We start from the raw sequence: 288,358 nt of genomic DNA, 5'->3' as shown, positions 1-288,358 counted from the left end.
CAATGAATTCTACAGATTCACCACCCTCTGGCTGAAGAAATTCCTCCTCATCTCCGTTCTAAAAGGACGCCCCTCTATTCTGAGTCTGTGTCCTCTGGTCCTAGACTCCCCCACCACAGGAAATATCCTCTCCACATTCACCCTATCAAGGCCTTTCACCATTCGATAGGTTTCAGTGAGATCCCCTTGTTTCTCTGAATTCCAGCAGGTGCGGATGATGGCCAAGAGCCTTCGAAAGCTCCTCACGTGATAATCCTTTCATTCCTGGACTGATTCTCATGAGCCTCCTCTGCACACTGGGGTCAAAGGAGGTCTGTTCCTGAGGATAACTTCGGGAGTGAAAGTACCTTCTCCACAGTAATCACTTTCTGAACCTGGTAAAGCCGGGAGCAGGTGGCTTTGTAGGTCACTGGGGATTGTAAAGCAGCTGACGGGTTGGCAATTATGCCCAGTATTCTGGTTATATCAGTGGGTTAATTGGCCACTGTGTGTCGGTGAGTGGCAAAATCTGGGGATAGATGTGAAAAGGTGGAACCAATAACGAAAGGGTTAATGTACGATCAGTGCTTATTGGCTGCCATGCTGGGCTTCTCTTTGTGCTCTCCCCAACGGGTGAACCCACAAATTATAACAAACAAAGGTACTAACGTTTGCAAATATCTAGTGTGACAGAGGGTCTCCCTGCTTTCTTCAGCCAGCACCATTACATCCAACCTAAAACCAGCTCCAAGAGAGACTGAATGGTGACAGAAATCAGGTAAGAACGTGGAACGGAGGATTTCTTCCCAACCCATTGGGCAGATGGGTCTAAGGAGAACTTTGGCCACATTGGCGATGCTTTTACAGCTCAGGGTGTGCCAGAGCTCAGAGTTCAATTTCCACACCCATTTTTAAGGAGTCTCCGTACATTCTCCCTGTGGAATGCATGTGCTTTCCCTGGTGTCTCTCGTTTCTCCTTCCACAGTCCAAAGGCGTACCGGGTAGGTTAAATAGTGATTGTAAATCGTCCTGTGATTAGGTTAGGGTTAATCAGCATTGTGGTTGCTGGGGCAGTGCCGCTTAGTCTGCCCTGTATCACCAAATAAATACATAAATAAGTATTGAGTACAGCAGCTGGGATCTTACATTGAAGTTGTACAAGACATTGATGAAGCCTAATTTGGAGTATTGTGAGCAGTTCTGGTCACCTACCTACAGGAAAAATATCAATAAGATTGAAAGAGTGCAGAGAAAATTTACAAGGATGTTGCCAGGACTGTTATAGGGAGAGGTTGAACAGGTTAGGACTTTATTCCCTGGAGCGCCAAGCGTGGCCTAGTGGATAAGGCATCGGTCTAGTGATCTGAAGGTCACTGATTTGAGCCTCAGCTGAGGCAGCATGTTGTCTCCTTGAGCAAGGCACTTAACAACACATTGGTCTGCAATATCACCGGTGCCAAGCTGCATGGGTCCTAGTGCCCTTCCCTTGGACAACATCAGTGGCGTGGAGAGGGGAAGGCTTGCAGAGCCGATCTCCCATACAACCCTGCCCAGGCCTGCACCCTGGAAAACCTTCCAAGGCGCAAATCCATGGTCTCAAGAGACTAACGAATGCCTATACCTATACTATATTCCCTGGAGCGGAGGAGAATGAGGTGAGATTTCATAGAGATGTACAAAATTATGAGGGGTGTAGATAGGATAAATCCAAGCACTGAGGTTGGGTGAGACTAGAACCAGAGGCCACAGGTTAAGGGTGAAAGGTGAAATAGTTAAGAGGAACCTGAGGGGGAACTTCTTCACTCAGTGTGGAAGGAGCCACCGGCGGAAGTGTAGGTGCAGATTGGATTGCAGTGTTTAAGAGAAGATTAGATAAGTACCTGGATGGGAGTGGTATGGTCCTGGTGTAGTCAGATGGGACTGGGCAGTTTAAATGGTTTAGCATGGACTAATTGAGCCGAAAGGCCTGTTTCTGTGATGTAGCTCTCTCTCTGATTCTATGGTGGGATTAGTAAGTCAAGCTTCTGAATACTGATCAAAGGTGAACCTCTGTGCTACCAGCCCTCCTTTACATCACCCCCAGGGCGCACACCATCCTACTTAATAATGTATCATTGATCTCTCCTCCATTTTGGGTCCAACATCTGGAATATCTGATCTACTTATTTATTTCAACACACTCCTTATGACTACCTTACAAAGGCCAATAAACAGCGGACACATGCAAAATAAAATATTTAAAACTCTGTTTTGCCTCTCGTTCTTCTGTTTCTTAAGTTCCTGCATCCCTGATTTCAATGTTTCTTCACCTCGAGCCCTTCTCTGTGTTTCTGATCGTCCTGTTCTCAGATCTTGTTGGTCAGGGTTGACCATTGGTGCTGAGTCCTAGCTGTCTAGAGACACAAGCCAGGGCACTATGACATGGAGAGCAAGCTGGGGCCTGTTCAGCAAGCTCCCCCTCTCCACGCAGCTGATGAAGCCAAAGGAAAGGAAGGAACCGATACAATTTGGCATCAGCAGCGTCACAGGAGTTGTCAGTCAGCCTAGAACTCTGGAATTTTGCCTCTGGGTTTGTTCCCAAAGACTTCCCCATGAGTGGGTACAGCCGCAAGGCAATGGAAATTTGAGATCAGAGTTTTCCTTCTCCGAGATGAGCTGCCAATTACGGCTGACAAGCTTCATCTGCCCGAAGCGACTGGTTTTAAGGTGCCAATAACCTGCCTTTGCCCCTTCTCCCGTTGGTAGAAACGGTTTTACTGGGCTCCATAGCTAAGCCACACGTGAAGGCCAGGAGCTGGACTTGGTTGTCAAAGGCTATTTGAGGCGCACACCATTGGGAGCATTTAATAGGCAGTGGGAGCTTAACTCCACTACCTCCCTTGGCTATAACAACATTAGTGAACCTACAACAGTATGAGGAAGAAGTATTTAATGCCAGAGGGTGCATAATGGACTTGCATTCCATTCAGCTCAGTAGTTTGAAGAGTTAGCTAACTGAGGGACTTAGGATGATTAAAGGATATAATAAGGTCAATGCAGGGAAACCACTTTGCCTAATGAGGGGCTTGGAACTAGAAGATTTTTATTTAGAGGTGTTTTCAGATTAGAGTTTTATAAAATTATTTATTATATTTTATTTTATTATTGTATTTATACATATATATTGGACCTAATTTTGAATCATAGACACACGAGATTCTGCAGATGCTGGAAGTCCAGAACGATTACACACAAAATGCAGCATCTATGGAGGGGAATAAGCAGTCGATGTTTCGGGCCGAGACCCTTCTTCAGGACTGGAGCAGCAGGGGAGGAGGGAGCAGAAGCAGAATAAGAAAGAAGTGGTGGGGGAGGAGTACAAGCTGGCAGTGATAGGTGAGACCAGGTGAGGTGGGGGCAGGTGGGGGGAATGAAGTGAGAAGATGGTGGGTGATTGGTGGAAAAGGTAAAGGGCTGAAGAAGAAGGAATCTGATAGGAGAAGAGAGTGGATCCTGGGAGAAAGGGAAGGGGAGGGCAACAGAGGGAGGTGAAGGGCCAGTGAGGAAAAGAGAAGGGTTAAGAGAGGAACCAGAAGGAGGAATGGAAAATGAGAGAAAGGGGAGGGGGGAAGAAATTACTGTACATTAGAGAAATTGATGTTCATGCTGTCAGAGTGGAGGCTACTCACACAGAATATGTGTTGCTCTGCTAGCCTGAGTTTGACCTCATCCTGGCAGTAGGGGAGGTCACGGACCAACATACGTAGTTGGAATGGGAACTGGAAGATGGCCACTGGGAGATCCCACCATCTGCAGCAGACGGAGCCAAGGTACTCAACGAAGCCATCAACCAAACTGCATTGGGTCTTGCCAATGTAGCAGAGACCGCACTGGGTAGGGGAGATCTGACGGACTTGAAAGTGAAGTCTTTTCTCACCTGGAAGGGCTGCTTTGGGCCTTGAGCTGTGGCGAGGAAGGAGGTGTAGCAGCAACCATAGGTTTTTTTAAGCAAAGGCACGTGAGTGGGCCACCATCTTATTGAATGGTGAAACCAAACCAGTGTTCTACATCTCTCTGCTTTACCCAGGGTGTGCAACGGCACAAATGCAAGTGTTTGAGTGAGAGTGAGGGGATTGCCTTGTTTACCGAGCAGGAAGGGAACAAAGCTGTCTGAGGAAATCCAGAACATTGTGTGCCTGGACTGCAGGCTAGATCTGCCTTCCCTGCATCTTCAGTACTTGGCTGAATCCCTCACACGCTTTCTTCAGTCTAGACGGTCTAATAATTGAGAGCCCCTTGGCCCTCAGTACTCAAATTCTTTGGCAGAAGAAGTCCGCCCCTTCATTTTCCTACACAAAACAGACAAGTGGGCACTGCGTTCTGTTTATGCTGTATTTTCCTAGCTAGTATGAGGGGGTATGTTGTCTAGCAATTAATGCCTCTGCACCATAGCACCAGAGGCCCTGATTTGATCTGACCTTTGGTGATGTTGACGGCGTGATTTTGCTGCGACCACATCAGTTTGCTCCTGGTGCTCCAATTCTCTCCCAGAGGTATGCTGGTAAACTATGCTAACGTAGCACAGGTAAGGCACAAAAGAATGGAGGGAGGAGTTGCTGGGCATGTCAGAGAGAGTAAATTGTAAGGGTACAGGAAAAAGGGAAGAGGTCACAGAGTATTGCTCCCTTGGAAGCCAGCATGGATGTGATAGACTGAACGGCGATTTCTTGTGTCGTAATAGGTAGGTAATATTTCTTTGGTTCAGTGAGGCATCCATACTAGGCCTGAGGCCTATAACTATGTTAAACTATAAATGGCTATCATCAAATGTCATCCTTAATTAAAGGCCCTCTTTATACTAGCATTGTAAGCTAATCTATTCTTGTCTAGTTACTTTTGCTTCGCTGTTGACTATCTGAGAACAGGGCATGTATAGCCATTAACGTTCAACCCAAAAACTCCTCTCTTTACAGTGTGCTATTTTGATAAACATGCTCCTCATGCCACTTACCGTAATAAAACAAAAATTGGATATCCTTTCCACAACTACGGTCAATAATGTGAATTTCCTCAAACACAACTGCATTCTCGATCGTCAGCCATATTGGAACATAGACAAACTCAGAGGGAGACTGAGAGGATGGCTATTGGGAGGATGTTTCTAGAACTAGAGGTGTAGTTTCACAATAAGGGGCATTTAAGTGGAAGCTGAGGCTGTTCCATACTCCAAGGGAAGTGAATCTTTGAAATTTGCAAGCACAGGGACTTGTGGAGACAGAGTCATTGAATGTATTCAACATGGAGACTTATAGATACTTATAGATAGAGCAGGAAAATAGTGTGAGTCCAAGATTAGATTATTTGTGATCCTATTGACTGATGATGTAGCCTCTTGTCCTGTCATTTCTAGTGTCCTTTAAAGTTTTAATTATAAATTACACACAGATATATGAATAAGGAACAGAACTAGGAACTCCTGTCAGTAGGCCATTCTGCCATTTGATAAGATCATGGCTGGTCCAGTTGTAACCTTAACTCTGTATTTCCGATTACCCACTGTAACCTTTCTTTCCCTCTACCTTAAATATAACCAAAAGATTTGTTTCTATCACCCCTTTAGGAAGAGAGTCACAAAGATTCAGGGAGGATAGATTTCACTTATTTTATATGTAGAACCCCTCATGTGACCCCCCCCACCCCCCCATTATAGCTTCTTCCCATGAACCCTGACAAGGCCACTTAAGATCCTATTCATTTTCTCTGTTAGATTAAATGTAAAATTCAATCATTTAATGATTGCTACACTGATGGAACTTTAATGTTGAGGTCGTAAAGTAACCCCATAATTTTCCTCAAGTAATTCTCCTGACAGGATTTATTAATGGTTCATAAATATCAACAGGCTGCTCTCCTTGTCATGCACCAACTCTATCTTGGGATTCCTGTTCCTTCATCACCCCTCTCTCTTGTAAGAGTGCCGTGGAACCACATAACCTTACAGCTCTGAAGCTCTCAGGCTTGCCAGGGTTTCCAACATTGGCACAGGCAGGTGGAATAAAAGCGGCAGTTGTTACCACTCCAAGACTGGTGTGTTAGCAAAGCAAAGGGTGAGAGGGAAGCACAGCTACTGCTTCCAGCCAAAGGTGAAAATGAAGGCTTGGAGTGCTCCCGACACTCGCGGGAATGCACCGAGCTGTGAGTCACTGAAAATCAATCCAGCCCTATCAAAACTGTGGACAAAGAAACACACACTAAATGCTGGAGGAACTGATGAGGCAGCATCTATGGAGAGGAATAAACGGCCAACGTTTCTGGTCAAGGATGCGGAATCGCTTGTGTTCCTGGACAGAGGAGAACCCTCTGGTTGACCGAATCTGTTGCCACGTAGCACTGATGCCAACTGCACAAATACACACCCTCTCCACTAACAAATCCAAAACCTTGTTGTATCCTAAGAGCTGCAAGAAGCCAGATGAAAAGAAAACTTCTATTGTACTTTATACATTTATATTAAAGCTAATTTCAGATCTGTGGTGAACTACATATACCTGTCTGGACACGCCCCCCCCCCCCCCCCCCCCCGCTGACTGCTCCTGTGGCTCCTCCCACAGACCCCTGGATAAAGGCGATTGGAGACACAGCCCCGGCCTCAGTCTCCAGGATGTTGTGTGGTGGTCATTTGCTGCTTGTTCTTTCTTCCAGCCAATAAAAGCCTATATCTCGCCTCACGTCTCTGAGAGTTATTAATGGTGCATCAAGATCATAACCACACAAGATTCTGCAGAGGCTGGAGACCCAGAGCAACACACACACAGAATATTGGAGGAACTCAGCAGATCAGGCTGAGAGGAATAAGCAGTTGATGTTTTGGTTCCAGAGCCTTCATCGGGACTAGAAACAAAGGGGGAAGAAGCCAGAATAAGAAGGTGGGGGAGCGAACCTGGCTGGCAGTAGGTAAGACCAGGCAATTGGAAAGGTGGGTCGGCAGGAGAGGAGTTGGGGAGAAAAACGCAGGTGATTACTTTCATCCTCCCAGGCAAGCAAAATGAATTTACTTCTGGTTTGATTAATGGCATGTGATATTTACCAGTTATACACACAGTGGCCTCTGTATTAGTTACACCTGTACATCTGCTTGTTAATATGAATATCTAATCAGCCAATCATGTGGCTGCAACTTTGCCCTTGGAATGATTGTTGGTGCCAGACTGGGTAGCTTGAGTATCTCAGAAACTGCTGATCTCCTGGGATTTTCACGCACAACAGTCTCCAGAGTTTACAGAGGGTGGGGTGAAAAAAAACAAAATAAAAATCCAGTGAGCGGCAGTTCTGAGGGTGAAAATGCCTTGTTAATGAGAGAGGGGAGAAGGGAATGGCCAGACTGGTTCAAGCTGACGGGAAGATGACAGTGACTCCAGTAACCACACGTTATAACAGTGGGGTGCAGAAAAGCATCTCTGAATGCACTCCATGTTGAACCTTGAAGTGGATGGGCTACAGTAGCAGAAGATCACGAACGTACACTCAGAGGACGCTGATTTTAAGTACAGAAGGTGTCCACTGAGTGTAATGCCCAGCTAGAATTAATTCCCATTCCCCTTTGGAGGAATTCAGCAAGCACCAATTGAGGCCTACCAATTTTGACATGATTTTAAAATATAACCATTGTGACCTTCTCTGCACTAGCTGTGCTTTGTTGAAAAAGTATTCTGTTACTTAAGTTCCAGACAGAGTAGAGAAATAATCCGCTGTGATCAAATCAGAGGCACGTGTTGTCTCTGTTTAAATGGTTGTCAGCATCGGAGGGAATACTCTCTATCGTTTCTCGGGTGGCTCATCTTGGTGTGAAGTAAATAAAAATTAATCCATTTCCTGTCCTTCACAACGAATTTGCCAGCTTGGTCTTGATGTTATTTGGTTTTAAGGATCACTAACAGCAAAAAAGCAGTGACACCACCTAGGACACCCCCTCCTCTCACTGTTACCATCAGGTAGGAGGTACAGGAGCCTGAAGGCACACACAGATTGATTCAGGAACAGCTTCTTCCCCTCTGCCATCCGATTTCTGAATGGACATCGAACCTGTGAACACTACCGCGCTACTTTTTCAAACTACTTACTTAATTTATCTATTTAAATATATATAGTTACTGTAATTCTCAGATTTTTACTTCTGTCTATTACCATGTATTACCACCGCTGAGTTAATAAGTTTTTTGACATGTGTCAGAGATATTAAACCTAATTCTGATTTTGGTGGAGTATCACCATGTTGAAGTGGCCATTGTATCCACCCACCCTTGTGACATTTGGTGACTGCATGGGGCAAAGTTTCTGAGTCAAATGACGCAGTTTAATATTCTTCCTTTCACTTTCATTTCTGTGATATAGGAGATGGTTTCGTATTTGCTAATATTGTTGTTAATTTAGTGGTGGCTATCAATGTCGGCTTTGCATTTTGGCACAGGATTTAAAATTTAATTTTTGGGTCACGATGCTAATGACTGCATGAACTCACTTTTAAGAACTCATGTTTGCAGTATTATTTATTTACTTATTATTATTGTTTGTTTCCTGTTGTATTTTCACATTTGGCAGTCTTTCTTTGTGTGCAGTTTTTCGTTGTTTCTGCTGTGTTTCTTTGTTCTACTGTGAATGCCTGCAAGAAAATGAATCAGAATACTAACATATATGGTGACATATATGTACTTCGATAACAAAAAAAACTTTGGAGTTGCCGCACCACACAAACTGATCAATGATGACATGGAGAACGTAGAATAATGTCACACAAAGCACCTCTGATTCTTCTCTCCATGTAAGTCAAAACTAGTAAAGGAAACTTCGCTCCCCACCCACCTTTCCCACCCCATTTAGGTGGACTTTGTTAAACTCAAGCTGACCGAGTTATACCAGCTGCTTGGATCAGGCCCTGATAGAGTCCAGTGTACACTGGGATATTGCCAGCCCGGACCGGCTAGAGAAACCTTACTGAAACTGAGATCTGGCATTGCGTGCAGACACCTTAAGCTGGTGTTCTGGGGCAGGGAATTAGATGGACACTGTGGGGGTGGGTACGGGGAAGGAAAGGGCCAGTGACATTTATCCCAGGACACTTTCAAGTTCAAGATTGCTTGTTGTTGTTCTATGGTACTCAAGTGTAAAGGTGGACATGGCCAGGATGTTTCCAATAGTGAGGGAGTCAAGGACCAGAGGGCACAGCCTCACAAAACAGGGACATCCCTTGGAACGGAGATGAGGAGAAAGTTCTTTAACCAGTGGGTGGTGTATCTGTGGAATTCATTGCCACCGATGTCTGTGGAGGACAAGTCATTGGGTATATTTAAGGTGAAGGTTGACAGTGTCTTAATCGGTCAGGGCATCAAAGGTTACGGGAAGAAGGTAGGAGAGGGTTAATTAATCAGCAATGGTGAAATAACAGAGCAGATTCGATGGGCTGAATGGCCTAATTCTGTTCCTATGTGATCTTTGATCTAATGGAGAACAAAACGATTATTGTTCCGGATCCAATGCAGCATTAAAAAGGAGCACAATATGTGTAAAAAAACACGATAAATATTAAAGCAATCTTATAAAACACTTGCACAACTCACACAAACAGTACAGCCCATGTAATGGAAGCAAGCAGAGAGGAAATACATTCAGAACTGAGTAATAGTCTCTCAGATGAGATGGCATTCCAGCATAACTAGAAGAGAAGAACTTAATCAGGAACTGGCAAAGGCCACAATCATTTCTGACTTGAATATCACCCTGAATCATGTTTCTGGAAGCTCCAGGCTTACTCAGCTGGATCTAAAAATGAAACAGGGCAGGGCGTGGGTTCTGGGGTGGATGCAGAATGAAAGCAGAAAGAAACATTGGGGTCTGTATTAAATCATTCCTACAGTCCTGATTGAAAAGCTCCAAAACCTGGGTCTCTGTACCTCCCTCTGCAACTGGATCATCGACTTCTGAACCGGAAGACCACAATCTGTGTGGATTGGTGATAACATCTCCTCCTCGCTGATGATCAACGCTGGCGCACCTCAGGGGTGTGTGCTTAGCCCACTGCTCTACTCTCTATATACACAGGACTGTGTGGCTAGGCATAGCTGAAATACTATCTGTCAATTTGCTGACGATACAACCATTGTTGGTAGAATTTCAGATCATGACCAGAGGGCGTACAGGAACCAGTTATATCAGCTAGTTGAGTGGTGTCACAGCAACAGCCTAGCACTCAACATCAGTAAAACAAAGAATGGATTGTGGGCTTCAGAAAGGGTAAGACTAGGGAACACACACCAGTCCTCACAGGGGGATCAGTAGTGGAGAGAGAGTGCAATCTCTGAGATCTATCCTGAACCCAACATGTCGATGCAGCTACAAAGAAGGCAAGACAGTGGCTAAATTTCATTAGGAGTTTGAGGAGATCTGGTTTGTCACCAAAGACACTCAAATTTTTACAGAATGGAGAGCATTCAAAATGGCTGCATCACTATCTGGTAAGTGGGTGGGGTGGTGGGGGTGCTGTGAAGGATTGAAGTAAGCTGGAGACAGTTGTGAACTCAGTCAGCTCCATCATGGGTACGAGCCTCCCTTGCATCCAGGACATCTTCAAGGTGCGATGCCTAAAAAAGGCATCATCCATCACCATTAAGGACCCCGATCACTCAGGACATGTCCTCTACTCACTGCTACCATCAGGTAGGAGGTTCAGAAGCCTGAAGGCACACACTCAGCGATTCACGAACAGCTTCTTCCCCATTGCCTTCTGATTTCTGAATGGACACTGAACCCGTGACTATCTCACTACTATTTGTTGTTTTTACTTTTGCATACCTTATCTTACTTTCTTTTTCAGTCTTTTTATTAAGTTTCAAATGAATAAACATAGCAATAAAGATAATGCACAGAGATTGCATGACTTATTTAACAATTGTATATATACACACAGTGATTCACAGTTTTTCCTCTATTATCATGTAGTGCATTGTACTGCTGCCACAAAGTTAACAAATTTCACTACATATGCCGGAGATATTAAACCTGATTTTGAAGTAAATGCTTTAAGTGAAAGAGAATTACAGCACATCCAGAGAGGACAGAGACCGGAATGTGGAGAAACACAGAAAGTACTGGAGGAACTCAGTAGGTCAGGCAGCATCTGTGGGGGAAATTGGACTCAGTGTTTCGGGGTGGGACTCTTCATCAGGACTCATAACTCGAGAGAAGCTAGATATAAAAAAGTACATGAGGTAGTAAAATTACTGACATTTTCTCAAGTAATAGAACAAGAACAGTAAATGAAAAGACCACATCTCACATAGGGAAGATTATTTTCTGACATAAAGCAGATGTTTTGACACAGGTTTTCCATGCCTAGGGACAGCCTTCTGGGCGTACAAAACAACCAACCTGATTTCTTTTGTGTTATCCATAATCTGTTCAGGGAGAGTGACGGTGACTATATATCATTTCGGGTTTGAGGAGTTCTGGTATGTCATCAAAGACTCTAGCAAGTGTGTCCAAACGTACTGTGGAGAGCATGCTAACTGGTCACATTACCGTCTGGCATGGAGGGGCTACTGCACAGGATTGGAAAAAGTTGTAGAGTTGCCAGCTTCATCATGGGCACTAGTCTCCCCAGCACTGAGGACATCTTCAAAAGGCAATGCCAGGCAGTATCCATCATTAAGGAACCTTATCACTAAGATGTGACATCTTCTCATTGCTACCTTCAAGGAGGAGACACAGGAGCCCAAAGATACACACTCAAATTTTTAGGAACAGCTTCTTACCCTCTGCCATCAGATTTCTGAATGGACAATGAACCCATGAACATTAACTCACTACTTTTTTGGCAACACAAGTGAATCTGCAGATGCTGGAAATAAATAAAAAACACAAAATGCTGGCAGAACTCAGCAGGCCAGACAGCATCTATGGGAGGAGGTAATAACGACATATCGGGCCGAAACCCTTCATCAGGAGTGAAGTAACATCGGATGGTCGAGGGGGGATAAGAAGTGGGGGGAGGGATGAAGTAGAGAGCTAGGAAGTGATAGGCTGGGGGAAGTTGGATGTTTCCAAATCGGGAGGCTTGGAAACGAATCCTGAATCCGACTCACTGACCTCCGTTGATACCCCTGCCCCCCACCCTTACCCCTATCCCTATCTATTATTTTAGTCTGGTTCTCTTTCTCTCTCTTTTCCCCCCCTCACTATAATCTCTCCCCCCCAGCCCTACCTTTCTTTCTCTTTTATTCTCCACCTTCCCCCTAGCCCATTTCCCTCCAGCCTATCACTTCCCAGCTCTCTACTTCATCCCTCCCCCCACTTCTTATCCCCCCTCGACCATCCCATGTTACTTCACTCCTGATGAAGGGTTTCAGCCTGAAACGTCGTTATTACCTCCTCCCATAGATGCTGTCTGGCCTGCTGAGTTCTGCCAGCATTTTGTGTTTTTCACTACTTTTTTGCTCTCTTTTTGCACTGTTTATTTAATTATATAGTTTTTAAATTGTATTTTACACTATACTGCTGCCACAAAACAACACATATCATGACGTATGTCAGTAATGATAAACCTGACTCTGATTCAGATCGGGTCCTGCAGGCAGGGGGGAGGATTGTGGAAATCTCTCAGCTGTTCGGGTGGCACGGTGAGGGGTGCCTGACCGCCTGCCCAAAGTTTCTAGCTGTGCCCACCACCTGGCATCCTGCAATTCTGTCCAACAGCACAACGGGTGAGCTTCCACAGTGCTGTCTGTAGTTAGTTTCCTGAAGTTGCTCTGAAGACTGATGGCTGTCCCACAGGCAGCCAGAAGGCAGTACTGCTCACCATGGCTCAGACGTTCACACTCCTCTATTTGTGGGCTGTGGGTTTGCGAAGAGGATGTGAAGGAAGTTGCAAGTTCCTGTGTTATGGTTCATCCCCAGCAGCCGCGTGACGGAGGGCTCTCTGATCTACGGGCTGTTCCCAGTGATATACACGGAGATGGGCATCACGTGCTGCTGGCAGATCATCGACCTGGGGGTAGCCACCCTTTGGCGTGTCAGCCCAACGAGATGTCCGTGGAGGAATGCTGCCGACTGGCACATCCCAGGCTACGGGAGTGAGTGCTGGGCAACGCTCCGAAGCTCAGAGCAGCCACTACAAGGTCTTGGTGGCGAAGGGCCACAGTGTAGGGTTCTTCCTGCACTGGAAAGGGCAGGGCCAGATTGGGCGAGGAAGCCCTTCTGTTACAGTAGTGTACCACCTGGGGGCTATGAGTGACAGCAGTCCCAGTGATGTGATTGAACACTACTGAAAGCATTGACTGTGAATGCAAAAATGGAAAGGCATTGAACAGTTTATCCTTGTAAATGATTTTTATTATGAATAAAGTTTATTTTTAGATATGGAAAGTGTCTCTCAGAAGGTTATGGTTTCACGTCTTACTCTAGGAACTCAATTCAAGATTCAGGATTGTTTAATGTCAATTCCAGTACACAAGTGTAAAAGGGAATGAAATAATTGTTATTCCAGATTCAATGCAGCACAAAAAACACCATAAGATAACGAGCACAATAATAAAGAACACAATAAATATAAATACATGTGATGGCTTATATAAAGAGATTGACTATATGTTCATAAAGTGACGCTAGACTGTACATAGGGTGACTGACAGGAAATAATAAAGTAGTGGTGGAGTTAGTGGGTGGAGGTGTTATCAGCCTGACTGTTTGGGGAAAGTAATTGTTTTTGAGTCTGGTGGTCCTGGTGTGGATGCTATGTGGGCCCATCCCTGATGGGAGTGGGACAGACAGTCCATGAGCAGGGAAGGTTGGATCCTTCATGAGGTTCCTGGTCCTTTTCTGGCACCCTTCTGCACATGTGACCTTGATGCCTGGTAGGCTGGTGCTGGTGATGGTTTGGGCAGTTTGCCCACCAGTTGTGGAGCCTTCCTGTCCACCACAGGGCGGTTTCCGTACTGCGCAGGAATGCAGCATGTTAGGATGCTCTCTACTGCTCAGCTCTAGAAGGTTATGAGTCTGGATGTGCAAAATCCAACTCTCTTCAGCCTCCTCAGAAAGCAGAGGTGTTGGTGAGTGTTTAGGGTGTGTTCTGGGACCATGAAAAGTTCGTGTGAGGTATCCACTCCCAGATGTTTGAAACTGCCTGCGGTTTCCATTGCTGTGCCGCCGATGTGACGATGGGACGGCCTACAGATGGGAGGTGGAAGATGCTGTCTCATCATCGTTGGTGATGAGCCCCACCACTGAAAATGTCAATGTGATTACTCGGGTGTTTGGCCGTGCAGTCGTGTGTGAGCAGAGTGCACAGCCGGGTGGGATGGGGGGGGACGCACTCATGTTGAGGATGATGGGGAGGGAGGGAGGTTGTGCATCCTGACTGTCTGAGGTCCATCGGTTAGGGAGTCCAGCACCCAGTTGCACAGTGGTGTATTTAGACCGAGGAGTAGGAGTTTGTTCACCGTGGTCTGTGGGGACAACAGTGTTGAATGCTGATCTGAAATCCAGAAACAGCACTCTGACCCTGTTTTCTAGGTGTGTCAGGGATGGGAGCATGACAGATGCTATGGCGAAGGTGTAGACCAGTTCTGTCAGTAAGCATATTGGTGAGGAATGGACTTTTTGATGTGTGCCATTACCTGTCGTTCAAAGGATGATTGGCATCAGTGCCACTGGGCAGTAGTCACTTAATTCAAAACGTGTAGACTTCTTTGGTTCAGGGATGATAGTGGTTTGTTTGAGGCCTGTGATGAGTGAAGTGTTGAAGATGTCAGTGAGCGGGGGTGCAGACTCCCTGAGTGCTGTCTGGCTCAGCTGCCTTACGGGGTTGACTCCCTGCAGAACCCCTACCCCTCTCTGCTGCTGTTACAGACACTGGCTTTTGTGGCTGGTGTTGTGTTCCATGCTTCGAAGTGGGCATGAAAGTTGTTTACAGCGTCAGGGAGGGAGGCGTCACTGGTACAGTTGACATTAGTCAGTAATGCTCTTGATGCCCAGTCACGTACGCCAGGGTTCCTTATTCGACAGGTGCTCCTGAAATTTTTTCGTGCATAGGTGGCCTTTGCCCTCTTGCTGCCCAAGATGTGGTTTCTCCTGGCAGCTCGAAACGTTGTCATATCTCAGACTGGAAGGCAGCATCCATCCCAGGCTTTTAGTAGGGAACACCTCTATATTCAACCAGGGCTTCAGGTTGGGTCATGGGATGATTGTTCTTGAGGTACCAACGCCATCTGCCCATTTACTGATCTAGCCTGCGTCAGATGAGGCATACTCCTCAAGGTCTGTGTCTTCTCCGTTTGTGGTGTCCTCTTTGAACATCTGCCAGTTAGTCCATTCAAGACAGCCCTGAAACATGGAGATTGCCTCATTAGGTCATACAGTGATGGTCTCTCCATTTTCAGCAACAGTCAATAAACTGGGATTAACATAGTGATGTGGTCAGGGAGGCCATGCTGAGGACATGGGATGACTTTGTAAGTACAATGTCTGTTTTTATCAATGAACCAACGTTGCCTGGGATATTGCCTTTTAAATGGACCATTACTCTAAGTCCCTGCAGCCTCTATCAGATGAGTATAAACAATCCCCTGACACTACTTTGAAAGAGAAGCCAAGGAGTTTACCTGGAGTCCTGACCAGTGTACACAGAGGCAGTTTCATTTCCTGTGTCATATTCCTCATGTACGTGTTTTTATAGTTCTGTAGGACCACTGAAAGATGTATCTAAAGTGCTGAGATCTCGAATAAACTCTTCAAGAGCTTCCAGCCAGCTATAGGTATCAACTTTAACCAACATTTCAATGACATACTCTGCTATCTTCATCAGGGATGATGTCAAGGCATGTCTAGTCCGGTGGTAATATATACCCCTGTTGTCCATCCCTCCTGATCGGTTAGCTCATCACCCTTATGCCCCAAATGCTTCTTCAGATAGATCAATGACGTCTTCGTAGTGTGGGTTCCAGGCATCCCAACAGTTCCATGACCATCTGACAGCATACGTCCAACAATTCCATGTAGGATGGAGATGGAGAGGAATGGTTGCCTCCCTTTCGTGAACATTTTAGTACAACAGAAGCTGGACGGTAGCCTCAGACATGGTGTCTATCAGAAACCCACTCACGTGCACTAATACCTCAACAATAACACTCCTCCCCACACAGAGTGGCTCTTTTACTTCGATTAACTGTGCAAACATAATTTCAGCCCCAGGGAATCGCCACAAGGAAATCAGAATTGTGCACAACATTCCGACAGAATGGCTACAAGGTGAAGGAAATCAAACGGGAAATCAATGAAAGGGCCAACGGAAAACCAGGAAACCTAACAACAAGGAGGGACCAATCACTACAACCCGTATTCCCTATATTTCCATGGTTTCTGAAAGGGTCACCAGGATCCTGAAGAAATATCAGAATCGGAATCAGGTTTATTATCACCGGCATGTGTTGTGAAATTTGTTAGGAGCCGTTCAATGCAATACACAATATAGAAAATAAATAAATAAATAACTGGATTACAGTAAATGTATATTGAAAAATTAAAAGTCATGCAAAAAACAGAAATTATATGTATTAAAAATTGAGGTACTGTTCAAGGGTTCAAAGTCCATTTAGGAATCGTATGGCAGAGGGGAAGAAGCTGTTCCTGAATCACTGAGTGTGTGCCTTCAGGCTTCTGTATCTCCTACCTGATGGTAACAGTGAGAAAAGGGCATGGCCTGGGTGCTGGAGGTCCTTAATAATAGACGCTGCCTTTCTGAGACACTGCTCCTTGAAGATGTCCTGGGTACTTCGTAGGCTAGTGCCCAAGATGGAGTCAACTAAATTTACAATCCTCTGCAGCTTCTTTCGGTTCTGTGCATTAGCCCTCACCCCCATACCAGACAGTGATGCAGCCTGTCGGAATGCTCTCCACAGTACATGTATAGAAGTTTTTCAGTGATTTTGTTGACACTGATTGGACATTGAAGCTTAGGACACTACCTCACTTTTTTAATATACAGTATTTCTGTTTTTACACATTTTAAAAAATCTATTCAATATATGTAATTGATTTACTTGTTTATTTATTATTATGTTATTATTATGTTTTATTTTATTTATTATTATTACTATTATTTTTCTCTCTGCTAGATTATGTACAGTATTGCATTGAACTGCTGCTGCTAAGTTAACAAATTTCACGTCACATGCCGGTGATAATAAACCAGATTCTGATTCTGATTCTGACATATCAAATCTCTTCAAACTCCTAATAAAGTATAGCCGCTGCCTTGCTTTCTTTATAACTGCATCGATATGTTGAGACCAGGATAGATCCTCAGAGATCTTGACACCCAGGAACTTAATGCACTCCTGATTCCTCTGTGAGGATTGGTATATGTTCCTTCATCTTGCCCTTCCTGAAGTACACAATCAGCTCTTTTGTCTTACTGATGTTGAGTTCCAGGTTGTCGCTGTGATTCCACTCCACTAGTTGGCATATCTCGCTCCTGTACGCCCTCTCATCACCACCTGAGATTCTACTAACAGTGGTTGTATCATCAGTAAATTTATAGATGGCGTTTGAGCTGTGCCTAGCCACACAGTCATGGGTATATAGAGAGTAGAGCAGTGGGCTAAGCACACACCCCTGAGGTACGCCAGTGTTGATCGTCAGTGAGGAGGAGATATTAACACCAATCCGTACAGATTGTGGTCTTCTGGTTAGGAAGTCAAGGATCCAATTGCAGAGGGAGGTACAGAGACCCAGGTTCTGCAGGTTTTTGGTATCAGATTAATACCAAAAGTTTCTTCAGATACATAAAGTGTGAAAGAGAGGCAAGAGTGGATATAAACAATGCTGGAGAGGTAGTAATAGAGGACAAAGAAATGGCAGACAAATGGAATAAGTTTTTGGCATCAGTTGTCACTGTGAAGGACACTAGCAGAAGTTCCAGGTGTCCATGAAGTGTGTGAAATTACCATTACTAGAAAGAAGATTATTGGGAAACTGAAAGGTCTGCAGATAGATAAGTCACCAGGACCAGATGGTGTACACCCCAGGGTTCTGAAAGAGGTGGCTGAAGTGATTGTGGAGGCATTAGTAATGATCTTTCAAGAATCACTAGATTCTAGAATGGTTCTAGAAGACTGGAAAATTGCAAATGTCACCCCACTCTTTAAGAAGAGGGAGAGGCAGAAGAAAGGAAATGATAGGCCAGTTAGCCTGACTTCAGTGGTTGGGAAGATGTTGGAGTCGATTGCTAAGTATGTGGTTCAGGGTACTTGGAGGAACATGATAAAATATTGTTTATTATGGGAAAATCTTGCCTGACAAATGTGTTGAAATTCTTTGAAGAAATAATAAGCAGGATAGACAAAGGAGAGTCGGTGGATGTTGTGTACTTGGATTTTCAGAAGGCCTTTGACAAGATGCCATACATGAAGTTGCTTAACAAGTTAAAAGCCCATGGTATTACAGGAAAGATATTAACATGGATAGAGTATTGGGTGATTGGCTGGAGGCAAAGAGTGGGAATAAAGGGATGTTTTTCTGATTGTCTGCCACTAGTGGTGTTCTACAGGGGTCTGTGTTGGGACCAGCTGTTTTTACGTTATATAGTACGTTAATGATTTGGATGATGGAATTGATGGCTATGTTGCAAAGTTCATGGATGATACAAAGATAGGAGAGGGTAGGTAGTTTTGAGGAAGTAGAGAGGCTACAGAAGGACAGATAGATTAGGAAAATGGGCAAAGAAATGGCAAATGGAATACGGTGTCGAGAAGTGTGTGGTCATGCACTTTGGTAGAAGAAATGAAAGGGTTGACTATTTTCTAACTGGAGAGAAAATGCAAAGCGCTGATGTGCAAAGATATTTGGGAGTGCTTGTTCAGAATTCCCTGAATGTTAATTTCAGGCTGTGTCTGTGGTGAGGAAGGCAAATGTGATGTTAGCATTCATTTCAAGAGGACTAGAATATAAAAGCAAGGATATAATGTTGAGACTTTATAAAGCACTGGTGAGACCTTACTTGGAGCAATGTGAGCAGTTTTGGGCCTCTTATTGTAGAAAGGCTGTGTTGAAACTGGAGAGGGTTCAAAGGAGGCTCACGAAAATGATTCCAGGATTGAACGACTTGTCAGATGAAGAGCACTTGATGTCTCTGGGCCTGTATTCACTAGAATTCAGAAGAATGAGGGGTGACTCATTGAAGTCTTTCAAATGGTTAGAAAGGCCTTGATAGAGTAGATGTGGAGAGGATGTTTCCTGTGGAGGGAGAGTTCAGATCAGAGGACACAGCCTCATAATAGAGGGGCGTCCTTTTAGAACAGAGTTAAGGAGGAAATTTTTTTTAGCCAGAGAATGGTGAACCTGTGGAATTCTTTACCCCAGGTAACAGTGGAGGCCAAGTCGTTATGTATATTTAAGGCATAAGTTGATAGATTCTTGATTAGTCAGGGCATACAGTATTGGTACCGTATAGGAAGAAGGCAGGAGATTGTGGCCAAGAGGATAAATGGATCAGCTATGATTGAATGGTAGAGCAGACTCAATGGGCCAAATGGCCTAATTCTGCTCCTATGTCCTATGGTCTTAATACCACCTACAAACCAGTGATCATTAATGGAGAATGTGTGGAGCAGGTTAAGACCTACAAGTATCTGGGAGTACAGTTAGGCGAGAAGCTAGACTGGACTGCCAACACAGATGCCTTGTGCAGGAAGGCATAGAGTCGACTGTACTTCCTTAGAAGGTTGGCGTCATTCAATGTCTGTAGTGAGATGCTGAAGATGTTCTATAGGTCAGTTGTGGAGAGCGCCCTCTTCTTTGTGGTGGCGTGTTGGGGAGGAAGCATTAAGAAGAGGGACGCCTCACATCTTAATAAGCTGGTAAGGAAGGCGGGCTCTGTCGTGGGCAAAGTACTGGAGAGTTTAACATCGGTAGCTGAGCGAAGGGCGCTGAGTAGGCTACGGTCAATTATGGAAAACTCTGAACATCCTCTACATAGCACCATCCAGAGACAGAGAAGCAGTTTCAGCGACAGGTTACTATCGATGCAATGCTCCTCAGACAGGATGAAGAGGTCAATACTCCCCAATGCCATTAGGCTTTACAATTCAACCGCCAGGACTTAAGAACTTTTTAAAAGCTATTATTAATGCTTTTTGAGATAGTGATTTAGATGCATATCATATTTTTTACTGAGTTAAGTATTGTATGTAATTAGTTTACAATTAATACAAGTAATTAATACAAGTGTATGGGACATTGGAAAAAAAGTTGAATTTCCCCATGGGGATGAATAAAGTATCTATCTATCTATCTATCTAAACCCATAAGGAAGCTCAAATCACAGCTTATGCGGGGCAAAGGTGACCTGTGTCTCAGGATGGCTGGCATTTACAAGACTCTGTGTGAATGCAGAGCAGCATACATTAGCCAGAAGGACACTCGCGTCGAGGAGCACAGCAAGTGTATCAGTTTGGGCTACCTGGAGAAACTGCGGTAGCAGAACATTGCATTTGCAGTGGCCATAGGATTAAATTCGATGTCACAAAACTACGGATCTGCGGCAATGGCTTTTGGGACCACCTGGTGGAGGAAAGTAGAGAAAGCGTATTTTAACAAAAAGAAGGTCTTGCTCTAAGTAAGAACTGGATTTCGAGTATAAACAAGTTGGGCAGCAGAAACCTGACTGGCTGAGGACTAACCAATCAGACGGGACAGGCGATGGGCGTATAAATACCACCAGGCTAGACGTGCCGAGGCATCATCCCTGATGAAGATGGCAGAGTTTGACATTGAATCGTCAGTAATAATCGATATCTGTATCCGGCTGGAAGCCCGAGAAGAGCTTATTCACCGGGAAAGTACTAGATCCTTTTGAGATCACTTTGCTGGACTGGTGAGGCTGAAGACTGGGCTAATAATAATCCAGGCAAAGGGCAGCACAAGGATTTAAATTCAGTTTAAAATATGAAAATAAATTGCTGGCTTCTCTGTTGAATGCCAGAAAAAGCCAACTATTTAATGGGAGCATAATGAAGAGAAACAAGAGCAGTCTGCCCCCTCCCTCAACATGGCTGACCAGATCTTGGCATCAACTCCAATTTCCATAAGGTTCACATCCAGCATCTCAGATAAGAACGTAATGGCCTTCACTGATGATCTTTCTGAAAGAAAACCTGGCATCCTTATTCTGGCCCGGGCCATGTTCAATTCCTTTCCGATATCAAGGGTGTTGACACTTAGTTACCTCTGAAGTGTCTTGATAGCTCTCAGTGGCAGCAAACAGAAACAAGAACTGCAACATAGATGATTCCCGAGACAAGGTATTCTTGCAGAAGAATCTGACACAATTGAAATAATGAGAGAAGACTTTGAGCCCATTCTCTTGCAAGCTGTGAGCCAGGTGCTGATGAAGGGCTAATTCTCAGTGATTGGTTCGACCTGCAGTGGGCTGGGGACCAGCAGCCAACCTCTTCAGATTCAGAATCAGAATCAGGTTTATTATCACCGGCATGTGACATGAAATCTGTTAATTTAGCAGCAGCAGTTCAATGCAATACATAATCTAGCAGAGAAAGTAGTAATGATAATAATAATTATTATAATACATAAAATAAAAATAATAATAATCAATAAACAAGTAAATCAATTGCACATATTGAACAGATTTTTTAAAATGTGCAAAAACAGAAATACTGCATATTAAAAAAAAAGTGAGATAGTGTCCAAAGATTCAATGTCCATTTAGGAATAGGACGGCAGAGGAGAAGAAGCTGTTCCTGAATCGCTGAGTGTGTGCCTTCAGGCTTCTGTACCTCCTCCCTGATGGTAACGGTGAGAAAAGGGCCTGCCCTGGGTGCTGGAGATCCTTAATAATGGACACTGCCTTTCTGAGACACCGCTCCCTGAAGATGTCCTGGATACTTTGTAGCCAAGTGCCCCAGATGGACACTGACTAAATTTACAACCCTCTGCAGCTTCTTTCGGTCCTGTGTAGTAGCCCTTCCACACCAGACAGTGATGCAGCCTGTCAGAATGCTCTCCACGATACAACTACAGAAGTTTTTGAGTGTATTTGTTGACATGCCAAATCTCTTCAAACTCCTAATGAAGTATAGCCGCTGTCTTGCCTTCTTTGTGGGTCATCAACCTGCACCGACGGATCACCACAGCTCCAGGGTTGTTGTGCCATGGGAGAGGGGAGGCACGCTCTCCAGCCGACAGGTTTCTTCCTTTGGCTTTTCCATACCAGGCTGGTTCTGAAGGAGAACGGTGCTGAATCTGTGGAATTCATTGCCACAGATGGCTGTGGAGGCCAGGTCATTGGGTATATTTCAAGTGGATTTAGAAAGATTCTTGATTACTTAGGGTGTCAAAGGTCACAGGGAGAAAGAATGAAAATGGTGTTGAGCGGGAAAATAAATCAGCCGTGATGGAATGGTGGAGCAGACTCTATGGGCCAAATGGCCCAGTTCTGCTCCTATGTCTTCTGGTCTAAGAAATGTGCTATGTTCAAAGTCCATCTTCCCTCAGTGAGCACCATAGAAGGTGTGATATATATTGAGGACACTTGTTTGATTTAATTAGCCTCCTTTTACATAATTCTCTAATTGGGAGTGCCCATTTGATATGAGGGTGGTACCTCACCCACCTGGACAAAAAAGAATGCTGTTCATAGACTTCAGTTCAGCATTTAACACAACATTGGAAAGCTGAAACTGCAGGGCCTGGACATCTCCCTCTGCAACTGGATCCTAGACTTCCTGACTGGGACATGTCAGTCAGTCCGGATCGAAGGCAGCATCTCCAACACCATCACACTGAGCACGGGGGCCCCCCAGGGTTGTGTGCTCAGTCCACTGCTGTTCACTCTGCTGACCCACAACTGTGCTGCAACACACAGCTCGAACCATATCATCAAGTTCGCTGATGTCACCACTGTGGTGGGTCTTATCAGCAAGAACGATGAGTCAGCTTACAGGGAGGAAGTGAAGTAGCTAACGGACTGGTGCAGTGCCAACAACCTGTCTCTGAATGTGAACAAAACAAAAGAGATGGTTGTTGACTTCAGGAGGGCACAGAGCGACCATTCTCCACTGAACATTGACGGCTCCTCGGTAGAGATCGTTAAAGAGCATCAAATTTCTTGGAGTTCACCTGGTGGAGAATCTCACCTGGTCCCTCAACACCAGCTCCATAGCAAAGAAAGCCCAGCAGCGTCTCTACTTTCTGCAAAGACTGAGGGAAGTCCATCTCTCACCCCCCATCCTCACCGCATTCTACAGAGGATGTATTGAGAGCGTCCTGAGCAGCTGCATCACTGCCTGGTTCGGAAATTGCACCATCACGGATCACAAGACCCTGCAGCGGATAGTGAGGTCAGCTGAGAAGACCATCGGGGTCTCTCTTCCCGCTATCACAGACATTTACACCACACACTGTACCCGCAAAGCTAACCGTATTGTGAAGGACCCCACACACCCCTCACATGAACTCTTCTCCCTCCTGCCATCTGGCAAAAGGTACAGAAGCATTCGGGCTCTCACGACCAGACTGTGTAACAGTTTCTTCCCCCAAGCCATCAGACTCCTCAACACTCAGAGTCTAGACTGACATCTACATCATTTATTATTATATTGTAATTTGTCCTGTACTGTGCCTATTGTCTTGTTTATTACTGTACTGCCCTGCACTGTTTTGTGCACTTTATGTAGTCCTGTGCAGGTCTGTAGTCTAGTGCAGTCTTTATGTTGTTTTACGTAGTCTAGTGTAGCCTTGTGCTGACTCACATAGTCTAATGTCGTTTTGTGTTGTTTCATGCAGCAGGGTCCTGGATGAATGTTGTTTTGTTTTTACTGTGTACTGTACCAGCAGTCTACGGTCGAAATTACAATAAACTTGACTTGACTTGACTTGGGGTGCATAATAAATCCTGAGATCGCCAGGACAATCAATGCATCCCTGGTTTAACTCAGCCAAGCCAACTGTGTTTCTTCGTTTGTAATTCAGTTCGATTTGGTTTAATTCTGAAATCACTTTCAAACTTTTGTCTGGGAATTTCTCCTATGAACCTCATGTTTGCAGTAGGCACCAATTTCACTATGCCTTGTTCTGTATCGTGTCAGCTCTGTAGCAGAAATAATCTGTGAATGAAGTTACAGCACATGTTACAGCAATGAATAAATATGGCAATTTAACATTCAAAGTAAGCTTACTATCAAAATGCATAGTGGCCACTTTATTAAGTATAGAAGGTACGAGATAGGGAGGCCACTGATTTTCTACCTTGATTTTCTTGCAGGCATTCACAATAGATCAAAGAAATACAATAGAATCAATGAAAAACTACACAAAGGCTGACAAATAACCAATGTGGGAAAGAAACAACTGTGCAAATACAGAAGTAATAAGTAAATAAATAATACTGTGAGCATGCTGGCTGGTGGCATCAGTGCTGGACTTCGGGGCGAGAGGTCCTGAGTTCGAATCCGGCCGGCTCCCTTGCATGCTCTCCATCTGTGCCTGGGTTGAGTGTTGAGCTAACAACTTGACCTCGGAAAAAAAACCTGTAGAGGGATGGGCTCCGCCAGGTTTCAGATGCCCAAGACACGCCATACGATGAGCAATCACCAAGAAGATCGGTGCAAAAATCTCATCATGACGGTATGACCTGAGTTAAGGGCGCGCGCGCGCGCGCGCGCGCGCGCGCACACACACACACACACACACACACACACACACACACACACACACACACACACACACACACACACACACACACACACACACACACACACACACACACACACACACACACACACACACACACACCATGAGTATAGAGTCCATAGGTTGCGGAATCAGTTTAGAACTGAAGTGAGCGAAGTTTCCAGGATCCTGATGGTTGAAGGTTAACTGTTGGTGGTGTGGGACCTGAGGCTTCTGTACCTCCTTCCTGATGGCAGCAACGAGAGAGAACATGGCCTGGATGGGGGTGAAGAGGGCGTGGTTCTTGCTGACAGATGCTGCTTTCTTGTGGCAAGTTTCTCTGGGATTTCTGGGAACTCAAGATTAATATTCAGGCGGCAACAAGGGGAATCTTAGATTATAAAAATCCCCATTCATTACTTTAGTTCTATTGTTAGAAAAGTATTGGCATTGAGATGGAAAGGACTGAGAGTTGTCAAACTGTGTGATGAAGACTCTTAACCAACCACTTCCATAGCCCTCTGTTGCTTGCTGATTTATCTGCCATCATGGTGTTATTCAATGCAGTTGGATGATTCTCACTATTGGTCAAATAGAATTGTGGACAGTCCCAAGCCCAGCTACGAAAGGAGGAGGGTAGGGAATGGGGCAAGCAACTCCATCCCATAAAAACTCAGATCTACAGAAACGTTAACAGAAACTCCAAAGACCTCATCCCTGGCAGAAGAAGGATTTTCGAAGATGAGGTACACCTGGGGACAAGTTGAAAGACTAACCCAAGACAGAGGATCTGGTGAGAGTCTACAGCGGCCTATGCCCCGGTAGGTGTGATGGATGGTGGATTTGTAATGAAATAGAATGAGTCTGTTTAAATCATTGAGTCCAGCTTCTTATAGAGGGTTTCATTTAATTCCATCCCCAAAATTTCCCTATGACCGCTCAAATTGTTCTCTATCCAGTTCAAGTTTCCCTTGGAACACCCAGATTGATGCTGATTTGTCCACCCTTACAGGCAGTAAGTTCCAGATCATAACCATACTCTGGGTAAAAAAAAAACAATTTATCCTTTTACCTTTTCACAGAAGTTTTGCATTTTCCTTGAGTTATTTGCCAATGGAAACAATTTCCTCTTTAAGTCAGTCATAGCTCCCACTAACAAATCTCCTTCCAATCTTCTTTCATCCATGAAGAACAAGCTCCATTTTTTCCAGGCAGAAATCCCTCAACTCTAGAATATAATTCTATTAATTATCTTAAAGACCAGAACTGGAAGCATTATACAGTGCCTCTTGTGTCCTCAATTAATATTCTCAGCTTTTGTACACCATGCCTTTATTTATGAATCTCAGGAGCCTGTTTGCTTTACTAACCACTTAAAATCCACCTCTACTTCTGTTTTATCAGACATGCAATGTGTGGATCTACAAGTATACATGTCTTTTTCAAAGATGTGTACACGTGTACATCCTTCGTTGCTGCATGTCCTTTAGGACTACACCATTAAATATAAGACATAGGAGCAGAATGAGGCCATTCAGCCCATCAATCCTGCTCTGCCATTCCATCATGGCTGAATTATTATTCCTCTCAATCCCATTCTCTTGTCTTTTCCCTGTAACCTTTGACACCTTGACTGACCAAGACCCGCTTTAAATATACCCATTGATGTGGTCTCCACAGTCACCTGTGGCAATGAATTCCACAGATTCATCACCCTCTGCCTAAAGAAATCCCTCTTCACTCTAGTTTATTTCTGTCAGGGGATTCCTCCCATTCTTCCTGCAGAGCAAGGTAAATCTCTGGAGTTCTCTACTCTGCGGAGGTACACTGCTGTAAACAGATCTGTTGAATAGTAAATCTATTGAATAGCAGGCCAGGCACGAAGGGTCAAGTGGCCTACACCTGCTCAGAAACAGGAGGAAATCCAGACAAACACGCGCACAATGCTAAAGGAACTCAACAGACCAGGCAGCATCTATAGAGAGGAATAAAGTGCTGACATTTTGGGCTGTGACCCTTCATCAGGACTGAATTAAATTCTAATGTTCCGTCTAGATTGTATTTCCCTGTGAAAACTAGTCATGTCCTCTTGCTGTCTGTTACTATCTACATTTCCAAGCCTGGATTCATTGTCAAATTTGGAAACCATAGCTTGCAAACCCATGTATAATTTGCTGAAATACTTCAAAAGAAGCAATGATCCCAGCACTGCCCCCGGGCAACAATACCAGCTACCTTCCTCCAACCTGATTGTCTCCCAATTGTCTCCCACAACAAAAGGATTGATAAGGAAGGGAAAAAAATCCAAGACCAAACTAACTAGAAATATAAAGACAAATAGAGAGAATTTCTATAAAAAAGTTAATGAGCTGAGAGTTGGTTCCAAAGAAGATGAACCTAGGGAATTAATAATGGAAAAAGTCAGACGAATTAAGCAGGTATTTTGCATTGGCATTCACTGTAGAGAATAAAAGTAACATTGTAGAAATAGCTGGGAATTAAGAGAGAGGGAAGAACTTGGGATAATTACAGTCACCAGGTCAGTAGTACTGAGCAACTTGTTCGAGCCACAACATTGGTCTTGATAATCCTCATCCCAGGGTCTTAAGGGTGGCCAGTGAGATAAATGATATGTTAGTTTTAATTTTCCATAATTACCTAGATTGAGGGGTAGGCTGGAAAGAGCAAGCATAACTTTCTTCAGAAATGGGAGATGGAAAGCAGGGGGCTTTCTCTTGATGAGCTAAACATCTCACATGGGGTAAATGTTACAAGCCGGTATTAAAGAGGGCACTTGTAGCAGGGCATTTAGAAAATATCAAGGTGATCAGGCCTGTGAAAGGAAAATGGATTTCCTTGCTTTCGTTAATCCTGGAACTCTAGGTCAGTCAGACAGCGGGCATGAGGTATGAATAGACAGCGAGATCAAGCACACTGTGTGGCATGTGTGGTGAGTGGGATCAGTAGACAGGTCTCTGCCTTGCTAGCACAATAGCCATTCTAAAAACTAACATAGTACAAAAGTACAAACGTTTGTAGAACAAGGGAGGATTTTTGTCGGAAAGGCAAATTCCATGCTTTCTTTGTGTTTTGTGTTTGTTCTAGTCATGCTCTCAACTCCTCCCTCCTTATTGTTTGATTTAGTTTTCCATCCCATTTCTAACTTGTCACAAAACTTCTTTTATTCCTGGTCAGTCGCTTGGGATCAAGGGCCTCTTGCCTGCATGCCAGTTTGAAGGTTCTGACCTCATCTTCATTTTGGGCTGTCATGCTCAGAGAATTCCGAGACTTTTCTTCAAGATAGTTTGAGGGCTTTCTTGATTCTTTGTCTGTCTGCTCTCTAATCTATTCCTGTGACAATGACCTCTTTAAATAGCAAAGAGCAAATGACATAGATACTGGTAGGAATGTTGCACCCCACGCCCAAAAACCTGCCTCGCCTTATATTGACAGGCAAAGGAATGGTCTGTTCAAAGCAGATGAAAGAACGTGCTATAAAATAGCAGGAATAGGCCTCTACGCCCTTCAAGCCTTCCCTCCCATTTACTATTTTCATGATTGGCCTGCCCAGGATTTCAACACCTTTGTGCCCTTTTCTCACTGTTACCACCAGGAAGGAGGTACAGAAGCTTGAAGGCACACACTCAGCGATTCAGGAACAGCTTCTTCCCCACTGCCTTCTGATTCCTGAATGAGCACTACCTCATTACCTTTTTATTTTCTGGGGTTTTTTTGCACTACTTATTTTAACTTAGCTATTTTATAAAAATAAATACATACACACACACAATGTAATTCAGTTTCTTTCTCTATATTTATTTATCATGTATTTCATTGTACTGGGGCCACTAAGTTAACAAATTTCATGACAAATGTCAATGATATTAATTCTGATTCTGAAGAGTTCAAAGGAAGCAAAAAGTACGTCTCCCTTTGGAATCTTTCTTGTGGGTGCTTGCCAAAGTCCTGGAGAGATTGATTTTCAAACTTGGATTCTTTGGGCTCTTCTAGGGGGCCATCAGTTCAGCATGGGTGAAGCGAGCGTTTTACACGTCCTTTTCAGGATATCTCATGGCAAATGCGATTGGAAATGCAACAGCTAATTTGCACTTAGCAAATTCCCATAAACAGCATTTTGATAATGAACAGAAAATCTGGTTCAAGGGATAAATATTTAAAAGTTCCAAGTTCAAAGTAAATATATTTAAACCCTGAGATTCATTTCATTGCAGGCATACACAGTAAATGGCCGGCTGGTGGTGTGGTGGCATCAACGCCGGGCTTCAGAGCGAAGGCTCCCGAGTTCGAATCCAGCCGGCTCCCTTGCACGCTTTCCATCCGTGCTGGGTTGAGCATTGAGCTAGCAACTCGGCCTCGTTAAAAACAAGAAAGCCTGCTAAAAAAAACTTAGTCACGACGGTGTCCCGATGACTCCACTCGGAGTTAAGGGCTTTCTTCTTCTTCTATACACAGTAAATATGAGGAAAACGATAGAATCAGTCGAAGATCACACCCAACAGGACAGACAACAACCAATGTGCAAAAGACAACAAGCTATGCAACTACAAAAAGAAAGAGAATAAAGAAGTAATAGTAATAATAAATACATAATAATCATAGAAATCAAAATCATGAGAAGAAGAATTTTTGAAAGTGAAATCATAGATTGTGGGAACATTTCAGTGATGGGGTGAGTGAAGTTATCCCCTCTGGTTTAAAAGCCTGATGATTCCTGTGGCTTCTATACCTTCTGGGAGCAGTAAGAAGAGAGCGTGGGCTGGATGGTGGGGTCCTTGATGATGGAAACTACTTCCCTGTGACAACACTCCGTGTAGATGTGCTCAGTGGTGGAGAGGGCTTTGCCTATGAGGGTCTAGGCTTTATCCATAACTTTTCGAATGCATTTCCATTCAGGGGCATTGGTGTTTCCATACCAGGCTGTGAGGCACTCTCCACCACGCATCTATAGAGGTTTGTCAGAGTTTTAGTTGACATGCCAAATCTTCACAAACTTCTAAGAAAGTAGAGGCACCGCTGTGCTTCCCTTGTGAAGGCGTTTACGTGCTAGGCCCAGGACAGATCCTCTGAAGTGATGACACCAAGGGATTTAAATTTGCTGACCCTCTCCACCTCTGTTTCTTCCTCCTGAAGTCAAAAATCAGCTGGATTTGCTGATTTTGAATGAGAGGCTGTTATTGTGGCACCACTTCAGGCAGATTTTCAATCCCCCCACCCCCTGATATGCTGATTCATTAGCACCTTTGATTCAGCCAGTGACAGTGGTGTCAATCAGCAAAATGCCATTGGAGCTGTACTTAGCTTCACAGTCATTAGAATGAAGCCAGTAGAACAGGGGGCTAAGCACACAGCCTGTGGTGCATAGAACATAGAAAGCCTACAGCACAATACAGGCCCTTCGGCCCACAAAGCTGTGCCGAACATGTCCCTACCTTAGAACTACCTAGGCTTTATCCATAGCCCTCAATTTTTCTAAGCTCCATGTAGCCATCCAAGAGTCTCTCTATCGTTTCTGCCTCTGCCACTGTCGCCGGCAGCCCATTCCACGCACTCACCACTCTCTGCGTAAAAAACTTACCCCTGACATCTCCTCTGTACCTACTTCCAAGCCACCTTAAAACTGTGCCCCCTCGTGCCAGCCATCTCAGCTCTGGGAAAAAGCCTCTGACTATCCACACGATCAATGCCTCTCATTATCTTATACACCTCTATCAGGTCACCTCTCATCCTCCGTCACTCCATAGAGAAAAGGCTGAGTTCACTCAACCTATTCTCATAAGGCATGCTCCCCAATCCAGGCAACGTCCTTTTAATCTCCTCTGAACCCTTTCTATGGTTTCCACATCCTTCCTGTAGTGAGGTGACCAGAAATGAGCACAGTACTCCAAGTGGGGTCTGACCAGGGTCCTATATAGCTGCAACATTACCTCTCGGCTCTTAAACTCACTCCCACCGTATGCCTTCTTAACCACAGAGTCAACCTGCATGGCAGCTTTGAGTGTCCTATGGACTCGGACCCCAAGATCCCTCTGAACCTACACACTGTCAAGAGTCTTACCATTAATACTATATTTTGCCATCATATTTGACCTACCAAAATGAACCACCTCACACTTATCTGGGTTGAACTCCATCTGCCACTTCTCAGCCCAGTTTTGCATCCTATCAATGTCCCGTTGTAACCTCTGACAGCCCTCCACACTATCCACAACACCCCCAACCTTTGTGTACGTGTGCTGGTGGAGATTGTGGAGGAGACGTTGCTGCCAATCCAAACTGACTGGGGTCTGCAAGTGGGGAAATTGAGGATCCAGTTGCACAAGGAGGCAGTGAAGCCATTGTCTTGAAGCTAATTGATTACTTCTGAGGGGATGATAGTATTGGAGTATAAAAGTTGCATTATTATTATGCATGTATCCAAAATGAAATCTTAAGAATGTAGAAGACAATGGTGTGTTAATAAGAGGAAGCTAAGAGATGTAGATTATGTAGTCTGAGTTTGCTATTTGCAATGCATGTATCCAAAATGAAATCTTAAGAATGTAGAAGACAATGGTGTGTTAATGAGAGGTAGCTAAGAGATGTAGATTAGAACATGATTAAGTCAATGGGTAGAAACAATAGTGGCTGATGTACTTGTGATACACAACTATAGGCCAATTGGATATGCTAATGCAACTAAACCAGGAGATTGCTATAAAAAATGCTATGTCCAAGGATCGGTGGGCAATCAGCGACTAGCTCAATGACTGTCTCAGCTTTGATTTGCAAATTAAAGTTTAATACTTCTTGAAGAATCTTCTGCGTCTCCTGGTCGTTTGTGGGGCATGAGAAACCACGACAATAGTTTGTTTGTTTGTTTATTTATTGAGATACAGTGTGGAAAGGGCCCTCTGTCACTTTGAACTGTGGCGCCAGCAATCCCACAATTTAATCCTAGCCTAATCCGGGGACAATTTACAATGACCAATTAACCTACCAACCAATATGTTTTTGGACTGTGGGAGGAAACTGGAGCACACAGAGGAAACCCACGCGATCATGGGGAGAACATAAAAATTCCATACAAAAGGCTGAGCTGTAGTCAATGAAGAGCATCCTGATGAATGCATCTTCACTGTACAGATGTTCCAGGGCTGAGTGAAGAGCCAATGAAATGGCATCTGCTGTTGACCTCTTGTGATGGTTGGGAAATTGGAGTGGATCCACGTTGATTCTCAGCCAGGAGTTAGTATGTTTCATCACCAGCCTCTCAAAGCACCTCATCAGAGTGGATGTAAGTGCTACTGGACGGTAGTCATTGAGGCAGGGTTACCACATTCTTCTTAGGCACTGATATAATTAAGTCTACTTGAAGCAGGTGGGTGCCCCAGACTGCCAAAGCGAGAGGTTAAGGATACTGGTGAACACTTCAGCTAGCTGATCAGCACAGGTCTCTCATACTCGGCCAGCTACCCCGTCTGGGCCGGGCACTTTCCACGGGCTTACGTCATGAAGGATGCTCTCACATTGGCCTCAGAGACCGAAGCCATTGGGAGCTGGGGGAGTTTGTGAAGGTGCCTCCGTGTTCTGTCAGTCAAAGTGAACATAAAAGGCATTGTTGTCACCTATGTCGCTTCATTTCACAGGAGGTAAAAGCATTCAAGCCCTGCCACAGCGGGCGAGCACCCCTCCGCGATTCAAGCCTGGTCCAGAAGAGCCACTTTGCTTTCTGAAAGTTATACCTGAACCTCTTGTATCTTACTTTACTTCAGGCCGCCAGACCTGAGTGTCACTGATCTGGCCCTCAGCGGATCGCACTGTTCATCCAGGGCTCCTGGCTGGGATAAATGTGGGGACACACTTGTCTATGACTGTTTTTGTAAAGTCCGTGACATCCAGATCCTCAGATGAGTCCTTGACCACGGCTCATCCGCTGACTCGGAGCAATCCCGTATCTGACCCTCTACCTCCTGAGACCACCTGGCTGTTGTGCTTATCTCTGGAGCCTTGCTCTTTAGCCTCTGCCTGTACGCAGCAGGAGGACAACCAGGTGACCAGATTCCCCGACATGTGGTCTAAGCATGAATGGTAGGCACTCCTAATCGCAGTATAGCGGAGGTTGAGCGTGTTGAGGTGCCTGATTTATACAGTTTATACATGGACGATAATTGAAGTCCCTGACAATGATCTCAACAACGTCGAGGTGGATATTTCACGTCTGCTTCTCAAGGCACTCCATACCTCAAGTGCCCGCTTAACGTTAGTCTTTGGTATTGCCAGGATCATGGAGGACAACTCCCATTGTAGTATTAGGCACCCCGTAGCGTCACAATTAGTGTGACGCTATCGCAGCTCAGGGCATTCCAGAGATCTGAGTTTGACTCTGGCACTGTCCTGTAAGAAGCCTCTGTACATCCTCCCCGTGGAACGTGTCCAAAGACATAACTGGTTATTGTGAAGTTGTCCTGTGATTAGGTTAGGGTTAATCAGAGCTGCTGGAGTGGCATAGCTCGAAGGGCCAGAGGGGCGACCCTGCCCTGTATCACCAAATAAATAAATAGCTCTCATGGCTGTAGGGTGAAACAGCGTTCTTCTGAGGCCGAGGTGCAAAACACATTACCAGCAGCACACAGCACAATTAGCAGAAATGGTTATGATTTCAGAAAAACATACAGTTACAAAGAAATGAACCAAGCAAATGAACAGATAAATAAATAAAGCCCAAGTCCCTGAGTGATAGATTTACAGCAAGTTGTCCTGGTCCAGCTGGCTTTACTCCATTTTACCAATTAAAACCTCCATTGTTCACCGACTAGAGCGATGAGGGAGATTGGATCCTTGAGGCCCATATGGAGGGTGAGTGTCGACTGCCTGCTTTCTGATCACTGGTAGGATCGCTCTGGTGCTGGAGAGGGGAGACTGGACATTAGCAAGGTATTCTGCATTTTGGATATGGATATGGAAGGATATGAATTTGGATTTGGACTATGGATTATGGATTTACAGTTTTTTATATTCTATGTTTTTGCCTTTTCTTTCTCATTTTTTTTCAGCAGGAAAGGGGATTTGGGGGTCGATGTTCTTGTTGCGTTTTTGTTACTTTTTCATGCGGGGAGAGGGGTATTTGGGGGTTGATGTTCTAGTTGTGTTTCATGTGGGAGGGGTTGATGATCATGTTGCCATTTGTTTTTGTGCGGGGAGGAGGGTGGTGGGTTTGCTGTTTCTCTCTTAACTGACTTCCATGGTTTTTCTTGGTTTCATGGCTATCGGAGAAGAAGAATGTCAGAGTTGGACACTGTATATGTATGTAACCCCTGGGTCGCCTCAGGCATCGCTCAAACTCGTTCTAGTCTAGGGGGAGCAGCCTTCGGCCCCGCCAAACTGGGTAATCAGCTGGTGTGGATGCTGTGTGATGTCCCCCCCTCGCCCAAAAAACAGACAGTACACCTTATGCGATTAAATGAGTACAATTTATAAAGATTACTATAACTAAGCGATTACTAACGATACAGTATATATGAAGAAGAAAAAAAAAGAAAAGGCGCCAAACTTATCAAAGTCCAAACCACTTCGTGCACAACCGTTGGAGCTCAATTACTGAAGTCTTCTGGCCACCATTCGATCCCCTCCAAACTCCTCGACCCGCCTCCTGGGACCCCCACGGTGGTCGACCAGATGCTCCACACTCCTCTGTCTCCGTCTCCTCTCCTCACCGAAAACCTTGGGCCGGGGACCCCCGCTCGGGGTCCGTTCCGTCGCCCAGCTTCCAGCATCCCGTCCTCTCTCTCTCACTCCATCGCACCGACTCTCCAAAATCCCCGCCAACAATCAGTTTACAGTCCCAAACAAGCTTCCAGCACTTATCATAACAAAGACGCCAGCATTCCTACTTTTCACAAAGGCGCCAGCATTCCTACTTTTAACAAAACAAAGACGCCATTTTGATTACATACACAGTAACAAAGGAAAAGAAAAAACCCCCTTTACATGTACATTGATAATAAATGAATCATTGAACCTTTGAACCTTTTGTTCTTCCACAGAGCAAACACTGGAGAGCAGTACTGAGTGAACACTTCCCAGTGGCAGTAGAGAGAAGGGAGCAGAGCCTGGGTGCTGGGGTTCTTGATGATGAAGACTGCTTTCTTGGTGCACTTCCCACTAAGTCTTGCTTTAATTTTTTCTGTTATATGTCCTCTCTTTGGCTTTTATGTTGGCTTTCACTTCTCTTGTCAGCCAAGGTTGCATCATCTTGCCTCTAGAATACTTCTTCCTCCTTGGGATGTATATATCCTGCATCTTCCAAATTGCTTCCAGAAATTACATGACAAGATATGAAACAGATCTTTAAAACCATGAAGGTGCTTTACAGAGTGATATGAAAAACTCGGTGCATTTATAACAAGAGGATGCAAATACAAGATTGTAACTAAACGATCATATGAAGATTTCAGGCACATTCTGTGCAGAGAATGATAGGATGTGTAACCCAAAACACAAGATGCTGGTAATCCAGAATAACACACAGAAAATGCTGGAGGAACTCGTCAGGTAAGGTAGCATCTATGGAGGGGAATAAGTGGTCAATATCTTGGGCCACCAGCCTTTATCAGATGTCCTTCTCTTCTCCTCGCCTGTCCCTCTGGTGCCTCTCCTCCTTTCCTTTCTCCCATGGTCCATCTTCCTCTCCTATCAGATTCTTCCTTCTTCAGCCCTTTACCTTTTCCACCTATCACCACCCAGCTTCTCACTTCATCACCTCCCCCATTCAGCCATTTCAAAGGTCAAAAGTTCTAAGTAAAGTTCTGATCAAAGTACTTTACATATACGTCACCATATACTGCCCTGAGAGTTGCTTTTGTGCATGCACAAAAATACAACAATCAGAAACTACACACAAATACAAACAAAACCAAATAATAATGATAATAAACAAATAATACAAGAATCAGTTCACTGTTGGTATGAGTGCAGTTATCCACTCTGGTTAACTTCACTCAACTCTCACCTTCCCCCTCACCTGCCAGCTTGTACTCCTCCCCACCCCCACCTTTCTCCCCTTCCCTGCCAGTCCTGATGAAGTGTATTGGCCTGACATGCCGACTGCTTATTCCCCTCCATAGGTGGAATATATATACAGCATATGTGGACCATGGGACAAAAGGAAGGAGGAGGGGTACCAGAGGGGGGTGATGGATGGACGGGTGAGGAGAAAAGAAGGATGTCCAATGAAAAGCCTTGGTCCAATACCTTGGCAATTTATTCCCCTCCATAGATGCTACCTTACCTGATGAGTTCCTCCAGTATTGTGTGTGTGTGTGTGTGTGTGTGTGTGTGTGTGTGTGTGTGTGTGTGTGTGTGTGTGTGTGTGTGTGTGTGTGTGTGTGTGTGTGTGTGTGTGTGTGTGTACATAAATACATGTATATAGGTATATACAATGTACATGCGAATGTATGTGTGGATCCCGGTTAACTGGGACAGATTGGGACCAGTACATTTTGGCCCAATTAGTGGCTGTCCCAGTTAGCTGAAGTTTCATGGAAATAGTTGAAATAGAATAAAAAAGACAGACTAGCATTTAACTCAGTAACATATTATCTATCTAAATGAAATACAGAACAAGTTAGAATGCCACCTCTGCCACTATAGAAATATAAAACTGTCTTAGTTCCCAGTAGCTGTTGACGGAGGAATTCATCCAGTGTACACTGCCATGTATGGAGTGTCCAGGGAGGGGCAGCCCCTCTGGTGAAGGGGCTTGTCGTGTCCATTCTGAGACAGCTCACTCACCTTTGGTCCCCATTTGTTCTTTTGATTGACAGTAAATGAACGAAGTTAGCACAGGTACCTAGTGCAGATAATGGACTGCCTTCATACAATACTTTTGACAATTGCATCCTCCAAATTTTCATTTTTATTATAACATTCAAGATGATTGTTTATACCTTCAAATTCTTTGTAATTTCTTACTTTTTGAAGTAGTGCAATTGCTTTATTTCCACTCCCAGCTGTTTCTAAAATCTCCAAGCCTGAACGTTTGAAACTGTAGTGAACAAAACAATCTAAATTGTCTCACTGCTTATTTCTCTCCAACTATCAGTGACAAAAATCACTGCTTTTTGAACACAATCACATCTAGCTGATGCAATCTCACTGATGTTATCTGATGCAAACAATGCATTTCACTGTAAGTTTCAATGTATGTTGTGACAAAAAAGCATATCTGTTTTTAATCAATTATTCTCCACTGCAAACCATTTGCATTATGAACAGTTCATGCTAACTTGGGGAGAACCTGTATTACTTTTCAATTGCCCACTTAATAATAAATTCCAGAATTTTTCTCTCCTTCCTTTCTTAAATGTTGGAGTGACTTCTGCTGCCTTCCAGTCTGCATAAACAGTTGTGGAATATACCGGTATATGGAATTTTGGAAGATGACAATTAGTGCAACTGGAGCCATCTCCTCCAAAAGCCTAGAGTGCAGGTCATTAGGTCCTAGGGTCTTCTTGCTTTTCAGTCAGTAATTGCTTTGATATATATATTTTTACCAGTAATAATTTTGTTAATCTCCTACCTAACCCTAGATCTGTAGACCTTCAGATTTTCCAGGAAGTTTTTTTGTGTTTTGTTCTATGAGAACAAACAAAACATACACTCAATTGCCTCATTATTAGGTGCAGGAGTTACCTAATGAAGAGGCTACTGAGTATGTGTTCATGCTTTTCTGCTGCTGGAGCCCGTACACTTCAAGGTTCAATGTGCTGTGTGTTCAGAGATGCTCTTCTGCACTCCACCATCATAACATGTAGTTATCTGATTTACTGTCACCTTCCTGTCAGCTTGAAATGGTCTGGCCGTTCTCCCCTGTTATCTCATTATCAAAGTGCTTTTGCCCACAGAACTGCTGCTAACTGGATGTTTTCTGTTTTTCTTACCATTCCCTGTAAGCTCAAGAGACTGTAGTGTGTGAAAATCCCAGGAGATCAGCAGTTTCTGAGATACTTAAATCACCCCTCTCTGGCACCAACAATCATTCCACAGTCAAAGTCACTTAGATCACATTTCTTCCCTATTCTGATGTTTGGTCTGAACAACAATTGAACCTCCTGACCACGTCTGCACGCCTTTATGCACTGAGTTGCTACCGCATGATTGGCTGATTAGATATTTGAATTAATGAGCAGGTATACATGTGTACCTAATAAAGTGGCCACAGTGTGCAAATCCCATAATTCCACTGCCTTCTCAGTTTCACTAACTTCTCTGCATTAATTCTTCAGTATAATTCTTCCAGTATCAGATCTGCAAGGGACTCACATAAACTTTTACGAATCTTTTCCTTTAAAAAATGTAAAAGCTTTTATAGTTTTGTCTTTAATTTTTATCACCACTCTAGCCACATGTTCCACTTTCCCTATCCTTAATATTTCTTTTACAGCAGACTGAAATGGTCCCCAATCATCAGGTTTACTGCTGTTTGTTTTTACAACAATATATGCTTTTCCTTTCAATTTAACATTATTGCAAATCTCATACGATGATAATAGCTAGACCACTTTTCCTTTAGCTTGTTTTAGCTGAAGAAAGTGTATTTATTGCTTATAAGCTATCTATTAATAATTTAAAAACTTACCATTGCTGGTTCACTGCCATGTCTTTCCATGGAGGAACAGCATTTTGAACATGTAGCAAGAAATGTGACGTCATCCCTTTTCCTTTCCAGTCCTGAAGAAGGGTCTCGGCCCAAAACATCGACTGTTTATTCATTTCCACAGAAGCTACCTGGCCTGCTGAGTTCCTCCAGCATTTTGTGTATGCTGCTTTGGATTTCTGGCATCTGCAGAATTTCTCATGTTTACATTTTGCCTCTTGCTTGTTTCTTCAGATTTAAGATCCTATTTTCAGACTGAACGATAGTCAGATTAAATCTTCATATAGACTTATCTCATGATCACTGTTCTCCAAATGCCTCTTCACTATCAGATTATTTAAGATTAAAGATTAACATTTTTTGTCACATGCACATTGAAACATACAATGAAATGTGCAGAAGTTCAAAGTTCAGGGTAAATATATTATCAAAGTACATATCTCACCAAATGCCACCGTGAAATTCATTTTCTTGCAGACATTCATTGTACAGCAAAGAAATGCAATAGAATCAGTGAGAAACTAAACACAAAGACTAATAAGCAACCGATGTGCAAAAGAAGACAAGCCATGCAAATACAAAATAGAAACAAATAATAATAAATAAATAATACTGAGAACATGAGTTGTAGAGAACTTCAAAATGAGTCCATAAGTTGTGCTCAGTGCTCAGTTCAGTGTTGTAGTGAGTGACGATGTCCACACTGGTTCAGGAGTCTGATGGCTGAAGGCGATAACTGTTCCTGAATATGGTGGTGTGGGTCCTAAGGCTTCTATACCTCTTTCCCCTTGGTAACAGCAAGAAGAGGGCATGTCATTGATAATGGGGGCTGCTTTCTTGTGACAGAGCTCCTTGTAGATGTGCTCAATGGTGGGAGGGCTTTGCTCGTGATGGACAGGGTGAAACCACCGCTTTCTGCAGGCTTTTCTGTTACTGGGCACTTGTGTTTCCATACCAGGCTGTGATGCAACAAGTCAGGATAATCTCCACTCTGCATCTGTAGAAGTTTGTCAAAGTTTTAGCAAGCATGCCAAAATCGGTGCAAACTCTAGAAAGTTGAGCCACTGCTCTGCGTTCTTTGAAAAAACATTTACATTCTAGTCCCAGATCTTCCAATGCAAGAATGGCCAGTAATTTAATACTGACCCTCTCCATCTCTGATCCCCTAAAAAGCACCGGCTCATGGACCCCCAATTTCTACCTCCAGTAGTCAATAGTTAGCTCCTCGGTTTTGCCGAGTTTGAGTGATAGGTTGCTATTGTGGTTCCACTCAACCAGATTTCTGTGAGGATTTATTACCCTTGTGGGATGGTGTTGTTCCTGACAGGGAGATCACTCAGCTTGGCCGGTGAGACGTGACTGTGAAACAATCTCAGTTTCTGGGGCCTCCTCCGTGGTGGTTGAAGGAGTTGACTCTGGGACAGCAGGAAGTGGTTCTGACAGCTCTTCATATCTTTCTTCTCTAACAATTGACTCAGCTCTCCTCAACTGATCGATGTATCATCTCCAGATGACATCAGACACAATCTCCGCTGTGCAGGAGAGTGGTCCAGTTCTGTCCTTAATCTTTCTGAGTACCCACTTTTGATCATCTCTCACCGGGACTGCTTGTCCACGATTGAAATATTGAACCTCCTTGTTTGAGGAGCCTTCAATTTGTCTCAGCTGTTTGTCCTGCCTGCTCCTTTTGAGAGTGGGCTTGAGGAGATCAAAGCGTGGGTGCAAGTGGCCACCAAAGGTAAGTTGTTGCTGGTGAGTTGTTGCTTATGGAGGGGGATGCACTGTGATATGCAAGGAGGAATTTGGCAAGCTTTGAATTCAGTGATAGAGTAGTGTGTTTTCCTGACAGTGCTCACATTGCTCGATCTGCTGATCTGTCCCAGGCCACCAGACAAAGCTTTCAGCCAATGCTTTAATTCTGACCACACCTAGATGACCGGCACGTATCTCCTCCAACACTTTAGCTCTCAGTTTGGATGGTACAACTCTCAAGCCTCACATAAGGCCACCACCCCCCCATGGGCAAGTTCATCCCCATGCTGGTAAGAATGGGGAACTGGAACTTCTGCTGCACATTCCAGCCATTTTGGGTTGCTATGGTGACCTGAGACAATGTGGGGGTTTTTCTGGTTTCCCTTTGGATCATCTCCGCTGTTATAGAGAGACTTTCTATTTGTGTTCGGGAGAATACATCAAGAGGACATCTTCTGTAAATTTTTCAAATATTTCCTTTTCCAAGGGTTAGTGGGTCAATTCATAACATTGCCATGATTAGTCATCCGCTTGAATTCATTCTTGTATTTGTGTCCTCCAAGAAACAGAGCCCATCTCTGTATTCATGCTGCTGCTGTTAGTGAAACTTCCTTCAGTGGATTGAAAATGGACACCAGTGGTTGATGAGGATAAACTCTCTCCCAAAGTTTTACATCCCAAACCAGACTCACCCCAAGGCCTTTCTGTCAATCTGTATGTAATATTTCTCTGCAGCCATGAGGGAACATGATGGAAAGGCTATGGGGGCACTCACTTCCATCGCTCATGACATGTCTGCACCTGTACCATAACACAAGGCATCACAGACAAGCTTCACTGGACAATAGGGCTCACAATGTGTGTGTACAGTGTCTGACATCACCATCTCCTTATTCTTTTGGAAAGCTACCTCACACTGCTTTGTCCATTGCCATTTCTTCCCAATCTGTAGTAATGAGTTCAAGGTGTGGAGCACAGTAGCCAGGTTTGGCAGGAACCTGTTACAGTAATTGACAAATCCTAAAAAGTACGGCAACTGTGACACATCCTTTGGCCTTGGGGCATCCACCACTGCTTGAATTTTCTCAGCACACTTGTATAAATCTTGTGCATCAATGGTGTGACGATAGTAAGCAATGCTTGGTTTAAACAATTCACATTTGTCATTGGTTTAAACAATTTCACATGCTCTGAGATAATTTTCTAACCATTTTAACACTGTCGAGATTTCGGAGATGTTCCTTGTTATCCTCACCGGTAACAATGATGTCACCCAGGTAACTCTGCGTGCCTGGGCAGACTTGTAGTGCCTGGTCCATAGCTTTCTGCCAGATGCTACTCCAAAGCTAAATCTATTATAGCAATAAACCCTTTTGTAAGTGTTTATGGAGAGAAACACTTCAGACTCTTCTTCCACCTCCATCTGTCGACAGACCTAAACAAGTCCACTTTGTCTCCAGAAAGGGTTGAAAAGATATCCTCTGTCCTGGGCAGAGGGAATTGATCTTCTTTCAGTACTGGGTTGAGGGTGACCTTAAAATCACACAGATTCTTGAAGACCCATCCTTCTTGGCTACTGGGACCACTGGTGTTGCCCATTCAGCCTTGGAAGGAATTCCTTCTGCCTCCATGCAATCTAGCTCACTGCTTACTTTATCATGGATGGTCTAAGGAACTGAATGGACTTAGTAAAACTTGTATTTAATACTATCTTACACTTGATATATTTGAGTTTTCCAATACCACCCTTGAACATTGCTGTGGCATCATCCAGTGTCTTTATTAATGAGTTTTCAGTTTACTTTATTGCAGGAGATGTGGCATGCAGATGATGGATGGAACTCCAACCAAGTCATAGTTGTCTCAGCCAATCATGGCCCCACAACACTGGCCTTCCTGTTTTTACCACGTATAGGCCCAATATATCTCGTTGGCTGTTGTATTTCACTGTCACAATGTCATTCCCACAGGAGTTATCTATACTCCAGTCTAAGTTCTTAGTTGGATATCTGCAGGCTTTGGTTCAGTATCTTTGAAATACCATTCAAACAAATTTTGTGGAATGTCTGAAGCAGTCAAGCCAGCATTCAATTTTATTTTAATTAATTTGCCGTAAACTTCTGATGCAAACACATTGTTTGTCTCTTGTTTGTTTTCACATTGTAAATCTTAAGGCTATTCAGTCCTATGTCACTCTCATCATTATCTGATTTTTCATCAACAACATGCAGATTAGTGCTCTTTTTGAAACTGTACTTGACTTTGCATCTTTTTCTTTTCCTTGTGTGATTGCCTGTCTGACGTGCTCTTTGTATGTGTCCTACTTTGTTGAAATTTCTGCAAGATTTGCCTTTAAACCTATTTGAACTCCAGCCACAATGGTAACACAACTTGTTCAGTCATTGTAATTTTGTTCCCACTCACTTTCATTTCTGATCAAAACTCACTTTGTATGTCTGCTGTTTCCATTGATTGAGCAATTTCAACTGTTCTTTTAAATGTAAGTTGTGCTTCAGTTAGGTCTGCTTTTGAATGCTTTCTTGTAAGAGTCCACAAACTAAACGATCTCTCACTGCATCATTAGCCCATTACCGAACTGACAATGCACAAACAATTACTTACATTCAGCCACATAAGCTGAAATTTACTCCCCTTCCTTTTGATTCTGCTTATGAAGCCTAAATCATTCTCAATTAACAATAGCTTCAGTTCTAAATATTCCTGCATTACTTTCATGAAAAGCTCGTTTCAGCTGGTTTGGTTGGAGCAGTTAAACTTCTAAGGAAACTACATGTTTTTCCACCTTATTGACCCTGATAACACTGGCACTCATTTCTTATTGGCTGTTTCATTTGCTTTAAAATACTACTCAATCACTCAATATACATCATCCAGTTATCTTTTGTTCAATTGAACGTGTCTACCTTTCTGAAGTAGCTAGCCAATTCTGCTTATTTATTTACTTATTATCATTATCACATGGTACTCACTGTTTATGAACCAGTGAATTTTGTCTGTTTTCTGCCTTCTGTTTTAACTCGTCCATCTCTTTCCCCCTCCAAAGAAACAAGAGCTGCATTTTAAAAACATAAACATCTCTCTGCTTTTTTACAGGTAGGTAGTAGTCTTGGTTTTGTTTTAAAACTTGCTCACTGCCACTGTTATATTTGTAACTCCAAAACCTAATTGAAAGAAAACCGTGGAAGCCCAGAGTGATGTCTACTTAGATTCTTTCCCTTAGTGAAGGGCTCACACGTGACCTGGTGGCCACTTACACGCTGCAGTTTTTACTTCTAACAGTAATGAATTATGCAAACAAACAAAGGATGCTTTATCAAACAATATATTTACAATATTACTCAAATATTACTGAATTACTGAAATACACAACAGGTCCCCCACCCCCAGTTCAGCAAATGATCAAAACCGAAGGTGATCGGAAGACTGGAAGTAAAGGCCCACTGCCCAAAGCCCTGGATCTGCGTGGCTGTGAGTTCACAGGGAAGGTAATGGCCCAATGTCTGTTAGTCCACCAGTCCATTGGAGGCCGAAGACCTGGGGAAGGCTTGTCCTGGGGTTGGTGGACTGTTTGTATGTGTGATTGGGTGGGTAGGTGGGAGAGAGGTAAGGGGTTTATTTATATAAAAAACACGAAATGCTGGCAGAACTCAGCAGGCCAGACAGCATCTATGGGAGGAGGTAATAACGACGTTTCCGGCCAGCATCTGCAGATTCACTCGTGTTGGGTTTATTTATGTGTTGTTCTGTTTATTTATGTGTTGTTCTGTTGTGGTTGCTCCTTGCATTCTTTTGTGAACATTGAGGACATGCTCTGCCAAAATGTTCAGTGACACTTGTGAGCTGCCCCCAGCGTTTCCAGAGGTTATTTTGGTTGTTAACACAAATGATGCATTTCACTGCATGTTTCAATGTACAAATGGTGCATTTTACCCCATGGTTCAATGAACAAATGGCGTATTTCACTGCATGTACTAGTCTGAATCAGAATACATTTCATTATTCTGCTCTATTGTTTTGTGTTTTCTTTCAATTACTATATTTCCTGTCACCAAAATCCACCACAGCTATTTTGTTCAAAGTTCAAAGAAAATTTATTATCAAAGTACATGTGTGTCACCATATACAACCCTGAGATTCATTTCCTTGTGGGCATACTCAATAAATCCATAGAATAATAACCATAACAGAATCAATGAAAGACCGCCCAACTTGGGCGTTCAACCAGAATGCAGAAGACAACCAACTGTCCAAATACAAAAAGAAAGAAATAATATTAAATAAATAAACAAAATAAATATTGAGAACGTGAAATGAAGATTCCTTGAAAGTGAGTCCATAGGTTGTGGGAATACTTCAATGATGGGTAACTGAAGTTGAATGAAGTTCTTCCTGATGGCAGCAATGAGAAAAGACCATGTCCTGGGTGGTGAGGGGTCCCTGACAATGGATGCTGCTTTCCTGCAACAGCATTTCATATAGATATGCTCAAAGTGGGGAGACCTGTGATAGACTGGGCCATGTCCACTACTTTTTGTAGGATTTTCCATTCAAGGGCATAGGTGTTTCCATACCAGGCTGTGAGGAAGTCAATATACTCTCCATCACACATCTATAGATGTTTGACAAAGTTTTAGATGTCATGCCGAATCTTCGCAAACTCCTAAGGAGGTAGAGACACTGCCATGCTTTCATCATAATTGCCCAGGACACGTCCTCCAAAATAATAACACTGAGGAATTTAAAGTTGCCAACCCTCTCCACCTCTGATCCTCCAATGAGGACTGGCTCATGGGTCTCTGGTGTCCTCCTGAGGTCAATAATCCTCTTGTTGACATTAAGTAAGAGACTAGTGTTATGGTACCTCTCAGCCAGATTTTCAATCTCCTTCCTATATGCTGATTCATCACCACCTTTGATTCAGCCTACAATGGTGGTGTCATCAGTAAACCTGAATATGGTGTTGTAGCTGTACTTAGCTGCACAGCCGTAAGTGTAAAATGAATAGAGGAAAGTGTTCAGCACACGGCTTTCTGGTGCGTCCCTGCTGAAGGAGATCGTTGGGGAGAGGTTGTTGCCAATCCAAACTGACTGGGGTCTGCAAGTGAGGAAATCAAGGATCCAATTGCACGAGGAGATATTGAGGCCACGGACTCGGAGCATAGTGATTAGTTTTGAGGAGATGGTGGTATTGAATGCTGAGCTGTAGTCCTGATGTTTGCACCTTCGCTGTCCAGATGTCCCAGGGTTGAGTGAAGAGCCAGTGAGATGGCTCCTGCTGTGGACATGTTGCTCCGGCTGGCAAATTGGAGCAGCTCCAAGTCACTTCTCAGACTGGAGTCGACATGTTTCATCACCAGCCTCTCAAAGCACGTCATCACAGTGGATGTAAATGCTACAGGATGATAGACATTGAGGCAGGTCACCAGGCTCTTCTTGGGCACCGGTATAGTTGAAGCCTGCTTGAAGCAGGAGTGTACCTCAGACCGCTGAAATGAGAGGTTAAATATCTCAGTGAACACTGCGGCTAGTCGATTGGCACATGTCTCTAGTTGATTTGCCCTCCTGAAGGCTGCTTGCACATTTGCCTCAGAAGATTATTGGGCGCTGCAGAAGTTCCTGACGGTTCCTCTATGTTTTGGACTGTCAGAGCGAGCATAGGAGGTATTGAGCTCATCTGGAAGCAAAGCCCTTCTGTGTCTATGTCGTTCGATCAAACTTTATAACCTTAACTAGTGTCTTAGTTATCCAACTGTCACTCATATTCAAGCGAACTCCGCCCCAAGACAACACCTCCTTTGTTCTGCAACACTGCTGCCAATTTCCCATAAAACAAAACCCACTTCTCTCTCAAAACAGCTTTGGGCTGCACGTTCAGTTATCCCTATGGAATTCTGCACATGGACCAGCTATAGTGCAGGAATTATTAAAACATTCCCATTACTTCCCACGTACTACAGCTGTACCAACACACCTGAACTGCCATGCCTCTATGAGAATATTTATTTAATGTGATCACTTTATTTAATTTTGTTCCTGCTTGGGCAGGATTCTGACTTAGAGGTGTGCTTATTAACTTGGACAGTTGTTTTATTCCAAGCAAGCACCTGCACCAAACGTCCAAACCTGCGATTCCTCTCATACTGAGCAGGATTACTATAGCAATAACACACCCTCAGCGATACAATGGTCTAGTTCCAGCTTATGCTCCCAATTAATGGGTGAACAACCCAGTGTTTAACAAACTCTGAAGGCACAAGAGACCATAGATGCTGGAATCCAGAATCAAACTGCTGTAGGAACTCAACGGGTAATACGACATCTTTGGCGACGTACAGTCTCAATCTCCACATCCACTCAATCAAGGCCTTTCACCATTTGGTAGGTTTCAATGAGGTCATCCCTCATTCTTCTGAATTCCAGTGAATGCAGACCCAAAGCCATCAAACACTCTTCATTTGACAAGCCATTCAATCCTGGAATAATTTTTGTGAACCTCCTTTAAACCCTCTCTAGTTTCAGATCCTTTCTAAGATAAGGGGCACAAAACTGCTCACAATACTCCCAAATGAGGCCTCGCCAGTTCTTTATAAAGTATCAACATTGCATCCTTGCTTTTATATTCTAGACTTCTTGAAACTAATGCTAGAATCACATTTGCCTTCCTCACCACAGACTCAACCTGCAAATTAATTAGGAAATCTGGCACAAGGACTCCCAAGTCCCTTTGCGCCTCAGTTTTTTGTACTTTCTCTCCAGTTAGAAAATAGTCAACACTTTCATTTCTTCTATCAAAATGCATGACCATACACTTTCTGATGCTATATTCCATCTGTCATTTCTTTGCCCGTTCTCACAGCAAAAGGATTTGAGTACAGGAGCAGGGAGGTTCTTCTGCAGTTGTACAAGGCCTTGGTGAGACCGCACCTAGAATATTGTATGCAGTTTTGGTCCCTTAATCTGAGGAAAGACATTCTTGCCATAGAGGGAGTACAGAGAAGGTTCACCAGATTGATTCCTGGGATGGCAGGACTTTCATATGAAGAAAGACTGGATCGACTAGGCTTATACTCACTGGAATTTAGAAGATTGAGTGGGGATCTTATTGAAACGTATAAAGTTCTAAAGGGATTAGACAGGCTAGATGCAGGAAGATTGTTTCCGATGTTGGGGAAGTCCAGAATGAGGGGGTCACAGTTTAAGGATAATGGGGAAGCCTTTTAGGACCGAGATGAGGAAAAACTTCTTCACACAGAGAGTGGTGAATCTGTGGAATTCTCTGCCACAGGAAACAGTTGAGGCCGGTTCATTGGCTATATTTAAGAGGAAGTTAGATATGGCCCTTGTGGCTAAAGGGATCAGGGGGTATGGAGAGAAAGCAGGTACAGGGTTCTGAGTTGGATGATCAGCCATGATCAAACTGAATGGCGGTGCAGGCTCGAAGAGCTGAATGGCCTACTCCTGCACCTATTTTCTATAAAAATCTGTCTAAGTCCTTCTGTAGCTTCTTTACTTCCTCAAAACTACCTGCTCTTCCACCTATCTTCATATCGTCTGTAAACTTTACAACAAAGCCATCAATTCCATCATCCAAATTATTGACATATATGTAAGAAGTATCGGTCCTATCACAGGTCTCTGAGGAGCATCACTAGCCACCGGCAGCCAACTAGAAAAGGTTCCCTTCATTCCCACTCTTTGTCTATTGCTAATCAGCCACTGCTTTATCCATGCTGGAATCTTTCCTGTCAGTCCATGGGTTCATAGCTTCTTAAGCAGCCTCATATATGGCATCTTTTCAAAGGTCTTCTGAAAATCCTAGTACGTAACATCAACCGATTCTCCTTTGCCTATCCTGCTTGTTATTTCTTCAAAGAATTCCAACAGATATGTCAGGAAAGATTTTTGCTTGAGGAAACCATGCTGACTACAGCTTATTTCATCACGTGCCTCCAAGTACCCTGAGATCTCATCCTTAATAATCAACTCCAACACCTTCCCAACCACTGAGGTCAGACTAACTAGCTTTTCTCCTCTCTCCTTTATTGAAGAGTGGGGTGACATTTGCAATTTTCTAGTCTTCTGGAACCATTCCAGAATCAAGTGATTCTTGAAAGATCATTACTAATGCCTCCACAATCTCTTTAGCCACCTCTTTCAGAACCCTGGTGTGTGCACCATCTGGTCAAAGAGACTTACCTACCTTCAGAAATTTCAGTTTCCCAAGAACCTCCCCTCTAGTAATGGTAACTTCACACACTTCATGACCCCTGACATCTGGAACTTCCATCTTTTTGCTAGTGTCTTCCACAGTGAAGACTGATGGAAAATACTTATTCAGTTCATCTTCCATTTCCTTGTCCCCCAATACTATCTCTCCAGCATTGTTCTCCAGCAGTCTGATATCCACTCTCACCTCTCTTTTACACTCTATGTATTTGAAGAAACTTTTGATATCCTCTTTAATACTACTGACTAGCTTACTTTTGTATTCCATCTTTACCTTCTTAATGACTCTTTTAGTTACCTTCTTTTGGTTTTTTAAAAAAAATTCCCAGTTCACTAACTTCCAACTAATTTTTACTCTATTATATATCCTCTCTTTGGCTTTTATGTTGGCTTTGACTTCTCTTGGTAGCCATGTTTGTGTCATTTTGCCTTTAGAATACAACTTCTTTGGGATGTATATATCCTGTGCCTTCCGAATTGCTTCTAGAAATTCCAGCCATTGCCGCTCTGCCATCATCCCTGCCAGTGTTCTTTTCCAATCATTTCTGGCCAACTCCTCTAACATGTCTCTGTAATTCCCTTTACTCCACTGTAATGCTGATACATCTGACTTTAGCTTCTCCTTCTTAAATTGCAGGGAGAATTTGATTATATTATGATGAATTACCCCTAAGGGTTATTTTATCTTAAGCTCTCTAATCAATTCTGGTTCATTGCACAACACCTAATCCAGAATAGATCCCTAGAGGGTCAACCATGAGCTGCTCTAAAAAGCCACCTCTTGGTACTCTAAGAATCCCCCTTCTGGAATCCAGCACCAACCTGATTTTCCCAATCTACCTGCATATTGAAATCTCCCATGACTATAGTAACATTGCCCTTTTGGCATGTATTTTCTACCTCCCATTGTAATTTGTAGAGCACATCTTTACTACTGGTTGGGGGACTGTATACAACTCCCATTAGGGGTTTTTCACCCTTGCCTTTCTGTAGCTCTATCCACAACGATTCAACACCTTCCGACCCTATGTCACCTCTTTCTAATGATTTGATTTCATTTTTACCAACAAAGCAACACCACCCCCTCTGCCTTCCTGTCTGTCCTTTCATTGGACATTAATGGCCCAACTATATTCTTCTTTCAGCCGTGATTCAGTGACGCCTATGACATCATACCTGCCAATCTGCAACTATGCTGCAAGTTCATCTACCTTATTCCGAATACCGCATGCATTCAGATACAACACCTTCAGTCCTTTATTCACCCTTTTTGATTTTGTCCACCTTTTACGTTGCAACTTGTGGCTTCTCCTCACTACACATTGCCTCTTTGTAAACCAGCTACCTCATCTTCAGCACTATTATCTGCCTTTCCTCTGATACTCCTTGCATTGAGATACAGGCAGCTCAGGACACGAGTCACACCATGCTCAACCTTTTGATTCCTGACTTTGTCTGAGGTCTTACTGACATCTGCCTCCACAGCCTCTCCACTAACTGTTCTGGCAGTCTGGTTCCCATCCCCCTGAAACTCTAGTTTAAACCTCGTGATGCAGCATTAACAAACCTTCCTGCTAGGATATTAGTCCCCCTCCAGCTCAGGTGTAAACTGTCCCTTCTGTACAGGTCCCACCTTCCCTGGAAGAGAGCCCAATGATCCAAACATCTTATGCCCTCCCTCCTACTCCAACTCATAGTCACATATTAAACTGTATAATCTTTTCAGTCCTGTCCTCACTCGCACATGGTACAGGTAGCAAGCCTGAGATTACAACCTTGGAGGTCTTGCCTGTCAACTTAGCACCTAACTCCCTGAACTCCCAACGCAGAACCTCGTCACTCATCCTACATGGACCACGACTTCTGGCTGGGAGTCTCTCTCCCACTTAAGAATGCTGAGGACTCAATGCAAGATATCTCGGACCCTAGCACCCAGGAGGCAACATACCATCCTAGAATCTTGTTCTTGCCTAGAGAACCTCCTGTCCATTCCCCCTAGCTAATGAATCCCCTATCAGTACAGCATGCCTCTTCTCCCCTCTTCCCTTCTGAGTCACAGAGGCAGACACAGCTCCAGAGTGTCACTCACTGTGTCTTTCTTCTCAATACACACAAAATGCTGGAGGAACTCAGCAGGCCAGGCAGCATTTATATAAAAAAAAGAATACATTAGATGTTTCGGGCCAAAAACCCTTCAGCAGGACTGGAGAAAACAAGCTGAGGAGTAGATTTAAAAGGTGGGTGGGAGGGGAGAGAGAAACGCAGGGAGACAGATGAAATGAAGAGCTGGGGAGCTGACTGGTGAACGAGATACAAGGCTGGAGAAGGGTGAGTCTGATAGAAGAGGACAGAAAAAAGGAAAAAAGAAAAGGGGGAGGAGTACCAGAGGGAGGTGATGGGCAGGCAAGGAGATGAGGTGAGAGAGGGAAAAGGGAGTTTGGAATGATAAGGGGGGGGGGGATATTATTCTAAGTTTGAGAAATTGATCAGGCTGGAGGCTACCCAGATAGAATATAAGGTGTTGTTCCTCCAACCTGAGTGTGACCTCATCACAACAGTGGAGGAGACCATGGATGGACATATCAGAAAGGGAATGGGAAGTGGAATTAAAGCGGGCGGCCACTGGGAGATCTCGCTTTTTCTGGCGGATTGAGTGTAGGTGCTCAGTGAAGTGGTCTCCCAATCTACATCAGGTCTCACTGATATACGAGAGGCCACACTGACATCACTGGTCACAGTGGATGTCCCCAACAGACTCACGGGTGAAGTGTCGCCTCACCTGGAAGGACTGTTTGGGGCCCTGAATGGTAGTGAGGGAGGAGGTGTAGGGGCAGGTGTAGCACTTGTTCCGCCTGAAAGGATATGTGCCAGGAGGGAGATTTCTGGGGAGGGACAAATGGACAAGGGAGCGAACACTGCGGAAAGCAGCAAGTGGAAGTGAAGGCAAGATGCGCTTGGTGGTGGGATCCGAATGGAGATGGCAGAAGTTTTATGAGAATTATGTGCTGGACATGGAATTGGTGGGGTGGTAGGTGAGGACAAGAGGAACCCTGTTCCTGGTAGGGTGGTGGGAGGATGGGGTAAGAGCAAACGTGTGTGAAATGGAAGAGATGCGGTTTAGAGCAGCATTGATGGTGGAGGAAGGGAAGCCCCTTCCTTTGAAGAAGGAGGACATCTCCTTCGTTCTCTGTTGGGTCATTCCCCCCTCCCCGACAGTATCCAAAGTAATTTACTATTTGCACCAGACCCCAGCACCTTTAGTTTCTTTTGTCCCTATTGACCTGCATCAAATTACCCTTCTCCAGACTTTGCTGAGCATTCAGTTAAGTAGTTCACACTGTCCCATTCTGGCTTCTGCCCCCTTCCTTTCCAGTCCTAATGAAGGGTCTCAGCCCAAAGCATCACCTGGTTACTTTCCCCTCCATAGATGCTGCCTGACTTGCTGAGTTCATCCAGCATATTGTGTGTGTTGCTCAGGATTTCCAGCATCTGCTGAACCTCTTGTGGTTGGGTACTCTGTAGATCAGATTTGTCAGTCCTGATCTGGAAGCGTGGATGGACCAGGGTTTTTCTGCCAAAGACAGTATAAAGGAGACCGGCTGGTACCATTTCTCTCTAAGTTTTGCCAACAGATTTACACCAAGCGCCCATCAAATCCATCAGCTCTGCATTTAATATCCTTCCGATTACCAGGCAGTGCCGATCACTGTGTATTAGTCAAGGCATGAAAGGGCTTCTAGGAGTCCAAGGCAGTTGAATAGGAGCAGGATGGTTTTTTTTAAAATCCTGTAAATCTGAAATAAAAACAGAAAATAACATCATAAGATATAGGAGCAGAATTAGGCCATTCAGTCCATCAAGTCTACTCTGCCGTTCTATCATGGATGATTTATTATCCCTCTCAACTCCATTCTACTGCTTTGCCCCAGACACGCTTACTAATCAAGAACCTATCAACCTTTGCTTTAAATATACCCGATGATCTGGCCTGCACAGCCAGTTGTGGCAATGAGTTTCATAGATTTTCCGCCATCTGGCTAAAGAAATTCCTCCTAATCCCTGTTCTAAAGGGACACCATCTACTCTGGTGCTGGACTCTTCCACCATAAGAAACACACTCTCCATGTCCACTCTGTCTTGTTCTTTCAATAATCAATAGGTTTCAATAAGATCTTCCTTGATTCTTCAAAACTCTGGCGAGTTCAGGTCCAGAGCCATCAAATGCTCCTCATTTATTAACCCCTTCATCCCTGGGATCATTCTGTGATCCTCCTCTGGATCCTCTCCAAGGTCAGCACATCCTTTTTTAGATAAGGGTCCCAAAACTGCTCACAATACCCTGACTGGTGCGGTCTGACTAATGCTTTACAAGGCCTCGGCCCTACATCCTTGCTTTTATATTCTAGTTCTCTCAAAATGAATGCTAACTTTGCAGTTGCCTTCCTTTCCACTGACTCATCCTGCAAGTTAACCTTCAGGGAATCCTGCATGAGCACTCGCTCACAAGTGTCTTTGCATCTCTGATTTCTGAATTTCCTCTGTTTAGAAAATAGTCCACACCTTTATCCCGCCTGCCAAAGTGCATAATCATACACTTCACTCCATTATATTCAATCTGACACATCTTTGCCCATTCTCCTCATCTGTCCAAGTCTTTCTGCAGCCTCTCAATACTACCTGCTCCTCCACCTATCGTTTCATCCTCAAACTTGACTACAAAGCCATTGATTCCATCATCCAAATCACTGACATAGAACATGAAAAGAAGTGGTCCCAACACCGACTCCTTTGGAAAACAGGTAGTCACCAGCAGAAAAGCACAATCAGAAAAGGCCCCCTTTATTCCCACTCTTTGCCACCTGCCAGTCAGCCAGTCTCTATCCACGCTAGTATCTCTCCTGTAATACCATCGGTCTTCTCTTGTTAAGCAGCCACATGTGGCACTTTGTCAAAGGCCTTCTGAAAATCCAGGTGAACAACATCCACTGACTCTCCTTTGTCCATTCTGCCTGTTATTTCCTCAAAGAATCCCAACAGATCTGTCAGGCAAGATTTTCCATCAAGGAAACCATGCTGACTTTAGTCTATTTTATCATGTGCCTCCAAGTACTCTGAAACCTCATCCTTAATAATGGACTCCAACATCCTTCCCAACCACTGAGGTCAGACTAACTGGCCTACAATTTCCTGTCTTCTGCCTTCTTCTCTCCTTAAAGAGCAGAGTGGCATTTGCAATTTTCCAATCCTCTGGAACCATTCTGTAATCTAGTGAAAGATCATTACTAATGCCCCCACTATCTCTTCAGCCACATCTTTCAGAAACCTGGGTTTTAGTCCATCTGGTCCAGGTGACTTACTCTCCGTGGCCACTTTATTAGGTACGGGAGGTACAACGTTTGATATGTTGTGTGTTCTCAGAGGCTTTTCAGCACACCACTGTTGTAACGTGTGGTTATCTGAGTTACTGTCACCTTCCTGTCAGCTTGAACCAGTCAGGCTGTTCTCCTCTGACCTCTCTCATTAACGGCGTGTTAGTGAGTCGTGGGCATGTTATGTTGGCTCTTGCAGGCTGCCCCCAGTACAATCCCACTGATTTGATTTGATGCAAAATAACGCATTTCACTGTATGTTTCGATGTGGCACGTGTGACAAATGAAGCTAACCTTTAATCTTTTCCTTTTTAGATTATTTTGTGGAGATGTTTATAGAACCCAGAAGGAAGCTATAAATAGTTGTCTAGGTGGTAAAGTATTACAAATGTACGTCTGACTTCTAATAACTCCAGGGGTTGTCGCCCAACAACTTCACTGTTTGCAGGGGTTATTAACAATTGAAAATATTGTGAGCATGATGATTAAAGAAGCAAGTAATACTGGTTGTTTTGGGGAAAAAGACACTTTGTAATTGGGCACATGAAAACAGGCCACTTTAACGTTGAGAAATGCAAAATTAAAGCTTTCAGATGCTAAGAACAGTACATATAATTACACAGTGAGAACTGTATTGTTGATTAACGTGCGGCAGGAAAAGAATTAGGGTGTGCTTGTTAACCATGCGTTGCACACCAGTTATTGCCAAAACAAATAGCATGCACAAGTGCCTAGTTGACACTTGGGATATGTGTTTAAAGGGTAATTAATAATGCAATTTTTATTTCCTTCTGCATGATAATGTTGTGTGCACTGTGAAATACCACATAAAACGAATGTACTTTTCTTGTATTGATGGAATAAGGGATTGCCAGGCGGATTTTAAAGTGGAAATGGTCTGTACTTGGTCCGGTGCTGGGCTTGTGACAACAAATCTCATAGAAGTTGCACTGGTTATTTAAGAGATAAATATGAAACATTTTTGAAAATTTGGTGCCCTTATTTACAAAAGACAGGATTAAATATACAGGTGCTCCGAAGATGAAATAATTGGTTATTTGGGGAAATAAATAAATATATATACTAAAGTTATTACGAACTCCATGGAGCATGTGGGGATCTTCCAATATCCATGCACTCTTTCTTTTTTTTCTTTCTTTCTTTCTTTTTTTTCTATAGGGATGTTAGGGGGGAGGGGTTAAGGGGAGGGGGGAAGGGTAATATACATTTTTTTTCCATATACTTTTATTCTGTAATTACTTGAAAACACAATAAAAAAAGTTTAAAAAAAAGAAGTTGCACTGGTTTTGGAAGCCATGTGGGGCAATCGGAATGATTTATTTTATTTATTGGAATCGATCTTCCTGCCCTTTCACCTTTCAGTGCCACCAAGCATTCCCCCCCCCCCATTTAATGCCCTACAACCCCCCTCCCTGAATTAATCCTTGCCTAATCAGGCTGGACAATTTACAATGACCAATCAACCTACCCAGCCGGTAGGACTTTGGACTGTGGGAGGAAAGCCATGTGGTCATGGGGAGAAGGTACAAACTCCTTACAGGCTAACTTCTGCTGACCCACCGCGGGCACAGCCGGTGCTGGAGCTCAACCGACAGGTTGCCTAAACACAGCTGACGTTCCCTTGAGTTTGGAAGATTCAATGGCGATCTGATCAAGGTGATTACTGTGTGTATCAAAGCAGATGCGCTCTTCCCCTCATCACCCGGGAACGCTGGATCAATAGAAGCCTTCTTCACTGAGATCTATAGACATTTCTTCGGCGGGTTTATCAATGGATAATGAGTACAGTGCAGTAAATAAAGTTGAGTACCTCATGCAAAGAAATAAGAGCCAGGGTCTGAATTGCATCGATCAATTGACAACGTGAAATCCGCGGCTATCTCCACGCACCTAACATCATATTTAAATACAGATCTGCGCCAATCCTTCATATGCACACATTGTTGCACTCAACTTGCATCAAAGCTGGCTACAATACATTACAGAGACTGTCCACTTCAGTCACATCGGCACGGTCTTTATTTCCAGTTTCAAGCTACGAATTACTGTCATTTAAACTTAATATGACTTGTTTTTCGTTACTGAAATGTTTGAACTGATGAAAATAGACCGATACTGAAACAGAAGTGCTCGTTTTGATGGTGCCAGTCAGGACAGCACGTTGCAAACACCTGCACGACCTGCAGACAGCCTTTCATTACATCCAGAGCTGTCAAACAACGCTGGCGGTCATGAGGATTAGTTCCTACTGTACGTTCTTTTAAAAACACGAAGAAGCGTTTAAGAGGAAGGTACTCCACTCACAACTGAAGATTTTTAAACCAGGGTGAAAATCTGTCATTCGGTCCGAGTGATCGTTGAACGGTCTGGATCTGAATCTTGCATTTTAGACGGAATGCACCAATGCCAGGAGAGTTCTATGCAGAAAATGACAGTTTAATAAAAAACCTTGCTATTTTATCATTTGCAATCCCCCCTCCCCTCTTGCTTGCTGCAGAAGAGGTTGCAAGCGCTGAGTTGGGAAGCGTGGTGCCGCCGTGGTAGCACCGAGCGGCCCCACGAGGGAATCCGGGCTGCGTTCCATTCCCGGAGAACGGCGAACGGAAACTACATCCCCCACAATACCCAGCAAACACCTAGTCTCATCCTGGCTCTCTATTGGCCGAAGTTTCGTCCGGGCGCCGCAGTCGGACCAATGGTGGCTGGCGATGGATTGGGAAGGGACGGGGCTTCCATCGGCCGGCTGCCAGCGCCGGGGAGAAAAGTGCCACGACTCCAAGGCGCAGGGGCTCACTTCGTCTGGTACATCGGCAGGGAGGGCGAGAGAGAGAGAGCAGGCGGGGAAAGAAAGGGGCTAGAAGGATACAAAAAGACAGGGAAGCTCCTCTCTCGCGACCACCGCTGCTCAACAGCTGTACTGAACACCCCAGGAGGCAGAGGGAGATTCGAGGTTTGATCACGTTTGAGGTAGGAAGGCTTTATTGAGAATAATGCAGGCATTGTGCCCTTTCGACAGGGTTAGGGGGATATTGGCTTGTTAGGGGCACTATTGCATTCCCCTCCCGTCTCTGTGTCTTCACCCCCACAGCCTTGATTTTGGCTATATCGCTGATGATAACGATTTATTTTCTTTCTTTAAGTGTACAATGCATACGTGTGCCGCTGGAGAGGTTGGCAGAGTAAACTGTGCCTTGTGTTATTTTTCGGGGGGATTAAATTTAAAAAATGGATTTTTAAAATATTTCGAACAGAACTTGGATTAAGTTTGTTGGTGTATGGTTTAAGGAGAAGACCTGTCAAGAGGTCAGATCAACTGTGTGTGCAACAGTTTTAAGAAGTAACTTTAAATGCATCTGTTTTTTTTTGAAAGGGTGGGGAATTGAGACGATACTGTAACTGACTTTTAAAGTTGAACAAATATTTTTGTTAAAACCTGGAGCTTCGATTCTCTCCCCCCGCCAAGATAAATGTTGCATGTTTGTAAGGTTGTGCATCACAGGTATTTTAATCAACACTGAAGAATTAAAATGGGACTTTTCAGAGAGCTAAAACTTGTCCTTTCTGAAGTACCGATTTTTGCAGGACTTTTCTCCTGTTTGTTTGCCAAAAAAAAAAGGAAATACACAATGTGATATTCTGCACAATTTTTAACGAAGTGTTTTCATCCATGCTTGAAAATTGCAGTTTCAGTTTATGTTTTAGACCGCAATAAATATGACGGGTGGTGAATTATGGACAATACCAATAAATCTAGAGGAGAAAACGAGGGGGGTGGGGGGAGGGATTGGATCCGAAGCAGCATTTAGTGAGGAAAAGTTTCCTTCTGAATGCTTCAGAGAAATTACATATGGCGAAAGCATCGGGCAGTGTTTTCACTGTAATAAGAATGGTTTTCCATCTGGAAACTGTAGGTTTAGAGGGAACTAGGACTGAACTTTGAGTGTGAAAAAGTGCGTCCTAGTAAAAGATGCTAAAAACTTACTAAGTTAATTTAGTAAAAGTCTGACATTCCTTTTTAAAAAAAAGCCTTATTGAGAATAATGTTTCATTCACTATTGGCACATTAAGAATAAATACATTTTTAATTTTTAGTTGCTCCCCTCCCCTTCCACGAATGTATTTACACTTTATTTGATTGTCTCCCTGATTTTTTAAAAAATTAATAAAGACATTATGCAGAGCCTGTATTAGCAGCTAACGGTTTGCGAGGGGGCAGACTGAGGAATGTGTGTACACGTTGGCTCCCTGAAACACTGAAGATCCGGCACTGAAGTCTGACCACTCAGGAACTGCCTCATCTTACTTATTACGGTGTCACTCGCCTCTAGCAGAGAGGTACCGCGTGGTCCTAACGCCGGGATTAGATATCTGTCCCTGCCCACTGTAACTGTTAGCAAAAGTCCAATTTTTTGGTGTGGCATGGAGATGAGGCGAAGCAGAATTTTATCACATGGTCTCCTGTAATAAGTTTTTTTTGTGAGTGTGATTGCACAACTAATTTCCTTAGTAAAAGTAAAGGCTTTGGTTGGGTACTGTTTGATTTAATTGGACTCTTTAAAAATTCTTTTGGTACTTTTCATTGGTTTTTACCAGGCAAACCAGCAGGATTCTGCGTTATCCTGTCTTTTATTCTATGCCTTCACAATTTGCAAACCCCTTGGAGCCTCTGTGGGTGACGGTAACTCCATTGCATGTTGATCTCATCAAGTGTTATACAGGCCATTCGGCCCAACAAGCCCATGCCAACCATCAACCATTTGCACTAATCCTACATCATTCAGAATTTTTATCCCCACATCTGCCCCCCCCCCGATTCTACCCCTTCACTACACACCAGGGGCAATTTTCACTGGGCAGTTAACCTACCAATCTGCATGTCTTTGGGATGTGGCAGGAAACAGAGGTCACAGGGAAATATGCTAATTCCACCCAGGGCACACCCGAGGCCAGGGTCGAACCGGGGTCCCTGACCCCGTCAGGGAGTCACTCCACTAGCTCTGCCACTCTGTTGGCCCTGAATGAAAAATACCCTTCTGCACTAAGAAAAGGATCCCAGAAATAACAGGGATGAGTGAGGCACGTTTGATGACTCTGGGTCTGTACTTGCTGGAGTTTAGAAGACTGAGTCAGGGGGAAGAACCTCACTGAAACCTCACTATTGAATATTGAAAGACCCAAATAAAGTGGATGTGGAGAGGATGCTTCCTTTTGGAGGAGTTTAGGACCAGAGGGCACAACCTCAGAATTGAAGGATGTCCCTTTAGAACAGAGATGAGGAGGAATTTCTTTTGCCAGAGGGTGGTGAATCTGGAATTCATTGCCACACATGGCTGTGAAGGCCAAGTTATTGGGAATATTTAAAGCACAGGTTGATTAGAAGGGGCATCAGTTGTGGGGAGAGGGCAGGAGCATGATGTTGAGAGGGATAATAAATCAGCCATGATGGGGGGGGGTGGGGAAATTGAGAAAAGTCAATTTAACATCTGTGGAAAGAAACTGGAGTACTGGGGGAAAGGGAGGATTGTTGGAACACAAATGTAGTTATGGGGAACTGTTCTGGAGGGTGGGAGATTGACCCTGGGGCCCTGAGTCTGATTGCTGCTTCAATGTATTGTCCTTCCTGTTTGGTAACAGAGGGTGGACTTGAAGAAACCCCATTTCTCACCTCCCATCATTTCATGGAACAACTGGCACAGAAGTTAAGATGTTCACCACCTGATCTTGCACTGAATAATATGGTTAAATCATTAAATGTATTTCCTTGTCCCCTACTGTTTATAAAGAATTCCTTTATATCAATTCCAGGGCATATCGCAGGCAAATATTTCTAAAAGTAAGAAAATATTTTCTGTACTCTTTCCGCAGAGCCATTCTTTTCTTTGCACTGAAGTTCAAAATAAATTTATTATCAAAGTACGTATGTGTCGCCAAATACTACTTTGAGATTCAGTTTTTTCAGGCATTCACTGTAGAACAAAGAAATACAATAGAATCGATGAAAAACTGCACACAGAGATGGACAATGAGCAAAAGAAGACAAACTCTGCAAATAATTAAAAAAAAAACACTGAGAACGTGTGATGTGGGGTCCTTGAAAGTGAGTCCATAGGTAGTGGAATCAGTTCAGAGTTGAGGATATCAAAGTTATCCACACCGGCTGGTTTTCCAGCCTGCAGAGTTCTAGTTGTACGGCAAAATAACAATCTACATGGCTCACAAAACTCCAGTTGGATTTTGTAGAGCTTCCAAAATATCTTTTCAGCTTTATTTATTTAGCGATACAGCTCGGAGTAGGCTCTTTGAGTCATGCCGCCCCAGCAACCCCCGAAAAAACTGATTAACCCTAACCTACTCATGGGACAACTTACAATGACCAGTTCCCCTCCCCGGTACGTCATTGGACTGTGGGAGTAAACCGAATCACCCAGGGAAAACCAGTGCATTCCACAAAGAGGATGCCGGAAGTGAACACTGAACTCTGGAATGCCCTGAGCTGTAATCACATGACATAAACTGTTACACTGTTGTGGCACTTAGTGAAAAGCAAGTTTCGCGCTTCATGGCAAATGAAATATCTGGATTTGTACAAAGTCTTTCAGGAGCTTCAGACTTTTGAATCCGGTTTGCAACCGAGTTGTATCTTTGTAGTTCAGTCATTGATGCCAAGCAGGGAAAACCCCAGTCAGTTGCAACTTTTGTTAAAAGTAGTTAAAAGACTCCTGCTCTATAACATGCCATCATTTTGTATGGACCTGAGAGGGTGGTTAGGGAGTCTTGGAGAAGTAATGGCTAGGTGTACTAAATCAACCCTTAGCAGAGAGACTAGAGAGATTAGCCGTGTTTGTCACATGTACACTGCAACGTAGTGAAAAGTGCCATTTATTGTCACATCAAATCAGCAAAGATTGTGGTGTGAGCAGCCTGCGTATTGCCACACTCCCAGAGCCAACAACTCACTAACCCTAACCCGTACGTCTGTGTGAGGCGGTGGGAGGAAACCAGAGCACTAAGAGGAAACCCACACACTGTACAAATTCTTTAAAGGCAGCGATGGGAATTGAACTCTGATCTTACAGGCTGTAAAGTGATGTGCTAACCGCTGTGCCATTGTGTTGCCCATTTCATGTTCATATCAAAGCCTCTGGCCAGCAAGATGCAAGAAATTGATGCTTCCTTTTTTTTCTCATTTTTATTTGGGGATATAGCACAGTAACATGTCCTTCCAGCCCAATGACCCCACGCAGCCCACATGCACCTAACTAACCTACTAACCCCTGCGTTTTTGGGATGTGGGAGGAAACCCGAGCACCCGGAGGAAACCCACACAGTCATGGGGAGAACGTATCACCTACTTAAAGACAGCGGTTGGAATCGAACCTCAATCTGTATTCACTTGCACTGTGATTTCACTAACCGCTGTGCACTGTACAATACAGTGTGACACGTGCACAATAGTGCAACCTAGGTTTCTGAACGCTGCAGCTGGCGTACTGAGAAACAAGTTATTCCAAACCCCAGGCATTGCATTCACAGATGTCACTCAGGACAAACGTTGAGAGTAAACCTACCTGCGTAGATGTCTAAGTCTTGTTTAGAAGTGATTGGACCTGGCTGGAAGCCAAATTACGCAACTTAGCTTTTGGCTTGTTTGACGAAATAGCTTTGAAATTTGCTTTGTGCTTGTCTGATGAACTGCAATGGTGGTGCTTGTGGGTTAATTTAAAATATACCACACTAAAGTTTGAAGTAGATTTTATTTTCAAAGTATGTATACATTATACAACCTTGAGATTCATCTCCTTACAGGCATCCACGAAGCAAAGAAATCCATAAACAAACCCCATGCATATAAAAAAAAGACTGCCTAACACCCAGTGTGCAGGGAATAAAGAAAAGCACATCATGCCCATAAGAAATTAAAAGAATAAAATATCAAAAAGACTGTCGGGGAAAAAAAAAACAATACACCATGCAAAGCAGAAACCCCAAGCAGTTGGTGTTTCTGAACTGAAGTTCACGTAAAGAGTCCCGTAGTTCAGCGCAGAGTCGAGTAGACGCTGTGGAGCAGCAATCTTAATCGGCCTGTACCCTGCGTTGGGCCCCGACACCTGACGTTTCTGACGCCTTGAGCTTTTCAATCTGGCCCGTACCTCACCTTGGGCCTTGACACCTTGACCTTTTTTAAATCTGGCAAGGTGCTTAGGTCGGTCTCCATACGAACAATAGGTTCTGCTGCTTGGCTACGTCAGACTTCGCCGCTTTGCTTCGGCTGTAAATCTCCATCCACAGATCGTGCCCAGTCATGGCTGGTGCCTGGACCCCATGGCTTGGATTCCACCCGTGCTTGATCTTTCATGCTCTTCCACGCTCTTGGTGATGGGCTTGCTGCTGCTGCTGCCTGTAAGGAGTTTGTATGTTCTCCCTGTGACCGTGTGGGTTTCCTCCCACAGTACAAAGATGTACCGATTGGTCATTGTAAATCATCCGGTGATTAGGCTAGGGTTAAACTGGAGAGGGGTTGCTGGGCGGTGTGGCTCGAAGGGTCAGAGGGTCAGTTCCATGCTGTATCTCAATCAAACCATAAATAAATAAAGATTCTGTCTCAAAAGTAAGGAGTTGCTCATTTGGGAATGAGATGAGAGGAAATTTTGTCACCACAAATATTTGGAATTCTCTACCCAAGAGTTTAGTCAGGACTGAGATTGCTAGGCTTTGGAGTATTAAGAGGAACTATGGAAATGGGGTTAGTTCAGGAAGTGGCACAAAGACAAAAAGTCAGTCTTGTACTGCAGCACGGGGTTTGAATGACCTGCTGTTTCCAGTGTTCTCCTTTACACGATTGTTTAGTGCTTGCACATTGAGATTAATAGCTTGGTTGAGGGTCTTTCTTGCAAAAATGTCCATCAATAATAAATACGCAGGATAAAAGGAGGCTTGTCAATCCCTTGCACTGATCCAGTCATTTGGTTAAATCATGGCTGACGTGTCTCAGCTTGAAATGTCGGCTCTTTATTCCTTTCCATAGATGCTGCCTGACCTGCTGAGATCCTCCAGCAGTTTGTGGTCCTCTAGATTTCCAGCATCTGCAGAATCCTTTGTATTCACCACATATTTGCACATGGTTCTATACCTTCAATAGTTTGTATCTTGTCTTACCAAAGTTCATCGTTCTCTTACCTTAAGGCATATATGTCAAACTCAAGGCCCGCGGGCCAAATCCGGCCCTTGGTGGAATTATCTTTGGCCCGCGAGATAATATCTAATTACTATTAAAGCTGGCCCCAGTAATCGAAGCGCCTATGGTGTATGATATGGCTAATGCTGAGTTTATTCAGGTACCAGGTTTTCAGGGTTTTTAGTGTTTATTCGGCAGTCTTCTTCATAAGAAACGGAATTTGTAAAGTGAAACACTTTGTAGTTATAGCAGAGACTGAGACACATGAGAGCAGGCTGAAAAAACGGAGGCAACGAAAGCTGCGTTCACATGCGTCCGACTGATCCGGCCCGCATGAAGCTGCATTTTGCTCAATCCGGCCCGTGACCGAAAATGAGTTTGACACCCCTGCCTTAAGGTGTTCGCTTGGTTACAGCAGGTTTGGGAGAAGTTTCCCCACAGCTCTTTGGTCAAACTGCTTCCTGAAATTATTTTTCCTGTGATTTTTAAGGAGGTCTGGACCTTACCTGAGAAAACATTCTCTCTGCCCTACAACTTTAGTTCAAAGTTCAAATTTATTATCAAAATGCATGGGAGAAGGAAACCGAAGGTCCATGAGCCAGTCTTCAACAGAGGGTTGGCAACTTTAAATTCCTCAGTGTTATTATTCTGGAGGGCCTGTCCTGGGCCCAGCATGTGAGTGCAATTATGAAGAAAGCACTGCAGCACCTCTACTTAGGAGTTTGCAAAGGCTTGGCATGACATCTTAAAACTTTGACAAACTTTTATACAAGTGTAGCAGAGAGCATATTGACTGGCTGCATCACAGTCTGGTATGGAAATACCAATGCTTTGTATGGAAAATCCTATGGAAAGTAGTGGATACGGTGCAGTCCATTATGGGTAAAGTCTTCCCTCCCTCTGAGCACACCTACACGGAGCATTGCCATAGGCAGGCAGCATCCATCATCAAGGACCCCCACCACCCAGGTCATGCTCTCTTCTCATTGCTGCCATCAGGAAGAAAGTACAGGAGCCTCAGGACTCACAGCATCAGGTTCAGGAACAATTATTTTCCCTCAACCATCAGGCTGTTGAAACGAAGGGGATGACTTTGGTTCTGTGGAATTCACAGGCAGCTGTGGAGACCAAGTCTTTCTGTATGTTTAAGGCAGAGGTTGATGGATTCCTGATTGGCAAGGACATGAAGGGATGTGGGGCAGAAGGCAGGAGATTGGGGCTGAGAGGAAAATTGGATCAGCCATGATGAAATGGTGGAGCAGACTCGATAGGCAAAATGGCCTAATTTTGATCCTATGTCACAAACCACTCAACTTCTCTTGCCCCATCATTGAAATGATTTTGTGTGCCATTTCCTATGATGGGACGTCAGTGAGTGGAAAGTAGCTTAAATTTCTTACCAGTACGGTTGTATTAGAAACAGAAAATCTACAGCACAATGCAGGCCCTTCAGCCCACAAAGCTGTGCTGACCATGTCTTTACATTAGAAATTACTAGGGTTACTACTTTTCTAAACTCCATGTAGCTATCCAGGAGTCTTTTAAGAAAGACCCTATCGTATCCGCCTCCACCACGGTTGCCAGCAGCCATTCCATGCACTCACCACTCTCTGCATTTAAAAAAAAATTACCCCTGACATCTCCTCTGTACCTACTTCCAAGCAACTTAAACCTGTGTCCTTTCATGCTAGCCATCTCAACCCTGGGGAAAAAGCCTCTGACTATCCACACGATCAATGCCTCTCATCATCTTATACACCTCTATCAGGTCACCTCTCATCTTCTGTTGCTCCAAGGAGAAAAGGCCAAGTTCACTCAATCTATTCTCATAAGACATGCTCCCCAATCCAGGCAGCATCCTTGTAAATCTCCTCTACACCCTTTCTATGGTTTCCACATCCTTCCTGTAGTGAGGTGACCAGAACTGAGCACAGTACTCCAAGTGGGGTCTGACCAGGGTCCTATATAGCTGCAACATTACCTCTCAGTTCTTAAACTCACTCCCATGGTTGATGAAGGCCAATGCACCGTATGCCTTCTTAACCACAGAGTGAACCTGCGTGGCAGCTTTGAGTGTCCAATGGACTCGGACACCAAGATCCCTCTGATCCTCCACACTGCCAAGAGTCTTATCATTAATACCATAATAAACTCAATTCCACAATTGATGAAGGCCAAAGCACCGTATGCATTTTTAGCCACAGAGTGAACCTGAGCAGCAGCTTTCAGTGTCCTATGGACTCGGACCCCAAGATCCCTCTGATTCTCCACACTGCCAAGGGTCTTATCATTAATACCATATTCTGCCATCATATAAAATGAACCACCTCACACTTACCTGGGTGTGCTATCATTGTTGATTTAAATCTGTTGTTCTGATTATGTCAGACACTTGCCTAGCAGTATGATGAACTGGTCAGTACTGGTTCCCTTCTGCTCTTGACTTTTACCTGAGTGTTCTGACCTAGAGGTGAGTTACTGTCATTGAACCTATGCTGAGAACTTTAGTTAACGTAGATAGCTGTGACTATTTGGACTCCCGCTCTTGGCTGTGCACGTAGCTTGGAAAATGCAACAGGGCTGTTAGTTACAACTTTGAGCAGTTGAGAGTAACAAGTGAAATACTGGAGAAACTCTGGCAGGTCAGGCAGCATTTATGGAAGTGAATAAACAGATGACATTTTGGACCAAGACCCTTCTTCAGGACTGGAAAGGAAGGGGCAGAAGCCAGAATGAGGTAGTAGGGGAAGGGCAAGGAGCTCAAGCTGGCAGGTAAAAAGTGAAACCAGGTGTGGGGGGGGGGGGCAGTGAAGTGAGAAGCTGGGAAGTGATGGGTAAAGGGCTGAAGAAGGAGTCTGATCGGAGAGGAAACCGTAAGGGAAAGGGGCAGCAGATGGAGGTGATGGATGGGCGAGGAGAAGAAAAAGGATGAGTGGAATAGAAGAAGAGAAGGGAGAGGAGAGAAAAATTACTTGAAGTTGGAGAAATTGATGATCGTGCAGTCAGCTTGGAGGCTACTCTGTTTTTGTGCCTTTTTACGAGGAAGGAATTTATTGTTTGTGCTTTTCTGAGTTTAACACTTGTTAGCAAATGAGAAGGGGAGTGGGGTGTGTGAAAGGAAGTTTTGGGTTTATCCCAAAGGCTTGCATGATCCCAAAATACTTCCCAGCCAACAGAATACTGTAGTGGGAGGACGAGCCTTGGGATTGGTGGAGAAACCGGAGGTCCAGCTTTCTTGTGCATACACTACTTTATCAGGCACAGGAGGTACCTCATTAAGTCTGTTCTCACAACCTATGGGCTCGCTTTCAAGGATCTTCACCTCGCAATATTTATTGTTATTATTTGCTTTCTTGTAGTTGTGCAGTTTGTTGCCTTTTGCACACTGGCTGTTTGCCCTGTTAGTGGGGCCTTGCCTTGATATGGTTGTTGGATTTACTGAGTACGCCCACAAGAAAATTAATCTCAGGGTTGTAAATGGTGACATAAAGGTACTTGGGTAATAAATTTGCTTTGAACTTTTACTGGCCAGGCGAGTCCTGCATGGGTGATGAGCCCACAAGAAACAGTTGGGGAGTATTTTTCATTCCAGCAACCCCTACTAAAAAGAAATCCTGTATTATACTCCCATCATTAAATTCAGCAGGTTTCATGTGCGACCACATCTCTGCACTAAGATACTGCAAGGATAGATTAGTCTCAGCCAAGTCTTTGCTGATACAAGTACAAAAGAGCTACATTCGTACAGCAACTTTGGAGTTCATGACACCCTAAAGTGCTGAACAACATTGGGAAGCTTAGTTGCAAACCGTAATGTAGCTGCCACATATAGCAAGTTCAAAGTAAATTTATTATCAGTGTATGTATATGTTACAGTATATTATCTTTAGATTCATTTTCTCACTGGCCATTTACAGGACCTAAAACATTGAATACAACTTCACAAAAAAACCTTGTACATAAACAAAGGCTGCCACTCAGTCAGTGAGCAAAAGAAGGGGAAAATATCCGAATAAAATAACGAGGACTAAAGTAGTAGTGAATCATTGAAAGTGAGTCTGTAGGTCACAGAATCAGTTTGGAGTCGCGTTGATTGAAGTTATCCACGCTGGTTCAGCAGCCTGATGGCTATAAGGTAGCAACTGCTCCTGAACCTGCTGGTGTAGGAGCTAAGGGTCCTGTACAAGTTTGTGTTAGTGCCAGGCCGTGATGCAACCAGTCATGATTCTCTCCATTGTGCATCTATAAAGTTTGGCAGGTGTTTACAAGGACATATACAAACTTGCAAGAAATTAAAAGTGCTGTAATGCTGTCTTTGTGTTGACGCTTGCTGGTCCCAGAACAGATCATCTGATTTGTTAATCCCAAGGAATTTAAAGCTACGAACTCTTCCCATCTCCGTTCTCTTAATGATGACTGGCTCATGGACCAACTGGCTTCTTCCTCCTGTAGTTGATAATTAGCTCTTTGAGAGTTGAGTGAGAGGCTCTTGTACCACTCATCTGGATTCTCAATCTCCTTCTTGTATGTCGATTTATTGGTGCCTTTGAGTCAGCCAACAGCAGTGGTGTCATCAGCAAACTTAAATGTGCACTGCTCTACTTACTTTATACTTACGATTGTGTGGCTAAGTACTTAGTTGCATGATCATAAGTATACAGTGAGCGGAGCAGGGAGCTAAGCACACAACCTGTGGCGTACCTGTACTGGTTTATGAATGTGGAGGAGATGTTGCTAATTAATACTAACTGGAGGCTGCCAGCGAAGAAATCCAGGATCTAGTTGGACAGGGAGATTCCGAGGCCTAGCCTTTGGAGTTTAGTGATGGGTTTTGAGGAGATGGTAGTGTGGAATGCTGAGCTGTAGTCAATGAAGAGCATCCTGATGTATGCATCTTCACCGTCCAGATGTTCCAGAGCTGAGTGAAGAGTCAATGAAATGGCATCTGCTGTTGACCTGTTGTGAAGGTAGGCAAATTGGAGCGGATCCAAGTCACTTCTCGGGCCAGAGCTGATACGCTTTATGACCAATTTCTCAAAGCACTTCATCACTCTAGATATAAGTGCTACTGGGCAATAGTCATTGAGGCAGGTTACCACGTTCTCCTTGGGCACCGGTATAATTGAAGCCTGCTTGAAGTAGGTGGGTACCTCAGACTTCCAAAGTGAGAGGTTAAAGATATCAGTGAGCACTCCAGTCAGTTATTCAATACTCAGCCAGGATGCTTGCATGTTGGCCTCAGAGAGACCGAGTTCACAGGGTTGTCAGACTGTGGGGCTCATGAGGGTGCCATCATGTTCTGTCAGTCAAAGCAAGCAAAAAAGATATTGTTGCTTGGTCTTGCTTTGTAGGAGGTGATGGCATTCAGGTCCTGCCATGGTTGTCGAGCATGCCTCTCTGATTTAAACTTAATCTTTGCATGTGAGATGGCTTTCTGGAGGTGTTACTTGGACCTCTTGTACTTCCCTGGGTGGCCAGAACTGAATACCACTGATATGGCCTGCAGAAGATTGGGGATCTCTTGGTTCATTCAGGGCTTCTGGGTGGGGAAGATTCTGAATGATTTTGTGGAGACACACTCATACACATACTTAATGAAATTGAGTCCAGGCAATCTTTTTATTTTCATCATTGTGTTGGCCTAGACCAGTATTACCAAACAATGCCATTTCTGTCCACCTGCAGAAGCTGAGGGAGCTCTTGTTTATCATTGTGTCCCAAAGAAATATAATTGAAGAGGAATTTCTTATTCTTGCAGGGTGGGTAGTTAGTGGCAATAGTTAACTGGTTTCAAAGCTGCTGCTCGGGCAGAGTGTGGGAGAGGCAGCTGGTTCAGATTCAGTTTTGGGATGTGCCAGGGTGGAAGAAATGATGAATGAGAATGGAAAGAGTTAATAAGAGTGGATCGATTGAAGCCATTGGTCTCTGATTACCCAGCTTGCAAAATTACATGTACAACTACACTCGGTCACCTAATTAGGTACAACTGCACATCTTCTCTTTAATGCAATTATCTAATCAGCTAATCAACTCAATGCATAAAAGCATGCAGGCATAATCAAGAGATTCAGTTGTTTAGACCAAGCAAGTGGAAGAAATGTGATCTAAGTGACTTTGACCATGGAACAATTGTTGGTGCCCTACAGGGTGGTTTGAGTGTCTCAGAAACTGCTGATCTCCTGGGATTTTTACGTACAACAGTATCTAGAGCAGAGTATCTCATCCGGGGTTCCACAGAGCCCTAGGGTTCTGTGACAGGTTGCTAGGAGTTCCATGATATTTCATGATTTGAAGTAAAATTAACATCGTTTTTTGGACCAAGGTGATGCTAATGCTCGCAGTGCTGGACAGTGACTGAACAGCCCCATTTACAATCTCGTTAGAGGTCTCTCAGCCCAGTATGGCAGTGTGCAGTAGTACTGTTTATTGAGTCCATTCTCAGTTTTTGATGCGAGATAGGGGAGGCCATAGATAATTGGTGAGTGCTGTATTGCACGGAGGGGAGGATAGTAGGCTGTTCTCAGCCTGAGAACTTGACTTTGAGAGAAGTGGAAGAACTTTGAGCTGCAGTCTGATCATGCACTGAAACTGAGATTTACTGACCTGCCCCTGGACAAGTTCTGGATTTCTGTGAAGAAGAGTATCCTGACATTCATAAGAAAACAATGAACATTTTGCTGCAGTTTTCAACTTCTTGCATGTGTGAACAAGCATAATAAGCATCAAGAGCAAGGACAGAAATCGTCTCGTTTCAGTTGAAGGTGAAAACCCTGTGTGTTTATCTCAAGTTCAACGCAGAAATGAGTATTTATACAGAAAAGACAAGCACAGGTTTCACGTGCTAGGCCTATATGATCATCTCACTTAGTAAGAAAATGTTTTTTCAGTATCTTGTATAAAATTGTGTATTGGGCTATATTTATATTCATACTGGTTTTTAGTAATTTCACTATTCACCTTTGACAATAAATTTTTATGTTATAAATAGCATTAATTAAAATCAATTTATAACCTTCATTTAAATAAAATCTACCGAGCCTATCTTTAGAAAGATTAAAACCCATTTTGACTTATGCCGGTTATTTAACAGAAATTTATTATGTTTGCCTTATAATTTTTAAAACTTATGAAAGGCAAAGAAAGAGATTAATTTCAGGAAAGGTAAACTATGCTTAACTACCTGTTTGTTGTTCATCCTCTATTCAGAAGAGCGTTGACAATTATTTTTGGATTATTATAACTTACTGATCACGCTAACATACCGTGAGCTGTAGATTTAATAATTTTTATGCAGGGGGTCCCTGAGACCTGAAAATTATTTCAAGGTTCCTCCGGAGCAACAAGGGTTGATAAAGGCTGCTGTAGAGTTTACAGAGAATGGAGCAAAGAAATGAAAACCATCTAGTGAGCGGCAGTTCTGTGGGCGAGATCCCCTTGTTAGCGAGAGGTCACAGGAGAATGGCCGGACTGGTTCAAGATGACAGTAACACAAATAAACCATGTGTTGCGACAGTGGTGTGCAGAAGAGCATTTCTGAACGCACAACACATCGAAGATTGAAGTGGATGGGCTACAGCAGCAGAAGACCATGAACATACACTCACTGGCCACTTCATTAGGTACGGGAGGTATCTAATAAAGTGGCCACTGAGTGTAGCTTACTGATGTTTACAACTGCTAATCTGAAATCACCCCAGGGTGCATACTCCTTTCTTGTGTTTGCTCTTTTCTCTCTCTGCTCCCTTGCTTGCTCTCTTACCAGACCACTGGGAAGAGAAGCCCTCATCCCAGAGGCTGATGCAGAGGGTTTGTGCTGAGTGGCAGTTTTGCAGGTTATGTATGTGACTCCACCCAGTTTGGAATCCCTCAGGCAGGAAACCCACAAATTTGCATTTTGAATGATGAGGTAACTATTAATATACAAAGACATTTAGTGGTTAGTTTTAGCAAGTCCCTCTGTGTGCTGCTGACTAGCCCGTTCCAGGCTGCGTGAGTTTGTGCTGAGGGACTCACAAGGACGACAGTGTAGGGTTCATCGACTACAGGAAAGAGAGGGGCCAGGTCGGTGAGGAAGCCCCACAATTAATGTAATAGTGAAACACCCCAGAGGATCACATGAGTGGCAACGGTCCTATTGGTTTTGGGGAATGGAATCGAACACACATATATCTTCATTCATTGGGAATAGTAGGTAACATCTAGAATTTTAGAGGTTTGAAATCCCTCAAACTGGTTTTGTGCACCCTCCATTTTTATGATGCTTACAAACTTGTTTGGAAGTTTACTGGGAAAGGGGAAAGCTTGCAATTTTTAAAATATAATGTAGGAAAACACATCTTAAAGCTCTAAGATTTGTGCCTTCTGGAAAAGCAGGATTGTTTATTGTTTGTGCTCAGTGGGCCTGTAACAGTATTGATAGTGGGTGTTTTCTACTTCTGCCATCTTGTGTACCTTCTATAAATGGTGTGCCTTGCTCAATCACTTGATGGGAGATGAGAGTTAATGATCCAGGGGGGTATTGAGGTCAGATTGGGTGAGGGAGGACTGAGTTTTTCTAAAAAGTTCATTGCTTAAATATGGATTAAGAGCAGTAGCAGACCACTTGATCCTGCTTCACCAATCTGATTGAAACTTCCTCCCTCTATTCCTGCCCAACCCCCACACATGAACCTTTTACCCATTGCTTATCAAGAATCTATGTACATTTGCTTTAAATCCAAAGACTATTTCCACTGTCCTTCAAGGAAATCTTGACTCTCAGAGAATGGAAAAACTTGCCTCATAACTGTTCTTAAATTTTAAAAAAGGTGACCCCCCCCCCATCTTGAAGCAGTAATATCCTATTTCTAGATTCTCTCATAAGAGTTTGAATCTCCACAACTACTCTGTCAAGTCCACTCGGGATTCTTTGGTAAACTTGCCATCCCTCTGTCTCCACTGCCTCTGCTCTCAGGATGAGGCTTCCCATTCCAGAACGAAGGAGATGCCCTCCTTTTTCAAAGAAGGGGGCTTCCCTTCCTCCACCATCAGCGCTGCTCCCAACCCCATCTCTTCCATTTCGCTCATGTCTGCTCTCCCCCCATCCTCCTGCCACTGCACCAGGGATTGGGTTTCTCTTGTTCTCACCTACCGCCCCACCAGCCTCCTCATCCAGCACATAGTTCTCCAGAGCAGAGCTTCAGCCATCTCCAGTGTCCCACCATCAAGCACATTTTTCCCTCATCCCCTGGCCCCGACACTTTCTGCTTTCTGCGGGGATCACACCCAGTGTGACTCTCTTGTCCATTCATTCCTCCCCACTGATCTCCCTCCTGGCACTTACCTTTGCAAGTGGAACAAGTGCTACACCTGCTCCCATGCTTCCTCCCTCACTACCATTCAGGGCCGCATACAGTCCTTCCAGGTGAGGCGACACTTCACCAGTGAGTCTGTTGGGGTCATTTACTGTGTTTGGTGCTCTCGGTGTGGCCTCCTGTATATCAATGAGACCTGATGGAGATTGGGAGACCACTTCGCCGAGCAGCTACACTCCGTCTGCCAGAAGTAGCGGGATCTCCCAGTGGCCACCCATTTTAATTCCACTTCCCATTCCCATTCCAATATGTCCATGCATGGCCCCCTTCACTGTTGTGATAAGGCCACACTCAGGATGGAGGAACAACATCTTGTATTCCATCTGGATAGCCTCCAACCTGATGGCATGAACATCCATTTCTTGAACTTCCAGTATTGTCTACCCCCCACTCCCTCCTCACCATTTCCCATCCCCTTTTTCCTCCCTCTCGTGATATATAGTTGCCTGCCCATCAGCTCCCTCTGGTGTTCCTTCCCCTTTTCTTTCTTCCATGACCTTCTGTCCAACCCATTAGACTCCCACTTCTCCAGCTCTGTATCTCTTTCACCAATCAACTTCCCAGCTCTTTACTCCCTCTCTCAGTTTCACCTAATCACCTCGTGTTCCTCTCTCCCTTCCTCCCCCACATCTTTTAAATCTACTCCTCATCGTTGACTGTATGTTTTTCCATAGATGCTGCCTGGCCGGTTGAGTTTCTCCAGCATTTTGTGCGTGTGGTGTTTCACAAGAACGATCCCGGGAATGAATTGGTTAACGTATGAAGAGTGTCTGATGGCTCTGGGTCTGTACTCACTTGAGTTTAGAACGATGAGGATGAGCGGGTATCTCATTGAAACCTGCTGAATACTGAAAGGCTTAGATAGAGTGGTCATGGAGAGGGTATTTCCTATAGTGGGAGGAGTTGAAGACCAGAGGGCACAGCCTCCATATAGAAGGCTGTCCCTTTATAACAGAGATGAGCATGAATTTTTTGAGCCAGAGGGCAATGAATCTGGTATTTATTGCCGCAGGTGGCTATGGAGGCCAAGTCATTGGATATGTTTAGAGCAGAAGTTGGTAGGTTCTTGATTAGTAAGGGTGTCAGAAGTTGCGTGGGAGAAGGCAGGAGAATAGGATTGAGCGGGATAATAAATCAGCCATGATGGAATGAAGAAGCAGACTCGATGGGCTGAATGCCCTATTCTGCTCCTATGTTTCTGATTATTCATTCCTGCATTACCAGGTACCAAATTTAGTGGGAAATGAACAATCATGAAATACATGCAAAAATAGTGAGCTTTGCCAGTAGGGGGTGAAGAGGGAGGCTGTATAGCCGGGGATTGGAATGGTAAAGGATAATGAAGAGCTTCCGCCCACTTTGCGTGAACAGCATTGAAGGTCACATGTGGTTCACCTGTGCTTGATATTCAATTGTATGGCTGGTTCCTCCATCTCAACGTCTGCAGGGTCGGGTCGCGTCGCCGTTTGCTCAGAAAACCAATAGGACTAGACACACAAGCACCATGGAAACAAGAACGGGTCAGAGGCGGTCAGTTGTCTGATTTCCCAAGGACTTGCTACCATCCATGAGGCACAGAGCAGTCGTGGGATTGGATAGGTGCAGCTCCAACAGCTCTGGTGAAGCTCCATACCAGGGGTAGGTGGTGCTGAGGAAGTCCGCTGTCTGCTGAAGGATTGGGACAGATTAGTAGAATGGGGAAAGAAGTGGCAGGTGAATATAGTGTAGGGAAGTGTATGGCTATGCACTTTGGCAGAAGGAATAAAGGCAAAGAATCTTTTTTTTAAATGCAGAGAAAATTCAGGAATCAGAGATGCAGAGGGACTTGGGAAAGATTCCCTAAAGGTTAACTTGCGGGTCGAGTTGGTGGTGAGGAATGCTGGCATTCATTTTGAGGGGACAAAAGTATAAAAGCAAAGGTGTAATGCTGAGCCTGTATAAGGTATTGGACAGATCGCATCTGGAGTCTTGGGAGCAACTTTGGGCCCCTTATCCAAGAGTGGAAGTGCTGGCATTGGAAAGAGTCTAAGAGGAGGTTCATGAGAGATGATTCCGGGAATGAAAGGGTTAATGTATGAGGAATGTCTGGCTCTGGGCCTGTACTCACTGGAGTTTAGAAGAATGAAGGGGATCTCAATGAAGCCTATTGAATATTGAAAGGCCTGGTTAAAGTGGACGTGGAGAGGATGCTTATCGTGGGGGAGTTCAGGACCAGAGGGTACAGCCTTAGAATACAAGGACATCCCTTTACAACAGGGGTGAAGAGGAATTTATTTAGTCAGAGAATGAATTCCATAGATTCACCATTGCCACAGACGGCTGTGGAGGCTAAGTCATTGGATATATTTATTGTGGAGGTTGATAAGTTCTTGATTAGTAAGGGTGTCAAAGGGTACGGGGAGAAGGCAGGAGAGTAGTGTTGTGGGGGATAATAAATCAGCCATGATGGGATGGCAGAGCAGAGTTGATAGGCAAAATGGCTCCATTCTCTTTGGTCTTGTGTTAAGTAGTTACCTTGAATACCTTTGCATCGACCCTCCTACACACTCAATCCTTCCAACACTACTGCTTGGAGGCTGCAGTGTGTGACTTCTACAAAATACACTGCAGCTGCTCCCCTGGCTCTCGTGACAAAGGCCCCGAAACCCATGAGCTGTACAGTCGGGGAGGGTAGCGGGCATAGGGAACCCCTCAAGCTGAACAACATTGTGATTGGGGAAATGTATCCCCAGGTTTGAATCCTTGAACTCCCCTAATAGTCCTGTGGGAGTTCCTTCACTAGAAGGGCAGCAGTGGCTCAGGAAGGCTGCTCACCACCACCTTTGAGTGGAATTAGGAACAGACAATAAAATGCTGGCCTTACTTGCAGTAGAGACAGACACCCCTTTGACCTAGAGGCTGGTAAAATGTGAAAGGTCGGAGCCTGAAATGTCATCTCCATAGATGCTGCCTGACTTGCTGAGTTTCAGCAGGGGGGGGCGGGGTGGTGGTGGTGTGTGTGTGTGTGGCCAAGACACACAAGTGTACTATGGAGTACTTGGAAAGTCGAAAGGATAAAGCAAGAGGTGTATGTTGATAGGCTGGATGGAGCCTCACCTGACACACAAGGCTACTGATCTGTTTCTTTGCAGTACATTGCATGTAAGATACTAAACTTCCTACCATAACACTGGTTGTTATTAGTCCAAATAAAAGACGTCTAAAAGCTGGAAATTCTTAAGCTCATCACCCCCTATTGGGGTAAAGGCTGCCGATAGCAGATTGCCAGAATCCTCTGTCCTGAGCCAGTCTTTGAAGATGTCCTCAAGTGAAATTGATTTTGGTGTATTCACCTGTCACTGTTGGGCTTGGGACTAGCACCCACATCCTGTTTTTCAAAACCCAGAGCGACAGAGACACCACCAGAAGCCCCAAAGACTTCATCGCTGGACGAGGAAGAATCAATCCGTGGTGGAATTAAAAACTAGAAACGGTATACAATTATTGCTTTTTGTCATCTCTGCATTAAATTAATGAACAACTGTGTACTCCTCACAGCAAGTTAACCAACTGACAGTGTTCACAGATGCAGACGGGCAGTAATCATGGTGTACAACTAATGCTTTGTCTACAATTGTACAATGTATTTTTTTCCCCCGAAGTGGCAGAATGTCTTAAAGGGAGCATGATAAGTTCTACTCTTTGAACGTACACAAACAATTAAGTTAGGAGCAAGCGTAGGCCACTTGACCACCTGCCTTTTAATAATATTGTGGATGATTTGTAATCTTATCTGCACATTCCTTCAAACCCACAGTAACCTTTCACCTCTTTGCTTGTCAACAACTTATCAGCTGAATGGCTATCTATTCAAAGAATCTGTTTTCTGCCATGCTTGAAGGCAGAAGTCCAAAGATGCACGACTACTCAGATGGAAGATTTCACCACATCTCTGCTTTAAGTGGGTCAGCCTCTCATTCTTAAACAGTGACTACTGGTTCTAAACTCTTCCCTTAAGTGGAAGTGGCCTTTCTGCATCCAAATTATAAAGAGCTGTCAGGATCTCGTGCTGAAAAGTAAAATTTCATTCTTATTTTTTCTCTTTCTCACATTCTTCTTCTCTACAATCAAATTTCTGAATTGACAGTGAACCAACCCATGAACACTACCTCACTATTTTTGCTCTCTTTTTGCACTTTTTTTTAACATACAGTAGTGTAATGGTTAGCACAACGCAGGCCCGGGTTGGTTTCCTCCCACAGTCCAAAGACATGCTGGTTGGTAGTGTGGCGACCCACCGCTGGATGTAGCACACCGCTACAGTAGGTTAATTTGTCATTTGTACTTGGGTTAGGATTAAATTGGGGGTTTGCTGCGTGACATGGCTCAAAGGGCCAGAAGGACCTATTCTGTGCTGTATCTCAACAATTAAATATGTTTCTTGTTCTAATATAGATTTGTATATATTGCACTGTACTGCTGTTGCATTACAACACGTTTCATGACACGTCAGTGATATTAAATCTGATCCTGATTCTCTTCCATTTTTCTGAGTTCATGACAACTCCTTTAATTCCTTCAATTTGCAGTTAATGAACACAGCTTTCTTTTATACTCGGCATTCAAATACTTGTGGGTGAGGAGTTGGAGAGTCTCACTTCCCATTGTGCAGGGTTGATATCTTATCCTTGTAATGACACAGAGGAAGGCCATTTGATCCATCAGGTCCATGGTAGCTACCAGGGAGCAACCCTATTCGTCCCATTTTAAACTCTCTCCTTACTTCCCTGAAGACTGTTCTCTCTCACCTACAGGAAGAGTTAATTTGAAGTGGGTAGTTAATCTACCAACGTGTGTTTGGTACATGGGAAGGAACTAGAGCATCCAGAGTAGAATACGCAAAACACCCGCGATCAGGATTGAACCAGCGTCACTGGTGCTGTGCCGTTAGTCTGCCCTACCTGCTGTTACACTAATCTACACTACTTCCCTATGTTGACAACACTGCCTGCTTATTTTGGAGTTTTCCTCCAAGAGAAAGAAACAGTATTTCCTCATCAGTGTGTTCATGTCAATACTGTCTTTAGAAGGAGGGGAATTTTCCTACAATTTAAGAGAATTTTACTTGCATTTTTTTCACTACCAAGGTGGTTTACTTCAATAAACTTAATAAGTAAGGTTGGCACCATAACGTAGTGGTTGGTGCAATCGCATCAGCCAGTGGTTAGGGTTGGATTCCTGCCGCTAAGGATTTTGTATGTTCTCCCTGTGACTGGATTTCCTCCAGGTGTTCCGGTTTCCTCCCATATTCCGAGGCCATACAGGTTGGGTTTAGTAAGTTGTGTGCCTGCTGCGTGAGCGATGGCGGTACTTGCAGGCTGCCCCTGGCGCAATCCTCGAACCGTGTTGGTTGTTGACGCAAGGTGATGCATCTCACCGTATGTTTCAATGTGCAGGTGATAAAGCTGATCTTAAATTCAGGTGATTGATTTGGGCTTGGAGAGAAGCTTTAAGTTGCAAGAAGTTATCTCATTAACAATGTAGAGGCGATGTGGAAATTTGAAGGAAGGAAAATCTAAAGGCAGTTGAGATGAGTAACTCAGTTGAAGTGGGCAAAAATCGCTTTGTGCAGAGGAGGGTGAATAGTGAAATGTTCTGGAGCAGACTTTTAGCTGTAACTTGGGTTAAGAGTGATATCCAGCATGTAAAATAACTCAAAAACTGCATACACTGGAAATCAGAAATCAAAGCGAAAAGCCCCTGGAAACACTCAATAGAGCAGGCAGCATTAGTGGAAAGTGAAACAGAATGAAGGGTTCAGTTTCTGTTCATCTCGGATTTCTGGTAGGTTTTATTTGCATGCAAGCTCTTCCTCAGAGACTTGAACATAATGTTCTGCCACTCCAGAAGATCACAGCCTTCTGTTGGATGAGCTTCTGTCCTGCTCTGTCATGTGGAATTGTTCAAAATTAATCTCATTGTGCTGTTCCAAAGGGAGTTTACCTGGTGAACGGCATTACACACCCTGTGCCTCTTTATAAAGTGGCCACCGAGTGTATGTGCAGATGACACACAACCACTTCAAGGTTCGGCGAGTGGTGCTCTTCTGCACACCACTGTTGTAAGGCATGGTTACTTAAGACAGTGTTGCTTCCTGTCAGCTTGAACCAGTCTGGCCATTCTCCTCTGACCACTCTCATTAGCAAGGCATTTTTGCCCACTGAACTTTGAAACCTTTGAACCTGCTGCACACTGGATGTTTAAAAAAAAAAAAAAATTGTGCACCATTCTCTGTAAATGCTGCAGGCTGCTGTGTGTGAAAATCCCAGGAGATCAGCAGTTTCTGAGATACTCAAACCACCCCATCTGGCACCAACAATCATTTCATGGTCAAAGTCGCTTATTGTGAATATAATCATACCCTCGTTGTAAATTGGCTTCAGCATTCATGGTTTCACTGGTCGCCAAACATTATGCAGTTACTTTTCCAATCTGTGCCTCATGATGAAAACTGTTGACAGAAAATACTTGTCCTGTCAAGTTGCTGAACTGTTCTGAAGTAGTACAGCTCAAGTATGCAGGGAAGGTGCTCCTTTATTAAACCCATAAAACACCACAGAACATGCATTAACAACAAAAGCAGTCAGTCAGCTGCTGAGTAACACACACAAAATGCTGGAGAAACTTAGCGAGTCAGACAGCATCTTTGGAGGAGAATGAACAGTTGACGTCTCAGACCGCAATCCTTCATTAAGCCTGACCTGCTGAGTTTCTCCAGCATTTTGTATGACTCACTCTGGATTTCCAGCATTTGCTGAATCTCTTGTGTTATAGACAGCAACTGGGAGCCGGAATTGGAGTTTACAGTATGTGTTCCTACAACATTTCTAATGCGATAAAACATGCCAAGACTCTTCACAGCCAAGTAATCACACAATAATTGAAACTGAGCAAGAGGAGGAGGTGCAGGGATAAATGATGGAATGCTTAAAAACATGGGCCCTAAGAGAGTTTCACAGCTTGCAGTCTTGCTGCTGTGTGACAGTTCCCCTAGTAGGATAAATTTGGATGTGTTGGGGTAATGGTAAGTGTGTCAAAGACTGGCAAAAGCAGTAATGTTTGTGGATGGGAAATCTGTGTCCTGCGCAAGACTTTTAATGTATGTTGCCCATTCGATTTCAGATTGTGGATCTCTGCGAGGAGTCCACGCCTGCATCATCACATGGCAGTTCATCGGGTGCTTTCTGTTTTGCTGTTCATTGGTTGTTTGTCGGTCTTCGTGTATGTAGACGGGCTGCAGTAACCGTGAGCAGTTGTTTGGTGAGGTTTAAAAAGAGCACTGAGCCTTTCAGAACTTTTTGACGGGCTGCCATTGGGGATTCGGCAGGGGCCAGTAAAAAGAAGCAGTGGATTGGGAACAGTCAGGATTTGGCTCAATGGGCTTGGGTGAGAACAGGTGAGGGCTAGAACTTCAGCTTGAGAAGTGAGAGGTATGACAAGTGCAGGCAGGATGGCAGTTGAGGCAGTGGAATGCTCCTCCTGTAAGATGTGGGACTGTAGAGTACCCAACAGCCTCCCAGATGACTATGTGTGCAGGAAGTGCATCCGACTGCAGCAGCTGCCTGACAAGGTCAAGGCACCGTGGTGAGTGGAGTTGGATATACTCAGGGCCATCTGAGTACATCACAGTCGCGTCCTTACTGAGGCAGTCACACCCAGAATGCGTGCTTTAGAGAGTAGATGGGTGACCACCGGGAGAAGTAGGGGCCCCCTTGTGGCCATTCCCCTCAGCAGCAAGTATACCCCTTATGATGAGGCGGGGTGGGGAATGACCCATCAGTGGGCAGCTGCAGCCAGGCCAATAGCACCGTAGCCGGCCCTGAGGCTCAGCAGGGAAGGGGAAAGTCAAGTGATAGGACACTCGATAGTTAGGGGGACAGACAGGAGATACTCTGGGTGCGGAAGAGATGGGAGGATTGTACGTTGCCTGCCAGGTTCATGGGGAGGGGAGGGGGGGCCAGAATGTGGAGCCTTGTGTGTAGGGTCAGTGGGAAGGCTGATCAGAGACCAGAATGTGGAACCTTGTGTGTAGGGTCAGTGGGAAGGCTGATCAGAGACCAGAATGTGGAACCTTGTGTGTAGGGTCAGTGGGAAGGCTGATCAGAGACCAGAATGTAGAGCCTTGTGTGCAGGGTCAGTGGGAAGGCTGATCAGAGACCAGAATGTAGAGCCTTGTGTGTAGGGTCAGTGGGAAGGCTGATCAGAGACCAGAATGCAGAGCCTTGTGTGTAGGGTCAATGGGAAGGCTGATCAGAGACCAGAATGTAGAGCCTTGTGTGTAGGGTCAGAGGAGAGGCTGATCAGAGACCAGAATGTAGAGCCTTGTGTGTAGGGTCAGTGGGAAGGCTGATCAGAGACCAGAATGTAGACCCTTGTGTGTAGGGTCAGAGGAGAGGCTGATCAGAGACCAGAATGTAGAGCCTTGTGTGTAGGGTCAGTGGGAAGGCTGATCAGAGACCAGAATGTAGAGCCTTGTGTGTAGGGTCAGAGGAGAGGCTGATCAGAGACCAGAATGTAGAGCCTTGTGTGTAGGGTCAGTGGGAAGGCTGATCAGAGACCAGAATGTAGAGCCTTGTGTGTAGGGTCAGAGGAGAAGCTGATCAGAGACCAGAATGTAGACCCTTGTGTGTAGGGTCAGAGGAGAGGCTGATCAGAGACCAAAATGTGGAGCCTTGTGTGTAGGGTCAGTGGGAAGGCTGATTAGAGACCAGAATGTGGAGCCTTGTGTGTAGGGTCAGTGAGAAGGCTGATCAGAGACCAGAATGTAGAGCCTTGTGTGTAGGGTCAGTGGGAAGGCTGATCAGAGACCAGAATGTAGAGCCTTGTGTGTAGGGTCAGTGGGAAGGCTGATCAGAGACCAGAATGTAGAGCCTTGTGTGTAGGGTCAGTGGGAAGGCTGATCAGAGACCAGAATGTAGAGCCTTGTGTGTAGGGTCAGTGGGAAGGCTGATCAGAGACCAGAATGTAGAGCCTGTTACTTTCATCGGGGGTAGAGGGTGTGGAAAGGAGAGGTTGAAGCCCGTTCCTTTAGGGGAAGGGGATGTGAAGTTAAAACCTGTAGTTTAATTAAGCCCCGGATGTAAAACATTTCTCTCGCTCGTCTTTAATTATATTTATCTGAGAATGCTTTCTCAAGGAACCCATTATATTACTCATATGTATTTGAACGGGCTTTGCAGAACCTCCTTTATGTACGTTCCTGTGTTGAAACTGTCCCTGTTAAGCCTTTAACTGTGTTTGTTCCTGTTAAACCTGTCAACAGGGAGCAGCATTGCGAGGAGTTTAGCAGGCCCTCAGTGCCTGGCCAGATCAGAATCTGGTTTATTATCACTGGCGTGTCATGAAATTTGTTTTTTTGTGGTAGCAACACAGAAAAGATTATTATAAGTTATAATAAGAAATTAAAAAAAAAAATCAGTGATTGCAGAGGAGAAGAAGTTGTTCCTAAAACATTAGTGTGTCTTTAAGCTTCTGTGTCTCCTCCTGGATAATGAGAAAACAGTGTGTCCTGGAAGGTGAGTCCTTGATGACAGATGCCACTTGTGGCAATGCTTATTGAATCAGAATCAGGTTTATTAGCCCCGGTATGTGTCGTGAAATTTGTTAACTTAGCAGCAGTTCAATACAATGCATTTTATATATGATATATAAAAGTAGATCAATTACAATAAGTAGATAAATATGTATGTTAAATTAAAAACAGTGCAAAAACAAAAGTAGTATATATTTTAAAGAACACACACAAAATGCTGGTGGAACACAGCAGGCCAGGCAGCATCTATAAGGAGAAGCACCGTCGACGTTTCGGGCCGAGACCCTTCGTCAGGACTAACTGAAGGGAAAGATACTAAGGTATTAAGATAAGAGTCTCTTGGTATCTTTCCCTTCAGTTAGTCCTGACGAAGGGTCTCGGCCCGAAACGTCGACGGTGCTTATCCTTATAGATGCTGCCTGGCCTGCTGTGTTCCACCAGCATTTTGTGTGTGTTTGTTTGAATTTCCAGCATCTGCAGATTTCCTCGTGTTTGCTCTATATATTTTAAAGAAGTGAGGTAGTGGATATTGAACCCATGAACATTTAGGAATTGTATGGCAGAGGGGAAGAAGCTGTTCCTGAATCACTTAGTGTGTGCCTTCAGGTTTCTGTATCTCCTACCTGATGGTAATAGTGAGAAAAGGGTATGCCCTGAGTGCTGGGATCCCCTAATAATGGACGCTGCCTTTCTGAGGCACCGCTCTGTGAAGATGCTGAGGAGGCTTGTGCCTGTGATGGAGTTGGCTGGGTTTACGATCCTCTGCAGCTTTTTCCGATCCTGTGCCTCTCCATACCAGACAGTGATGTAACCAGTCAGAAAGCACTCCAGGGTTGTTCTTTATAAAGTTGCTAGAGTCTTTGGTGCCTATTCAAATCTTCTCAAGCTCCTACGGAAACATAGCCACTGCCATGCCTTCATAATTGCATCAATGTGTTGGGCACAGGATAGATCTTCAGAGATGTTGCTCTTGATGCTGCTTACTCTTTCCACCTCTGACCTCTTGATAAGGACTGGTGTCTATTCTCCTGACTTGTGCTTCCTGAAGTGTAGTTCCTTGGCCATACTGACATTGAGTGCAAGGTTGCTGTTGTGACACCACTCAACCAGCTGATCTATCTCACTCCTGTACGCCTCCATCATCAGCTGACATTCTGCCAGCAATAGTTGTGTCATTGGCAAATTTATAGATGGCGTTTGAGCTGTGCATAGCTACACAGTCAGGGGTGTAGAGAGAGTAGAGCAGTGGTCTAAGTACGTACCTCTGAGGTGCGGCTCTGTTGACCGTCATTGAGGAGGAGGTGATATTTCTAATCCGCGCTGACTGTGGTCTCCCAATGAGGAAGTCGAGAATCTGGTCAAGGGAGGTGCAGAAGCTCAGGATTTGAAGATTGTTGATTAGTTCTGAGGGGATGATGGTGTTTACTGGTGGAAATGAAACAATTTTCATTGAAGCATTGCTTCATTGCCCCAAGAAGTGACTTTGTTCACGCACTTTCTGCTGTTTGGCAGGGAATTAAAGCAGGCACCTCCTCAACTGCACTGGCAAATCTCCCATCCGTAAAGCTCCTTGCAAAATAAGAATGAATTTGATTATTCCCAAAGAAAGTTGGTTGCCTTTTTATGAGCGTGAAAAGTTTGCGTAGATCTGGCCTGATGAAGTTGTACTTTCCCCATGCTCAGCGTTGATGACTGGGGTCATCATTGGCTTAGACCCTGTGTTCAAGAACTCCCTTCCCTTCCAACCCCTCAAAGCTCCCCCTCTCTGATGACCAAATGTTTAGCCAATCTTTCAGGATACCACCTCAGATGGTTCACTGTAAAGCTGCATCAGTGCAGGCTTTGGCTGCTTCCTCATTACTCATGAGTGTTGTTGGTCCCAGACGCAGCCATTTCTTCACCTCAGTGGTGTTGAGTTACATTTGCTCTGTGAAGCATCGATATACACACATTACTGTGTGGCTACGCACAGCTCAAATGCCATCTATAAATTTGCTGACGGATAACCTATTGTTGGCAGAATTTCAGATGGTGGCAAGAGGGCATACAGGAGTGAGATAGATCAGCTGATCGAGTGGTGTTGCAACAAGAACCTTGCACTTAACATCAGAATTGATCATGAACTTCAGAAAGGGCAAGATGAGGGAGCACACACCAGTCCTCATAGAAGAATCAGAGGTGGAAAGGGTGAGCAATTTCTAATTCCTGGGTGTCAGCATCTCTGAGGATCTATCCTGGACCAAATATGTTGAAGCAATTCCATAGAAGGCACAACAGTGACTTTATTTCATTTGGAGTTTGAGAAGATTTGGTATGCCACCAAAAGCACTTGCAAATTTCTAGAGATGTATGATGGAAAGTATTCTAACTGACTGCATCACCGGGGGGGCACGGCACAGGATCAAAATGAGCTGCAGAGATTTATAAACTCAGTCAGCTCCATCATGGGCATGAGCCTCCCCAGCACCCAGGACATGTCCTCTTCTCATTGCTACCATCAGGGAGGAGGTACAGGAGCCTGAAGGCACACACTCAGCGATTCAGGAATAGCTTCTTCCCCTCTGTTATCTGATTTCTAAATGGACCACACCATGTATTTCAATGTTTGGCTGCTGTGCAACAAATTTCACAAATTGTCAGTGGTACTAAACCTGATTCTGAGTGGCCTGTCGCTGTCTGTAAAGTTGGGCCCGTCAGCCTGGACATTTCTCTGCACTCAGTGGCAAGATGCCATGAGAAAGGAATTGTGTGGGGAGCAGTTATTAAGCTGAGGTGTGGGGTTGATGGTGAGTCTCGGAGCGCTCAGCTCGTTTGGTTTTGTGCCTTGAGATGGACAAGCTGGAATGGTTAATGCAAAGCGACGTTAAGTTTTGGGCTAAGAGGAGTGTGTACGTAATTGTGGATTTAGTCAGCTTAATGGAGCTGTCTAGCCTGCCTCCTGTTGTTAATGCTGGATTTTGTGCTATGTCTGAGCTGTGCGTAACAAGGAGAAACAGCTTAAAAAGGAAATGTCAAGGCTTACAGAAGGAAGAAGTTAATGTGCTCAGATTCCCCCAACAGACTTGTTGCGCAAGCATAGAGCAAGAACGATGATGGAGTATAGTATGATTAAACATTTTTACTGAGTCACGTTAGCACCGTTACATGCTGTGCAGCCCACAGTGTGGGAGCGACAACCGGGGCCTGCCCAGACAAAAGACCTGTGCCCAAGCGAGACCTCGCGTAGTAGGCCCAATCAATTCACCCTGCGATCGGCCAGCTGCACGTGCATTCACCTCATTCTTGCAATCGATCAGATACTGTACAAGGATGCCCTGGCCTCTGTCAAAGTGTCGGCACTACGCGTCGGCAACTGTAGACCCCGATCGGGATGTGACTCAACCCTCTCAGCACTCCTAAGTCTCCATGACGATATGAGGTCATCAGTGGTCAGGTCCCTAATTCTCTTTGGAAAGTTGCCTGAATTGGCTGGAAAGCTAGAAAAATCCAATCTGCTCTGCGCCTTTGGCCCAGGAGAAGAAATGAAAATGAAACCCCCTTCTGAAATTGGTCCTTTGGTAATGGCATGATAGTGTAGTGTAGAATCTGAGGCAATGGAGGGAAGCTTAGATTGTACCACTTGACCCAGAGGTCAAGAGGAAATTTAATGGAGGCTTTCAGTCCCATGGAAGGCCTTCGTAAATCGAAAGGGGCAGGTGCAATTTTGGAGTGCCAGAGAAACTCACCAGCATCTGTGGAGGGAAATGGACAATAGGTGCTTCGCTTGGACTGTGTCCCACCTGTGGGGGTGGTGCCTCCAGCAAGGGAGCGAGCCACCAGGGGCAGAAGGGAGATTCGTTGACTGGGAATGCTCCTCCTGCATGTTGGGAGGAAGCAAAGTGAGGAATAGCTTTCAAGAGGGAATGGCATTTAATCAAAAACAATGAACAAAGGCTATAGGAAAGAGCAAAGCAGGAAAAAATGGATAGCCCTCTCATAGAACCAGGACCAGCTGCCCAGAGTAAAAACAAGACGATGGTTCTGTTTTGCACCAGAGTGTTGTGTTGCTCGTGGAGACTGTTCATTCCCTGCAGCTTCGACTGTCACACCCTGACGGTCTGTTTGACCTTTTAACAATGTACTGAAGGGAAATCTGTAACCTTTAATAGGTCAGAAAAGTAGACACCTTCTCCTGTGATTTTCAAATGTTCATCAAAGCTCAAGGTAAATTTATTAAAGTACATACTGTAAATGCTATACGTATGCGTACTACCCTGAGATTCATTTTCTCGCGGGCGTTCACAGTAGAAGAAAGAGATGCAACAGAATCCATGGGAAACACTACACGCAAAGACTGACAAACATTTATTATCACTTCAATAATTCTCAGAACGTGAGTTGTTGAAAGTGAGACCACGGGTTATGGAATCAGTCCAATGTCAGGGTGAATGAAGTTGTCCACGCTGGGTTGCTCTGCTGCTGGAGAGAGGAGCCTGTGTGGCTTGTCACCATGCTCAGAGGATGTTACCAAGGTTCTGGGTTTGGATTTGGACTATGAGCTATGGACCTTTTCCTTCAGTTTAGAGTTTTTAATATTCTGTGCTTCCATTTTTTTCCTTGTTTTTTGGGGGGGCTCGGGGGAGAGGGTCTGGGTGTTGATGGTCCTGTTTTTTTTTGTTTGTGCGAGAGGAGGAGGATTTGGCGGTTGATGTTCTTGTGTTCCGGGCGGGGCGGGGAGGGGGGATTGGGGGTTGATGATCGTCTTGCCGTTCTTCATTTTTTGGTTTGTGGCTATCTGAAGAAGAATCTCAGAGTTGTAGCCTTTGATAATAAATGAGCCTTTGGTTGAGGGGTAATAACTGTTCCTGAACCTGGTTTTGTGGGACCTAAGGCTCTTGTTCCTGATGATGATAGTAATGAGAAGAGGGCTTAGACTGGATGGTTGGGGTGGGGCACGGTTCTTGATAATGGATGCAGCTTTCTTGTGACAGCGCCCCTTATAGATGTGCTCAGTGGTGGGGAGGGTTTTGCCTGCAATGGACTGGGCTGTGTCTTCGGCAGTATTCTGACAGAACTCTGTGTGAGAAGTACATTTGCCAGTGAGTGTAGCTGGTTTACTTCGAACATAGTTGGTTAAATTATTTGTGCCTGAATGAAAAAGATTCATGTACTGTATTTGAAACATTCAGCAGAAGTGGCTGAGAGACAAAGTCAGAATGCTCAGAAAGTTGAAGACGAAGTTAAAAATGCATTGGTCCCGTTTCCTAGAGCGACCCTCTCCCAGGTCTCCTACTGACACCCTGATCTCACCGTGCTGTCTGTTAAAGCCCTACCAATTACAAAACCTAATCAGTTTCATAATAGCATTTACTGTTTCTCTTCCACTAGCAAGCTCTTCCCTTAAGAATTTTTTTTCTCTCTTTTGTAATTCTGAGTTAACTGAGTTTTTGGTGGAGTCATCTTGTGTTCCTTTCTTGAAAACACCAAGAGCTTAAAAGTTCCAGACTCCTGTAATCAGGGCTGGGAGTTTTCGGTCAAGAATAAATATTTAATCTTTTGCTGTAAGGGTGGAGAGCTGGTTAAATGAGTGGGGAAGTGAGGCTGAAAAGCCAATGTTTAGATAATATTTCGAGATGCGGGATTGTGAGGACTTTTTTTAACCAATCATTGTACAGGACTTTCCCACTTTGGGATATTCTCTTACTGCAATCCAGCATCAGCAAATTATGGATCATTGGCCTTGGCTAACCACAGTGGTCTGATTTTCAGGATAGGCCTTCACCCTGGCAAGTTACAATAGTGCCTGTGTTGTTCTCTGTCACATTGAAAATGATTCAGCTTGCCACAAAGGAGATTGGTGTGAATGCAGTTCCAGACCTGGAGACAAGGCAGCGTGGTGTCGATGGGAATTTATTGTGGGACGTGGGTTTTTGTTCAGATTTCACTTGTAGTACCAGGCTAAGTCTCTCTGATCCAGTATTCTGTAGTAGACAACTCACATGGTCCAGCATGTTTTAAATCCATATTACAGATCTGTAATAGTTCTAACCACACACAACTGCGCAACCAAATATCTGAGCATCGCCGATGACACCTGAGTGGTGGGGCTTACCACCAACAATGATGAGACGGCCCGCAGAAAGGAGGTGGAGGAGCCTGAGGCCAGGCGCCAGGCAAATAGCCTCTTCCTCAATGCCAGCAAGACAGGAGATGGTCATTGATTTCAGGAGAACTTGCACCACTCGCACCTTCCTTTGGCGGCGCAGCAGTGGAAACTGAGCAGTTTCAAACTTCTGGGAGCATTTTACACAACATTTTGTGGTCCCAGAACAACACATTACCCAATCGGGAAAGTTCAGCAATTCCTCTGCTTTCTGCGGAGGCTGAAGAGAGCTGGACTCTGCACATCCATACTCGTGCCATGCCACGGATGTGCAGTAGAGAGCGTCCTAACAAGCTGCAACACTGCATGGTACACAAACTGCGCCAGACAGGAAGGCTCTCCAACAAGTTGTCGAAACTGCCTAACGCATCACTGGCACCAGCCTAGCTACCCTCAAGGACAAAATGTAGATACAGAAAGCTGCTGGAACTAGACCAGTAACTTCATGAAGGATTCCACCCACCCTGCTCATGGACTTTGTCCCACTTCCTTCAGGAGTAGTCTGTGTAGTGTCCACGCCAGGACCACCAGACACAAAAATAGTTACTGTCCCCCAAGCAGCGAGGCTGATCAGCACCTCCACTCACTAACTTGCCCCTTCCCAACACCACCACCACTTTATTTCCTGTTCGAGCCACCTTGTGTGCAGACGCTCCTGTGGCTAACTTCGCTTTATGGACAAACAAACAATTTGTGTCTATAAGCTATCTTATGTATTTTTGTTTAATCATTGTGAGCTTATAGTTTGTGCTGCATCGGATCTGGAGTAACGATTATTTCATTCTCCTTTACACTTGTGTACTGGAAATGACATTTAAATGATCTTGAATCCCCTAATTTAAGATCTAAAACTAGCTAATCTGTTGCTAATTGACCTACCAGTGAACCTTTGCAATCGTAATCTATGGCGATTCTGACTTGCCGATACTTCCGTTTCCAGGCGGTTCCCTGAGCCCTGTGCGACCCAGGGAGTGTCTACGCTTAGAAAGAACAGTTCTCTTGCTAGCGGAAGATGACCAGGGCAAACTTCCATGGCTTTCTCTGGTTTGGCATCAGTCAGTTTCCAAGGATGCCAAGGCTAGAGCATTTCAACCTGTGTATAGTGAATACAGTCAGTACATAATCTAACTTCACATTAATTGTGCCATCAGTTCAATGCACTCTCAGCTAATGCCAGTCCTGTTTCCTCCTTAAACAATACTCCCGACACAGGACCCAGCCCCTCTGTGTCCAGTGGTGGCAGAACCCTTCCCCGCAGAGTTTCAGTACATTGGTGGGGGGAACGGAGGTAACTTGGCTTTCATGTCTGATCTCGTCAACCTGGTCTGGTTTTTGCCGCAGCTTTCCCCCTTTTCGGTGCAGAACTGTTTTTGACCCTGTACCATTGTGGATTAAATCACCTTTTGTTATCACTTAGATGTAGGCAAGAGATTTGGGCAGCCTCTTAACCATACAAACCCCTGACTTACGGCAATACCCTGCATACAATGAGCTTCAGCTCCCATAACACTAGTCCAAAAGTCTAACATGCGTTCATTCCTACAAATGGCAGGACTCGTTTCTTCTCTCCATTTTTGGTAATTGTTCTTTCTCATCATCTAATGTGCTTTTAATTCAATTTATTACAATTTGGTGAGAGGCTGATTACCCTATCGCATGATTTTTTTGGTAGAGTTTCTGATTTGTAAAGAAGGAACTCATTCGGAACCCTCCTTTGCAGCTTTGTATTGGTTTATTGTTGTCACGTGGAGTGGGACAGTGTAAAGCTTTTGTCTTGCGTACTGTCCAGACAGACCGTGTCTTCCTGGGGCAGTAACAAGAAAAGCAGAATTTCGAATAGAGTTGCAGTGCAGGGGCCAAGATGAGGTACATTGGGAGATCGGAGTTCAAGAGCTTTCATGACTGTCAGTCGATAAAATTCAATTCTCTTCTAATGCAGAAAGATTGGCAGTGAATTTATATCCAGTAAGGTCTAGCAAACGGTAGCAGTGAAATAATAAACATAGCTATTTCCCTCCCTTCCATGTGCCCGTAATCTTGTCCATTCACTTCATCGCTGTGCTGCCAAGTGGCTACTTTGCATCCTTCTCGTCAACTACCTTTCCAGTGCATTTTGGCCCAATTAAGCAGCTGAACCAATTAACTGGTTTCATGGAAATAGTTAAATATGTATAAAAAATTGCCATTAAACTACCTTGACGAGAAGGATGCAAAGCAGCCACTTGGCAGCACAGCAAATACATAATTTGTTACTCAGTGTGTGAAATTCCACGTTCAGATTTAGATTTATTTATCACATGTACATCAAAAGACACATTGAAATGTGCCTTTTACAACCAACACACCCAAAGATGTGCCGGGGCAGCTTGCAAGTGTCACCACACATTCAGGTGCCCGTCGTGCTTGGCAGAACAACACAGGACATACCAAGTTAACAAAACCACAACAGCATAACAAGCCCCGTGAAATAATAAACATAGCTATTTCCCTCCCTTCCATGTGCCCGTAATCTTGTCCATTCACTTCATCGCTGTGCTGCCAAGTGGCTACTTTGCATCCTTCTCGTCAACTACCTTTCCAGTGCGTTTGGACACTACAGTGACCGTGTTATCACTGGGAGAGTGTACTAGCTCCGTACTGACAGAATCCAGGGATAGGATCGAACCTGGGCCACTGTGGTTGTGGCAGCATCTCTAAAAGCTGCGTCAATCGTTGCGTGCATTTCTGTGACTTCCTACGCATTTCATGCACTGGAGTGTTTCAGGGTTATAAACGCAAGGTTTTCTCCCCATCACCTTGCCTTGCTGGAAGAGGTTTTGTCTAGAACAATATCCTAGCTGTTGAGGGAACTCAGCAGGTCAGGCAGCATGGAAATGGACAGTTGATGTTTTTGGGGCAAGACCCTTCATCTGCGCTGAGAGAATAGAGGGGAGGAGCCGGTATAGAGAAATGAAGAAGGGGTGGTGCAAAAGCTGCTGGGTGATAGGCGGATCCAGGATAGGAGTGGTGGTAGGCAGATGGAGGAGGGTGAGAAATAGTAACAGGCTGGGAGGTGATAGGCGGATCCAGGATAGGAGTGGTGGTAGGCAGATGGAGGAGGGTGAGAAATGGTAACAGGCTGGGAGGTGATAGGCAGATCCAGGATAGGAGTGGTGGTAGGCAGATGGAGGAGGGTGAGAAATGGTAACAGGCTGGGAGGTGATGGGTGGATCCAGGATAGGAGTGGTGGTAGGCAGATGGAGGAGGGTGAGAAATGGTAACAGGCTGGGAGGTGATGGGTGGATCCAGGATAGGAGTGGTGGTAGGCAGATGGAGGAGGGTGAGAAATAGTAACAGGCTGGGAGGTGATGGGCAGATCCAGGATAGGAGTGGTAGTAGGCAGATGGAGGAGGGTGAGAAATGGTAACAGGCTGGGAGGTGATGGGTGGATCCAGGGTAGGAGTGGTGGTAGGCAGATGGAGGAGGGTGAGAAATAGTAACAGGCTGGGAGGTGATGGGTGGATCCAGGGTAGGAGTGGTGGTAGGCAGATGGAGGAGGAGAGAGTGGGATAGTGACAGGCTGGGAGGTGATAGGTGGATTCTGGGTAGGAGTGGTAGTAGGCAGATGGAGGAGGGTAAGAAATAGTAACAGGCTGGGAGGTGATGGGTGGATCCAGGATAGGAATGGTGGTAGGCAGATGGAGGAGGGTGAGAAATAGTAACAGGCTGGGAGGTGATGGGTGGATCCAGGGTAGGAGTGGTGGTAGGTAGATGGAGGAGGAGAGAGTGGGATAGTGACAGGCTGGGAGGTGATAGGTGGATTCTGGGTAGGAGTGGTAGTAGGCAGATGGAGGAGGGTGAGAAATGGAAACAGGCTGGGAGGTGATGGATGGAGGTGACAATGGGGAACATTGATAGAATCTGATAGGAAAGGAAGGTAGATAATGAAACAAAAGGAGGTGGTGGGCAGAGCAGAAGAAACAGTGGGGGTAGGGGAGTGTGGGCACGTGGAGGAGGGAGAAGAAAAAGGGTGGTGAGAGGAGTCAGAGAAAAGGGGCAAAAGAAGATCACATTTCCTGAAATGAGAGAAATGGCTGTTCGTGCCATCTGGTTGTAGGTTCTGTTCCTTCTGTCTTGCATTTGTGTGCACCATTGAGGAGGCCAAGGACAGGTCGGAATGCAGAAAAACTGTGATTCTGCGGTTTCTTGTGTCTTTTCCAGGCCGTATCTAAATCCGTGTTCGTCTTGCTTTGTTTTGCAGGTTCAATAAGGAACGAAAGATTATCGAATATGGATATCTATGACCCTCAGACCTTAGGCTTCATGGTGTTTGGAGGTTTCATGGTTGTCTCTGCCATTGGAATCTTTCTGGTCTCCACCTTCTCCATGAAAGAAACCTCTTATGAAGAAGCCTTAGCGAAGCAGAAGAGGGAGCAGGAGAAAGCCCAACAGGCCAAGTCGGAGAAGAAGAAGAAAGAGAAGTCCGTGGAGAAGAAAGGAAAGCCAAAGAAACGAGAGGAGAAGCCTAACGGGAGAATCCCAGAGTCCGAGCCCGTGCCCGATACCTCTGAGGCAGAGGTCGAGGTGGAACCCCTCATCGTGCCAAATGTTGAGGCTCCCATCATGGCAGCCTCTGCTCCTGCCCCCTCTCCTCCCTCTGCCCCAGAGTCTTCTCCCCCAGCGTCCAAAGAAAAGAGGAGGAAGGAGAAAAAAGTTGCCAAAGTTGAACCTGCGCCCAGCCCTGTCTCAGCGCCTGCCCCGGTTGGGGGCTCCTCCAGGCAAGCTCCTGCCCCAACTGCTACTCCCCTGCTGGAGGCAGTTGCCAGGGAGGTGCCCGTGATGGCTGTCCCGCCGGTGGGTGCCCAGCAGAGTACCTCCCTCGCTGCCTCACCTCCCACCACAGGTGCCAAAAAGGCAGATACAGCTGCCAGCCAAGATGAACCAAAGCAAGAAGCCCCAGCAAAGAAGAAGATGGCACCTAAGAAAAAGTCTGAACCTAGTAAGTATCTTTGCCTCCTTTGTGCTTCTAATCCTACTCCTGTTGTTAAGTGGGTCAAAATGCTGTTTATTTCTCTAAAGTATGGTTGAAATGCTTTTAACTCCCACTTTCGCTCCCTTCCCAACTTGATCAGCATCCCCATAAAGTTGTACACTATGGTAACAGGTCCTTCAGCCTACAAAGTCTATGCTAGCTTTTGAGCACCCACGGACACCATTTCTTCTTTCCGCATACCCATTGATGATTCCCTGCCCACACCTCATCTATCCCACTGAGATTCTATCATTCACCTATCCACTAGCAGTAATAATCAGTGGCCAGTTAACTCAATTTGCATGTGAGAGGAAGGAACTGGAGTACCCAGAGGGAAAACGCATGAGAATCTTTGAGGTTGGGCTTGGATCGTTCACTGGAGCGGTGAGGTAACAGCCCTGCCCTGTCCATCTCTGTAGCTCTTAAGAAAAGGTGAAAACGTGTCAGTGTTGCACCTTCCACAACCTACAAATACCCCGAAGCACCTTGTCTAGACTAGGCATGGTGGCAAAGCTGGAAATCAAGGTAGCCAAGTGTTCTCCCATCAACACTAGTGTGACATTAGTGAAGGGATTGGTTTTGGTCAGAGCGATGGGGAACAACTCTGTTTTTGCTTTGGAGAATTCTCAACAGCGGGAGAGGGCCAGTCAGGCCTTGGTTTGAGACACTGTCATTGTGGTGCTGGAAATTTCACACTCTACCTGAAGTGAGACTTGGCAGCCTTGCACCAAGTTGTGATTGACACAACATTTACTTTTGCAGTAGAAAGTTAATAAATATACATGAAACATGCCATTAGGAGCACACTCATCCCATGGTATTAACATCATTTTTCGTGGAGTGTCGTTCTGCTCTGTTCTTCATGTCTTAAGTTTAATTGCATTAACGTAGAACTTAATTAACCTCAACATACTTTCCAAACTATTCCTGCTGATTGAAGTTTGAGGACTGCTTTTGACCATTACCACCAAACAGGGAAAAGTGCTTCCTGTGGAAGCTTATGTCCTTTGAGTGGAAAATGCTGTACAATATTCAGCAGGGCTGGCAGCATCTGTGGAAAGAGCTGGGGAGCTAATGTTTAAAGTCGGTGACTTTCAAAACTTGTCCAAGTTCATTTCTCCCCATAAAAGTTGTCTGACCTTTTTGGCGAAGGTGTTTTCAGCATTTTGACTTTTTTTTTCAGGTTTCCAGTTAGCTGCAAGTTTTTGCCCTTCACACATCTTCTTGAAGTTCTTTGGATGTCTTTTGAGTAATCATGGTGACCTTGACATCTTTTAAATCAAGAGAAGTAGTGGACAGATCTTACTGGCTGTTGGTGATTCAGATCTTACTGTATGTGATCTTGTCAATCTTTTTTAAATTCATTCAACAGGTGATGGCTTTGCAGGCTGAGCCAGAATTTATTTGCCCATTCCTAGTTGCCTTTTGAAGGAAGTGGTGGTAGGCGGTCCTGAACAACTGCAGCATTAGATTTGTTATCAGTAATGTACAAAGAAAAATGTGATGCTTTGCAAAAGCAGTCCAATGCAAAGACAAAAATCTATAAATCAACAAAAATAAATAGCGGTCCTTGAGGTATGGGTAGATGGAGTTCCTTTCGGCCCATCTAGTTCATGCCCAACCATTATTCTACCTAGTCCCATCAACGTGCACCTGGCCCAAAGCCCTGCATACCCTCTCATCCAGGTACTTATCCAATCTTCTCTTAAATGTTGAAATCGAACCTGCATCCACCACTTCCACTGGCAGCTTGTTCCACACTCTGAGAGAAGTTCCCCCTCGTGTTCCCCTTAAACAGTTCTCTTTATGCAGCCAGTCCTTGAGGACTGGGTACAGTTTATGGTGGGGATTTTGATCCAGTGACGGTGAAGTAATGGCAGTATGTTCCTGAGTCAAGATGGTGTGTTCAAGGTAAATTCATTATCAAAGTACGTATGTGTCACCATATACTATCCCGAGATTCATTTTCTATAGGCATTTACAGTAGAACAAATAAATACAATAGGATCAATGAAAAACTAAAGACTGACAATCAACCAATGTGCAAAAGAAGTCAAACTGCAAATACAAAGAAACCCAAATAATAATAAATAAATACAGGCAGTCCCCGAGTTACGAACGTCCGACTTACGGACAGCTCGTACTTACAAACCGAGGAAGGAGAACGCCGTCCGCCATTTTAAGTCGTTGCTGTTGACACTGTGTTGAGTGTTTAACTTTGTATTTGGCTTAAAATATTCTTAGTAAGATTCACCCTGACCCCACCCCCACCCCCGTTCCGGTCAGCTGGTGGCGCAGTGAGATCAGCGCCAGGCTGGAGAACGGATCCAATGACAGACTGCGACCGTGCCGGGTTGAAACACACTGCCACCTCCAGTTTAAATTCCCACGCGGAATATTGTGGATGATCAAATACCCAAACCCAGCACAGTCCCCACTTGTCCCATTCAGCCTGTCTCAGTGCAGTGGTCGTTAGGACCCAGCGGACCTCGAGAGCTGGTGGAGGTCGGGACCCGACGCCTGCAGTGTTTCTGTTCCGTTGATGGTGTGCGGTGGTCCTTAAGACCCAGTGGACCTCAGGAGCCGGCGGAGGTCGGGACCCGACGCCCGCAGTGTTTCTGTTCTTTTGACGGGAAGCGATCGTGATTGAAAATAAAGTGGAAATAATAAAGCATTTGGAAAGATGTGAAACCAATCGGGCATTGGAAAAGCATTAGGCTACAGTCGGTCAACGATCGGAACAATTTTAAAGGATAACGGATAAAGTGAGAATAATGGAGCATGTGAAAGGCCCTGCCCCGATGAAAACTACAATTATTACTAGGCAGTGCAGTGGTTTAATTATTGGAATACATACGTTTCTTAAGTGTTTTATATGCATAGAAAGGTAAAATATATACTATATACTAAGACAAGCGTTTGACTAACTGACGCTAAATAATACTGGATGTACTTGTTCCGATGTACGTACAAATCCGACTTAAAGACGGACTCAGGAACGGAACTCGTAGTAACCCGAGGACTGCCTGTAGTAAAGATACAGTCTTGAGAACATAAGTTATAGTTGAAGGGTACTGACTGTTCCTGAACCTGGTGATGTAAGTCCTGAGGCTCCTGTACCTCCTTTCCAATGGCAAGAGTGAGAAGAGAGAGTGGTCTGGATGGTGGGGTCCTTGATGATGAATGCTACTTTTTTGTGGCAGTGTTCCTTGTAGATGTGCACAATGGCAGGGGACTGGGCTGTATCCACTACCTATCGATCAATCAATCTATTTATTGATTGATTGGTGTCTGCATTGCTGTTCCATAGCAGGTCATGATGCAATCAGTCACGATGCTCTCCATGGTGCATCTGTGGAAGTTTGTCAAAAGTTTTAGTTGACATGCCGATAACTTCCGAGAAAATAGAGGTGCTGCCATACCTTCTTTGTAGTGGCTCTTATGTGCTGGTCCCAGGACTGATTCTCTGAAAAGCGGCTTGGAGGGCAATTCCCAGGTGATGGTGCACCTCTGCTTATGCTTGTTCTTGCAGCTGAAGGAAGTCATGGATTTGTAAGGTCCTGTCTAATGGGTCTTGGTGAGTTGCTGCGGTGTGCAGGTTGTGCAAACAACTGCTCCTATGTGTCAACGGTGGAGTTAGTGAATGGTTGTGGACGGGGTAACCATCAAATGGGCTGCCGTCCCCAAACAGTCCTTCCCGGTGAGGCAGCGCTTCACCTGTGAAACTGCTGGGGCTGGCTCTTGTGTTCAGTGTTCCTGATGTTGCCTCGTCTACTTTGATGAAGCCCATCATAAATTGGGGAATGGCTTTGTCCAGCACCTCCGCTCCATCTGCCGGAAGTGGAACTTCCCGCTGGCCAAACATTTTAATTCCCATTCCTGTTCCGACATGTCGATCCATGGCTTCCGCTTGTGCCACGATGAGGCTACCCTCGGGGTGAGGAGCAACACCTTATATTCCACTTGGGTAGCCTCCAACCTGATGGATTGAGTATTGATTTCTCCTATGGTAAACGTTTCTGTTTCCAGGTGAGAAGAGGTAAGAGGCCAATCACTTCCCCTTAGGTCCCCTCCTCCTTCCCTTTCTCCTTTGGTTCACTCACCTCTCTAGCCCTTTACCTTTCCTACCCACCTGGCTTCACCTATCACCTTCCAACGATCCTCCTTCCCCTCCCCCCACTTTTTTATTCTGTCATCTTCCCCCATCCTTTCCAGGCCTGAAGAAGGACCTTGGCCCAAAGTTTCAACTACTTACTCATTTCCATTGATGCTGCCTGGCCTGTGAGTTCCTCCAGTATTTTGTGTTTGTTCCTGTCTTGTATGGTGTTTAGCTCTTGGAGTGTTGCTGAAGCGTCTGGGGAGTATTCCGTCACTGTCCTGGTTTGTGGCCCGTGGATAGGTTTGAGAGCCCATCTCCCACTGCTGATTTTCATGTTAAAGTCATGAGTGCATGCACTGTCAAATAGAGAAGTTGTGGACCTCCCGACCAATTCAGGAGCAGATGTTTGCTGGAAAATTGCTGGAGTTCATTCTCATTATCACCTTTTGGATCCCAAGTCAAATCAGGACCTGCCACCTCATTGATTTCAATGGGGAAGATGGAAATTGGATTAGGAAGCAGTAAATTAATTTTAACAATATTTTGCTTTAATATTTTTAATTAAGTGTTTTAATTTTGTACTTGATTTATATTTAAATTTTTACAAAGCATATCTGTTGAGAATGTGCTGAGAAGGAAAATGTAGACACAAGGTTCTGCAGATGCTGGAAGTCTAGAGTTAACACACACACACAGTGCTGGACTGGAATAAACTGTTGTCCCAAAATATCAACAGCCTTCTTCAATGAGATCAGGACCCTGATAAACCTCTGCTCGAAATGTCATCAGTTTATTCCTTTCCATAGATGCTGCCTGACTTGTGTTCTTCCAGCTTTTTGTGTGTAAAAAAAAAAAAAAAAAAAATAAAATAAAAAAATGTGATTGCAGTAAATGGGAGTTTGATAGTCAGCATAAAGTTGTTGGCCTAAAGAACCTGTTTTGTGTTATTTGACTCTGATTTAGTTAAATTCTAATAATTTCTGAGACAGTCAGAAATGATTATAGATCACTTATAGCTGGGAGATTCCACACCTCTCAGCTTTGCTGGCGGTCGGGGCAGGAGCCTCCTTCCTGCACGTCACTGGAATTCCTGCCATCATTTTAACCATGGCTCTAGACTCCAGAGTTTGGGGGCTAATGAGGTAAGGCTCAGCTCCTGGCTATGGAGAGATGTGTTGGGGTGGAGAGGTCAAAACTTGCCCAACAGTACACTCAGTGGCCACTTTATTAGGAACACCTGTACACCTACTTATTAATGCAAGTATCTGATCAGCTAATCATGTGGCAGCAACTCAATGCATAAAAGCACACAGACATGGTCAAGAGATCCGGTTGTTGTTCAGACCAAACGTCAGAATAGGGAAGAAATGTGATCTAAGTGACTTTGACTGTGGAATGATTGTTGGTGCCAGATGGGGTGGTTTGAGTATCTCAGAAGCTGCTGATTCCCAGGGACTTTCACAAACAACAGTTTCTAGAGTTTACAGTGAATGGTGCAAAAAGCAAAACAAAACATCCAGTGAGTGGCAGTTCTGTGGGTGAAAATGCCTTGTTAATGAGAGGTCAGAGGAGAATGGCCAGGCTGGTTTAAGCTGACAGTAACTCAAATGACGACCCATTACAGCAGTGGTGCGCAGAAGATCAACTCCAACGGCACAACACATCGAACCTTGAAGTGGATCGGCTACAGCAGCACCTGACCATGAACATACCTCCTGCACCTAATGGCTGCTGAGTGTGAAGTGAATGAAGTGGGCACTGAGTGCATGTCAGGTCTATTTCAGATGAATTTCCTCCTTCAGAGTTAAAATTTGCACAGGTTGTATTGATAATTCTCACAACATGCAGAAAAACAGTGAAGAAAGCCTGCAAGGTCCAATTTATTTCAACTGCTAATTATAAACTGGAAGCAACTGTACAAGTGCAATCCCAGTATTTGTCCATGATCATTTCTCCCCCCCCCCCCCCCCCAAAATTGTATTGTGAATCCACTGAATAAGCTATTCAGTGTTGCTTAGTTCTTCATGCTAGTGCTGGTGTTCAGCGGGGCCTCCCCCATTTGTGTATTTGACCAAGCCACCATGAAGGAGTCGATCATCTGACATCTGTGGTTCACTGGGTGCATTCTCACCTGGGTTAGTCGTGGGTTGTAATCCAACTCAAGTACACAATCTAGACTGAGATGCCAGTGATACACTAAGGGAGCGCTAGAGTAGCAGAGGTGCTATATTGTGGATTTGCCATTAAACAAAGGGCTGCTCTCCTCTTTGTTGGCATGTGGCCAAGTGGCTAAGGTGTTGGTCTAGTGATCTTGAAGGTCGCTAGTTCGAGCCTCAGCTGAGGCAGCGTGTTCTGCCCTTGAGCAATGCACTTAACCACACATTGCTCTGCGACGACACCGGTGCCAAGCTATATCGGCCTAGTGCCCTACCTTGGACAACATTGGTGGCGTGGAGAGGGGAGACTTGCAGCATGGGCAACTGCCAGTCTTCCATACAAACTCGCCCAGGCCTCAGTCAACATCGAAATCAATGGACAGCCGAAGAAGAGAAGAAGAAGACTTTTCTCTTTGGGTGTGTCAAAGAATGTGTCCCTACTTTGAAAAGCAGCTATTCTCTGCAATTGATCGTGGCTGATCCATTTCCGTCTCAAAGCCAGTCTCCTGCCTTCTCCCCGTAACTTTTCACTCCCTGACTTATCAAGAATCTATCAACCTCTGCCTTAAAATTACTCAATGACTTGGCCTCCACAGCTACCTATGGCAACTAATTCCACAGATTCACCACCCTCTGGCTAAAGAAATTCCTCCTCATCTCCATTCTAAATGGATGTCTCTCTATTCTGAGGTTGTGCCTTCTGATCCTAGACTCATCAACTATAGGAAGCATCCTCTCCACATCCACTCTATCTAGTCCTTTTAAACATCCTTCTAAATTTCAGCAAGTACAGGCCCAGAGCCATCAAGCGCTCCTCGTGTGATGCCTTTCATTGCCGGAATCATTCTTGTGAATCTCCTTTGACCACCTCCAATGTCAGCACACCCTTTCTTAGATAAGGGGACCCAAAATTGCTCAAAATACTCCCAAGTGAGGCCTCACCATTGCCTTATAAAGCCTCAGCATTGCATCTGTGCTTTTATATTCTAGTCCTCTCGAAATGAATGCTAACATTGCATTTGCCTTCTTCGCCACTGGCTCGACCTGCAAGTTAAGCTTTAGGGAATCTTGCATTAGGACTCCCAAATCCCTTTGTTGCTCTGATTACTAAGTTTCCTCCCTGTTTAGAAAATAATCCATACTGTTATTCATTCTGCCAGAGTGCATGACCATACACTTTCTGACACTGTATTCCATCTACCCCCTCTTTGCCCATTCTCCTAATCTGTCTCAGTCCTTCTCCAGCCTCCCTACTTCCCCAACACTACCTGCCCCTCCACCTATCTTATTGTCCGCAAACCTGGCCACAAAGCCATCAATGGGGTTGAGAAGTATAATAAATCAGCCCTGTTGGAATGGCAGAGCAGACACAATGGTCCAAATGGCCTAAGTCTGCTCTGATGTCTTGTGTTTTTATGGTTCAATCCTGTCACAGTTTAGTTGTAAAAATCTGTCACAGTTGGAGGCGGGGGAACAAGATCGTGTCAAAGAAACAGCGCAAGCACATAAGGCCAAAGGCTGATGTAATATTCTGCCTTTGTATCTTTGGCTGCGTATTAATAATTCTGCAGGAAATAGCCTCTATGTTAGACTAATTGCCTGATTTGTGCCCCTTTCCTGTTTAAATGATTGAAATGTTGCTCTTTATTCTCCAGCCTTCTGTGCATCTGACTGCCCAGTCCCAGTGGCTGACTGTATCTCGTTGGGCTGCATTTCCTGTGGTCAGTTAACCCTGCGGTTGCTGCATATGAACATGAGAAACAGGAGCAGGAGTCGGCCATCTGGCCTGTTGAGCCTGCTCCGCCATTCAATAAGATCATGGCTGATCTGGCCATGGACTCATCTCCATCCACCTGCCTTTTTCCCCAGAAACCATAATTCCCCTGCTACGCAAAAGCATGGCAAGGGTGGATTTTGTGAATTTTGCCTTTAACCCATTGTGCCATTGATGAGCCCCTGTCTGAGGTTTGTTAGCGTTATGAAGTGGCTGTGTAACCCATTACAGGACTTCCACTGGCTCTGGTTGAGGATTCGATGTCACTGAAGACAATGGCAGACTGAGCTGGTTGCCAGTGGCAACTTGGAGTGGTTACTTGGCTTGTGAACTTGCACATCTTTGGGTGTGGTTGGGAAGTGGAGGAAGTAGTGACAGACTGGCGGAGTTGGCGTGGACAAAGAAAGCTTTGAATTGGGTAGCGATGGCACTGGCGGTATCAGTGAGCATCGTGGCACCGATCTCAAACGGGCGTCACCGAAGCCCCCAGCACATTGCTGCTTGCAGGGACTTGCTGTGCAGGCTGACCGCAGTGCTCTGGAAAGTGCTTCAGTTGCTGGTAAAGCACGTTTTTGAGCCTTGAATTGATGAAGACCGCATTAAATGCAGATTCTTGGGACAATAGTCAGAAAAGGTGAACTTGGTCACCAGTTCTTTGTCTCATTTCTTCACCTTTAATGCATCCTGCAGCAAATACGCTCTACCTGGGTTATACCTAATGTCGCATTTCCTTTCCATGTAGAAGCTATTTTGGTCCATTTGGTTTATGCCAGTTCACAGAGCATCCCTTTCCCCCACTAACTCTCCCTGTAACTGATTCTCTCTACATTTCCAAAAGCAAACTGCCTAGCTCTGCCAATCTTCCATCCCTCGCCCACACACTGGTGGCAGCTTGGAGTGACCATTTAGCCCATGAATCCTGACAGCTTCAGGGTGTGGTTTGGAACTGGGGCTCCTGGACGTAACTCACTTAGTCACAGGGTGGGAATGTGCAAACTCCACGCGGACAGTCCCCAGCTTCAACCTTGACCTCGGGTCTCCGGCGCAGTGTGTCAGTGGTTCCACTAGCCATGCCACTGCACTGCCCAAATGCCTGGGTTCCTGAAATCATGTTATGTTGAATTTGAGTGTTTTCTACGTTGAAAAGATGGTGAAAGTCACCTTCAGAGGACTGAATGTTTTAATGTTGGGGGAATTTTCTGCCAGTGCTGAATACGCAGCTGACTGTTGGATTGTACCGTTTGAAGTAGGCGTGATTGTTGGTTTGGTCTCCTGGGACACAACTCTGTTGTTTGAGTACATTCACTCGAACAGGTGCACCATTAGAGTAACAGCTGAATAGTAAAGCCACTTTAAAGCCCACAATTACACACTTGCATTTAGTTCAGCTGGCACCTCGTGAACTTTGACTTTTCAAGATTAGTTTGTAAATTAAAAGCACTGTCTTTACAGTGGCCTGGCAGTTAGGCAGAAACCCTGAGGATACATCAGACTACCTTGTAGAGAACTTGATATTCTTAAGGGTGGGCAGGGATTGAAGGAATAAAGTGTTAAGTAATGTTTTTAGGAGAGAAATTGCATGAGACTTGCATTACAGGAATATGTTTTTAATGGAAGACTAGTGCACGAAAATGAAACTTCAAGGATCTGAAGAAATGGAAGAATCCTATTTCCCCAATTCTGAGGTTTTTTCATTACCATTCCCATGCTGTTGCACAAAGACAAACAAGCATACCGTAGGCTCTGTGACCACTTTATTAGGTATTTCCTGTCCCTAATAAAGTGACCACTGAGTGTATGTACGTGGTCTTCTGCTGCTGTAGCCCAAGGTTTGATGTGTTGTGCATTCAGAGATGCTCTTCTGCACGTCACTGTTGTAATGTGTGGTTGTTTGAGTTACTGTCAGCTTGAACCAGTCTGGCCATTCTCCTCTGACCTCTCTCATTAACAAGTTATTTTCACCCATAGAACTTCCAGTTACTGGATGATTTTTGTTTTGTTTTGCACCATTCTCTCTAAACTCAGTGTTGTGCAAGTAAATCCCAGGAGATCAGTTTCTGAGATACTCAGTCCACCCCATCTGGCACCAACGGTCATTCTGCAGTCAAAGTTAGTTATTAAATCACATTTCTGTATTCTGATATTTGGTCTGAACAACTGGGCCTCTTGACCATGTCTGCATGCTTTTGTGCATTGAGTTGCTACCACAGGATTGGCTGATTAGATATTTGCATTAAACAAGCAGGTGCACAGGTGTATGTAATAGAGGGGCCATTGAGTGCAGATATGAAGACTGTATGAGTGGTGAACATAGTGAGGACAAGACTAGCGTGGGCCAGGTGGCCAAAATATCCTGTGTCGCTGCTGTAGCTCCTGTGTACCTACTCAGGCATACCCATGCATCAGGCTTTGTTTTGTATAGATCTTCAGCCTTCCAAGGCATAAGAATATGCTGGACAGTTTCTAATATTTTTCACCTCACCACCAATGCTACCACACAGATTCTCTCAACAAAATTGGATTAGAGATTTTGTTTGTGGATTCTTCCTGTGTACAAGGTGTTCAGACTCACAGGGAAATACTTAATTGGTTGTAATCTGATTTAGAGCATAATTGAGGCTGCTTAGTCCAATAAAAATGAAGGTTTTTTTTTCCAATTGCATTGTGCCCTATGAGAAGCGATGCACGTCTGTGTTGCTTGTTTATAGTCATAACTGGGTTTGGTGGCCTGGTGCCAAACTGGTAAGTCCAGGCTCCTCAACTCTCCATTGTTACAGAAAATCAACATAAAAATCTCTTGTTCTGGTATGACATCACGTTGTCTTTGATTTATCTCTGGGGCATTTCCTTCAGGATGGCCTTGATGAAGGTGCTGTATAAATGCAAGTTGCTATTCTGCCCTCTATTCCCAAGTCCTCTCACCAGGCCTGCAGACGTAGAGATGTGTAGGGAGCATGGGTAGGGCCTGTTTGATGCCAGCCTGTCAGTTCTTTTGACAACAACACACACAGAATGCTGGTAGAACACAGCAGGCCAGGCAGCATCTATAGGGAGAAGCGCTGTCGACGTTTTGGGCCGAGACCCTTCGTCAGGACTAACCAAACATCCTGCTTTAGTCCTGACGAAGGGTCTCGGCCCGAAACGTTGACAGTGCTTCTCACTATAGATGCTGCCTAGCCTGCTGTGTTGTTGTTTGAATTTCCAGCATCTGCAGATTTCCTCGTGTTAGTTCTTTTGACGTTGATTTTCCCCAGCGGGAAGCTGAGGTAAATGATTAACCATCACTGGCCAATAATTAAGTTTTCAAACTCCTTGCTGGAAGCATTTTTTTTTTGAGGGGTGTTTGAGGCAAAGTTGCACTCTGGCTGTTTACTTGACCTTGCTTGCTCAGGTACTGCAAAATTAATGGAGATGGGACGTTGCAAAGAACAGGTGAAAATCGGCAGTTCTGCCCTTATAGTTCTCTCTCTGAGAGAGATTTCCTGCCACTCTGCTACTTTTATAGCCAAAAGGACATTAGTAAAACTCCGGAGAAAGGCTCCACTCCCAAAGATATTGGGAAATGAGAGCAGAAATGTGCCACTTGACTTACCGTACCTATTCTGCCATTCCGTTGAAGTTCTGAACTGTGAATATTGTTCTAGTCCAGCCACATCGATGACTATGGGCAAGGAAGTGCACCATTTCTTCTGCTTGCTCAGAGTGCTAAAGAGATTCCGCACATTCCAATGACACCCCTGGCACCCCCCCCCCCCCCCCAGCTCCCCCACATTTTATAGATGCATCATTGAAAGCATCCTAACCGGATGCACCCAGCTTCATGTGGCAACTGCTCTGCCCAAAAACCAAGAAAGAGCAGTCAGTTCATGTGGCAAACCTGCCTCCCCTCTATCCTAATTCCCTCTGCAGAGGAGCCTGCCATCTTAATGGAGAGCCTCTCCCACCCCAGTCATTTGTTAGGACAGCTCTCGTATTCCAGAAGTAGCCCAGTAAATCTCGAGGTCAACACTGAATTACTCTTGAGAGTTTTGGTGCATGGGCTATAAGGTTGGGTCTTGGTGAAATCAGAATTGTTGTCTACATTAGACCATGCGACATAGAAGTGGAATTAGGCCATTCAGTCCATCTGTCCATTCTATCATTCTCCATTCAACCCCATTCTCCTGCCTTCTCCTCATAACCTTTGAGGCCCTTACTAACCAAGAACCTAACAACCTCTGCTTTAAATATACCCAACGACTTGGCTTCCACAGCTGACAGTGGCAATAAATTTCACAGATTCACCACAACCTGGCTAAATAAATTCATTCCTAATCTCTGTTCTAAAGGGACGTCCTTCTATTCTGAGGCTGTGCCCTCTGGTCCTAGACACCCCTACTGCAGGAAACATCCTCTATCTAGGCCTTTCAATATTCAATGTGTTTCATTGTGAGATTCCCCTCATTCTTCTAAACTCTGGCCCAGAACCATCAAATACTCCTCGTACGTTAACCATTTCAACCCCGGGATCATTCACATGAACCTCTGCAATGCCAGCACTTCTTTCTTGGATGAGGGGCCCAAAATTGCTCACAGTACAGCAAGTGTACTGGGAGTAACCTGTATTGTGTTGGATTTGTTTGCCTTTTAAGGACTCATTTTAAAACAAGGCGATTATAGAAAGAAAGCAGTATGCAGAGGTCTGTTGCTTGATCTTTACCCTCCCGTGTTTGTAGAGTTGCAAGATAGACTCCCGGATGCTTGCTTTCGCTAATCTCTCAGAGGCTGCTTGAAGTGTTTGAACAAGGTGAAAATGTACTCTTCAGGGAAGGTTCCTCCTTACTCTGGCTGGTGGTTTGGGTGTGGCTGGGGGCGGATGAGCCCGGGCAGTCTAGAAGGCATGATTCTTGGGGGCCCTCCCCAACTCTGTTTGCTGCCTTGGCCCAGGGCCCAGCAGGAACCTTCCCCCTTGCAGTGAGCAGTGGATGGGGTGTAGACTCACTGGGTTGACGTCAGCTCTCTCTCTCACTCTCTCTTAGCCTGCCTCTGTGTTTGCTCATGGCTCTGTCTGTTGTCCCATCATTCTAGAGGGAAAACTAAGTTTGTTTGAGTTTGGCAACAGCTGCTCAACAGATTGCAGGCCGATTAACCCATGAAGCACCACTTCTTTCTTCAGCCAAGCAACCTGAAATAAAACAGAATAGAAGGGGTGTGTAAAGTTCCAAACAGCCAGAGCCTGCCTCCGAAGACTAAAACTAGAAGGCGTGGGCTTAGGGAGAGAATGAATGTCAAGGGGTATATTACTCTATACTACAGTGGTTAGTATCTGGGGTAAGCTGCCAGAGAAGTCAATGGAGGCAGGAGGCAGTAACCACAGTTAAGAGGCACCTTTCAGGTACTTGAGGAATATGCAGTCTGCTGGAGGAAACCCAGTGGGTTGAGCAGCATCTGTGGGGAACATTTTGGGTTGTGTCCATTGGCAGGATGTCGGCCTGAAACTTGGGCAGTGACCTACCCCAGCCGGCCCGGATTTCAGTATCTGCAGACTCTTGTGTCTGTAGGTACTTGACTGAGCATAACATAGATGGATATGAAATTAATGGAGGCAAACAGGCATGGTTATCATTACAGAGATGGGCTGAAGGGCCTATTTCTACACTGTAGGTCTCAATCACCATGGCTGTAGGAGCACAGAAATAGAAGTGCATGCATTAATGTACAACATCAGACACTACTTGAACATCCCACAACCAATGCAGTGCTGTTTGAAGTGGCAATGCAATAAATAGTTTGCATTAATTGCAAAATTGGTTGAAAAGTTTAACATTGGTCAGATTTGTCCTGCTCGTCATTTTCAAAGTAGCAGAATCCAAATCGGGTTTATTATCATTAACATACATTGTGAAATTTGTTGTTTTGCAGCAGCAGTGCAGTGTGATATAAAACAGATTGCTGTAAGTTACAGTAGGAAATAGAAAAATAAATCGTGCAAAAAGTGAGGTAGTGTTCAAAGACTGTTCAGAAATCTGATGGAGGAGGGCAAGATGCTGTTTCTAAAACGTTGAGTGTCTGCCTTCAGGCTCCTGCATCTCCTCTCTGGTAATAATGAGAAGAGGGCATGTCCTGGATGGTGAGGGTCCTTTACTGATGGATGTTGCCTTCTTGAGGCATCACCTGTTGAAGATGTCCTCGATGGTAGGGAGGCTAGTGCCCATGGTGGAGCTGCCTGAGCCTACAGCCCTCTGCAACTTCTCCTAATCCTGCGCAGTGGCATCTCCAGACCCTGTGCATTTGTAATTTGTCCTCAAAAGCAGCAGGAGATTTCTAGCAGTAGCTTTCTATAACTGATGGTAGTTCTGACAGCGTGGATAGGATATGTCTGGCTAAGCTTTGTGCTCTGGGATGGTTCCACTGGTTTACACCTGGATTGGTGGCAGGTCCCTGGTTAGTACTAGTCTTGAGAGAAGCAGCACAATTGGACTCAAGTGCCAGTCACTGGGTAATAACTTTCTGCCATTTTTTTTAAACCCAGTCTCTCAGGGGTCCAGAGGATGTTTGTGAGAAAGATCTCTGGAATTAAAGGATTAACGTATGAGGAACATTTGGCTCTGGGACTGGAGTACTTCCTCAGTTGAATATTTCCTATCGAATAATGAAAGGCCTAGATAGCGTGGTCGTGGAGAGGATGTTTCTAGTAGTGGGGCAGTCTAGAACAGAGGGAACACCTTCAAAATAGAAAGATGTCCTTTTAGAACAGAGATGAGGAGGAATTTCTTTAGTCAGATTGTGGTGAATCTGTGGGATTCATTACAATAGACGGCAGTGGAGACAAGTCATTTAATATATTTTAATAGGTTCATGATTAGTCGGGACATCATAGGTTACGGGGAGAAGGCAGGAGAATGGGGTTGAGAGGGATAATAAATCAGCCATGATGGAAGGGTGGAGCACACTCAATGGGCTGAATGGCCTACATCTCCTCCTAAGTCTTAAGGTCTTATAGAAGGAAGTGAGAAGCACGAGTGTGTAGGGTGCCAGAAGATGGACAGTGGGGCGACACCTAGTGTTCAGTTAATGAAGTGCAGGCCCCCACCAGTGCAGGCCAAGGTCCTGCATTAGTTACTTGCATCTGATTGCAATTCCAGCTGCAGTGCAGGGTGCAGGCTGGACTGTTGGGGACCAGGAACAATTGCAATTGTACAGGGAATTGGTGTAGCTGCTCTGCAAGCACAGTTTTGGTCCCCTTATTTAAAGTAAGGTTATTCTGGCACCGGAGGCAGTCAAAGAGATTTATTTTAGTTTTATTTAGAGATGCAGTGTGGAACAGGAGCTCCCAGCCCGTAAATGGACCTATTTAACACTCGCCTCATCACAGGACAATTTTCAATGGCCAATTAACTCTTTGGACTCTGGGAGGAAATTGGAGCACTGATGAAGAGTTTAGATCTGGGGTAGATTTGAGTGGTCTTATTTTCCTAAGTAGCGATTCTAGCAACCCAAACTCACTCTAGAATGATCGGAGCGAGCGGTAATGTAAAGAAAGCAGGTGAGGGGCATGGGGTTGTAAATGAAAGGGTGTGGTCTCGGTCAGATTATATAGAACATGGATTTGTTTGTGGTTTAGCTTAATTTGTCTGCTTAAAGGCAGCCACGGAAGAAGAAATTCAAATGACCTAGTTTTAAAAAAAGAGACCAAAAGCCACTGCACAGAGAAAGAGAAAATAAAACCTATCTCACAGACAATAATAGGGCTCCTGGAGCAGCTGGAGTAGGCCCAAGCCCAGCCTCGGTCCCCAGTTGTACACCAGTGGGGCAGAAATGCCCAGCGGCCAGATCACTTCACAGTCTCGGTGCTGCGGAGGAAGGAATGAACATTCGCAGGAGAGCGAGCGAGTTCAGCCCGACCCTTGCCTCCATACCCCGACACTCGGGCTCCCAGTCAGTCTGGATCGGCATTTAAATCGTCCAGGCGCCGAATAGTGCCATGTCCTAGGACTTGGATCCTAGCATGCCGATACGCCCGGGCAGCCCCACCCAAAACCACTCTCGATCTCACCAAATCAGCTCGGCCCTTGGACCTCGAACCTTTTCTTCCCCATTCTCAACAACCAACAACTGAACCTCTTGACCATGTCCGCATGCTTTTATGCATTGAGTTGATGCCACATGATTGGCTGGTTAATATTTGGATTAACAAGCAGGTGTACCTGAGTGTGAATATTTCTCTAGGTGGATCTTTAACCAGGCTCTTTATGAGGTCAAAGTTTATTCTAGTTTACTGGTCTATAAATCCTTGGGTGTAATCCAGTTTCTGCAGCTCTTTTTGGCACTGGTTGAAGTCCCCTGCCTGTAAATTCCAAGCTACATGGATAAACCAGTGATTGATTCGTAACCTATTCAACATTACAAATGCAGTGAGGCGACAATGATTTGAAAGGCTACAGGTTGCAGATGCTGGAAATCCTGAAATAAAAACAGCAAATGCTCACATCGGGTAGCATCTGTGGGAAGGAAAATAGGGTTCCTGCTTCAGATCCGTGATCTTTCACCACACTAGGGAAAGTTAGAAGTGAAATGATAGAGATGCAGTGGAATCATTTGCTCAGGATATTGAGAGCATATGAGAAGGGTCATTCCCTTTTGCTGAGAGGCATACGTGGTTCTTTTCTCAATAGCACTACGTTATGGGAAGGTTTTATTTGAGTTAAATCTCTTATCATAAAATAGTGCTGTGTTATTTTAAAAGTGCAGTGTTAAGCTAACAGTTGAGGTAGTGACGGCCCAGCATATCACTGTGGGTCATTTGTTTACCAGTCGCTGAATTGGACTTTGATTTTTTTTTTGTTCTAATTGTGTTCTTTCTTGTAAAAATTGTGTACACACCTAGTGCCCACATTTTTTAGGCACTTCATGTAAATATAAAGTGGCCACTGAGTGTATGTTTGTGGTCTTCTGCTGCTGTAGCCCATCCACTTCAAACTTTGATATGCTGTGCATTTAGAGATGCTCTTCTGCGCACCACTGATGTAATGCTTGGCTATTTGAGTTACTGTCACCTTCCTGTCAGCCTGCACCAGTCTGGCCATTCTCCTCTGACCTCCCTCATTAATAAAGTGTTTCTGCCCACAGAACTGCCCCTCGCTAAATGTTCTTTGTTTTTTGCAGCATTCTCTGTAAACTTTAGTGACAGTTGTGCATGAAAATCCCAGGAGATCAGTAGTTTATGAGATTCTCAAACCACCCCGCCTGGCACTAACAACCATTTCAGGGTTTGATTTGGTTTGCAAACACGAGGAAATCTGCAGATGCTGGAAATTCAAGCAACACACACAAAGTGCTGGTGGAATGAATGCAGCAGGCCAGGCAGCATCTATAGGAAGAAACAGAGTCAACATTTCGGGCCGAGACCCTTCGTCAGGATTTGAATTGGTACATCCTTCACATACACCAGAAGTAAAACTCTTTGTTACTTCAACATCTAAATAGTCAATGTAGCATAGAAATACAGTTGTGTCAGTGTGAATTAGTCAGTCTGATGGCTTGGTGGAAGAAGTTATCCTAGAACCTTTTATACTGCGGTACCATTTCCCGGATGGTAGTAGCTGGAACAGTTTGTGGTTAGGGTGACTCAGGTCCCCAATGAACCTTCAGGCCCTTTTTATGCACCTGTAGATTCTGATGTTCGGTCTGAACAATTGAACCTCCTGACAATGTCTGCGGGCTTTTATGCATTGAGTTGTGCCACATGATTGGCTGATTAGATACTTGCATTAATGAGCAGGTGTACAGGTGTATCTAATAAGTGGCACTGAGTGTCATCCGTGTTTTTTTTTTAATGCAACATGCCTGTGTTACTCCTGCAAGTCGGCTTTCAATGCATCTGTACATACATGTCGCTGCTGCTGCTGCGGAGGCCACTGTCGGTCAGAGCTGGCCATGGATATTGCGTCCTAGCTGTGTAGATACACAAGCCTTGGCAGTACGACGTGGAAAGCAAACATGTACTTGTACATACATCAATAAACTCAACTTTGACTTTTCAATGGCACTAAGGCACCTGGGGTGAAGAGTTGGCACTTGTTCATTCCTCAGAAAGGTATCGGTTGCTGGAGCGTCTCCCTGTCAGCTGAGACTTCAATCCTTCAATCCCACTTTCCATTGCACTCATTCGCAGCCCTTTCAGAACGAGGTCAACCCAGACTGGGAAACGAGCTGTGGACTTGGCGTGGTGAGGTATAATGTGATCAATGTGGCCGTGGTGTTGCTGAACTGTAGTGATTATGGTTTTGCCAGTTGGTTCAAGAACCACATGGTTGAAGGAAAGAAAGATACTCCTGAATCTGGTGGTGTGGGACTTCAGGCTTCTGTACCTCCTGTGAGATGGTGGCATGGTCCAGATGATGACTACTGTCTACTTCTGGGGAGGGTGATTCCACAAAAAAGGCGTGGGCAGCCCTCCAGTGCACACATGTGGGCCGTGGACTTTGAGAAGCTGTTGCGAGGACTTGCTTGTGATTCAGCGAGAAGGGCAGTGGTGTCTGGTACAGTTAGAGGGAATACCTCAGGTACTGCTGGACCCATTCCTCCTTCCTCTGCCCGTCATGGCAACTCCTGGTGTCTGGTACAGTTAGAGGGAATACCTCAGGTACTGCTGGACCCATTCCTTCCTCCTCTGCCCGTCATGGCAACTCCTGGTGCTCCGCTGCACCTTCATGTGCTTTGCACATGCCAAGTCTTTCCCAGTCAGTAGCTCTGAATGAACTATGGCTTTCCTCATCTGCCATGGGCTAGATCTGCAGTATTTATCTTAAGAAGGCAACGTCCATCGTCAGAGATGACCACCATCTGGGCCATGCCATCTTCTTGCAGCTACCATTGGGCAGGAGGTACAGAAGCCACACCACCAGGTTCAGGAACACCTACTTTCTTTTTTTCAATCATTCAGTTCCTGAGAAAACCTGTATCTACAATTTAGCAAGCAGGAAGACTGCTTCACTCTGCATTAAAAAGGGACCATTTTTGTTCTGAATGTGTTCTCTCTTGTAAGGCATTGTGTATATTTTAGTTTCCTCTGTGAATAGTGCTTGGGCTGTTTGGCTATAATGCTGCTGCCGCCAGTAAGTCTTTCATTACACCTACACCTAGATGTACTGGTGCATCTGACGATAACTTTGAGATTCAGATTTACTTATCGCATGAACATCGAAACATACAGTGAAAGGCATCATTTGTGTTAACAACCAACACAGCCTAAGGATATACTGGGGGCCACCCGCAAGTTTCCTGAACATTCTGCCACCAACTGAGCTGATTTAATACCGAGAACAGCTTAAACACATTTCAATGCCAATTGTAGTTGATGCAATTTCACAGTTTGCTTAAGATTAACTTGCTGCAAGATTTAAAATGGTAAGAGGCAAGAAAGGGTTACGGTGTCATACGGGAAGCAGAAACTGGGTGAAGGAAAATGCTGAAAACCTGGGGGTGGGTTGTGTTGGAACACACCCAGGGTTTCCATAACAGTGACATTGTGGGATATTTTCCTTGAGCCCACTTGGAGCTGTTTGTGTGTCACTAGGAGCGATCGCAGGCCACAGGAGCAGCTGTCCATATCCATTGTAATGACAGCTGATCGAGCCCAGGCGTTGGCAGGGAGAAGCTCAGTGCTGCTGTCGGACACAAAAGACTTCAGTTAACTAAAGGCACGTCCACAGCCACTGATGATACTCTGTTCTATCCCCCCCACCCCCCACCAACAGTCTCGGTGCTGTCATACTGCACAAGGTCCTTTGAGATAGACAATTTGGCTTGATGCTGTCTGTTTTCATTACTGGTGTCTGTGAATACGCTGGCTGGGTGCTGGGCCATGATTATTACTGTAGGACAAGTTTGCCACACTGCCTGTCAGCATAGTTTCCTTAATGAGGAATCCTGCCTGACAAATCTGCTGGAATTCTTTGATGAAAGATCCGGCAGGATAGACAAAGGAGAGTCAGTGGATGCTGCCTGTTTACTTGGAGTTTCAGAAGGCCTTTGACCAGGTGCTGCACATGACGATGCTAAACAAGATAAGAGCCCATGGTATTATGGGACAGATACTGGCATGGATAGAAATTGGCTGACTGGCAAGAGTCAAAGGGAGGGAATAAAGGGGGTCTTTTCTGGTTGGCTGCCTGCGATTAGTGGTGTTCCACAGGGGTCAGTGTTGGAACCGCTTTCCATGTTGTATGCCAATGAGTTGAATGATGGAATTGATGGCTTTGTGGGCAAGTTTGCAGACAATGCGAAGGTAGGTGGAGGGCAGGTAGTGATGAGAAAGCAGGGTGTTTGCAGAAGAACTTGGAAAATGGGCAAAGAAGTGGCAGATGGAATACAGTGTAGGTGAGTGCATGGTCATGAACTTTGGTAGGAGTAATCAAATTGTAGTAGACTTTTTCTAGATATCTAGCGAATTCAGAAATCAGTGGTGCAAAAGGACTTGTGAGTCCACAAGCAGGATTCACTGAAGGTTAACTTGCAGGCTAAGTTGGTGGTTAAGGAAGGCAAATGTGATGTTAATACTAATTTTGAGAGGGCTAGAGTGTAAAAGCAAGGATTTATTGCTGGAACTTATAAGACATTGGTCAGACCATATTTGGAGTATTGTGAGCAGTTTTTCGTCCCTTATCTAAGAAAGGATGTGCTCGCATTGGAGAAGGTTCAGAGGAGGTTAATGAGAAAGATTCCATGAATAAAAGGGTTAACATATGAGGAGTGTTTGATGGTTCTGGGCCTGTACCTGTACTTACTGGAGTTTAGAAAAATAAGGGGGGAACCTCACTGAAACTTACTGAATATTGAAAGTCCTGGATAGAGTGGATGTGGAGAGGATGTTTCCAATAGTTGGAGAGTCTAGGACCAGTGGGCTCAGCCCAAGAATACCAGGACGTTCCTTTAGTCAGAGGTTGGTTAATCTGTGGAATTCATTGCCACCGGTGAGTATATTTAAAGTGGAGGTTGATAGGTTTTTGGTTAGTAAGGGTGTCAAAGGTTATGGGGAGAAGTCAAGAGAATGGGGTTGAAAGAGATACTAAATCAGCCATGATGGAATGGCAGATCAGACTCGATGAGTTGAATGGCCTAATTCTGCTCCTATGTGTCTGGTGGTCTAATTACCTGCATTGGACTGGATTGGTGTGAATTAGTTTTAAGTTCCTGAAGGACAGTTAATGTGGCGACTCTCGCAGGCTGCCCTTGGCCCATCCTTTGATTGTGTTGGTTGTTAACGCAAATGATGCATTTCACTATATGTTTCGTTTGTACATATGACAAGTAAATGAATCGGAATCAAAATTCAATCCTGCAACCTTTCAATCTGCGGCAGTTGGAAGGACCCCATTTCACTTTGCTTGCTGGATGTAATGAGACAAATGGCTTTTTTCCACTCAGTTCCGTGGGCTATCAAGTGACTGATGAGGCCAGTGTAGACTCTTCCACGGATGGGCAAGAGCTGATTGATGGGGAGGGTAGTTTAAGAGGTGGTCTATTCTTCACCATGTGTAGGGAGCCTTTTTTCTCCCCTCCTAATCTGTCACCATAAGTGTTTCAGTACTATCCTAAATACTTCCTACTCCAATGAGTCATGATTAGTGGGGATGTTAGACCTCATCTGCAGCTTGAAACTTTACCTGTCTTGAATCCCTTGGAGCAGGGTGGGATTCATGGACCCCTTGGTTAATGGTAAGTCTCCATGGTATGAAAAAAGGTTGGAAACCCCTGTCTGAAGAGAGTTCCAAGAGAAGGGAATCCACTGACTGGGTCAAAGTTTCAGGTGACTACATGCTGTATACTGTGAGCTTGCCTGATCAGTGCTGTACCTCGTCTGAGGGTAGTATGATTGCCTTTTTCCCCTTTTCCTGTCCAGTCCTGATGAAAGATCTTGGCTTGAAACATTCGACTGTTTATTCCCCTCCATAGATGCTGCCTGACTTCCTCCAGCATTGTGTGTGTTTGCCCTGGATTTCCAGCATCTGCAGAATCTCTTCTGTGCATGAGGTTGCCAGATCACATCAGCCTGGGCTGGGAGTTTGTCAACTCAATGGGAAATAATTGTGCAAGTACAGGGCAATGCTGGGAAATGTGAGGAAATCACCTATGTTCTTGGATTCCATGATCTGTAATGTAAACCTTGGCAATATCCACTTCAGTGTTCAGGGGTGTGTAAATGCTGAAGGCTGGAAAATCAGTCCCAGATTTGGCAGAGTCTTGTTTGGCTAGCATTGCTGTCAATTTAATTAGTAACTGGATTTTGTTTGAAGTGCAGGAATTGGCTACATCTGAGGGTAGGTTACCTTTTTCAGAAATCATGTGATCTCAGTTACTTTGAGAGCAGTGACCCTAGCGTGACAAGCAGAATGAGCAAGTAGTGTTTAAAATCCAGGAGAATTGAAATTTGGGAGATGTTGCTGCAACTGGCAGGTTGGGAATGTTAGTCCTTTGTAAAGCCTCACTTAAAGGAATCTTTCTGGAATCCTCCTTGGATTCTGTGCCTAGTGAGTGAATTTGTAGATCCCATGGCATTGGTCCCAGAAATCAGTAGGAGGAACTGTCTGAGGTGGTGGTGTGGGTGTTAGAAGGATGTAGAGGAACTTCGGGGTGGGGGGGGGGGAATAGGCAGGCAACATGAATGGGCAATGATGTGGCAGATGGAATATAATGTTTAAAAATTATGAAGTCACCCATGTTTAGGAGGAAAAACCGTACCCAACAGAATGGACAAACAGCCAATGTGCGGAAGACAACAAACTGCTTTTTAAAAAAAAAAGCGGGGGGGGGGGGGGGGGGGTAAATAAATAAATAAATATCGAGAACATGAGATGAAAGGTCCTTGAAAGTGAGTCCTTAGATTGTGGGATCAGTTCGGTGATGCAGCAAGTGAAGTTGAGTGAAGTTATCCCCAATGATTCAAGAGCCTGATCATTGGGGGGTAATTGTTCCTGAACCTGGTGGAGTCTTGAGGCTCCTGTACCACCTTCCTGATGGCAGCAGGGAGAAGAGAGCACGTCCTAGGCGATGAGGACTGGCTCCTGGACCTCTGGTTTCCTGCTCCTTGGCCTTGCTGACATTGAGTGTGAGGTGTTGCTGTGGCACCACTCAGCCAGATTTTCAACCACCCTCTTGTACGCTGGTTTCCTCTCATGTGGCACCTAGTCAAATGCCTTTTGGAAATCTAAATGCACTACATCTACAGGTACACCTCTATTGAGTCTGCTTGTTACATCGTCAAACAATTTGAGCAAATTTATGAGGTGTGATTTGTCTTTCACAAAGCCCAGGTTTCATTGTGCAGGCAGTTCTGCTGTAACGCACATTTCCATAATAGCAATTGATTGTAGTGTGAGTCATGGATTACAGAACACAGTGGCCGCTTTATTAGGTACATCTGTGCACCTGCTCGTTGATGCAAATATCTAATCAGCTAATCACGTGGCAGCAACTCAATGCATAAAAACATACCGACATGGTCACCAAACATCAGAATGGGGAAGAAATGTAGTCTAAGTGATTTAGACCGTGGAATGACTGTTGGTGATGGATGGGTTGATTTGAGTATTTCAGAAACTGCTGATCTCCTGGATTTTTCAAATTTATTGTTTATTTATTTATTGCGAAGTAGTGTGGAACGGGTTCTTTGAGCTGTGCTGCACAGCAATTCCTGATTTAACCTGAGCCTAATCATGGGACAATTTACAATGACCAATTAACCTACCAACCAGGACGTATTTGGACTGTGGGATGAAACCAGAGAACGTACAAGCTCAGTGACGGGTCAACAGTCTCTAGAATTGACAGAGAATGGTGCAAGAGTCATCAACCATCCAGTGAGCAGAAGATCTGTGGATGAAAACACCTTGTTAATGAGGGAGGTTCGAGGAAGACGGCTGGACTGGATCAGGCTGACAGGAAGGCAACAGTAACTCAAATAACCTCGTGTTGCAACAGTGACGTGCAGAAGAACATCTCCGAATTCGATCCTTGAAGTTGCTGGGCTACTGCAGCAGAAGATGTTAATGTACCTGACAGCAGGTGTCTAATAATGTGGCCCCTGAGTGTATCTATTACGCTGGGCACAGTGGTCACAGGAAACCTGTTTCAGTCTGTAATTTGAAGGCAAGTGCAGCCTGTTCTGCTACGACACAATGTTTCTTAATAATTGCACCTTGCTCTTTGATTATTGTTTCTACCATCTTACATAAGTGCTGGTCATTAACTTCAGGAAGGGGCAGTGCACAGGTTTCTGTCTACATCGACATTGCTGAGGATGAGAGATTCAAGTCCCAAGGAGTGAACGTCACACAATAGCCCCTCCTGGTCCAACCACATTGATGCCCCAGCCAGGAAAATTCACCAACACCTCTACATCCTCAGGAGGCTCAAGAAATTTGGCAGTGCCCTGTTGACCCTTCTACATTTTTATCAGAGCACCGTAGGAAGCTTCCTATCTGGATGCAGCAAGGTTTAGTATAGCATCTGCTCTTCCTGTGACCCCAAGAAACCGCAGAGGTTTGTGGATATTGCTCAGCATATCATGGAGGCCAGCTACCCCTTCATGGACTCGGGCTCTACTTCTTGCTTTCTCAGTAAAGCAGCCAGCATCATCAAAGTCCACACCCAGACTAGATATCCTCTCTCTTCCATTTCCCTTTGGGGAGAAGATACAAAAGCCTGAAAGCACAAGACACCTGGCTCAAGGACAGTCGGTACACTCTCTCTTTGTCTAAACTGGTGCAGCGTAGACAGTCAGGAATGCACTGCCTTTAGTCCCCAGAGTATTTCTAATGCTGCGTCCTTTGTGACTGGGATTTCTTCCTTACCGTTTAAAGACAGTTTGTTATCTCTGGGATATTGGCACATTTCTGCCAGTTTCTCATTTCCAGATATTAATCCTGCAACCTCTTTCTTTTGAGGTGCCTACTAATGTTAGCCTCTCTTTTTAATATGTCCATAGAAACTGTTACTGCTTGTTTTGATATTAATCACGTTTTCTCTCAAAATCTGTTTCCGCACTTTGATCCTTCCATGCTGGTTCCTGAACGGTTCCCTGATCCTCTGATCTCTATCAGCCTTTGGTACTTTGAATACTTTGATTTAACCACAAAATTATCAAATCAATGCAATGAGTTGTCTGCACATGACTGAAGATTATTTAAAGTATAAAGGAGTATTAAACAGTTGTTACTCTGGATCTGTGCAACACAAAAGTTGAAGAACACAATAGTAAAGAAACACAATAAATATTAATAGATAGTATATCTTATGTACATTGTTTGTATGTCCATAAAGTGACACTAGGTACAGGAGTGTCTGTACATAAGGTGACTCTGGCAGGAAATGATAAAGTAGTGATGGTGGGGTGGGTTAATAGGTGACGGTGTTGATCACCATTACCACCAGGGAAAGTAACTGTTTCTGAGTCTGGTGGTCCTGGTGTGGATCCTGTGTAGCTTCCTCTCTGAGAGTGGGGCAACCAGTCCATGAGCAAGGTCGGTGGGATCCTTCGTTACTGAGGTTAAAAGAAACTTCTATGCAAAGGGTTGAGTGTATCTTTGGAATTCTCCACTGTGAGAGCTGTGGAAACCTGGCTTCTGAGTATCTCAAGGTAGAAAAGTGTGGATATTAGCAACATGGGGTTAGTGGTGCTGAGGTAAATGATCAGCCAGGACCTCATTGAATGGTGGAGGGATACCTATGGGCAGGGATGGAGGGGGTGTGGGGTCAAGAGAGGGGCAGGAGGGGGCATGGAGTCAAGAGAGGGGCAGGATCAAGAGAAAGGCTGACTTGTTAAGTCGGGTGTCCTGGATGGGTTCAGCGTTGAACTTTGGAGGTGGGACGGAGTATGGTCCCAAAAAATGAGTTGGGATCTCACCACACAAGGAGAGAAAGAAAATCTCTAATCCAAGGTGAATTTGGTGACCACAAAACAACTAGATCATTGTTTAAAAAATCTGTTTCATTATTGTCCTCAAGGGAAGGAATTTCCATGTAGCTAGGTCTGTATGTGACTTGTAACCACTCTGCTCAGTGACTGGTTCAGAAGCTGCTCTGTTAGTACTGGTGTAAATGGATACCCTGGCTCTGGAGCTGGTGCAGAGGAGGTTCACCAGGTTGATGCCAGAGGTGAGGAGGTTAGACTATAAGGAGAGATTGAGTTGCCTGGGACTGTACTTGCTGTAGTTCAGAAGGATGAAGGGAGATCTTACAGAAACGTATAAAAATTATGATAAGAGAGAGGCAGGAAAGTTGTTTCCACTGGCAGGTGAGACTAGAACTAGGGGACATAGACTCAAGATTCAGTGGAGTAGATTTAGGACAGAGCTGAGGAGGAACTGCTTTTCCCAGAGGTTGGTGAATCTCTGGGATTCTCTGCCCAACGATGCAGTGGAAGCTACCTCAGTAAATATATTTAAGACAAGATTGGACAGATTTTTACGTAGTAGAGGAATTAAGGGTTATGGGGAAAAAGGCAGGTAGGTGGAGATGAGTCCATGGCCAGATCAGCCATGGTCTTATTTAATTCTGGAGCAGGCTCAACAGGCCAGATGGCCTGCTCCTGCTCCTATTTCTTTATGTTCTTGTGTAAATTGGTGCTGGTGAATAGATGAAGGCGAGCTGGCTGGTGGCCATGCGAGGGTGGAGGTAGATTTGGGAAGGCAGAGAGGTTACTCTTTCTCTGTGTATGTGGGCCTGGTCCTGCCTGATGTGTGTCACTAGCGGCAGCAGATCATGGTGCTGAGAACTGTGCTGAAGTCTGTTTTGGTATGTAACCTGTGGTAGAGCACCCTAATGTAGTCGACATTTTAATGACAAACCAGAGCATTTTGTCTCAGGTTCACAACAATGGATAATTGCCAGATTGGTTTCAAGTCGTATAACTCGTAGTGTTGATGAATTGGGGCAGTGAATCACTGAAGGTATTCTTTTATTCCTTCCTTTGATAAGCGCTTGGTCATCAGTCCGAATCTCTCTAGTTGGCTTGCTGTCAGATATTTCATAGGAGAGTATTGAACCCTTTGAACAGAACTAAGGTTAGTCTGCACCAAGCTGAAATGCTTTTACGGTACGGTGTAAAATCAGGGCTCAAATTCAGCTGCAAATTTTGTGGAGACTGTAGTTGATGTTGGGGAATGTGTTCCGAACAGCATTCCCAGTTGACTATCTTCTATTAACTTCACTTATCAGGCTGCTGTACTCTGCTGAATTTAATCCAGGGAAGGTTGCCCCTCTCCCCCCGCCCCCTCCGATCTGTCGTGGGGAATGAGCTAAATTATACTTTAATTTGGTTTTGGCTTTGTTGCTATAAAATGGCGTTGCATTTCAGGATATATTTTGTTTTACATCGGTCACTTTACTGACACTGTGCTGGGTGTGATGCCTCTCTTACGCTAAAGGGGGAGTATGTTTGCACAGCCGAACATCTGGCTGACAGCTGTGCAACAGATGGTGCCAAATAGAAAAAAAACACAACTGCTTAATCAGCACTGGAAAAGCTGAAGAACGCCTTCTGGGGATGGAACAGCCAAAAAGATCCTGTTTGGATGAAGACAAGGGAACAGTCTAGGAATTCAGCTGATCACGTGACTTGCCTCCGTCTGGAAGTCTACTGGCAGAGCTACTCTGCAAGTCGCATGCCATCCCACCACCTCTATCCCTGTCATGCAAGCTATGTTTGCCCCCAGGTATTTAGTCAGTTGCTTTTTACAGGTTACTCTTGAGTTTGATCAGCAGCTTTCCCTGGGAGTGGATTCTGTGCAGTTTAAGGATGGTGCAACTCCTGCACTTTCCAATTGACAGGATATTGATACAGGATATTGGTACTGCTGACTCAGCTGAGGAGAAAATTGCTTCTTTTTTAAGACCGTTTTTTTTGTGGGGTTAAATGTTTGGGAAAACAAGCAAATAAGTATTTGAATAGGAAGCAGGAGTAGGCCATTCAGCCCCTCGAACCGGCCTAACGAATCAATTAGATCTTGGCTGATATAACTGCAGTCTTAACTCCTTGCACCCATCTATCTGCGCTAACTTATCACTTCCTTGCTCAGAGTTTCTAACCAGTTTTGCCCAATATTACACCACACCACTATTGCTACTATTACCACCTTCCTAAACTGTAGAATGCATTACCTAATACTACCTATAAGGCTTGCAGACTCAGTTGATGCTTTAAAACGCCAGGTCAAATCCTATTTATTAGCCTGGCTTTTAACTAACATCTTTGTCTTTTTGTCATGTTTGCACTTTATTCCATTGTAAGGTACTTTGAAACCCATCTGTATGAAAAGTGTCCTATAAATAAGTTATTATTGTTAATTATATTTTTGATTCTCAGCTCGAGCTGGTAAGGGCATAGCCAAGCACACACTTCTCAATTGCTAGGAACTTTCGGACTATTCTTGCAGTGTTTAGTATTGCGGCTTTCCAAAGATTTACTTAAGTAATTGAGTGTAGGCTTAATTAATGTTATTGTGTAGTGACTTTGGGATGATACCAGTTGTAGGTATTACTATTGAGACAATGTATACCCTGTTCACATTCCATAATCTTTCAATTTCCTCTTTTAATTCAGCATATTTCTGATGTTTTTCCACTTACTGGTTTTTGTATGTTATTTGTGTTTGGAATGAATATATCTACTAAGTAAGATGTCCTTGCTTGTTTATTCTGTAATATTACATCCAGACAGTTATTATGGATTGCCCTGCCTGTAATAGTGGATTGGTCATTAATATTTGTGGGACTCTAAAACTGGATCAGGCTTGTATTTAAAGTAAGGTTTGGTGTTTTTCATCAGTTTATTTTAAAGCAGAATTTTGTTGAATGACATTTGCCTGTGTAAGTAATCAGATTGAGTTAAACTGCTGCAGGATCCTATAATGTTTTGGAGTGCTTCTGGTTTCTCTTGGCATTTTCTGCATTTATGGTTTTTTATTATGTATTTTTGATAATATTTTGTGTTACCCACCTGGTCCTGTATTGCCACAAGGAGCCGTTCTGTTTCTGGGAAGAGGTCTCCAACTCTGAGCCAGGCGTTCGACACTACTCTGCTCAGATCGTGAGGATGTCTTCCATGGAGGGCATGCTCTTCCATTGCTTAGCCTTTTCTTCAATAGGGACAAATTCTTCATTTTTCTGGGTTGTGCTTTATTTTAAGTTTAGTGGTGTATATTTATTCATGTCCAAAGACATGCAGCTCTTTGATAGAAAAATAAATTGATTGAACTGTGCCCTACAAGGGTTGACTGACCGCCTGTTTTAAAACATGTGGTCCCTAATCTTCGATCTCCTGCAAGTAGAAACATTCTCTCTCCATTCACCTTATTGCAACCCCTCAGGATATTATGTTGAAGTTTTATAAGACGCTGGTGAGGTCTAAGTTGGAGAATTGTGTGCTGTTCTAGTCAACTACCTACAGGAAAGCTATCAATATGATCGAAAGAGTGCAGACAAAATTTACAAGGACATTGATGGGACTCAAGGACTTGCGTGACAGGGAAAGGTCGAATAGCTAGGACTTTATTCCCTGGAGCGGAGGAGAATGAGGGGAGATTTTGATAGAAGTATATAAAATTTTGAGGGGTATATGGTAAATACAAGCAGATTTTTCCCCCCCTCTGAGGCTGGATAAGACTAGAACTAGAGGTCATAGGTTAAGGAGGATAGATAAAATGTTTAAGGGGAACGTGAAGGAAAACTTCACTCAGAGCATGATGAGAGTATGGATCGAGCTGCCAGTGGAACTGGTAAATGCAGGTTTGATTTCAGTATTTAAGAGGAGTTTGTGTGAGGGAAGGGTATGGGGGTGAGGGCTATTGTTCAGGTGCTGGTGGATGGGATGAGGCAGAATAATAGTTAGGCATTGGCTAGATGGGCTGAAGGTCCTGTTTCTGTACTGTAGTACTCTATTACTGTACTCTATATTAGAGCACCTTAATGTAAAGGGCATCTCAATGGCAAAGACATAGCATTTTGTCTCTGGTCGCTGCATAGCCTCCAGCAGATGATTGATTGCCAGATTGGTTTCATGTCTTGCCACATTTTGTTTTTAGTGAACTAGACCAGTGAATTACTGAAGTTATTCCTTTATAACTTCCTTCAACGAGCACTTGGACACGGGTCCTAATCTCTCTATAGTTGGCTTGGTGTCAGATATTTCACAGGCTATAGGCTCCTGGTAGGCAGGGTGATTTTAGGTGGTTGGAAGGCTTTGTGTGACTGTAGCCTGGTACAAACCATCTACCCAAGATTGAATCTTGATTGCCGTGTCAGGCACTGCAAGTGCCACTTGTCCCACGGTAGGGTTCTCCCTTGCCTAGCATTAACCCTAAACCAATACCGAAAAAGGAGAAAGATTGAACAGGCCAGTTCATTACGCCTTGGAGTGTAGGAAGGGGCGTAGACAGATAGGGTGACTGCACCCATGGTGGGGAATCAAGAACTAGAGAGTATAGGTGTATGGTGATAATAGAGGGCATAGGTGTACAATGAAAGAGAAAGATTTTCAAATTATAGTGTGTATGTGGGATAAGCTGCCTGAGGAAATGGACAAGTCAGGTATAGTAGCGACATTTAAAAGATATCTGGAAAGGTACAGTACTGTATAAAACTTGGAGGCACTTAGGCACACTATCCGTATATAGGTCTTTTTGTACAGTACTGTATTTGTCAACATGGAGCAGAGAGTGAGTTTGTAAATCTGGCATAGTAAAGGATGTTAGGAGTGGTGAGGGTGGAGCACCATGGGAAGGGTGTGGCACAGGTGGCAGAGAAGGAGTGCCAGTGGCAGGGAGCTGGCACAGGTGCAGACGCATTCAGCCCTGGCACTCCAGGCAAGGTCATTTGATTCTAAACAATTGGTTTATTGATGACTACAAAACCTCTCTCTGGTGCTTCCCGCTCCCTCCTCTCTTCCCTTCCTTCCCCTTTTCCCAAGCATGATTACCCTCTCCCTGCCCCCTTCCCACTCTCAGCCCACAATAGAGATCCATATCAAAATCAGGTTTATCATCTCTCACGTATGTCATGCAATTTGTTTTTTCTTGTTGCAACAGTGCATTAAATTACTACAGCACCCTAACCGTATCTACCTATGCTTAAGACCTTTGCACGGTACAGTCTGCAGATAGAAAAGGTCCAGACTGAATGGGCATTTTGGTTGGTGTGGACTAGTTGGGCTGAAAGGCCTATTTCCGTGGTGGAGAACTCTAAGACTTTCGAACTCTCTCTTTATCCCAGCCTGGCAGAGATAGAAACAAGAGGGATTCAACAGATTCTGGATTTCCAACATAACACACACAAAATGCTGGAGGAACTTCAGCAGGTCAGGCGGCATCCATGGAGAGGAATAAACAGTGAACATTTTGGACCAGCTCCCTCTCAACCCTCTTGGCCATTTTGGTTCAAGAGTCCTGATGAAGGGTCTCGGCCCAAGACGTCAGTAGATGCTGCTGGACCTGCTGAAGTTCCTGCAGCATTTTGTGTGTGTTACTCTGGCAGGGAAACTGTATACTTCCCGCGTCTGGTGAAACGCAGCTTTTTGTAAGCTCTGAGCATTTGGCTGAACAAGCTCAGTAAATTCCTTTAAAAAAAGATTCTCAGTTTGGTGGAGACAGACCTTCGTCTTCACTGGCATTAGTTGAGTTTTATCTTTTGGAAACGTAAATGTTAACTGGTGCAGTACATACCCAGATATTCTCTACAGTGCCGGTCCTCCACTCCTTACAAATACCCTACTGGTGTTTGGCTGATACATTTGAACAAGCATTTCAGATGCCGGCAGGATGAATTCACCAGTTGCCGCAGGGCTGCAGATAACTTTTGCTGGGTGGTCAAGTTTCCCACTTGTGGACAGTGAACTACTCACAGGCACAGAATCAAGTTTGTTAATACTAATTTGTGTCAAGTTGCTTTGTGGTGGTGAGTGGTATAAGAAGGATTACTTAAAGTTGCAGTGAAAATATATAAATTGTGTAAAAGAGGAATGTATTGTGACTCGGTGGGGCAGCTGCTCTGCCCGTGACCACAAGAAGCCCAGAGAGTTGTGGGCACAGCCCAGAACATCATGAAAACCAGCCTCTCCTTCACGGGCTCTGTCAATACTCATCACAACCACCATAATGGAAGATCCCATCCCAGACATTCTCTCTTCACCCTGCTTCCATCTGGCAGAAGATACAAAAACCTGAAGCAGGGGTTCCCAACCTGAGGTCCATAGACCCCTTGCTTAATGGTGTGCATGGCCCCCCAGGCTCAAAGAGAGCTTCTGTCTGGCTATAAGGGTCCCTGGTACAATAAGATAGACTCTTGATTTTGCAATCCACTTAATCGTGACCTTGTGCTTTGCTGCCTGGCTTCACTGCACTCGGGATGAAGTAGTCAGTGGGATTCAACATTGGCTTGGTGCGAGAAAGCAGAGGGTAGTAGCAATAGATGCATTCTGCCCTCACTCGAGAGTTTTCCCCGTTTCTCTAGCTAGACAGACAGACAACTCCACCAGTCCCGGCATGTCTGTAGTTGAAGTTGTTTTTATTATTCGCCAGCGTGTTACCGTATGCAATGAGCCGGTGTAAAAAGACAGTACTTCAGCATTCTTATGAGAGGCAGATTCAAACACTGATCAAAACTCACTCGCCTTCCAACAAATTGCTCCTAATTAACTGAAGTGAAATGTACAATATATTATAATGGTATACTGTAAAATGGCCATCCTGATAGCTTAACAACATGATAAGCTGCAGCTCTGAACTTGCAAGTCGGTAGATCCAGTAATTAGAGATTAACAAACCACATCAGGAAAGACATAACAAGGTAATGGTGCCAAAAGGCCTGTATGCAAGATGCGAATTTTTTTTCACTATACAATTACAAACTAGTTTTCCGTCGAAAGGACTTCAGCAGGAAATTTTGACTTGCTTTGCCGGAGGCATGCTACGCTGCCAAGGTGTATGCAATGAAAAACCACCTGATACTGAATATATGTACTGGCTTCCACAGCAGAGTCAAATTGTCCAGAACCACACTGATTTGTTCACATCTGTGTCCTTCAGTTAGATGAACTTTGAACTTTGGAAATGTATCGCTTCCTCCCCCTTTTCGCCCACCACTTCTTGAGCTCATCCCCCCCCCCCCCAGCCCTCCCCTTCTCTAGCCCACCCCTCTTATGTCAGTAATCGTCCTTCATAGCGGAGGTCAGCTGTTCCCCATTTGCTCCCTACCGCTAACCGTGGAGCCCTGGGCCAGGTGCTCACAGGATCTGGGATCACCCTGAGTTAGGTAAGGTCAGGGATGGCAGGTGACTCTGACACATGGGTTTGTTACTGATTTCCGATCTGCGCACGGTCCCCTGTCACCAGAGTTAAATCTGAGATACCTGTTTTGTGCACAGCACGCTGCCACTGCCCCTGTGTTCTGACTATGGATTGGTCTGTTTCCCCAGTAATAGTTCCCGCTGACTCCTTGGATGGCCCTCTCTACATTCCCTTCAAGTCCCTGCTTTCCACGGTGGGCAGCATGGATTTCAGCGAGGGTGAGGCCCATCGGCTCATCGAGATCCTGATGGATAAGGCTGGCATTGTGCAGGACACCTGGCACACGGTAGGTAGGCTGTTGGTGCCAAGCATTGCGCTGAATTTGGATTTGACCCCGTCGTCATTGTGCTGTTGGGGTGCGGCGGGGGTGGAGTCACAAAATGAAGGCTGCTGAGCTGCTCGACCCTCTGCGGTTACTGATCTGTACGGAATAACAAGCCCAGTGTGGGGAAGCTTTGGCGGGCTGGGATTGTTGTTCTTGGGGTGGATGCAGACCATTCCTGCTTCCACCTCTCGGAGATTTTTTGGGGGCTGACCTTGAGGGAGGAGGGGTACCATTTCTTTCCCCATCAGGTGCCCACTTCAAGGGCAAGTGAATCGTTCCAATGTTTCCATGTGATAGAAATCAGTGCAGAATATGAGACACATTCTGATTAAAAGCAAATCTGCAGATGCTGGAAATCTAAGTGACACACACAAAATGCTGGAGGAACTCAGCAGCCCAGGCAGCATCCTTGGAAAAAGAGTACAGTCGACATTTTGTCCTGCTGAGGGGTCTTGACCTGAAACGTCGACTGTACTCTTTTCCATAGATGTGGCCCGGCGTGCTGAGTTCCTCCAGCATTTTCTGATTAAACAAGTGACTTGTGTATTTCCTGCTACGGCGTGTCTTTGCAGAGGGTTTCTCATCTAGTGAAGTTTTGAAGTGTCCTCTGCATTGTCTTCGCTCTTCAAGCTCCCCGGTTAATATTGTGTCCAATGACCAGGTCGTGTGGGTTGGGGATTAATTATTGTCCTTGAACACCATCAGGAGCTCATCAAAATAGTGCCATGAAATTGTTTCCATCTGAAAGGGAGTTCGGGGTTGGGCTTACCATTTCATAAGAAAGACAGTAACTCTAACTCTCTTTCAGAAAGTCCTGGGCTGTATGTTCAGGTTTATGAAGTGGGGTTTGAACTCATGAACTCTCCTAGCGGATGAGGCATTGGTCAAACCACACTTGGGGTATTATGAGCAGCTTTGGGCCCCATGTCTAAGAAAGGATGTGCTTTCATTGGAGAAGGATCCCGGGAATAAAGGACTAATGTATGAGGAGCATTTGGCTCTGGGCCTGTACTTGCTGGCGTTTAGAAGAATGAGAGAGTATCTCATTGACACCCGTTGAATATTGAAAGACCTAGATAGAGTAGATGTGGAGAGGATATTTCCTACAGTGGGGAGGTCTAGGACCAGAGGGCACAACCTCAGAATACAAAGACTTTCCTTTAGAACACAAATGAACAGAATGAGGAAAATGGTGAATCTGTGGAATTAATTGGCACAAACAAATGTGGAGGCCAAGTTATTGGGTATATTTAAAGCAGAAATTGGTTGGATTCTTGATTAGTAAGGGTGTCAATGGTTATGGAGAGAAGGCAGAAGAATAGGGTTGAGAGGGATAATGGATCAGTCATGATGGAATGACAGAGTAAACTCGATGGGCTGAATGGCCTAATTCTGCTCCAGTGTATTATGGTCATGATCAGCTGACTTGAAAATGAGGGGCTACAATCAAGGCAGGATTGAAATAACAAGGACCATTGTCATACCTAGAATTAGGGGGCATAGTTTCGGAATAAGGGGGGCCCACTTCAGCCGACAATGAGAAATTACCTTTGAGCTTGTGAATGTTTTTTGGGTTATCTTCCTCAAACTGTAGAGGTGGATTGATTGAAGGTAGTCAAGGCAAAAACTGCAAAGGTATCAGGAGTATGGGGATAGAGGGGAAAGTGGTGTTGAGGCCAGGAATGAAACGGCCATGATCTTATGGAAAGACAGAGTGGGCTTGAGGTCCAAAAGGCCTACTGCTTTCCCCATTTTTCCATATCCTTCGGCGCTCCTGTACGGAACATTGGAGTATCTTGACAACTGGTTACCCTGTTAATAAGTACACCTGCGGTCAGACTATCTCAGTACCAGTGGCACTGCTGAAGTCCCTGACACGCGAGTGAATATAGTATGTCATAACTGTGCAGTCTCTGCGATGTGTGCTTGACCTAACTCTTGTTTCGCGGCTCCCAGGCCACTCAGAAAGGGGATCCGGTGACGGCCCTGAGGCGGCAGCTGGAAGAGAAGGAGAAACAGCTGGTGGCCGAACAGGAGGACTCCAGTGCAGTCAAAAGCAAACTCCGGGAGGTCAGCAAGGTAAGCCTGCGGGTCTCCCCAAGGACCCGTCACCAGCGTGCTGAGTCCAGGCAAGCCCCCAGTGCCCTCTGCCACTTGGGAATGTTTATTGTCAATTGCACTAACTTAAGGTCTGATTTAGTTTTTTTTAAAAAACACCTACTTTGGTAGCATTTCTCCTAATGGATGTTTAAATTCTGCAGCTTCCCATTTTTTTTTCTCTTCCTTGCTCTCTTGCATGTGCTCTCGTTTGAATTTAATTCAGGAAAACAGCTCGGTAACTGGTCCTTCCGGCCCAATGAGGCTGCACTGCCCAACTACGTCTGGGTGACCAATCAACCGACTAATTTTGTATGTGTTTGGAATGTGGGAGGAAACCGGAGCACCCAGATGAAACCCACATAGTCACAGGGCACAGACCTGGATATAATCTGTAAGGAAACATGTATCGTCTCCTCACAGGTTGCAGTCAGTGGCCTCTTTATTAGATACTTCCTAAACCTAATAAAGTGGCTACTGAGTGCATGTTTGCTGTCTCCTGTTGCTGTAGCCCATTCACTTCAAGTTTTGACTTGCTGTGCATTGCTGCACACCCCTGTTGTAACGTGTGGTTATTTGAGTTACTGTCGCCTTCCTGACAGCTTGAACCTGTCTGGCCATTCTCCTCTGACAGCTGTCATTATTAACAAGGAGTTTTCACCCACAGACTGTTGCTCACTGGATGTTTTTTGCTTTTCACGCCACTCTCTATCAACTCTAGAGACTGTTGTGCGCTAACATCCCAGGAGAGCAGCAGTTTCTGAGATACTCAAACCACCCCATCTAACACCAACAATCATTCCTTGGTCAAAGTCACTTGGGTCACATTCCTTCCCCGTTCTGATGTTTGCTCTGAACAACAATTGAACCTCCCGACTGTCTGCACTGAGTTGCTGCCACACTGTCTGATTAGATATTTGCATTGATGAGCAGGTGTACCTAATAAAGTGGCCTCTGAGTGCAGATGTGTTTTCCTTTTGCCTTCACTCCTCTCCCCCTCTGCACCTCCTCGCTCTTTTTCTCTCCCATCTCTTTATGGAAAACTACTTGCTCTACTAAGGGAAGCATTTTTAAAATTAATTCGTTACACTCAACACAGATGCCCCCAGAGTACAATTTAAAATCTTCCTTTCACGTTCTGGATGAGAGAGAGTTTGTGTATGTGTGTGTGTGTGTGAGAGAGAGGAGAGCTCCAGGCAACGGATTGGCAGTGTCTGCCTTCCATTAATGTCTGTGCCCTTGCGTTCCCATCAGGAGCTTGCAGCTGAGAAGGCCAAAGCGTGTGCCAACGAGAACAAGCTTAAGGAGCAGCTGACGATGAGGGAGGAGGAGCTGAACGCCGTGCAGACCCGCATGCAGGCTAGCTATCAGGACCACGTGGCTGAGACCCAGAAGCTGCAGGCCAAGGTACTACCCCTCATCCCAGCTCCCCGCACACCCCCCCCCCCCCCACCACACCACCACCACCCTACCACCACCCTGTCTGCACACTCCAGCTACAGTCAGGATAGGGCCTAGCATTTAGAAGAACGAGGTGGCCTAGACATAGTGGACGTGGAGAGCATCTTTCCTAAAGCGAGGGAATTTAGGACCAGCGGTCACAGCCTCAATACAAGGGCGTCCCTTTAGGACAGAGATGAGGAGAAATTACTTAAGTCAGAGGGTGGTAAATCTGTGGAATTCATTGCCACCGATGGCTGTGGAGGCCAAGTCATTGGGTATATTTAAAGAGGAGGTTGATGGATTCTTGATTAGTCAGGGCGGCAAAGGTCATGGGGAGAGGGGCAGGAGAATGGGGTTGAGAGAGGTAGTAAATAAGCCATGATAGAATGGCGGAGTAGACTCGATGGGCTGAATGGCCTAATTTTACTCCTATATCTTTTAGTCTTATTGCCTTGTGTTATATCACAGCCACTGCTTGAGTGGTGGGAGGAGATGCTTTCTGACATCAGCGTCCACTGGAGCCAACCAGCGAGCTAGGGAACCACAAATGGCGCCTGGTGGCCAGTTTATTTTGCGTTTCCAGCCGGGTTGTTTGGCCTTTTAGCTCATCGTGACGCCACGGGCCTGCGCATATAAAGAGGACAAAAACTTCTAATCCATATGGGTGAGCATGGTGTGGAGCTTTCCCAGTTCTGCCATGGTCAGGCGATCGTTCAGAATTGTTAGCCTCCCATCGGAGGCAGTACAGAATCACCCATCCTCCCTTCGCACCAGCAGTAGAGCTCAAAGGGAGCCACAACTACGCAGGGGATAGAATGAATTATAAGGGAAGCATTCATGCTCAGGACGTGCTCACACTGCAAGTGTCGCCCACTTCCGTTTACAGGTGTGACTGGGTGGTCAGAGTTTAAATGCAGAGGGCCGTAGTTGTGTGCTCACATTTGTTTCACTGGAGTAACCTGATACGATGGAGCCCAGGTGTCGGTCGCTGCCTTTTAGCCATGGGGCAGAGTGCTATTCATGCCTCCAAGGCTTTGATTATTCAAACTCCGTGATTGGTGTCACACTCTGCATGTTCCTAGGTTTTGAAGAGCTATTGCTGTCTGGTTGGCTGTCCTTCCGGACAGTAATGTGGACAGTTCCACTCCACTGTCTTCCACTGGGAGTGATGCACGTCACTGGTGAGGAGATTTGCTTTGAGAGAGATCAAGGGGAATGAGGAACAAGGCTGTTCAACCCTCTAGCCCTGCTGGATCCACCTTATCCCCCATCTAATTTCCATTTCTTTCTCTAACCTTGGTTAACTAATGTGTTTCAATCCTGGGTTTTGCCTTAACTCTCCCCACCCCCTGGTCAGGGTAAAAGGCAGGGTAAATCTGACAGTGACACCACCCTGCCTCCCAACCATATTAGCTGGTTGGTCACATTCCTGGAGAGCAGCTGGGAAGAGTTCAGAGAGGTCCCATCTTCTGTCTGGTCACTCTCTTGGTGTGGGACAGTGTGTGACGTGGAGCAATAAATCTTGGAGATTGCAGGAAAAAAATACTAGATGTTTAAGTTCATCTCCACCCCATCCCGTCTAAATACTAATAGTCTGATTATTTTGTTGTACCTCTCTCCTTCCTCTATTATTGCCCTTATCCCTTTACTTTTCCCCTCCCCATCCCACTTCCCACACCATGGGTTCTTGCCTCCCTCATGATCCCTTACAGCTGGGCCACAACTGGAGCCAGCAAAGCCTCCTTCATGATTTCCACTGCCACTGTGTGCTCAGTCGACCTTGAGGGAGAACTCTGGTGGGACGAGACAAACTTGTGGCTGGACTTTCTGTTCCAAAGGGTAAGACATGACTGCAAGACAAGCCCCCACGAGGACATCCTGCCAAAGAGCATGGCTTTTCTTAGCTGACCAATAAGGTGTAAGGAGCACTTATTATCAGCGACTTGCGTTTCTGTGGCAGGCTGGAAGTTACTTTGCTGCCACTTTAAAGCAGTCGGTAGCATCAAATAAGGTTCATCAATCAGTGTTGTTCAGTTTCCTCAGACAATGCTGTGTTTGTGCTGAGAGTGTTGGTTCCGTTATGGCGTTCTCTGGTTTTCTGGGTCAGTATGTTGAGAAACGAGGGGGGAACAAGTCTACCAAAGTCTTTTATAAATCTGCCGATTCCCATGGCTATCCTGACTGTAGCGCTTCCGACTTTGTTTGCTGTAAAAATGCTATTCCCTTTTCTAGGTTCCTTTGTCTCTGCCACATCTGTTCTCAGGATGAGGCTTTCCGTACCAGGGCACCAGAGGTCTCCTCTTTCACCAGGATTTCCTTTCTTCACCATTGATGCTGCCCTCACCCGCATCTCCTCGATTTCCAAGACATCTGCGCTCACCCTATCTTCCCGCTGCCTCAACAGGGGTAGAGTTCCTCTTGTCATCACCTACCACTCATGTGAGCCTCCGCATCCAACACATCATCCTCTGCAACTTCTGCCATCTCCAAAGGGATCCTACCACTAAACACATCTTTCCACCCCACTACTTTTCACTTTCCACGGGGATTGATTGCCCTCCCCTTGATTCCTTTGTCCCTTCCCACTAATCTCCCCCCGGCACATATTCTTGCAAGCAAGGTGAATACTACACTTGCCCATTTGCCTCCTCCCTCACCTCCATTCAGGGCCCCAAACAGTCCTTCCAGGTGAGTCAACACTTCACCTGCGAATATTTTTAGGTCGTCTTATTGAATCCGGTGCTCCTGATGCAGCCTCGTCTACACTGGTGAGACACGACATAAATTGGGGGGGGACTGCTTTGTCGAGCATCTCTGCTCCAGCCACCAAAAGTGGAATTTCCCAGTGGCCCACCATTTTAATTTCTATCCTCATTCCTGTTTGGACATATCGGTCCATGACCTCTATTTTTTTCTGCCACTCTGAGGGTGGAGGAGCAACGCACTCATATTCCTTCTTGGTAGCCTCTGACCTGATGGCACAAATTTTGATTTCTCCTTGTAATTTTTTCTCTACTTTTGTTTTTCTATTCACTTCCCCTCTTCTATTCCCTACTCTAGCTTCTTGTCTCTTCTCCTTATCTGCCTATCACCTTCCCCTGGTGATTCTCGTCCATCCCCGTCTCCTATGGTCCACTCTCTTCTCCTGTCAGATTCCTTCTTCTCCAGCCCTTTACCTTGCCCACCCACCTGGCTTCTTCCAGCTGGACTTCCTTCCCGTCCTCTCACTTTTTTGTTCTGGCTTCTTCCAGTCCTGATGAAGGGACTTGGTCTGAAGACTTTAACTGTTGATTCACTTCCATAGATGCTGCCTGACCTGCTGCATTTTGTGTGTGTTGTATCTTAAATCTTGAGCGAGGGGAGATTTGATAGAGGTATACAAAATTCTGAGGTGTATAGATAGGGTAAATTTGAGCAGGCTTTTTCCACTGAGGTTGGATGAGATTAGAGCTAGAGGTCAAGGGTGAAATGTTTAAGAGGAGTATCTTCACTCAGAGGATGGTGAGAGTGTGGAACGAGCAGCCAGCGGAAGTGGTGGACGCGGGTTCAATTTCAGCATTTAAGGGAAATTTGGATAGATACGTGGATGGGAGCAGAAGGGCCTATTTCTGTGCTGTAGTGACTCTACGATGAGCAAGGGTAAATTCATCATCTGCTGATCAAGGACTCTTTGGGGAAGAGTGATCATAACCTGATTGTAACTGAAACTGGTTTAGTTCGAACTGAAACCAGGTTCTTAAATTTGAATAAAGTAAGCTGCAAAGACTGGAGACATAGATTTGGCTATGGTAGGCTGGGAAACTACATTAAAAGGTATTAACAGTGAACAAGCAAACATTTCAAAAAATCTATACAGTCGGCTCTCCTTATCCGTGGGGGATTGGTTCCGGGATCCCTCGCGGATACCAAAAATCGCGGATGCTGAAGTCCCTTATTCAACCTGTCTCAATGCGGTGGACCTTAGGACCCAGCAGAACCCCAGACCTTATTTAACCCTTCTCAGAGCAGTGGACATTAGGACATGGCGGCAGAGGTCTGAATCCACAGTGTTTCTGTTCATGAAAACAATCATGATCACAATTGAAAATAAAGTGCAAATAATAAAGCGATCAGAAAGAGGTGAAACACTATCGGTCATTAGAAAAGTGTTAGGCTCTGTCGCTCAACGATCGGAACAATTTTAAAGGATAAAGTGAGAAAGGCCCTGCCCTGATGAAAGCTACAATTATTACTAAGCAACGCAGTGGTTTAATTATTGGGTTTTGGGGTTTTGAGTTTTTGATCCACCACATCAATCCGGCAAGGATGGAGAGCGCGCTCGGAAGTGGTCTGTCACTGGATCGAACTCGGGAATTTCCATTCCTGAGCCCAGTGCTGAAACATACGTTCCTAAGTGTTTTATATGCATAGAAAGGTAAAATATATACTATATACTAAGACAAATGTTTGACTAACTGATGCTAAATAATACCGGATGTACTTGTTCCGACTTACTTCTGATTTTTTTCAATCCCGATCTAAGATAACCCACATACATCCTCCCGTACAGTTTAAATCATCTCTAGATTACTTATAATACCTAATACAATGTAAATGCTATGTAAAATAGTTGTTATACTGCATTGTTTAGGGAATAATGACAAGAAAAAAAGTCTGTACATGCTCGAACAACAAGTGCTGGAAGAGCACTTCCGGGTTTTCTCGATTCACAGTTGGTTGAATTTGCGATGCGGAACTCGCGGATAAGGAGGGCCGACTGTATATCCTCTTCAATTTAAAAAATAAGAACCAGCAATAGAAAAAGCCCTGGCTATCAAGTGTCACAAATCAGCGACAATGAATATATAACTGAGACAGGTTTTTTATAACAAATAAACATTTATTAAACACTGGTTTAAAAAACCCCCGAAAGTAAACAAACAACTAACTTAACCGGAAGTCAGCTGCAGTACAGCAGCTTGAACAGTTCTTAAAGCGAGAATGCGAAGGTCCAAAGTTTTACACAGTCATTTAAAAGGAGGGACTTCTTGAAAGGTGTAAAATTCTCTTTCGTCGCATTACTGCTGATCCCAGCTGCAGTTTGCTTTTCCTGGAGGATTTACAATCGAAGAAAATAAACGGCTTAAAAAGGCACTGACCTTTCTTTGGCGAAACTTTGTATCCAACTCATTGCTCTTTTTTGGAAAAGCAGGAATTATCACAGACACAAGTTACTACTTCCTCATGCAAAGATTAAACAAAGGTCGAATCTGTTTCACCGTCAACATTAACTTTCCAAATCCTTCAGTATGTCCGAACTCCGACGAATCTTCACTCTCCACCGACTTTACTGGCAGTATTGTAGCGAAACTGTCGGCGATCACCTTTGAGACTTAAGGCAGAAAATAAAGCTCCACTTTAAAATAAACCTGCGTCATAACATTGGAATACGCAGCAACGTGGAATTGCTAGTGAAATCATCCACCGACTGCCCTGCGCCACAGGGAGGGGTTCTCCTTTTATACCCTGTTGGAAAAAAAAACTCACATGACCTCTCACTGGTGGGAAAATGGCGTCACTCCCCCATCACAAGACCATTACCTCATCTCCAGTACAGCCTCAATTGCATCACGGTCATGTGACAGGTACAAGATACCCACAAGTACATAACATAAGAGAAAGCAAAATGCTGTTAGATCAAGAATATGTACATATTAGTAAGTTAACTGACACCTAGTGTAAAGGTGAGTGCAAGAATCTTGAGACATATGGGTTGTGTAAATGGATGGTTGAAGGTTGTCATGGACCCAGTGGGCCTAACAGCTGGCTTCTGTGCTGTATGACCTGGGTACTTAGCTTTCAAAGGAGTACAGGTTTCCCCCACAATCCGAAGGTAGAGCATTCCTATGAAACCATTCGTAATCCAAAATGTCGTAAAGCGAAGAAGCAATTACCATTAATTTATATGGGGAAAATTTTTGAGCGTTCCCAGACCCCCAAAAAATAACCTACCAAATCAAAGCAAACAACTCATAAAACCTAAAATAACACGAACATATAGTAAAAGCAGGAATGATCTGATAAATTTACACCCTATATAAAGTAGAAATATTGTAGGTACGGTGTATTTTCACTTATCAAACTCAGGAAGGCAGCGAGCCAAAATCGATTTGGAGAAAAAAAATAGGCACGTACACGCATACATAGGCACGTACACGCATACATAGGCACGTACACGCATGTGCAAACAACTGCCTGCACAAGGCTTCACTGTCATTGTAGTCTTTCTCAGGGTAAACACACGTATAAAGCGGGTGTCTTTTCCTCGTAAAAGTGAAAATCCTCTTTGATTAACGAAAACAGGTACTAATATAAGTCTTTCGTAACAGCAAGTTGTCACAAAGTGAACGTTTGAAAAACGGGGGCCACCTGTAGTTGGCCTTGTGCAAGGGGACCAAAGCAAACCTGCAGGGCTACAGGCAGGAGCGCTGTGAGGAGCCTGAGTTGTATTGATGAATAGCAGTACCTCCGGGAAATATGCAGGTCAAGTGTCCAAGGTACAGCAAGCAGTGAAGAAAGCTAATGGCATGCTGGCTTTTATAACAAGAGGAATTGAGTATAGGAGTAAAGAGGTCCTTCTGCAGCTGTACAGGGCCCTGGTGAGACTCCACCTGGAGTATTGTGTGCAGGTTTGGTCTCCGAATTTGAGGAAGGACATTCTTGCTATTGAGGGAGTGCAGCGTAGGTTCACAAGATTAATTCCCAGAATGGCGGGACTGTCATATGTTGAAAGATTTGAGCAACTAGGCTTGTATACTCTGGAATTTAGAAGGATGAGAGGGGATCTGATTGAAACATATAAGATTATTAAGGGATTGGACACACTGGAGGCAGGAAGCATGTTACCGCTGATGGGGGAAGTCCAGAACTAGAGGCCACAGTTTAAGAATAAGGGGTAGGCCATTTAGAACTGAGATGCGGAAAAACTTTTTCACCCAGAGAGTGGTGGATATGTGGAATGCTCTGCCCCAGAAGGCAGTGGAGGCCAAGTCTCTGGATGCATTCAAGAGAGAGTTAGATAGAGCTCTTATAGATAGCGGGGTCAAGGGATATGGGGAGAGGGCAGGAACGGGGTACTGATTGTGTATGATCAGCCATGATCACAGTGAATGGCGATGCTGACTAGAAGGGCCGAATGGCCTACTCCTGGTCCTACTGTCTATTGTCCGTTCTGCTGTTCCCGTGGGCTGATGGAGGAGTAGATGAAATCTCCTCGTGTTCTGAATTCCTAGTAACGTATGTGCGTGTGGTATGCAAGTCAAGCTTTTCATTGACCCCTGGAGCATGTGACATTAATAAACCAGTCAACCTCCCTGATGCCACAGAGATATGGCAGAAGTTAGCAACAGCCAGGAATGGTCTTGAGGCCAAAAAGCTGTGACCTTGACCTTCGTGTCGAAGCTCCACACGTCACGGGACATGATTGAGCTTTGCACATTTCACACAGCACAAATATTGAAGACTGAGTATTAGCCCTCTGAGTAGTATGATTTCAAAGGATACTGGTGAGTGAGGTCTGGCTGTTCTAAAGGTTAGCTTTATTTGTCACATTTACATCAAAGCTTGCAGTGAATTCTGCCTTTTGTTCCAAATCAAATCAGCGAGGGTTGTGATAGACAGTCCGCAAGTGTCTATCACAACCAACATAGTATGCCCGCAACTCCCTAACCTAACCTGTAGGTTTTTGGAATGTGAGACAAAACTGGAACACCGAGAGGAAACCCATGCGGTCACGAGGAGGATGTATAAATTCCTTACAGGCTGCAACGGGAATTAAATCCTGATCAGTGATCGCTGAGGTTGTAGTAGCATTACACCAACCACTACACTACTGTGCCGCTCCCAAAGAGGAATAGAGAGGTAGTATTCTGATGGTCAGTAAAACACATCGTTTCTCAGACTGCTGAGGCTGACTTTCATGCAGTGCATTATTGCTTCAGTCATTTGCAGAGTTTTATACCAAAGGAAAAGCACAAGGGAGAATGAAATCCCTACTAAAATGTCGAGTTCCCTCATAGACCTCAAGGCACCCAGAGAAAATTGCTCCATTGCAGGTTAATTGCTCTCTTGCAAGTTTAATCAGAACAGCACAGCATAATTTCGTCTTGTGTGAAGAACAGCCTTAAAGTGAAATGCTGCTGGGAGTTAAAGGATGCTTGACAGCTGTGGCAAGGCTTGAATGCTATCACGTCCTACAAAGCAAAACCAAGCAACATGTAGACAGACAAAGGAGAATCGGTTGATGTTGTGTTTGGATTTTCAGAAGGCATTTGATAAGGTGCCACACATGAGACTGCAAAACAAGCTACAAGCCCATGGGTTTACAGGAAAGATTCTAGCATGGGTAAAGCAGTGGTTGATAGGCAGGAGGCAAATCGTGGGAATAAAGGGGGCCTTTCTTAGTTAGCTGCAGGTGACTAGTGGTGTTCCACAGGGGCCTGTTTTGGGACTGATTCTTTTTACTTTTTATGTCAATGATTTGGTTGATGGAATTGTTGGCTTTGTTGCAAAGTTTGCAGACAATATGAAGATGGGTAGAGGACCATGTAACAATTACAGCACAGAAACAGACCATCTCGGCCCTTCTAGTCTGTGCCGAACGCTTACTCTCACCTAATCCCACTGATCTGCACTCAGGCCATAACCCTCCATTCCTTTCCTGTCCAATTTTACTTTAAATGACTATCGAACTTGCCTCTACCACTTCTACTGGAAGCTCGTTCCACACAGCTACCACTCTCGGAGTAAAGAAATTCCCCCTCGTATTACCCCTAAACTTTTGCCCCCTAACTCTCAACTCATGTCTTGTTTGAATCTTCCCTATTCTCAATGGAAAAAGCCTATTAACGTCAACTCTATCTATCCCCCTCATAATTTTAAATACCTCTATCAAGTCCCCCCTCAACCTTCTATGCTCCAAAGAATAAAGACCTAACTTGTTCAACCTTTCTCTGTAACTTAGGTGCTGAAACCCAGGTAACATTCTAGTAAATCTTCTCTGTACTCTCTCTATTTTGTTGACATCTTTCTCATAATCCGGTGACCAGAACTGTACACAATATTCCAAATTCAGCCTTACCAATGCCTTGTACAATTTTAGCATTACATCTCAACTCCTAAACTCATTGCTCTGATTTATAAAGGCCAGCATACCAAAAGCTTTCTTCACCACCCTATCCACATGAGATTCCACCTTCAGGGAACTATGCAAACCGGGCAGTTTGAGGAAGTAGAGAGGCTGCAGAAGGAATTGGACAGATTAGGAGAATGGCAAAGAAGTGGCAGATGTACTGTTTTGGGAAGTGTATGGTCATGCATTTTGGTAGAAGAAATAAAAGTGTAGGCTGCTTTCTAAATGGAGTGACTTGGGAGTCCTTGTGCAGGATTCCCTAAAGATCAGTTTGCAGGTTGAGTCCATGGTGCGGAAGGCGAATGCAACGTTAGCATTCATTTCAAGAGGCCTCGGATATAAAAGCAAGGATGTAATGTTGAAACTTTATAAAGCACTGGTGAGGAGCCACTTGGAGTATTGTGAGCAGGTTTGGGCCCCTTAGCTTAGAAAAGGTCTGCTGAAACTGGAGACGGTTCAAAGGAGGTTCATGAAAATGATTCCAGGATTGAACGGTTTGTCATATGAAGAGTGTTTGATGGCTCTGGGCCTGTATTCACTAGAATTCAGAAGAATGAAGGGTGACCTCATTGAAACCTGTGGAATGGTGAAAGGCCTTGATAGAGTGGATGTGGAGAGGATGTTTCTCTGGTGGGAGAATCTAAGACTAGAGGACACAGCCTCAGAATAGAGAGGTGTTCTTTTAGAACAGAGATTATGAAGAATTTCTTTAGCCAGAGAGTGGTAAATCTGTGGAATTCTTTGCCACAGGCAGCTGTGGAGACCAAGTCTTTATGTATATTTAAGGCAGAGGTTGATAGATTCTTGATTGGTCAGGGCATGAAGAGATGCTAGGTGGAGATTGGGGCTGAGAGGAAAATTGGATCAACCATAATGAAATGGTGGAGCAGGCTCGATGGGCCAAATGGTCTAATTCTGTTCCTATAGCTTATGGTCTCGTATGTGACACCAAGGTTTCTCTCCCACATGAGCTCAATGCCTTTTATGTTCGCTTTGACTGACAGAACACGAAGGTACCTTCACGAACTCTCACAGCCCCCGACGACCTTCTTATTTCAGTCTCTGAGGCCAACGTGAGTGCATCCTTCCGGATGGTGAATTGGCCCAGATGGTGTACTGGAGGCCTGTGCAAATCAACTGGCAGCCTGTATATGACATCTTTAACCTCTCACTTCGACAGTCTGAGGTGCCCACCTACTCCAAGCAGGCTTCAATCATACCAGTGCCCAAGAAGAATGTGGCATCCTGCCTTAAGGACTTTGTGTCGTTTCTGTTGATTCTATTGTATTTCGTTGTATCCACCATGAATGCCTGCAAGAAAATGAATCTCAGTGTAGTATATGGTGACATATACATACTTTGATAATAAATTTACTTTGGACTTGTGAGCTTTGAAATGTTGCTTTGACACCAGGCACACAGGGAATGAGGTAGATTTCAAGCAGTATTGTGAAGGAGGATGAAGGTGCCAGGAGTTGGAGAGGTTTTGGCAGACAGCATTCCAGGCAACCACCGGTGGTAAGCCGACTGTAGTCGGAGGCTGTGCCAAGACATGAAGTGGAGAGATGCGGCATGCAGGGCGAGTTGGGAGGTTGGAGGAAGTCGCCGTGACAAGGACAGGGAGGGCCCAACATATTGATGCAATTACAAAGAAGGCTCAGCAGCAGCAGTATTTCATTGAGAGTTTGAAGAGAGTTGGTCTTGTCACCAAAGACACTTTCAAGTCTCTACAGGTGTTCTGTAGACATCTTTCTAACTGGTTGCATCACCGTCTGGTATGGAGGAGCACAGGAACAGAAACAGCTGCAGAAATTTGTAAACTCAGCCAGCTCCACCATGGGCACCAGCCTCCCCAGCATCCAGGACACCTTCAAAAGGTGATGCCTCAAAAAGGTGGCATCCATCATTAAGGACCCCCATCACCCTCTTCTCATTGCTACCATCAAGGAGGAGGTACAGGAGCCTGAAGACACACACCCAATGTTTCAGGGACAGCTTCTTTCCCTCTGCCATCTGATTTTTGAATGGGCATTGAACTCATGAACTCCACCTCACTATTTTTTCCTCTCTGTTAGCACTGCTTATTTAATTTTTAAAATATATATGCTTATTGTAATTTATAGGAATTTTAATTGTTTATTGCACTCTACTGCTGCTGCAAAACAACAAATTTCATGACCTCTACCAGTGATATTAAACCTGATTCTGGCTTTGCAAAAGAATGTGAGCACTTTAAATCTGAGGCGTTGTTAGTTAATCAGGGAGCCAGTGTGGTTGTCACAGCCTGTGCAAAGAAACGTGCACCTGTATGGGCCCCACAGACCAAATGTTTGCTCAAGAGTAAATCCCACTGAAGCCATCTCGGATGAATGCGGCATCATTTCTATATTGAAACCTTTGTTTTGCTGGCTCTGAATGAGATGTTTCCCTTCCAGATCCGGGGGCTTCAGGAGCAGCTGGACAACGGGCCCACTGCACAGATAGCTCGACTGCAGCAGGAGAACTCCATCCTGAGGGACGCCCTCAATCAGGCCACCAGTCAGACCGAGAGCAAGTAAGGACAGAGTACTGCCCCCCCCCCCCCCCCCAAAGCCTCTGCTGCTCTCTGGGGGTAGCTGCTGCGGTACTGGGTTGGACAGTCCAACATCGGGAGGTTGGCAGCTGATGTCACGGAGGGGAATATACCGGAGTGGTTCCGGTGTGAGGCGTTACCAAGAATCGGGGAGAGTTGGGGCAGACTAAGGGGGAAGGAGAGCAAACTGAGGGTTAAACTGTGGGGAGGGAGGGTAGACTGATTGGCAGGGTTGGTAAACCATGGCTAAATAAGGTGGGAGTGAGAGTGCATTGAAGTGGATGAGGGGACTCTCTGAGGTGGTAAGTCAGGTGAACGGGGGGGGAGGGGTTAAACTGGGGTGGGAGTGAGCGCACACTGAAGGGGTAGACCAGGCAGTGCGAGGAAAGGACTCAGCAGTAAATTGGGATGGGGTCAAACTGGGGCAATAAACGCGGGGAGGGACAGACTGATGACGGGAGCATGGGTCAGATTGTTGATGGCAGGATGTAGACAAGTTAAGTGCTGCCAGGTTTGAGGGCTTTTCTTTGGAGAAGAGAGATTGCTGTACCTATCCTGGTTTACTTGTGTTTGGGGAGTGGGGCTGCTGTCCGTCCCACATCCCCCAGAGTACTGCCCCTGCCCGGTGAAGTGTAGAGAAACCATCTGTCAATAATGGGCAATAAATGAACACTTTGCACACCAGGAAATGGACAATTAGACACCGGAAAACTGAAACGATGGGTTAATTGTCCCAATCATGTGAGCGAGTGGCAGAATCCATGGGCAGTCGTGGGGAATTTGGGGAGTATAGGTGTCAGGGAAAATTGGTGGGGAACATGATTGCTCAGTGAACCAGCATAGACTCAATGGACCGAATGGTCTCCTGTGGTAAAGAAATATAAAACATCAATTCCTGTTTCTTTCTTTCTTGGGTCAATATGTTGAGTAGGCAAATAGTTTCTCTCAATTATTGATCTGGTTAGGGTGGACTTTCTGCTTACCTCTGCCTGTGGCTTCAGTCACAAGGGCTGCCACCTTTGCCTATGTGTGAGGGCGACTAAGCCGCATGTTTTGTGTGAGCTGTCCATTCTCCCACACGTGGTGAGTGTGTGACGTCTCTGCGTGTTGGCAGATAGTGTGTAATCTTACCTGTGCAGTGCGACGTGCGGCCAGAGTGAGAGAGGATGCTGAGAACCACGTTCTGTTGGTGTGACTTGGCAGGGGAATGATTGTTTGCTGTGGACAGTGCTGGATAAGGAATTCGACCTGCACAGTGCCAAGCAAGATTTAACTGTATTTAACAGACATTTGGGCAGGTATGTGGATAAGAAAGGCTTAGATCAAGGGATCCCATCCTTGATCATGCCATGGACCGATACCATTAAGCAAGGGGTCCAGGTTGGGAACCCGATTTAGAGGGCAAATGGAACCTGGTAATCTTGGCTGGCATGGATCTGTAGTGCGGAGGGTCTGTTCCAGTGCTAAATGACTCTAAAAGTGTAAATGCACAGCCCCTGCGTAAATTATCCTGGAACCCAAATTCTAAACAAAATTCTTCACAGCAGCAATTACTTTTTTAAAGAAAGGGACTAGGATAGAAACTCTTACCCAGGATAGTGGAGGGAAAGATAGGAAAGCGGAGGGAAGGGTTAGATTGATCTTGGCATAGGCTAAAAGGTTGGCACAACATGGGGCTGAAGGGCCTGTACTGTGCTGTAATGTTCTGTGCTCTAATCCCTGTCAACGCTTGATGCTTAGTGTAAAATAAAATCAAAGGAAGAGCAAACTTTGAGGCAGTCAGAGTCCCGTTGAAGGGTCTCGGCCAGAGTTGTCGGCACTTTATTCCTCTACGTAGATGGCTTTCCCCAGCATTTTGTCTTTGTTACTCTGGCAGTTCCCTTCCTTTTGTACATGTTGGTTGTGTGTTCTCCTGGGCCTGTTCTTCTGCTCGGCCCCTGAACCTGATCCACCTTTGCCCCAGGCAGAACGCCGAGCTGGCCAAGTTGCGGCAGGAGTGTGCCAAGCTGACGAAGGAGCTGGGCGAGAAGTCGGAGTCCCTACACCAGGACGAGCAGCTGCGGAAGGCACTGGAGGGCAAGGTCAGCAAGTACGAGCAGCAGTTGGCCCAGATGCAGGTAAGTGAGGACGGAGCACCCGGCTGTCACACACCACCCTCCTTCACTGAGCACCAGGGGACAGACTCCCACCTCCTCCTCTTTCCCTGTGCCCCTACCCTGTCCTTTACCAAGAGTTACCAAGGTGCTTAGTCGGGCAGAGAGTCTGAGGGTTGGGCTGTTCGCTTCGGGGCAGCATTCAGTATTGTTTATTCTCATTCCTCAGGACACGAGTGTAAAGGAGAAAGAAATTATTGTTACTCCATTTCTGATGCAGCAAAACACTGGCAATCAGCATAAAAACAAGAGATATAAAAACAATCCTACAAACACAATGAACAAGTAACAGTTGAATGTGGGTGTATATACATCAGATTAGCTTCTATAAATAAACTAATGTATGGACATAAAGTGACTGTAGGTGCAGGAGTATCTGAGCCTCTGACAGGAAATTAGATAAAGTGACCAAGTGACTCTTGGCAAGAGGAACTCTTCCAGGTAGCAGCAGGACATGTGAAAACACAGTCGGACAGTGGCTGACTCAGTGTGGGTACGAGGTGTGGAGTGTAAGTGTAAAGTGGCAGAGCTTGGGGAGGGGATGAAGGGTATTGGGGAGATGAAGGGGGCTGAGGAGAGGAGCGGTTGATGTAAAGTAGTAGTAGTGGTGGGGGAGGGTTAATGGGTAGAGCTGTTGGTCAGCATGAGTGTTTGGGAGAAATAACAATTTTTGAGTCTGGTGGTCTTGGCATGTTGCATAGCCCGTCCCTGATGGGAATGGGACAGACAGACCATGAGCAGGGTGGGTTGGATATTGCTGGGTTTTACATATGGGAAGGGGAGATGTAATGGCGGTCTGTGATTTGCACTGTGTTTACTACAGAGTTTAGCAGATCGTGCTCTTCTTTCTGAGGACTGGAGCCACCCGAGCTTGGGAAGCTTACACAGAGCTGGGGAAGGTTGGGCTATGATTGGGAGTAAAACTCCCTGGTGTGCACACCACTGAGGATCTCCACTGGTCTCTCAACACCACCACTTTAGCCAAGGGAGCACAGTAGTGCCTCCACTTTCTGAGGAGACTGAGGCAAGCGAGTCTGCACGCCCCTCCCCGCCATCCTCACTGCATTCTACCGGAGAGAGGGGGTCCTGAGTAGTTGCAGCATGGGAATTGCAATGCAAGAGATCGCAAGACCCTGCAATGCATAGTGAGGACTGTTGTAAACCTCCCCTCCTCCCTCCCAAATTCAGGAGCCATGTCAAAAGTGTTACTTCCACAGTGCCTCCAGCTTTGTCAGAGGCCCCTCCCATCCTTCCCGCAATCTCATTGATCTCCTCCTGTCAGGCAGAAAGCACCACAGCACAAGAACCAGAACCGTCGGGATAGGCAACAGCTTCTTCCTCTAGGATGTTAGACTTTTCAACATTCTGCTGACACCCAGCACACATGTCTGAATCTACCCCCTCCCACCCCAACTCACAGACCCACTCTCAACCTGCACTGGTTACTTTACATCTCTCAGTGCTGCCGTTTCACATATTAATACTAACGGTTTGTTTTACTGTCATAGTGCCACAAACATGCAGTTCGCCCTTTGTCAGCCTGTCACTCAAGGACTTGAGCTAATTTTATTTTGTGACTTTATATGTTGGATCGTGACTCTGCGCATTGTTCTGCGCCTTGGCCCCAGCGGAACGACGTTTCGTTTGGCTGTATGCACGTGTATGGTTGAATGACAATGAATTGAACTGTCGGGCTTCTTGCAGCCAAAGGACCACCTGAAATCTGGATTTTGCTTGTACAGTGACAAGGTGTCACTGGTGATTGCGGAGGGATTTAACATCATGTGACCACATCCCTGGGGATACTGCAGCCACGCACTGGCTGACTGATGGGGTTCCCCAGAAATGTGACGCCACTGAGTCCACAGATGTTGAAAACGGGGAAGGTGGGATCTGGGGGAAAGGTGAACGCTGCGGGCTGCTGCTGGCGACTGTGGCCATCCTGTCTCCCCATGCACTGAAACGCTCACTCTCACTGTCCACCGCAGCTGAGCCAGCAGGAAACCGAGAGCACACTGCAGAAGCGGCTGGACGACGTCAGTGAGGAGCTCCGGAAGTCCCAGAGCAGCTACACCACACTGCTCACGGAGACAGAGAAGGCCCGGGGGGAGCAGCGCGCCATCCTCAGCAGTTATACCGGTGAGTCTGTCGGGTGGGCGAACAATGTGAGGTACAAGACGATGGCTTCACAGAGGCTGACACAACCAAAGTAAGAATTCTTTCGCCATTTGTCCCAGAAAATCAGCACCTATCGCTCCGCATTCCCAGGCCTCCCATGTACTTGGGGTCACCATGGTTCCAGGGCTCTCTCCATCCAGCCTTCTTCAAGACTAGGGTCCCTGCAGCTAATCTCCGTGATTTGGTGACCTGTGGGCCTTTATCCCAGCGTGGGATGGAGTGTCGAAGGGAGAGAGTGATGCATGTTCTCTGTGCTGAGTGAGGTTGTATGTCCAGGGTAGTGCCCAGAGGACGATTGGACCCAGGAATTAATATTGGCCAGCAATGGTGAAAATAAAATGTTGCAGAAGCTAGAAATCTGAAATAAAATCAGAGAATGCTGGAAATGAGTGACCCTTTCGGTGCTGCTCTTATGTGCAACTGAAAGATTTTGACACCATTGCTACTGATTTCCACCTTTATTCTCATTTTCACATGGTCCTTTTCTCTTTTGATATTTCCACCTCTGGGATAGGTTAACAACCATTGCTCACACACTCTGGCATCTACCTGAACCATATCTTCTCCCAATGAAATGAAGTCCTCACCTTCCATCCCTCTAGTCTCTGCATTCAGTTTTTAATCCGCTGTAATTTTTACCACAGCATCTAATTGGACCGTATCTTCTCCCAACGATAGGAAGGATTATGGTTCCTGGTCCTCACCAATCTCTGCTTTCAGCATTTCATCCCCTGTAATTTTCACCACAGCATCTACCTGGAGCATATCTTCTCCCATCCAGTGAAAGGATTGTGGTCCCCTGGTCTTCGCCTTCCTCTCTCCAGTCTCTGCTTTCACTGTTGCATCCTCTGTAATTTTCACCACCTTCTATGGAGTCCTACCCATTTTTCTCCCTCGCTCACTTCCCACTTTAAGCATTCCAAAAGCCAATGACGGCTCCATCGTTTGCTCTTATCATTTCCGACACTGCCCCCCCCCCCACTACCTCTTCCATGCAACAACAGGAGAGAGAGAACACCTTTTCCCTTTCCATCACCCAGGGACCCAAACACTTCGTCCATTCACAAACGTTTCCAATCTAATGTACTGAATTTGCTGTTCACAATATGGCTTCTTTACATTGGAGAACCCAGAGATCAGGCGAAGACCTTGAATCAGTCTGTAAGGATTGTCCAGTTGCCAGCCACTGCAGCCCTTTACCACTCTGATCTCCCTGTGCTGTTCCAATGTGAAGCCAAAGAGCAGCATCACATCTTCTATCTAGGCACATCTGAAGAAGCATTTTGGAGTCCACACCAATTTCTGATAATAGCCTACCCGATTTCTGCAGAACAGTCATCAACTAGCAATGGAGACAGCATAAATTAAATTCACTCTCCACAGATGCTGCCTGACTTACTTCTGGTGTTCTGTGGTTCTGCATTGGATTTCCAAGTTCTGATGAAAGATGACTAACCTGAAACATCAGCTGGGTTTTTATATTCTGACTTGCTGAGTACCTTCAGCAGTTTCTGCTTTTAAAAGTTGCCAACTAATTGTTTCCATGAAGTGTTTCCTTGGGATAAATTATGTTTATTTTGTTTTTAATTTAGAGATACAGCCCAGTAACAAGGCCACACCACCCAATTATGCCCCTGTAACTAACTAACTAACCTGGTAACCTACTAACTCAGAATATGGGAGTAAACCCATGTGGTCACGGGGAGAATGTTAAATCTCCTTACAGGTAGTGGTGGGAATTGAACCGAGTCACTGGTGCTGTATAGGCTTACGCTACCTGTTACGCTCCTGTACCGCCTGGCCAGGATACTACTGAGAATTCCTAGTTCTTGTTTAAAACAAATGAGATATTTAGTAAGTACTAGAAAGAGCAGACCGGTCCTCTTTGGAGAGAGAGAGAGTGCAGCCCTCTCTCAGCACTGTACGGTAGCGTAGGCTTGGATTGCGTGGCAGAGAGTCCAGTGGGATTTGAACCCCCACGCTCCAGGCCGGAGCAGTGCTGCGAGAGGGCTGCACTGAGTCGCTGCTGACACTACTATCAGAGATAGTGATGGAGAACTGCTCATGGAAGTCACTTCAGTGATCTGATAGTGTGGAAAATAATTTTGACCTCCTTTACAGACAGTATCCCAGTTTTCCCTATTGCATCTAACTGCGAATTGGAGAGTGCACAAGGCAGGACTTTCGAACCTGGGGCCTGTACCGCAGGATGGGGCTCTCTGTCAGGCTCTGAGCCTGATTTAAGCATCTTGTACCTGACCTGCGACAACAAGCGCTAACACTCTGTTTTCCCTGCTCCACCCGGCTGTAGATCTTCAGGCTAAGATGGCGTTGGCCGAGGCGGAGCTGAAGACCAAAGCAAAGGACGTAGAGGAACTGCATTCCCAGCTGACAGAAGCCAACTCTGTGAAAGGACAACTGGAGGAGCGGATCCAGTCCATAGAGGCTCTGCTCGAGGCTGACCAGAGCAAGGAGACGGAGAAAGACCAGCAAATACAGGTTAGGGTCCACCACATTTTTTGCAGGTCTCGGTTTATTTTTAAACTAAGGGAATGCCACTGTAAGGTACTTAGAGCAACGTGGAAGTGCCGGGCTGTCTTCATGTGGAAGGGTGGACAGGCAGGCTAGGCTCGTGTCTGCTGGGCTTCAGTAGAATGAGAAAGGACTGAGATCCTGGAGAAGGTCTTGGCAGTGTGGATGTGGGAGAGGATGTTTCCTCTTGTGGGGAGAATCTGGAATCAGTCTCTGTTTAAAATTGAGGGTCATCTATTTGAGGCCAGGATGAGATGCGTTTTTTCTCTCTCTTTCTCTAAGCTTGCTGTGCCTTTGGATTCCTCAAGGGGCAGCGGAAGCCAGATCTCTGAATGTTTTTAAAGAAGAGATGGTTAGATTCTTGATGTATGAGGACAGTGAAAGATATCCTTGGGCAGATGGAAATACAGGTGATCCCTGTGTTACAGGAGTTTGAGTTCCTAGAAAATCATCACACAGGCAATTTTGAAGCTGTGTCACCTGTGAGGCGAATTAAAAAAAAATTCTGTCTATTTATTTACACTTTTTATACAAATTTTGTGATGGCAAATCTTATTCTGCATCTGAGACTTTTGGGAAGTGATTTCTGAAGTCCATCAGGACAAGTTTCAAAGACTTGAATGGAGAGGGTGTGGCCTGTACAGAGTTAAGTTGGTGGGTCAGCCGTGCCCATGTGCATTGGGAGTTCAAAGGATCAAGTTGTGAACTCCTTCCTGTAAGTATGCACCTTTTCAAATGTATGGGGGGAAGGGTGTGGGAAAAGGTGGCAGTGAGTTTTCACAAAGCAATCTCTCAGAAAGGATAACGGAATACTGACCAGCCGGACCAGAATGATTTTGGATGGGAGAGGGTGGAATTATTGGATGAAGCAACTGGCCTGATTGGCGAGGAGAGCCTGGGAACTTCCGCATCCACCTAAACTTTGGGTTAGCTTTCCTTTCAAATTCTGTGCAACACGCCCTCTGCCTCTTCAGGAGTGTCATCTGGGCTTTGTGCTTTAGCCTCCAGATGGATTCTAAGGTGCAAATGTTACTGATCGAGGCCTGGTAGGTGCAGATGGTGAAGTCTGGTGAGTCCATGCGAATGAAGGTCTTGACAGAGGGCAGCACGGTGTGTAATGCTACTCCAGCGGCAGTGACAGTTGTGGGTTTAATCGGGTGGCGCAGGGACTATTACCGTGCTGTATCTCTAAATAAATAAATAAAATAAAATATTCCTGTTTGCAGCAATGGTTGAGAGGAACATTGATATATTAAAGGTCAAAATTGGTTCCCTTCATTATGTGAAAAGTTACTTCCAAACAGCTCGTTATGATTCTGTGAATTCCTTAAGGACTTTCGCAGCTCAGAAGGTAATTTGGCCCCTCACCCTTGGCTAGCTTTTAGAAATGGTTCTGTATTCACAGTGATAATTCTCCTCCAGACTGAATGTCTGATGTCACTAACACTGCGGGGGTAAATGGAGCCTTTATCAATTCTTAGACTCCAGTGTAAGTTTGCTGAAGCCCAGCTGAGTGATCCGGTTCGCACTGGGGTCACCAGAGCTTGAGGAAGTGGCCACTGTGCTACCCTGCGTTTCACCAATAGTCTTTAAGTATAGGCAGCTAGTGGTCTGGTGACGTATACTTGCTGTTTAAAGGTTTGCCAATCAGTGATGATAGATGACAACCGTACAAAAATGAACCTGTTCTCCATTCCCCCTTAAGAACATACAACATATACAGTGCCTATAAAATGTATTCACCCTTCTTGGAAGTTTTCATGTTTTATTGTTTTACAACATTGAATCACAGTGGATTTAATTTTGCTTTTTTGACATAGATCAACAGAAGAAGCTTTTCTGTGTCGAAGTGAAAACACATTTCTACAAATTGGCCTAAATTTATTATAGTTGCTCAACACAAGATAATTGATTGCATAATTACTCACTCCCTTCAAGTATTCAGTAGATGCACCTTTGGCAGCAATTACAGCCTCGAGTGTGTGTGGATTGGTCTCTGTCAGCTTTGCACATCTGGACATTGTAATTTTTCCCCATTCTTCTTTACAAAACTGTTCAAGCTCTGTCAGATTGCATGGGGATCATGGGTGAACAGCCTTTTTAAAGTCCAGCTACAAATTCTCTATTTGATTGAGGTTTGGTCTCTGACTTGGCCACTCCAGGACATTAACTTTGATGTTTTTAAGCCAGTCCTGTTTTATGCTTGCAGTCATTGTCTTGCTGGAAAACAAATCTTGCAGGTCGCAGTTCTCTTGCAGACTATATCAGATTTTCCTCCAGGATTTCCCTGTATTTTGTTGCACTCGTTTTACCCTGTACCTTTACAAGCCTTCCAGGGCCTGCTGTAGTGAAGCATCCCCACAGCATGATGCAGCCACCACCATGCTTCATGGTGAGGATGGTGTGTTCTTGATGATGTGCAGTATTTGGCTTATGCCAAACATAGCGTTTAGTCTGATGGCCAAAAAGCTCAATTTTGGTTTCATCAGACCATAGAACCTTTTTCAGAGTCTCCCACATGCCTTCTGACAAACTCTAGCTGAGAATTCATGTAAGTTTTTTTTTCAACAGTGGCTTTCTCTGTGCACTTTTATGGGAGACTGGCAATGGGTGAAGCATGCGGACAACAGTTGTATGCACAGTCTCTCCCATCTGGGCCACCGAAGCTTGTAACTCCTCCAGAGTTGTCACAGGTCTCTTGGTGGCCTCTCTGATTAATCCCCTTCTTGCACGGTCACTTAGTTTTTGAGGACAGCCTGTTCTAGGCAGACTTGCAGCTGTACCATATTCTTTCCATTTCTTGATGATTGACATAACATGACATATTCTGTGACTTAAATATTTTCTTGTATCCATCTCCTGACTTGTGTTTTTCAATAACCTTTTAGTGGAGTTGCTTGGAGTGTTCTTTTGCCTTCGTGGTGTAGTTTTTGCCGGGTTACTGACTCACCAGCAGTTGGACCTTCCAGATACAGGTGTATTTTCCTACAGTCATTTGAAACACCTTGACTGCACACAGGTCTCCCAAAAAAAAGACCTCCATTTAACTAATTATATGACTTCTAAAATGAATTGACTACACCAATGATGATTTGGTGTGTCATATTAAAGGGAGTGAATACTTGTGCAATCAGTTATTTTGTTTTTTATATTTGTAATTAATTTAGATCACTTTGTAGAGATTTGTTTTCAATTTGACATGAAAGAGTCCTTTTTTGTTGATCAGTGTCAAAAAAGCCAAATTAAATCCACTGTGATTCAATGTTGTAAAACAATAAAACATGAAAACTTCGGGGGGGGGGGGGGGTGGTGAATACTTTTTATTGGCCCTGTGGGTAGACACACAGATGCTAGAAAAATGGAGGGCTATGTAGGAGGAAAGGGTTAGATTAATCTTGGAATAAGTTAAATGGCCACCACAGAATCATGGACTGAAAGGGCTTTAACGCTCTGTGTTCTATAATCCTTTCGGTACATGCTGCAGCCACTCAGTGCTCCCCAGTACCAGGGATTCTTCAGTCCATTCCTCTCCTCGAAAGACATACTGCCATTTTACTTCTCCCTCCCTGCTTGTTCCAGCTTTCCACCAGATACAGCTTCAGACAAGCAGCAAGTTCAAGTTGAATTGTCATTTCAACCATACCCATGTATACAGCTGAACAAAACAGCATTTCTCCAGGGCCGAGATGCGAAACACAGTGCATACAGTTACACACTGCACACATGCAGTGGATATGATAGCACAGAGTCACAAAATAATATTAAGACTAGTCCCTAAGTGGCATGGCCTGAAAATTGATGGTGCATGGGGTGTTTACTGGAGCCATGTTTCTGCAAGAGCAAGCACGCAGCAGTTCCTGATATCTCCTGCAGCGGCAGACGAAGGGAATCTAGCTTGTCTTCCGGGGTGAACACAGTAACACAGTGAACACAGATGTTTAACATCAACACTGCTGATGTACAAGTATTCATTGAACAACATTAGACTGCCTTCCTAGGCTAGCACATAGGAGTAGTTGAAGAGTAAAGCAAGATCAAGACGATATGGTCCATCACTTAAAGAGAGAGAAATTGTGCTTTGTGTGCTTGTTGGGTATCCTATTGCAATGGGCCACTAATTGCCCATTTTCAGTAGCTAGGACAAGGATAGCAGGGGTAAAACAGGCAAGGAACATGCTCCGAGCATGTTCCACAGCCCTGGGCCATATCTGTGACTGCTCCACATGTGGCTGGAGAACAGGTCTAACTTCTCCAACTAAACTGCTTTTCATTCACAGCTGCCTGACACAGATGCCCTCATAATGCACAATCTCACCTGACCAATTAGAAAGTGAGAATGCTCCTCATCCTATTTAGAAGATTGTTAACTGTCAATCGACCCATCTTTCCCTTTCCCTCTAACCAATCTTCTCATAAATTGTTGCTTTGGATCTGGCCATGCTTTTCAAAAGTAGTTAAAGTTAAAGTCTATCCCGAGCCTTATTGGCTCATCAGGCTGGTGCTCATGCCAGTTTCTGTGACATGAAGCGACTGAGACACCCCCCCCCCCCCCCACCCCGGATAGGACGCAAATCTATCAGGAGGTTAACCCCCAGCATTTTGCCAGTACCGATTTTCAGCTGGGTGGACTTGGAGCAATGTGTGGTTAAGTGCCTTGCTCAAGGACACAACGCGCTGCCTTGGCTGGGGCTCCAACTCACGACCTTCAGATCGCTACTCCAACGCCTTAACCACTTGGCCACGCCCCACATGCTTTGCAAAGCCAACATTTATAGCCCGTCTACATTTGTCTTTGAGAATATGGTGTTGATGGTCTTCCCAGCACTGATGGGAGATTATTAACCTCAATCGTTTCTGCTGGTTTCTACCTCAACAGATGCTGCCTAACCTGTTGAGAAATATTTGTTGTGGGGAGTGACTGCAGCAGCAGTGTAATCCAGGCGACTGAGTTCTGATTCTCGGAATGATTATGGCTAAGAAGGAGGTTAAGGAGTCTATGCTACCATAAGACATGGGGGCAAATTAGGCCATTCGGCTCATTGAGTCTGCTCCGCCATTCTGTCATGGCTGATTTATTACCCCTCTCAATCTCATTCTGTGCCTTCTCAGCATAACCTTCGGCATCCCTACTAATCAAGAAACTATCTACCTCCACTTAAAAATACTCAATGACTTGGCTTCCACAACCGTGGCAATGGATTCCACAGACTCACCACACTTGGGCTAAAGAAATTCCTCCTCATCTCTGTTCTAAAGGGGCATTCGTGTGTTCTGTGGCTGTGTCCTCTGGTCCTAGGCTATCACCCCTCCCCTCCCCCAATAGGAAAGCATCCTCTCCACATCCACTCTATTTGTGTAGGTCTGAGAGTCCTGCTCCATGGGCTGCGGGCTTGGGTTCTGATGAAATCGGAATTGTTGCCTACATAAGACCCTAAAACATAGGAGCAGAACCAGGCCATTCAGCCCATTGAGTATGCTCTGCTATTCCATTCTGGCTGATTTATTACTCCTCTCACCCCATTCTCCTGCCTTCTGCCCATAACCTTTGGCACCTTTACTAATCAGGAACTTATCAACCTCCAGTTTAAATATACCCAACGACTTTGCCCCCACGGCCTTCGGTGACAATGAATTCCACAGATTCACTTCCATTAGCTAGAATTCCTCCTCATCTGTGTTCTAAAGGGAAGTCCTTGTAATGTGTGGCTGTGCCCTCTGGTCCTAGACTCTCCCACAATTGGAAACATCCTCTCCATGACCATTCTTTCTAGGCCTTTCAATATTACGTAGATTTCAATGAAATTCCCCCCCCCCCCCCCCCCCCCATAAATGTTCTGAGCGGCAGATGGAGACTAATCAAATGGCCTGCTGAGACCTGAATAGTGTCGATCTGTTTGGGAGTTTTCAGAGCTCAACTCGTCCATCACACTTCCGAACTGTGCCTTGTAGATGGTGGATACTCTATCTGAGAACAATCCAGCTATTTCCATACCTCAGCCCTGCAAATTCTTGCCTATTATCCAGCTGGCCTTCCAATGCTGTCGTCGAATCTGCCTCCCACTTGAGATCTGTGTTCAAACTTACTCTTCCAAGCATTGTGTCAACTTTCAGATTTATCCTTGGGTTGAAATTAGGGTTACGGAGGGAATCTGTTCTGCACAAAATACTGACCAGAAACCTGCTTTATTTATTTTCAACATTCCAGGACGCCAAACAGCAGGAAATAGAACAGCTGGAGAGCAGGTATGCACTGATTCAGAATCTGGGGTGGTGTTGTGGGGTGGGGAGAAAAATAGATTGTGTGTGTGTGTGTGTGTGTGTGTGTGTGTGTGTGTGTGTGTGTGTGTGTGTGTGTGTGTGTGTGTGTGTGTGTGTGTGTGTGTGTGTGTGTGTGTGTGAATATGCCTGCCCTCCGTGAATACTGATGCTTTTATCCCTGTCCTCCTGTCTTTAGGGTGAAGGATAAGGATGCTCAGATTTCTAGCCTGGAACAGGATATGCTGCAGCTTAAAGAAACCATTGAACAGCAAAAAAAGAAAAACAACGTAAGTCTGTTACTGCCAGTGCTTTGGGTCACAGGTCACTGGAAGAGTTTATCTGCAGACTCCAAATAATTGACGGGGTAGAGAACTCCCTGATGAGCTGCAGCTCATTCTGACCACAAGGCAGCCCCATTCCTGTTCCGGTGACTATGGCTTGGACTTGCCCTCTCGGTGCAGGAATTAGCCTTGGGGAAATCTCGGCAGAGGTCAGAGGGCTCTGGTGCAGAGCGCCTCTATAGCTCATTGGTCCTCGTGCTGGATGAAGTTTCACACTGGGTGTGCAGACCCACAAGGTGCACGTTCTCACTTCAGTTACTGTCGTTGGTAATGCATTACAGGTAACCATTCTCTTTAGCAGTTGTGGGGGATAACGTCCTAGAGATTTCTCTGGCATTCCTTGCAGATATTTCCTCCTAGGAAATGGTGTAACTAATGAGGGAAAGATGCAGGAGCTGTGGGAGATCTTCTGGTGTGGAATTCACAGTATTATTAAGATGTTAGAATTAGAGCCATAGGTTTTGGGAGGAGACTTGGAATCATTTTTCCACAAAGAAGGACTGTTACAATCCAAGGTTCTATATTGGGCAAGGTTGAACATTGGTTAATTTGAGGTTGAAAATGAGAACCAATATTGGTAGATGAGGGTATGAATGAAGATTAACCTACTTCAGATGTTTAGAGTGAGGCAGAGACCAACCTTAGTCAAATTAGAGAGCTGTAAAAGGGAGATGGTTTGCTTATCAGTTAGGGGAGGTACTTGTCTTCTGGTCTTCTAAGGAGTTGTAGTTTAAACTTTATGGGTTTTTTAAAATTTGAATTATGTTAGCATATCTTATTGTTGAGTTTCTCAGATGACACAGGCCAGTTAATATGTAACAATAAGATGCTTTTGAGCTGAAGGTTGGTTTGATATTATCAAGAATGTTATTAGGAGGCAAGCAAAGTAAGTGGGGAAATGAGACCTGGCTTCAAGGAGGGAGGGGCAGTAGAACTGTGTTCCCTGCTCTGACTCCATTCACTGGATGTTCTGTGTCTTATGTGGAAATTGAACGGATGCAACCCTGAGGAAACGTTGGGCAGGATGATGATGTTTGTTGCCGCAAACAAAACATTAAGATGTAAGTTTTTAAACATATCCAGGACTTTAAAGGGGTGGAGTTCTGGAAACTGTTCTGAGTTGTTACAGATTCCACAATGAGGGTATGTAAGTATGAGATGGCCACACGCAGAACTTTGGAAGCGAGGAACTCAGACACTGGTGCAGGAGGATGAAATATAGACACACGATGAGGCTGTGTAATCAGTATGGTGGAAGAAAGCACTCTCCTGATCAGTTAGTATCTTAGTTTCCTGTTAATTTTATTTTATGGAACTTGTTGATTTTGTAAGCTTCAAGATTACGAAGGGTTAACCACTTCCTCTTCATTCTTTGGAGTCCTACATTTGCATGAGCAAATTAGAAATAGAACTGAAATCCAAACCAGCTGCAAACTCTTCACCCTTCCTCTCCAGTCACAATGAAGGATTTGGGTCTGAAATGTCAACTGGTTATTCCCCTCCATAGATGCTGCCTGACCTACTGAGATCCTCCAGCAGTTTGTGTGTGTGTGTTACTCTGGATTATCAGCATCTGCAGAAACTCCTGTGTTCAGAAAATGCTAGAAACACTCAGCAGGCCAAGCAGCATCTGTGGATGGAGAAACAGCCAACTCTTCAGTTCTGATGAAGGGTCTTTGATCTGTAGCATTAATTGTTTCTCTGGAATTAGAACTGCTTCTCCAGAGTAATCGAATGGATTTTAATTGCCCACATAAATTGTCTGAGAAGAATGGGGATCGAGTAATATTGTATGTGGATCTCCAGATTGGCAAGTAGGGTAGTGTGGTAGGGAGTGGAGGTTTGGATAGAGATCTGTAGATTAGCAAGTAGAGGTGGAGTGGTAGGGAGTGGAGGTTGGGTAGAGATCTCCAGATTAGTCAAGCAGAGGTGGAGTGGTAGGGAGTGGAGGTTGGGTAGAGATCTGTAGATTAGCAAGTAGAGGTGGAGTGGTAGGGAGTGGAGGTTGGGTAGAGATCTGTAGATTAGCAAGTAGAGGTGGAGTGGTAGGGAGTGGAAGTTGGGTAGAGATCTCCAGATTAGTCAAGCAGAGGTGGCATGGGAGGGAGTGGAGATTGGTCAAGCAGAGGTGGAGTGGTAGGGAGTGGAGGTTGGGTAGAGATCTGTAGTTTAGCAAGTAGAGGTGGAGTGGTAGGGAGTGGAGGCTGGGTAGAGATCTCCAGATTGGTCAAGCAGCGTGGCATGGGAGAGAGTGGAGATTGGTCAAGCAGAGGTGGAGTGGTAGGGAGTGGAGGTTGGGTAGAGATCTGTAGATTAGCAAGTAGAGGTGGAGTGGTAGGGAGTGGAGGTTGGGTAGAGATCTGTAGATTAGCAAGTAGAGGTGGAGTGGTAGGGAGTGGAGGTTGGGTAGAGATCTGTAGATTAGCAAGTAGAGGTGGAGTGGTAGGGAGTAGAGTTTGGGTAGAGATCTCCAGTTTGGTCAAGCAGAGGTCCCTACCATTCAATGTTTAAATGCATTGTTATAATGTGAAGCATAGCTGTTTCTTCTCGCTCAGCATCTTTTGTGCATTATGGGCTGTCTGACACCTTGATAGATATTTCCTGTTGTCTCTATTCCCATCCAACTGTACGCTCCCCCCCCCCCCAACCATGTTGTCTTGGGTTACCCCAGAGTGCTGCAGCTCCCAGTGATAAGGCCCTGAGCCTGTAGGTGAGTGGGAATGTGAGGAAGGTAAGATGGGGTAAGTGAGAGCTTGATGGTTGCCATGGACTCAGTGCACTGTAGAGCTTGTTTTGTCCTGTTTGCACCTAGGAAGCCAAGACTGATCTGCTTCAACCCTCTCTCCTTCACAGACCACAATGCTCTCAGGCAGCCGAGAGAGTTGCGAAACATGCAGTGTGTGAAGGTGGATTTGAGGCTGATGCCCCCTGGCTGGGGAGTCACCCTCTCATCCAGGGGGTAGCAGATCCAGAGAGTTCTCCACCCTCAAGGGCTGTGAGGCTCTGACTTGAGGCAGGGGTCAGTAGGTTTTTGGATATTGAGGAATATGGAGTTAGTGGTGCTGTGATAATAGATCAGCCATAATCTCATGAGTGGTAGGGCGTTATTCACTTTTATATTGCGCTGTCAGAATGAAAAATGGTATTGTTAGAGTATAGAGAGTGAAGGGGAGATTGAGTAACTGCTCAAAGTACTGAGAGCTCTTGACAGAGTGAATGAGGAGGAACTTTTTTCCACTGGTAGCAGAGTTGAGAATTGGAACTGTGACCTGGTGTAAGGGAGTACTTTCTCACTGGTTACCAAAAGAGTGAATGATTTCCCGAAATGCAGTTGATTATAGGGCCTTGTTGTGAGATCGGGGGAAGAGGGACTACTAGGGAATCTCTTCAGAGAGCTAGCACAGGCATAATGGGCCAAATGGCCTCCTTTAGTGTCAGCTGACTGTAAACCTAGATGCTTCCCACATAGCTCTGAGGGACGGTAACAACATTGCTTGATAGTTCAGCTGCTGGGGACGGAGTTGTACATTTCCGTGCCCTGGCCAAATTCTAGCCTTGGTCACACGTATCGCCTCAGCCCTCTGTGCGTAATATCCAGGCTAAGTGTGAGCACATTTGCTTCTGGATCCGAGGTTGTGGGTTTGAATCCTGCTTCAGCCTCATGAACATGGGATCTCTGTAAAAAGTACGGCATGGGAAGGCTGGGGCACCTACAGCCAATGCCTCCCCCACCCCATGAGTAAAAAGATCACATGAAATCCCAGCTCTCTAGCCAACATTCATTTCTCAATCAGTGTGGTGACCTCACGCTTGTATCCTTGTTCTTTGAGGGAGGGATTCATTCACAAGATTGTGTGTGTGTGTGTGTGTGTGTGTGTGTGTGTGTGTGTGTGTGTGTGTGTGTGTGTGTGTGTGTGTGTGTGTGTGTGTGTGTGTGTGTGTGTGTGTGTGTGTGTGTGTGTGTGTGTGTGTGTGTGTGTGACATGACCTCGGAGCTCTGGGTGGCTCAGAGGCATGAACAGTTGGAGTGTGCCTTGGGGAGCTTGCACGGTTTGTCATTAAAAATTGTTTCCAAATAGGAGCTCCGGGAGAAAAACTGGAAGGCCATGGAGGCTTTGGCATCAACCGAAAAAATGTGTGGGGAGAAACTCTGCGCGGCTAAGCAAATAAAGGTGGTACACTGCGTGGGGCAACGGTGGGCAATCGGGGCTTGCGTGTTGTTTAGCAAAGGTCTTTAAGACCCAGGGCTGTCCTGTTGTATACCCAGCAATCAGTGGCTCTCTCAGACTTACAGTGGCGAGCGGTAGGGTACATCTTCCAGCTGGATACTACCCATTTCAGGCCATCCATTCGAGGGACACCCGAGCATTGGCTATAGCTTTCTCACACGATGCCAGGAGACACCCACAGCCACCGATTGGGTCTGGCTCTTGATTTCACCAGCTATACAAAATGATGAGGGGTATAGATAGGGCAGGCAGGCTCCCCGAGGGTGAGCTAGAGGTTGTAGGTCAAGGGTGAAAGGGGAAATGTTTAAGGGGGACGTGAGAGGGAACTTCACTCAGGGTGACGGGAGCGTGGAACAAGCTGCCAGTGGAAGTGGTGCGGGTGTGAGTTCAATTTCAACATTTAGGAGAAATGTGGATGGGAGGAGTATAAAGGGCTATGGGGCCAGGCAGAATAAGAGTAGATGGGCCAAAGGGCCTGTTTCTGTGCTGTAGTGCTCCATGACTCTAAGACTCTGACCATGTGACTGCATCCAACAAAAGTGCAACGAGGGACGCAGAGCGATTACTTGCCTGATGTTCTGCTGATAGTTGTGGATATTGGAATGTTGTCGTTTGCCAAACTAGTTCACCAGAACTTCACCTGGCTAGTTTGGGCCTCTGAAGTAATGCGCTAAGATTTCAGTTCCTGGTCACTGCAGTGTAGCTAACCCATTGATGGAGATGTTGACATCTTCAGGCCTGGCTGCACTTATCGCCCTGACGCCTATACCTCGAAAACCACCGAAGGATTGTCTTTGCATTTTGTTTCCTCACCAACTCTAGGAATTGCTTTTGACATTGTCTGCAGGAGATGTCTCCAGGTGTGGGTTGGTGGTATCCGCCTCAGCCCCACACACCCCCCTCTTCTCTTACACTTCCCAACATTTCCAACTTTTTAATGCTATGGACCAGTACCTTTAAGCAATGTTCCGTGCGCCTCAGCCTCAGGTTGGCTACCCCTGATTTACACCATCAGACCATGAGACATTTTGCCAGTTGATGATCTTTCCATCATGGCTGATTTATTACTGCTTTCAGCCCCATTCTCCTGCCTTCTCCCTGCAACCTTGGGTACCCCCTGCACCTGTTAAAGTGGCCACTGAGTGTATGTTCGTGGTCTTCTGCTGCTGCAGCCCATCCACATCAAGGTTCAACGTGTTGTGCATTCAGAGATGCTCTTCTGCACACCACTGTGGTAATGGATCCCCATTTGAGTTGCTGTCACCTTCCTGTCAGCTTGAAACAGTCTGACTGTTCTCCTCTGACCTCTCATTAACAAGGTGTTTTCGCCCACAGAACTGGATGTCTTATTTTCATTTTTTTTTGCACCATTCTCTCTAAACACTAGAGATTCTTGTGTGTTTATTTTTAAAAAAAAACAGGAGACCATCAGTTTCTGAGAAACCACCCCATCTGGCACCAGCAATTATTTCACGGTCAAAGTCACTTGGATCACATTTCTTCCCCACTCTGATGTTTGGTCTGAACAACAGAACCTCTTGACCATGTCAGCATGCTTTTATGCATTGAGTTGCTGCCACATGATTGGCTGATAAGATATTTGCATTAACGAGCAGGTTTAGGGGTGTACCTAGTAAAGAGACCATTCAGCATATCTGCACTGCTTCTTCCCCACCGGGCTAGATCCTAGGGCTCCCTACTCTGTGGATGGGCTGCAGAGGTTCAAGTGAATGGTTCGCCAGCTCCACCATCTCAAAGAGTACACTATAAATATCAGTAATGGCCAGGTCCTTAAAATAAGTAATAGAAACATCATTAATTGGGGGGGGGAGGGGTAGATGAGCAATTAATTCCAGAATCTAACTTGGTGATGTTGATTTTCCTGGTAGTTTGGGTTACCAATATTCCAAAATCTCCAGCAACCTGGGAAACGGAGACAGACGGGGGAAACACTCTTGGCCAATTATCAATCATCTCAGCTGTCTGATCACTTCTTCCCTCCCACAGTGGGCGGTGGGAGTGCTGTCCCGACTGAATGGGCCCCGATTGCAATGATTGCAGAATCCCCTCTCGGTGTGGGACTGAATCGATCTGTGTGTGTATTTTCCTTTAGGAAGAGGCAGAACAGCAACTGCAGATGGTCCACCAACAAACCAAAGAGATACTGCAAGGGCTCTTCCCAGAGGTATCAGTGCCTTCACAACAGGTAGGAAATGGCAGGGGGAGGGGGAAAAATCGTGATTTAGGTACTGGGAATGTGTGCTGAGTGACTGCTGCCTGGCTCCCTGAAGAGGGTTTCCTATTATGGGCAGCTCCCCGCATTACAGAGTGGTTGTGTTCCTAGAAAACAATCAGAATTGTTATTTTACAAAACATGAACCCCCACCCTTCTCCCGTTGTCCTGCATTCTAAGTGAAGATGCATTCTTGGATTTTGTCGATGATGACCTGTTTTTTCTAAATCCCCTGCCTGTATTTAGCCTTGACCGTGGGATTCCTCAGGGAAAGAAAAGGCATTTACGGACTGAATTTGTAGAAAAGAAGAAAATGACACTGTAAATTATAATGTCCACAAGAAGGGTGGCAAAATTCTTAAAAGGAAATTGGATAAAATATCTTTTGCAGAAACAGTGTAAAAAGTGAAACTGATTATTTGGTCCACTCAAGGGGCTAGGATTGGCACAATAGGCTGAAGGGTCTCGTTTAAACTGTCTGCTTCTGTGATTCCACGTTGTTTAGTAGTTGGAAGTGCACACTGACAATCATACCTTGGCTTTCAGCTCTACAGTGAATGGCTGCAAGAGTTCAGACAGAAGGCCCAGGAGTCCCTGAACCAGAAGTCCACAGATCCCTCAGTGAGTAAACAGCACAAGTTCAATAGTTCTGCATGAGATTATGGTGACCTGTTGGCTTTTGTATTTACACACAGAATGCTGGTGGAACACAGCAGGCCAGGCAGCATCTATAGGGAGAAGCACTGTCAACGTTTCGGACCGAGACCCTTTGTCAGGACTAACCGAAAGGAAAGATAGTAAGAGACTTGAAAGTAGAGGGGGGAGGGAGAAATGTGAAATGATAGGAGTAGACAGGAGGGGGTGGGATGAAGCTAAGAGCTGGAAAGGTGTTTGGTGAAAGTGATACAGAGCTGGAGAAGGGAAAGGATCATGGGACGGGAGGCCTCAGGAGAAAGAAAGTAGGAGGGGGGGAGCACCAGAGGGAGATGGAGAACAGGCAAACAACTAAATATGTCAGGGATGGGATAAGAAGGGGAGGAGGGGCATTAACGGAAGTTAGAGAAGTCAATGTTCATGCCATCAGGTTGGAGGCTACCCAGCCGGTTTATAACGTGTTGTTCCTCCAACCTGAGTTTGGATTCATTTTGACAGTAGAGGAGGCCATGGATAGACATATCAGAATGGGAATGGGACGTGGAATTAAAATGTGTGGCCACTGGGAGATCCTGCTTTTTCTGGCGGACCGAGCGTAGGTGTTTAGAGAAACGGTCTCCCAGTCTGCGTCGGGACGGCCTATCTACTGATATCTACTATAAGCCTACAGACTCTCACAGCTACCTGGACTATTCCTCTTCCCACCCTGTCTCTTGCAAAAATGCCTATCCCCTTCTCACAATTCCTCCATCTCCGCCGCATCTGCTCTCAGGATGAGGCTTTTCATTCTAGGACGAAGGAGATGTCTTCCTTTTTTAAAGAAAGGGGCTTCCCTTCTTCCACCATCAACTCTGCTCTCAAACACATCTCTCCCATTTCCCGCATATCTGCCCTCACCCCATCTACCCGCCACCCCACTTGGGATAGGGTTCCCCTTGTCCTCACCTACCAGCCACCAGCCTCCGGGTCCAACGTATAATTCTCCGTAACTTCAGCCACCTCCAACGGGATCCCACTACCAAACACATTTTTCCCTTCCCCCCCCCCTTTCTGCTTTTCGCAGGGATCGCTCCCTATGCGACTCCCTTGTCCACTCGTCCCCCCCATCCCTTCCCACCAATCTCCCTCCTGGCACTTATCCTTATAAACGGAACAAGTGCTACACCTGCCCTTACACTTCCTCCGTCACCGCCATTCAGGGCCCCAGACAGTCCTTCCAAGTGAGGCGACACTTCACCTGTGAGTCGGCTGGTGTGGTATACTGCGTCCAGTGCTCCCGGTGTGGCCTTTTATAGGTGAGACCCGATGCAGACTGGTAGACCGTTTCGCTGAACACCTACGCTCGGTCCGTCAGAAAAAGTAGGATCACCCAGTGGCCACACATTTTAATTACATGTCCCATTCCCATTCTGATATGTCTATCCATGGCCTCCTCTACTGTCAAGATGAATCCGCACTCAGGGTGGAGGAACAACACCTTATATACCGGCTGGGTAGCCTCCAACCTGATGGCATGAACATTGACTTCTCTAACTTACGTTAATGCCCCTCCTCCCCTTCTTATCCCACCCCTGACATATTTAGTTGTTTGCCTGTTCTCCATCTCCCTGTGGTGCTCCCCCCAACTTTCTTTCTCCTGAGGCCTCCCGTCCCATGATCCTTTCCCTTCTCCAGCTCTGTATCACTTTCGCCAATCACCTTTCCAGCTTTTAGCTGCATTCCACCCCCTCTGGTCTTCTATCATTTCGCATTTCCCCCTCCCCCCACTACTTTCAAATCTCTTACTATCTTTCCTTTCGGTTAGTCCTGACGAAGGGTCTCGGCCCGAAACGTCGACAGCGCTTCTCCCTATAGATGCTGCCTGGCCTGCTGTGTTCTACCAGCATTTTGTGTGTGTTGTTTGAATTTCCAGCATCTGCAGATTTCCTCGTGTTGGCTTTTGTATTTAAATTGTTTCTGGACTTGCCCTGTCTACTGATCTGTGACAGTTGTGGTTACAAGTCCAAGTCAGAGGCTGCAGGACATCTGGTGAAATACAGTACTGTTCCAAAGTTTTAGGCACATTATATATGAGGTGATTGATATGTTTGTGTCCTAAGGTAGAGGGAGTCAATTTAAATGTGTAAATGTAGGAGGGAACTATGTTGAAAAAATAAATGTGCTAGGTTTTCTAGAATTGACTCCTTCTACCTTAGGACACAAACATATCAATCACCCCTCGTATACCTAGGGTACCTATGGCATTGCAGTAGTTTTTGTGTATTGCACTGTACTGCTGCCGCAAAAAAAACTAATTTCATGACGTGAGTGATGATAAGCCTGATTCTGATACGAGTCTCCATTGTGAACTGAGAGTGGGAAGGGAGCAGGGAGAGAGGAATCATTGTTGGGAAAAGGAGAGGGGAGGGAGTGGAAAGCACCAGAGGGACATTCTGTAATGATCAGTAAATCAATTGTTTGGAATCAAATGACCTTGCTTGGTATCTCAAGGCTGGGTGTGTCTGCACCCATGTCACCCTGCCCCAGCACCCTTTCTTTATCATCTGTCCCACACCCCTCCCCACAGTGCTCCACCTGCAGCATTTCCACCATCGTTTGCTCCCACCAGCTTTACAAACTCACTGTTCACTCCACGTCAACAGGCATCCGGGCTATATATATGTACCTATGACTTTTGCACACTACTGTAAATCACTTTTTTGTTTGACGGCTCAAAGCCTTTCCACCATCCGCTCTGCTCAGTTCTGGTGCTGAGCTCGGACAACTCTCAAAGAGATCAACACCATTCAGCTCTCAGCGGGGCACTTGATTAGTACCCCATCCACCACCCAGGGGGGGTTTCTCATTGAAACCTATCTGATATCACAAGGCCCAGATAGAGTGAACGTGGAGTGGATGTTTCTGATAGTGGGAGAGTCTTGGACCAGAGGGCGCAGACTCAAAATAGAAGGACATTCCTGCAGAACGGAGCGAGGAGGAATTTCTTTAGCCAGAGGGCAATGGAGTTCATTGCCACAGATGGCCATGGAAGCCAAGTCATTGGGTATATTTAAAGAGGGGGTTGATGGGTTCGAGCTTAGTAAGGGTATCAAAGGCTATGGGGAGAAGGCAGGAGAATGGGGTTGAGAGATAATCAATCACCAGGATGGAACAGAATCGACGGGCTGAATGGCCCGATTCTGATCCTACGTCTTAATCTCTTCCCGAGCAGTGCCCAGAGTGTACAATGCACAACATGCACTGCAGATACTCACCTAGCCTCCTCCACCAGAACCCCTCGAATGCACAACTTCTGCTACCTGAAAGTAACCAGCATGTCCAAGTTGCACAGCATCCTAACTTGGAAATATATCCCTGGTCCTTCGTGCTTATGGCCTGTATTCACAAACACCCTCCCCAACAGCCCTGTTGAGCGCACCCCCATCAGAAGGACTGCAGCAGTTGAAGGAGACAGCTCACCACCACCACCCAGCAATGGGAAACAAGTGCTGGTCTTGCCAGTGATGAATTCAGAAGAAGCTGATTTTTGCAGCGCCCATGTGTTTCATGATTGGTTCGTGTCTGATGGCTATCCAGACCAGTCAGGCCATTGCCCTTGCCTGGTTTCTGTGGATGCTGATGGCTTACAGTTCCCAGGGGGAGTCCCAGGAATAGCAGCAGAAGCCTTCAGTTATCTCAGGATGAAGGCAGTCAGTGTACTAACTGGGCAAATGTGGAGCAACTTTCCTCAGCAGCCTGACCTGGAGCAAATGGTGGCATTCCTTGTCGAAGAGATGGCATCTCACGAACACAGCACACAGTTAGTATCGGTGTTTGCCAGCCAGCCTCGATAAAACTAAAGGATGAACACTCAGCGGAAATTTTATTAGCTACCTCCTGTACCTAATACAGTGGCCACTGTCATGTAGCCCGTGACGGGGTTACCAAACCAGCAGAAATGGAATGATATGGTGGAGTCTGGTATTACTGTAACTAAAAGTGTTTATTAGTAAACTAGTAATACAGTACAATAAAATGCAAATAGACATATAAAACAGGTTAGCAATGATATATACAGAAGTGTGGAAATATAAATCAAAACCAAGCTCTTTCAAAGTCTAGGGGTAAATGAATAGTCTTAAGATGATGTAGAGTTCAGTTCAGTTTAAGTCGAGGTAGTTGTTGTGGTACCTTTGGAGGGAGAGAGAGAGCGAGCGAGAGAGCGAGAGAGCGAGAGAGCGAGAGAGCGAGAGAGAGAGAGAGCGAGAGAGCGAGAGAGCGAGAGAGCGAGAGAGCGAGAGAGCGAGAGAGAGAGAGAGAGAGAGAGAGAGAGAGAGAGAGAGAGAGAGAGAGAGAGAGAGAGAGAGAGAGAGAGAGAGAGAGAGAGATATGAGCAGTTGCAGCAGGCAAACCTTCCGTTGTCCTCTTGTTCTGTTGTGGTCACCGACTGTGACCCCTCCATTCCCGGCCAGACCGTTCTTCAGTGATGAGCCTGTCACCCAGGCGAGGGTGGTCACACACACAAGCCCCCACCGGTCTGCCTTCACACACTGTGAGCCTCTGATCGATTCCCCCGAATCGATCCACCAAACCCCCATCTTCCTGTGGGTGCACAATGCTCTTCCAGTGTGCTGTGGTGAGTCTGCCTGTGTCTGAGCAGACTTGCTTTTTATCTCCCCTGATGGGGTACCAGCCATCCATCAACTGTCCATGTCCATCAAACTGGGCCACTCCTTGCTGTCTCAGCAAGAATGTTAACGAGCAAAGAAGAGTGTCCTTGTAGCAAAGGTAAATAATCAGTGAAGAAGCCATAATACTAAATTACGTGTCTCTCTCTCTCCTCTGTGTAGGATGCCTCCCCCCCCCCCCCCCTCTCGTTAGCAGCATAGTTCACAGGGGGGTCAACTCTGGACCCCATCTCCGCCTGGTTTGCTCATCACACATCACACCACTGAGTGTATGTTTGTGGTCTTCCGCTACTGTAGCCCATCCACTTCAGGATTTGACGTGTTATCCTTTCAGAGATGCTCTTCTGCACACCGCTGTTGTAACACGTGGTTATTTGAGTTACTGTCACCTTCCCATCAGCTTGAACCAGACTGGCCATTCTCCTCTGACCTCTCTCATTAACAAGGCGTTTTCACCCAGAGAGCTGCCATGCACTGGATGTTTTTTGTTTGTTGTACCATTCTCTGTAAACTCTAGAGACTGGTGTGTGTGACAGTCGCAGGAAATCATCAGTTTCTGAGATACTCAAACCACCCCATCTGGCACCAATAGTTATTCCACGGTGAAAATCACTTGGATCACATAATTTTCCCCATTCTGAAGTTTGGTCTGAAAAACAACCGAACCTCTTGACCGTGTCTGCATGCTTTTGTGTATTGTGTTGCTGCCACACAATCGGCTGATTAGATATTTGCGCTGGTGAGTAGGTGCACCCATTGAAGTAGCCATTGAATGTAGATTTAGTGTAAGAGACAATAGATCCAAAGGATGTTAGAGGGAGAACCTTTGTCAAGAGAATGAGTGATGGGTACAGGAGCCTGAAGGAACAGCTCCTTCCTGACCACCATCAGATTTCTAAATGGACAATGAATCCATGAACACTACCTTTTTTTTTGTACTTAATATATATATATCCTTTTGTAATTTATTGTTTCTTTAATTATTATGTATGGCAATGCACAGCAGCCACAAAGCAACAAATTTCATGAGATATGCGAGTGATATCAAACCTGATTCTGATCGCTGCCTGAGAGAGCGGTGAATGCAGAGTCACTGACAGTATTTCAGTATCCATACGAGCACTAGATTCACCTCAGCATAGATGGCTACTAGCCAGTTGCTGGAAGATGGGATTAATACAGATGGGTGTCCAGTGGTAAGAGTAAACATGATGGGCCAAATGGCCCACTTCCATACTCTAACTCTACTGGTAGTTTTGTGCTCTGCTGTCACCGCTCCACCACAAGTTAAATCGCCTCCCAGTTCCAATTATGATCAGAGGTTTGTTACAAAAATTTATCGTCCTGTTAATAATATTTATTTTCCTTTCCATTTTTCTCTCAGTAGTCTGCCCCTCACCACCTGCCTTTCCTGTAGGTTGTTTACCGCTGACCTCCCCCACCCTTCACCCAGTGCTAGCACTCTTCTCTCTGAAGTGTGGATAGGATCCGAGCGCCAGCAGAAGCTAGGCTGAGACGTCCGTGTGGTACTGAGGGAGTGCTCTCCTTCTCTCTGCACTCTCACGTGGATGTGAATGAACCTGTAGCACCATTTTGCAGAACAGTTGGTTAATTCTCCCAGTGAAATCCAAGATGGTGGCACGACGCAGCTTGCAGCGGCCACTCCAGAGCTGATTATCTGTTATTTGTGAAGTGGGGTGCCGTGCGCAATCATAATCGATTGAAAACGGACGTGGGAGCATGGAGGAACATCGGGAAATCTCCAGGAAGACCTTCTTCGTTGCTCCTGCTGCTGTGAGGTCCGGGACTCTGCTGGAAAGAACAGGCCCCCAGTCCTCGGGGTCGCATTGCCGATGTCTGTTGGCGGGGCCGTCTTAATATGCTTGGCAGAGGATGGTGCTCGGAGAAGCTGTGCTGGAGGGAATGGTCGTCGGCTCAGAGGTTCGACGGACTTGGAGCCCGCTGCAGTCAGGTCGCTTTCAGTGTGTGCTGTGTCTGCGAGGCTGAGTCGGGCAGCACCGTGGAAGTTTATAGCGGGGGTATTCCCTTCTGCTGCCAGCGTGGGATGGCGAGTCTGTCGGGACCCTGGGGACTTGTGGAAACTGTGTGGTGATTTCTTTTGAACTTATAGTCTTTTAACATCTTTGGACTATTTTTACTGTGCCCATGGCCTGTTTTTTTTTTATCAATTATGCTATTGTTTGCACTGTTGTAACTATATGTTGTAACTATGTGGTTTGTGCAGGTCTTGTAGCTTTAGTTTTTGGTCTTGTTTTGTCTGGTAGATTTGGAGCTCCTTTCCGGGGAACGCGCTAAGACGGTAGCGTGATATTAATACACAGCAGCCTCTCCGGACTCTGGATTGGGGATTGCCAAACGTTATGTGGATTTTTTGGTGTAGTCTGTTTTGTCATATGCTTTTGTGATATCATTCTGGAGGAACATTGTCTCATTTTTTAACTGCATTGCATTTGTGGTTCCTAAATGACAAATAAACTGAATCTGAAATAAAAAAAACAGAAAATCCAGGTCAGGCAGTAGCTATGGAGAGAGGAATAAAGTTGGTGTATGATATGGATAACCTTTCATCTGATGTAGTTGCTGACTGAAACATTAACTTCTTTATCACTCCGCAGATGATGTCCGACCTCATCGGCATTTTTTAAATTTCAGCTTTGCAGCATAGAGTACAACAGTACAGAAACAGGTCCTTCAGCCCATCTAGTTTGTGCTGAGCTGGACGGCATGGTAGCATAGTGGCTAGCATAACACTTTACAGTGCCAGCGATCAGTGTTCAGTTCCCACTGCTGTCTGTAAGGAATTTGTACATTCCCCCTTTACACAAGTGAGTGCTTTGGTTTCCTCCCACCTTCCAAAATGTACTGGTTACTGACTCGTGGGCAAGTTGTGTTGGTGCCCCCAGCACATCCTCAGGCTGTGTTGGCCATTGACTCAAATAACACGTTTCACTGCATGTTTCAATGGACATCTGACAAATAAAGCTCATCTTTAATTTTTATGTTGGCAGCTTCGTCCATTCGACCCACACCTGAATCATAGCCCTTCTTCCCACTCATACTGTCATTGAGTGTTGTGGCACGATGCATCTCCTGGTATTTTGTCCAATATACTCTCATTGGCCACTTTATTAGATACACCTGTACACCTCATTAATGCAACATTTCATCAGCCAATCATGTCCAGCAACTCGATGCATGAAAGCATACAGACATGGTCAAGAGGTTCAGTTGTTGTTCAGGCCAAACATCAGAATGGGGAAGAAATGTGACTCAAGTGTCTTTGACCGTGGAATGATTGGTGGTGCGAGAGGGGGTGGTTTAAGTGTCTCAGAAACTGTTGATCTGCTGGGATTGTCATGTGCAGCTGTCCCTAGAGATTACAGGTGCGATAACCAAAAACATCCATGGCTGAAAATGCCTTGTTAATGAGAGAGGTCAGAGGAGAATGGCCAGGCTGGTTCAAACTGACAGGAAGGTGACAGTAACTCAAATACTATGCGTTACAACAGTGGTGTGCAGAAGAGCATCTCTGAACGCACAACGCGTCAAACGTTGAAGCAGATGGGCTCCAGCAGCAGAAGACTGTGAACGTACGGTGGCCACTTTATTAGATACCTCACTGCAGTTACAAACTGGTTAACTGTCATTGCCTGATTGCTGCTTACTGTGCACAAATGGTTTTTCTTTCAGTGTTACTTGTACTTTAGAAGGTGCATTATTGGCTGGGAGACACTCTGGAGTGTTTTGTCTTGAAATTACTGAACAAGAACGAAGGACTTTTTTATCATCAGAAATGTCACTGGGCTTTCATTTTTGTTTTTTTTCAGGACTTAGTACTTAAATTACAAGAAGCAGAAGAAGCCCAAAGCACTTTACAAGCAGACTGTGAGCAGTACAGGACGGTTCTCGCCGAGACAGTGAGTGTGTTCAGTTCTCCTTCCCCCAGGCTTGGCCGCGATCCAGGGACTGCACTTCTCAACCCCTCTTTCCTCTGCTTGGCTTTGCAGGAGGGGATGCTGAGGGACCTTCAGAAGAGCGTAGAAGAGGAGGAGCACGTGTGGAAAGCAAAGGTAGCGGAGTCTGAAACACAACTTCGGCAGGTGAGTGCTTGTGGAACGGTCCAGCTCTGCGCAGTTTGAAATAGATGAGAGCGCCCTCTCATGGAACAGACTAAGAGTTCTGGCTCCGGTGTGTGGGACAGCACGGGAGCACAGTGGTTAGTGCAATCACTGACTGGGGTTCATTGCCTACACTGCCTGTAAACAGTTAGTATGCTTTCCTCATGACTGCTTGGGTTTCCTCCCACGTTCCAGCAACTTATAGTTAGGGTTAACAAGTTGAGGACGTGTTATATTGGTGCCGTAACACGGCAGCATTTGCAGTTTGCCCACAGATCAATCCTCGCTGATTTGATGTGACACAGGCGGTACACTTCACTGTGCAAATAATCTGCTCTTGTAAACCTTTACTTAAAATTGTCTCTGACTCTCTCTTTACCTGGGCAGGGATCACTTTAGTTTTGACAAGGTGTGAATTATAGGCAACGTCATTGGAAGTCACCACCCCCACACATCTGCTGGTTTCCACGACTGTATGAACGGAAGTTGAAAGCCATTCAGAATCAGAATCGTATTTAATATCATTGGTGTATGTTGTGAGATTGCCTACGTCAACCTGATGGGTGTCACATGGTTCTATACATTCCAACCAAACCCTTCACACCTCAAATTTTTCTCTTTTTTTTTACCCCCTCTCATAAATTTGTCTCCTTACCAGGGTATGATTCAGGAAGTGAAACCCATCAAGCTGTGATTTAGATATTGATGAGTGCCCTTCGGGGTATTGGATTGTGGTGTGTCAGTATCATGCAACCTCCCCTTTTGTCTCATCAGTGTACACAGTGCTCCATGCTGTGTGTCTCTTCTCTCATCCAGCAATGCCCCTTTACTGCAAAGTGCCAGGGCATCTGTGTTTTGTAAAGTGCCTTGGAAGGATAGGTCCAGGTCTTTTTAAAAAAATCTTTAGATGAGGTTCACGTTGAGTGTCATCCATGGCTCAGGAGAAGTGGGCATGTAGCCTGCACCTCGGTGATTCAGAGAATATGGGTGTGTTGGCTCCTGTAAGGCATCGGTATTTTCTTCATCCTTTTACCAATCTTGCCTCAGGACCATTCCCCAGCCCGGAACTGTTCCTTCACACCTTATAAGTGACCATAAGACCATTTGATTGAGGAGCAGTATTGGGCCATTTGGCCCATTGAGTCTGCTTGTCATTTCATCATGGCTGATCCAATTTTCCTCTCCGCCCCAATCTCCTGCCTTCTCTTCCCCGCATCCCTTCATGCCCTGACTCATCAAGAATCTATCAACCTCTGCCTTAAATATACATAAAGCCTGTGGCAAAGAATTCCACAGATTCACCGCTCTCTGGCTTAAGAAATTCCTCCTCATTTTCATTCTAAAAGGATGCCCTTCTATGTGTCCTCTGGTCTTAGACTCTCCCATCCTAAGAAACATCCTCTCCACATCCACTCCATCAAAGCCTTTCACCATTCGACAGATTTCAATGAGGTCACCCTCATTCTTCTGAATTCTAGTGAATATAGGCCAAGAGCCATAATTTTCTTTGAACTCTCTCTAGTTTCAGCACATCCTTTCTAAGATAAGGGGCCCAAAACTGCTCACAATACTCCCAAGTGAGGCCTCACCAGTGCTTTATAAAGTCTCAACATTACATTTTTGCTTTTATATTCTAGTCCTCTTGAATGAATGCTAACATTGCATTTGCCTTCCTTACCACAGACTCAACCTGCAAGTTATCCTTTAAGAGAATCCTGCACAAGGACTCAAGTCTCTTTCTGCCTCAGTTTTTTTGTGTTTTCAACCCTTTCGTTTCTTCTACCAAAGTGCATGATTATGCACTTTCCGATGCTGTATTCCATCTGCCATTTCTTTGCCCTTACTTCTAATTTGTCTAAGTCCTTCTGTAACCTCTGTACTTCATCAAAACTACCTGCCCCTCCACCTACCTTCATAACGTCTGCAACCTTTGGAACAAAACCCACAATTCCATTATCCAAATCATTGACGGATAACGTAAAAAGAATTGAGCCCAACATAGACTCCTGTGAAACACCACTAGTCACCGGCAGGCAACCAGAAAAGTCTCCCTTTACTCCCACTCTTTGCCTCCTACTTTGTCCATGCTAGAATCTTTCCTGTAATTCTGTGGGCTCTTAGCTTGTTAAGCAGCCTCATGTGCAGCACCTTGTCAAAGGATTTCAAAAAATCCAAGTACACAACATCAACAAATTCTCATTTGTCTATCCTGCTTGTTATTTCTTCAAAGAATTCCAATAGACTTGTCAGGCAAGACTTTTCCCTGGAGGAAACCATGCTGACTACGGCCTATTTTATCATGGGCCTCCAAGTACCCTGAGACCTCATCCTTGATAATCGACCGTTTGCTATAAATATGGCAATCCCCTGCCCATGCAGTGAAATATTTGCACTGGAGCAATATCAAACAGAATTTGGCACAGAGCCTCATAGATTAGGACTGGCAACCTAAAGCTTGGTTAAAGATATGGTTTTAAGTACTGATATGGTTTTAAGTACTGATATAAAGAAGGAGAAGCACAAAGGGGTTTTGAAGGGTACTTCTTCACCCTGGAGGTGAAGTGGGTTACTTCTGGCAGACAGACTAATGAGGATGTGGGAGAAGAATTATCTAAGACGGTGCTGGGGAAAGGGCAAAGATGGAGAAGTGGGGTTGGAACTCAAATGATGAGGGGACCCAGTTATCTTTAAAGAATAGAATTTACAGCTAATAGAAAAGTCTCCAGTCCTTTGCTCTGAAATGAAAGACTGAGGTGTGAAGGTGCTCATGGATCTCCCTCTAGAGAGTTCAGAGAAGTCTGACTCAATGAGTAAACCCAGCAGGTAGCCCTAGAGTGGCTGCTTGCCCTGATTTGGCTATATGGACTTGTCCATTGACATTGAAGTAACCTGTATGGCACAGATGGGCCGAAGGGAATCCAGGGGAAGAGGGAGGAGAGAATAGAGGCTCATGATCTAAGAAGCCCGCTTATTCTCCACACAAACCTCTTCCCCTTCAGTTGTAAAATCTGCACAGATGTCGATTTGTACGTATATGGAGAGTTACTCCAAGTTCCAAGAGTGAGTTTTTAAGCAGTGGGTTGGGGAACTCAGAGTAACCAGAAGTCAGAGACAGAGTCACAAGAATGAGAGATCCTGTAGATGCTGCAAATCAAAGTAACCCACACAAAATGCTGGAGGAACTCAGCAGGCCAGACAGCATCTATAGAAAAGAGTAAACAGTCGATATTTTGGGCTGAGACTCTTCTTCAGGACTGGAAAAAAGAGATGAGAAGTCAGAATAAGATTTCTCAAACTTCTGGTAATTGCCCCATCCCGCTCTCCTTCACCATTCTCCATTCCCATTTCCCTCCCTCGCCTTTTCTCCTTACCTGCCCATCAACTCCCTCTGGTACTCCTCCCTCTTCCCTTTCTTCCAATGCCTTCTGTCCTCTCCTATCAGATTCCCCCTTCTCCAACTCTATCTCTTTCACCAATTGACTTCCCAGCTTGCTACTTCAACCCCTCCCCTCTTCCATTTTCATCTATCACCTACCACCTCTTCTTCCTCTCGTCCCACCTTCTTACTTTTGACTATCTAATCTCTTTTTCCCCAGTCCTGCTGAAGGGTCTCGACCCGAGACGTTGATTGTCAATGCGAGGAGCATTCGTAACAAGGTGGATGAATTGAATGTGCAGATAGTTATTAATGAATATGATATAGTTGGGATCACAGAGACATGGCTCCAGGGTGACCAAGGATGGGAGCTCAACATCCAGGGATATTCAATATTCAGGAGGGATAGACAGGAAAGAAAAGGAGGTGGGGTAGCATTGCTGGTTAGAGAGGAGATTAACGCAATAGAAAGGAAGGATATTAGCCTGGAGGATGTGGAATCGATATGGGTAGAGCTGCATAACACTAAGGGGCAGAAAACGCTGGTGGGAGTTGTGTACAGGCCACCTAACAGTAGTAGTGATGTTGGGGATGGCATTAAACAGGAAATTAGAAATGCGTGCAATAAAGGAACAGTAGTTATAATGGGTGACTTCAATCTGCATATAGATTGGGTGAACCAAATTGGTAAGGGTGCTGAGGAAGAGGATTTCTTGGAATGTATGCGGGATGGTTTTCTGAAGCAACTAGAGAGCAGGCCATTCTAGACTGGGTATTGAGCAATGAGGAAGGGTTATTTAGCAATCTTGTCGTGTGAGGCCCCTTGGGTAAGAGTGACCATAATATGGTGGAATTCTTCATTAAGATGGAGAGTGACATAGTTAATTCAGAAACAAAGGTTCTGAACTTAAAGAAGGGTAACTTTGAAGGTATGAGACGTGAATTAGCTAAGATAGACTGGCAAATGATACTTAAAGGGTTGCCAGTGGATATGCAATGGCAAGCATTTAAAGATCGCATGGATGAACTACAGCAATTGTTCATCCCAGTTTGGCAAAAGAATAAACCAGGGAAGGTAGTGCACCCGTGGTTGACAAGGGAAATTAGGGATAGTATCAAGTCCAAAGAAGAAACATATAAATTAGCAAAAAAAAAAGCGGCACACCTGAGGACTGGGAGAAATTCAGAGACCAGCAGAGGAGGACAAAGGGCTTAATTAGGAAAAGGAAAAAAGATTATGAGAGAAAGCTGGCAGGGAACATAAAAACTGACTGTAAAAGCTTTTATAGCTACGTGAAAAGAAAAAGATCAGTCAAGATAAATGTAGGTCCTTTACAGTCAGAAACAGATGAATTGATCATAGGGAACAAAGACATGGCAGACCAATTGAATAACTACTTTGGTTCTGTCTTCACTAAGGAGGACATAATTAATCTTCTGGAAATAGTAAGGGACCGAGGGTCTAGTGAGATGGAGGAACTGAGGGAAATACATGTTAGTAAGGAAGTGGTGTTAGGTAAATTGAAGGGATTAAAGGCAGATAAATTCCCAGGGCCAGATGGTCTGCATCCCAGAGTGCTTAAGGAAGTAGCCCAAGAAATAGTGGATGCATTAGTGATAATTTTTCAAAACTCCTTAGATTCTGGATTAGTTCCTGAGGATTGGAGGGTGGCTAATGTAACCCCACTTTTTAAAAAAGGAGGGAGAGAGAAACCAGGGAATTATAGACTGGTTAGTCTGACATCGGTGGTGGGGAAAATGCTAGAGTTGGTTATCAAAGATGTGATAACAGCACATTTAGAAAGAGGTGAAATCATCGGACAAAGTCAGCATGGTTTGTGAAAGGAAAATCATGTCTGACGAATCTTATAGAATTTTTTGAAGATGTAACTAGTAGAGTGGATAGGGGAGAGCCAGTTGATGTGGTATATTTAGATTTTCAAAAGGCTTTTGACAAGGTCCCACACAGGAGATTAGTGTGCAAACTTAAAGCACACGGTATTGGGAGTATGGTATTAATGTGGATAGAGAATTGGTTGGCAGACAGGAAGCAAAGAGTGGGAGTAAATGGGACCTTTTCAGAATGGCAGGCAGTGACTAGTGGGGTACCGCAAGGCTCAGTTGTGGGACCCCAGTTGTTTACAATATATATTAATGATTTAGACGAGGGAATTAAATGCAGCATCTCCAAGTTTGTGGATGACACGAAGCTGGGCGGCGGTGTTAGCTGTGAGGAGGATGCTAAGAGGATGCAGGGTGACTTGGATAGGTTAGGTGAGTATTTTCACCATAATTAATTGAGCCGAAATCAATAGTCTTAATTTTGGACTAAGTATCTATTCTGCTCATTCTAAGCCCCCTTGAAGTCATTCGTAGACTAGGCCTAAAGTTAGGAGTAATAGGATGGTTGTTGGGGCAAATTCATGGCAGATGCAATTTAATGTGGATAAATGTGAGGTTATCCACTTTGGTTGCAAGAACAGGAAAACAGATTATTATCTGAATGGTGGCCAATTAGGAAAAGGGGAGATGCAACGAGACCTGGGTGTCATTGTACACCAGTCATTGAAGGTGGGCATGCAGGTACAGCAGGCGGTGAAAAAGGCAAATGGTATGTTGGCATTCATAGCAAAAGGATTTGAGTACAGGAGCAGGGAGGTTCTACTGCAGTTGTACAAGGCCTTGCTGAGACCGCACCTAGAATATTGTGTGCAGTTTTGGTTCCCTAATCTGAGGAAAGACATTCTTGCCATAGAGGGAGTACAGAGGGAGTACAGAGAAGGTTCACCAGATTGATTCCTGGGTTGGCAGGACTTTCATATGAAGAAAGACTGGATCGACTAGGCTTATACTCACTGGAATTTAGAAGATTGAGGGGGGATCTTATTGAAACGTATAAAATTCTAAAGGGATTGGACAGGCTGGATGCAGGAAGATTGTTTCCAATGTTGGGGAAGTCCAGAACGAGGGGTCACAGTTTAAGGATAAAGGGGAAAGCCTTTTAGGACCGAGATGAGGAAAAACTTCTTCACACAGAGTGGTGAATTTGTGGAATTCTCTGCCACAGGAAACAGTTGAGGCTGGTTCATTGGCTATATTTAAGAGGAAGTTAGATATGGTCCTTGTGGCTAAAGGGATCAGGGGGTATGGAGAGAAGCCAGGTACAGGGTTCTGAGTTGGATGATCAGCCATGATCATACTGAATGGTGGTGCAGGCTTGAAGGGCCAAATGGCCTACTCCTGCACCTATTTTCTATGTTTCTATGTTTACTGTTTTCCATAGATGCTGCCTGGCCTGCTGTGTTCCTCCAGCATTTTGTGTGTTTGTCAGAGTTGAGAGTTCAACTTTTATTTGTTAGTTCCCTATCCTATCAGTTAGGGGCTGAGCTGCCGCTAGGCTGGTCTGACTGTGTCTGGTGAGATGCTGCACTTCCAGAAGGTGCCACCTCTCAGAGCCTGGGCTCTGAATGACGGGGGACAGGGTCGCTGCTGCAGTGGCTGTGGGTTGAGCCTGGCCCAGTCGAAATTAAAGACAGAGGATGCCAGAAATGCTCTGCAAGTCAGGCAGCACGTTTCGGATTTCGAACTTTGCATCAGAGCTTGAGACATCTGATTGTACTGGCAAATATCAGAATAGTGTATTATCACTGGCGCGCGCGCACACACACAGTGAAATTTGTTGTTTTGTGGCAGCAGGACAGTGCAAAATATAAATATACTATAAATTATAAGATATAAGTAGTGCAAACAGAGAGCAAAAAAAATGTGAGGTTGTGTTCATGGGTTCATTGTCCATCCAGAAATCTGTTGGAGGGGAAGAAGCTGTTCCTAAAATGTAGACTGTTTGTCTTCAGGCTCTGATGGTAGCATTGGGAAGAGGGCATGTAGATGGTCAGGACCCTTAATGATGGATGCCTCCTTTTTGAAGTAGCACCTTTAGAAGATGTCCTCAATCCAGGGGAGGCGAGTGCCCGTGGTGGAGCTGGCTGAGTTTGCAACCCTCTGCAGCATTTTCTGATCCTGTGTATTGGCCCCTTCATACCAGATGGTGATATGACCAGTTAGAATGCTCTCCACGGTGCATACATGGTATCATCATCAGGGATTTAGTAACAGAGTAAATATCTCCACTGGTGATTGTACGCAGACCCATGCATCCTGCTGCATAGCAGCAGTGGCTGCACCCTTTAATGCGAGGCCGTTGCATGGGTCCAGTGGTTTGTTGTTTTCCTAACAGTTTGTTGAGCAGTTGTCCTGGCATCAACTACACTCAGAAGCCACTTCCCTGTACATCTGCTCATTAATACAAATACCTAATCAGACAATCATGTGGTAGCAATTCAATGCTTGAGAGCATGCAGACATGGTCAAGAGGTTCAGTATTTGTTCAGGCCAAATGGAGAAGGAATGTGATAGTTGACCCCCAGGAGGTTTTGATGTTCTCAGTGACTTTGAATGTGGAATGCTTATTGGTGCCAGATGGGGTGGATTGAGTATCACAGAAAATGCTGATCTCCTGGGATTTTCACACGCAGCAGTCTCTAGAGTTTACAGAGAATTGTGTGAGAAACAAAAGATAAAATCCAATGAGCAGAAGTTCTGAGGGCGAAAATAGCTTGTTAAAGAGAGAGGTCAGAGGAGAATGGCCAGACTGGTTCAAGCTGACAGGAAGGTGATAGTAACTCAAATAACCCAGCGTTACAATGGTGGTGTGCAGAAGAGCATCTCTGAATTCACAGCATGTCAAACCTTGAAGTGGATGGGCTCCAGTAACAGAAGACCATGAACATGCACTCAGTATTCAGTTTATTAAGTACAGATGGCCACTGAGTGTGTGTAAACCACTCCTCACAGGATTATGAGAGCAGGATTATTTTAACTTGTATTTCAAGGTTTTTTTAAAGTGTAGTCTCCACACTCTAATACGGCTTTATGTGAAGCTAGTAGTTGATGATATCAGCTAATATGTGGTAATCATGATCTGTTTGCATTAATATCAGTTTGATGTAGAATTGGGAAGATTGGGAAGACAGTGAACCATTTTGCCCAGCTTGTCTCTCCCAGCCTCTCTGCTTCGTACAAGTTTCTTTACATGTCATACAACTCTCACAGTGTAACTTCCTCCTTTATTTCCACAGCTATGTTCCTGATCACCACTGAAATGCATTCATATTCCAAAAATTCGCTTAAATTTAAATTTTTTAAAAAAATCTGCAGATGCTGAGAATCTGGAAAGTTGACAGTTTCTTTGTGAGACTTCCTGAGTGCTTCCCACATTTTTAATTTTTGTTCCAGATTCTCATCCATCCTATGGGATGCCTTTGATCTTGACAGATGTTCGGCATTTTCACTTCGCTCAGATCTGCGTTCCTTCTGTCATTTGTTTTCTCCTGCCAGACTCTCATCCCCCACCCTGCTTCTCCTCTGCATCTCAGGCGCTGTTTACCGCAGCAACATTCAAAATACTGGAGGAAAGCACCAGGTCAGGCAGCATTTATGGCGAGAAATGGACAGCCAGTGTTCTGGGTCCAGACCCTTCACCCGAGTGGTTTTGTGTTGTTGCTGGAGCCCTGCATCTGCGGCCCCTCATGAATCCTGTTTACTTCAGATCTGATGAAAGGCCGCTGACCACAGGTGCTGACTAACCTGCTAAGTATCTGCAGCACGTTCTGTTTCTGTTTGAGTAAATGGTGCTGACAGGTGCCTGGAACGCACTGCCAGGGGAGGTGATGAAGCAGACTCTACGCCAACACTCGATGTGTTACGTATGCAGGGAGCAAGCATGACAACAGTGTAGTTTAATTAAACCTTTTAACTGAGTCATGTTCGTATCAGTACACCCTGGGCAATTTACAGCTGCGGGAGCGAAGAGGTGGTCCTGCTGAAAGCCCGCGCCAGAAGAGGGAGAGCCCTCTGGTGCGCAGGAGATCCAGTCGATTCTCCATGCGATCAGTCAACAGGCAGGGAATGGAGACACATCGACTATGTACAGGGGGATGGAAAGAACTTGGTTGACATTGTGGGATGTAGGGCCTGTTCCTGTGGGCTGTACTGTTCTAAGCCCCATTGCTTGATAAATAACCTTTCCAACCCCCTGCAGGTGGCATGGGCTCGGGGTTCGGTTTAGTTAAACCTCACTGCTCCGTGCTTGGTCCTGTGTGATTACTTCAGCGGTTCCCTGTACCTAGTGGAATGAGACCCATTGCATCTTAAGGAGCTGTTGTGTGTGTTTTTTGCAGGCAGAATCACAAGTAAAAACATTAGAAGGCACCCTGGAGAAGCTGAAGCTGGATTCACAGAATACGGAGCAGGTAAATCTCACATTCCAATTCAGCCTGTGGGGTGACTGTTGTCCCTCGACTCACCCTCTGTCGAATCTCCCCTCATCTCCCTATGGATTTTGTTTCCTTGTTATTACTTTTCCCCAAATCGTTTCTCTGCTGAACCCTCCTTGAAAACCTTAGTCTTGAGGCTAACCAGTGAGCTCCAGCAGCCTCACTTTAGCAAAGATTTCAATTATTTATGACCAGCCTTTCTTCTACAACCACGTCCTAATACTTGGGTACAGCTTGGGTAGCGGTGAATGGGTGTTTCTCGGAATGGCAGGTGGTGACTAGTGGGGTGCCACAGGGCTCGGTACTGGGACCACAGCTGTTCACCATTTACGTTAACGATTTGGATGAAGGCATAGAAAATAATATCAGCAAATTTGCTGATGATACTAAGCTGGGTGGCAGTGTGACATGTGATGAGGATGTTAGGAGAATTCAGGGTGACTTGGATAGGCTGGGTGAGTGGGCAGATACTTGGCAGATGGTGTTTAATGTGAATAAGTGTGAGGTTATCCACTTTGGGAGTAAGAACAGGAAGGCAGATTATTATCTGAACGGTGTAGAGTTGGGTGAGGGAGAAATACAAAGAGATCTCGGAGTCCTTGTTCATCAGTCACTGAAGGTGAATGAGCAAGTGCAGCAGGCAGTGAAGAAGGCTAATGGAATGTTGGCCTTTATTACAAAGGGAATTGAGTACAAGAGCAAGGAAATCCTCTTGCATTTGTACAGAGCCCTGGTGAGACCACACCTGGAGTATTGTGTACAGTTTTGATCTCCAGGGTTAAGGAAGGACATCCTGGCTGTAGAGGAAGTGCAGCGTAGATTCACGAGGTTAATTCCTGGGATGTCTGGACTGTCTTACGCAGAGAGGTTAGAGAGACTGGGCTTGTACACGCTGGAATTAAGGAGATTGAGAGGGGATCTGATTGAAACATATAAGATTATTAAGGGATTGGACAAGACAGAGGCAGGAAATATGTTCCAGATGCTGGGAGAGTCCAGTACCAGAGGGCATGGTTTGAGAATAAGGGGTGGGTCATTTAGGACAGAGTTAAGGAAAAACTTCTTCTCCCAGAGAGTTGTGGGGGTCTGGAATGCACTGCCTCGGAAGGTAGTGGAGGCCAATTCTCTGGATGCTTTCAAGAAGGAGCTAGATAGGTATCTTATGGATAGGGGAATCAAGGGATATGGGGACAAGGCAGGAACCGGGTATTGATAGGAATTGATCAGCCATGATCTCAAAATGGCGGTGCAGGCTCGAAGGGCCGAATGGTCTACTTCTGCAGCTATTGTCTATTGTCTATTGACTGTATAGACAAATGTTTTGGGACGTTGTGACATCACTTGGTTATACTAACAATTGGGAGACACAGGTTGAAATCCTGCAACTGTGAAGCCACTGGGTTTTTGAGAAGATCTAATAGGTTAAATGATGCCTTTTAGGAAGTTAAACCTGGCATCCCTATCCCCAGTTCTGGGTTCGACCTATCTCTGTGCCATCAGAGACCTGGAGTTCACCTACCTCTGTGCTCTCAGTGACCTGGTCTATCCTGGGCCAGATTCTAGCACCAGTGCACTTTAACTCTCCCATTCAGAAAGTTAGGAGGTGTGGGATCCAGGAGAACTTGGCTGTGTGGATTCAGAATTGGCTTGTCCACAGTAGGCAGAGGGTAGTTGTAGATGGGGCCTATTCAGCCTGGAGGTCAGAGACCAGTGGTGTTCCTCAGTGATCTGCTCTGGGACCCCAGCTCTTTGTAATTTTTATAAATGACATGGATGAGGAAGTGGAAGTCTGCAGATAACACGAAGGTTGGTGGAGTTGTGGATTGCGTGGAGGGTGGTTGTTATTTACAATGAGATATAGACAGGATGCAGAGCTGGGTTGAGAAGTGGCAGATGGATTTTAACCCAGAAAAATGTGAATGATTAATTTTGGAAGGTCAAATTTGGAGGCCGAATACAGGGTTCTTGGCAGTGTGGAGTTAATAGGGTTGGTAAGAAGGCTTATGTTGTGCTGGCTCTCATTAATGACAGGATTCAGTTCAAGAGCGTGAGGTAATGATTCAGCTCTATAAAACCCTGGTTGAACATCACTTGGAATATTGCAGCACTTGTATCCATTGTGATGAACTGCTTTGAGAGGCTGGTGATGAAACATCTCTACTCCAGCCTGAGAAGTGACTTGGGTCCATTCCAGTTTGCCTACTGACCGATAGGCCATTATCAGGTGCCATTTCATTGGCTCTTCACTCAATCCTAGAATATCTGGACAGTAAAGGTGCATGACTACAGCTCAGCATTCAATACCATTACCCCCTCAAAACTGATCAATAAGCTTCAAGATCTTGTGCAACTGGATCCTCGATTTCCTCACTTGCAGACCCCAGTCAGTTTGGATTGGCAGCAACATCTTTTCCACAATCTCCGTTAGCACAGGTGCATCACAAGGCTGTGTGTTTAACCCCCTGCTCTACTCGCTTTATATTTATGACTGAGGCTAAGCACAGCTCCAGTTCTGTATTTATGTTTGCCCACAACACTACTGTCAAAGGTGGTGATGCATCAGCATAACAGGAGGGAGATTGAAAATCTGGCTGAGTGGTGCCACAACAACAACCTCTCACTCAATGTCAGCAAGACCAAGAAGCTGATTATTAACTTCAGGAGGAGGACACCGGAGGTCCATGAGACAATCCTCATCAGAGATGGAGAGGGTCAGCAGCTTTAAATTCTTTGGTGTTATTATTTTGGAGGATCTGTCCACAGCAGCATACAAAAAGTAGTGGATGAGGCCCAGTCCATCACAGGAAAAGCCACCCCCCACCGTTGTGCATGTCTACGCGAGCACAGTTGCAGGAAAGCAGCGTCCATCAGCAAGGATCCCCACAACCCAGGCCATGCTCCTTCTCACTGCTGCCATCAGGAACAAGGTACAGGAGCCTCACGACCTATACCACAGAGGTTCGGGAACAGTTATTACCCCTCAACCATTAGGCTGTTGAACCAGAGGGGATAACTTCACTTGCCCCATAACTGAACTGTTTCTACAATCTATGGGCTCACTTCCAAATACTCTTCATCTCATGTTCTCCAAATTTATTATTAAAGATTTTTTTTCTCTTTTTATGTTTGCGGTTTGTTGTCTTTTGCACGTTGGTGGTTTGCCCTTCCTGTTGTGTGCAGTCTTTCACTGACTTTATTGTGTTTTTGTAGTTACTGTGGAAGCCCACAAGAAGATGATTCTCAGGGTTGTATATGGTGACTTGTACTTTGAAAATAAATTTACCTTGAGTTTTGAGTTCACTTCTGATGGCCTTTTTATAGGAAGGGTGTGGAAGCTTTAGAGAGAGTGCAGAGGAGATTTACCAGGATGCTGCCTGGATTAGATAGTAAGTTCAAAGTAAATTTATTATCAAAGTATGTTATTGTCACGGTGTAGAATCCTGAGATTAATCTGTATCTGTACCATGGATGTTGCATCTCAGCTGTTCAGGTGATACGCGGGCCAGGACGGAGAGAAAGCAGCTGCCCATGTAGCAAGCTCCCTTCCTCCACGCAGCTGATGAATCCAAAGGAGCACAGAGACTGATACAGTTTGGCACCAGCAGTGTCGCAGGAGTCGCCAGTCAGTGCTGAACTCAATGTAGGACTCCAGTTCCGGATTTTACCTCCGGGATCGCTGCCGAAGCCTTCCCCATGAGTGGGTCGGGCCGCAAGGCAGCAGGATTTCCTTCTCCGAGACAAGCTGCCAATCACGGCTGCCCGTTGGGGATTCCTGGGTGGTGCAGCTTGAAGGGCCAGAAGAACCTATTCCACACTGTATCTCTTAAAAAAAAAATTAAATTAAACTGAGTCCCCCGACTAATGAAGCCCAATGCACCATACAGCTTCTTAACAACCCTATTAATTTGCCTGGCAGCTTTGAGAGACCCACGGCTTGTGAAGATGGGTTGAGCAAACTTAGACCTTTCTCTTTGCAGAAAAGGAGGATGAGAGGTGACTTGAGAGAGGTGTAGAGGTACAGATGAAGTGGGTAGAGACTTTTCCAGTAACTTGGCATGTCACACAAGTGCATTCAGTGGAAATGGTTAATACAAGGGGCATTATTTTAAGGTGATCGGAGGAGAGTGTGTGGGGGTGGGGGGGGATGTCAGAAGTACGTTTCACTTATACAGGGAGTGGTGGGTGTGTGGAGCACACTGCCAGGGGTGGTGGTAGAGGCAGATACAAAAGAGCTCTTAGATAGGAATATGGATGATGGAAAAATGGATGGTTATGTAGGAGGGAAGGGTTAGATTGACCTTAGAGCAGGTTAAAAGGTTGGCACAACATCAAAGGCCCGAAGATCTGTACTGTCCTGTGTTCTAAAAATAACAAGTTTCAACTTCAAGTTTAATTGTTTTTTAGTGATATACAAATAGGGCCCGAGGGCACAGACTCAGAATAGAGGGAAGTCCATTTGGAACAGAGATGAGGATGAATTTCTTTTGCCAAAAGTGGTGAATCTGAGGAATTCATTGCCTTAGGTTGCTGTGGAGACCAAGTCATTGGGTATATTTAAGAGGTTGATAGGTTCTTGATTGGTCAGGGCATGAAGGGTTACAGGGAGAAGGCAGGAGACTGGGGCTGAGAGGGAATTAGATCAGCTGACTTGATGGGCCAAATGGCCCAATTCTGCTCCTATATCTTAAGGTCTTTTGTTCAAGATCACAGTGAAACCATAAGTTATAGGAGCAGAAGTAGACCTTTCGGTCTAACAAATGGCTGTTGTCACCGCTGTCCCAGGGGATTTTATAAATACCAGCAACTCTCGTGTGTATCCCAGCAGGGTATAATGTCCTTTATCTCCCCTCAGCTGAAGGATCTGGTGGCTGAATTGGAGGAGAAGTTAAAGCAGCAGCTTGAATCGGCACAGACGCAGTGTCAACAATACTCAGTGGAGGTGAAAGAGGTGAGTGTGGCAGTGACCCGCCGTTGTTGTCTCCGCTGTCACTGAGTCAGTGAGCGTGTAGTGCTGCTGCTACAGTCCCCTGATCTCTGCTCCCCAGGGAGGGGAACCTCAGACTCACCTGAACACAGAACTGATTCCACAATCCATGGACTCACTTTCAAAGACTCTACAGCTCGTGTTCTCAGTATTATCTATTTACACAGTTTGTCGTCTTTTGCACGTTGGTTGTTTGTCAATCTTTGTTTGCCATTGATTCTGTGGTATTGCTTTGCTTTGCTTGCAAGAAAGTGATTCTCAGGGTAGTATATAGTGATATATACGTCCTTTGATAATAAATTTACTTTGAATTTTGACTCTACCACTACTGGGTAAGGTATCTTCTACTGTGTCCCGAATGATACCCAATACCCCTGAGGGCTTGGCCTCTCCCAGGTCTGCCCCAGGCAAAGAAAGGGCTCAGTTTGGGGTGGGTGGTGGTCGAAGCAGAAATTCTAAGAAACTCCTCGACAGGCACACGGATGATAGCGAACTGGGGGACTATGTGGGAGGGAAGGTTTAGACAGATATTGGAGTAGGTTAAAAGAGGTGGTACAGTAGTGTACTGGTTAGCATAATGCTGTTACAGAGCCAGCGACCCGGGTTCAATTCCCGCTGCTGTCTTTAAGGAGATTCTCTCCGTAACTGCATGGGTTTTCCCTGAGTGCTTGGGTTTCCTCCCACAGTCCGAAGTGTACGTTAGTTGGTCACGTGGGTGTAATTGGGTGGGTGGACTCATTGGGTTGGAAGGGCCTGTTACTGTGCTTTATCTCTAAATAAAAATGAAGTACAAAAGTCAGCACAACATGTTGGTTAGACGAGTATGTATCTGTTCTGTAGTGTCCAGTGTTACATGGTTCTCATTACAATGGCATTCCCCGGCAGTTCCCTGCAGTACTCAGAGAATCTCAGGCTCCACACTGACACTCCCATCACTGCCGAGGGTTTCTGTATACCCTGGTGCCCTCACACTAGCTCCCACCAGCAATAAGGGTTAAATGAGACAAGAGACCTGCAGGTGCTGGAATGTGCCGCAGGTAGAGCAGCATCCAAGGAGGGAGAGGAGAGCTTTCCCCTCACGGATGCTGCTCGCCTCCCTGAGTTTGTCTGTTCCAACGGTAAGCAGCCCTCATTTCCAGCTCCTCAGCCTGTGAGGAAGTGGATTGACAGTCTGAACTCAGTGGCGGGGGCAAGCTGCAATTCCAAAATCAAATTGGAGAATGCTGGAACTGGGAAGCAGGACAGCTACTGCTCTGTGGCCTTGGGTTCTGAGCTGGGAGTGGGGTAGCCTGGCTCGGACAGCCTTCTTCATGAACGTGCTCAACCTCTTGTTATGCCCTATTTCTTCTCCCACAACGTAATGATGCCAAATTTTCTGAACGGCTTTCCCAACAGGCGGGTTATTCCGCACGGCAGAGGTGAAGGATGCCTCCCGCCATAACGTCCCTTTATTCCTCTGTTGCTGGCCACGCCTTCGGCTGACTGAGCTCTGGTTCTGAACAACTCCCTTTTGAATACTTGGCCCATCCTTCTCCTGCAAGCCCAGACCTAATCTCAGCATCTCCTGATCAAATGGAGCTGATATAAGTGGCGGGAGTGCAAAGTGAAATCAGCTGAGGCTGTTTTGAGTGGCTCCAAGACTCATCCTAACACACCAAACCTTGGCTCTAATGACGCAGGTTCAGTCCGGATCCCCCCCGCCCCCAGCATGGAGTTTGCAGGTTCTTCCAGTGACTGCATGGGTTTATAGACAATAGACAATAGGTGCAGAAGTAGACCATTCGGCCCTTCGAGCCTGCACCGCCATTTTGAGATCATGGCTGATCAATTCCTATCAATACCCGGTTCCTGCCTTGTCCCCATATCCCTTGATTCCCCTATGCATAAGATACCTATCTAGCTCCTTCTTGAAAGCATCCAGAGAATTGGCCTCCACTACCTTCTGAGGCAGTGCATTCCAGACCCCCACAACTCTCTGGGAGAAGAAGTTTTTCCTTAACTCTGTCCTAAATGACCTACCCCTTATTCTCAAACCATGCCCTCTGGTACTGGACTCTCCCAGCATCTGGAACATATTTCCTGCCTCTGTCTTGTCCAATCCCTTAATAATCTTATATGTTTCAATCAGATCCCCTCTCAATCTCCTTAATTCCAGCGTGTACAAGCCCAGTCTCTCTAACCTCTCTGCATAAGACAGTCCAGACATCCCAGGAATTAACCTCGTGAATCTACGCTGCACTTCCTCTACAGCCAGGATGTCCTTCCTTAACCCTGGAGATCAAAACTGTACACAATACTCCAGGTGTGGTCTCACCAGGGCTCTGTACAAATACAAGAGGATTTCCTTGCTCTTGTACTCAATTCCCTTTGTAATAAAGGCCAACATTTCATTAGCCTTCTTCACTGCCTGCTGCACTTGCTCATTCACCTTCAGTGACTGATGAACAAGGACTCCGAGATCTCTTTGTATTACTCCCTTACCCAACTCTATACCGTTCAGATAATAATCTGCCTTCCTGTTCTTACTCCCGAAGTGGATAACCTCACACTTATTCACATTAAACGCCATCTGCCAAGTATCTGCCCACTCACCCAGCCTATCCAAGTCACCCTGAATTCTCCTAACATCCTCATCACATGTCACACTGCCACCCAGCTTAGTATCATCAGCAAATTTGCTGATGTTATTTTCTATGCCTTCATCCAAATCGTTAACGTAAATGGTAAACAGCTGTGGTCCCAATACCGAGCCCTGTGGCACCCCACTAGTCACCACCTGCCATTCCGAGAAACACCCATTCACCACTACCCTTTGCTTTCTATCTGCCAACCAGTTTTCTATCCATGTCAATGCCTTCCCCGATGCCCTGAGCTTTGATTTTACCCACCAACCTTCTATGTGGGACCTTATCAAATGCCTTCTGAAAATCGAGGTACACTACATCCACTGGATCTCTCCGTCTAACTTCCTGGTTACATCCTCGAAAAACTCCAACAGATTAGTCAAGCATGATTTGCCCTTGGTAAATCCATGCTGGCTCGGCCCAATCCTATCACTGCTATCTAGATATGCCACTATTTCATCCTTAATAATGGACTCCAGCATCTTTCCCACCACCGATGTCAGGCTGACAGGTCGATAGTTCTCTGTTTTCTCCCTCCCTCCTTTCTTAAAAAGTGGGATAACATTAGCCATTCTCCAATCCTCAGGAACTGATCCTGAATCTAAGGAACATTGGAAAATGATTACCAATGCATCCACAATTTCCAGGGCCACCTCCTTTAGTACCCTAGGATGCAGACCATCTGAACCTGGGGATTTGTCAGCCTTCAGTCCCATCAGTCTTCTCATCACCGTTTCCTTCCGAATGTCAATCTGTTTCATTTCCTCTGTTACCCTATGTCCTTGGCCCATCCATACATCTGAGAGATTGTTTGTGTCTTCCCTAGTGAAAACAGATCTAAAGTACTCATTAAGTTCTTCTGCCATTTCTCTGTTTCCCATAACAATTTCACCCAATTCATTCTTCAAGGGCCCAACATTGTTCTTAACTATCTTCTTTCTCTTCACATACCTAAAAAAGCTTTTGCTATCTTCCTTTATATTCCTGGCTAGCTTGCGTTCTTACCTCATTTTTTCTCCCCATATTGTCTTTTTAGTTAAGTTCTGTTGTTCCTTAAAAACTTCCCAATCATCTGTCCTCCCACTCATCTTAGCTCTGTCATATTTCCTTTTTGTTTTTTAATGCTATGCAGTCTCTGACTTCCTTTGTCAACCACTGAGGCCCCTTTCCCCCCTTTGAATCCTTCCTTCTCTGGGGGATGAACTGATTTTGCACCTTGTGCATTATTCCCAAGAATACCTGCCATTGCTGTTCCACTGTCTATCCGTCCAGTCAACTTTGGCCAGCTCCTCCCTCATGGCTCCATAGTTTCCCCTGTTCATCTGCAACAGTGACACCTCCGAGCTGCCCTTATCCTTCTCAAATTGCAGATAAAAGCTTATCATATTGTGATCACTGCCTCCTAATGGCTCCTTTACTGCGAGATCGCTTATCAAATCCTGTTCATTACATAACACTAAATCCAGAATAGTCTTGTCCCTGGTCGGCTCTCGTACAAGTTGTTCCAAGAATGCATCCCGTAGGCACTCTACAAACTCCCTATCCTGGGGTCCAGCACCAACCTGATTCTCCCAGTTCACCTGCATGTTGAAATCCCCCATAACTACTGCGACATTACCTTTGCCACATGCCAATGTTAACTCCCTATTCAACTTGCACCCAATATCCATGCTACTGTTTGGTGGCCTGTAGACAACACCCATTTGGGTCCTTTTGCCCTTACTGTATCTCCGTTCTATCCACACAGACTCTACTTCTCCTGACCCTATGTCCGCCCTTGCAAAGGACTGAATCTCATTCCTCACCAACAGGGCCACCCCACCCCCTCTGCCCACATTTCTGTCCCTACGATAGCACGTATACCCTTGTACATTCATTTCCCAGGTCTGATCTCCCTGCAGCCATGTCTCCGTTATCCCAACAACATCATAGTTACCCATTCGCACCTGGGCTTCAAGCTCATCCACCTTATTCCTGACACCGTGCATTCAGATATAGAATTTTTAACCCATTTCTCCTCTCTCTGTTTGAATCGCTGCCTATTGTGCTTAACCCAGCTCCCCGAACTCCCATCGGGCTATACGCCCCTAGAATTTTGTTGTCCTTCCTACATTTACTTATTCTTTCAACACATTTAACTCCATGTTCCGTCAGACCATCCCTCTGTACACGAGTCGTCCTTATCACTTGTTCCGCCCCACCTTCCTCTACTACACACTTAATATTCCGGAACCGTGTAGTCCCCACCTGTCCTTTATTCTTCCTCTCGCTATCCTCTCTCACATTCTGGATCCCCGCCCCCTGCAAATTTAGTTTAAACCCCCCCAAGAAGCTCTAGCAAACTTCCCTGCAAGAATGTTAGTACCGCTCCAGTTCAGGTGTAAACCGTCCCTTCGGAACAGATCTTGCGGATGTTCCAGTTTCCTCCCGTGTCCCAAAGATGTAAGACCATGAGACATGGGAGCAGAGTTAGAACCCTCACGTCTATTGAGCCGGGTCCACCATGGCTGATTTATTATCACCCTCAAACCCATTCTCCTGCCTTCTCCCCACAAGCTTTGACACCCTTACTAGTCAAGAACCTAACAAACTCTGCTTTAAATGTACCCTACGACTTAGCCTCCACAGTCGACTGTGGCAATGAATTCTGCTGATCCCCCACCCTCTGGCTAAATAAACTCATTCGAATCTCTGTTCTAAAAGGATATCCTACTATTCCGAGGCTGTACCCTCTGGTCCTAGACTCTCCCACTATAGGAGACATCCTCTCCACATCCACTCTGTCTAGGCCTTTCAATGTTCAATAGGTTTCAATGAAATCCTCCTCCTGCTTCTTAACTCCAGTGAGTGCAGGCCCAGAGTCATCATACACTTCTCATATGTTAACTCTTTATTTCCCGGGATCGTCCTCTCTCCAATTCCAGCACATCCTTTTAGATAAGAGGCCCAAAACTGCTCACAATATTCTATAAATGCAGTCTGACCAATGCTTTATAAAGTCTCAGCATTACTGTACATCCTTGCTGGTTAGTAGGCTAAATATCCTCTGTAAATTGTCCCTGGTGAGTAGCTGAGTGTTAGAATCCACAGGCGTTGATGATAATGTGTGAAACAAGATGATGCCAAGTTGGAATGTCCATCAGTGCTCAGACTTTGTCCTTTTTTTGGGTTCCTAGCGATTGCTTTGGGGACAGCACAAGTATTAGGGGTCAGGTTAGGGTTTAGGGACAGGGAAGAGAGGGTAGTTGGAGATGAGGGGCAGTAAATGAAGACTCTGGGCAGCTGTTCGAATCCAGGTCTGTGCACTCCTTGGTTGAGTTGGCAGATACTGAGGAGATCAGCAATTTCCCCAGGTCACCCTGTCTGGTCCCAGGTCACAGATCTGTTTAGATGGCGAATCCTGAGGGCCAGTGACCCCACAGGTCACTGGGGTCAGAGGTTGGTGCGAGTCTGGAAATCAGAACCAGAAAGTCAGTGAGCCCAGGGGCGAAGTCTAAAACTGGAAGCCTGATGTCTGAGTGTCCAGGCATAAGGACTTCTGAGAGGCGCAGTCAGTCCGAGGCGTGCAGGTGTGTGTGTGTGTTGTGCTGTGGATGTGCTGTGGTGGTGCGGAATATGTAACAACACTTGCAGGGTGTGTGTGTGTGTGTGTGTGTGTGTGTGTGTGTGTGTGTGTGTGTGTGTGTGTGTGTGTGTGTGTGTGTGTGTGTGTGTGTGTGTGTGTGTGTGTGTGTGTGTGTGTGTGTGTGTGTGTGTGTGTGTGTGTGTGTGTGTGTGTGTGTGTGTGTGTGTGTGTGTGTGTGTGTGTGTGTGTGTGTGTGTGTGTGTGTGTGTGACGTAAACAATGCATTTCACTCTAGGTTTCAACGTACAAGGGGGCAGCACTGTAGTGTAGTGGGTGGCGTAGTGTAAATACAGCACCAGCGATCACCAATCACACTTCAGTTCCCGCCTCAGTCTGTAAGGAGTTTGCACGTGTAGTGGGTAGTGTTGTATGAATACAGTGCCAGCAATCACCAATCACACTTCAATTCCCACCTCAGTCTGTAAGGAGTTTGCACGTTCTCCTTGTGACCGTGATGGTTTCCTCCAGATGTTCTGGTTTCCAATGGTGAACTGTAAGGGTTAGTGAGTTGTGGGCATGCTAAGTTGGTGCTGGATGTGTGGCAACACTTGTGGGCTACCCACCACAACCTTGATTTGATGCAAACGATGTATTTCAATGTATATGTGACAAATAAAGCTAATCTACTTACTGAAATAAATAAAGCTAATCTGAATCTGAATGTGGAAATAATAAAATGGAATGAGAGTAACAGAATGCTTGAGAGCCATCACGGTCATGATAGGCTGAATGGACTTTATCACTCTGTGTACTGAACATTGCATTGTTCTGAAACAGTAATTTGTCCCCTTCTTCCCTTCTAGCTGAGCGAACTCTTAATAGAATCACAAAGCCAGCTGGAGGCAGCCAATAGAGAACAGCAGAAACACAGCGAGGAGCTCTCACTGGTGAGGACTTTTCTCAACGTAAACCAACTGTCCAAATGACAATGCCAATAAACCTGTCAGAGTGGATAGTTGAGGGATTAATACTGAGCAAATGGATAATTATTTTTAGCTCCATCTTTTGCATTTGCACAGATTGTCTTTTTTTGGTTGTTGGCGTGTAGTTTTACCATCGATCGCTCTGTTTCTTTGTTCTACTGCGAGAAAATGCATCTCAAGATAGTGTATATGGTGATATACACGTACTTTGATAGTAAGTTTACTTTGAGCCCATTTGACCCAGAAGACTGATTTTATTTAGTGATACCACATGGAGAAGATCAGAAGGCTCTTTTGGCCCTTCGAACCATGCTGTCCCAGCAGCGTCCCCCCCCTCACCCCCCACCCGACAAACCCAGTTAGCTTGTAAGTTTGCAGATAAGAACTTGGGTGAGACTAGAACTAGAGGTCATGGGTTAAGGGTGAAAGGTGAAATATTTAATGGGAACCTGAGGGGGAGCTTCATTCAGAAGGTGGTGAGAGTGTGGAACGAGCTGCCAGGCGGAAGTGGTGGATGCAGGTTCAATTTCAGCCTTTAAGAGAAGCTTGGATAGGTACAAGGATGGGAGGGCTATGGAGGGCTCTGGTCCAGATGTAGGCCAGAGGGACGAGGCAGTGTAACATTTGGGCATGGGCTAGATGGGCTGGAGAGCCTGTTTCTATACTGTTGTGCTCTATGACAACAGCAAAACTGGAGAAAGTTGTCAAAGGATTCTGTAGACCAGTTACAAATCTATGGGGAGAAATGTCGATTAGTTTAATCTGGGCAAGTGTGAAGTGTTGCACTTTGGGGGGGCGGGGGCTATTGTAAGGGGAAGGTATATAGTTAATGACAGACCTTCATCAGTATTGATATCCAGAGGGATATTGGGAGTTCAAGTTCCCAGCTCCCAGAAGGTGTCCAGACAAACAGAAAGAATACCAAACATGGCATGCTTGCCTTTGTTAAGTATGTGACTAAGGACGTCATGTTGAAGCCATATAAAACTTTGGTTCAGGCCACACTTGGAGTACTGCATGCGACTGGGGTCGCTCCAGTACAGGAATGATGTGTTGGCTTTGGGTGGGCACAGGGGAGGTTTACCAGGATGCTGCCTGAATTAAATGGTTTTGGCATAAGATAGAAGAGTTTGAACAGAGCTGGGCTGTAACATCTGATACTGTATGGACCTGATGGCACTTTATAAAATTATGAGAGGCATGGATAGGATAGAGAGTCAGAATCTTTTTCTCAGGGATGAAATGTTACATGCTAGAGGATACAGGTATAGGGTGGCGGGGGGGGGGGGGGGAGAGAATTTGAGAGATACGTGGGATGAGTTTCTTTTACACGCAGAGCAGTGGGCCTGTGGAACATGCTGCACGGGTGATGGTAGAAGTAGATCCAATAGTGATGTTTAAGAGGTATTGAGACAAATGTGAATATGTTGGGAATGGAAAGATATGGAAAATATGCAAGCAGAAGAGATTTGGGTGAATTTGGCATCGTTTTTGGCCCAGAAAAGGTTATCAGCCTCACTTGAACTCAGTGCAGATTCTAAGTTTGGGCCATAATGTGAAACTTGCCCCATCACTGTGAATTGTCCTGGAGCAGGGTGTTGGGAGGTGGAGCAGATTGATCGTTGCCATGGTACCTTGACCTCCCCGTCAAACCCAAAGCCTGTTGAATTTAGTGCCCCAGGATTTCCCAGTTGTACATTTGGTGAGCAGACACTTTAGTAGGCATGCTTGGCTTGGGCTTCTGCCCAGCGGATCAGTGCTTCGACCACTTCAATGGCAGTGTCTGCCGGGAAGAGACCATAGGTCATAGGAGCAGAATTAGGCCATTTGGCCCACTGAGTCTGTTCCACCATTTCATCATGGCTGATCCTTTATTCCCCTCCTCATCCCCACTCCCCGGGTTTCTCCCCCTAACCTTTGATGCTGTGTCCAATAAAGAACCTATTAATCTTCACCTTAAGTACACCCAACAACCTGGCCTCCACATCTGCCTGTGGTAACAAATTCCACAAACTCACCACCCTCTGACTAAAGAAACTTTTCTGCATCTCTGTTTTAAATGGACACCCCTCTATCTTGAGGCTGTGCCCTCTTGTTATAGACTTCCCCACCATGGGAAACATCCTTTCCACATCTACTCTGTCAAGGCCATTCAACATTCGAAAGGTTTCAATGAGATCCCCCTCATTCTAAATTCCAGTGAGTACAGACCCAGAGCTATCAAACGTTCCTCAAATGATAACCCTTACATTCCTGGAATCATCGCTGTGAACCTTGTCTCAGCCCTCTCCAATGCCAGCACAACTTTTCTTAGATGAGCCAAAAACTGTTCACAAAACTCAAGGTGCGGCCTCACCAGTGCCTTATAAAGCCTCAATGTTACATCCCTGCTTTTGTATTTTAGACCTCTCAAAATAAATACTAACATGGCATTTGCCTTCCTCAACACCGACTCAACCTGCAAGTTAACCTTCAGGGTGTTCTGGGCAAGGACTCCCGAGTCCCTTTGCATCTCAGATTTTTGAATTTTCTCCCCATTTAGAAAATAGCCTGCTCATTTATTTCTACTACCAAAGTGCATGACCATGCATTTTCCAACATTGTATTTCATTTGCCACTTACTTGCCCACTGTCCCAATCTGTCTAAGTCCTTCTGCAGCCTACCTGTTTCCTCAGCACTACCTGGCCCTCCACCAATCTTCATATCATCTGCAAACTTGGCAACAAACCCATCTATTCCATCATCTAAACCATTGATCTACAGGAGAAAGAGAAGTCCAACACTGACCCCTGCAGAACACCACTAGTCACTGGCAACCAACCAGAATAGGATCCTTTTATTCCTGCTTGCTGTCTCCTACCAATCAGCCAGTGCTCTAACCGTGCCAGTAACTTTCCTGTAATACTATGGGCTCTTAACTTGGCATCTTGTCAAAGGCCTTCTAAAAGTCCAAATGTATATCCCTTTTATCCATCCTACTCATAATTTCCTGAATGGATTCCCACAGGCTTGTCAGGCAAGACTTTCCTTCAGGAAACCATGCTGACTTTGTCCTATCTTGTCCTGTGTCACCAAGTACTCCATCACCTCATCCTTAACAATTGACTCCAACATCTTCCCAACCACTGAGGTCAGGCTAACTGGTCTATAATTTCCTTTCTGTCACCGTCCTCCTTTCTTAAAATGTGGTGTGACATTTGCAATTTTCCTGACCTCCAGAACCATGCCAGAGTCTCATAATTCTTGAAAGATCATTACTAATGCCTCCACAATCTCTACTGCTACCTCTTTCAGAACCCTAGGGCATATTTTATCTGGTCTGGGTGATTTGTGTACCCTTAGGTCTTTCAGCTTTTTGAGCACCTTCTCCCTTGTAACAGTAACTGCACCCACTTCTCTTCCCTCACACCATTCAACATCTGGCACACCGCTGGTGTCTTCCACAGTGAAGACTGATGTAAAATACTCATTTAGTTCATCTGCCATCATATTATTTCTCTGGCCTCATTTTCTAGCAGTCCTGTATCCATTTTCATCTCTTTTATTTTTTACATACTTGAAAAAGCTTTTATATCCACTTTGATATTGTTTGCTAGCTTGCTTTCATATTTCAACTTTTCCCTTCAAATGATTCTCTTTGTTGGTCTTTGTAGTTCTTTTAAAAACTTCCCAATCCTCTGTCTTCCCACTGATTTTTGCTTTGTTGTATGTCCTCTCTTTTGCTTTTACAATAGCTTTGACTTCCCTTGTCAGCCACAGTTGTTCTATTTTATACTATTTGTACTATTTGAGTATTTCTTCATTTTTGGAATACACATGTCCTGCACCTTCCTCATTTTTCCCAGAAACTCACGCCATTGCTGCTCTGCTGACATCCCTGCCAACAGCTCCTTCCAACTTACTTTGGCCAACTCCTCTCTCATACCGCTGTAATTTCCCTTATTCCACTGAAATACTGTTACATCAGACTTTACTTTCTCCCTATCAAATTTCAAGTTGAACAGTCATATTATGATCATTGCCTACTAAGGGTATTTTTTTACCTACCACCTCTGGTTCATTACATAACACCCCATCCAGTATAGCTGATCCCCTAGTGGGCTCAACAACAAACTGCTCTAAAAAGCTATCTCTCAGGCATTCAACAAACTCACTCGCTTGAGATCCATTTCCAATCTGATTTTCCCAATCTACCTGCACGTTAAAATCTCCCATGACTACCATAACATTGCCCTTTTGTCATGCATTTTCTATTTCCCATTGTAATCTGTTTGGAGGCCTGTATATAATTACCATCAGGGTCCTTTTACCCTTGCAGTTTCTTAACTCAACCCAACAAGGATTCAACATCTTCCAATCCAATGTTACATCTTTCTACCAATTTGATGCCATTCTTTACCAGCACAGCCACGCCACCTCCTCTGCCTACTTTCCTATCCCTCCGATACAACGTGTAAGCTTGGACATTCAGCTCCCAACTACAACCATCCTTCAGCCACAACTCAGTGACAGCCACAACATCAGAGAGGGGAGCATATCGGGCTCCTGGCCAGAGACAGGTGGCTGTAGTCGGACCGTAACGTCCGTCTCTTGTTCCTAAAAACAGGTGAGGCAGCAGCTGTGTGACATGGAGGCCCACGTGCGTGATGGAGTGTCGGTTGAGTCCCCCAGTGCTGAAGCTGAACTGGAGCCTGCCGAGGTTAGGGTGGTGAGATACTTGTGCATGGAAAGATCCCAGCAGTTCATAAAGTTCACCACTAACTTGCTCCCCCCACCTTCCTCCCTAACTTTGCATTCTGTCTTGCCACCTGTACTGTGTCCACACGCAAAGCGTCCACCCCACAGAAAGTAGCATCGTTCTTCGGTCACTGTGTTGCCACCTATACTGTGTCCACACGCAAAGCGTCCACCCCACAGAAAGTAGCATCGCTCTTCGGTCACTGTGTTGCCACCTGCAGCTTCCCACCTCTGCGTCGGCTGCATGCAATGAGTAATTCCTTCTTCCTTCTGTGCTGTCCAGGTTCAAATACAGCTGGAGGAAACGGTGCTTGCTGAGCAAGCACAGAGACAGAAGCTGCTGGAAGAATTTGAAAAGGTTGCTCTTTCTTTTTCCGTAATGTAAAATGTAGAACATGCTGAAAACACGGATCAGCTTGAGTGGAGGGAGACACTAGAGTTGACGTCACGGGTTGCTGCCTCTTCAGTGTTTTATCTCGGATTACCAGCGTCTGCGTTTTATTACCTTTTTGTTGACTTTTACCAGGATGCTACCTAGAATAGTGAGCATGTCTTATGAGGAAAGGTTAAGTGAGCTGGGGCTTTCCTCTCTGGATCAGAGTTGACATGATAGAGGTGTACAAGATGATAAGAGGCAGGGATCGATTGGACAGCCAGAGACTTTCTCCCAGAGTGGAAATGGCTAATATGAGGGGGCATAGTTTTAAGGTGATTGGAGGAAAATATAGGGGCATGTGAGGGGTATATTTTTACACAGAGAGTGGTGGGTGTGTAGTATGCACTGCCAGGGGTGGTAGAGGCAGGTACATTAGGGGCATTCAAGAAGTTTCTGGGTAGGCACATGGATGATAGAAAAACGGAGGGCTATGTAGGAGGGAAGAGTGAGATGGATCTTGGAGTAGGTTAAAGGCCAGCACAGCATTGTGGGCCAAAGGGCCTGTTTTGTGCTGTAATGTTCTATGTTCTTTCTCCTAGTTTTCTTCTTCAGGTTCCTGTTAAGGTAAATCGCTCCCTGGTGTTTTGAGGGTTGAGGGGTGGGGTTGTTGTGGTCAGATGATAGCTGGTGACTTCAACAGTCAGCAGGGGTCATGGTTCCGACTTCCTGATGGGGCATGTCACAGCCTACACTTGGTTGGAGAGGGAACGAAACTGACACCCTTTTAATGAAGCGTCACACTGAAGACTATTGTTTCTTCAAAGTCAGTCAGACAGACAGACCTCGCAAGGATAGCTAGGCTGATTGAGGGTGGCTGAGGACACACCCAGTTTCCTCATGAGCCGGTACCGGGTTTGCCAGTGTTGGCTATGGTGGTAGTCAGTGCCTTGTGTTTAGGGACACCTCCAGAGTGGTAATTCCTTCAGGTAATGTTCATAGAGTCAAACGAAGAGGTTACGATGGTGAGCAAAAGCAGTGTGGGTGACGTGGCCACCCTGAAAACCAGCTCCTTCGAGCGCACTGGAGTGGAAGTGGAGATGAGACCTGGGGTAGATCAGCCATGGTCACTGAGGGGCCGAGTGGCCTACTCCTGCTCCTGCTTCCTTCAGCGCAAATATTTACAGAATTCCAAGATAAAATCTGAATGCTGGCAACGCTCAGCATGTCTGTCAGCTTCTGTAGAGGGTCAACATTTCAGGTAATTTCATAATGAGAGCAGAAATGTTTGCCCCCCTCTCTCCCGCTGCACCTTCTGCTTAACCAGCCTGTAATCTGCTCAGGGTCACTTGGGATGATTGTAATCCCAGTTAGCTGTCCTGTATCAACATGGCATTGATAATTCGGGGCAGTGGGGGTCATACTAGCATGTTGGCATTGCGCAGATAGAAATTTGTCTCGCGTGTTGTAAGGTGTGTGGCTTCTGACTTTGTACAATCCCATTGTAGGTCCAACAGTCTGCATTAAATCTGCAGGATGAGCTGGAGAAGTTGCGGGCCACCAGGGATGGTGACAGCGAGGACGTCCTTCAGCTAAAGGTAGTCTGGAGTGTTCAGTGGGGTTTGTGCCAGCTCCCTACTCTGTGTGGTTTATTGTTACCTCTCCGTAAGCATTGGGTGGCAAAAGGGTTAAAACACAAACTGCTGGACGAACTCGGCACGTCAGGCTGCGTATGTGGTGGGAAAGAGTCGACGTTCCGAGCTGACGTCATCAGGATTGCAACGGAAGGGGGAAGAAGCCAGAATAAGAAGGTGGGGGAAGGATTACAAGGTGGCAGGCGATGGGTGAGACCAGGTGAGGGGAAAGGAGGGTGGGTGGAGGAGGAGGAGGGAGATGGGTGAGACCAGGTGAGGGGAAAGGAGGGTGGGTGGAGGAGGAGGAGGGAGATGGGTGAGATCAGGTTGAGGGGAAAGGAGGGTGGGTGGAGGAGGAGGAGGGAGATGGGTGAGATCAGGTTGAGGGGAAAGGAGGGTGTGTGGAGGAGGAGGAGGGAGATGGGTGAGATCAGGTGAGGGGAGAGATGGGTGGGTGGAGGAGGAGGAGGGAGATGGGTGAGATCAGGTTGAGGGGAAAGGAGGGTGGGTGGAGGAGGAGGAGGGAGATGGGTGAGATCAGGTTGAGGGGAAAGGAGGGTGGGTGGAGGAGGGAGGGGTGAGATCAGGTTGAGGGGAAAGGAGGGTGGGTGGAGGAGGAGGAGGGAAATGGGTGAGATCAGGTTGAGGGGAAAGGAGAGTGGGTGGAGGAGGAGGAGGAGGGCGATGGGTGAGATCAGGTTGAGGGGAAAGGAGGGTGGGTGGAGGAGGAGGAGGGCGATGGGTGAGATCAGGTGAGGGGAGAGATGGGTGAGATCAGGTTGAGGGGAAAGGAGGGTGGGTGGAGGAGGAGGAGGGAGATGGGTGAGATCAGGTTGAGGGGAAAGGAGGGTGGGTGGAGGAGGAGGAGGGAGATGGGTGTGATCAGGTGAGGGGAAAGGAGGGTGGGTGGAGGAGGAGGAGGGAGATGGGTGAGATCAGGTTGAGGGGAAAGGAGGGTGGGTGGGGGAGGAGGAGGAGGGAGATGGGTGAGATCAGGTTGAGGGGAAAGGAGGGTGGGTGGAGGAGGAGGAGGGCGATGGGTGAGATCAGGTGAGGGGAGAGATGGGTGGGTGGAGGAGGAGGAGGGAGATGGGTGAGATCAGGTGAGGGGAAAGGAGGGTGGGTGGAGGAGGAGGAGGGCGATGGGTGAGATCAGGTGAGGGGAGAGATGGGTGGGTGGAGGAGGAGGAGGGAGATGGGTGAGATCAGGTGAGGGGAGAGATGGGTGGGTGGAGGAGGAGGGAGATGGGTGAGACCAGGTGAGGGGAAAGGAGGGTGGGTGGAGGAGGAGGAGGGAGATGGGTGAGATCAGGTTGAGGGGAAAGGAGAGTGGGTGGAGGAGGAGGAGGAGGGCGATGGGTGAGATCAGGTTGAGGGGAAAGGAGGGTGGGTGGAGGAGGAGGAGGGCGATGGGTGAGATCAGGTTGAGGGGAAAGGAGGGTGGGTGGAGGAGGAGGAGGGCGATGGGTGAGATCAGGTGAGGGGAGAGATGGGTGAGATCAGGTTGAGGGGAAAGGAGGGTGGGTGGAGGAGGAGGAGGGAGATGGGTGTGATCAGGTGAGGGGAAAGGAGGGTGGGTGGAGGAGGAGGAGGGAGATGGGTGAGATCAGGTTGAGGGGAAAGGAGGGTGGGTGGGGGAGGAGGAGGAGGGAGATGGGTGAGATCAGGTTGAGGGGAAAGGAGGGTGGGTGGAGGAGGAGGAGGGCGATGGGTGAGATCAGGTGAGGGGAGAGATGGGTGGGTGGAGGAGGAGGAGGGAGATGGGTGAGATCAGGTGAGGGGAAAGGAGGGTGGGTGGAGGAGGAGGAGGGCGATGGGTGAGATCAGGTGAGGGGAGAGATGGGTGGGTGGAGGAGGAGGAGGGAGATGGGTGAGATCAGGTGAGGGGAAAGGAGGGTGGGTGGAGGAGGAGGGAGATGGGTGAGATCAGGTTGAGGGGAAAGGAGGGTGGGTGGAGGAGGAGGAGGGCGATGGGTGAGATCAGGTGAGGGGAGAGATGGGTGGGTGGAGGAGGAGGGAGATGGGTGAGATCAGGTTGAGGGGAAAGGAGGGTGGGTGGAGGAGGAGGGAGATGGGTGAGATCAGGTGAGGGGAAAGGAGGGTGGGTGGAGGAGGAGGGAGATGGGTGAGATCAGGTTGAGGGGAAAGGAGGGTGGGTGGAGGAGGAGGAGGGCGATGGGTGAGATCAGGTGAGGGGAGAGATGGGTGGGTGGAGGAGGAGGAGGGCGATGGGTGAGAACAGGTGAGGGGAAAGGAGGGTGGGTGGAGGAGGAGGAGGGCGATGGGTGAGATCAGGTGAGGGGAGAGATGGGTGGGTGGAGGAGGAGGAGGGAGATGGGTGAGATCAGGTTGAGGGGAAAGGAGGGTGGGTGGAGGAGGAGGAGGGCGATGGGTGAGATCAGGTGAGGGGAAAGGAGGGTGGGTGGAGGAGGAGGAGGGTGAAGGGTGATGCTGGGAGGTGATAGGTGGAGAAGGTAAAGGCTGAAGAAGGAATCTAATAGAGGAGAGTGGACCATGGGAGAAAGAAGAGGAGGAGAGACGCCAGTGCTAGGCAGCTGAGGAGATGAGGATGGGTAAATCAGATCCATGCAAACATCCAGATATCGTGTTAATGATGGTCTGAGGCTTATTCCACTTGTGTGCACCCAGCCTGACTGACGGTGAAACTGCTCATGACTTCAGCCAGGGCTAAAGCCTGTCACAGGCCGAGATTCCCTGCAGCCCTCTGGTCTGGCGGTTCTGTGCAAGGGGTCACCTCTCCATCGTCTCCTTGAGCAGCATTGCTGCCGTGCTTGACCCCTCGACCCCTTTCCTCTGCGCCCCATCCACATCTGGGCTTTGTAACTGACCAACCACCTCCAATCCCAGGGTAGTTTATGGTCCTGCATCTTGCTCACAGAGCACGATTAACAAGTGAACAACTATCGCAGCAAAACGTGACAACAGATTGGGGCAAAAAGTGTAGCGGCAGCCGAGAAACTGAAGTGACAATGACGGAATAACTGAAAGAGGCAGGACTGAGAGTTTGTTGTATCGGGGTGTAGAATTCTTATTTTTAACTTTCCTACGCTGCTTGTATTTTTATATAATCAGCTATATACATGCACTTGATCAGTGAATTTTCCAGTGATTACAGTTCAGTTGCTCCTGTATTTCTTAGCTTCAGTAGCAGTGTCACATTACTTGAATCTGGATCTTTTATTGGTTAAGTGTTATCAATGGGACTTCTGTTCTCTCGTCTGGCATGAGAAGCCCACGATTATTTTTCAGTCCACTCTTTCCTTTGTTCTCTCGATGCTTCTTCTTGCTCTTGTAACGCTTTTAAAAAAAATAGCAGCAACAAGTTGTATGCCTCATTCTTGACTTCAGAACAGCCTTTGAATTGCAAAGGTTGTATGTACTGGCTGTGTAGTGAAAAAGGCACCACAGCACCTCTTTCACCTCAGAAGGTTGAAGAAGTTTGGTATGGCCCTCCCCCCCCTAAATCCTAACAACTTTCTACAGGGGCACGATTGAGAGCATCCTGATTGGTTGCATCACTGCCTGGTCTGGGAACTGTACCTCCCTCAATCACAGGACTCTGCAGAGATTGGTACGGACAGCCCAGCGTATCTGTAGATGTGAACTTTCCTCTATTCAGGACATTTATAGCGACAGGTATGTAAAAAGGGCGGGAAGGATCATTGGGGACCCGAGTCACCCCAACCATGAACTGTTCCAGCTGCTACCATCCAAGAAATTATAGCACAGCATTAAAGCCAGGACCAATGTCTTATGGTCTTTTTGGTTCTCCACAGTGAAACGGTGACAGCTTCTTCCACCAGGCCATCAGACTGATTATTTCTTGCTGACACAATTGTATATCTGAGCTATATTGACTGTCCTGCTGGATATCTGATGCACCATCAATAACTCACGCTGAGACTTAGGAAGTGAGATATCGGCTTTTAATATCTTACTGCACATACTATTTATTACAAGATGGAGACGTAAAGATTTTTACTTCCCATGTATGTGAAGGACGTAAATAATAAAGTCAATTCAATTCAGTTCAAAAGCATCGCGATCCAACAAGTCCGAGCATGTGGCAGCGGCAGTGGGAAGGAGATGTGAAAGGAGTTAACAGTGGGAACCAGCACAAAGGCCTTGGTTTCACCTAATTCAGAGTATGCAGTTGATGGAGTGTCTTTGGTTGATCACCACAGGACATGAGTCATCCTGCGATGTGCCAGTGATACAGAGCTACACTTCCTTCCATTTGCTGCTTTCTCTGAAGCCATAGTCCCACCAGTGCCTGTGTCTCAAGTTCAACCTTATTGTCAGTCAACTGTGCCCAAGTATACAGCGAAACTTCCCAGCGTTCTTCAGGGACCATGGTGAAAAACACAGTACTGATATCACATACAGCACATAAAATAATATTAACAGACAGAAAACAAGTATTCTCTGGATGTACAAATTGAGATGATGTAACACAGTATAATGTTTGTGGTGCTGTCATAAATAATACGTGCTGGGTGGCAGCAGGGTGTGGAGACGTCTCAGAGTCTGGGGGAAGGAGCTGTTACCCAGCCTGACGACCCTTGTTCCCATTCTGCGGTACCTTCCACCTGAGACAATTAAGCATTAGTCCCAATCCACAGCTACAGATGAGGCCATGTCAGGTCTTGGCTGCAATAGCAAGTTAATTACATCAGCATTTTGTTTCAGGGAGTGGTTTTACCTTGAGGCTAGAGGGACTGACAAGCAGAAATGTGTGTCAGCATACATTGTTAGTGCAGATTAGTCATTAAGCCACAAGCCATTGCCTCCAACCAATTTGAGAGACATCATGTTTACAGACATGGAGGAGCTCAGCGCGTCGAGCGGTGTCTGTGGGAAGCTGGGGAATTGTGGATAGCTTGGGCTGACACCCCACATCAGGACATTTTACCTCACACAACTCAGAGTTCCTCCAGCAGATTGATTGTTGCTCCAGATTCCAGCGTCTGTGCTCTGGTCTTTTGTGTTTCATTACCAGATGCTCTGTCATTATTTCACTGCGGAGTGCCACAAGACCGTAAGGCATGGGGGCAGAATTAGGCCATTCAGCCCATCAAGTCTGTTCTGCCATTCCATAATGGCTGATCCCGGATCTCTCTGAACCCCGTACACCTGCCTTCTTGCCATATCCTTTGATGCCCTGACCAATCAGGAAACGATCAACTTCTGCTTTGAATACACCCACAGACTTGGCCTCTACTGCAGTTTGTGGCAGAATGTTCCACATTCTCTGGCTAAATAAAATTCCTGCTTGCCTCTGTTCTAAAACATCGCCCGCTCAGTGTTGAGGCTGTGCATCCTGGTTATGGATATCTCCACCACAGGAAACTTCCTCTCCACATCCACCCTATCTCGTCCTTTCAACATCAGATACATTTCAATGAGATCCCCACGCACTCTTCTGAATTCCAGTGAGTACAGGCTCAAAGCTGCCAAACGCTTCTCAAATTTTAACCCCATTCATTCCCAAAATCATCGTGGTGAACCTCCTCTGGACTTTCTCCAATGACAACACATCCTTTCTGAGTTATGGGGCCAAAACTGTTGACCATACTCCAAGTACAGTCTGACTAGTGTCTTATAAAGCCTCAGCATTATCTCCTTGCTTTTATATCCTATTCTCCGTGAAATAAATGCCAACATTACATTTGCCGCCTTTACCACAGACTTGACCTATAAGTTAACCTTCTGGGAGTCTTGCTTGAGGACTCCTGCACCTCTGATGTTTGAACCTTCTCCCCATTTAGATAATAGTCCACACTATTGTTCCTTTTACCAAAATGCATTATCATACATTTCCCAACACTATTTCACACCATTTTGCCCATTCTTCCAATTTGCCTAAATCCTGCTACAATCGCATTGCTTCCTCAGCACTACCTACCCTTCCACCTATCTTCGTAACATGTGCAATTTGCCACAAAGCCATCAATTCCATATTCCAAATCATCAACAAAAAATGTGCAAAGTAGCAGTCCTAATACCGATCCCTGAGGAACAGCACTGGCCACTGGCAGCCAGAAAAGGCCCCCTCCATTTCCATTTGCTGCCTCCTGGCTGTCAGCCATTTCTCTATCCAGTATCTTTCCTGTAACACCATAGGATTTTATCTTGTTAAGCATCCTCGTGTGGCACCTTATCAAATGCCTTCTGAAAATCCAAGTAAATGACATCCACTGCCTCTCCTTTGTCCACCCTGCTTGTTACTTCCTCAAAGAACTCTAACAGATTTGTCAGGCAAGGTATCTCTTTACAGAAACCATGCTGACTTTGACTTATTTTAAGTCGCTAAGTACCCAGAAACCTCAACCTTAATAGTAGACTTACAACACTTTTCCAACCACTGAGGTTAGGCTAACTGGCCTATAATTTACTTTCTTTTGCCTTCCTCCCTTGAAGAGTGGAGTGACATTTTCAATCTTCCAGTCCTCTGGGACCATGGCAGAATCAAGTGATTCTTGAAAGATCATGACCAATGCATGTATTATCTCTTCAGCAAACTCTCTCAGGACTCTGGGATGTAGTCTTTCTGGTCCAGGTGACTTATCCACCTGAAGACCTATGAGTTTGCCTAGCACTTTTTCTTTGTAATAACAATGGCACTCACTCCTGCTCCCTGACACTCACGGACCTCTGGCACACAGCTAGTGTCTTCCACAGTGAAGACAGATGCAAAGTACCTATTAAGTTCATCTGCCATTTCTTTGTCCCCTATTACTACCTCACCAGCATCATTTTCCAGTGGTCCAGTACCAATTCTCACCTCCCTTTTATTACTTGTATAACTGAAAAAAAAACCTTTAGTCTCCTGGTTTATATTATTGACTAGTTTGCCTTCATATTTCATCAGCTCCATTCTTGGTAGCATTTTTAGTTGCCTGTTGTTGGATTTTAAAAGCTTCCCAGTCATCTAACTTCCCACTCACTTTTGCTACCTTATAATCCCTTTGCTTGGCTTTTACATAGTCCTTAGCTTCCCTTGACTGCCACGGTTCCCTATCCCTGCCATTTGAGAACAACTTCTTCTGTGGAACATATCTATCCTGCTATTCCCAGAAACTTCAGCTGTCTCTGCTCTGCTGTCATCCCAACCAGTACCCTCCTCCACCTGAACAAGCTCCTCTCTCGTGCCTCTGTAATTCCCTTTATTCCATTGTGATACTGAAACATGTGACTTATGCTTCTCCCTTTCGAATTTCAGTATAAACCCGGACACTAATTAGATTTACCAGAAGGCTGCCTGGTCTTGAGGCCCTAAGTGGTGTTGGATACCAATGTTTTTTTTAATCTAAAGGTTCTTTGGAAATCAGGGATGAGGCATAGAACTTGCAGCCATCTTACTAAGTGTTACAAGAGTGGAAAACGAACAAGATGAGCCCAGAGAACAAAGGAAAAAGTAATTGTGGCCGTCTCGTACTCAGACTAAAGATAACAAAAAAATCCAGTGATAACAATTAACTTGTACAACGGCCAGATTCAAGTGGCAGGACACCCCGCTGCAGAAAACTAAGAAGCTTCGAGAAAAATACAGAAGCAACTGTACTGTAATTACTGGAAAATTCATTGAACAGATGATTATATAAAAATACAAGCAAGCTTAAGGAAGTTAAAACCAATGAAAAATAAGAATTCTCCACCCTAATCCAACAGTTACAAGGCAAGATTGCATAAGCTAAGACTTTATTCCCTCTGTCGTAGGCGGCTGGATGGTGACCTGATTGGGTGATGTAAGGTCATGAAGCAAACAGAGTAAAAGCTGACTTTATTCCAGGGTGGGGCTGCTAAAAATAAGAGGGCATGGGTGAGAGATCAAGAGCACCTCCTTTGTGCAAAGGGTGGAGTGTGTTTAGGATGTGCTGCCAGAAGTAGCAGCAGAAGTGGGCACATTAGCAAAGTTTAAAAGCCACCCAAGTATGTACCATGCATAGGAGAAGTTTAAAGAGCTATGGGCCAAGTGTGGGCAGATGGGACCTGCTTGCTGGGCCACGCGGTTCCTGTGGATGAACTGGGATGAAGGACCTGTTTCCATGCTATATAATTCTGGAATGGAAGTTTCCAAACTGGGGTTCACGGACCACTTGGTCAGTGGCAGGGGTCCAGGGAACCCCTGCTCTAGAATTCACAGGACTCGTGGGCAGCTCGAACATGGAGTGAGGAAACTTCTATCAACATTGTGTCATGATTGAAGGTTTTCCTGAACCCAGTCCCATCATGGCAGCTTGTTTATTATTGCGAGTGGAAGCAAGAGTAAGGAGGTAATGCCTTGGATGTGGAGATGCCACCTGGAGAACTGAGTGCTGAGCTAGTCTCCCTGTCTAGGAATGCACCAGAAGACATTCAGAGAAGGTTTACTCGGCAGGCACCTGGGAAGGGGGAAAGTTCGGGTAGGGTGGGCCTGTATTTTGAGGAATGAGAAGGGACTCCATTGAAATGTAAGATCCTGAGGGGTTTTGCCATATCAGATGTTCCCTTTTCTTCCCCAGGGTAAAAAAATTGTCAAATACCAGAGAACGCATTTATAAAGTTAAAGGAAAGGATGACGTGAGGGTTGAGCTTTTCTTACGTAGAGTGAGGTAGTTTGCTGGAGTTTAACTGGCTTTTAGATAAACACATGGGTAGGAAGGGAGTAGAGGGGAGGGCTGAGTATAAATTAGTTTTTGTGGCTGCCTGTAAGGAGATGAATCTCATGATTGTATACATATTTTGGTAATGAAAGTACTTTGAACTTGTAACAAAATTGGCACAGCATCATGGGCTGAGTAGCCTGTTCTATGTTCTTGTGGGAAGATTGGGAAAGAAGGGGTAACTAGTGGCACTGTAGTGTAGTGGTTAGCACAGCACTTTACAGTGCCGGCGATCCGGGTTCAATTCCCACCGCTGCCCGTAAGGAATTTGTACAAATTCCCCTGTGACCATGTGGGGGGTTCCTCCCACATTCCAAAGGTGTACTATTTGGTCATTGTAAATTGCCAAATTTAGGTTTGGATTAAGTCAGGGTTTACTGAACGGCACAGCTCGAAGGGCTGAAGGGTCTTCTATGGGCTGTACCTCAATATCAAATGAGCTGAGGGTGAGTAGTGAATGGGGAAGGGATGGTTAGTTGCGACGGTGAGGGGCAGTCAGTGAGTTTTCTCCTTCCCTTGTGATGCTCCTGTTCCGCACATGTCCCTTCCTTTGGCCAGCTCCATGTTGACAGCAATGTACCACCTTGGTGCTTACTCAGCCCACTAGCCTTTGAAATGTGAATGCCAAGGTATTTACATCAGTTGTTTTTCAGTCTTTGGAGTTTTTTTTATATCGATTTGATTGCATTTCTTTTTTCTACTGTATATACCACAAGAAAATGAACCTCGGGGTAGTATATGGTGACATGTACATACTTTAGAATCCCTCCAGCCGTCCCAACACTCTTCCTGTATTTTCACCTCCCCCACTCTCGCCCCCTTTTCTCACTGGCTGGTTATTGAATCTGCCCTTACAGAGCCTGTCGGAGACGGTTTCTGTACCTGAGAAACTATATTTTCACTGAATCTCTGTGTTGTTAGGAAAGGCTTGACAAGGAAAAGAAAATGACCAAGGACTTGGGCCAAGCTGCCACGAAACTACAGCAGATGCTGAGGGCCACCCAGGAACAACTGGACAAGGAGAAGGAGACCGTGGGCAGGCTGCTGGCTGAAGGGCAGGGAAAGGTAGGTGGATGAGCGGGCACCACAGAGCGGCGGTAAACTTCTCCCAGCGGATGTCTCATCCAGGATTTCCCATTGCTTTTTTCACTCTTGTTCCCTCATGCTGGTCGCTTTTCCGGTCTGAGAACCTTTGACGGTGAAGGGTGTGGGATCTGAAACGTTTTAACACTTGCAGTCCTGGTGACGTCCCAGCTGGTCATGGGTGGTGCCAGTCTGCGGAGATGCATTGTAGCATGGCCCATGAATGGGCAGCTTTTTGGGCAAACAGACATTGGGTGTGGAGTGTGGGCATCAGTGTGGACGCTGGCACTGTTGGGATCCACTGAGCAGCAGCTGAAACTCGTTCTCAGTGCTCACAGGGTTGTCCTATCTCCTGGTCCACCATCAGGCAGCTGGTTTTGCCTCCATCGTGCGGCAGCTCGAGCCGCAGTCTCCCAGGACCAGGTTCAACCCCAACCTGGAGGTGATGTCTGTGCGGAGATTGTCTGCCCTCTCTGTGTCCATTTGGGCTTCCCTTGGGTCCTCTGCTTTCCCCCTGTCCCAGAGGCATGCAGTTGGCTTCTGTGAATTGCTTCCAGTGTGTTGGTGAAGATAGAATCCAGGGGAAGGGGAAGTTGATCGGAGTATGTTAACAGTAAATAGCGTTGGTGTAAATGGATGTTAATGGTTGGTGTTGGCTTCAGCCAAAGGGCCTAATCCTGTGCTAAAGTCTAATAGCCTCAGGATTCGGGGGAGTAGATTTAGGACGGAGATGAGGAGGAACTGCTTTTCCCAGAGAGTGGTGAATCTGTGGAATTCCCTGCCCAATGAAGCAGTGGAGGCTACCTCAGTAAATATATTTAAGACAAGGTTGGATAGGTTTTTGCGTAGTAGGGGAATTGAGGGTTATGGGGAAAAGGCAGGTAGGTGGAGATGAGTCCATGGCTAGATCAGCCATTATCTCATTGAATGGCGGAGCAGGCTCAACTGGCCTCCTATTTCTTATGTTGTTATGTACATTCTTATGTTCTTAAAACGTTAACTCTTTCTCTTCCCACTGAGGGCCTGCTGAATGTGCTGTACTTTTTTCCTTTCAGGCCATTGGGCTCTAATCTGAATATGCATTCTGAACACACATGACCCCCCACCCCACCCCATCCTCCCTCCTGCCCCACCAATGAAAGCCACTGCCCCTGTGAGCGAGTCCTATCGGGACCTGATATGGTGGAACCACTGCTCCACGTCTGTTTACTGTGCTCTGTTTGTTTGTTTAGGGAGAAGAGAAGCAGGGACCAATGGCAGAGGAGGACGGACTGAAGGAGGGAACATCTGTCTGAAGAACAGCCAGCTGATGTAAACACTACTCAATCTTGCCAGATGCCTTACAGTTATAATAATTCTTATGCCATTCCTAAACCACCCACTCAGTATTGTACTGTAGTTCATTGAAGAGTTAGTGAGTCAATCACAATGTTGAGAAAAGTTGCAGCCATCAATTTTTTTTTTTAAAAAGAGCTTTATTTGATTATTCCTTTCCCATCAGTCCAAGACACATTCCATCAGATTGTCCAAATCACTGATGACCTGCTGCCTACCTTGTAAACAAAAGGGCCTCTCAGCTCTGTTTACACATTAAAGGATGTACTTACGGGAAGCGTACAATTGTGCAATTTATTATTACTTCTCCACGAAGGAAATGGAGGACAGGGGAAGAGTTTGCAAACTTTATCCAGCAGTGATCCAGACCTCTGCCCGTAACCTAATCAGGTCCTCAAGAGGCTCCTTCCTGTTTTTTTTCCCAAAGTTGTCCATCGAATCAATAAAATGCTGTAACCATTTGAGTGTGGCCTAGTCTTTTCACTGGAGGGTGTCACACAGTGGGACAACCGCTCCATCTTGTGGCCACTCTGCACCTCATCATTTGCACAACTGATTACACTCTCTAGGTGGGACCTCCATATATTGATTAAGGAAACTGTCCTGAACACATTTGACAAGCTCTGTCATATCCAGCCGAGTGTAATTGTAATGATCTTCATGAGAAGGAAATCAGGTAAAGAAGGGATTTGGCATGCTTCATTGAACAGTGCATTAAGTATACGAGTCGGTAAATTTAGTATCAAAGTACTATACGTCACTATATACATCTCTGAGATTCATTTTCTTGAAACACAATAGAATCAATGATAACTGCACCCAACAGGATGGGCAAAAAACCAATGGGCAAAAGACAAAGAAAGAAAATAATAGTAAATAAATAAGCAATAAATATCAAGAGCATGAGACGAAGTCCTTGAAAGTGAATCCATAGTTTGTTTCCATACCAGACCATAATGGCAGCCAGTCACTGCTTGTCTGTAGAAGTTTTAGGTGACATACCAAATCTTCGCAAACTTCTCCTCAGTTCCTTGGTCTTGCTGACGTTGAGTAAGAGGTTGTTGTGGCTCCACTCAGCCAGATTTTCAATCTGCCCCCGATATGCTAATTCGGCCAACGGCACTGGTGTCATCAGTAAACTTGAATAAGGTATTGAAGCTGTAGTTAATGCATTCCTGCACTCTCCAAGCTCTGACCCTGCCGATTACCAGCATTTTGTTGTTTTGGTACCATTTTGCCGTTGCATTTATCACTTGACTCCAGGGAAAACAATGGCTCAGTATTAGAGAACTGGCAGGGGTTGAACCGGCAGCTGCGTGGATTGTTCCCACGCCTGTTCTCGGCATTCCATGCCTCTATCACTGGGGCAAGAGGCAGGTCCGAACTGCACACGAGCCAGAGACTGGGTGTGTTGAGTCTGGCTGCAAAAACTCGCAGCCTCTTAGTCGAAAGGTCAAATTTTCTTCTGAGCGAGAGAGAGTGATAGAGTTGGGGTGGGGGGCGTGGGCTGATAGGGGTATAACATTGGATTAGTGTGAGTGGGTTTTGATAACATGGAAGGGTCTGTTTCTGACCTGTGTGACTATGATCGGCCCATGCAGTTGTTTATGTTTCAATAAGGTTATAGTTGACCATAGTCCCCTCCTGATCAATCTAAAATCCATGTACAGTATGGCACCCTGATAAAAAGGAGCCACAAGAGACTCAGCAAGCCAGGCAGCATCTATGGGGAAAAAAAACTGTCAATGCAGATGGAGTTCAAGCCAAATAAGTGTGAGGTGGTTCATTTTGGTAGGTCCAATATAATGGCAGAATATAGTATTAATGGTAAGATGCTTGGCAGTGTGGAGGACCAGAGGGATCTCGGGGTCCATAGCACACTCAAAGCTGCTGCGCGGATTGGCTCTGTGATTAAGAAGGCTTACAGTGTATTGGCTTTCATCAATCGTGGAATTGAATTTAGGAGCCGAGAGATAATGTTGCAGCTATATAGGACCCTGGTCAGACCCCACTTGGAGTACTGTGCTCAGTTCTGGTCGCCTCACTATAGGAAGGATGTGGAAACCATAGAAAGGGTGCAGAGGAGATTTACAAGGATGTTGCCTGGATTGGGGAGCATGCTTTTTGAGAATAGGTTGAGTGAACTCGGCCTTTTCTCCTTGGAGCGACGGAGGATGAGAGGTGACCTGGTAGAGGTGTGTAAGGTGATGAGAGGCACTGAACGTGTGGATAGTCAGAGGCTTTTTCCCAGGGCTGAAATGGCTAACACAAGAGGGCACAGTTTTGAGGTGCTTGGAAGTAGGTACAGAGGAGATGTCAGGGGTAAGTTTTTTACACAGAGTGGTGAGTGTGTGGAATGGGCTGCCAGTGGAGGCGGATACGATAGAGTCTTTTAAGAGACTCCTGGACCGGTACATGGAGCTTAGAAAAATAGAGGGCTATGGGTAAAGCCTAGGTAGTTCTAAGGTAAGGACATGTTCAGCACAGCTTTGTGGGCCAAAGGGCCTGTATTGTGCTGTAGGTTTTCTATGTTTCAGGCCAAGACCCTTCCCTCAGTCCCCAGCATTTTGTGTGTTTGCTGCACAGGAGCTTGTCAGTTGCCTCTTTTCACTGAGGAGCACTTGAGCAGGGTGTGATGAACAGCAATGACTTCTTGAATCTATTGCAAGAACTACATACCCGGAAAATCTTCTGCAACGGGGAATTTTGTAAGTGGGAAGTCTCTGACAGGCTGCATTGTTGTGAGCATTTTGGTGTGGCAGGTTTGCTGTGCCGTGGGCAGTGCATTGTTTGTCCTGGCCTGCAGTAGCTCTAAATCAAAGGCTTATTAGTACAATCTGACCGCGAGCCAAACCAGACCTTACACATTGCACAGGGACAGGAAACTCATGGACCCCAGCAGAGGTCAATGGTCAAAGTTCGGAGTAAATACATGATCTAAGTACGCGTCTGTCACCATATACTACCCCCAGATTTAATTTCTTGTGGGCATTCACAGTAGATGCAAAGAAATACAATAGAATCAATGGAAAATTACACATGAAGATGGGCAAACAATGTGCAAACTACAAATACAAAAACAGCAACAAATAGTAATGAATAATACTGAGTCTGTGAAAGTGGCTCTAGGTTGTTGATTCAGTTCAGGGTTGAGGTTAGTGAAGATACCCAAGATGGGTCAGGAGCCTGATGGTTCAGAAGGGGTAATAACTGTTCCTGAATCTGGTGGTATGGGACCAAAGGCTCCTGTACCATCTCCATATGAAGGTGAGATCACTCTAGGAGTGTATTTGGAGTTGAACTGATCCAGTGAGCAGAAAGCAGTAACGACACCTCATTCTCTGCTTTGGGAGCTGGCAGGCCAATGGTATGAACGTTGTATATTCCCATTTCCCCCACCTGATGTCCATTTCCCACTGCCAACAGTTCACCCAGGGTCCCTCAACCTTTCGTTACCTTTTCCATCCACAGAAACCCCCCCAACCCCCATCCATGGGCTTATAGCAACAGCTTGATAAGGGTGGCATTCCAGTGTGACAGTTCAGTGTCGGTGACCCGGGCTCAGTTCCTGCTGCTGCCTGCAGGAAGCTTGTACATTCTCCCTATGACCACGTGAGTTTCTCAGAGGCGCTCTGTCTCCTCCCACACTCCAAAGACGTGCGGGTTGGGGGTCAGTGAGTTGTGGGCGTGCTTTGTTGGCACCGGAATTGTGGCGACACTGGAGGATTGCGCAGGTGGCAGCCTGCGTGTTGGCCATTGATATGCTTCAGTGTACTGGTCTTTTAAAACCTGCTCTGTGCAATGGGGCAAGAGCCTGCAGAGTAGTGAAGGCAGCCCAGTGCATCACTGACTCCATCTACACTTCCTGCCGCCTCCGAAAAGCAGCCAATGTAATCAAAGACCCCGTGCGTTTTATCTTCTGCCCTCTTACATCCGGCAGAAGGTACTAAACTCAAGACAGGCACACCAGGCTCAAAGACAGATTTTATTCTGCCTTTATTAGACACTTGAACAGACCTCTGGATCTCTCCGTTGACCTCACGGTCTCCCTTGCACATTGACTACCTGCACTGCTCATTCTCAGTAGTGGTATCGCTGTATTCTGTGTTCTGTTCTAGTAGCTACTTGCACTGTGTGGTGGTTCTCCATTGTGTCTGATGAGAGGAAACCTGTGCGGGAGAGTCTTTAAAGTGGAAAAGCCATTGACTGGGGCAGTTCCAGTCTCGCACCCTCAGAAGTCCGGGCCCAGCAGTCCAAGCAAGCACCACCAGCTGAGGTCTTCCTTGGTTGCAGTGGAGGACCATGACTTCTACTGTGCTTATTATGCCCTTCACTCTCCACGGAGCGTGGCTGAATCACCTTCAGCAATCTCACTGTAGATTTCATCCACCCAGTCCACTGGGGCTGACTTCACGTGCTAGGACAGGCACGTCCCTGCCTCACCGGGGTACGAGGCCGCTGCTACCCTCACCTGGTTTAGTCCGCTGGTCAAAGTGGTGTACCGCTGTCGCATGGAAACTGTTACTTGGAGCCACAGGTGACAGCTGGGTGTCTGGTGGGGACCAAAGGTGAGTGAGCTGTCCCACAATGGAGATGACAAGCCTTTCACACACACATTGTATGGTTCACATTGAAAACTAAGCTTTGAACTATATCTTGGTACGTATGACAACAAGGAACCAATGACCACCCTCACCCCCCCCCCATTAACTAAACTCATCACTTCCCCTCATCCTGGTTCCAGTTGACCATCCCCTCTCCCTCATCTGGTTCCAGCTACCACCTACTAATCCCTGTTTCACCTTTCCCTCTCACTTCCATACTGTGGCTATCTTCCTTCGACACACTGACACAGAACCTTAACCCGAAATATTGACCTCTTCCCTTTGCCTCATTCGTTCTGCATTGGGATTTCTCACTATATCGTAGGAAGGATATGGAAGCTTTCGAAAGGCGCAGGGGAGATGCTGTCTGGACTAGAGAGCACGTCTCATGAGGAAAGGGTGAGTGAGCTCATGCTTTTCTCTCTGGAGTGGCAACATGATTGAGGAGGGCAAGATGATAGAATGGAGAGTCGGAGGCTTTTTCCTCCAGAGTGTAATGGCTAATACAAGAGGTATTTCTTTACTCAGAGAGTGATAGCTGTGTGGAATGAGCTTCCTGTAGAAGTAGTAGAGGCCAGTTCAGTTGTGTCATTTAAGGTAAAATTGGATAGGTATATGGACAGGAAAGGAGTGGAGGGTTATGGGCTGAGTGCGGGTAGGTGGGACTAGGTGAGATTAAGAGTTCGGCACGGACTAGGAGGGCCGGAATGGCCTGTTTCCGTGCTGTGATTGTTATATGGTTATATGGTATTAACTGTAAGGTGATTGGAGGTAAGTGTGTGTGTGGGGGAGGGGGGTGTCAGAGCTAAGTTTTCCTTACACAGTGGTGAGTGTGTGGAACATTCTCAGGGGTGGTGGTTGAGGCAGATACATTAGGGACATTGAAGAAACTCTTAGATAGGCAAATGGATGATAGTAAAATTGAGGGCCACGTGTGACAGAAGGTTTAGATTGATCTTAGAGTAGGTTAAAAGGTTGGCATGACATTGTGGGCCAAAGGACCTGTACTGGGCTATGATGTACTATAATCCAATTTTCTGAGCTGGCTAGTTTATCTGACCCACATGACCTAAGCTGCTCAGTAAATGAAACGGTTGATTCTTTCAACGATATCTTGACAAATATCTTGGCAATGATATAGTAGTCATGGGAGATTTTAACATGCAGGTTGATGGGGAAAATCAGGTTGATAATGGATCCCAAGAGAGTGAGTTTGTTGAATGCCTGAGAGATAGCTTTTTAGAACAGTTTGTCGTTGAGCCTACCAGGGGATCAGCTATACTGGATTGGGTGTTATGTAATGAATTGGAGGTGATTAGGGAGCTAAAGGTAAAAGAACACTTAGGAACCAGTGATCACAATATGATTGTGTTCAATTTGAAATTTAATAGGGAGAAAGTAAAGTCTGATGTAGCAGTATTTCAGTGGAGTAAGGGAAATTACAGTGGTATGAGAGAGGAGTTGGCCAAAGTAAACTGGAAGGAGCTGCTGGCAGGGATGTCAGCAGAGCAGCAATGGTGTGTGTTTCTAGGAAAAATGAGGAAGGTGCAGGACATGTTTATTCCAATAATGAAGAAATACTCAAATGGTAAAATAGTACAACCATGGATGACAGGGAAGTCAAGCTATCGTAAGAGCAAATACAAGACAAAAATTAGTGAGAAGATAGAGGATTGGGAAGTTTTTAACAACCTACAGAGAGCAAATAAAAAATATCATTAGAAGGGAAAAGATAAAATCTGAAAGCAAGCTAGCAAATAACATCAAAGTGGATAGTAAAAGTTTTTTCCAAGTATGATTAAAAATAAAAGAGAAATGAGAGTGGATATAGGACCGCTAGAAAATGAAACAGGAGAAATAATAATGGGGGACAAGGAGATGACTAATGAACTAAGTGAGTATTTTGCATCAGCCTTCACAGTGGAAACACTAGCAGTATGCCTGATATTGTAGTGTGTGAAGGAAAAGAAGTGGGTGCAGTTACTATTACAAGAGAGAAGGTGCTCAAAAAGCTGAAAGACCTAAAGGTACATAAATCACCTGGACCAGAGGAACTGCACCCTCAGGTTCTGAAAGAGATAGCGTTAGGGATTGTGGTGGCATTAGAAATGATCTTTCAAAAATCATTGGACTCTGGTATGGTGCCAAGGGACTGGAAAATTGCAAATGTTACTCCATTCTTTAAGAAAGGAGGAAGGTAGCAGAAAGGAAATATTGACCTCAGTGGTTGGGAAGATGTTAGAGTCAGTTGTTAAGGATGAGGTGATGGAGTACTTGGTGACACAAGACAAGATAGTACAAAGTCAGCATGGTTTCCTTAATGGAAAATCCTGCCTGATGAACCTGTTGGAATTCTTTGAGGAGATTACAAGTAGGATAGATAAAGGAGATGCAGTGGATATTGTGTTTTTGGCCTTTCAGAAGGCCTCTGACAAGGTGCCACACATGAGGCTGCTTACCAAGTTAAGAGCCCATGGTATTACAGGAAAGTTACTAACATGGTTAGAGCATTGGCTGACCGGTAGGAGGCAGTGAGTGGAAATAAAAGGATCCTTTTCTGGTTGGCTGCCAATGACTAGTGGTGTTCCGCAGGGGTCGGTGTTGGGACCACTTCTTTTTATGCAGTCTATAAATGATTTAGATGATGAAATAGATGGCTTTGTTGCCAAGTTTGCAGATGATACGAAGATTGGTGGAGGGGCAGGTAGTGTTGAAGAAACAGGAAGGTCGCAGATTAGGAGAATGGGCAAGAAAGTGGCAAATGAAATACAATATTGGAAAATGCATGGTCATTCGCTGTGGTGTTAGAAATAAATGTGTGGACTATTTTCTAAATGGGGAGAAAATCCAGGAATCTGAGATACAGAGGGACTTGGGAGTCCTTGTGCAGAACACCCTTAAAGGTTAACTTGCAGGTTGAGTCGGTGGTGAAGAAGGCAAATGCAATGTTAGCATTCATTTCAAGAGGTCTAGAATATAAGAGCAAGGATGTGATGCTGAGGCTTTATAAGGCACTGGTGAGGCCTCACCTTGAGTATTGTCAACAGTTTTGGGCCCCTCATCTAAGAAAAGATGTGCTGACGTTGGAGAGGGTCCAGAGGAGGTTCACCAGGAATGAAAGGGTTATCATAAGTGGAACATTTGACGGCTCTGGGTCTGTACTCACTGGAATTCAGAAGGATGAGGGGTGATCTCATTTAAACCTTTTGCATGTTGAAAGCCAAAGACAGAGTAGAAGCAGAAAGGGTGGGAGAGTCTAGGACAAGAAGGCACAGCCTCAGGATAGAGGGGCACCCTTTCAAAACAGAGATGCGGATAAATTTCTTCAGCTAAGGGGTGGTGAATTTGTGGAATTTGTGGTCACATGCGGCTGTGGAGGCCAGGTCATTGGGTGTATTTAAGGCAGAGACTGATAGGTTCTTGATTGGACATGGCATCATAGGTTACAGGGTAAAGGCTGGGAACCGGGGTTGAGGAGGAGAAAAAAAAGGATCAGCCATGATTGAATGGCGGAGCAGACTCGATGGTAGCCAGATGGCCTAATTCTTCTCCTATGTCTTATGGTCATATGGTCTAAATATATTGAGCACAGTGGCCCCACTTAGGGTTGAAAAGAAATCACTTTGGAGAACATCACCATGGTTGAACAATTCTGTCCATGAACTCAAGAGGTCATGCAGAACAGCTCAGAGGAAATAGAGAAAAATTGGACTAGATGTTCACTGTATCATTTTCAAGGAAAAACTAAGCTCCTTTAACTCTGCTATATGCTCTGCAAGAAAAACCCATTTTCCAAGATTATTACAGAGCATAGTGGTAATTCAAGACTATTGTTCTCAACTAGAAACTGACTGTTGAACTCTGCCCCAACCTATGATGTCCTCATTCATGCTTCTACCACAAAATGTGAGGAAATAGCAATATGTTTCATCCATTAGGAAGTGTATAGGTTCAGGTCCTGGTAACCTCTAACCTCTTAAAATATGGCAATCATGTCAAAATTTGCAAGTGTTTTTGATACAGAACTCTATAAGATTGTAACAAAGAGTAAACTGTCTACCTTGTCCCCACCATACTTTTTAAAGACTCTTTTAATAGTATTTTCAATTCTGTTACAAAAATTACTAACACATCCCTTGAAACTGGAGTTTTTCCAGATGCTTTCAAAACTGTGGCTGTCAAATTCCTACTTAAAAAGCCAATAGTGAAGTACTAGCTAACTACAGACCTATATCAAATCTTACATTCCTGGGCAAGGTTCTTGAGAAAGTTATTTTCAACCAACTCAACAACTTTCTGAATGAGGAAATATTCTAGAGAAGTTCCAGTCAGGTTTCAGAGCAAACCACAGCATGGAGAAGGCCCTCACTTGTAAGAAAAATGGTCAGCGACCTGTCACCAACAAAGTCTCAGTTCTAATTCTTCTAGATCTTAGTGCAGTCTTCGACACAATTGAATGCAACATTCTCCTAGATCACTTTGGGAAATGGGCTGGCCTTGCTGGTGATGCCTTAATTGGTTTTGCTCATATATCTAACAGAGAATTTTTTTTCTGTCTTGGAGACAATTTTTCCAAGAGGTATGATGTACCTTTTGGTGTTACTCAGGGAAGCTGTCTTGGTCCCCTACTCCTCTCCTTACATGTGCTCCCCTTAGGAGACATCATCAGGGAGTGTAAACTTGATTTCCACAGTTATGCAGATGACACACAGTTGTATATATCTCAGATGAACCTGATGATGATAACATCCTATTTTCTCACTGACCTCTGGTATGGCTGCAATAAAAAAATGGTTGAGCAATAATTTCCTAAAACTAAATGAAGATAAAGCTGAAATACTTCTGTTGGGCCCAAAGCCAAAGGAGTTATACTTCTTGATAAACCTGGGAACTTGTAAGATCAGAGTAACCTGGCAGTTTATTGAGATTTGGATTTTAAATCCCACAAAAAAAGTGACAGAGTAGCATTTCTACACTTGAGAAATATTACAAAATTACATCTGTCTCTGTTACATAATGATTCTGAAAAATTAACTTACACTGATATATTGAATAGACTGTACTGTTCACTATAATACAATGTACTGTTTACTGGCCTTCCAAAGCAATCTATTGACAAACTTTAACTCATTCAGAACACTGCTGCTAGACTTTTAACCAAAACCAGGATGAGGGAAAATATCACTCCCATTCTAGCTTCTCTGCTTCGGTTTCCGGCATTAAAAAAAAATTGATTTTAAAGTTCTTTTACTTGTTTTTAAAGTTCTTAGTGGTCTGGGACCAGATTACATCACAGAATTGTTTTTTGTTTTATAATCCGGCTCAAGCCCTCAGGTCTTCTTCCACCTGTCTCTTCAATGTAAACAATCTCCCTCCAGAGATAACTGGCAGGCCAGCTTTTGTGAACTGAGCTCCTAAACTGTGGAAATCAATACCTCAAACTGTAAGGAGTGCAGACTCAATTGATGCTTTTAAATGCCAGCTCAAAGCCTATTTATTTAACCTTGCTTTTAGTCATTTTTAGTCTTTTCATGTTGTTCTTTTATGCCACTGTAAAGCACCTTGAAATACATCATTACTATGAAAAGTGCTCTATAAATAAAGTTGTTATTATTATTACAAGACTTTGGTCAATTCACACAGAGTATTGTGAGCAGTTTGTGCCCCTTATCTAAGAAAAGATAGCACTAGAGAGGGTCCAGAGGAGGTTCACGAGAATGATTTCAGGAGTGAAAGGGCTAACATATGAGGAGGGTTTGATGGCTCTGGGCCTGTACTCACTGGAGTTTAGAAGAATGAGAGCGGATCTCATTGAAGCAAATTGAATATTGTAAGGGTGGACATGGAGAAAGTCTTTCATACAGTGGAGAGACATAGGACCCAAGGCCACAGCCTCAGAATAAATGGACGTCCATTTGGAACAGAGATGAAGAGGGATTTCTTAAGCCAGAGGGTGGTGAATCTATGGAGTTCATGGCTACAGATGGTTGTGAAGGCCAAATCTTTGGGTATACTTAAAGTGGAGGTTAATAAGTTCTTGATTACTCAGAGCATCAAAGGTTACGAGGAGAAGGCAGGAAAATAGGGTTGAGAAGGGTAATAAATCAGCCACGTTGGAATGGTGGAGCAGACTTAATGGGCCAAATGGCCTTATTCTGCTCCTATGTCTTAAGATCTATGGTCACTGTGTGGCCTAATGAGGCGATCTCTATGCCTCACGACTGTTCTGAATGGACTAGCTTCGCTATTCAAGGAGGCTATCACAAATGGAGTGAATACAGATCTTGAGGTGTATGCCTCATCTGCAACTGTGAGCATTTAGATGAAACTGGTACCTCAAGATCGGTCATCTTACGGCCCAACCAGAAGCCCTGGCTGAACACAGAGGTGCGCTCCCTTCTAAAGGCCTGGAATCTCAGGATGCTGACTTCAAGTCTGGAGACAGAACAGCTCTCAAAGCACCCAAGTGAGACCTTATTTCAAGCAATCAAAGACTTTGTATGCACAAAGAATTCAGGACAGCTGTCTGGTAAGGATACCTGTACCAGTGATGCCTCTTTCCCTGATGCTCCAATCAACATTTCTGCATGGTTTGAGGCTTCCAACCCAATGCCGCCACGAAAGCTAATCCCCTCCCAGGCGAGTAGCAACCGTCTGCAGCACTGGGTTGTGAGAAAGATTCTGCAGAGAGTCAAACCTGTAAGTCAGTACTCAGAGAGTGTGCACAGCAGATCACTGGTGTCTTCACAGACATCTTCAACACTTCACCATGCCAGGCTTCTGTCCTCACATGCTTCAAATCAGCCACCGTCATCCCTGTATCAAAGATCTCTACACCCTCAGAACTAAATCACTGCAGACCTGTAGCCAATCATCATGAAGTGTTTTGAGCGGCTGATAATGAAACTCATCAAAAACTCCATTTCCTGCCACATTGGACACTCAGCAATATGCTTACTGATAGAACTGCTCTACAACAATTGCCATAGCACCTGCCATACACCTGGCCCCGACACACCTAGAAAACAAGGACATTTATATCAACATGTGGTTTCTGGATTTCAGATCAGCAGTCAACACTGTTGTCCCACAGATCTCGGTGAACAAACTCTACCCCTCGGTCTAAATACACCACTGTGCAACTGGGTGCTTGACTCCCTAACCGATGGACCTCAGACAGTCAGGATGCACAACCTCCCTCCCTCCCCATCATCCTCAACATGACTGACCCCCCCCCCGGCTGTGGGGTAAGCTCACTGCTGTAAACTCTGCTCACACACAAGTGCACAACCAAACACTCGAGTAATCACATTGTCAAGTTTGCCGATGACACGACAGTGGTGGGGCTCATCACCAGTAACGACCAGGCAGGCTACAGAGAGGAGGTGGAAGAGCTCGAGTCTTAGTTTCAGGCAAGTACCCTCTTCTTCAATGTCAACAATGCTAAGGAGATGATTATCATCTTGAGGAGAACTCGCATCCCTTTACAGTGCTGGAAACTGTGAGCACCAGCTATATACATATAATTGTGTTTTATGTATAAACACTGAACTGCTGCTGCTAACAGCAAATTTCATGGCATGCCAGTGGGGGAAAAAACCAGGTTCTGATTCTAAGGGGAGGGGTAGGCTGGGGTAAGAGGTGGCAAGGTTTAAGTGGATGCAGGTGAGGGAGGATGAAAGGCAGATGGAGAGGGGAGAGTGGGAATACGATGGAGGCTGGGAGGTGAAGGATGTAGGTGACGAAGGGCTGCAGATGGTGGAATTTGATAGAAGTGGAAGTTGGAGCATGGGACCGCACAAGGGAAGCATCATTTTGGTGGCTTTCCTACCTTAATTGCATCTTGCCAATCGTGTGACAAATTACCACTTGTAACTATTGTGGAAATATAGTCTTCATGAATTTGTAACTTTTGTAAAATGTAATGTGACAAAATGGAACCTGTGGTGTCCTAGGGTGCTTTGCTGGTTTGGATGGGAGGCTTAGGTGTGTGTGTGTGTGTGTGTGTGTGTGTGTGTGTGTGTGTGTGTGTGTGTGTGTGTGTGTGTGTGTGTGTGTGTGTGTGTGTGTGTGTGTGTGTGTGTGTGTGTGTGTGTGTGTGTGTGTGTGTGTGTGTTATGGCAGGGGGATGTTTTGACAACAGAGAAGTACAGGACACAGCCTCTAAAGACAAATCAAACAAACGTCAGGAACTAGAGATGGAGGCAGATAATGATCCTGACAATGGTGGAATATGATGGAATGGAACAACATAATTACTGCTCTCTGTAAAACGTTTAAAAGTGGTCTGACTGAGCTGTAAGATTGAAGTTATTTTCCAAATGATAGCGTGTGGAGCAGTTTCCCTTGCAAGTGGATAAAATGTGCGTATAATTTGATCTGCTCTGAATTGTATATTGGAAGACCGAGCTGAACGGTACTCGACACAAGGTCATGCTGACAGTTCAGTGGAGGTAATGGCCATGGTTTGGATTGAGAGCACAGGCATCTAATATGGCTGTCACCACTCTCACACACACACACCAGCCAGTTCCACATGAGCAGGACAAACCGACTGGTGTGATGTGATGGAAAATGAAGAGTTCCCAATTGTCGACGTCCACTGACTTGGTAACCAGTAGGGTTAATGTCTGTGAACAACCGTGTTGGTGGTTAGTGGAGCGTTCTGCAGCACCAAGTGCAGAATCAGTCAAGGTTCAATTCACACCACTACCTGTCAGAGAAAAACTCACAAAATGCAGGAGGAACTCAGCATCGATGGAAAAGGATAGACGGTTGGTGTCCTGATGAAGGCCTCAGCCTGAGATGCTGACTGTTAATTCCTCTCTGTGGACGCTGCCTGTCCAGCTGAGTTTCTCCAGAATTTTGTGTGGGTTAACCTGGATGTCCAGCATCTGCAAAACTTTGTGTTTATGACTTGCTGTCTGTCAGACGTTTGTGCGTTCTCCCTTGACTCTGTAGATTTCGTCCAGGTGCTCTAGGCTCCTCCCACATGTACAGTTTAGTGCTGGTGGGTTGTGGGCAAGATATCTTGATGCTGGAAACGTGGCGGCACCTCCAGCACGATCCTCTTACTGTGTTGGTCGTTGACACAAATGACACAGTTGACTATACGTTTCAATGTACATGTGACAAATAAAGGTAATCTTATACATTACATTCATGATCATTCGTGTTCTCTGAGCAGTGATACTAATCTCATATTTACTTACAACATAAAGGCCATTCCACCCACCTAGATTATACTAGCCCTGCTTATTTCCATGTGGCTTCTCTCCCAACTACCTGACAGCACCACCCTGCTCGTACAAACTGTTCCTACTTTGGGACAATTTACTGTGGCCAATTGACTGACCCATACCCGGACCAGAGAACTTGAGTTATGTGGAAAGCCTGGAGTGAAAGGCGATCCCATGGAGGAATGTACTCCGTCCACTAGGGGGCGCAGAGAAAATCTTTTTCCCATACAAGGGTAACAAGAAAAAGAGGGCTTGGATTGAAGCAGGAGGCTGAAAGGTGTTCTGAGGGGAAAGTCTTTTGCACAAAGAGTGATTGTTATCGGGAATGATGTGTCAGTGGAGCTGGTGGAGTCGAATAAAACTGTTTGGTTTAAAAGGCATTTGAACAGACACTCAACTGCCCAGAGAGATGGGGAAGACTGAATCCCAAAAGCAAAGCAGACTGAGAGATGATAAAGGGAGCCTTTTCTGGTTGTCTGACAGCGACTCGTAGTGTTCATACAAAGATGCCGTGGTCAAATCAACACGTACAAACAAGCTGGATGAACTCAGCAGGTTGGGCAGCATTGCAGGTTGAGCTCCTTTTCAATGGATGCTGCCCGACCTGCTGAATTCATCCAGCTTGCTTGTACGTGTTGACTCGTAGCGTTTCACAGGGGTTTGTGTTGGGACTGATTCTTTTTATGTTATATATCAATGATTTGTATGACAGAATTGATGGCTTTGTGGCCAAATTTGCGGACAATATGAAGACAGGTGGAGGGACGGGTAGCTTTGAGGAAGCAGAGAGGCTACAGAAGGACTTAGGAGAATGGCAAAGAAGTGGCAGATGGAATACTGTGTTGGGAACTGTACGGTCATGCACTTTGGCGGTAGAAATGAAAGCGTAGACTGTTTTCTAAATGGACAGTCCTCCTGCAGGATTCCCTAAAGATTAATGTGCAGGTTGAGTCTGGGGTGAGGAAGGCAAATGCAATGTTAGCATTCATTTCAAGAGGACTAGAATGGAAAAGCAAAGATGTAATGCAGAGGCTTTATAAAGCACTGGCGAAGCTTTACTTGGAGTATTGAGAGCACTTCTGGGCCTCTTATCTAAGAAAGAATGTGCTAACATTGGGGAGAGTTCAAAGGAGGTTCATGAAAATTATTTTGGGATTGGAAAGCTTATATAAGGAGTGTTCGATTGCTCTTGGCCTCTAGACACTGGAATTCAGGAGATCGAGGGGTGACCTCATTGAAACCTATCGACTGATGAAAGGCCTCAAAAAGAGTTGACGCGGAGAGGATGCTGGGGGAATATAAGACCAGTCTCAGAATAGAGGGATATCTATTTAGTTAGAGATAATGAGGAATTTCTTTACCTGGAGGATGGTGAATCTGTAGCATTTGTTGCACAAGTGACTGTGGAGACCAGATCATTGGGTCTATTTAAGGCAAAGGTTGATCGATTCTTGATTGGTCGGGGCAGGAAGGGGTATGAGGAGAAGGCAGGAGATTGGGGCTGAGAGGGAAAATGGATCAGCCATGGTGAAATGGTGAATACTCAATGGGTCTAACAGCCTAATTGTGCTCCTGTATCTTATGGTCTTTCGCTATAATGGAGGGTTATAAAATTATGAGATACGGAGGATGTGGTCTAAATGGAGTGAACTAAGATTAATGTGATTGGGATTTATTTCTTGGGCTAAACAACCTGTTTCTGTACTGTGTGATTCTCTGATGTCCTGCCTGTGTTTGGGACGTGGAAGGAGAGTGGAACTAGCTCAAACAGCAACTGAGAGAACAGGCAAACGACAGAACAGCACTGGATGGGATCGGGATGGAATTGGGGACACTGGACGCAATGCAGCAGGACCGTGTGCTGCAGTCTTTGCCGTCCTTCGGGCCAAGCAGAGACTGGTAAAACCTTCACAAATAGACTTGCAAGGTGTTTATGAATAAACAGAGGACTTGGATGCTGTGTACATTTCAAACACATCTCTGCTCCTTTATAATTCAGGCCCACACAAATGCCAACAAGCTACACGTTTTCCTTTCAGGACCTTTCCTTTTCTAATGTTTCTGCCTTCACCCATAAGACATAGCAGAATTAGATCATCCAGTCCATCGAGTCTGCTCCATATTTAATCATGACTGATTTATTTTCCCTCTCAACCCCATTCCCCCTTTTCCCCATAACCTTTGACTCCCTGACTAATCAAGAACCCATCAACCTTTGCATTAAATATACCCAATGACTTGGGCTCCATAGCTGACAGTGGCAATAAATTTCACTGATACACCACCTTCTGACTAAAGAAATCCCTCGTCTCTGTTCTAAATGGACATCCTCCAATTCTGATACTGTGCCTTCTGGTCCTAGATGCCCCCAACATCAGAAACATGAAAGCAATGTTGCATTGGGAAGTATACAGACAAAATGCTGGAGGAACTCAGTGGGTCAGGTAGCACCAGTGGAGGGGAATAAACAGTCAGGTAGGGACCATTTATTCCTCTCCATTGATGCTGCCTGACCAGCTGAGTTCCTCCAGCATTTTAAGTGTGTTAGTCTGGGTTTCCAACGTCCCTTGTGTTTGCGTTGGGGATTCCAGTATTCGATGTTGCTGAGGCCTTGATCGATTCTTGCTGTCTCCACCCACCCCACAGTCTGTGAGCTGTAGTGAGATCAAGGTGGGGCATTCCATACGTTTCCACACCAGCCTGAGGGAGGCCACTTTGAGAATGATCACATGAGTAGCATTTGATGGCACTAGATCTGTACTCACTGGTGTTGAACAGAATGAGGGGAATCTCACTGAAACCTACAGGTGTCCCCTGCTTTTTGAATGTTCGCTTTATGCCACTTCGCTTTTATAAAAGACCCACATTAGTAACCTGTTTTCGCATTACAAAGAGAATTTTCACTTTTAGGATCATTTTTCCCATATAAATTAATGGTTCTTCGCTTTACGCAATTTCAGCTTAAGAAAGGTTTCACAGGAACGCTCTACCTTTGTAAAGGGGGGGGACACCTGTATTTAATACTGCAAGGCCTGGATAGAGTGGATGTGGAGAGGATGAATCCAATAGTGGGATAGTCTAGGACCAGAGGGCACACACAGGATGCAAGGATGTCCCTTTGGAGGAAAGAGAATTTCTTTAGCCAGTGGGTGATCAACCGGCAAAATTCATTGCCAAGGACAGCTGTGGAGGCCAAATCAATTGGGTATATTTAAAGTGGAGGTTGATAGGTTCTTGATTAGCAAGGTTATGGGGAAAAAGGAAAGTGAATGGCTTTGAGGGGCAAATAGCCTAATTCTACTCTGATGCCTTATGGTCTTTTGTTTAATCTCCTCGCAAGGGACCAACTACAGTGGTCAATTAACTGAGCATCCTTTGGGTAAAGGCATGGGACAGCATCAAAATAGCATGGTGGAATCTCATTTATTTTGTTTGAATGAAGATTTATTATTGCAGACTGTAGCTTCATTTATCAACAATGAAAACTTTGCCAAAGCATTCTTAGAAATCCTTTAATAAGAAAGCTAGATCAAATAGGATGGAAAATTCAAGTATCAAAATAAAGAAATAGCTAGATCAAACTTGCAATTACACCGCACATGAACTTGAAACACTGCCATTGCTTTGATTCTGTATTTAGAGCTGCAACAACTGTTAAATTTACATTTAATCCAGAAACCGATTCAGGGTCACTGAAATCTACAAATCGCTGGCAGATACTGTCCAAAGACTTGAAGTCATTAATAGCAGGAGACACTGCACATTAAAGAAACCAGACACTGCTCTAAAAGAAAGTTGTTTCAGATAAGGAATTTCATTTTTACTCAAAAACATTACAAAGCAATGGCATAGAATATTGAAGAATCAGAAACAGGTTGAAACAACTTTGGGAATATATCCATTAAGACATGATACTTTAATATAAGGAAGATTTCAGCTGTGTTGTGAGCTACAGCTTCGTACTGGTACCCCTTCTATTTTCACAACATCGCTGCGTCCCAGCTTATCAGCAAGGACGCCCAGTTCTATTTCATCCAGGGAGTTGACCTCCAGGTCAAACTTGAAGCCTGCAAAGACACAATACTCACAATAAAGAAGTGCACCATTATGCTCAGTCCCTCCAACCCAATCATCGCCCATCCTGAGGTTATGCTGCCCACTGGCAAAGGACCCTGAGCTGTGTATGGGTGGCTCAGTTTGGAGCACCTTGCACGTTCAACGCGTCAGCAACTAAAACACTGAAGCTCAAGTTTTATTGCCCTGCTGACTTTGAGCTGCACTTCCATGGCGAGTGGAATGAGGCTGGTGGTCAGCGTGGACACGCTGAGCTGAGGGTCTGACTCTGTGACCGCAAAGGAGAGCCTTTCCCATTTTATTCTGCTCAGGGGCAGATTCCACAGAAAGATGTACAATCATTGAACTAACCTTTTATCCTTTCCTTCAGCAACATTTTCCCTGTTGAGAACTGCAGCTTTTTCCTGGTACTTGCCCCATCCGGGCACCTAGAAAATTCAGGAGACAATTTTACATTTAATGAGCTGGCAACAGATGGTGTTTTACAGATGTACAGGGTCTGCCTGGTTGCATCACAGCCTAATACAGAGGCTCCAAAGCAAAGATTTGAAAGGGGCAGCAGGGGGTTGTAGCCACAGCCAGCTCCATCATAGGCACAACACTCCCTGCCCCCACCACTGAGGGCATCTTCAAGAGGTGGTGCCTGAAGACCATTCTGTCCGGGACATGCCCTCACCTCACAACCACCACCAAGGGGGAGATACAGGAGCCTGAAGACAGACACTCAATGCTTTAGGAACAGCTTCTTCCCCTCTGCCATCACAATTCTGGACAGTTCATGAACACTACCTCACAATTCCTTCTTTTTGCACTCTGTTTATTTCTGTATGGTGTATCTCCGTAAAACAACACATTTCTTGACAAAATTTGTGACAGTAAATACACTGGACAACAAAGATTTTGCTTCCTGAGTACCTTTGGGTCTATCTTATAGATTTTGGGCTGCTGATCATGAAAATCACCATGAAAATTTCCCTATCAGCCACTAGTATTTTTAAATTGTCTACATTTGTTATTTGAATTCATAATTCATGTCAGAATAAGTCCTGCCAAAATTAAGGAAAATATCTTTGTTGGTCCACAGATCAAACTGGTCTGATCAATGACAGGTAATCTGAAGAACTTCTGGTGGGACTGGAGAAAAATTGCACAGAGGACATTCAAGGATGTTGCTGAATATTATCTCGGCAACTACAGAGCACCAAACTTTGTGCAGCTGGTTGACAACATGCTTCAAGCAGACAAAACCATAAAGTGCAACATTTCACTAAAGTTTCATGTTCTGTATTCTTATTCCGAGTTCTTCCCTGCCAACCTTAGTGCTGTCAGTGACAATCATGATGAGAGGTTTCACCAGGACATTGCGGTCATGGAGAAACAGTATCGGGGCAACTGGAATCTATCAGTGATGGCTGATTATTGTCAGACACTTAAGCGAGAAGTCTCAGACACAGAGTACAATCAAAAATCATCAACAAAACACCTTCAGCTTCATTGAACTATTAGAAAACATCAGCACCATTTGCAATTAAACGCATTACATTCAATAAAAGTGAATTTATTTCTCCAAATTCCTAAGTGATACAAACAGTCTGAAATTAGATTTGTTTTCAGCTTCAAGCAGTCAATCATAAACAAAACAAAAATTCCGAGGAAGCAACACTTTCAAAAAAAAATTTGTAAGTGATATTATTTTGATCCTGATTCTTGGGCAAGGATGGAAAAAAATATTAGAACACAGAACATTCCAACATGGTAAGGCCCCTTTGGTCCATGACATTGTGCCAAACATCAATCTAACCCTTCCCTCCTACATAGCTCCCCCTGGTTTCCTATCATCCATGTGTCTATCTAAGAGTTTGTTAAATGTCCCTAATGTATCTGCCTCCATCACCACCCTTGGGACATTCCGTGAATCCACCACTCTCTGCATAAAAAAAATACTTAACTTTGACATTCCTCTCCCCCATTCTTCTTCCATTTGCCTTAAAATTACAGTGTGCCTCCCCCCGTATTAGTAATTTCTGTCCTGGATCTACTTGATCCACGCCTCTTATCATAATGTACCTCTATCAAGTCACCTCCCGTCCTCCTTAACTCCAAAAAGAAAAGCCCTTGCTTGCTCGACCTATGTACATAAGCCACGCTCTCTATTCCAGGCAGCATCCTGGTAAATCTTCTCTGCGCTCTCTTCTGGTTTAAGGTGGCACTTCTGAAGATGGCTGACAGCTTACTGGCGGTTTTCAAAGCAAGAAATTCGACTAAATACTGTACTAGTAACACTTTCTCTGTGGAAAATCGTGGCAAATGGTCACTGCAAGCAGCACAGAGGCGAGCAAAGGGGAGGCTGATCCGAGGGCCGAGGGGTGCGGGTGTGAGACAGAGTCGGAGCGAGGCCGAGACATGTTTCAGTGGCCGGAGCGGGGTCGTGGCATGGTCGAGGTGAAGTTGGAGTTGGACAGAACAGGGACGAGTTGAAGCGGAGTTGATTCGGAGCCTGAACCAGTAGTGAGGAGGGATCCACCTAAGAGCTGGGTCGATTTGGAAAGGTCAAGTACGGGACGGAATGGCCGACAGCGTATAGCTGTGGTGGGGCCTGAGTGTGGGGGATGGCTGGGTGTTTGGACAATTTCAGCGCCAGGGCGGATGGACAGGGTCAGGACTGGTTCTGCTCTGTGACCTTTACTCCACTGAGGCCGAGCCTTACTCTGGCTTCTCCAGGCTTCGTGTCTGCGAGCTTAGCAGCAACCCGTGATGAACTGAGACCCAGGCTTGGGGCCTGCTTCAGGTCGATGGACTCAACTTCGTTCTGGATGCTTGCTTTTATTGTTTGCTTGAATGTGTTTTCCTTCCCTCTCTGTGCATTGGGTGTCTGTTGGTCTTTTTCCAAATTGAGTTCTTTTGCGTATCTTGTTTTGTGGCTGCCTTAAGCGGACGGATCTCAAGCTTGTATAATTTTTACATACTTTGAACTTTAAAGCTTTCACATCCTTCCTATAATGAATGCAATAAACCAAATGTGGTCTGGTCTAACCAATGTTTTATGGAGCTGCACCATTACCTCACGGCTCTTGAACTCAATCTCCTCACTAATAAAGGCCAACACACCATACCCCTTCTTAACAACATTATCAACTTGCATGGCAAATTTGAGGATCTATTGACTTGGACCCCAAGATCTCTCTGTTCCTTCACACCGCTAAGAATTCTGCCATTTACCCTCCATTCACAGCAGCTTTCCCCTGGCAGGTTGTTGCCCCGGTATTCTCGTTATGGAAGGGAACTGCCACTGGGGTACTCTGCATGGGCTGCCTGTCCCCGTCCCAACAGTCACCAGCTACCTGCCTGCTGCAGCTGAGGGCTGACCACCTCCCTGTAGCTTCTGTCTATCGCCTCCTCGTTCACCCGTACAGGCCACTCACTGCAGCTCCTGTTGCCCAACATGGTTTGTAAGGAACTGCAGCTGGAGGCACTTCACACATCTCTAGTTATCGGTGAGACTGAAGGTCTCCCAGATCTGACATGAAGAACACACCACTGACCTTGGACCCATTCTCACTGCACTGGCTATGCGCTAACAGAAAAAGAAGAAAGAAATTTACCAGAAACTTTCCTGGAGCCTTCACCTTTTCTAGCCTAACCCTTCTGAGCTGAAGCCTCAAACCCTCCGCTCTAACACTGGCCCACTCACACAATGGCTGTTCCTGCAACAGCCATGCCTCTTAAACTGATTTCTTTTTATAGGCCTTTGCCAAGAGTCTGATAAACCACAATATCTCACGCCCAGCTAAAGATTGTGAAAGGCTCCGCTCGCGTGTTAAATCTTGTGCTCAGCTCTCTATACATACACAATTAGTTTCATATGTTTTATTCATCTCCTTACACTTTCAATTTCATAGTCCATTTGTCTGCCTCTATTTGTCCTTGGAGAGGTAAAACCGTAAGACATAGGTTTTTAATGTGGATGAGTTTCACATATACTTCTTGCTTTCTTCAAGACCATAAGATCTTAGGACAAATGAGCAGAATTAGCCCATTTGGCCTATCACATCTGCTATCCCATTCTCTTGCCTCCCCATAACCTCTTGGCAGCCTGACTAAACAGGAACCTATCAACTTCCACTTTAAATACGCCCAGTGACTTGGCCTCCACAGCCACCTATGGCAATGAATTCGACATTCACCACCCTCTGTCTAAGGAAATTCCTCATTTCTGTTCTAAATGAATTTCCCTCTATTCTGAGGCTGTGCCCTCTGATCCTAGCTTCAATCACTATAAGGACCACTCTATCTATGCCTTTTAATTTTTGATAGGTTTCAATGAGATTTCCCCCTCATTCTTCTAAACTCCAGAGAATACAGGCCCAAAGCCAAACGGTCCTCCCATAGTAACCCTTTCATTCCCAAAATCATTCTCATGAACCTCCTCTGGACCCTCTCCCATGTCAGCATATCCCTTCTCAGATAAGCAGCCCAAAATTGCTCAACACTCCAAGTGTGACCTGACCAATGACTTACAAAGCCTCAGCATTACATCCTTGCTTTTATATTCTAGCCCTCTTGAAATGCTAACATTACATTTGTCTTCCTCACTACCGACTCAACTTGCAAGTTAACCTTTAGGGAATCCTGCACAAGGACTCCCAAATCCCACTGTACTTCTGATTTTTTTTCCCATTTAGAAAACAGTCCATGCTTTCTCTCCTTCTAAAAAAGTGCACGACCATACACTTCCCTATACTATACTCCTCTGCCACTTCTTTGTCCATCCTCCCAATCTGTCTAAGCCCTTCTGAGACAGCCCTGCTTTCTAAACACAACCTGCCCTTCCACCTATCTATATTGATGGTTGCTACAAACTTGGTCACAAAACCATTAATTCCGTCATCCAAATCACTGACATATCCAACTGACTTAATACCAACCCCTGTGGAACACCACTACTCACCGGCAGACAAATGCAACAGGCTCCCTTTATTCCCACTCTTTGCTTCCTACCAGTCAGCCAATCCTCTATCCATGCTAGTACCTTTCCTGCAATACCATGGGCTCTTATCTTGTTAAGCAGCCTCACGTGTGGCACCTTCTCAAGGGCCTTCTGAAAATCCAAGTAAACAACATCCACTGACTCTCCTTTGTCTATCCTGCCTGTTATTTCCTCAAACAACTGCAATGGACAAATTTTCCCTTTAATCTATGGTGACCTTAGTCCTGAATAGGGCTGAGCATGGGGCAGTTGGTATACAGGCAGAGGAAGAATGTAGTGTGACTGTCAAGAAGGACAGGCAAATGACAGGGCAAAATTGCAGTAAGTGGGATGGGTTGCAGTGAAATAGGGGGACAAAATCGAAAAGGGTGAGGAATACAGGTCTGAAAGTATTTGAATATATACAGCTTACGGAATTAAGTAGATGATCTTGTGGCGCAGTTAGGGACTGGCAGCGTGTGGGCATCACTGAGTCATGACTGAAAGAAGAATTTAGTTGGGAACAAAATATCCAAGGATACACATTGTATCAAAAGAACAGGCAGGTAAGGAGAGGTTAGCTAGCGTGGCTCTGTTGGTACAAAATGAAATCAAATCCTAGAGGTGATATAGAATTGGAAGATGTAGAATCCTTGTGGGTAGAGTTAAGAAACTGACAGGGTAAAAAGACATGAACAGTAGCCAGGATGTAGGCTACAAATTAGAACATGAGATAGAAAAGGCATGTCAAAAGGACAATGTTACGATAGTCATGGGGGATTTCAATATGCCGGTAGATTGAGAAAGTCAGTTTGGTGCTGGATCCCAAGAGAGAGAATTTGTACACTGCCTACTTTTTAGAGCAGCGTGTGGCTGGGCCCACTAAGGGAAAGAAAATTCTGGATTAGGTGTTGTGAAATGTACTAGGTTTTATTAGGGAGCTTAAGGTAAAGGAACCCTTAGGAGACAGTGATCAGAGTATAATAGAATTCATCCTCCAATCTGGGAAGAAGCTAAAGTCAACGTACCACTATTACAGTGGAGTAAAGGGAATTACAGAGGCATGAAAGAGGAGCTGGCCAAAGTTGATTGGAAGGGGACACTAGCAGAGATGATGGCAGAGCAGTAATGCCTGGAGTTTCTGGGAGCAATGCGGTAGGCACAGGATAGATACATTCCAATGGAGATGACGTATTCTAAAGGCAGGATGATGCAACTGTGGCTGACAAGGAAAGTCACAGCCAACATAAAGCAAAAGAGAGGGCATATAATAGAACAAAAATTAGTGGGAATTTCAAGGATTGGGAAGCTTTTGAAAACCAAAGGGAATATGAAGAGGATACCAAAAGTATTTTCAGCTATATAAAGACTGAAAGAGAGGTGAGAGTAGAAAAAGACACTGGAGAGGTAGCAATGGGGGACAAGGAAATGGCAGACGAACCAAGTAAGTATTTTGCATCGGTCTTCACTGTGGAAGACACTAGCAGTATGCCGGACATTCAGAAGTGTCAGGGCAGAAGTGATTGCAGTTGCTAGGGAGAAGGTGCTGGGGAAGCTGAAAGGTGTGAAGGTAGGTAAGTTAACTAGACCAGATGAACAACACCCCAGGGTTCTGAAGGTGGTAGCTAAAGACTTTGTGGAAGCATTAGTAATGATCTTTCAAGGATCAACAGATCCTGGCATGGCTCCGGAGGACTAGAAAATTGCAACATTGCCCTTTTGACATGCCTTTTCCATGTCCCATTATCATTTGTAACCCACATCCTGACCGTTGTTTGGAGGCCTGTATAACCCCCATCAGGGTCTTCATATCCTTGCAGCTTCTTAGCTCTACCCACAATGATTCTACAAATTCCAATCCTGTGCCACCTCTTTCTAAGTGTTTGATTTAATTTTCTACCAACAGAGCCACTCCACCCCCTCTGCCTGCCTGCCTTTCCTTTTGATACAATGTGCATCTTGGATGCTAAACTCCCAACTTTCAGCCACAACTCAGTGATGCGTACATCATGCCTGCCAGTCTCTAACTGAACTACAAGAGCACCTACCTTATTCCGTGTACTCCGTGCATTCAAATATTACACCTTCAGTCCTGTATACATCACCCTTTACAATTTTGCCCCATTTTATACTTCAACTCATTCCACTGACTGCAATTTTGCTCTATCATCTGCCAGTCACAGTCTCACAACACAATGCATTGACTTCTTTACCAACAGCCCCTTCTTCAGCCCTAATACTCTGGTTCCCACCAACTTGCCATATTAGTTTAAACTCCCCCCAACAGCTCTAGAAAACTGGCCCACAAGTTGGGTCCCCTTGGGTTCAGGTGAAACCCACCCTCTTTGTACAGGTCATACCTTCCCCAAAAGGGATCCCATTGGAACCCCTGCCCCCCACAACACTTCCTCAGCCACTCACTCACCTGTACTATCATCCTAACCCTGCCCTGACTAGCTCATGGTTCTGGGAGTAATCCAGATTACTACCTTAGAGGTCCTGTTCTTCAGCCTCTTCCCTAACTCCCTACTCACTGTGTAGGACCTCTTCCCTCTTTCTACCCATGTCATTGGTGCCAATGTGCACCATGAAAGATTGAAGTTTGTATACACTGGAATTTAAAAGGATGAGAGGGGATCTGATTGAAACATATAAGATTATTAAGGGATTGGACACGCTAGAGGCAGGGAATATGTTCCCGATGTTGGGGGAGTCCAGAACCAGAGGCCACTGTTTAAGAACAAGGGCTAGGCCATTTAGAACGGAGTTGAGGAAAAACTTTTTCACCCAGAGAGTTGTGAATCTGTGGAATGCTCTGCCTCAGAAGGCAGTGGAGGCCAATTCTGTGGATGCTTTCAAGAAAGAGTTAGATAGAGCTCTTAAAGATAGCAGAGTCAAGGGATATGGGGAGAAGGCAGGAACGGGGTACTGATTGTGGATGATCAGCCATGATCACAGTGAATGGTGGTGCTGGCTAGAAGGGCCGAATGGCCCACTCCTGCACCTACTGTCTATTGACCTCTGGATGCTTACCCTCCTTCTTGAGAATCCTCGACCATAGCACCTGGGAGGCAACGCACCATCCTGACATCTCTTCCGCGGTCACAGAATCTCCTGTCCTTCCCCCTAACTATTTAGTGTCCACCTGACTTTATGGTACCTTGCTGGGCATCAGAGCTGGCCACAGTGCCACTAGCCTGGCTGCTGCTGCTCCACCCTGATGGGTCACCCTCCCAACTGTATCTGAAGGGGTATATTTGTCGTTGAGTGGGAAGGCTACAGAGAACCCTGCACTGACAGTTCAATCCCCCTGCCTCTCCTGGTAACCCATCTACAATCTGAAGCCTGAACTTGGATGTGACCAGCTCAGTTAAAGACTCTTCTATCCTGTCTTCAGCCTCCCAGCTGGCCCAGAGTACATCCAACTCCAGCTCCAGTTCCCTGACCTTGTCGGGAAGGACTTCCTGCAGGTGTATCATCAGGAAGACCATTAGGTAGCTGACAATCCCACACCTTACAGGAGGAGCCTCAACTGGCCTCCTGCCGACACTTGCTATCCCTCTCACTTCTCAAGCTCAAGTTCTAGTCCACACTTGTTCTCGTCAAAGCCTGGCCGCTCCAACAATAGCTGTTCCGGTAGCACCTCGCTCCTTTTTTGTTGCCCCTGCTGAGCGCCGAAGAGACCACAGCCCGCCAAAAGGTTCTGAAAGGCTCCAAGCTCTTTATAAACCTCACACTACCTCCCAATGAATGAACTGTCCTGATGATTGCAGCCCACCATAAGGAGGGGGCTGCCCAAGGGGCAAGTCTTTCATTGTGGGGGTGGTGGGTACATGGAGCAAGGTTGCAAAGGTGGGTACAATTACAATGCTTAAAAGACATTGGGACAGGTCCAAGGATAGGAAAATCTTAGAGGGATACGAGCCAAGTGCAGGCAGTGGGATTGGCTAATCTTGGTCAACGAGGGTAAACTGTGCCTTTTCCAACTGCATAACTCTATGACCATCTCCCATAGCGCCGTTCCAGTGACAGATCCTTCTCAGACATCGTCCTCCGTGGCATAACCCTAGACTGGCTCCACTGAGTGTATGATTGGGCATGTCGGCCACAGGATTGCCCATTAGGAACCCGGAAAATTAAATACGAGCAGGCAGAGAATACTCTTGTAAATAATAATTACATAAGGTTCCGCAGATGCTGGAAATCCAGTGTAACACACACGTAAACAAGAGAAAATCAAAGGAAAATGCTGGAGGAACTCAGCAGGCCAGGCAGCATCTGTGGAAAAGAGTAAACAGTCGACCTTTCAGGCTGAGACCCTTCAACAGGACTGGAAAGGAAGGGGGAGGAGTGCAAGCTGGAAGATGGTAGGTGAAGCCAGGTGAGTGGAAGGGGGCAGAAGGGTGGATGAAGAAGCTGAGAGGTGATTGGTGGAAGAGTTAAAGGGCTGAATAAGGAGGAGTCTGACAGTGGACGGTGAGAGAAAAAGGAAGAGGAGGAGTAACGGGGGAGGATTTTCTAAATAAGGGAATTCCCTTCTTTGTGCTGATTTGACTTAAGCATCTCCATTGGATGTTGGTGGCCAACAGACATCTGACTCAGAAAAGGGCATAGCACTTACAGGAGGAGGTCACCAGGAATCTAACCTGTGGGTGGCCAGTCTCACTGGAAAGGGTTTTCTCAAGAGAGATAAGCCCAGGACAACGTGGGAACATCCTTTGACTCTCCTTTGTCTATCCTGCTTGAAAGAATTCCAACAAATTTGTCAGGGAAGATATCCTTTTAACGAAACCATGCTAACTTCAGCCTATGTTATCCTGTACCTCCAAGCACCCCAAAGCCTCATCCTTAACAATGGAATCCACAATCTTCTCAGACACTGAAGTCATGCTCACTGGCTTATAATTTCCTGTATTTTGCCTCCCATCCTTCTTAAAGTATAGAGAGACATTTGCAATTTTAGAGTCCTCCAGATCCATTCAAGAATCTAGTTATTCTTAAGAGATCACTACCAGTGCCTCTACAATCTCTTCAGCTACCTCTTTCAGAACCCTGGGGGGTAGTCCATCTGGTCCAGGTAACTTATCTACTTTCAGGCTTTCAGCTTCCCCGGTACCTTCTCCTGAGTAATAGTCACCTCTGCCCACTGACGCTCTTGAAATTCTGGTATCCTGCTGCTGCCTTCCACATTGAGGACAAATGCAAAATATTTTCATTCATCTGCCAATTCTTTATCCCATATTTCTACGTGCCCACTGTCATTTTCCAGTGGTCTGATATCCACTCTTGCCTCTCTTTTACTCTTTATATATCTTAAAAATCTTTTGGTATCTTCTTTTATGTTACTGGCTAGCTGACCTTCATACTTCATCTTTTCTCTCCTTATTGCTTTTTTAGTTGTCTTCTGTTGGTTTTTAAAAGCTTCCCCATCCTCTAGATATTTTTGCTATATTATATTGCCTGTTTTTTGCTCTTATGCTGTCTTTGACTTCCCTTGTCTGCCACAGTTCGCCTCATCCTCTCCTTTAGAATACCTCTTTGGGATAAAGAAGTATTATCCCAAACCTGGGATTAACCTGGGCCATTTGATTTCCCCCCGAAACTCAAGCCATTGCTGTCCTGCCTGCTAGTGTCCCCTTTGAAACAATTTCCATTTGTCCCATCAACCAGTCAATAACATTTTGAGGGCATAAATAGGGTATTCCCCTGGGCTGGGGAATCTAGAACCAGAGGGCATAGGTTTAAGATGAGAGGGGAGAGATTTAATAGGAGCCTGAGGGTAAATTTTTCACCCAGAATGTGCTGTCAAATTAAGAGTTGGCAGCAAGTACATTAACCACATTGAAAAAGTACTTGGGTGGAACTTCTGGGTTGAGCATGGAGTGAGTAGGTGCGTGTGATTCTCGATTTTTATTGAAAATCTACCTGTTTATCTTTGCCATATGCTCGAGATAACTGAATATTCAAGATTGTGAACACCCCGGGACGTTGCTGGACACTGAAATGGCAAATAAAATGTACCTTCGAAGTAAAACTGGGGAAAAGATAGCGAAGCCTCGAGCAAGAAAGCGGATGTTACGGTAACGGTGCCGGACCTGTGCTACCCGATGACTTGGAGAGGCTTTGACTGGCGAGCGCCGAAGCTGCCACTGCAGCGCTGCGGAGCGACAACGCATTTCTGAAGGGGAAACTAGATGACCTCGAAAATCGGTCGCGGAGATCCAATTTGAGAGTGGTCGGCATTCCTGAAAATTTGGAAGGTTCAGATCCTGTTAAATTTATGACCGAGTTTTTTGATGAAGTGCTGGGGACAAATTTCTTCCCGAGGCCTCTCGTGCTTTCGCGCGCTCACCGAGTCGGGCCTAAACCATCCAGTATCTCTGAAGCCAAACAAATGAGGCCAAGAACGTTCCTGGTTCTCTTTCACTTCTTTCAGGATAAGCAACTCATCATCAGTGGACGGAAGCAGGAGCTGTATTTCCGCAGACATCGCATGTTTTTTCATGAAGATTTTAGTGCGGAGCTGGGGGAAAACGAGCTGCTTTCAAGGAGGTGAAATCCCTGCTTTACAGGAAAGGGGCAGGTTCGGCCTCTTGTATCCTGCCCAGCTCTGGGTCACCCATGAAGGTATTATTTTGTCTCCACCGGCCAGATATAAACTGCTTGCCTGCTTTAAGTAAAGCCAGGCTTGCTGACATATATCCTGGGACCGACGCTGGCTGTGACAGGTGTTCCTTCTCTCCGGCTGGTTTAGTGCATGCATTTTGGTCTTGCCCTCGGCTTGATGGCTATTGGGCACTGGTTTTTAAAATTATCAGTGAGGTTTCGGGGGTGACACTGAGACCTTGCCCGCTTATAGCTGTATTTGGTGTGGCGGATGATGCTTTGGGTTTAAATACAAACCAGTCGGATATTGTTGCATTTACATCACTTTTGGCCCATAGGAGAATCTTACTGGTCTGGAAATCAGCCACTCCCCTATCTGCTGCTGCTTGGTTAGAGGACGTAATGTTTTTTCTGAAATTAGAAAAGATTAAATTCACTTTGAGGGGGTCTGTGAAAAAGTTCTATTTGAAATGGTGATCTTTCTTGTCATATTTTGGGAATCTTAAGGAATTACCTACTAGTTGAGGGCATGTGATTGTACTTGGGAAGTTGCCTCTCTTTTAACAAGCATATGGTTTACCTCACAGGGTGGTTGATGAATTGTAATATGAGTGTATTCTGGATCATCTGACATGTTGTGGATGTGTGTGTGCCTTCATCTTGAAGTAGTGTGGGGGTATGGCTGTGAAATGTCCGTACTTGTATTTGTGAATTGTATTGTAAATACATTAGCTGCCATGGGAGGGAGGGTGAGGGGAGGTTTGTTTAGGGGTAAGATATAAAAGCAAAATGGAGGAAAATGTAATGCATTATTTATTCTGTATTGTGTCATTCCTTCAATAAAAATAAATTTAAAAAGAAAGTTCTTGGCCAGATACATGGATAGGATAGGACAGATCAGAAACAGAATCAGAATCAGGTTTATTATCACTGGCAAGTGTCGTGAAATTTGTTAACTTAGCAGCAGCAGTTCAATGCAATACATAATATAGAAGAAGAACAAAATAATAAAATAATAGATAAGTAAACTAGTTACAGTATACGTGTATTGAATAAATTAAAAATTGTGCAAAAAACAGAAATAATTAAGTCCACAATCAGCTTTCATCTTACTGACGTTGAGTGCCGGGTTGTTGCTGTGGCACCGCTCAACTAGTTGGCATATCTCACTCCTGTACACACTCTTATCATCACCTGAGTTTCTACCAAGAATGGTTGTATTGTCAGCAAATTGATAGATAATATTTCAGCTATGGCTAGCCACACAGTCATGGGTATAGAGTAGAGAGAGTAGAACAGTGGACTAAGCACACACCTCGGGGATCGTCAGTGGGGAGGAGATGTTATCACCAATAGTTGAGGATCCAATTGCAGAGGGAGGTACAGAGGCCCAGGTTCTGTAACTCCTCAATCAGGATTGTGGGAATGATGGTATTAAATGTTGAGCTACTGTTGATGAAAGCATCCTGACATAGGTGTTTGTGTTGTCCAGGTGGTCTAAAGCCATGTGGAGAGTCACTGAGATTGTGTCTGCCATTGACTTATTGTGGCGATAGGTGAATTGCAGTGGGTCCAGGTCCTTGCTGAGGCAGGAGTTCAGTCTAGTCATGACCAACCTCTCAAAGCATTTCATCACTGCCTATGTGAGTGCTACCAGGTGATAGTCACATTATTCTTCTTAGACACTGGTATAATTGTCGCTTTTTTGAAGCAAGTGGGAACTTCCGCTCGTAGCAGAGAGAGGTTGAAAATGTCCTCGAGTACTCCCGCCAGTTGGTTGGCACAGGTTTTCAGAGCCTTACCAGGTACTCCATTGGGACCTTCTGCCTTGCGAGGGTTCAGTCTCTTTAAAGACAACCTAAAACCTAACAACCTCTGAAACAGAGATCACAGGGTCATCCAGTGCAACAGGGCTCTTCACTGCTGTAGTGATATTCTCCCTTTCAGAGCGGGCATAAAGGCGTTGAGTTCATCTGGTACTGAAGCATCGTTGCCATTCATGCTACTGGGTTTCACTTTGTAGGAAGTAATGTCTTGCAAACCCTGCCAGAGTTGTCATACATCCAAAGTCTCCTCCAACCTCATTTGAAACCATCTCCACCCTTGAAATAGTCGTCCGCATATCATACCTGTTTTTTTGGTACAGGCCTGGGTCCCCAGACTTGAATGCCACAGATCTAGCCTTCAGCAGATGACGCACCTCCTGGTTCATCCACGGCTTTTGGTTTGGGAATGTACAGTAAGTCTTTGTAGGCACTCACTCATCCACACAGGTTTAATGAAGTCGTTAACAACTGCAGCATACTCATCCAGGTTCAAAGATGAATCCCTGAATACAGTCCAGTCCACCGATTCAAAGCAGTCGTGTAGGTGCTCCTGTGCTTCCCTTGTCCATGCCTTCTTGGTCCTCACTACTGGTGCTGCAGTCTTCAGTCTCTGTCTGTACTCAGGAAGTAGAAGCACAGCCAGGTGATCAGACTTCCTGAAGTGAGGGAGTGGAATAGCACGGTAGGCATCCTTGATGGTGGTGTAGCAATGGTCCAGTGTGGTGTTTCCTCTGGTATTGCAAGTGATCTGTTGATGGTAATTGCTTAGTGATTTTTTTTTCAGACTGGCCTTGTTAAAATCTCCCAAAACAATGGTGAACACGTTGGGGTGCGCTGTTCTGTGCGTGTTGATCCCATTGCTAATCTAAAGCCTGCTTGACATTGGCATGAGGTGGAATGTATATCGCTACTAAAATGATCCTGGAGATCTCCCATGGTAGGTGAAGTGGACCGCACTTCACTGCTAGATATTCCAGGTCTGGTGAGCAGAATTGAGACAGCACTGATGTATTTGTGCACCAAGAAGAGCTGATCATGAGGCATACTCCTCCACCTCTGCTTTTGAGAGACTATAGATCTATCCTGACGGTGTATAGTAAACCTGTCGATCCAAATCGCTGCATTTGGTATGGAAGGAGTTAACCAGGATTCCGTGAAACAAAGGACACATACGGTCCTAATGTCCCTCTGATTCAGCACCCTGGCTCTGAGATCATCGATTTCGTCCAGAGACTGCACGTTTGCCAACAAAGATATTCAGTGTTGGGAGTTTAAAACCCCGTTTCCTTAAACGCACTTGTATCCCTGACCTGTACCCATGTTTCCTACGTGGGACCCAGCGAGGAGTCCATCTGCATTCAGCATTGTTTCCATCAGTTTTAAGCAGCAATACTTTGTTTAAACGCATTAAGACATCTTTGTTGGCTGTACTGACCTTGGAAACAGTTGTGCTTTTTAGCTGTATCAGGCTGAAACGAGAATATTTAATCTTATCCACTGCTGAAACGAGTCGCCCTGAGACGCCCCAGAAAAAAAAATGATTTAGAAGGATATTTAGATATTTAGAACTGTGCACAAGAGGACAGTTTTAAGGTGCTTGGAAGTAGGAACAGAGGAGATGTCAGGGGTAAGTTTTTTTTTAAACGCAGAGTGTGGTGAATGCATGGAATGGGCTGTCAGCGATGCTGGTGGAGGCAGAAATGATAGGGTCTTTTACCTGGACAGGTACATGGAGCTCAGAAAAATAGAGGGCTATGGGTAACCCTAGGTAATTTCTAAGGTAAAGACATGTTCGGCACAGCTTTGTGGGCCAAAGAGCCTGTATTGTGCTGTAGGTTTACTATGCTTCTATGATATGGGAAACACACAGGCAAATAGATAGCCTCTGATGCCTTTGTACCACATTTCTGTTCTCTGCTTCTACCCATGACCACCAGGCCTCAGACCCAAAATTGTGCAAGAGGTGGCCCTGGAACTCCTCCACTTGTTTTAGGTCAATAGGATTCAGATCCCCTACCCACGGATGCTGACTAACGTACCTAGAACTACCTGCATTTCCGATTTCTCACATTGAGAGATTTAGTCATCTTTAAACACCCTGGTGTCCAGTTTTTTAGTGTCTTTCCATCATAGACTATTTCAATATAGTAGGCACTTGATGAATTGGGAATCGCGATGCAGGGAGAAGAACTTAAGCATCAACACTTGGACACAATTACATTACTCACAGGGTTAGTTCATGGGCAGGCATCATGTGTTTCTCAGTGAGATAACAAGATGGCCACCTGCTTTACCAGAACGTTTTGATATTTGCCCTCTTTCTCCCGCTCAGCGAGACCATGCCTGACCTTCTAGCTCAACATCACTCTCTTAAAATCTAAGCTGCCTTAAGCTCCAAAACTTTTACAGATCCAAGGTGAGCAGACAGTGAAGAACGTACCACATTATTAAGATCAGATCATCCTTGGAGACCGATTCCTTGGTGTCATAAGAGAGATCAAAAATGAGAAGGCAGCAAGTGTCGGGTTTTAAGTGACTCAGTAACTGCTGGTAGCCGTTCCCGCAGGCTTGCTGCTGCGTCACACAGTCTTCATCCACAACCAGGAATTTCTCATCCTCGCTCAAGTTCAGCCGGAGTAACTTCCTCCTGGTGAGCCCCATCTTCCGAATCTTCATCGTTTCGAACTCATCAAAGACCTGTTGGTGAATACCGATTCCAGAATGCTGCCAAGACAAAATTTATCTGCCTTTATTAAACTTTGCATTTAAAAGAAGATTGCACTTTCTACGTGTCAGAAGCTTGAATGAAACACACACACGTATACATATTTCATACACAAACACACCCTTATATATACACATATACATCACACATACACGCACACACACAACTTGTAAATGTCTTTGACTACGTCCAATTCCAAAAAGGAAGTGAATCTACTTGCAGCAAGGAGGAATATTGATCTGACCATCACAACTCAGTATTGAGAATTTTAGTGTTATAGGGATTTACGGCGGGGGAACACACCCTTTCACCCATTGAGTCTCGACCAATCATCAACCTCCCATCTTTACACAAAACTTACCCTACAGTTTACCATTCCCACACTCCTACTAGATTCTTACACTCACCTGCACACCAGGGGCCAATTAGCCTATCAGCTTGCACGTCTTTGGGACGTGGGCAGAAACTGGCGCATTTGCAGGAAAGCCTCATGGCCATATGGAGAGCATTCGAAGACTGCACAGATGGAATTCAGGGTCAGGATTAAATCCAGGCCTCTGGAACTGTGAAGCAGCAGTGACACCCTCTGCAGGACTGTGCCAAGCCATTTCCCAGCTTCCCACTTAGCAGACGATCAATTCCCCACAAACAACCTTGTAAAAGCCTTTAAAAGTGTGACACCAAGAGTTCAGGGCCTACACCCGGGTAGGGTAAAGAGCAAGTCTGATGGGTTTAGGGAACCCTGATAGATGAGAGAATATGAGACTCTGGTTAAGGAAAAGAGGGCAGCATATGTACTACACACAAGCAATTGGGAACCAGTGATGATTACGTGCAGGAGTACACAGCACAGAAGCTAAGAGGCAAACAGGGGATTTAAGAAGGAGCTGTTAGGCAAGATGAAGCAAAATCCCAAGACACTCTATAGGTAACGATTAAGAGGTTGGCTCAGGAGAGAATAGGTCCCCTTAAAGATCAACATGGTTATTGAACATTTCTCTGCAGTTTTTACTGCGAAGGAAATGTTGGAAGATGAGGAAATGGGGAAAATGAGTCTTGGACTACTTAAGAATTAGCAGGGAAGATGTATGGAAGTCTTCAAAGTGCACTATGGTGAATAAATGCCCAGGTCCTGACCTGGTACATTGTGATGGGAAGCTGGAGAAGACATTGTGGAGGTCCTTGCAGAGATTTCTGCTTCACCTCTGGCCACAGGTTAGGTTCTGGCGGACTGGCGAGTGGCTAATGTAGTCTTACTTCATCCCTCTCCCTCCCAGTTTCCCCTATCACAAGGAAATCTGCAGATGCTGGAAATTCAAACAACACACACAAAATGCTGGTGGAACACAGCAGGCCAGGCAGCATCTATAAGGACAAGCACTGTCGACGTTTCAGGAAGGGTCTCGACCCAAAACGTTGACAATGCTTCTCCTTATAGATGCTGCCTGGCCTGCTGTGTTCCACCAGCATTTTGTGTGTGTTGCTCCCCTATCACCTTGTGTTTCTCTCTCATCCTCCCCCACCTTTTAAATCTACTCCTCGGTGTTTTTTTTAAACTCCACTCCTGACGAAGGGTCTCGGCCCAAAATGTCGACTGCACTTTTTCCCATAGACGCTGCCTGGCCTGCTGAGTTCCTCCAGCATTTTGTGTGTGTTGCTCGGGTCTCCAGCATCTGCAGATTTTCTCTTGTTCGTAATGTGGTCTATTGTTTAAAAAGGATAGCAAGAACAAGCCATGAAACCAGTGAGTGGCGGTGGGTAAATTGCAGGAGGGGATTCTGAGGGACAGGATCTACCAACGCTTGGAAAAACAGGGTCTGACTCCGCACAGCTTTGTCTGTAGGATGTCACTTCTGGCAAATTTTCTGGTATTTTTCCAAGAGCTAACTAAAATGAAGGAGGGGCAGTGAATGTTTTCTGTTTCAACTTCAGCAAGGCCTCTCATGCCAGACTCGTCTGGGAGGTCAGATTACAATGGGATCCATGGGGAGACAGCAGATTGAATCAGTAGTAAGAAGCAGGGTGTGATGATTATCAGCCGTTTCTCAGACTGGAGGCCTGAGTCTAGTTTTGCATCACAAGGGTCAGTCCTGGGACCTTTGCTGTTTATAATTTCTATAAACAATTTGGATATGAACATGCAAGGCACAGTGAACAAGTTTATGGCTGATACTGAAGTGGGTAATGGTTTCTGATTGTGCAGATGCTGATGAACAATTACAGTGGACAACAAAGATTTTGCTTCCTCAATACTCTTGGGTGTATCTTGTGGATTTTGAGCTTCTAATCATGAAAGTCACCATGAAATTTTCCTATCACACACCATTTTTTAAAAAATTGCCTATATTTGTCATTCCAATTCATTATTCAACTCAATTAAAATGCTGCCCACAATTAAATTGAAAGCATGCAGCAGGTCACTAAAGACTAATTTTCTGCATTCCCATTTAGACTTCTTCCCTGCAAATCTTGGTGCTGTCAGTGACAAGCAGGGTGAAAGGTTTCTCCAGTACTTTGTTTAAGAGCTGAGAGGTAATGTTGCAGCTATATAGGACCCTGGTCAGACCCCACTTGGAGTACTGTGCTCAGTTCTGGTTGCCTCACTACAGGAAGGATGTAGAAACCATAGAATGGGTGCAGAGGAGATTTACAAGGATGTTGCCTGGATTGGGGAGCATGCCTTATGAGAATAGGTTGAGTGAACTCGGCCTTTTCTCCTTGGAGCGACGGAGGATGAGAGGTGACCTGATAGAGGTGTATAAGGTGAGGAGAGGCATTGATCGTGTGGATAGTCAGAGACTTTTCTCCAGGGCTGAAGTGGCTAACACAAGAGGGCATAGTTTTAAGGTGCTTGGAAGTAGGTACAGAGATGTCAGGGGTAAGTTTTTTTTACGTAGAGAGTGGTGAGTGCATGGAATGGGCTGCCGGTGACAGTGATAGGGGCAGAAATGATAGGGTCTTTTAAGAGATGGCTACATGGAGCTTAGAAAAATAGAGGGCTATGGGTAAAGCATAGGTAGTTCTAAGATGGCTATATTCTGCCATCAAATTTGACCTACCAAAATGAACCACCTCAAACTTATCTGGGTTGAACTCCATCTGCCACTTCTCAGCCCAGTTTTGCATCCTGTCAATGTCCCACTGTAACCTCTGACAGCCCTCCACACTATCCACAACACACCCAACCATTGTGTCATCAGCAAAGTTACTAACTCATTCCTTGACTTTCTCATCCAGGTCATTTATAAAAATCATGAAGATCAGGGGTCCCAGAACAGATCCCTGAGGCACTCCACTGGTCACTGACCTCCATTCAGAATATGACCCATCGACAACCACTCCTTGGTTTCTGTGGGCAGCCAGTTCTGGATCCACAAAGCAATGTCCCCTTGGATCCCATGTCTCTTTACTTTCTCAATAAGCCTTGCACGGGGTACCTTATCAAATGCCTTGCTGAAATCCATATACGCTACATCTATTGCTCTACCTTCATCAATGTGTTTAGTCACGTCCTCAAAAAATTCAATCAGGCTCGTAAGGCACGACCTACCCTTGACAAAGCCATGCTGACTATTCCTAATCATATTATGCCTCTCCAAATGTTCATAAATCCTGTCTCTCAGGATCTTTTCCATCAACTTACCAACCACTGAAGTAAGACTCACTGGTCTATAATTTCCTGGGCCATCTCTACTCCCTTTCTTGAATAAAGGAACAACATTCGCAACCCTCCAATCCTCCGGAACCTCTCATCATTGCCAGAGGCTCAGCAATCTCCTCCCTTGTTTCCCCACAGTAGCCTGGGGTACACCTCATCCGGTCCTTGTGATTTATCCAACTTGATGATTTCCAAAAGCTCCAGCACATCCTCTTCCTTAATAGCTACATGCTCAAGCTTTTCAGTCCACTGCAAGTCATCCCTACAATCACTAAAATCCTTTTCCGTAGTGAATACTGAAGCAAAGTATTCATTAAGTACCTCTGCTATCTCTTTTGGTTCATTACACACTTTTCCCCTGTCACACTTGATTGGTCCTATTCGCTCACGTCTTACCCTCTTGCTCTTCACATACTTGTAGAATGCCTTGGGGTTTTCCTTGATTCTGCCCACTAAGCCCCTCTCATGGCCCCTTCTGGCTCTCTTAATTTCATTCTTAAGCTCCTTCCTGCTAGCCTCATCATCTTCTAGATCTCTATCATTACCTAGTGTTTTGAACCTTTCATAAGCTCTTTTCCTCTTGACTAGATTTACAACAGCCTTTGTACACCACAGTTCCTGTACCCTACCATCCTTTCTGTGTCATCGGAATGTATAGTCGCAGAACCCCACACAAACATCCCCTGAACATTTGCCACATTTCTTCCGTACGTTTCCCTGAGAACATCTGCTTCTAACTTATGCTTCCAAGTTCCTGCCTGATAGCCTCATATTTCCCCTTACTCCAATTAAACGTTTCGCTAACTTGTCTGTTCCTATCCCTCTCCAATGCTATGGTAAAGGAGATAGAACTGTGATCACCATCTCCAAAATGCTCTCCCACTGAGAGATCTGACACCTGACCAGGTTCATTTCCCAACACCAGATCAAGCACAGCCTCTCCTCTTGTTGGCTTATCTACATATTGTGTCAAGAAACCTTCCTGAACACACCTACCAAACTCCACCCCATCTAAACCCTTCACTCTAGGGAGATTTCAATCAATATTTGGGAAACTAAAATCTCCCACCACAATAACCCTGTTATTATTGCACCTTTGCAGAATCTGACTCCATAGCTGCTCCTCGATGTCCCTGTTACTATTGGGTGGTCTATAAAAATTACCCAGTAGAGTTATTGACCCTTTCCTATTCCTAACTTCCACCCACAGAGACTCCGTAGACAATCCGTCCATGACTTCCTCCTTTTCTGTAGCCGTGACACTATCTCTGATCAGCAGTGCCGTGCCCTCACCTCTTTTGCCCCTCCTCCCTGTCCTTTCTGAAACATCTAAAGCCTGGCACTCTACGTAGCCATTCCTGCCCCTGAGTCATCCAAGTCTCTGTAATGGCCACAACATCACAGCTCCAAGTACTGATCCACACCCTAAGCTCATCTGCTTTGTTCATAATAAGGAAGGGAGAAGACACCAGATTAAGAAGGTAAGGTGGGGGAAAGAGGCTAGCTGGAAGGTGATAGGTGTAGCCAGGTGGGTGGGAAAGATCAAGGGCTGAAGGAGGAATCTGATAGAAGAGGAGAGTGGACCATTGGAAAAACATTGATGATCCATTCATCTGCATAGATGCTGCCTGACATGCTGAGTTCCTCCAGCATTGTGTGTGTGTTGCTTTACCAGAAGTAGCCTGGGCAAGGGGGGGGGGGGCCCGAATTACAGGGATAGGTTGCATGGAACAGGATTTCATTCCCTAGAAACAGGAGCGTGAGGGGTGATCTAGAGCTATGGAAGACATGAGGGACGCAGGCAGAATGAAAACATACAGACTTCTCCCCAGGGAGAGGGTGCTGAGAACAAGAGGTTATAGGCTTAAGATCAGAGGCCAGAGATTTAAGGGACATGAGGGGCAATTTCTTCACACAAAGGCTTGTGCATATTTGGAAAAGGCTGCCAAAAATTGTGGCTGAGGCAGGTACATTAACAACCTTTAAAAACCACCAAGATGATCATATGGATGGGCCGAATGTGGGTTGATGGGACTTGGTTCCTGGGCAACAGAGCTGCCATGGATGAGTTGAGTCAGAGGCTCTGTTCCCATGGTGTGTGACTCTAGGACTCATGGTGAGAGGGGAAAGTTTGAAAGAGGAGTGTGTCTTTCCCACAGAGGGTGGTGGGGGATATAGGATGGACTGCCACGGGAAGTCGACCTGATTGACCTTTCTCAGCAGCCATTTTTCATTAGGGACACTGTGCAGAGTAGGCCTGGCATAACCAGCATGCCAGCCAGCAACCCACCGATTCAGCCCTAGCCTAATCACGGTTAATTTACGACAAATTAACCTACCAACCAGTACACCTTTGGACTGTGGGAGGAAACCAGAGCACCCGGAGGAAACCCATGTGCGCACGGGAAGAGCATACAAACTCCTTACAGAGGCTGCCGGAATTGAACTCCGACCCGAGCTCCAACAGCACCGTGTTCATCGTTACACTAATGTGGCACCACTCGGTTCATGCAGATACCTAATCAGCCAATCATGTGGCAGCAATTCAATGCTTAAAAGCATGCCAACATGGTCAAGAGGTTCAGTTGTTGTTCAGAACAAGCATCAGAATGGAAAAGGATTGTGAACTAAGTGACTTTGACTGTGGAATGATTGTTGGTGCCAGATGGGGTGGTTTGAGTATCTCAGAAACTGCTGATCTCCTGGGATTTTCACACACAACAATCTCTAGAGTTTACAGAGAATGGTGCATAAAACAAAAAAAAAATCCACAGAGCAGCAATTCTGTGGGGAAGAGTAAAAAACACCTTGTTAATGAGAGAGGCAAGAGAAGAATGGCCAGACTGGTTCAATCTGACAGGAAGGTGACAGTAACTCAAATACCACGCGTTACAATACTGGTGTGCAGAAGCGCATGTCTGAACACACAACACATTGAACCTTGAAGTGAATGGGCCACAGCAGCAGACCATAAACATACACTCAGTGGCCACTTTATTAGGTACAGGAGGTTCCGTGCCTGGCATGATGCTGAACTCTTCTTCCGTCACCTAGGTCTCCAAGCCTACTACTTTAACAAGATTCTCCTCCCCCTATTGATGACCCCTTCTCCCGTCTTCAACCCTCCTCCTCCTCCTGAACACACCCACCAGGCTTTCTACCTGCACTCGATCTTTTCATCTCCAACTGTCGCCGAGACATCAGCCGTCTCAACTTCACCACTCCTCTCTCCTGTTCCAACCTCACTCCCTCTGAACGCACTGCCCTCCACTCTCTCCGCACTAATCCTAACCTCACTATCAAACCTGCAGACAAAGGTGGTGCCGTAGTAGTCTGGCGGACGGACCTCTACCTCACTGAGGCCAAACGGCAGCTCTCTGACACCTCCTCTTACTTACCCCTGGAACAGAGCCCCACCAAAAAACATCAAACCATTGTCTCCCATACCATCACTGCCCTTATCAACTCCGGAGACCTTCCATCCTCAGCCAAAAAAACTCATAATTCCCACACCCCGTGCTGCTCGGTTTTACCTCCTCCCTAAGATCCACAAGCCTGACTGTCCCAGTAGACCTACAGTTCCAGCCTGCTCCTGCCCCACCCAACTTGTATCTGCCTACCTGGACTCCATTTTGTCACCCACAGTTCAGTCCCTCCCTACCTACATCTGGGATACATCCCATGCCCTCCACCTCTTCAATAACTTCCAGTTCACTGATCCCAACCGCTTCTTTTTCACTATGGATGTCCAATCCTTATACACTTCAATTCCCCATGGAGAAGGCCTCAAAGCCCTCCGCTACTTTCTTGACAATAGACCTCACCAGTTCCCCAACACCACCACACTCCTCCGGTTGGCGGAACTGGTACTCACACTTAATAACTTCTCTTTTGGCTCTTCCCTCTTTCTTCAGACCAAGGGTGTAGCTATGGGCACTCGCATGGGCCCCAGCTATACCTGCCTCTTTGGGGTTATGTCAAACAGTCTATGCCCCAAATCTATACTGGTACTGCTCCCCAACTTTTCCTTCACTACATTGATGACTACATTGGTGCTGCTTCCTGCACCCATGCTGAGCTCGTCAATTTCATCAACTTTGCCTCTAACTTTCACCCAGCCCTTAAATTCACTTGTTCCATCTCGGACACTTCTCTCCCATTTCTCGATCTCTCGGTCTCCATCTCTGGAGATAGACTGTCCACTGACATCTTCTATAAACCCACTGACTCCCATAACTACTTTGATTATACCTCTCCCCACCATGCCAAATGTAAAAATGCTATTCCCTATTCCCAGTTCCTCCATCTCCGCCGCATCTGCTCCAAGGATGAGGCTTTCCATTCCAGGACATCCCAAATGTCCTCTTTCTTTAAGAATCGTGGTTTTCCTACTGCCGTCATCAATGATGCCCTCACCTGCATCTCCTCCATTTCCCACACTTTGGCCCTCACCCCATCCTCCCGTCACCACAACTGAGTTCCCCTTGTCCTCACCTACCACCCCAGCAGCCTCCGAATCCAGCATATTATCCTCCCAAAACTTCCACCAACATCAACAGGACCCCACCACTAAGCACATCTTTCTCTCTCTACCCCCTCTGCTTTTCACAGGGATCGTTCCCTCCGTGACTGCCTGGTCCACACATCCCTCCCCCCAGATCTCCCACCTGGTACTTATCCCTGCAAGCATAAGTGCTACACCTGTCCCTACAGCTCCTCTCTTACCACCATTCAGGGCCCCAAACAGTCCTTCCAGGTGAAGCAACACTTCACTTGTGAGTCTGTTGGGGTCATCTATTGCATCTGGTGCTCCCAGTGCGGCCTCTCCATCAGCTAGACCCGACGCAGTCTGGGGGACCGCTTTGTCGAGCACCTCTGCTCCATCCACCACAACAGACAGGATTTCCCGGTTGCCACCCACTTCAGCTCTGCTTCACATTCCCATTCGGATATGTCCATATATGGCCTCCTCTACTGCCATGATGATGCCAAACTCCGGTTGGAGGAGCAACACCTCCAAGGGGTAGTCTCCAGCCCCTTGGTATGAACATTGAATTCTCCAACTTCCGGTAATTCCCTCTCTCTCTCTCTTCCCCCATCCCAGTTTCACTCTGCCTCGTCTTCCAGCTGCCTATCACCTCTCTCATGATTCTGCCTTCTTCTACTACCCATACTGCTTTCCCCTTACATTCCTTCCTCACTTCTCCTGCCTATCCTCTCTCTGCTTCCCCTCCCCCACCCCTTGATCTTTCCTCTGATTGGTTTTTCAGCTGGCACCTTCCACCTTCTTTATAGGACCCCTGCCCCCTCCTTCTTCAGTCCTGACGAAGGGTCTCTGCCCGAAACGTTGACTGCTCCTCTCAACGGATGCTGCCCGACCTGCTGAGTTCATCCAGCTTGTTTGTACGTGTTTATTTGACCACAGCATCTGCAGTGTACTTTGTGTCGAATAAGGTGGCCACTGTCTGTACGTGCACAAAATATGCAGCTGACAGCTCAAAACTATGCAATGTTGGACAGCGGCCAGGTGTTTAACTTTAAAAAGCTGCAAATCAGAGATTTAAAAGCTTGTGCAAGTGCTTAATGTTCAGGTTTGACTCATGAAAGGGGAGCATGTGGGAGGATTTCTGGAATTTATTGCTGTAATCCAAAGTATGTTTCAGAACTTTATCTGTTTTCAAGGTGCTCTGGACACAGAGGGATAAATACTGTTCTGTCCCAATGGGGCTGCGTTGGCACTGGGAGGAGCTATTTGTGAGCTGTGGACGGAGCAGGTTAAACCTGCAATGCAAATTAAAAGAGAACTGCAAAAGCTAAAAATTTGAAAATTAAAAAAAAAACACCGGGAAGAAATCAGGTCCGGCTCATGGTGGGAGGGGCAGGGGAAGGTTGGAGAAATGGTGGACCTGAATGACAGGAGTGGTTGTAGTGCTGGCTCGGAGAGGGTGGGAAGGTCCGGTAGATAGGAGGAGGTGGACGAAATCCAATATACCAGCGGAACAGAGAGGGGACTGAGCTGGAAATGAGAGGGACAAGTAAAGCTGCTATCACAAATAGTTCAATTCATTGTGGAGGTCACAGATTCAAGATTCAAAAACTTTGTTGTCATTCTAACCGTACATCAGCTCTGCAGGGCAGAATGAGACAGCGTTTCCCAGGAGCAGTGCAATCATAACATAACAAAACGCAACACTAAATAATAAACACAACAATAAATAGTAAAACACAACAGCCACATGTCAGTTAAAAACAAGTTAAAATTGTCCAAAGCAGAGTCAGGTAGAGCAGCTATTTAGCAGTCTGACTGCCTGTGGGAGGAGGCTGTTTAGTAGTCTTGCGGTTTTAGTTTTGATGCTCCTGTAACGTTTGCCTGATGGCAGAAGAACAAACAGTTCATGGAGAGGGTGTGAGGGGTCTTTAATGATGTACCGTGTCTTCTGGAGGCATCGACTCTGAAAGAGGTCTTGGACAGAAGGTAGGGAGACCCCAATAACCTTCTCTGCTCAGGAAGATCTTAGCACTTTGGTTGATGTTGTGCTGCTTAGTAGCAGTGAAAGAGGAGGAGAGAGAGAGAGAGCACAGAGTGGGAATGGATGGGGAATGACAGAGGCCAGTCACTCACTGCAAACACATTTAGAAAGTAAGGAGGCATCAGATCCAGGGAAACCTGGCTGTGTGGATATAGAACAGGCTTGTGCGTAGAAGACAGAGGGTGGTTACAATGGGACTCTGACAGGAGGCAAAGCTGGCCTGAGAAGTGGCAGATGGAGTTCAACCCAAGAAAACGTGAAGAGATTCACTTTGGAGGGTCAAATTTGAAGATAGAACACAAGACTAACAGTAGGGATCTTGGCAGTGTGGAGTAGCAGGGGATCATGGGGTCCAGGTCCATAAATCCCTCAAAGTTTCCGTCCATTGTTGGCTTTCATTAGTCAGAGGACTGAGTTCAAAAGCCATGAGGTAATGTTGCATATCTATAAAACCCTGATTACCCTACGCCGGAATATTGTGTTCAGTTCAGGTTGCCTTATTAGAGGAAAGATGGGAAGCTTTAGTGAGGGTGCAGAGATCTGCCAGGATGCCGCCTGGATTAGAGAGCATGTCTTAAGGTGGAGTGAGCTAGGACTTTCACTCTGGAGTGAAGGAGGATTGGAAGAGACTTGATAGAGTGGTTAAGTAAAGAGGTTTTTCCAGGGAGTAAATGGCTGGTATGAGGGGGACTAATTCTAAGGCGATTAATGGAAAGTAAAGGGGTTAATTACAGAGAGTAGTGTGTGTTGTCTCCACAAAATGTAGAAAGAGCCACACCACGGGCAAGAGGTGCGAGGCACTGGAATGCAAAAGGTACAAGTGAATGCATAGGGGTCCCTGAATGGTGGGAAGGTAAAAGATGCAAGGACAAGTGGTGCATCGACCACGGCTGTAGGGGAAGGGGTGGTCAGGGAGTGGCAGGCTCTGAGGGAGTGGCTGAGAAAGGAATAGCTCTCTACCCATGCTCCAGCCCCGAGCTCTGCTCCCACAGTCTAGCTCTTACACTCTGACCCCACACTCTGGACCACTTGGCCCAAATTTCTTCATTGTATTCCTGAATGCCAAATACAATAGATTTATTTGAAGCGTGCCTGGAAGGCAAGAGTACCTCCAGTACTGTTGAAGGGATTTTATTTGGTGCTTCCTACGATCAAGGAAAGAAATATCAGTAAAACACAAGACTTTATGTCCATTTGGCCCACTGGATCTGCACTGACCAATCAACCTCTCAACCTCTGCCTTAATGACTTGGCCTCCACCACCCTCTGGATAAAGAATATGACACAACACTTTACAGTGCTGTAAGTGGATCTCTCCGATGCTGCAGTGCTGACCTTGTACTGACTAGATTACTACCACATGTGGGGCAACTCCTCTCAGTTGCCCCATTCCAAAGAAACCCCGGGCAGCAGTAGGACTGAACAAGGCCATTTTAAACGGAGAAGGGGAACGAAAGTATTTTCTAGATACAGCCTCAGCTGCAGCAGGGTGGGTCAACCAGATTCTTCAGATAAATCTGATCTGATCTTCGTCTCAACATTCCTGCCTACTTGCTGTTCTCGCTTGTACCAGGTTTGGAGTACTATGAACAATTTTGGGCCCTATATCTGCAAAAGGAGATACAAGGGAGTTTAGTTAATTGGTCCATCATTTACTCAGGGCAACCACTTATTTGGGACAACTCTTAAAGAACAAAAACTAATCGAGAAAATAGACAAGTTCTCCTTCATTTATTTGGGACCCTCTGCCACGGTTTCTAACTAGCATCAGTCGTGTGCACTTGTCTGGTTGTTAGACACTGCACCGTGCTTAGAGTGAAGAGTTTTTAAGTAGTGTCATTTGCGTGTATTTGTGTTCAAAAAGTAGTTGTTTTTGCCACTGATATCTGTCATGGAATAAGCAGGAAGACAATTTAGAACCGTTTTGCTCACTGTGCTTTCAAGCATTCGGGCTTGGAGATGCCAGAAATGGCCGGGAGTGAAAATGAAACGATTGCACTACTTCAACAAGTTAGGAACTATGAAGAATTTGAAGACATCAACAATGATCTTGAATGCTAAAATGAAAATGAAGATTTGGAGGATGCAATTATCGAGAGCATTGTATGATCTGCATTACCTGCAGTAGGCATCTGAGCTGATTTTGCTAATTTACAGTCCATCAAAGATCACTGGGACAGTTCCACTCTCTTGACCGCAAAAATCCCAGTCCCGTGGTACAATAGTCATCACAAACTGGGGTCTTCCTTGGTTGCAGTGGACAACCATGTCTTCTTCTGTGCCTTATCATGCCTTTTGCTCTCCATGAAGGCATTGTAGAACCACCTTCTTGGCCGTTGCCCCTGTGGTACAAGTATCTAGCTACCTTTGCCTGAATCGGCAGTATTCACTGCTCCTTATAGCAGAGAACTCCAAAAATATTCAAACCTCAGACAAACGAAATTGCTCTTCACTCTATTCTTAAACTAGGGGAAGTGACCTCTATGGTCCTCCCAGAATCTGAAATTCAGATTCCGCTTACCATTACCACTTTACCCATCCATCAATGCCCCTCACACAGCGTGCAGTACCTTCTTACTGCCCATTACATCACCGGCGTGTAGGGCAGCATGAAGATCCTCCATCTCTGGCGGTGTTCAGGACTTCCTTCATCGTGTCAGTAGCAACCTCTCGGTTTTCACTGCTGTCAGTCATGCGGGTCTCAGGTGGAGGCTCAGGAATACTGTCACGCTCAGATGTAGAAGGATTCTTCATTGCTGTTTCTGTAACAATTTTGCTTCACCAGTCAGGGTTGTTATCCCTGAGCTGAACCCCCAAACCTGGAGGATCAGTGGACCACTCTTAGCCTGGCCTCCACCCTTTGACCTGTTTGGCATGGGTGACCCGACCAAGAGCCAAACTCCAGTCAACATCGCTCTCTGGGTCACTGAGGCACGCAAGCCTCCAAACCATGCGTACAGGCAGAAGCAAAATTCGGCTTTGCAAAGACAGAGTCTCGAGCCACTTCAATAGTAATCCTCTCCTTCACGTTTCCCCTTCCTCAATTTCGCAAACTCCACTGACTCCAGGCGCTTTGCCCTCCTCAGATCTCGGCTCCCCGTTACTTTTATCTGAGCACCGCATGTGGATTCAAGGCAAACGGGTTGCCCGGTGAGGCAGCGGGAAGCACACCGTCTGTCTCACAGACACTGGTTCAGTCCCAGCCGCGGGCTCGGCCCTCTGCACGTCACCACGTGGGTTCCCCACCCCACCCAGAGGGCCCCCATTTCCTCCCACATACAAAAGGAATACAGTTAAGGGGGGGGGTAATTTGACAGGAGATGTGAGGGGCAAGTTTTATTTTAAGCGCAGAGATTGGTAGGTGCCTGTAATGCCCTGCCAGGGGTGGTGGTAGAGGCAGATACATTTAAGAGGGTTTAGATAGCCCTATGAGTGTGTGAGAAATGGAAGGATATGGATAATGTGTAGGCAGAAGGGGTTAGTTTCACTGGCCATTTGAATTGGTGCGGAACAACGTGGCTGACCAAAGAGCATGTTCCTGTGCTCTATTGTTCTACGCTCTATGAACGCGGGTTGGTGGGTTTACGCAAGGTGGTAGAATCAGGGGCAACTGATGGGAATGTAGTAGACAATAAAAATTGGGATAGTCAGACCAGACCGCTGATGCGATTCCGGCTCTGCCCTGTAGGGGCAGTCGTGTGCACCGGGTTTTGAGGACAAATTGCGCTTTCTTTGTGGGCTGGAGATCCAATGGCACAGTGGTACAGCAGCTGATGCGGGTGGGTGTTTTAACTGAGATCGCCGACCAGAGTTCCATTTCCGCCCCGCTGTCTGTAAGGAGTTTGCACCTTCCCCCCGGGTACTGCAAGGGTTAATGAGTCGTTGGAATGCTACATTGGCACCGAAAGTGTAGCGGCTCCTAGGGGCATCCCCCCCAGCACAATCCCGACTGTCTTGATTTGATGAAGAACGACGGATTTTACATCAGGTTTCGATGCACCTGTGACAATTCAAGCTCATCTTTCAGAACTCTTTAACACTGCCACTACAACGCCAGCAACAGAGCGGGCGGCGAGCCTTTCTGCCACCCAGCCCCGTTTATTCTGCCCGGACCCACACACCAGAAACTATTTGCAACCTACCAACCTGGACGTGGCAGGCAAATGTGCAAACTCCACCGAGCCAGCTCTAGCAGCTGTCCACCGACTCCGGGCGACAGGAATTCCGATAACCTCAACAAATCCCGCAGGCCTGCGGATGAGCTGGCCGCTGCCTTGAGGCCCTGCCTTCGTAAGCAGAGGTGACTCACCCTCCCTACCTGGTCCGACAGGTAAAACAACACTTGATAGTTCGCACTCCGCGGCAAGGGAAAGGAGACGGTTGTGCGCACAAACACACAGAAACATTGATACCCACTCACATACACAGAAACACTAGTACACACACATAAATACACACACAATTACTTGTCATGAATCCAAAAGTTCTGCACAAAGTCTGCGCAGTAAGGCAACAGTGCACAGCGTGCGGACAAAACCTCAAAACATCGGGGAATGGATCAACAATTCATATTCCTGGCGGAAAGTCCCCCCCCCACCCCCCACACACGGGCTGCACCTTCGGGTTGATGCAACCGCACCCGGGTCTCGGAGCTCACGGTCAACCCCAGCTGCGGGGTCCGGGACTCAGGGATCTGCTGAGCTGTAGGTGTGGGATCCGGGGTTGCGGATATCGGAGTTCCAGGGGTCGGAGCTGGGGATCCGGGGTTCCAGGTGTGAGGATCCGACACACCTCTGCGGGACAGTGCGGATCCGGGGAGGTCAGCTGGCAATCTGCCGCCGAGGGATCCCCGTCGTTGCGTGTCCGACTTACCATGCCGGTGCTGTACGGTCACTTCTCCCTCTCCGTCCGTCTGTCTCGCACTTGCGCTGCCGACTGATGCGTCTGCTCCGCCTGCCCGCCCGCCCCGCAGTTCCGCTCCCTCTCCAATCGTTTTCTTTCACGCCCTTTTTCCGGTGTCGCCTCTAAACTTTAACCTTTTGTTAAACCTGCTTACATTTTCACCACTAGGGACTTCTGCCCGTTGCGTGGGAACTTACAGCTCCCTCCTCCAACCTGTCCCCTCGTCGTGTGTGAGCAGCGCCGCTCGCTTGGAAAGGCCACAAGAGGTTCACCACGATGCTGCCCGGATTAGAGAGTATGGGCTCTCAAGAGGGATTGGACAAACACAGGCCATTCAGCCCATCGAGTGGCTCTGCCATTCCATTCAGACTGATTTATTATTCCTCTCATCCCCATTCTCCTGCCTTTGACACCTTTACTAGTCAAGAACCTAACAACCTCCACTTTAAATACACCCGGTGACTTGGCTTCCACAGCCGTCTGTGGCAATGAGTTCCACAGATTCACCAACCTCTGGCTACAGAAATTCCACCTCATCTCTGTCCTAAATGGACGCTCTTCTATGCTGAGGCTGTGCCCTCTGGTCCTAGACTCCCCCACTATAGGAAACATCCTCTCCACATCCACTCTGTCTAAGCCTTTCCTGATTTGATAGGTTTAAGTGAAAGCCTCCTCATTCTTCTAAACTCCAGCAAGTACAAACCCAGAGCCATTGGATGACTATATGACTCCACCGAGGCGGAGAGGTCTGTTGCAAATCCATTGATTTGGAAGTGCTCCAGGTGTTTAGTAATTGATGACCCGTTTATAAAGATCTACTCAAGTCTTACTCAAGCGATGATGGACATCTCAACACCTGGTGGGAGGAGACTTGGCAGCACCTCTGCCCTCAGTGACGGCGGGGTCCATCTTGAGAGCGAGCGAGGCATGTTCAGCCAGAAATGACACCTCGGCTTCCTCCAGAGATCCCTGCTGCAGAAGCTGCTCTCCAGCCGATCGGACTCACCCATGAGATATCAGGAAGAATTGGCTGAGGGTACGGGATACGGCAAAGGCTATGGGACTGGACAACGTCCCACCTGCAGTATTGAAAACCAGGCCCAAGAATGAGCCGCACCTTTACCCAAGCTGCTCCAGCACAGTTATGGCACTGGTATCTGCCCAGCAATGTGGCAGATTGTCCAGTTATGCCCCATTCACAAAAAGCAGGACAAATCGGATCTGTGATCACCTTCCAGTCAATCTACCCTCGGTCATAGAACATAGAACTTTACAGCACAGTACAGGCCCTTCGGCCCACAATATTGTGCCAACCTTTTAACTCCCTCAAAGATCAATCTATTCTCTCCCTCTCACATGGCCCTCTGTTTTGCTTTCATCCATGTGCCTGTCTAAGAGTTTCTTAAATGTCCCTAATGTATCTGCCTCTACTACCACCCCAGACAGGGTGTTCCAGGCACCCATCACCCTATATTGAAAAAATTACCTCTGACATCCCCCCCATACTTTCTTACAGTCACCTTAAAATTATGCCCTCTTGAATTAGTCATTTGCACCCTGGGAATAAATCTCTGGCTATCCTTCGATCCTTGCCTCTTATCATCTGTACAGCTCTATCAATCCACCTCTCATCCTTCTTTGCTCCAAAGAGAAAATCCCGAATTCACTCAACCTATCTTCATAAAGTATGCCCTCTAACCCAGACGGCATCCTGGTAAATCTCCTCTGTAACTTGTCTAAAGCTTCCACATAAGGCAACCAGAACTGAACACAATATTCCAAGTGTGGTCTAACCAGAGTTTTAGAGAGCTGCAACATTACCTCGTGGCTCTTGAACTGAATCCCCCTGCAAATGAAGACCAATACACCATACTCTATTAACTTATGTGGCAGCTTTGAGGGATCTATGCATGTGGAACCCAAGTTTCCTCTGTTCCAAGAGCAAGGTAGTTGAAGATCTCACTGAGAGTGCTATCAAATGGTCCAGCTATGGACCAGGGAGCTGAATTCCAGAGATCAATTTACTCTCATATCATCCACAAACATACTGACCATGCTATGCTGACGACACCAGTGTTGTCGGCTGATTCAGAGGTGGCAACAAACTGGCATATAGAAGGGAAATTGAAGATCTGGTTGAGTGGTGCCACAACAACAACCTCTCACTCAATGTGAGCTAACCCAAAGAGATGATTATGGACTATCGGAGAATGAATTTGGAGCTTGATGAGCCAGACCTCATTCGGGGAGCAGAGGTGGTGAGGGTCGGTAACTTTAACTCCTTGGTGTTTTCTTATCAGAGGAACTGTGCTGGGACCAGCATGTAAGTGCCACCACAAAGAAGGCACAATAGTTCCTCTACTTTGTTAAAAGTTTGATGCACAGCGCAAAGAATCCCAACTAGTTGAATCAAGGCCTGGTATGGAAACACTAATGCCCCAGGAACGGAAACATCTACAGAAAGTGGTGGATACAACCCAGCCATCGCAGGCAGAGCCCTCCCCACGTTTACATGGAGTGCTGCCATGAGGAGGGAGCGTCCATCATCAAGGGCCCACCCCCATCCACATTCTCTTCTCATTACTACCACTGGGCAGGAGGTACAGGAGCCTTAAATGCAACACCACCAGGTTCAGGAATAGTTATTACTCTTCAACAATTAGATTCCTCAACCAGTCTCACTCACCTCAACACTGAACTGACCCCACAACCTATGGATTCACTTTCAAGGACTCTGCAACTCAGGTTCTCGGCATTATTTATTTATTTATTTACTTACTTACTTATTTGCACAATTTGTCTCCTTTTGCACACCAATTGTTTGTCAGCGTGTAAAGTCTATTACATTTCTTCATTTCCTTGTGAATGCCTGCAAGAAAAGTGATAATAACTTTGATGCCTTGTATATTCTCATCCAATGAGAACATACATTCAGTGACCACTGTATTAGGCACAGGAGGTACCCAGTGAGGTGACCACTGTCTGTTCGTGGTTTTCCGCTGGAGCCCATCCACTTTGAGGTTCGACGTGTTGTATGTTCAGAGATGCTCTTCTGCACACCACTGTTGTAATGCATGGTTACCTGAGTTACTGCCACCTTCGTGTCAGCTTGAACCAGTCTGGCCATTCTCCTCTGACCTCTCTCGTTAATAAAGAGTTTTCACACACAGAATTTCCACTCAATGGATGTTTTTTTTTGTTTTTTGCACCAACCTCATTAAACTCTAAAGAATGATGTGCATGAAGATCTCAGGAGATCAGCAGTTTCTGATCACCCCATTTGGCACCAACATCATTCCATGGTCAAAGTCACTTAGATGATATTTTTTCCCCATTCTGATGTTTGCTGTGAACAACTGAACCTCTTGACCATCTCTGCGAGCTTTTATGCATTGATTGGCTGATTAGATATTTGTATTAATGAGCAGGTGTACTGATGTACCTAATAAAGTGGCTGCTGGGTGTAGATTCCCTGAGCCCTTGCCTCTCTCTGCTGCAGTAGGACACACCTTGAAATCTATCACTCTGACTAAGCTTTCAGTCAGCTGTCCTAACATCTCCCTCTCTGGCTGGCGGCCAAGGTTTGTGTGTGTGAGTGGAGAGTAGTGTGTGTTTCTCCCTGTTAAAGGTGTGGCATACATAAAGTCAGTGTTTCCCTCAAGGGCAGTACTAACTGTTCCCCTTTTTCCCCTACCCTGTGATTTAACTAACTAGTTAGTTCTTCGTTAACTAGGGTAAAAAAAAATGGTTCACTGAAATAAATGGCAGAGAAACAGGTTCACCAATCTCAGTCAGAAGAAATTTCTATATAGATGTGACCTCCGCTTTATGAGGGGTTTGTGCACTCAGAATATGGTCCACGTTGCAATTTTCCATAACGTGAAGCCATATGTGTCAAGAAATGTAAGTTGGAACAAAATAAAATTTTGTATTCATTTATGCACTCTATTTAACAAAAATTTGGCGAGAACTAATTTTATTCCATTCAATGTGTTAGGTAGTAATCTGCAAATTTTTGTAAGGATGAATTGAATCGTAAAGATGAAGATAGTTATTCGCCTGTACCTAGGTCTGATTGACCCCTTATCTGGAAGTTATGTCCAAGAGGAGGGAGGGATGTGGGGGGAGGAGATTATGGACAGTTTGGAAACAAGAGCAGGAACCTTATAATGAAGGCATTGATGGACCAGGAGTCAGCAGGTGCAGAGTGATGGGAAGATAGGACAGGGTGCGAGTTAACACTAGGCCGGGCTGAGTTTTCCGAGGCTCAAGCAACAATAAAGGAGATGATTTGGTGTGACTTGGAAAAGATGGAAGGGTAAAGTATATATAATATAGACTATATTCAGATTCATAATATTATATTCTATATGGTCAGGGATATAGAAGTTCAGCTTGGGGGGAGGTCAAGATATGGGGCCAGAGTTCAAGCTGTCGCCAAGGAGGCAGGACGGAAGTCAACACCAAAGGATGGGGATGGGTATCTTCACTCTTCCTGATATTGAACTGGAGAGGATTTTGCTCACTCATTGTTAGACGCCAAGCATGGACAAGGGAGCTGGGCCTGAGGTCCATTTGGGAAGCCACCTTGAATGGTAGGGGGTAGGTAGTGGGGGCAGCATGCTGCCAAATCCCTGGGTGCAGTGAAAGGGAAGTGGAGCCATTGTGGAGTGCACTTTGACCGAAGAGACAAGTTTGGGATGAGGTGAGTGCACTCCACTAAGCAGGAGAATGGCAGAAACACACTGGAGGGGATTAGCATGGTGATAACCACAGGGATTGTAGTCCTGGCTTAGTCTGTGTGACAGAGTTCTTGGATTTTACACACTAGGTTACGGGGTGAAGGAATGTAATTGTGGTTGAACGCAGTGAAGGAATATGATATGATAGCATTGTGGCACAGACAGTAGAGTCGCTGCCTTGAAGGTCCGGAGACCCAGGTTCAATCCTGACCTCAGGTCTCATTGTGTGGAGTTTCCACGTTCTCCCTGTGTGCTCCAGTTTCCTCCTCCAAGCTGAAGAAGTGTAGGCTGGCAGGTTGATCAGTCCCTGTAAGTTGCCCATAGTGTTTAGGGGTAGAATCCGGGGTGGGGATTGATGAGAAAGTGCAGAGAATACAAATTGGGATTACTGTTGGATTGGTTTAAATGGTGTAAGCCCCCTGCGGGGACTCTGGCAGCTGTGCGACTATCGTCTCTTCACCCTGAGCGGGACGTTTCTGCTCGCAAACATCTAAGCACCCTTCGCTCCGAGCAGGGTGTCCGAGACCTCTTCCCTTCGTTAATGGCTGGCACAGACTCAGTGGGCTGAAGGGCCAGAGCCTGCATTGCTTCTCTCTATGGCTCTAATTCTTACCTGTTAATTCACAAAGGGGAAAGAACCGACACATCAACATATTTGGTGCCAAAAGGGAAGTTCCGGGAAGTAACTTTAAAACGGGTCACTGAGGCACTGGCTGAAGTGGAGAGGGAGGGGGAGGGCAAGAGGCAGGGAGGTGGAACATCTGTCAGACACTCTGGGAGTTGGCTTTAACAGTGTAACAGTGACTTTAGAAAACTCCCAGGAACCATGGGGAAAATGCCATTGCACCTTGGGTGAAATACTTTCTAGGTGGACAACGGTCCTAACTTGGGACAAGACAAGACGTGGCCTTCAGTTCTGTCAAGGTTATCTACAGCCCAAACACTCAAGACCCCAGTTGTCTGGGAGACAGACCAGGTGTGAGCTCATTGGGATGGAAATGGAGTCAACGGCCATTGGAAGCACACATTAAAGGCCTTCCCTTGTCCTTAACTGAGTGTCCTTGACTCCATCTCTATGCACCCACTCTGAAGAGCTGTGATAGCATTCATGACGGTTAAGAAGTCCTTATGCCAAGTCAAAGGTCACAAGAATCAGGAGCATAAACACGAGGAAGTCTGCTGATGCTGGAAATCCAAAGCAACACACACACAAAATGCTGGAGGAGCTCAGCAGGCCAGGCAGACGTCTATGGAATAGAGTAAAGTGCTGACGTTTTAGGCTGAGACCCTTCAATAGGACTGTAAAGGCAGGGGGAAGGTGTCAGGATAAAAAGGTGGGGGGAGGAGGAGGAGGATAGCTAGAAGGTGATAGATGAAGCCAGGTGGGTAGGAAAAATGAAGGAAGAAACCTGATAGGAGAGGGGAGTTATTTTCCATGGCAGAGGAATCTAGGACAAGAGGGCATGACTTCAGGAATGAAGGATGTCCATTTAGAACAGCGATGTGGAGGGTGGTAAATCTGTGGAATTTGTTGCCACGAGCGGCTGTGAAGGGCAAGTCATTGGGTGTATTTAAGGCAGAGATAGATAGGTTCTTGATTAGCCAGGGAATCAAAGGGTATGGGGAGAAGGCAGAGGGGTGGGGGTGAGTGGAAGAATTTGATCAGCCCATGATTGAATGGCGGAGCAGACTTGATGGGCCAAATGGCCTACTTTTGCTCCTATATCTTATCGTCTTATGGTCTTATAGGGGAGTGGGCCATAGGAGAAAGGGAAGGAGGAGGGGACAAGGGGAGGTGATAGGCAGGTGAGAGGAGGTCAGAGTGGGAGTAGAAGAAGAGGTTAAGAGGAAGGAATTTTTTTTACCCAAAGGAGAAATCGATGTTCATGCCATCAGGTAGGAGGCCTCCCAGACGGAATATAAGGTGTTGCTCCTCCAGCCTGAGGACCAGCCATGGACGAACATTCGGAATGGGAATGGGAATGGGAATTACAATGTTTGGCTACAGGGAAACTCTGCATTTTGGGGGATGGAGCGGAGGTGCTCCCCAGTCTCCCACGGGTCTCGCCAACGTAGAGGAGACTGCAGCGGGAGCACTAGACTCAATAGACGACCCAAGCAGATCCACAGGTGAAGTGTTCCCTCACCTGGAAGGACTGTTTGGATCTCTGAACGGAGGTGAGGGAGGAGGTGAATGGTCAGGTGTAGCACTTCAGCCGCTTGCAGGGATCAGTGCCGGGGGGGGGAGTGTACCCCCCACTGAAGCCCTAAAGCTCGGCAGTGATGAGCTTCAGTCATATTACCCACTCCAGAAAGGAGAGCTGTAACCATGACCCGTCAGAGTCTGAGAGACATGATCTACAGAAGGGTAAGTCATCCCCATTTTCCTCCTCTAGCATCCCTCACTGTGCCTGAACCACAGTGTGGGTTTCATCCAAGCAGAGGACATGATCTTCACTGCGCGACAACTCCAAGCAAGATGCAGGAAGCATCTCCATACTCCAGACACATCTGCCTTCAACCCTACTGAAGCCTTTGACGCTGTCCATCAGTGGGAAAGGGAGCAGTTCAAATTCAGCTGCCCACAGACACTTGTTTCCATTTCATTTGCTCTGGAAAGACATGTGAGCCGGGATACTCATGGAGGGGTCTACAATATAGGCAAGCTCAGAGAAATCACCCTCGATTATCTCCCAACACCTTTTCTCAGTCTTTCTCACTGCAGCGTCACTACTCATCTGCAGCAGAGCAGATCATCAGAGCCAATGTGAAAGTGTTCACCCTACATTACCCGCGCTCCTGTGGCAAGTATCAGTCGTCCAAGTGCAGTGTGTAGACGATATTGGTGGCTGAGCTTGCTCCACATGAGCGGAGGCACCCTACTCTCAGTGTTGAGATCTCCCTCGGAATATTGAGTTCAGTTCTGGCTGCCTCGTTTTAGGGAGGATGTTGATGCTTTAGAGAGGGTGCAGAGGATGCTGCTTGGATTGGAGACCATGTCCTATGAAGATAAGTTGAGCAAGCTGGATCTATCTCGCTCCATCTTGGAGCCAAGATGGATGAGAGGCGACCTGATAGAAATGTACAAGACGTTAAGAGGCACAGATCAAGTGGAGAGCAGAGACCTTTTTCCCAAGATGGAGATGGCTAATACAAAGAGGCTTAGTTTTAGCGTGACTGGAGGAAAGTATAGAGGGGATGCGTTCTTTACACAGAGAGTGGTGAGTGTATGGAACACCTAGTCAACACATATCTAGTCAAAGTTGAGATTATTAACAAATGCACAAGTACATACAGTGAAAACCTTACTTGCAGAATCATCCGTGCCATAAGAAACATTGACAACAAAACCATAAACATAAATTATAGGTAAGTTTTACAAGAAAGGACACAATGAGAACAAACTAAAACAAAACCCTTTGTAATGCAAAGTGATTAAAGTGGTCGTAGTGTTGCTATGCTGTGATGATTAGGGTTCTGCCGGTTGGTTCAAGAACTGAATGATTAAAGGGAAGTAGTTGTCCTGAACCTGGTTGTGGAGGATCTTCAGGCCTGCTTACATGGTGGAAGGAGAACACACTCATCATAACCTACCAGCGACTCACCCACCCTGTCAGAAAACCACCCTCCCCCCCTGCATTCGGCAGTCTACAGCTCTCACATCAGCTTATAAAGCCATTTCAATTCTCAGCAGACTGCAGCATCCTGAAGGAGGAGTTTGAGCCAAAAAGTCAGTTTTTATTCACTTCCATAGATGCTGCCTGACCTGCTGAGTTCCTCCAGCATTTTGTGTGTGTTGCTTTGGATCCTGTTGGACAACCTCAGAAGAAGAGCGTATTTTTGATTTGGATTTGTTGGATGTGTCAGGGCAGAACCACCACTGGGCCTCATATTCAAAGCCAGGCCTGAAGGGTCCGTAGAGAATCAAACCCAGGCTGCTCATGGCTCTGTGCTGCTATTTCAATGCATGTTCTGTGATAAACTAGTTTCTAATTTATAGATAAAAGCCTGTCTCTAGGACCATCTGATTCTCGCCGCAATCTCATTAACCCCTCCCAGATTCTACACACCATTTGTAGTGTTCAACCCAAAAACACACATGTCCTTCATTTAATGGTTCATATATTTGCAATGCAAATTTTACAGAATGTAAATGACTTTTATAATGCACTTACTCTCTGTGTCTGTTGCTTTGCCATCTCTTCCTTTCTCCCTCTCTCACTCTCTCTCTCCTTGTTTCCTTCTTCCTATTTCCCCTCTCTCTCGATTTTCCTTTCACTCCGCTCTCTTCCGTTTCAGTGATCTCATTGTTTTTTTTATCTCTCTCTCTGTTTTTCTGTCACTGTTTCTTTCCATCTGTATCTTCCTTTTTCTCTCTCTCCCCTCAATTTCTTTTTCTTTCTGCCTCTCTTTCCCTGTTACTCCCTTTCTCTGCTCACTTTCCCTTTATTGCCCCTCTTTCCCTGTCCCTCTGTCTGTATCTCTTTCCCTTTATTGCCCCTCTTTCCCTGTCCCTCTGTCTGTATCTCTTTCTCATTTTCTCTTCTCTCTCTCTTCTCTCTCTATACCCCCCCCCCCTCTCTCTGTTTCTCTCTATCTCACTCTCTCTCTCTCTTTAATTAGAGGAAACCAGCTGGCATACAGTCACACCTGGCATACCTAAAACAAAGAGACAATACATACGCCAGTTCAAACAAACACTCTGTTACAGTAATGTGAGTTTATATGAAAGTAACACGACATAACATTATCTTAAACCGAAGTATACTGAGTCAATTATGAATGCTGTCATTATTCTGCTGTTGATTTTCTTCGGTGAGCTGCTCAGAATCTGGTAAGGACCTGGTCATTGAACTTTCCTCATCTCTTCGCTTCTCAGTCTGCATTTAGTTATTTTTTTACCTGAAATCATTTGCTCCCAAACAGAAGGAGGGTGATTTTCTCCAATTGTCTGTAGTTGTCCAGTGAAGTTCAGACCCAATTTGGTCATTTTTTTTTAACAGACAAGTATTTCAGTTCATGTGTGTTTCCAGGTCCTCACATCTGAACACCAAACCTGGTGTTGCGGCTGTTGGAAATCAGTAACTCCGTCCTTTCCCAGTTTTGACAATGAGTCCCAGATCTTAAACATTAATGCTGTGTCCTTTTCCGTAGTCTGACCAGCTGAGTGTCTCCATAATAACACCAAAAGACTTAGACAAGAGCGAATTAGACCATTCAGCCCTTTGAGTCTGCTTGGCCATTCCATCATGGCTGACTTAGTATCCCTGACAACCCCATTCTCCTGCCTTCTGCCCATAACCTTTGACACCCTGACTAATCAAAAGCCTATCAACCTCCACTTTAAATATAGTCAGTGACTTGGCCTCCACAGCTATCTGTGGCAATAAATTCTGCAGATTCACCACCACCTGGCTATGGAATTTTCCTCCTCACCTCTGTTCGAAAGGATGTCTTTGAAATCTGAGTCAATGCTCTCTGGGCCTAGACTCAACCTTTAGGGAATCATGCATGAGGACTCCCAAGTCTCTTTGCATTAAGATAGCACTACTTAAGGGGAGTGACAGCTTACTGGTAGTACTGCAAGGCAAGAAATTTCACTAAAGCGTTATTCATAACACCTTTTCTGAAGTAAATTGTGGTAAACTATTACTGCAAGCAATGAACAGGCAAGCAAATTCAAGGGATGAGCCATGCTGGTACACTGCAAAATCAACACAGATGGATTTGGAGGGAGCGATTTGGAGAGGAGGATTCGATGCAGAGGAGTTTTGATGCCCGTCCACCTAACCCGGGTACAAGGCTGGATTGTTCTAAATGCAGAGCTGATTTGGGGGTGGGGCTCAAGAACGACTTCAGGCTTGGTGGCGCGGTCAAGGCCTGAGCGTTTTGCTGCGCCGGGGCCCTCTTCCTAATTGTGAGGCACAATCTGCCATTTGGACAGTTTAAATGCTGGCCCTGATAGACTGGTTGGGCTGATTTTGCTCGCTCTCCCGCAATGTTCATTCCTCCCTCCACACGCCGAGGCTATATGACTGCCCCGGCTGCTGTGCTTCGTGTCTGCAATATGATGAACTGAGAGTGAGGCTTAGGCCTACTCTGGGCTGCTCCGGGGATTCAGAACTAAGGACTCAATTTGGTTTGAATGTTCACTTATGTTGTTTGCATGATTTGCGTTTTTTTCTCTTTCTCTGTGAATTGGGTGTTGATCTTTTTTAAAATTGGGGGTTTTTGGGTTTCTTGCTTTCTGGCTGCCTGTAAGCAGACAAATCTCAAGGTTGTATAATATATACATTCTTTGACAATGAATGTACTTTCAACCTTTGAATCTCTATATTTTGAATTTCCTCTCCATTTAGAAAGTATTTCTTTATTCCTTCTACCAAAGTACATGACCATACACTTCTGTACACCGAATTCCATCTGCCATCTCTGCCCATTCTCCCACTCTGTCCAAGTCCTTATCAGCACTACCTGCCCCTCCACATATTGTCCGCAAACTTGGCCACAAAGCCATCAATTTCATCATCCAAATCATTGACATATAAGGTGAAAAGAAGCAGTCCCAATACCAAGCCCTGCAGAACACCACTACTCACTGGCAACCAACCAGAAAAGGCCCCTTTATTTCTGCTTTTTGCCCCCTGCCAGCCAATCAATCTTCTATCCACGCTGATATCTTTCCTGTAACACCATAGCTCTTATCTCATTGAACAGCCTCACGTGTGGCACTTTCTCAAAGGCCTTCTGAAAATCCAAGTAAACAACATCCACTGACTCCCCTTTGTCTACCCTGCCTGTTATTTCCTCAATGAATTCTAACAGATTGTCAAGCAAGATTTCCCCTTAAGGAAACTATGCTGACTTTGGCCTGCTTTATCATGGGCCTCCAAGTACCCTGAAACTTCATCCTTAATAATGGTCACTAACATCTTTCCAACCACTGAAGTCAGCTATCTGGCTTATAATTTCCTTTCTTCTACCTCTCTCCTTTTTTTTTTAAAGTGGAGTGACATTTGCAATTTGCAGACCTCTGGAACCATTCTGGTATCTATTGGAAAGATCATTACTAGTGCCTCTCCCGATCTCTTAGGCTATCTCTTTCAGAACTCTGGGGTGTAGTTCATGGTTCCTCATCCTCCCTTTACAATTCAGTACTGCTTTATCTTTGGGATGTAGCTATCTTGCATTTTCTGAATTGCCTTCAGAAACTCCAGCCATTGCTGTTCTGCCATCATCCCTGATAGTGACCACTTCCAATCAACTTTGGCCAGCTCCACTTTCATGCCTCTGTAATTCCCTTTACTCCACTGTAATGCTGGTACATCTGACTTTATCTTCTCCCTCTCAAATTTCAGGGTGAAGTCTATCATATTATGATCACTGCCTCCTAATGGTTTCTTGAACTTAAGCTCCCCAGTCAAATATGGTGTGTTATACTACACCCATTCCAGAATAACCTTTCCCCTAGTTGGCTCAACCACAAGCTGCTCCAAAAAACTATCCTGTAGGCATACTACAAATTCCCTCTCTTGGGATCCAGTGTCAACCTAATTTTCCCAATCTAACTGCCTATTGAAATCCCCCATGACTATCGTAACATTACCCTTTTGATGTGCCTTTTCTATCTCCTATTGTAACTTACGTTCCACATTCTGGCTCCTGTTCAGAGGGCATCAAGGTCTTTTTACCCTTGCAGTTTCTTAACTCCTCCCTCGAGGATTCCACACATTCCAATCCTATGTCACCTCTTTCTAAGGATTTGATTTTATATTTTTACCAGCAGAGCCTGCCCACTCCCTCTGCCTATCTGCTTGTCCTTTTGATACAATGTGAATCCTTAAATGTTAAGCTTTCAACTATGATTTTCTTTCAGCCACGACTCAGAGATGCCCACAACATCAGTACTGCCAATCTCTAGCTGTGCCACAAGATCAGCTCCCTTATTCCATAAACCGTGTGCATCAAAATATAACACCTTCTGTTCTGTATCCATCACCCTTTTTGATTCTGCCCCCATTTTACGCTTCAACTCATCCCACTGACTAAAATTTTACCCTTTCATCTGCCTGTCCTTTCTCATAGTCTCACTACACAATACATCCTCATCCTCAGCCCTATCTCTCTGCTTCCCACCCCCCTGCCAAATTAGTTTAAACTGTTTCCAACAGCTCCAGCAAGCCTGCCCACAAGGATATTGGTCCCTCTTGGCTTCTTGTGTAACGCATCCTTTTTGTACTGGTTATACCTTCCCCAATGGTGCAGAAATTTGAAGCCCTGCCCCTTACACCACTTCCTCAGCCACTCATTCATCTGCACCATCATCCTATTCCTGCCCTGACTAGCTCATGGTACTGGGAGTAATCCAGAGATTACTACCTTGGAGGTTCTGTTCTTCAACCTCTTCCCTAACTCCCTACTCACTGTGCGGGACCTCTTCCCCCTTGGCACCCATGGCATTGGTGCCAATGTGCACCGTGACATCCTGCTGCTCACCCTCCCTCTTGATGATTTTCTGCAGCCACTCAGAGATGTCCTGGACCTTAGCATCTAGAAGGCAAAACACCATCCTGACATCTTTCTCGTGGCCAGAGAACTTCTGTTTGCCCCCTTCACTACTGAGTCTCCTATCACTATCGCTCAGCCTGACCTTACTCTTGCCTGCTGAGCCTCAGAGTCATCCACAGTGCCTCTGGGCTGCTGTGCCCTCATGGGTCATTTCCCCCCTCCCTTCCTCTCCACTTTCGAAAGCGGTGTACTTGCTGCTGAGCAGAATTGCTACAGAGGAAGCCTGTAATGTCTACTTACTCCCCTTACTTCACCCTGTGGTCACCCATCTACTCTCTGAAGCCTGCATGCTGGATATGACCATCTCAATTATGTCTCATCCATGAGGTTATCAGATGGTCCAGAGAGCCTCCAGCTCCAGCTCTAGCTCCAGTTCCTTGATCTTGTCTCTCAGGACTTGAAGTTGGGTGCACTTCCTGCAGATGTAGTCATCAGGGAGACTGTTAGGTACCCCGGAATCTCACATCTCACAGGAGGAGCATTCCACTGCCTGAACTACCATCCTGCCTACAGTTGTTATACCTCTTACCTTCTCCAGCTGAAGTTTTAGCCTACGCCTGCCTTTGCCTAAGCCTGTTGAGCCAAAGCCTGGCCACTCTGAAACTGGCCCACTTGCACAATGGTCGCTTCACTTACCTCTCACTTCATTTTGTTGGCCTCTGCTGACTGCCTAGGTGATTGACCATAAGACCATAAGACAAAGGAGCAGAAGTCGGCCATTCAGCCCATTGAGTCTGCTCCGCCATTTCATCATGAGCTGATCCAATCTCCCCTTTAGTCCCATTCCCTCGCCTTCTCACCATAACCTTTGATGCCCTGACTTCTCAGATACCTATCAATCTCTGCCTTAAATGCACCCAGTGACTTGGCCTCCACTGCTGCCCGTGGCAACAAATTCCATAGATTCACCACCCTCTGGCTAAAAATTTTTTTTTCGCATCTCTGTTCTGAATGGGCACCCTGCAATCCTCAAGTCCTGTCCTCTTGTACTAGACTCCCCCACCAGATTGTTATGACGCTCATGTCACAGCTCCTGTAGGACAAAGTGGCGCTGACATCACACCATCTGTAAGACAATGTGGAGCTCATGTCACACTGCCTGTAGGACAAAGCGGAGCTGACATCACACCACATGTAGGACAAGGTGGAGCTGACATTACACCACACGTAGGACAATGTGGAGCAGACATCACACCTCCTGTAGGACAATGTGGAAATGATGTCACACCACATGTAGGACAATGTGGAGCAGACATCACACCTCCTGTAGAACAATGTGGAAATGATGTCACACCACATGTAGGACAATGTGGTGCTGACATTACACCTCCTGTAGGACAATGTGGAAATGATGTCACACCACATGTAGGACAATGTGGAGCAGACATCACACCTCCTGAAGGACAATGTGGAAATGATGTCACACCACATGTAGGACAATGTGGTGCTGACATTACACCTCCTGTAGGACAATGTGGAAATGATGTCACACCGCCTGTAGGACAATGTGGGACTGAAATCACACCTCTCCTGTAGGACAATGTGGTGCTGACATTACACCTCCTGTAGGACAATGTGGAAATGATGTCACACCGCCTGTAGGACAATGTGGGACTGAAATCACACCTCTCCTGTAGGACAATGTGGAGCAGACATCACACCTCCTGTAGGACAATGTGGAAATGATGTCACACCACATGTAGGACAATGTGGCGCTGACATTACACCACATGTAGGACAATGTGGGACTGAAATTACACCTCCTGTAGGACAATGTGGGACTGAAATCACACCTCTCCTGTAGGACAATGTGGAGCAGACATCACACCTCCTGTAGGACGATGTGGAGCTGACATTACACCACATGTGGGACAATGTGGGACTGACATTACACCACATGTAGGACAATGTGGGACTGAAATCACACCTCCTGTAGGACGATGTGGAGCTGACATTACACCTTCTGTAGGACAATGTGGGACTGAAATCACACCACCAGTAGGACAATGTGGAAATGATGTCACACCGCCTGTAGGACAATGTGGGACTGAAATTACACCACATGTAGGACAATGTGGGACTGAAATTACACCACATGTAGGACAATGTGGGACTGAAATCACACCACCTGTAGGACAATGTGGGACTGAAATCACACCACCAGTAGGACAATGTGGAAATGATGTCACACCGCCTGTAGGACAATGTGGGACTGAAATTACACCACATGTAGGACAATGTGGGACTGAAATTACACCACATGTAGGACAATGTGGGACTGAAATCACACCACCTGTAGGACAATGTGGGACTGAAATCACACCACCTGTAGGACAATGTGGAAATGATGTCACACCGCCTGTAGGACAATGAGGAGATGACATCACACCACCTGTAGGACAATGCGGAGCTGACATCACACCTTCTGTAGGACAATGTGGGAATGATGTCACACCGCCTGTAGGACAATGTGGAGCTGATGTCACACCGCCTGTAGGACAATGTGGAGCTGGCGTCACCTCTCCTGTAGGACAATGTGGAGCTGACATTACACCTACTGTAGGACAATGTGGAAATGATGTCACACCGCCTGTAGGACAATGTGGGACTGAAATTACACCACATGTAGGACAATGTGGGACTGAAATTACACCACATGTAGGACAATGTGGGACTGAAATCACACCACCTGTAGGACAATGTGGGACTGAAATCACACCACCTGTAGGACAATGTGGAGCTGACATCACACCTCCTGTAGGACAATGTGGAGCTGACATCACACCACCTGTAGGACAATGTGGAGCTGACATCACACCTCCTGTAGGACAATGTGGAGCTGACATCACACCACCTGTAGGACAATGTGGGGCTGACATTACACCGCCTGTAGGACAATGTGGATATGATGTCACACCGCCTGTAGGACAATGTGGAGCTGACATCACACCACATGTAGGACAATGTGGGGCTGACATTACACCGCCTGTAGGACAATGTGGACCTGATATCACACCTCCTGTAGGGCAATGTGGAAATGACATCACACCACCTGTAGGGCAATGTGGACCTGATGTCACACTGCCTGTAGGACAATGTGGACCTGATGTCACACCTCCTGTAGGACAATGTGGAGCTGACATTACACCTCCTGTAGGACAATGTGGAAATGATGTCACACCACATGTAGGACAATGTAGTGCTGACATTACACCTCCTGTAGGACAATGTGGAAATGATGTCACACCGCCTGTAGGACAATGTGGGACTGAAATCACACCTCTCCTGTAGGACAATGTGGTGCTGACATTACACCTCCTGTAGGACAATGTGGAAATGATGTCACACCGCCTGTAGGACAATGTGGGACTGAAATCACACCTCTCCTGTAGGACAATGTGGAGCAGACATCACACCTCCTGTAGGACAATGTGGAAATGATGTCACACCGCCTGTAGGACAATGTGGGACTGAAATCACACCTCATGTAGGACAATGTGGAGCAGACATCACACCTCCTGTAGGACAATGTGGAAATGATGTCACACCTCCTGTAGGACAATGTGGAAATGATGTCACACCACATGTAGGACAATGTGGCGCTGACATTACACCACATGTAGGACAATGTGGGACTGAAATTACACCTCCTGTAGGACAATGTGGGACTGAAATCACACCACATGTAGGACAATGTGGTGCTGACATTACACCACATGTGGGACAATGTGGGACTGAAATTACACCACATGTAGGACAATGTGGGACTGAAATCACACCTCCTGTAGGACGATGTGGAGCTGACATTACACCACATGTGGGACAATGTGGGACTGACATTACACCACATGTAGGACAATGTGGGACTGAAATCACACCTCCTGTAGGACGATGTGGAGCTGACATTACACCTTCTGTAGGACAATGTGGGACTGAAATCACACCACCAGTAGGACAATGTGGAAATGATGTCACACCACCTGTAGGACAATGTGGAGATGACATCACACCACCTGTAGGACAATGCGGAGCTGACATCACACCCTCTGTAGGACAATGTGGGAATGATGTCACACCGCCTGTAGGACAATGTGGAGCTGATGTCACACCGCCTGTAGGACAATGTGGAGCTGACGTCACCTCTCCTGTAGGACAATGTGGAGCTGACAATACACCTCCTGTAGGACAATGTGGAAATGATGTCACACCTCTGTAGGACAATGTGGGACTGATATCACACCACCAGTAGGACAATGTGGAAATGATGTCACACCGCCTGTAGGACAATGTGGGACTGAAATTACACCACATGTAGGACAATGTGGGACTGAAATTACACCACATGTAGGACAATGTGGGACTGAAATCACACCACCTGTAGGACAATGTGGGACTGAAATCACACCACCAGTAGGACAATGTGGAAATGATGTCACACCACCTGTAGGACAATGTGGAGCTGACATCACACCACCTGTAGGACAATGTGGAGCTGACATCACACCTCCTGTAGGACAATGTGGAGCTGACATCACACCACCTGTAGGACAATGTGGGGCTGACATTACACCGCCTGTAGGACAATGTGGATATGATGTCACACCGCCTGTAGGACAATGTGGAGCTGACATCACACCACATGTAGGACAATGTGGGGCTGACATTATACCGCCTGTAGGACAATGTGGACCTGATATCACACCTCCTGTAGGGCAATGTGGAAATGACATCACACCACCTGTAGGGCAATGTGGACCTGATGTCACACTGCCTGTAGGACAATGTGGACCTGATGTCACACCTCCTGTAGGACAATGTGGAGCTGACATTACACCTCCTGTAGGACAATGTGGGGCTGATGTCGCACCGCCTGTAGGACAATGTGGGGCTGATGTCACACTGCCTGTAGGACAATGTGGAGCTGACATTACACCACCAGTAGGACTATGTGGAAATGATGTCACATCGCCTGTAGGACAATGTGGAAATGATATCACACCACCTGTAGGACAATGTGGAAATGATATCACACCATCTGTAGGACAATGTGGAGCTGACATCACACCTCCTGTAGGACAATGTGGAAATGATATCACACCACATTTAGGACAATGTGGAGCTGACATTACACCTCTTGTAGGACAATGTGGGACTGAAATCACACCGCATGTAGGACAATGTGGAGCTGACATCACACCTCCTGTAGGACAATGTGGAAATGATATCACACCACATGTAGGACAATGTGGAGCTGACATCACACCTCCTGTAGGACAATGTGGAAATGATGTCACACCACATGTAGGACAATGTGGAGCTGATGTCACACCACATGTAGGACAATGTGGAGCTGACATCACACCACATGTAGGACAATGTGGAGCTGACATTACACCTCCTGTAGGACAATGTGGAAATGATGTCACACCGCCTGTAGGACAATGTGAGACTGAAATCACACCACCTGTAGGACAATGTGGAAATGATGTCACACTGCCTGTAGGACAATGTGGAAATGATGTCACACCTCCTGTAGGACAATGTGGGACTGAAATCACACCATCTGTAGGACAATGTGGAAATGATGTCACACCTCCTGTAGGACAATGTGGGACTGAAATCACACCATCTGTAGGACAATGTGGAAATGATGTCACACCACCTGTAGGACAATGTGGAGCTGACATCACACCACCTGTAGGACAATGCGGAGCTGACATCTCACCTCCTGTAGGACAATGTGGAAATGTTATCACACCACCTGTAGGACAATGTGGAAATGATGTCACACCACATGTAGGACAATGTGGAGCTGACATTACACCACCAGTAGGACAATGTGGAAATGATGTCACATCGCCTGTAGGACAATGTGGAAATGATATCACACCACCTGTAGGACAATGTGGAAATGATATCACACCATCTGTAGGACAATGTGGAGCTGACATCACACCTCCTGTAGGACAATGTGGAGCTGACATCACACCACATGTAGGACAATGTGGAGCTGACATTACACCTCCTGTAGGACAATGTGGAGCTGACATTACACCTCCTGTAGGACAATGTGGGGCTGATGTCGCACCGCCTGTAGGACAATGTGGAAATGATGTCACACTGCCTGTAGGACAATGTGGGACTGAAATCACACCACCAGTAGGACAATGTGGAAATGATGTCACACCTCCTGTAGGACAATGTGGGACTGAAATCACACCATCTGTAGGACAATGTGGAAATGATGTCACACCTCCTGTAGGACAATGTGGGACTGAAATCACACCATCTGTAGGACAATGTGGAAATGATGTCACACCACCTGTAGGACAATGTGGAGCTGACATCACACCACCTGTAGGACAATGCGGAGCTGACATCTCACCACCTGTAGGACAATGTGGAAATGATGTCACACCACATGTAGGACAATGTGGAGCTGACATTACACCTCCTGTAGGACAATGTGGAGCTGACATTACACCACCAGTAGGACAATGTGGAAATGATGTCACATCGCCTGTAGGACAATGTGGAAATGATATCACACCACCTGTAGGACAATGTGGAAATGATATCACACCATCTGTAGGACAATGTGGAGCTGACATCACACCACATGTAGGACAATGTGGAGCTGACATTACACCTCCTGTAGGACAATGTGGAAATGATGTCACACCACCTGTAGGACAATGTGGAGCTGACATTACACCTCCTGTAGGACAATGAGGAGCTGATGTCACACCGGCTGTAGGACAATGAGGAGCTGATGTCACACCGGCTGTAGGACAAGGTGGATGTGATGTCACACCGCCTGTAGGACAATGAGGAGCTGATGTCACACCGGCTGTAGGACAATGTGGAAATGATGTCACACCACCTGTAGGACAATGTGGAGCTGACATTACACCTCCTGTAGGACAATGAGGAGCTGATGTCACACCGGCTGTAGGACAATGAGGAGCTGATGTCACACCGGCTGTAGGACAAGGTGGATGTGATGTCACACCGCCTGTAGGACAATGAGGAGCTGATGTCACACCGGCTGTAGGGAATTCTGAAGGTGATGTTGCACCGCCTGTTGGACAGTCTGGAGCTGAATTAATGTGCTTAGTTTGCTACTGCATATTCTGGTCTGGAGTATTTGGAGCAGTTTTTGGTCCCTTTCACAAGAAGGGATGTGCAGGCTCACAAGAATAATCACAGGAATGAAAGGGTTAATGTATGAGGGGCTTTTGATGGGCTTGTACTTGCTGCAGTTTAAAAGAATGAAAGGGGATCTTATTGAAACTCTTCAAATTTTGAAAGACTTAAATATTGTGGAGAGGATTTTTCTTGTAGTGGGAAGCATAGGACCAGAGGGCACAGCCTCAGAATAGCAGAATAGGGGGTTTTCTCTTTAGAACAGAGATGAAGAGGAACTTCTTTCACCACACAGTTTTCACGGACTTCATTGCCACAGACAGCTGTGGGGGCAAAGTCATTGGGTATATTTAAAGTGGAGGTTGATAGGTTCTTGATTAGTCGGGGCATCAGAGTGAGGAGGAATGTTTGAGAGGGATAATAAGTCAGCCATGATGGAGTGGCAGAGCTGAATCAATCGGCCAAATGGCAGAACTCTGCTCTTGTGTCTTATGGTGTGTGAATGGAGTGTGCGTGTGCTCACCCACTTACCTTTATTGTGTCTGTGCGCATGGGTTACCCTGTGCAATTTTGTGTCTATGTGTATAAGTCTGCATGTGTGTGGATGGATGTATGTGGGTGTGGACGTGTGTGGATGTGGACGTGTGTGGGTGTGGACGTGTGTGGATGTGGACGTGTGTGGGTGGATGTGTGTGGGTGTGGACGTGTGTGGGTGTGGACGTGTGTGGATGGATGTGTGTGGGTGTGGACGTGTGTGGGTGTGGACGTGTGTGGGTGTGGACGTGTGTGGATGGATGTGTGTGGGTGTGGACGTGTGTGGGTGTGGACGTGTGTGGGTGTGGACGTGTGTGGGTGTGGACGTGTGTGGATGGATGTGTGTGGGTGTGGACGTGTGTGGGTGTGGACGTGTGTGGATGGATGTGTGTGGGTGTGGACGTGTGTGGGTGTGGACGTGTGTGGATGGATGTGTGTGGGTGTGGACGTGTGTGGGTGTGGACGTGTGTGGATGGATGTGTGTGGGTGTGGACGTGTGTGGGTGTGGACGTGTGTGGGTGTGGATGTGTGTGGATGGATGTGTGTGGGTGTGGACGTGTGTAGATCGATGTGTGTGGGTGTGGATGTGTGTGAGTGTGGACGTGTGTGGATGGATGTTTGTGGGTGTGGACGTGTGTGGGTGTGGACGTGTGTGGATGGATGAGTGTGGGTGTGGACGTGTGTGGGTGTGGACGTGTGTGGATGGATGTGTGTGGGTGTGGACGTGTGTGGGTGTGGACGTGTGTGGATGGATGTGTGTGGGTGTGGACGTGTGTGGGTGTGGATGTGTGTGGATGGATGTGTGGGTGTGGACGAGTGTGGGTGTGGACGTGTGTGGATGGATGTGTGTGGGTGTGGACGTGTGTGGGTGTGGACGTGTGTGGATGGATGTGTGTGGGTGTGGACGTGTGTAGATCAATGTGTGTGGGTGTGGACGTGTGTGTGGATGGACGTGTGTGGGTGTGGACGTGTGTGGATGGATGTGTGTGGGTGTGGACATGTGTGGATGGATGTGTGTGGGTGTGGACGTGTGTAGATCGATATGTGTGGATGGATGTGTGTGGGTGTGGACGTGTGTGGATGGATGTGTGTGGGTGTGGACGTGTGTAGATCGATATGTGTGGATGGATGTGTGTGGGTGTGGACGTGTGTAGATCGATATGTGTGGATGGATGTGTGTGGGTGTGGACGTGTGTGGATGGATGTGTGTGGGTGTGGACGTGTGTGGGTGTGGACATGTGTGGGTGTGGACGCGTGTGGATGGATGTGTGTGAGTGTGGACGTGTGTGGGTGTGGATGTGTGTGGATGGATGTGTGGGTGTGGACGTGTGTGGGTGTGGACGTGTGTGGATGGATGTGTGTGGATGGATGTGTGTGGATGGATGTGTGGGTGTGGATGTGTGTGGGTGTGGACGTGTGTGGATGGATGTGTGTGGATGGATGTGTGGGTGTGGACGTGTGTGGGTGTGGACGTGTGTGGATGGATGTGTGTGGATGGATGTGTGTGGGTGTGGACGTGTGTGGGTGTGGACGTGTGTGGATGGATGTGTGTGGATGGATGTGTGTGGGTGTGGACGTGTGTGGGTGTGGATGTGTGTGGATGGATGTGTGGGTGTGGACGTGTGTGGATGGATGTGTGTGGGTGTGGACGTGTGTGGGTGTGGATGTGTGTGGATGGATGTGTGGGTGTGGACGTGTGTGGGTGTGGATGTGTGTGGATGGATGTGTGGGTGTGGACGTGTGTGGATGGATGTGTGTGGGTGTGGACGTGTGTGGGTGTGGATGTGTGTGGATGGATGTGTGGGTGTGGACGTGTGTGGATGGATGTGTGTGGGTGTGGACGTGTGTGGGTGTGGATGTGTGTGGATGTGGACGTGTGTGGGTGTGGATGTGTGTGGATGGATGTGTGTGGGTGTGGACGTGTGTGGGTGTGGATGTGTGTGGATGGATGTGTGGGTGTGGACGTGTGTGGGTGTGGATGTGTGTGGATGGATGTGTGGGTGTGGACGTGTGTGGATGGATGTGTGTGGGTGTGGACGTGTGTGGGTGTGGATGTGTGTGGATGGATGTGTGGGTGTGGACGTGTGTGGATGGATGTGTGTGGGTGTGGACGTGTGTGGGTGTGGATGTGTGTGGATGGATGTGTGGGTGTGGACGTGTGTGGGTGTGGATGTGTGTGGATGGATGTGTGGGTGTGGACGTGTGTGGATGGATGTGTGTGGGTGTGGACGTGTGTGGGTGTGGATGTGTGTGGATGGATGTGTGGGTGTGGACGTGTGTGGGTGTGGACGTGTGTGGATGGATGTGTGTGGGTGTGGACGTGTGTGTGGGTGTGGATGTGTGTGTGTGTGTGTGTGTGTGTGGATGTGTGTGGGTGTGGACGTGTGTGTGGGCGTGGATGTGTGTGTGTGTGTGTGTGTGGGTGTGGACGTGTGTGGGTGTGGACGTGTGTGGATGGATGTGTGTGGGTGTGGACGTGTGTGTGGGTGTGGATGTGTGTGTGTGTGTGTGTGTGTGTGTGTGTGTGGATGTGTGTGGGTGTGGACGTGTGTGTTGATGGATGGGTGTGAGTGTGGACATGTGTGTGGGTGTGGACCTGTGTTGGTGTGAACGTGTGTGTGTGGATGTGTGGGTGTGAATGTGTGTGTGGGTGCAGACGTGTGTGTAGGTGGCTGTGTGTGTGTGTGTGGACATGTGTAGGTGGATGTGTGTGGATGTGGACATGTGCGTGAGTGTGGACGTGTGTGTAGATGGATGTGTGGGTGTGGATGTGTGTGTGGACGTGTGTGTAGATGGATGTTTGTGTAGATGGATGTGTGTGTGGATGGATGTGTGTGGGTGTGTGGGTGTGGATGTGTGTGTGGACGTGTGTGTGTGTTGATGGATGTGTGTGGACGTGTGTGGGTGTGGATGTGTGTGTGGATGTGTGTGTGTGTGTGGACGTGTGTGTAGATGGATGTTTGTGTAGATGGATGTGTGTGTGGATGGATGTGTGTGGGTATGGACATGTCTATGGGAAAGGAAGTTACTGTTTCTCTGTCTCTAAGCGGGTTTTGCTAGAGCGGGGTTTGGAGTCTGCAAGTCTTTGGCAACCAACCCCACCATCATGGTGTCTATCTCGACCATGGTTTAAGGTTCTGTTAGGTGACTGGCCATGCTGATCTTTCCCTTCCTAGCATCCATTCTGCACCCAACAACATGTAACTGAGGGACCGAAGGCACAGCTGGATGCAGGCATAGAAACTGCACTTACATACTGTATGAGAAAGGGCCAACACGTCACTTGGGGAACAGGCCAGTTGGTTGGCATCTCTGCCACTGGACTAGGCATCCAACCCTAGGCCACGAGAGCTTAGGGGTGCAGTACACACTGACTGTGAGTCATCATGCTGAGACGGTGGGCTCCTCGTTAACTATTTCTCCACTTCCTTGATGTTCAAACTTGGTGGGACAGTGTGCAGTTCACTCTCTGTATGAAGCCTGAGATGCACAAAGATGGAACTAGAAACAGAGCAGCAGATTGTGTCATGGAACATAGAACATTACAGTACAGGCCCTATGGCCACGACGTTGTGCCTACATTTTAACCTACTCTAAGATCAACCTAACCCTTCCATTCCATTTTCCTTTCATCCACCTGCCTGTCTAAGAGTCTCTTAAATATCTCTAATGTATCTGCCTCTACCATTACCTAGCAGCAAATTCTACACACCCACAACTCTGTGTACAAAACATCCCCTCATACATACTTTCTTCCAATCACCTTAAAATTATGTCCCCTCATAGTAGCCATTTCCACCCTGGGAAAATGTTTTTGGCAGTCCAATTGATCTATTCCTCTTATCATCTTGTATACCTCTACCAAGTTACTTCTCATCCTCCTTCACTCCAAAGTGAAAAACTCTAGCTCGCTTTCTAATCCAGGATGCATCCTAGTAAATCTCACCTGCACCCGACTATAAGACCAGACTGTACACAATATTCCTAGTGTAGTCTAACCAGGGTTTTACAGAGCTGCAACATTATCTTCCTGCTCTTGAATTCAGTCCCTTGACTAATGGCCAACACACCGTACAGGTTCTTAACCACCCTATCAACTCACGCAGCAACTTCGAGAGACATGTTGACGTGGTACACAATATCCCTCTGTTCCTCCACACCTGCCATTGGTCCTGTATTTCATCTTCAAATTCGACCTTCCAAAATGAATTACATCACACTTTTCCACGTTGAACTCCATCTGACACTCCTTCGTGCAGCTCTGCACCCTATCGATGTCCCATGACTTCCAGACCTACGCTTTGACAGGTCATGGAGAGATAAGCATAGAAGCTGTCTCTTCGGCCTACGGAGACCATGCAGACCATCAGAAACCCATTCACGGTAAAGCTCCAATCCCATCTGAGAAGCTTAAATAATCCTATTTAATCACAAATCACTAATTGAGGGATATTTGAGGAAGCCATTAAAAGAAAATGCCTGGTCTTTGCCTTTGTTATGGGAGGTGGTCCAGTCTGGGTTGGATCTAGAATTAGCTTGTAATGTGAAGTGAGGTAAGAGAGTGGGCCCAGTCATGAGGCCTTCCTTTCCATCTAACACTGTCGCCACCTTCAATTAAAGGGCATTAAAGAGAAAATATCTCTACTTGGGACTGAAAGCACACAGCAGAATTGCAGCCCACCATCCCTCTGTGGCCCAACTTGAATGGAGGGAAGAAGTCAGCATCAATCACATAATAGTAATTGGTTTCATATTGTAACAGTCTCTGAAGTAGCTTGGAAACCCTTGAAAGCAATGTGAACTCTGTTACTGAAATCCTTTAATTTTCCCTTCACATGAAAATCAAAGCTCAATTGCCATTGAAGTCACCGAGACAACCCTACTCCTTCCTTGTGGTGTCAACATGTCTGTCTTCTGCTCTTTCCTCACTTCACCTAGCGAGGCCCAAGAGCCAGAGTCACGGGCAGTGGTTCGACTACCCAGCAATAAACGCCCAAAGCTCTGCACCACAAAGTGCCTGTCACCCCTGTCCCACGCTCGATGCTCATCAGCTCCAAATGCACACACGCCCGTCTCTTGGCAAGGCACACCTTCACTGTGCACGGTGTATTTTAGCAGGTGTGGCACTTCAAGTCCTGACACCACACCGAGATGAGTAGCTGTTGATTACCAATGAGCAGACAGCCTGGCAGGTCGGGAACATGTCTTGGAATCCCGAAGCCTCCCAGCCCTGTCACTTTGTCTTCCACCCTGTCGCCTGACTTACAGAGAAAGCCACCTTGCCTTTGATATCACCAGCTGGTTCTCTCAGGATGTGTGGCTGACATCTCCAAGCCAGATGCCAGTGTATCCACCACCGAACGTAGAACATTACAGCATAGTACAGGCTCTTCAGCCCACGACGTTGTGCTGACACTTTCACCAAGATCAATGTAATCCATCCCTCACACATGGCCTGCCATTTTTCTATCTAAGAGTCTCTAAATGTCCCCAGTGCATCTACTCTACCACCAGCCCAGCACTCAGCCACATACCCACCACACTGGAAAAAAACCTACCTCTGACACCCCCTATACTTCCCCCCAAGCACCTTGTACCTGTGACTTCTTGTATTAGCCATTTTCTCCCTGGAGAAAAAAGTCTGCTCTTCACTCAATCACCTCTATCAGGTCACCTCCCATTCTCCCTTCCTCCAAAGGGAGAAGCCCTAGTCTTGTGCAAATTCACCTTAAGATCCATCTCCGGTCCAGTAAGGAGCACAGAACCAGTGAATAAACCGAAAATGTTGGAAATGCCCAGAAATAATAAAATACCGATACTGAAAGGACTGGGTGGAGTGAATATGGAGAGGATGCTTCCACCAATAGGAGAACCGAGGGTCTGAGGGCACATCCTCAGAATGAAGAGATGAGGTGGAGATAAAATCAGAGCCAGGTTTATGAAATTTGATGTATTGCAATATTTAAAATATACTATAAATTACAATGCGAAATATAGAGTACAAGCAAACATTTAAATTAAGTAGTAGTGCAAAAAAAGTGAGGTAGTACTCATGAGCTGGTCCATTGTCCATTCAGAAACCTGATAGTGTAGAGGAAGAAGATATTCCTAAAACATTGAGTGTGTGTCTTCAAGCTCCTGTATCTGTAATTTCTTCATCCAGAGCACAGTGACTCTGTGGAATTTGTTGCCATGGAGGACTACGGAGGCCAGGTTGTTGAGTATATTTAAAGCAGAGATTGATAAGTCCTTGACTGGAAAGCAGATTAAGGTTACAGGGAGAAGGTGGATGAATGGGAATGAAAAAAAAATTATCCATGATGGAATGGCAGTGCAGACAGAATGGGCTGAATGGCCTAATTTAGCTCCTATATCTTTTGGTCTTAAATGAGGACAGTAAACTAATTCAACAGATCCATTTTAGCACATCATTGCTGCCCAGAAGCCCTGGAGCTGTGTCTAAATCTTCGCACCTTCACCAGCTACATTGCAGTAGTTCAGAAAGGTGGCTTATCATCACTTTCTCAGGGCCAACTAGGGATGGGTGGTGAATGCTGAATCTGCAAGCAACACCCAGATCCCGTGGAACAATTAAACACAGTAAATGAAAGGAAATCTAATTGTCAAAGAAAAAGAGAACCGGTTTTTCTCAGAAACTAACACACCTTAAAAATTCACCACGGAGGAGCAAGAGAAAAGCTTTGGTGTGCATCTGCTTTTTGACCTTCTGGCAGCGATGAGTTTGACTTTTGGAGTGAACCATGCAGACTACACTAGGAAGCCCCTTTCTCTGTAATATCATACTTCCCCCTTCTCCTAGCAGTCTGAACCTTTCTTTGTCAGGGCTGAGAACCTCCTGCAGCTGTGGATCACAGGGAAACCTGCTACTGACTCAGACTGGGTTTGGTCCTGCTGTTTTCAGGGATGGAGTGCCGTACAGATTTCTGGCATATTTCCACAGTCAGCATAAGATAAAACACTCCATATAACAGAAGATATAAACTCAGCAGCTATTTTATTAAGTACACATAACTACTCACTTATTAATGCAAATATCTAATCAGCCAATCATGTGGCAGCAACTCAATGCAGAAAAGCATGCAAACATACTCAAGAGGTTCAATTGTTGTCAAGGCTAAACATCATAACGGGGAAGAAATGTGACTTTGACCGTGGAATGATTGTTGGTGCCAGATGGGGTGGTTTGAGTATCTCAGAAGCT

At 45.7% G+C, this 288,358-nt stretch overlaps 2 protein-coding genes across 4 annotated transcripts; one reads left to right on the top strand and one right to left on the bottom strand.

The window, feature by feature from the left end:
* The first annotated feature begins 56,472 nt into the window (after nucleotides 1-56,472).
* Nucleotides 56,473-211,477, top strand: LOC140730726 (ribosome-binding protein 1-like). 3 transcript variants are annotated; one of them, XM_073051544.1, is made up of 24 exons: nucleotides 56,475-56,697; nucleotides 92,212-92,949; nucleotides 126,459-126,616; nucleotides 128,612-128,734; nucleotides 130,007-130,159; nucleotides 141,800-141,918; nucleotides 143,900-144,053; nucleotides 146,078-146,228; nucleotides 148,579-148,766; nucleotides 155,005-155,042; nucleotides 155,254-155,344; nucleotides 159,478-159,570; nucleotides 161,741-161,833; nucleotides 162,407-162,481; nucleotides 171,030-171,119; nucleotides 171,210-171,302; nucleotides 180,936-181,007; nucleotides 185,884-185,979; nucleotides 193,068-193,151; nucleotides 197,795-197,887; nucleotides 198,209-198,283; nucleotides 199,807-199,896; nucleotides 209,520-209,663; nucleotides 210,914-211,477. In XM_073051544.1, exons 2-24 carry the CDS (start codon nucleotides 92,241-92,243, stop codon nucleotides 210,974-210,976), a joined length of 3,045 nt encoding a protein of 1,014 aa, XP_072907645.1. In that variant the 5' UTR covers nucleotides 56,475-56,697; nucleotides 92,212-92,240; the 3' UTR covers nucleotides 210,977-211,477. The 3 variants fall into 3 exon arrangements, with proteins under 3 accessions (XP_072907648.1, XP_072907645.1, XP_072907646.1); XM_073051547.1 differs by lacking the exon at nucleotides 197,795-197,887 and having other exon boundaries at nucleotides 56,473-56,697; XM_073051545.1 differs by lacking the exon at nucleotides 159,478-159,570 and having other exon boundaries at nucleotides 56,476-56,697.
* Nucleotides 211,478-228,355: 16,878 nt separating this feature from the next.
* Nucleotides 228,356-260,245, bottom strand: LOC140730725 (cofilin-2-like). Its single transcript, XM_073051543.1, has 4 exons — nucleotides 260,117-260,245; nucleotides 244,772-245,055; nucleotides 229,285-229,361; nucleotides 228,356-228,926 (listed from the first exon to the last, which is right to left on the bottom strand). The coding sequence occupies exons 1-4, from the start codon at nucleotides 260,117-260,119 to the stop codon at nucleotides 228,793-228,795; spliced, it is 498 nt and encodes a 165-aa protein (XP_072907644.1). The 5' UTR covers nucleotides 260,120-260,245; the 3' UTR covers nucleotides 228,356-228,792.
* Between the last annotated feature and the right edge of the window lie 28,113 nt (nucleotides 260,246-288,358).

Source organism: Hemitrygon akajei, chromosome 7 (assembly GCF_048418815.1).
Source record: "Hemitrygon akajei chromosome 7, sHemAka1.3, whole genome shotgun sequence".
Lineage (NCBI taxonomy): Eukaryota > Metazoa > Chordata > Chondrichthyes > Myliobatiformes > Dasyatidae > Hemitrygon > Hemitrygon akajei.
The sequence above is the reverse complement of the archived record's forward strand: the minus strand, read 5'-3'. Positions and strand labels throughout refer to the sequence as shown.

Coding starts and splice junctions, on each gene's coding strand:
- LOC140730726 (XM_073051544.1), top strand. CDS start 92,241: ATGGATATCTATGACCCTCAGACCTTAGGCTTCATGGTGTTTGGAGGT. Junction 126,617..128,611: donor TGCAGGACACCTGGCACACG/GTAGGTAGGCTG, acceptor CGCGGCTCCCAG/GCCACTCAGAAAGGGGATCC. Junction 162,482..171,029: donor AGAAGTCCACAGATCCCTCA/GTGAGTAAACAG, acceptor GTTTTTTTTCAG/GACTTAGTACTTAAATTACA.
- LOC140730725 (XM_073051543.1), bottom strand. Junction 229,362..244,771: donor GATCTGATCTTAATAATGTG/GTACGTTCTTCA, acceptor TGAATTTTCTAG/GTGCCCGGATGGGGCAAGTA. Junction 228,927..229,284: donor GCTGAAGGAAAGGATAAAAG/GTTAGTTCAATG, acceptor GTGTCTTTGCAG/GCTTCAAGTTTGACCTGGAG.